Raw genomic sequence first — 288,358 nt, 5'->3', positions numbered from 1 at the left:
TGCTCAGTACATTGTTTTCACTGAGGAAATGTACAAGTCTGCTGTTAATGATAATGCAGAGGATTTTCCCAAGGTTGCTGTTGACTCATGTCCCACGGTAGTTTTTGGGATCAATTTTGTCGCCACTCTTGTGGATTGTTGTGATCAGTCCTTGGTTCCAAATATTTGGGAAGATGCCAGAGCTGAGGATGATGTTAAAGAGTTTAGCCAATTTGTATTTTGTCCTGTAGTTCATTCAATGTAATTGGAGAATCCAATGGGTTCTGGTACTCTTTAATGACTGATTCTAAGATTTGTATTTGATCATGTACATGTTTTTGCTGTTTGTTCTATGTTATAGGGCCAAAAATATTGGAGAGGTGATTTACCCATACATCTCCATTTTGGATAGATAACTCTTCTTGTTGTTGTTGGTTTAGTTTTTTACAGTGTTCCTAAAGGGGGTTATATTATATGGATTCTTCCATTACATTGAGCTGATTTCTTACGTGCTGTTCCTTCTTTTTCTGTAGTGTATTTCTGTAATGTTTTAGTGATTCACCATAGTGAAGGCGTAGGCTCAGGTTTACTGGGTCTCTATGTTTTTGGTTGGACAGGTTTCTCAATTTCTTTCTTAGGTATTTGCATTCTTCATCAAACCATTTGTCATTGTTGTTAATTTTCTTCAGTTTTCTGTTTGACATTTTTAGATTTGATAGGGAAGCTGAGAGGTCAAATATACTGTTTACGTTTTCTACTGCCAAGTTTACACCTTCACTACTACAGTGAAACTTTTTATCCAGGAAGTTATGTAAAAGGGATTGAATTTGTTGTTGCCACACTACTTTCTTTCCATCTATAGCATTTCTTAATATTATTCAGTTCCTTTGGCTTTGATGCCTCATGTTTGAGTATTGCTCTTTTCAAGTAGACTGATTTTTCGGTGATCTGATAGGGGTGTCAGTGTGCTGACTGCGAACGCTCTGAGAGACTCTGAGTTGAGGTCAGTGATAAAGTAGTCTACAGTACTACTGCCAAGAGATGAGCTATAGGTGTACCTACCATAGGAGTCCCCTCAAAGCCTACCATTAACTATATGCATACCTAGGGTGCGACAGAGCTGCAGGAGTTGTGACCCGTGTTTGTTGGTTATGTTGTCATAGTTGTGCCTAGGGGGGCATATGAGGGAGGGAATGCTGTCACCTCCAGGTATGTGTTTGTCCCCCTGTGTGCTGAGGGTGTCAGGTTCTTGTCCGGTTCTGGCATTTTTGTCAACACAGACTAGTACATATCCCTGGGCCTGGAAATTATTGATTTCCCCCTACAGGATGGAGAAGCTGTCTTTGTTAAAGTATGGGGATTCTAGTGGGGGGATATAAGTAGCACACAGGACATTTTTCTCTGTTGAGATAAATTCCTTTTCAATTTCTAGCCAAATGTAAATGTTCCTGTTTTGATTAATTTAATAGAGTGAGTTAGGTCTGCTCTATATCAAATTAGCATACACCCTGAGTCCCTTCCCTGTTTCACACCGGGAAATTTGGTGGATGGGACTACCAGCTCTCTGTAACCTAGAAGGCAACCAGTGGGTCCATCTCCTTTATACCATGTTTCTTGTAGGATGACAATGTCTGTATTTCTAATATCTTTGGTGAAGTCCAGGTTCCTGCTCTTTAGGCCAGAGGCAGATGACCTTGGGCCTTGGATATTCCAGGATGAGATAGTGAAGGCTTTGTGTTCCATAAAGTGTCCAATGTTGTTAGTCATGTGGTTTGTCCTCAGTGTGAGCAGATTCTGCTGAGCATCTGCTACATCTCTCTCTCCCCTTTTCTCCCCTGCCTATCTATCTATCTATCTATCTATCTATCTATCTATCTATCTATCTATCTATCTATCTATCTATCTATCTATCTATCTATCTATCTATCTATCTATCTATCTATCTATCTATCTATCTATCTATCTATCTATCTATCTATCTATCTATCTATCTATCTATCTATCTCTCTATCTCTCTTTCTCACTCTCTCTACCTCTGTCTCTGTTTCTCTCTCTCTCTCTGTTTTTCTCTCTCTCTCCCTCTTTTTCCCATACCTCTTTCTCTCTTTCCACCGTCTCTCTCCCCCCTCTCTTTCCCTGCACTTTCTCTCTCGCTCTGTTTCTCTCACGCGCCTCTTTCTCACTCTCTTTTCCCCCCCTCTCCAGTCTAAGTCCACTAAAAAGGAAAATAAAAGGCTTCATAATGAGTTTCATGTGGAGCTCCAGTGGCATAAACATTTAGTTGTGTGTTGGCTTAGACATATTTACAATCAAATGTTATGTGTACCCATAAAAGTGTTTATTGATAGAAAAGCTCTGGTGACTGCAGCACAGTGATTGACATCACAGTTAAGGAAACAAAAATAAATGCACTTAAAATCGTTGGGATTTTGGATGGTCCTAGATCTGTTTGTGCCAACTGCTATGGTTACTGTCGCTGACAGGAGTTAGCTATACAGTACCAACAGATCTGGGTCCAGGCTACAACTCGTGTTTGTGTAGGACTTCAACCAGGCCTTTATAGTTCATGATGTAATGAACACAAAGTTCACCTAAAAATGTCTGTGATAATATAGATATACAGTGGGGAGAACAAGTATTTGATACACTGCCGATTTTGCAGGTTTTCCTACTTACAAAGCATGTAGAGGTCTGTAATTTTGATCATAGGTACACTTCAACTGTGAGAGACGGAATCTAAAACAAAAATCCAGAAAATCACATTGTATGATTCTTAAGTAATTAATTAGCATTTTATTGCATGACATAAGTATTTGATCACCTACCAACCAGTAAGAATTCCGGCTCTCACAGACCTGTTAGTTTGTCTTTAAGAAGCCCTCCTGTTCTCCACTCATTACCTGTATTAACTGCACCTGTTTGAACTCGTTACCTGTATAAAAGACACCTGTCCACACACTCAATCAAACAGACTCCAACCTCTCCACAATGGCCAAGACCAGAGAGCTGTGTAAGGACATCAGGGATAAAATTGTAGACCTGCACAAGGCTGGGATGGGCTACAGGACAATAGGCAAGCATCTTGGTGAGAAGGCAACAACTGTTGGCGCAATTATTAGAAAATGGAAGAAGTTCAAGATGACGGTCAATCACCCTCGGTCTGGGGCTCCATGCAAGATCTCACCTCGTGGGGCATCAATGATCATGAGGAAGGTGAGGGATCAGCCCAGAACTACAAGGCAGGACCTGGTCAATGACCTGAAGAGAGCTGGGACCACAGTCTCAAAGAAAACCATTAGTAACACACTACGCCGTCATGGATTAAAATCCGTCAGCACACGCAAGGTCCCCCTGGTCAAGCCAGCGCATGTCCAGGCCCATTTGAAGTTTGCCAATGACCATCTGGATGATCCAGAGGAGGAATGGGAGAAGGTCATGTGGTCTGATGAGACAAAAATAGAGCTTTTTGGTCTAAACTGCACTCGGCGTGTTTGGAGGAAGAAGAAGGATGAGTACAACCCCAAGAACACCATCCCAACCAGGAAGCATGGTGGTGGAAACATCATTCTTTGGGGATGCTTTTCTGCAAAGGGGACAGGACGACTGCACCATATTGAGGGGAGGATGGATGGGGCCATGTATCATGACATCTTGGCCAACAACCTCCTTCCCTCAGTAAGAGCATTGAAGATGGGTCGTGGCTGGGTCTTCCAGCATGACAACGACCCGAAACACACAGCCAGGGCAACTAAGGAGTGGCTCCGTAAGAAGCATCTCAAGGTCCTGGAGTGGCCTAGCCAGTCTCCAGACCTGAACCCAATAGAAAATCTTTGGAGGGAGCTGAAAGTCCGTATTGCCCAGCGACAGCCCCGAAACCTGAAGGATCTGGAGATGGTCTGTATGGAGGAGTGGGCCAAAATCCCTGCTGCAGTGTGTGCAAACCTGGTCAAGAACTACAGGAAACGTATGATCTCTGTAATTGCAAACAAAGGTTTCTGTACCAAATATTAAGTTCTGCTTTTCTGATGTATCAAATACTTATGTCATGCAATAAAATGCAAATTAATTACTTAAAAATCATACAATGTGATTTTCTGGATTTTTGTTTTAGATTCTGTCTCTCACAGTTGAAGTGTATCTATGATAAAAATGACAGACCTCTACATGCTTTGTAAGTAGGAAAACCTGCAAAATCGGCAGTGTATCAAATACTTGTTCTCCCCACTGTATATATAGATGTTTATGTCTGATTGTCTTTATAGTGGATTTATACGGTATTTTTCCATTTCAATGGTATTTAAACAACAACAAAAAACATTCTGTTAATTATATACATTTTCAGTGGTAAAGATATAATTTGTAATTTAAATATGTATTTTTGTGATTGACTCAGACACTGAGTGTACAAAACATTAAGGACACCTTCCTATTGAATTACACCCCCCCTTTTTCCCTCAAAACAGCCTCAATTCTTCAGGGTATGTACTCTACAAGGTGTTAAAAGCATTCCACAGGGATACTGGCCTATGTTGACTCCAATGCTTCCCACAGTCGTGTCAAGTTGAGTGGATGTCCTTTGGGTGGTGGACCATTCTTGAAACACACGAAAACTGTTGGACGTGAAAAACCCATTAGCGTTGAAGTTCTGGACACAAACCGGTGGGCCTGGCACCTACTACAATATGCAGTTCAAGGGCACTACAATCTTTTGTCTTCCATTCAACTTCTAAATAGCACACATCCATAATCCATGTCTCAATTGTCTCAAGGCATAAACATCATTCTTTAACCTGTCTCCTCCCCTTCATCTACACTGATTGAAGTGGATTTAACAAGTGACATCAATAAGGGATCATAGCTTTCACCTGGATTCACCTGGTCAGTCCATGTTATGGAAAGAGCAGGTGTCCGTAATGTTTTGTACACTCAGTATGTTTATTGGTTGGGGAAAAAATGAGTTTAGAGACTGTGCGATTGATGAATTCTATTTACCAAGCACAATAAGTTTGCCAGTTGTTTTCTTTTCATGGCTCCAGAAAATGTGTCTGGTCCTATCCAGGGCCGGGGACCATTGGACTTGTCCCAGGGTTGGGGTAAACGGAGAGGGTATTTTCCCTCCACCCTAACAGACTACCCTGCGAGCCCTCTCAGGTATAGCATGAAAGTAAACCTCAGCCCGCCAGACAGAAACCACTGGCCAGCTCTGTAAATGCCCCAGATGTTAGTACCTGAGCAGCAACCGCTGGCCAGCTCTATAAATGCCCCAGATGTTAGTACCTGAGCAGCAACCACTGGCCAGCTCTATAATGCCCCAGATGTTAGTACCTGAGCAGCAACCACTGGCCAGCTCTATAAATGCCCCAGATGTTAGTACCTGAGCAGCAACCACTGGCCAGCTCTATAATGCCCCAGATGTTAGTACCTGAGCAGCAACCACTGGCCAGCTCTATAATGCCCCAGATGTTAGTACCTGAGCAGCAACCGCTGGCCAGCTCTATAAATGTCCCAGATGTTAGTACCTGAGCAGCAACCACTGGCCAGCTCTATAAATGCCCCAGATGTTAGTACCTGAGCAGCAACCACTGGCCAGCTCTATAAATGTCCCAGATGTTAGTACCTGAGCAGCAACCACTGGCCAGCTCTATAAATGCCCCAGATGTTAGTACCTGAGCAGCAACCGCTGGCCAGCTCTATAATGCCCCAGATGTTAGTACCTGAGCAGCAACCACTGGCCAGCTCTATAAATGCCCCAGATGTTAGTACCTGAGCAGCAACCACTGGCCAGCTCTATAAATGCCCCAGATGTTAGTACCTGAGCAGCAACCACTGGCCAGCTCTATAAATGCCCCAGATGTTAGTACCTGAGCAGCAACCACTGGCCAGCTCTATAATGCCCCAGATGTTAGTACCTGAGCAGCAACCACTGGCCAGCTCTATAAATGCCCCAGATGTTAGTACCTGAGCAGCAACCACTGGCCAGCTCTATAAATGCCCCAGATGTTAGTACCTGAGCAGCAACCACTGGCCAGCTCTATAAATGCCCCAGATGTTAGTACCTGAGCAGCAACCACTGGCCAGCTCTATAAATGCCCCAGATGTTAGTACCTGAGCAGCAACCACTGGCCAGCTCTATAATGCCCCAGATGTTAGTACCTGAGCAGCAACCGCTGGCCAGCTCTATAAATGCCCCAGATGTTAGTACCTGAGCAGCAACCACTGGCCAGCTCTATAATGTCCCAGATGTTAGTACCTGAGCAGCAACCACTGGCCAGCTCTATAAATGCCCCAGATGTTAGTACCTGAGCAGCAACCACTGGCCAGCTCTATAAATGCCCCAGATGTTAGTACCTGAGCAGCAACCACTGGCCAGCTCTATAAATGCCCCAGATGTTAGTACCTGAGCAGCAACCGCTGGCCAGCTCTATAATGCCCCAGATGTTAGTACCTGAGCAGCAACCACTGGCCAGCTCTATAAATGTCCCAGATGTTAGTACCTGAGCAGCAACCACTGGCCAGCTCTATAAATGCCCCAGATGTTAGTACCTGAGCGGCAACCACTGGCCAGCTCTATAAATGCCCCAGATGTTAGTACCTGAGCAGCAACCACTGGCCAGCTCTATAAATGCCCCAGATGTTAGTACCTGAGCAGCAACCACTGGCCAGCTCTATAAATGCCCCAGATGTTAGTACCTGAGCAGCAACCACTGGCCAGCTCTATAAATGCCCCAGATGTTAGTACCTGAGCAGCAACCACTGGCCAGCTCTATAAATGCCCCAGATGTTAGTACCTGAGCAGCAACCGCTGGCCAGCTCTATAAATGCCCCAGATGTTAGTACCTGAGCAGCAACCGCTGGCCAGCTCTATAAATGCCCCAGATGTTAGTACCTGAGCAGCAACCGCTGTCCAGCTCTATAAATGCCCCAGATGTTAGTACCTGAGCAGCAACCACTGGCCAGCTCTATAAATGCCCCAGATGTTAGTACCTGAGCAGCAACCGCTGGCCAGCTCTATAAATGCCCCAGATGTTAGTACCTGAGCAGCAACCACTGGCCAGCTCTATAATGCCCCAGATGTTAGTACCTGAGCAGCAACCACTGGCCAGCTCTATAAATGCCCCAGATGTTAGTACCTGAGCAGCTACCGCTGGCCAGCTCTATAAATGCCCCAGATGTTAGTACCTGAGCAGCAACCGCTGGCCAGCTCTATAAATGCCCCAGATGTTAGTACCTGAGCAGCAACCACTGGCCAGCTCTATAATGCCCCAGATGTTAGTACCTGAGCAGCAACCACTGGCCAGCTCTATAATGCCCCAGATGTTAGTACCTGAGCAGCAACCACTGGCCAGCTCTATAATGCCCCAGATGTTAGTACCTGAGCAGCAACCACTGGCCAGCTCTATAAATGCCCCAGATGTTAGTACCTGAGCAGCAACCACTGGCCAGCTCTATAATGCCCCAGATGTTAGTACCTGAGCAGCAACCACTGGCCAGCTCTATAATGCCCCAGATGTTAGTACCTGAGCAGCAACCACTGGCCAGCTCTATAAATGCCCCAGATGTTAGTACCTGAGCAGCAACCGCTGGCCAGCTCTATAAATGCCCCAGATGTTAGTACCTGAGCAGCAACCACTGGCCAGCTCTATAAATGCCCCAGATGTTAGTACCTGAGCAGCAACCACTGGCCAGCTCTATAATGCCCCAGATGTTAGTACCTGAGCAGCAACCACTGGCCAGCTCTATAATGCCCCAGATGTTAGTACCTGAGCAGCAACCACTGGCCAGCTCTATAAATGCCCCAGATGTTAGTACCTGAGCAGCAACCACTGGCCAGCTCTATAAATGCCCCAGATGTTAGTACCTGAGCAGCAACCACTGGCCAGCTCTATAAATGCCCCAGATGTTAGTACCTGAGCAGCAACCACTGGCCAGCTCTATAAATGCCCCAGATGTTAGTACCTGAGCAGCAACCACTGGCCAGCTCTATAAATGCCCCAGATGTTAGTACCTGAGCAGCAACCACTGGCCAGCTCTATAATGCCCCAGATGTTAGTACCTGAGCAGCAACCACTGGCCAGCTCTATAAATGCCCCAGATGTTAGTACCTGAGCAGCAACCACTGGCCAGCTCTATAAATGCCCCAGATGTTAGTACCTGAGCAGCAACCACTGGCCAGCTCTATAAATGCCCCAGATGTTAGTACCTGAGCAGCAACCGCTGGCCAGCTCTATAATGCCCCAGATGTTAGTACCTGAGCAGCAACCGCTGGCCAGCTCTATAAATGCCCCAGATGTTAGTACCTGAGCAGCAACCACTGGCCAGCTCTATAATGCCCCAGATGTTAGTACCTGAGCAGCAACCACTGGCCAGCTCTATAAATGCCCCAGATGTTAGTACCTGAGCAGCAACCACTGGCCAGCTCTATAAATGCCCCAGATGTTAGTAGCTGAGCAGCAACCACTGGCCAGCTCTATAAATGCCCCAGATGTTAGTACCTGAGCAGCAACCGCTGGCCAGCTCTATAATGCCCCAGATGTTAGTACCTGAGCAGCAACCACTGGCCAGCTCTATAAATGCCCCAGATGTTAGTACCTGAGCAGCAACCACTGGCCAGCTCTATAATGCCCCAGATGTTAGTACCTGAGCAGCAACCACTGGCCAGCTCTATAATGCCCCAGATGTTAGTACCTGAGCAGCAACTTGACATTAAACCGAGAAGAACGGGCAGACACACACATGTATTTATTTATTTAACTATGCAAGTCAGTTAAGAACAAATAATTCTTATTTACAATGACGGCCTACACCGGCCAAACCCGGGCCAATTGTGCACCGCCCTGTGGGACTCCCAATCACGGCCGGTTGTGATACAGCCTGGATTCAAACCAGGGTGTCTGTAGTGACCCCTCTAGCACTAAGATGCAGTGCCTTAGACCACTGCGCCACTCGGGAGCCATACAGATGGACAGATGGAGGGATGAATGGACAGACAGACAGGCAGACAGACATACACACTGGCCATATGGCATTTCGGATAGCTGTGATGTGCTGCTGTCCTGTGCTGCTGTGCTGTGCTGCTGTGTTGTGACGTGCTGCTGTTACGTGCTGTGCTATTATGTGTTGCTGTGCTGTGCTGCGCTGCTGTGCTGTGCTGTGCTGTGCTGTTATGTGTTGCTGTGCTGTGCTGCTGTGCTGTTATGTGCTGTGCTGTGCTGCTGTGCTGTGCTGTTATGTGTTGCTGTGCTGTGCTGTGCTGCTGTGCTGTTCTGTTCTGTTATGTGTTGCTGTGCTGCTGTGCTGTGCTGCGCTGTGCTGTGCTGTTATGTGTTGCTGTGCTGTGCTGTGCTGTGCTGTTATGTGTTGCTGTGCTGTGCTGTGCTGTGCTGTTATGTGTTGCTGTGCTGTGCTGTTATGTGCTGCTGTGTTGCTGTGCTGTGCTGTTATGTGTTGCTGTGCTGTGCTGCTGTGCTGTGCTGTTATGTGTTGCTGTGCTGCTGTGCTGCCGTGCTGCTGTGCTGCTGTGCTGCTGTGCTGTGCTGTTATGTTTTGTTGTGCTGTGCTGTGCTGCTGGGCTGTGCTGCTGTGGTGTGCTGCTGTGCTGTGCTGTGCTGTTATGTGTTGTTATGCTGTGCTGTGCTGTGCTGTGCTGTGCTGTGCTGTGCTGTTATGTGTTGTTGTGCTGTGCTGCTGTGGTGTGCTGCTGTGCTGTGCTGCTGTGCAGTGCTGTTATGTGTTGTTGTGCTGTGCTGTGCTGTGCTGTGCTGTGCTGTGCTGTGCTGCTGTGCTGTGCTGTTATGTGTTGTTGTGCTGTGCTGTGCTGTGCTCCTGTGCTGTGCTTGCGCAACATTTGTAGGTCATTTACTTCTTTCCAATAGATTTTAGTTTGGAAAAGGCACAAAATATGACATCGTTATAGGATCCCAAATAATCTGGGTGCATAACAAATTTAAACGATTAAGGATTACATTTATTTCTATCTTCAATTTGCACACAAGGTCCAACCTAAACTTGACTCCTGCTTTTAACCCAACCCCTTTAAAACAGAGATGTGCGGGGGACTGTTGTTGTCAGCTCGGGGATTCAAAATGGCAACCTTTTGGTTACTGGCCCAACGCTCTAAGTAGTGTACCATAAAGTGAAAAGAGTGCCATGGGAAAGCCAAAAGGTTTATGTGCCAGAAGACACAAATAGTGACAAAGACTTTCTGGCTATTTAATTACAGGCTTCTTAATGGCTTCCATGTTGCACTGGAATACCACTGGTGGTGGTGGAGGGATGGAAAGAGTGGGATGGGGGAGGGATGGAGTAAGGGATGGGGGAAGGATGGAGGGAGGGAGGGAGAGAGGGAGGGATAGAGACAGGGAGGGAGGGTTGGGGAGAAGGAGAGAGGGAGAGGGATGAAGGTCGGAGGTAGGATTGAGGTGGGATAGAGACGGAGGGAGGGTGGAAAGGATGAAGGGAGAGAGACATTGATGGAAGGAGAGGGAAGGGGGGGGGGTGGAGCAAGGGAGAGAGGGAAGGAGAGAGGAAAGAGGAGGGAGAAATAGAGAAGGAGGGAAGGTTGGAGAGAGGGGAAGGGAGGAAAGGAGAGTGAGCAAAGGAGGGCAGGATGGAGGGAGAGGAGGGACAGGGAGAGAGGGATAGAACGAGAGGGAAGGAGAGAGAGAAAGAGGGAGGGTGAGTGAGTGAGTGGGTGAGTGAGTGAGTGGGTGAGTGAGTGACATCAGAGTGCTTAACTGTATCCAGATTGTGGCTAATTAAGTAGGGAGCATGCTGTAATGGAAACTGAGTTCAAACTCCTTCACAGGTGTCAAAGAAGACAGAGAAACAATACCTTCTAAATAATGTGGAAAGAGTTTGTATGGGGCACGGGGAGGGGGAATGGGGTGTGCACGGGTAGCGGGCTCCTCTCCTCTCTGGTGGAGTGTGTGTGTGACATTTTTTCTCCATTCGGTCAGGAATTGGACCTGAAAAGATCCATCTCTGTGCTTCACATTTGTGGCTTGTGTTCTTGGGTTTTATAGAACTAAGCGCCACGCACCCATTTTCCCTGCGCCTGCCCGCCTAACCTTGCATAAGTGTAGTATGCCACGCTATACACACTATTGTCTCTGAGTAGAGTGGAGTCTTTATTATCCCGAGGGTCAATTCAGAACAAAGTGTTTTGTTGGTAGCTTAGAAAATAATATATTTTTCTTCAGAGGGAGTTGCTGTGGTTTATCGTAGTGGTATACACATATCTTTCTTTGCAATTATATTCCCGGGACACATAAAATAACGTCCCAGACATGGGTGTGCAGATGGAGACTAATGCCCACATGAGTCAAGAGAGAAATGGGGGGATGAGTCCCAAAGGCACCCTATTCCCTGTAGTGCACTAGTCCTAAGAGGCCGTAGTGCACTACTTTTGACCAGAGTCCTAAGAGGCCGTAATGCACTACTTTTGACCAGAGTCCTAAGAGGCCGTAGTGCACTACTTTTGACCAGAGTCCTAAGAGGCCGTAGTGCACTACTTTTGACCAGAGTCCTAAGAGGCCGTAGTGCACTACTTTTGACCAGAGTCCTAAGAGGCCGTAATGCACTACTTTTGACCAGAGTCCTAAGAGGCCGTAGTGCACGGTACAGGGAATAGGGTGCCATTTGGGATGTAACTGGGGACCTATAATTCTCTGAATGAAGCCTATGAATCTTATTCACTGTTAGTTATTAGGTTTAGTAAATTTACCAGAGATTAATATGAATAAGTCTTTGGAGATGTTGGCAATACAGTTTGTAATGACCTTTTGTAATCCTATAAGGCTTAATGTTAAGACCTACCGCTTTAATACCTGCATGCAATACCATCCCAGCAAGCAAATTGGTTGCAATGACGTCCGGTTGCCGTTTTTGTGACATCATGGTCAGGTTGCATTCTGATTGTATTAGACGTCTAATTGTGTTGTTTTAGGCATCTTTTTAGCAACCAGAAATAAATGTCTTTACTGTAACTGGTTGTCCTGTGGTTATCTGTTGTCACTTCGACCAGAAAAACAGATTTCAACCAAAGATTACATCAATATGACGACCAAAACCAATGTTGCTTGCTTGTCATTGTTATAATCACATCTAGGAATAATGGCGCCGGAGAGAATGGCTGCCGTTTTACAGTCTCCAAACCAATTGTGCTATTGTGTGTGTTTTTTCCCGTTATTTCTAACTTATTTTGTACATAATGTTTCTGCCACCGTCTCTTATGACCGAAAATAACTTCTTGAAATCAGGACAGCGATTACTCACCTCACATTGAAATACGATTTTTTCTTTAACGAGTTGGACGAGAGGGATTTACTCCAGACACCCGACAAGGCCCTCATCCCTGTCATTTGCATGAGAAAGAGACGGAGATATCGAAGACGAAGGTCGGGGTGCCTTGTAAGGATCCGGCGGCGAGTGGGTAATTTGCCTTTACCATCGGTCCTACTAGCCAATGTACAATCATTGGATAATAAAATAGACGAACTACCAAAGGGACATTTAAAAACTGTAATATCTTATGTTTCACCGAGTCGTGGCTGAACGACGACATGAATAACATACAGCTGGCGGGTTATACACTGTATTGGCAGGATAGAATACAGTAGCCTCTGGTAAGACAAGGGGTGGCGGTCTATCTATGTTTGTAAACAAATGCTGGTGCACGATATCTAAGGAAGTCTCAAGGTTTTGCTCGCCTGAGGTAGAGTATCTCATGATAAGCTTGACTCTGTACCGGTACCACCTGTATATAGCCTCGATACTGTTATTTTCACTGTCATTTAACAGTTGTTTTTTTTTCTTTACTTATCTATTGTTTACCTAATACCTATTTCTTACTTAAAAATTGCACTGTTGGTTATGGCTTGTAAGTAAGCATTTCACTGTAAGGAATACCTGTTGTATTCGGCGCACGTGACAAATAAACTTTGATTTGATTTGAAGCTGAAGACCACACTATTTACCAAGAGAGTTTTCATCTATATTCTTCTTAGCTGTCTATTTACCACCACAAACCGACGCTAGCACTAAGACCGGACTAAATGAGCTGTATACAGCCATAAGCAAACAGGAAAATGCTCGTCCGGAGGTGGAGCTCCTAGTGGCCGGGGACTATAATGCAGGGAAACTTAAATCCGTTTTACCTAATTTCTACCAGCATGTTAAATGTGCACCCAGAGGGAAAACAACTCTAGACCACCTTTACTCCACACACAGAGACGCATAGAAAGCTCTCCCTCGACCTCCATTTGGCAAATCTGACCATAATTATATCCTCCTGATTCCTGCTTACAAGCAAAAATTAAAGCAGGAAGCACCAGGGACTCGGTCAATGAAAAATTGCTCAGATGAAGCAGATGCTAAGCTACAGGACTGTTTTGGTAGCACAGACTGGAATATGTTCCGGGATTCTTCTGATGGCATTGAGGAGTACACCACATCAGTCACTGGCCTCATCAATAAGTGCATCGATGACGTCGTCCCCACAGTGACTGTACGTACATACCCCAACCAGAAGCCATGGATTTCCGGCAACATCCGCACTGAGCTAAAGGGTAGAGCTGCCGCTTTCAAGGAGCAGGACTCTAACCCGGAAGCTTATATGCCCTCCGACGAACCATCAAACAGGAAAGCGTCAATACATGACTCAGATCGAGTCGTACCACAATGGCTCCGACGCTCATCGGATGTGGCAGGGCTTGCAAACTATTACAGACTACAAAGGGAAGCACTGCCACGGGCTGCCCAGTGACACGAGCCTACCAGAAGCGCTACATGTATGTCTTTGCTCGCTTCGAGGCAAGTAACACTGAAATATGCACGAGAGCGTCAGCTGTTCCGGACGACTGTGTGATCACGCTCTCCGTAGCCGATGTGAGTAAGACCTTTAAACAGGTCAACATTCACAAGGCCGCAGGGCCAGACGGATTACCAGGACATGTACTCCGAGCATGCGCTGACCAACTGGCAAGTGTCTTCACTGACATTTTCTACTTCTCCCTGTCTGAGTCTGTAATACCAGCATGTTTCAAGCAGACCACCATAGTCCCTGTGCCCAAGAACACTAAGGTAACCTGCCTAAATGACTATCGACCCATAGCACTCACGTCTGTAGCCATGAAGTGCTTTGAAAGGCTGGTCATGGCCCACATCAACACCATTATCCCAGAAACCCTAGACCCACTCCAATTTGCATACCGCCCTAACAGATCCATAGATGACCCATCTCAATCGCACTCCACACTGCCCTTTCCCACCTGGACAAAAGAAACACCTACGTGAGGATGCTGTTCATTGACTACAGCTCAGTAGTCAACACCACAGTGCCCTCAAAGCTCATCAATAAGCTAAGGACCCTGGGACTTAACACTTCCCTCTGCAACTGGATCCTGGACTTCCTGATGGGAAGCCCCCAGGCGGTAAGGGTAGGTAACAACACATCCGCCACGCTGATCCTCAACATGGGGGCACCTCAGGGGTGCGCCCTCAGTCCCCTCATGTACTCCCTGTTCACTCATGACTGCATGTTTAGGTATGACTCCAACACCATCATTAAGTTTGCTGATGACACAACATTGGTAGGCCTGATCACAGACAACGATGAGACAGCCTATAGGGAGGAGGTCAGAAACCTGGCCGTGTGGTGCCAGGACAACAACCTATCCCTCAACGTGATCAAGACAAAGGAGATGATTGTGGACTACAGGAAAAGGAGGACCGAGCACGCCCCCATTGTCATTGACGAGGCTGCAGTGGAGCAGGTTGAGAGCTTCAAGTTCCTTGGTGTCCACATCACCAACAAACTAACATGGTCCAAGCACACCAAGACAGTTGTGAAGAGGGTACGACAAAACCTATTCCTCCTCAGGAGACTGAAAAGATTTGGCATTGGTCCTCAGATCCTCAAACAGTTCTACAGCTGCACTATCGAGAGCATCCTGACTGGTTGCATCACTGCCTTGTATGGCAACTTCTTGGCCTCCGACCGCAAGGCACTACAGAGGGTAGTGTATACGGCCCAATTCATCACTGGGGCAAAGCTTCCTGCCATCCAGGACCTCTATACCAGGCGGTGTCAGAGGAAGGCCCAAAAAATTGTCAAAGACTCCAGCCACCCTAGTCATAGACTGTTTTCTCTGCTACTGCACGGCAAGTGGTACCGGAGCGCCAAGTCTTGGTCCAAAAGACAGCTCAACAGCTTCTACCCCCAAGCCATAAGACTCCTGAACATCTAATCAACTGGATACCCATACTATTTGCATTGCCCCCCCCTATTCTACGCTGTCGCTATTCTCTGTTTATTATCTGTGCATAGTCACTTTATCTCTACCTACATGTACATATTACCTCAATTACCTCGACTAACCGGTGCCCCTGCACATTAACTCTGTACCGGCACCCCCTGTATATAGCCTCGCTATTGCTATTTTACTGCTGCTCTTTAATTATTTGTTACTTTTATTTCTTATTTTTTACTTACCTATACAATTTGATTTGATATGACAACACATTATCCAGTGTTAAATCAACACTGAGAGTGTTACATTTGACACTGCTTAGTGTAAAGCCTTATTTGCATGTATCCAAGAGTGACTTGTCTTTTGAGTGAATTGTAGAGTTACCACCAATGGCTGTATTTGTTAGTGACAGAGACATGGTTGTTGCATTCATCCACTTTCAGTCCTGTGGCCTTCACCAAGTGAAATCCTAATTGAAGACTAAGATATGAGACTACCTAAACCATTTTAACTGGAACAACCATTTCAGTAGTGGGTGCAATAAGTACAAGTAACAGATTGCATTAGTTTAGAAACATTTATGATATTCATATTTGAGTAGCATAAGATTAATTCATCAATAAATGTGCATGCAAAAACACCACAGGAGGTCAGTGGCACCTTGTGGTAATGGCTGGAGCGGAATAGGTGGAATGGTATCAAACACATTAAACACATGGTTTCCATGTGTTTGATGCCATTCCATTTGCTCCGTTCCAGACATTATTATGAGCCGTCCTCACTCAGCAGCCTCCACTGAAAAACAAACAATTCCAACTGATTCAAATAATCAACTAATCATCAAGCTTTGATTATTTGAAACAGCTGTGTAGTGCTAGGCTAAAAACCAAAACGTGCACCCCTTGGGGTCCCGAGGACCAAGTTTGGGAAATGCTGGTGTGGACCATGGTGTTGGACAGACATGTAATTCAATGGAGGCGGCTGAGGGGAGGGTGGCTTATAATAATGGCTGTAATGGAGGGATTGGAATGGCATCAAACACAAAGAAACCATGTGTTTGATGTATTTGATACCATTCCACGTATTCCGCTTTAGCCAATACCACGAGCCAGTCCTCCCCAATAAAGGTGCCACCAACCTCCTGTGGTATAGTTAGACCTATAAGGATGTCTCAGGGGTCTGGTGTTGGGCGAACATGTAGTTAGACCTATAAGGATGTCTCGGGAGTCTGGTGTTGGGCGAACATGTAGTTAGACCTATAAGGACGTCTCAAGGGTCTGGTGTTGGGCGACCATGTAGTTAGACCTATAAGGATGTCTCGGGAGTCTGGTGTTGGACGAACATGTAGCTAGACCTATAAGGAAGTCTCGGGGGTCTGGTGTTGGACGAACATGTAGTTAGACCTATAAGGATGTCTCAGGGGTCTGGTGTTGGGCGAACATGTAGTTAGACCTATAAGGATGTCTCAGGGGTCTGGTGTTGGGCGAACATGTAGTTAGACCTATAAGGATGTCTCGGGGTCTGGTGTTGGGCGAACATGTAGTTAGACCTATAAGGATGTCTCGGGGGTCTGGTGTTGGACGAACATGTAGTTAGACCTATAAGGATGTCTCAGGGGTCTGGTGTTGGGCGAACATGTAGTTAGACCTATAAGGATGTCTCGGGGTCTGGTGTTGGACGAACATGTAGTTAGACCTATAAGGATGTCTCAGGGGTCTGGTGTTGGGCGAACATGTAGTTAGACCTATAAGGATGTCTCGGGGTCTGGTGTTGGGCGAACATGTAGTTAGACCTATAAGGAAGTCTCAGGGGTCTGGTGTTGGGCGAACATGTAGTTAGACCTATAAGGATGTCTCGGGGTCTGGTGTTGGGCGAACATGTAGTTAGACCTATAAGGATGTCTCGGGGTCTGGTGTTGGGCGAACATGTAGTTAGACCTATAAGGAAGTCTCAGGGGTCTGGTGTTGGGCGAACATGTAGTTAGACCTATAAGGATGTCTCGGGGTCTGGTGTTGGGCGAACATGTAGTTAGACCTATAAGGAAGTCTCAGGGGTCTGGTGTTGGGCGAACATGTAGTTAGACCTATAAGGAAGTCTCAGGGGTCTGGTGTTGGGCGAACATGTAGTTAGACCTATAAGGATGTCTCAGGGGTCTGGTGTTGGGCGAACATGTAGTTAGACCTATAAGGATGTCTCAAGGGTCTGGTGTTGGGCGAACATGTAGTTAGACCTATAAGGATGTCTCGGGGGTCTGGTGTTGGGCGAACATGTAGTTAGACCTATAAGGATGTCTCGGGGGTCTGGTGTTGGACGAACATGTAGTTAGACCTATAAGGAAGTCTCAGGGGTCTGGTGTTGGGCGAACATGTAGTTAGACCTATAAGGATGTCTCAAGGGTCTGGTGTTGGACAAACATGTAGTTAGACCTATAAGGATGTCTCAGGGGTCTGGTGTTGGGCGAACATGTAGTTAGACCTATAAGGAAGTCTCAGGGGTCTGGTGTTGGACGAACATGTAGTTAGACCTATAAGGAAGTCTCAGGGGTCTGGTGTTGGGCGAACATGTAGTTAGACCTATAAGGAAGTCTTGGGGGTCTGGTGTTGGATGAACATGTAGTTAGACCTATAAGGAAGTCTCGGGGGTCTGGTGTTGGACGAACATGTAGTTAGACCTATAAGGAAGTCTTGGGGGTCTGGTGTTGGGCGAACATGTAGTTAGACCTATAAGGATGTCTCAGGTGTCTGGTGTTGGGCAGACATGTAGTTAGACCTATAAGGAGCCTTCTGAGACTGACCATGACCACATCACACCACCATCTCCTAAATGGTGAGTTGGTTGGCTATTTAATGATATGCTATACACATCCCAAACTTTAATAAACCTGGTGTTGGCAAAATGTACAATTATGAATAATAACTACTGTTCCCTGAAGGAGGGAATGAGGTATGACATACTATGGGGAGTCAACGACCAATTATATTCACCTGTATATGGATGCTAATGGATGCCGAACTCGCCCTCGTAAGTCCTGCCATCCTGGTTATAACACCAAGGCTCGCATTAATTTCCTCAGTTCAGTACCGCTCTTCAGTGAGCCCAAACCCTCTGATGGAGAGGGGCCAAAATATGTCATACCTCAATCCCTCCTTCAGGGAATAGTAGTTATATTCACAACTGTACGTTCCTTTTCAGTCGGTCACTCGGTGTAACATACTATGGGGACATACGATCACGCCCCAAGTCAGCTAGGAGCCCACGGTAGCCCAAGCACACAGGTTCCACCGACTCCAAAAAGGGGTTACAGAAGCCACCTTTTTCCCTAATACTTACCAGAGAAGCTTGAACTGTCAGAGCCTCATGAGGCCTGAACAGTCAGAAACCCATACAGGGAACCAGAACCTGCTGCAACTTGGCTCTGCACATTGACACACTGCAAGTCCATAGACCGCAAGGTTCCAAGAACAAGCCTGAATGAGCCTGAAATGCCAGGACTTGTACAAGGAATCACAAGTCCAAAACAACCTGTCATGACTTGGTAAAGCACACACGCATGCTGCATAGCATCAACCAGAGTCAATGAACCAAGGCAGCCCAAGGCTCAAACTCACAGGGAACTGTGGTAACCCGGATAAATTCGCAACCTGCACACTGCTTAACACCCACTTCCAGACCCAGCCATAAGAACACTATGAGCCACACTGGGAGCACTCACATCCAAGCGATAAAACCTCACAAAGGTATGTAGGGAAGCCCAACTCGCTGCAGCACAGATATCACCAATCTTCATGCCCTTGAACACTGCCCAAGAAGCCACCACACCCCTAATGGAGTGAGCACGCACAGCGCTAGGCAACCCTTGTCCTTTGCCTGGGAGATAGCCTCCATAATCCGATGAGAAAGACGCTGCTTAGAAAGCACCCTACCCCGAGCTGGATTAGTAACCTGTAAGAAATATGACACAACAGTGCTAGCCTGATTATCAATAATGACGAGACAGCCTACAGGGAGGAGGTTAGAGCCCTGACGGAGTGGTGCCAGGAAAATAACCTCTCCCTCAACGTCAACAAAATAAAGGAGCTGATCGTGGACTAAAGGAGACAGCAGAGAAAGTGTAACAGATGTATAATGTACTCTCCATGCGTTGTGTTTTCACAAAAGAAATAACTTCGGCCAGTAGTCCCAGTTGAGCATCATTTATTTCTGCTGTTGTTAAATGGGAAACAGCACGTTAGTTGTGCAGGGCTTAACAGTGTTGATGGCTGTCGATGGCAAAATCCCTTGCATCACATTTTCATACTGGGCCAACAAAATACAAAAATACAATACAAAATATAACATGTGTAAATACCTGTTGTTAAATGGGAAACAGCACGTTAGTTGTGCAGGGCTTAACAGTGTTGATGGCTGTCGATGGCAAAATCTGTAGCATGAAGACAACTGTGTTAGCCGTGGCTTATGTGACCATGACATCGGTGTATGCTAGCTAACACAATTATTTACAGCAATCATATGCCAAAGCACATCCCAGAAAGCCCCTCAATCCCTAACAGGTACCATATACCCACACATGTATAAAATCAGTAACGTACAGCAAACTTGTACACATTGTAAAATAGAAAATAGAAAACAGTATTCAGAACGTGACCTACCCCTTGCATCACATTTTCATACTGGGAAGACCTGACGTTCGCGATCTCCCCCTATCTGCAAGCGGGGCCAATCACAACACCCCTTATTGTCATCAGAGTTGAACTAACCAATAAGAATGCTTGAACATCAAATACACATTTCTTTAGAGGCAAGTGGAAACATAACCAACCCTGTTACAAAAGCACGCCCCAACCATATCGATGGGGAAAATGGCCCCAACCATATCACAGTTGAGAGGGTGAAAGGTTTCAAGTTCCTTTGCGTGCACATCACTGAGGACCTGAAATGGTCCCTTCACACTGACAGTGTGGTGGAGAAGGAATGAAGAAATTTGTCTTGGCCCTTCAGACCCTCACAAATGTCTACAGTTGCACCATTGAGAGCATTCTGTTGGGCTGTATCACCGCCTGGTACAGCAACTGCATCGCCCACAACCACAGGTCTCTCCAGAGGGTGGTCAGCCCAAAGCATCATCGGAGGCACAATGCCTGCCGTCCAGGACATCTACAGCATCCGGTGTCACAGGAAGGCCAAGAAGATCATCAAGGACCTCAGCCACCTGAGCCACAGCCTGTTCACCCTACTATCATCTAGAAGGCAAAGACAGTATAGGTATAATGTTTACATACTGTTTTATATATATATACTGTATTCTAGTCAATGCTCATCCTATATAACTACTGCTGTACACACCTTTTCTATTCATATACTGTTCATACTGTCTAAACACACCATTCACATACATATATTTCACTGAGTGTACAAAACATTAAGAACACCTTCCTAATATTGAGTTGCACCCTGTTTTGCCCTGAGAACAGCCTCAATTCGTCTGGGTATTGACTCTACAAGGTGTGGGTGCTGGCCCGTGTTGACTCCAATGCTTCCCACAGTTGTGTCAAATTGGCTGGATGTCAGTTAGGTGGTGGACCATTCTTGATACACACAGTGTTGCACAAATGGTGCACCTGGCATCTACTACCATACCTTCGTTTAAAGGCACTTATCTTTTATCTTGCCCATTCACCCTCTGAATGGGCACATACACAATCCATATCTCAATTGTCTCAAGGCTTAAAAATCCTTCTTTAACTTGTCTCCTCCCCTTCCTCTACACTGATTGAAGTGACATCAATAAGTGACTATAGCTTCACCTGGATTCACCTGGTCAGTCTGTCTCATGGAAAGAGCAGGACACCTGACACCACTCAGTGCATATTCCGGACTCTGACATTGCTCGTTCTGATATTGATCATTCCGATATGTCAGTTTTTTGTGATTTTTCTTACTTTTTGATTTATTTTGAGATATTGCTGGGCTGTTGGAGCTAGAAATATAAGCATTTCACTGCACCTGTGATATCATCTGAAAAACTGTGTACATGACCTATAAATTTGATTTGGTTAACACACTGTTAACCAGAACAGTTAACCCACTGTTCCTAGGCCGTCATTGAAAATAAGAATTTGTTCTTAACTGACTTGCCTAGTTAAATAAAGGTAAAATTAAATTTAAAATAAAATAAATTTGACCAGACCACTATGGTCTCAATGGATCAATTTGGTTGACATTGCTTCTAATGTTAGTAGTAAGATTCTGCAATGTGCATCTCACACAATCATTGTCAAAACATAATTGTGATTAGCTAGGTTTCCATCCAATTGGTAACAGATTTTTATGCAAATATTCAAAAATCTGCATTAAAAAATATGTGCATTTTCGTACAGGTGAGGTGTTTCCAGAAAACGGACTTGTTGTGGATAAAAATCAGTGTGTAATGACGTAATGCACACAACATTTACTTTTTCGTTTCAGTTTTCTTGTGTGAATAAAAATCTAAAGTTCAATGTGTTTCCATTGCATTTTCAACTGAACAGATAGTTTTGTCACAAAAACTTGTTGCATGAAATAGCAAATGTGCCTTCTCTGGTCTTGGCATCTGAGCTCTGGCCAACAGCTAGCAGATACAGTGCCTGTAGGCTGTGCAGATAGGCTAATATACATGATGAGATTATTATGGATAAGAGCAAGAATGTTTTTGGGGGTCAAAGGTCAGTCAAGCATCTATCAGCATGTCATCAGAATAAGACCCTCGGTATTTATTGGAAAGGAGCATCAAGCTCCTTTACTTCCATATGATGAAGGTTATTATATCAATATTTGCACATAAATGCGTTTCCACCTCCATTTATCGCATAATTAATTTCACCGACACAAGAAGATCCCACCATGTCAAACGAACAAATGATCTGTTGGCACAAATTATCTGTTGGCACATTGTACCGAAACTTCCTGTTTCCATTACAGCTGCCGTGTTTTTTAAATGTATCATATGATATGACTTTACTTGCACAACAGATGTGGATAGAAACGTGGTTACTGAGAATGATAGTTTCATAGTAACTAATCCTATATTGTTTCTTAAAGATGATCTGAATCGTTTCCATCTACAGACATGTAAAACCCTCTCATGCATTTAATATCTTACTGATGCAGATTATTTTATAACTCGTTCAACCGTTAATTATCCAATTAAATTAATTAATTAAGGTTCCAAGCAGCACCGATTATATTCGTTCTATGTTCTATCATAGCATTTAGAGTCCGAAGTGAAGAGTTTTGTTGGTCTTTCTATAAAATCCCACGCAGGATGAAATGTTACAAAATGTGCTATTTCATCACCCCATTACTCTACGGAATATGTTAATGAAAATGCTGCAATTTCATGTATTTTATAGAATGGTTCCCTGAACAAAACAACTTTTATCCAAACATGGATAGGTCTTTAAACATACCAATTAAATCAATAAAACACATTGGAAGACTTGGGAAACAAACGATACCCACAGTTAAAAAGTTTATTTGGGATTCGTGATGTTTTGACGTTATCTGATTACTCCAAGAACTTGATTTGGAATATACTGTGGGTAGTGTTATGCTACTTTATTTTAACGTTTATATTTTTATGAATATTGAAATTGTTTGTGTCCTCTTGAGCTGCATGTTAGATGATAGAGGGGGGTATGTCACTCAACACCAACAAGTGATGCCTTCAAACCGGTGTGAATCAGACTTGAATATACCTCTCCACATCAATTTAGAGTAACATTTTTTATCAACTTATTATCAATATATTGTTATCTAATTTTAGCCGGTAATTGTGATGGAAATTGAAAGCACAACGTAATAATGCAATGTATATTTGAATATCGGCACAAACGATGAGTTGTGGTAATAATCATTAATATAACGTTTATTCAATAAATTAAATTACATTTAAGGGAATTTAATCAGAAATTAAATGTCGAAATATTAAAAACTTAACCGATTATGTAGATGCAGTTTCTCTTTTACAGGTATCGTTTAGTGTATCTTATCTTAGTTGGGATATGTTATTGCCTTTCATGGAGCTTAACCTACTGTAATACGATTTTAAAAATAGTTATTTTTTATTTTAAACTGAGCTCATGGAATTGTTAAGCAGCCAGACAAAACAATGATATAGCCTACCACACATTCACACTCACACACACACACACACACACACACACACACACACACACACACACACACACACACACACACACACACACACACACACACACACACACACACACACACACACACACACACACACACACACACACAGACACTCAGGAATACACTAATCCAAATGGAGAGTCCAAACAAAGCTGCCAGTTGTTGTTTGGATCAAGAGGGATATAGCACGAAAACAGATCCAGCAGGCTGGATGGTATGGTCTGGCTATGGTTGACCATCACATTTCAAATATTATCAACGTTCCCCTCCTTGACGTATAGTGCGCTACAGTATTGACAGTGCAGTACGTCCCATTACGCACAGATGTGTACATTTTAGAGGGACATGGACATGTCATGGATACTTATTTGATCCAGACGGTATAGTCGCGCTCCTCAATTTGTTCAGAGTTGTCAAACGAATATCTGTGATTTTAATATTTTTATTGGACTGACATAATACAATAGGTTAGATCCTATATTTATTATTTTATTTTGGGTCGGGTCTCTGGACCCCGCCCTGTGTGCTACCGTTTATTTTACGACAAGGGTGAGTGAAGATGTATTTTACTGAGCGCATCCCGACTCTGTCTGGGGAGACAGACTTTGAACTTGAACTCAGATCTTTTTGTCTAGTCATTATATGAACTTAAATAGGCAATATGGTATTTTATGAAATATCGATTGAAAGAAAGTAAATCGAAAGTGCATGGTTTGCGTTTTTGTGTAGATTGCAGCCTGAGAAAGTTGAGTACCTTATCCGTAAGCGTTACCTTCTAATATCTGTTGACATATTGACATACAGGCCACCTGTGGGCTGCCATTCCCGTGTACCATATGTGCATCAGAGAAGCATCAGGGAGGTTGAATGAAGTCAATGGCCATCTGCGTTTTCTAAAACATTGTGTCATGAAAATATGAAAAAATATCCGTCCTTTTCGGTCTTATTTCTCATTTGAGGGGAAATGGTCGTTTTAAATCCCTATAATCCCTATATGAGACATTTTGAAAATAAAACGTATAAGCCAAATACCAATTCCTCAACTCGATCCATATGAGACGCATGGCATTGTCAACCAGACACTTTTCGTTGGATTAAAGTGTGAGTTAAAAGACGAAATTGTTTGGGCTATTTGCTCGACTGAAATAGGTCTATACCTGCTTAATGGGCAACCCCCGTCTTTTTTGGTTGTTGATTATTTCGCATTTAATTTGTTAGGTTATTGAAAACATGTTCCGATAGTATGCAGCACTTATGAAACAATAGGTTATAGAGAGGACATTAGTGAGCCAATTCCAGCTGTGCTCTCGAATCTCAAACTTGATCGATACGAATTTGTGGACCTTTTTGAGATGTCTGAGACGACTTTGAATGCATGAATAGGCTACTTCTTAGAATGGTCGTCCTTGACCTTGACCTGTGACACAGACAGAGGCCATAAAGTGACATTTGAATAAGTGCGAGGATATTTACATATTAAGTCTTGAAAATAGAGAATAGAGGAGACGCATTTAAATAGAAATCTGAATAGGCTGTTTTTTAATGAAGGAAGCAGTCCGTTTTCTCATATCTCATGCTCGAACTGAAATTACTGAATGAACGTCTTGCAACTCTTATTAATATTTCAGTAATTGTGATAAATGTTTTATTTTTAAGTGTGCTTGATCAGTATGCAACTGAAATATAGAGCCTATTGACTTAAACGCACGAATGCATATGCCTATTGCAGGTTATTCACGCAAACGAGATTGAAGAGATCACAAGATGTAACATCTTTCCAAAAGTTGTGACATTGAACATATATAAATGCTATGTTCAACAATGCTTTATGTATTTGAGCATTTTTTTAAAGCTTTTTGTTAATGATTTGACATTCTTTTTTATTTTATCAATCACAATCAGATCCTCGATCAAATTCATTCATGACTGGATGCGTGTAGGCTAAATCTTGTCCTCTCAGACGTGTCCCTCTGGTTTCTTCTGGATGATGTGAGTATTCCTGAGATCCCATGACATTTGAACGCAATTCTGAATGTTTTCTTTGTCAGCCTGTTTCACATGTCTTTAGATGGATGTAGGGCATCTACGTTGGCCACATCTAAGGTATACCTCTCGAGGAGATGAGGTATGCATCGCACCATAATTCCAGGCTGCCTTTTAAAATGTATTGTTTGCGTTAAGTCTTGGGGAACTGCATTGTAGCTAAACTGAAGAAAGATAGAGAAAAAACGAGAGAAAAAACGATAATTAATTGACTGAATGTGGGAGAGCACTCAAACATAAGAATACAGAGTATAGTAAATACATTTTATACTCAGCTGTTATCAATACCGTGTCATCTACCTACTTGGAAGTAGCCTACAGATGTAGGATCTTAATTTGATCACTCTTTTTTTATGAGAATGTTCATGCACAGCAGGAAATGCAAACTTGCAGTGTATTGAAGGTTTAAATAGGCTTGTAAAGTTTGTAATTTCCACTTTAACATTTCAGACTTGATTTGCCCTAACGTAAAAGGTAACAACCCACACAAAAATTACAATTAATTATAATCCACATAATAATTCACATTTCCTGTTGCTGCAGCATTATTTTCCTACTGTAGCAAACCGTCTCAAATTAAGATCCTACATCTGTACTCATGCCGACACATACATGCATTTGGGGATGTCTTGAGGTTTCAAAACGAGGCTGCTTTTATCTTCATTCTAAGTCTTCAAATTCTAAATTCACTTTCAATTATGATTTGTGTCGTAGGCCACATGCATGAGAATATGTCACATTATTGGGGTATTTGTATGCATTTCTGGTGGGTCGAAACAAAAACGACCGATGTGTTTTCATTATTCTTTGTAATACACAATAGTTCTAAACTTCAGCTTGGAACTTCATTTGTATAATTCAATTGTAGCATGTCACATTTAATACACATTTATTCGTGGTTGTTTTTCGGTTAGTATCATCAAACTTTTAAAATTATATTTCACACGGTATTTCTGTGGGGAAGGAACTTTGAATTGCAGCTAAATACGTCCGTGCATTGTATTGGGAATGTACTGTATAGGGCAGGCTAACACTCAATGCACCATGATGTCACCCCTTGTGAATGAAACACCTGTTGAAAATAGGGAAACTACACAGAACAGGTTTCACAGAGCAGGTTTTACATTACATGTTGTCTTGATTGGACGTTGCTTTTGAATTTAAAATGCGTTGCACGGTACAGTTCTTACATCCAAGACAAGCAGAGAGCCCCACGTGGATCTGAAGAAATACTATGTCTGAGTGAGTATAACACGTTCATATTCTGAGGTTGGTATTGTCAATTTAATGCAAGTGTAGTACTTTGCAATTGTAACATACAAAATAAATTGTCATTATATTTTATCAACATTGTTCTCATTAGCGATGGAAAGCGTAAATAGAGGCATCGTTTGTATTAGCTGCCTGTTTGTGGTGTGGCATACATTATTAGTGTACATGTCCCACTGACAGAATAATCCTGACTTTTATTTTACCCCATGCAGTTTGATGCATAAAAGATAGGCCTTCATCAGTAGCCTATAGGGCATCCGTCCTTCCACACCCAATAACCAATGATTAACTCATTAAATTATGGAAGAGGACATTGCTGCACGTGCACAATTTATTCATATTAAATGTTAAACATTTCGGGATGTTAGTGTTGTAGGAACGTTAGTAGCATAGACCTACAGATTCCGTATAGGCTACTGTAAATGTTAACATATTCATGTTTATATGTATTGTATTATAACATAATCTGATATTATATTGTAACTTATTATACTGTGTTAAAATAAATCATGTTTATATGGTATGTAATATATAATTTGTAAACAAGATACAATAATAATATTTCCTTATCAATAGCCTATGATGTTTGTTCACTGAAGTCAAAGGTTATAGAGACCTTAACAAAAAATCAAGCTTATTTATTTGAGAAGAAACTACCAATAGGCCGGCAGTGTGTCAATAACCGTGCTGGTCTTTTGTTGTACTGTCTGGACAGCGGCTGTCTGAGCTCTACCTTGAACTTGGACTTCCGACGAGATGTGTCTGCATCTGCATCTGGAGTTTTTTTTTCTGCGTTCAAGTGATTCAAATAATTGGACACATTGCTTCTCTATACTCTATATACTTATACTCTATACCTATATTCCCTATACTTTTCTTACTAGCGTTGATTCCGCTGATTGCTGCTTTTTTAAAGGGAGGTTCAGCCTCTTGGTTGTGTTACCTTAGTTGAATGCACAGATTGTAAGATGCTCTGCATAAGCTAAATGGAAATGAGCCAAGAGACAATATGCCTACATGTAGGTCCTGTGCAGGCTAAATGAAGACAATCTATCCTACTGTACGCCTGCATGCCATATTTGGATATGAAAATATACTTTAACGTCTTTTTATTAGATGCATGGGAATCCATTTGATGATTAGTATCCACCGCAGCGAGGGAATTCATGTTGTTTGTCAAATTCAAACTGTTCTTATGATGTCTGTATCCCACTGTGATATTACATAGCCTACATTCTGAATTTCATATGTGAAGCTACATTGTTTACGCAAGTTTTTTACAGAACTGACCTCTTGTTGTTTCCCCCAAAACCATATGGCCTAATGAAAGGGAAAACTGCTTGAAATGGTTACATTTGAAACACATTCAGAATCAAAATAGTATGGTCAAATAACAAGTCGCTGTCTGCGGTATTAGTCAGTGTGAATGTACTGGGTTTAAGGAGCACCTTTGTTATTTCATATTCCTTAGATCCAAGAAAGAAGCGCTTTTGCTCTTTGGCACTACTGCAACTCAAAACAGCAACGCAAACACCGAGGCTTTATACAGTGCAATGGCCCTTAGCTATATGCCAAGTATATATAGGCTACATCTACACTCCCCAAACTATGTATTTGGCTAGTGAAGCAGAAACGTTTCATTTGGCTCTAGTCTATAATACAGCATTTTGGATTTGAGATTAAGATCCCTTTGACCTCACATCCAAAATGTTGTATAGAGTGTAGACCCAAATAAAACCTTTTATCTTCACTGTCCAAATAAATACAGTATATCTATATCTATAATTGTTTCGCATAGACCCTGAAAAACGTTGCTTGACTGCTTACCAACTTGGTATAACAAGACAAAATCCCCCTCACAATAAAACAAACATAGTATGCTATTTGTGGTTCAGACCTACTCTGCATCGCGCATGTATATGCAAATGTATTTCAATTGCCTAATCTCGAATAGGAAATCGTAAATGATGGAACATATCCGCAATGCGACATTAACCGATATTGATAGTTCAGTATCTCATCATAAGACGCACGTGAGGAAATCCACCCTCCTCTGTCAGGCAGTCTCCCCTCCCCCTAGGTTTGCTCGTGCATGCCTAGGTGTGGCCCTCGCGCGGATTTGGTTATGAACTGTTTGCGGTTAGCAGGCACACAAGCACTTAAACAGTCACATTTTCTATTCATTTAAGAAGAATTTTGATTTACCTGCACATAAAGAAGCTCAACCAAGGATTGTAGTTGGCTGTCAGATATTGTGATATTTGAATCACTGTTATCTTGAGCTGATACATGCCTTTAGGTGCACTTTATCAGCAATAGGGTAGGAAATACAGGAAACTATCTTCAACGATTTATAAATGCTGCACATGTTGCGTCATTTTACATCGCTGAGTGTAAATGTTTTTTCCCTTGTGGATGACAAAATAAAGTCAAAATTACAAAAAGTCAATGTCTAAAATATATTTAAGAACTGTTTGAATCAAATCCGTCATCAAATGATTTCGTGGACTTGGCTCAAAATAACATTCATATTTAACTGTTATTAGCTTATATTGTCAAGGGAAAAATCAAATAGTCTGCATTATTTTATTCAAAAATGTATATGGTTATTCTGAGAGATCAACTTGTTCAGGCTACTGTAGTCATACATGCTAACGTAACAGAAAAAGCATACTGTATTTACACAGATATTAGTCGTAGGCTTGCCTGAGCGCACCAGACACAGGCCTGTCATACACGAGGCACTACTGAATACAGTCTGAAAGAAGATGGTCGAAACTGCATGTGCACAGGAAGAAACCTGAGCCAACATGACTAACTTTCCAAACCTAGAATCCCAGAATCCTTGAACACTCGAGGTGTGTGTGTGTGTGTGTGTGTGTGTGTGTGTGTGTGTGTGTGTGTGTGTGTGTGTGTGTGTGTGTGTGTGTGTGTGTGTGTGTGTGTGTGTGTGTGTGTGTGTGTGTGTGTGTGTGTGTGTGTGTGTGTGTAAGCACGCGCTATGATATTATATACTATGCTTTGCTATGCATATGTATGTATCTGTATGTATGGAAAAGTGATTAATTTAACAAAAAACAATATTTGGTGTAAAATAAGAAATGTGACTTAATGTCGATTGAAACGTGTTTTAATCTACGTATCCTAGACGCACACACATAGTTCCTACAGAACACTGCTTTGGCATTAGTAATACACACATATAAAATTACTTTTTAATCTGACGTCTCATTCCATACTTTAATTCGATTAATATATATTTCCATGTTCCTCTCAATAAAAAAACTCGAACAAAATATCTAATTTATTTTATTTGTGGGTTGCTTTGAGAAGTTATCTGTGATAATTCCAATTCACTTTTACGCATGGTTTTACGCATGGTTTTACGCATGGGTATTTTGATTGATATGAGTTTTTCATGCCTATAAATATATTTTACAGTTCATTACTTTACAAATATCATGATCGTGCAGGATATGTTTCAAACCATGTTTCCAAATGTGAGCGCATATTTAGGTTAAATTAAGTGCACGAAACTCCATCTCGAGATTGATCTTTGTCGTTTGCTTATTCGATTAAACAACTAAAAAACTTGCCTATTCACTACGCTTTGATGACTTAAACGACTAACATATTTCTGTGGTCATTTTGATAATTATATGTTTGATTTTCAAGCATAGCCTGAAGTTGACAAGGCAGTTAGCTAGTCGTAAATAACTGTAGTAGTTTCGACATAGAGCTTTACCTGCAGTCAATCACTCCATCCATCCATCCATCACTCACTCACTCACTCACTCACTCACTCACTCACTCACTCCATCACTCCATCACTCCATCCATCCATCCATCCATCCATCCCGTATTGCACACCAGAGGCTACTTCAGAGACTTCTACGTGATCCGCCAAGATACTGCGTCATTCTCACTATACCACCAGTGAGATTGCACCACAGTTTTAGACATTGCGATGTTGCCGATTTGGTACAGATGTAGAAGTATTTGAGACAGTTTGTTACAGCAGGAAAATAATCCTGCAACAACAGAAAATGTTAAATATTATGAGGATTACAATTAATTTAAAAAAATTGTAGGGGTTGATACATTTTCGTAAGGGAAAATCAAGTTTGAAATGTCAAACTTCAGAATCCTTTTTAAACCTCAAATACACTACAAGTTTAAATGAAAACGTCCTGCGTTGCATGAAGGTTTTCCTGCAACAAGGTGATCAAATTAAGATCCTACATTATCTGGCTTGTTCTATTCTGTTCTATTCTATTATATTCTGTTCTAATCTATTGCATTGGAAAAACCGACACATTGTTAAAGAATCCGCATAGAAAAGAATTAATAATTCACTGAGCTATAGAGGAAATCCTTATGTAAACAAATGACTGGTACTAAATCGCATGCTTTATGTGGTGAGCAGGCAGGGGAGCACACATGGTAGCCCCACCACAGGTATGTAGGTTCCTACGCGGTCTGTCCACTATCACCATGGGGACCTGCCTAGCGGGTGTGGTGGTGATGCGGGCCCCAACCCAAAGTTTACTTCCCAAATGATTCTTCCAGCCCTGCTGCCCGGCGAGACAGAGCTAGCACGATTTTACGGACGTGTGTGTTAAATCTGGACAGAACTCAATTCCTGACATGTGCATTTAGCAGCTGCTGTTCAACGCTTGTTCACAACACTACGCTAGGCTAAGCTATATCACACTATAGTGAAATTATTCAATTGGTGCTTGAAAAGTACATGCGTAACTGTCGGCAAGTGGTTGATTTTAGTTGATGGTGTACAGCTAGGCAGCGTTTCCCAAATCGCTCCTGGGGACCCCAAGGGGTGCACGTTTTGTTCTTTTCCCTAGCACCACACAGCTGATTCAATTAATCAAAGCCTGATGATTAGTTGACTATTTGAATCAGCTGTGACGTGCAAACATCCAAATGTGCACACATTGGGGTCTCCAGGACCGAGTTTGGGAAACGCTGCCCGGGCCTATGCTTGTGAGGTAAGAATATAACAACGAGGTTGGGGTCAGTCCCATCCGATCTATGTCCGGTCAATTTAGGAAATGAATCAGTTCATGAATTGAACTGTAATTTCCATTGTTTCATTTTGGCATAAGGTTGCTGGAATGGAATTGATGATATTCGACCCCTATCCTGACCTCTACTCCTGCATGCATGTTGCAGCATACTAGACTTCTGGATCAGTTGTTTCTTCTTTTATAAGCGGTGTTGGGGAGTAATGAACTACATGTAGTAGTCACTAGTAATTGAACTACATTTTGCAGTAGTTTGGTGGTAGCTGAACTATATTCAAATGATGGTAGTGTTTCCAGTAGTTCATTACTGAAACTACACACTACTTTCTTTGCAAAAATAAAATATGGGAGTAGTCAAGAATTTCCTTTCTTTTTCGGAAGCTCACCGGCCTGATTCTCACTTGAAACATATTGTTTTGTTCTTGTTTAATAGGCCAAATTACACATTCTGTTAAGATCTCACCCCAAAGTGATCTGTTCTTGCAATTTGTAGTCTATGACATTTCAGACTTAGATATACTAATTTATCACGAAGTAGTTTGCATGTAGCGAACTACTTTTTCAAAGTAACTTTAGCTAATTCAACTATGTGTTTCTTAAGAGTAGCTTTAGTGTAGCTTAAAACTTCTTCCAGTGTGAAGTAGCTTGGTAAAACTATATTTTCAGAGTAGCTTCCCCAACACTGTTTATAGGTTTGCTATGTGGGTAAATAAGGAAATATAACAGGAAATATTATATTGGACATGATTTGGCTCATGGAGATGTAACATTTTAACTCTCATTGAGATGTTTAATCATTAGCATGTATTATAATTATTTAGAGGATGCTCCATCGCTCGCATGAGGGTAGCTTCACTAGAATGTTTTAAATCTCAGTTATCAGAATACTAAGAGATGACAGGAAGATCTACTTCTCCATGATCATATGGCTTCGTTAGAATTAGGTTATGGTATAGAAGGAAATATTTGGACTTTCGAAGCACTGCAACTTGTATTGTGTCATTGTTGGGTGCTAGTTTACTGCAGATAAAGGATATCCTGAACGAATAATGGTCTTATAACCCAAAGTAATGCAATTCTAACTCTATCGTTGAGTAGACCTTTTATTGCGCAGGGAAATGTAATGTAACCCATCTACCCAATATACATGTTGTTGTCTTCACACGTATAAGGACGCATAGGACTATAACTGTATTGTCATAGGCCGGGCCTGCACGCTTTTCAAGAAGCTTACCGCCCGATACAGAACGTTGGAGTTATTTGACATACCTGTATAACACCCAAACTTACAGATCCATTCATTATCTATGGCACTTCCACTCTCAACCAGAGGAACACGATTGAAAAAGGACTCTAAATGAATCATAACCATAGTCATTTTTCATGCTGTAGAAATTATTGGCGTGATATCTTTATCAGGTAAATATGTATCTCTAGGGGAAAATGCTCAATATTTGGTTACAAGTTAAAGGTTTTCTTTTTTTTAAATGCCGGCTTGGCAACTCCCCGTTAACAAGAGAACACTATGTATACTTGGAATCGTGTGGTGGGTAAACCTCGCTAAAAAAATTACATTGCAACATTTGTATAAGCCTATAAACCATCCATCGAAATCCATATAACATGGATAACATTTATTAACACTTCACAGTGGCAACGTTTCATGACAGAAAGCACATGCGTTAGTTGTAGTAGCCTAATGCATTGTTATTGCACGTCTGTCTGTCTCCTCTTCGCCACACAGCCACATACCTATTAGTTGACTTGTCCCTTTAAAAACACCGGAAATTACTCGAGCCATATATTGGAGTGCAGTCCTTCCTTGTCTTTATACTTACTAGCCACTCCGCAGGTATTTCAGAGCCAGGGTCTGTAAACTACAGAAGGAGTTTTCATGCATACTCGACAGCGTGAGTGTGAAGTTCATTCTTGTCTGTCTAGACTCTGATTACGACCTTGTTTGTCTGCGTTTTTTTTTTACCTTGACCTTGGACTTCCGTGCAGCTGCCATTTGGATGAGCCGGCCCTCCATATCTGTAATCTCCGGACAGGAGACAACAGAGTACTAGTTGTCTCTCTGACGACGAATTACAGCCATCTAGTTGTAGCCTGGCTTTCCTTTTCCTGTCTAGATATCCATCTAATGTGCACAACTCGGGCACAATGGTGGTACAACTGTTTCGCTATCAGCTTACAGTCGATTGGACCAGAGATTCAAGTGATCTGAATTATTTTAGGATAGGCCTAAGCATCACAAGTAAAACTGTTTAATTTGTTGAATATTCAGTAGTCCTGTCCTATTGTCAACCTCCAAAACACCGGGACAACCTTTGGCGTCCTAAACACATATTAGAAACATGTGACTTCCATCAGAACATTTACATTGCCTATGATTTTATGATTTTTATGATTTTCCACATGTTAATTTAGACTATTATTACCAGTTATAGACATTAATGCATTAGTCCAAAGGAAAGAAGGACAAATGAATCAGAAACGGAATCTTTATTCCAAACTATGAATATTTGTAATAAATAAATGGTTATGGTTATGCACACAAATAAAGATTCGTACATGTGAACCAAGGCTCCCGTGTGGCGCAGCGCTCTAAGGCACTGCATCTCAGTGGCGTCACTACAGACCATGGTTCGATCCTGGGCTGTATCACATCCGGCCGTGATTGAGAGTTCCATAGGGCGGCGCACAATTGGCCCAGCGTCGTCCGGGTTAGGGTTTGGCAGGGTAGGCCATCATTGTAAATAACAATGTGTTCTTAACTGACTGGCCTAGTTAAATAACATTTTTAAAAACCTGGTCCAACCGCTTATTTTTATTTCAGCTGACAGGGTATTATTAAAAATAGTGGAACTAACAAAACTCACTTGCGAGGTGAATTTTTCTGAAGTCTATCACTCTACCGATTGCAAAAGGCTGGAAAAACGTACGTTTTTCCAGCATAGCTATCAATATTTCTTCGAAGACGAAGGCATACGATAAGAACAAAATATAGACAGATCTAGCTTTAATTTAGTTAAACCTGACCCAAGATTTAGCTTTTACGCGTTACCTTTAGATTACCCAAAAGGTGCCAAATGTGATGCCCAATATTTTCTCTCACAAATATGATTATTATTGTTTTAAAAAGAAAGAATAAGTCATCTTTAGAGCTCAAATAAAGTGCATTTGGAATACGTGATTATATCTCACCAAGTACATTTTGAAATTATGCAATCCTGTAGCATAATTCAAAGCTCTGAATGTGTTTTTTTTTATTAGACCAAGAAGTTGAATTCATGCCAACACAGTTTCGAAATGCTGAAACTGCTTAGCCGTAGTTGACACAGTTTGCTGACAAACATACAGCCTTAATGATTTACCAATGGTCGGTCGTATCATTATTTGTATTGCTAAGAAATTTGCATTTGTGTCTGCATTGCCATACCAATATTAGTCGAAAAAAATATGATATTAAAACAAAATTTAGACATGGTAAATAGTGTGTTAACCACTCCTGTGACTATGCAAGTCTGAATATGCATTTTAATCGTCATGCAGCCAAAACATTTTTCCACTCTGACTCTAAAAGAGATTATTGTATGGAACATTGCATTTGTTAGTGAAATCAGCACACTGTCACGCATTGAAGCGAATTAAATATGATGCAAGATGTTTACTTTAGTATAAATATAAAAATGCCTAGACCTGCATATTCATTTATTATAATAACAATATTTTTCGTCACGCTCAGTAATTAAATGTTTCTTTACATTTAAGTAATTGAGCAGACGCTCTTGTCCAGAGCAATAATGGTTAATTGGCTTGCTCAAGGGCACATTCACATATTTGTCACTTTGTCCGCTCGGGGATTCGAACTAGAAACCTTTCAGTTAACGGTCCAACACTCTAACCGCTAGAGTACCTGCGGCTACTTCAGGTTAATGTTTTCCAGTGTCGGCCAAACTTTGCAGGTTGTTTTAATTTCCCCTTGTTCGTCTAAGGTTTCCAACCTCCCCTTTAAAGATGTTCGCGTATGTGACTTTAGCCAATGATAGGACCCTGTATTCCCCAGAAAGAAGCCATGAAATTTGAGCTGCTAGTTGTTTATAGGGCTTTTCTCCCCCCACTCACAAGCCTCAATCTCTTCGGGCTGGTTAGCATATCACGTGTCAGAACCATAACGAACTGGACACACGGGGTCATGGTTGCGCATGCGCTCGCGTAATATGTAGTTGGAAATGAGGTGTCCGTCTTGGAGTAGTCGACTTTTAAAAAGCATCCGCAACCCCTGATATGACAACTTCACTGGTTCTGCATCCACGCTGGGCGGACACCTTGATGTACGTTTATGAAAAAAGCCCGAATGAAAATAATCCGAATAAAAGCCAAACAATGGAGGGATTGAGCGGGAATTGCCCGGCGACCCATTGCAGGGACCTAATGTCGCACCCTGGGTTGGGGCGACATTCGGGCACTATAGCGACCCATCAGGGCTCTATGTACTCGGATATATCTTCCCCAGACACCGGCCGACAGTGTCCTGCTCCCCAAACCTCCTCCAGTCCATCTCTGAGTTATGGTTATCCGTTTGGAAACCCTTATTACGGTTGTAGGTTATCTCACTCGCACAACGTGAACTTGCAGCAGAAGCCCTGCTCGTACCACCCTGCAGAGAAATATGGCGACCCCACCAGCACCGCTTTGCCCACCGAAGAGCTGTCTAGCAGGGCGAAAGAGTTCGCCTTCTACCCCAGTTTTGCTAGCTCATACCAAGCGGTTCCTGGATATCTAGATATGTCAGTGGTTCCCGGGATCAGCCACCCCGAACCCAGGCACGACGCGTTGATTCCTATGGAGGGCTACCAGCACTGGGCTCTGTCGAATGGCTGGGATGGGCAGGTGTACTGTTCCAAGGAGCAAACACAGTCCACTCATCTTTGGAAATCTTCATTTCCAGGTATGAAATTAAACATGTTTAAAATGTCATACCCCCCCACCCTTGTTATTACCTATCATGAAACGCAATGGTTTCCTCATCATAACGTAGCCTTATAATTTACCATGTGGCACACCAAAGCCATAGCTAAGCCTTTATGTCAATTGTTATGTGTAGAGTTATATATAAACGACAATGTATAACATCCCTTTAATACATTCTTGAGGGACAGCGTAATATTTGTGCAAAATTTCACAGCGTAATGAAAATGACACTCAGGCATGGTAGGCTTTTTCATCCACTGGGTCCTCTAATACAGGGGGAGTGTTGGCGCGGTTGGTTGGTTATGAGGCTGATCGCTTCAATATGCCAAAATCAATGTCACGTCCTTCAATTCAACTCAACACCATGGTTTGTGCTTTAGTTGAAATCACAGCTGAAAAATCTATCGTCAGAGAAAATAGCTTACCCGGTGTGATTTTATGTATCTGGTGATAAACACCATAAACGCGCATTGTAAAAACAAAACAATTAGTTTCAGCGTTGTTATTTGCAAGTCACAACATGAATACAATAGTGCTTAAACCAGGTAGTCAGTCATGCAGCGGCATAACAACATACCTTTGCGCTTGTTTTATAAAAGCAAGCTAGGCTACTGTTTGGATTGTGCCAATAAATCTCTGCCGAATCTTTGTCAACAGCGCCCAATGTTTCGCGAGGGCGCGTTTTGCATGTGAGAATCAATGTTCCATTCGCCCATGACCAAAGCATCTAATATCTGACTCAAATAAGTATTTATAATTCAATGGCTTTTTGAAAGACAAGCTTTCCTTTTGTATTGGCTACATAGCCTAGTCTGATATTTGATAAAGAAAACACGGTCCATAAGCGTCCAGTATGCTGTTTACACGGTGTTTACTGGAGGTCTTAGTTAACCACAATGTTTTATCGTCTTGGTGAAATGTGTATTTGCATTTCGGACACGGAGGAGTTGTTGCCCTAGCTAGCTCTCCCCTCACGCCATTTTGCCTCCTTTTCCAGGAGATTCCTCAAAAACACACACGCGGACAACGAGCGCGCGCATGACGCACAACACACACGCACAAAACAAACACAAACAAACTCTCTCTCACACACACAAAACTAACACACACGTGATAGTGTGTTATAGACAACTCCTAACTCATAGCTATAGGTAGCTCAAGTCGCATCCCAATTCCCAACATAAATCAAACTTCAGCTGTTTGCGCGTTGTATGCAAAACGTTGTGCGCGTCAACGGGTTCTTGATAAATAAGTGCTCATCGGATCATCACAGTACAATACCAAACATCTTCAAAGATCCAGGGCATACCTGCATAATTACACAATGATATGTCCACTGTTGAAAAAGGTTTTGTTGATATATTGACATGTTTATATCAAAACCATACACATTGTGAGTATTATATGAACATCGTTAAGTATTTTGGGGTAACATTGTGTACATCAGCAAGGCTAAACATGTTTTTCTCATACAAATCTGAAAAAATACTATACTTACATCCTCTTTTCGATGTATACAAGGAGGTATAAACGATGTATCGACCCCCAAGGCCCATTTCTGTGTCGTTCATATCTTTATTACGGATCAAGATTCTTATATTTTGAAGAAATATAATATTTCACAAATTTGTCATGCGTACTGAGTGCCTGTAACTCAAAGAAAATCTGTTGTAATACCTCATACACATCGCGTTCCTAGATAAATAAATACAACAATGTGCTTGATATATGCTTGTATTTGAACATCAAGGAGGAAAGCTTATAGATAAAAACGTATACCAATAAAAAAGTAAATACCAATTGTGCGTCCAAAAATATCGTGCGTAATGTTTAAATTTCGCCCATAGATAATTTATTAGGCTGAATCTAATGTCTATGAAGTATTTTGACATAAAAGGCATCTCCTTAAAAAACATATTAATACATGAAATACATTTGAATTAATCAGATTAGTGAATAGTGGTGGGAAATGTGTTTGCGTAATACATATCTCCTTTTCTCTCCAGACGTAGTCCCTTTGCAGCCTGAGGTCAGTAACTACCGTCGTGGACGTAAGAAGCGGGTTCCCTACACCAAGCTCCAACTGAAAGAGCTGGAGAAAGAGTACGCAGGCAGCAAGTTCATCACCAAAGACAAGAGAAGACGCATCTCCGCCGGGACCAACCTCTCAGAGCGCCAAGTCACAATTTGGTTCCAGAACCGACGGGTGAAAGAGAAGAAATTTGTCAGTAAATCCAAGACTAGTAATCATATGCATACTACTTGATAGATTCCCGGCCCATTGTACACTGCAGCTGATATCCATCCCCACCACCTTCCAGTCCATGATTTACCTCTTAGCGACAACCAAGCCAGAAGAACACTTCGGCAGTGTATTTTAATTCAATTCCAATGGTCCACACACTCCACGCTACAAACCCTCTTTTTTAGAGTTAGAGAAAGAAATGCTCTAAAAACTGTGAAAATATTGAGAAATCAGTTCAACTTTGTTTTATATGAATGTACATATATAAATATATAATATTTAAAACGATATTTGTATTTCAAAAAGACACAAGGATTGCGTGTTTTTTTCTCTCAAACCAATCTCGCGAGGAATATTGATATTTCCAAGACTTTTCATCCAACAGACAGCCAGATGAAAACAAGATATTTTCATCATGTCATCAACAGAAAGTTAACTGAAATATGTACATAAACTTGTCAGGGAGAACGATAACTTCAATTAACTCGAAATTCTACACAAAAAAACAATGAGATGTATTTTCTTCAGCCAAGAACTCACAGACTGGGTTTTTGCGGGGGCGACGGATGATACAATGGTTCTTTAAAACTGCTCTCGTTCCGGATTTCAGAAGCTATATATGTTGTCTTCCTGTCTTTTCTGTCTTTCTTGTTAATAGGGTAAAAGCAAGGCTGCTATTGTTATACATGTACAGTGCAATGCCTTCGTTATTTAATGCATATTCTCTCGTATGACAGGGCTGTAAATTGGAATGTCTCAAACTCTTTACGTGTTCCTTTATCAGTGAAGGATAATGTCTGTCATGCAACTTGAATGATTGTAAGCAATTAAAGTCAGTGAATATTACACATAAATGCACATTCGTTTTCTTTTGTTCTCTGTGTATAGTGGGCTATATATAGTACACATATTTTGGCGCTGTTCAGGCGCCTTGGAAGCAGACCGTCTTGTAAGTGTATCTCCTGCAGTAGGCTATGTGCACTGTATTATGGTGTTTTAAACATACTGGGGACATGTTTCATAATGACATGATGATGATTAACATAATTTCAGTATTTTCACTCCGGTCAAACAAGGTTATTTGTTGAAATATCATGAATTAAATGTTGTGGTTCTTTCCTGTCGCCTGTAGTAAGTAATCATATCACTTAGTGGAATTTAGTTTGCAGTGCATTCTGTCTGACATCCTCGTGGCCAGTCCAACAAGCAGGACCGACATTGAACAGCCCTGGTATTGACGAACCGTTTGTATAGAAGAGGATAGAAGTGTATACGTGCTTTGGATAGACATGTATGATATTGACATGTACGCCTAGGAGATCCATAGGACAAAAATGATTCATATTCAACTGTGTATCCTTTGACGCGTTTACTGAGGATAGGTTGTATGGGTAGGCCCACCTAATACAGGCCTGTATAATAAGCCTATATTGCACTGTTGTTTAAGTAGAGAATTAACCTTTCCACAAAGTTTAATGTGGAGGCTTGCAATGTGAGATTACGACGTCTTCTTGAATCGTCTTCTTGGATCATTCTGATTCTTCCAATTACTTCCTTCTAACTCAGCTCAATATAATAGAAATGCCTGCTTACCAGATGTACCAGGACACAGCAACAGTATTCGCTAGCCTCGTGTTCGGTGTTGAGCAGCAAACGAATAAACGATCAGTGATAGGCTATATTTGGTTTTTCATGCGTAATAGGTCTACATTTAGATCAAAGCAATGTAGGCATACAATGTCTTAATGTCTTCTTACCTTCCTAAAGAAACACAATACCCTGAATAAATCAAATATTCCATAACACACACACACACACACAAAAACACGCACACATAATGTTGATATTTCGACAGCTAGGCTATATTCTTTAAATCCAAGTTAATGCTAAAGTAACGTATTTCAGTTTCACTGAATCCATAGACTTACAGCAGCTTAATGCATCCACATATGTTTTCCTTGCTCTAGAAATAACGAAGCATTCCATAACAGAGGAGACCTTCTCCATGATTTACCCGCAGTTACTCGTGACTCGTGATATTGACTTGCTTTTTCAGGTTGACTACAGGCCTCCGAAATACCTTTTCGTATACATGCGTAATATCGTGTGTCATATATATGTCATATGTTAGCTATAATTTCTCAAGGAATGTAAAGTAAGTATTTTGCGCCTAAAACTGGATATAAACTTGCGTTTAAATTCATTTAGCGATTTATGCTTAAAGTTGGTTCACACGCCCGAATTCCAAGCTATAGAATTCCGTCCAAAGTCCATAACCTATTAATTCTGTAAATGTATTGAAGCAGCTATAGTATCATCGTCTCCGCCATTGTTAGGCCTATTTTATAGAACCAATATACTGTAGATATTCTTAGATTTTGTTTATTGTTACCAGGCTTATTTCTGATATTAAAGGACACACCACACACACACAGAGAGATGGGACCACTCACCAAACATCAAGCAAATAACACTGTCTTTTTCTCAGTTTCTTGAAACATTACGCACCATTAACCACGGGACTACTTGTGGCCATATGCTTCATTGGTCAACCTGATAATGCTTATTTGAAACTGTAGTAAGCAAATGCAAAGCGTATAAAAAGCGGTGTTTGACGTCAGGAGCATCTCTTTACCCTTGACCGTGACTATGCAGCCAGTCACTTTGACCTTGACATCAGAGCAGCGCGTGAATACTAAACAGGGGGCTGGGCGAGCGTAGCAGGGAAGGCCCACGGTTTGTTTGCAGGCAAATAAGGTGTTTTTTCCCTGTCTAGACAGCTAGACTTAATGACATGCCATAAATACATAAAAAGGGGAAATGCCCTGATATCCTACTGACCTGACCATCTCTGACTGGTGACCAACTCTGAGTGGGCCTTATCGTTAACATTTGGGTATCTGTGTCATCGTTTGTGTTGATAAACAGAACATACCTTTCTCTCAAAGTGGGTTATTCTCTTCTCTCTCCTCTCTCTCTCTCTCTCTCTCTCTCTCTCTCTCTCTCTCTCTCTCTCTCTCAGCCCCGTGCTACTCAAAACCAACCAATGGTTTCATGCACTCATCATGAAGTGTGCGTGTGTGATATTGACCACAAAGGACAGGTAGAACGTTGACGTCTCCAAACACCGACGCCTATCTGACTGCAGCGAGCAGCCATGACGTGTCCTGGGCTCGAGACACTGCTCACCTCACGCGCAGCTTCTGTCTGACAATAAATGAAATATGCCGAAGTGGGACGTCGCCCACAGTAGACAGATTTAAGGTAATAGCCATTTTTCTTATTTTATTTATGCATATTTGGTCAAATGACAGCACATTTAGACAACTGATATTCCTTTTTGTGCTAGAAAGTTAAACTTTGCTTGGTTCAGCTGCTATAGGCATTGTTATTCATGTGCAATAACAATGCAATCTTTGAACAACTTTGGTAAAGTGACTCTTAGAATGTCAAAATAGACCGACCGGTTTGCATTGTTGTGTTAGGAAATGTAGTTTTATTTGACAAGATAGTTTTTTAACACATGAAGAATGAATTTGTTCTCTCTGGGAAATGTTTTGGCTATGTTCCATAATGTTTTGGGTAAGATAAATTATGAAAATAAATAAGATGTGATAGTGGGATCAGTTTGCAATTGTTAATCTCAAATTCAAAAAATATATAATTAGAACCTCAAGTAGATGTATGTGTTTTACTCTGCATCCATTCTTTGATTACTTGAGATATCGTCATGTACGGACAAGTAAATCATGGTGCTTTATTTAAGGATGTCAATATGCCGCATTTCTATTCAAGTATTAAAAACACGATTTTATTTAAAACAATATTTTGCAATGTAGGCAAACCAATTGACAAAAATCAACCCCAATCCCCACCCGCCCACCCACACCACCCAACACACGAACTATTTGTTGTAAACTTACTTCATACTTCTACAAATCTTGTATTTGCACTAAATACACTGAAAGTGAATGGACAATTTGAATCTTGACAAATCCAGAACAATTATTCAGACGTTTACTTTATATAATCCAGGATTTCATATTAGCCTAGTTAATTTTCATACATCACGCTCAATCTACAATATCTGAGAACGTTTAAGTTGAGAATTATGAAAATTGACTCATATCTATGATGTGACAAGCTTAGATGTTGCATGTTGAGTTAGACAATTTAGTGAAACAATTGCTAATTAAATCAGGCACTGAGGGTGTCGAAATTCTTTAATCATTCACGCAAAGGCTTAAATCGTTTGATTTAAATGTTTATTCACTCAATATTGTCAATCATTTTCGGCATTCTAACTGATAATTTCAGCAAAGAGTGTTTTGTCCAATCAAAAACACAAGACAACTTCACTCCAAATGGAATGGAATAATTTGTCCAGTGAAAATGGCATGTAGTCGAACACTTACTTCCTTTAGATTATAACAAGTAACCAAAAAGTACTTATTTGATACAAGTTTCAAAATGTAAATGAAAGCTTTGGCTATAGAGTGAATAGCTTGTGGTTGCTGCCAGGCCCCGGCACAACCAAATAGATGGCGCTGGCCCCAGCCAGCATGTTGCTGAGCAGTGTTCTGGAGGGCAAAAGCTGAATTGAGAAGGGGGCTGATAACCTCTGGTGGTGGCAAGGTGAAAATACCAGGGTGTAGAAATGACACTTGTATTTATTTTTGCATTCATTCAGTCAGTCACATGGACGGGTTGGTTGTTTAGGGTGGCTTAGATTGTTGACAACATATAAAATATATTTCGTCTCCAATGTTTATTGAAAACTTAAGTACATTTGCACAATGAGCACTTGTTGTCTCTCAAATACATCGTTACAGTTGTTGGTTATTAAGCTAGCGAATTTTAGCCATATTAGCATAGACATTTGTCAAAACACCTCAAAACAAGACGTGGTATCAAGAACAATATAAAACCAGCTGAAACGAGGCAACTACGATTCCCCACATGGTAGTTATTGTAATTGTTGCTAGCTATATGGCTATCCAGAATCACAACAACAAACAGACTTCTGCCCTGTTGAAGCGCACGCGTTGTTTTCGTGACATTGTCAGCTAACCCATCTATACAACGAACGATGCTGCATCTTGCAATTATCATTATTACTATTAGGCTATTACTTTTTAACATCAATAAGCCTATATAGGAGCCTAACACTAAATCCATATTCATATTATAACATAGTATTGTTATTATTGCTGCTGTTATATTTATACCATGTCTTGTTTTGAGGTGTTTTGACTAATGTCCATGCTAATATGGCTCAAATTCGCTAGCTAGTTAACCGACACTATAACAATGTATTTGAGAGACAACAAGTGCTCATTGTGCAAATGTGTTTATGTTTTCAATAAACATTGGAGACGAAATACAGTTTACATGTTGTCAACAATCTAAGCCAACCCTAAACAACCAACTCGTCATGTGACTGACTGCATTTGTTGATCTTATTATTGTTGTTAGTGAAGTTTTACTTTTGTTTTTGTTATCATTATACAGTACGCTATATTCATTTCTTAAATCACAACATAACGATTATGCTCCATAGCGTTTATACATTTCTTATATCCCAACATAACGACGTCCCATAGCGATTTTGATTTTTAGCGACTCTTTCCTCTTAGACACATGAGGAATATTTTCAAGATGATTCATATGAATGGTTTATGTTGTGTTGGTAATGCTATTTGCGTCATTTTTTTGCTGTAGCTACAGGCTCTTCCAACGCCAAATGATGTAGATGGTAGATTCGTTTGTAGCTATTTACTTACGCCTACTGATTGCTGTTCTAACGGATTAGGAATAAGATTGTTATGCATTATAGGGATATGCGTAAAATGCCTGAGTATATGTCAATTGATTGAAAATAGATAGATTGTGATTGATTTGTAACCACTAAATATATGAATCAATTATCTCAGCTGTTTTGAAAGAATTTGATAATTGCTTGGGAGAACCACACACACACGCACGCACACACACACACACACACACACACACACACACACACACACACACACACACACACACACACACACACACACACACACACACACACACACACACACACACACACACATCTATATACGTATATTAAGTGTCACTATGCACTGGCTTACACTGGCCGAATAGTTACAGAACTTTATAATTTATACAATTTTAATTCACAGGCAATTATATGATATTTCGCAATGATCTTCCAAAAACAAATGTTTTGAACAAATGTTTTGACGGTCAAGTTCAAAGGGTGTGTTAAAATATCGAATATTGTAACACGAGCCACTTCGTTATAGGTACGATATTAAATCCTAATTATTAATAATTTAAAGTTTAATATAACCATATTTTATAACAGAAGCCTATTTTAACATTTACCTTAAGCATTTTAAATCAATGTTTATGTCTAGTTCACTATTCTTTTTTCTAAATGGATATTTCGTCCTGTATTAAATTAGACAGAATTAAATAGGCTACACTTAAAATCTTGCAGTTCTCCCCGCGTTGTTCACAATCAGGGAGGTCTTATCCTTGAGGGGAACTTTAAAAAAGATCCAAGGCCATAACCGTGGCAACCTGTCTGCACAAAATCAAAGTGGAGTAAAAAAGTCCTTTGTTTCCGCTATTGCCCTGTCTGGACAGGCCGAGAGATTCCAAGACAGAAATTCCAATCCCGAGCCTCCAGACAGCGCACGAGACAGTGACCTTGAACTGACAACCAGTATTTCCCAACTGTCGTTTTGTAAAAGAATATAGACCTATCAAAAATACTTATTTTCTCAGAATATCTCAGAATATCAGTTGAGTGTTGCTCAATTCCCCGACGCTCTAATAGTATCGTCTGTAACAAATGTGAATCCAGAAATCGTTCAGTGTGAATGTGAACTGGGCTTGTTGGAGAGCTGGTCTGGATCGAAGGCGTGGTGGCATTGGGGGGTCTGGTCTGCTGTCTGCTGCAGCACAACGACGCTGTTGCCTCTATTCTCTTTGAGGTAAAGTGGAACCATTATATATAATGCAGATTCACTTTTAATATATGTATCGATATTTAAAGCTCTACTTTGAAAATGGTCATGGACTTATCATTACATGGTTACAGACATTTTCTCGTCTTGTAATTAAGGTTTTTGCATTGGCAACTTTTCCTAGAATGGATTACTATGTCGTAATTAGGAACATGAGAGGTTGTGAACTTAACCGATACCAAGTAATCTCCCATAGTGCTCAGACATACGGCTGTAGCTCATAACATATAATAACATTTATGTTGTTGTACTGCATTGCAATACTTACTAAGGGTCTGCAATGATTGGAGAAGAAATTCTGAAAGTGCACGAGGCCAGATTAAAACTCAAAGAATTCAAAGCAGCGTCTCCAATTTCAGGTTTATATTTTTCGTTCTATTTAGAGGCTGAGGCGCGCTGGTTCTCTGTGATATCTGTCACTGCTGACGATGGATCAAATAACGTGTGGGTTGCATCAAATAATGTCTGAGTTGAAAATTGTGCAGCGACCAATGTAGCCTATGAAACTAATTAGGCTAGTCTTCTCAGATAAGGCTTTGCACTTCTTGTCTATGCAGCAATATTCAAATTGCAAGTGCAAAATGCCACATACTTAACAGTTACATCTAAAATGTTATATAACTGCCACAATTACGTTGTCAATAGGCCTAAGTTATTTTATTTACCGATATTTTACATTTAATATTTTACATAGTTATGCTGTTATGACGTATAATATGAACATAACGTAATGTCAAATTGTTTTGGACAAAGAGTTATAAATCCACGTTATAGCAGACCATCAGTATTATTATACATCAAATAGGATGGTAAGGAGTTATATTCCTTTACCATACCCTCAACACACAGTTCTATATGTTGTAATATCCTTATGACGTAAAACCGCGCGTGATATTTCATTGATATTATGGTAACGCATGCTTCATGAAAATAATGTGAATGCTTAATATGTTTTAAGATCAATAAAGCGCAATTTTGCGCATGCACTTGAGTAGCACTGACATATTCAGAGCAATATACATTCATTAATACATGTAAGCCTTTATTTAGTAGGCCTTATTTATGCCTATAAGAAGTCAGCCGTAATCGTCACCAGTGCTACAGACATCTGGGAACCTAGGCAATGAGCCTTAACCCATAAGTATACACACGTGCGCATAAGAGACGTTACATAATTACATTTAAAAGGGGTATGCATTTTTGATTACAAATTTGCAGATCTGAGGCGGCAGTTAGCCTAGCGGTTGAGAGTGTTGGCACATTAATCAACAATTTGCTGGTTCCAATTCCAAAGTAGACTGGGTGAAAAATCTATCGATGTGCCCTTGAGCAATGCACTTAAGCCTAATTTCTCCTGTAAATCGCTCTAGATAAGAGCGTCTGCTAAATTACGTGTAATGTAGGTGTAGATCTATACATTTGTTTTTTGTCGGTCTTGCCCGGTGGCTAAACATTACGTAACTTCAGAAGAATTAATATGAGTGTCAGTACTAAGCTATATATTAGAAGGATTTATATCTAAGAATGCACTCTGAGTCTAAGCATTTCCAGATACCTTCAATGCAATTGATGAGAGGATCTGTGGACCAGATGGGAGGAGAAGAAAGAGAAAGAATATGGTACCATACCATCCACTGGCATATTATAAGGCTGTATATGTTGAACAATTTGACAGGCTTAGACCACATTGGAATGTATTCGCTAACTGTTGGCTACGTGCCTGAATGATATGCATAGGAGTCGTAATTTTAAGAAATATGGTAAAGCGATTTCATTTTTTTGCTGAGACTAAGCATTCATTTTTGCTGTTGTACTATAGCCTATAAGAAAGTATTTTTCCTCTAAAATTGCTCTCTAGTGGTGCTTTGCTATTATAACAGCTACGCTGTGATGCATAATAGCGATTCCTACAGAGCATCTTCAGAATGATAATACCACAAATCAACTAATTAATGGTATATGGTTCAGTACGTCTCCACGGATTGAATCAGTTAAGTTCCCTCTGCTAACTTGTAAAGTTTATATAAAAGAATTGTGAGAGGTACAGGCCTATCACCGTCCCCATAGAGTTTGGCTGCGAACGTTTATAGGGGGTATCTGTTAAAGTTGTTCATGGGTGTATGAGAGAATATTATGTGAGATATACACTCTTAAAGTAACCTTATAGAATATCGTCTGATTTTAACAGAGCCGCTAGAGTAGAGAGCAGCAATGAGCATCAGTCTTTTCTTAAAACAAGCTTGTAAAAGACGGACATCACAGCTTTATATGACATTTAATTCAAACATAATTTGCTCGAAAAAAACGATGCACCTTATCCTTCTAGGAAAATAAATAGTTTTCATAAGAAATAGTATTTTAAAACCTTTGCCAGCTAATAAAAATATTAAACGAGACTAGGGACTGTTACATATATTTGTACAGTAGAGGAGAAAAGGGGAGAAGTAGGTTTGGAATCGACTGGGTTCCAGAGAAAAAAACAAGATTATACATATTTAATAAAACATTTATAGTATTTTTTTAAAGCACATAAACCCCGTAATACAGAAGTTAATGTTTTGTTTTGTCTGAGGTGGACCAAGTGGGTGGTACCCTTGTGTAGCATAATTTAGTCCTTAGATCACATGACTTTAGGTTGACCAATCAGGTGCACCCCCAGGTTTAACTACGTTAAATGTCAGATTGCAATAAACTAGAAGCTGTTGGTCGGGCCCGCGGAAATGGGCGAGCATAATCTTCTTAATCCCGGGTTTGTGGGACCTTTGGTAAACATCCACACTGGAGACACTTTTTACTTTCCGAATTTCCGAGCCTCGGGGGGACAACTGGCGGGGCTACCATCTCTCCCCTACCCGAGAAGGGACAATGTTTGCTCCCTCCCGTGGAACCCATCCGAGCCCTGCAATGGATACTCTCAATCCTATTTTAGCAGCCCCGTGTCTATTAACCCTTCTTTCAACCGGTCGTGTGAAATTACTCGGCCGGAGGAGAGTAAATGTTATTATAGCAACGGCAGCGTGAGCAGCAGAGAGAGCTGTTCAGGTGGTGGCGGGAGCAGCCTAAAGCGAGAGGATAAAGCGAGGGACACATCGTCATTCATAACATCTGATCACGGGATGCACTCTGGCATGGGCAGCAATAACATTGGTGCATTTTCTAAGTATAATTATGGGACCGAGCAACTCATTCAAGACCCGCCATCCTGCCAATCTCTGGAATCCGATTCCAGCTCCTCGCTTCTCAACGAGGGCAGCAAAACATCCTCCAGCGACCCTCAGACCCTTCTGTCACCAGGAAACCACACCGCCCACTCGGGCAACATAGCTGCATGCGGAGGTGGGTCCCATCCTCATTCATCCAAACACTGTTGTATGAATTTATATATCCCCGAAATGCTCGTTTATTATCAAATTGATTGTGTAGTTCAGCATAGCCAGAGGTTTGTTGTTGGCTCTAGCGATTTGTTATCATGATGCTCATTGTTTTGTTTTTTGCCTGTAGGCGACTTCACTTGCGTGGCAGACAAACGCCGCTAGGGGTTTCCCTCAAATGTTCCATCATGCTTCAAGCGTTTGTGTAGAACCAGGAGACTTTAAACTGCAGACCATTTTAGTCCACGGTCTGTCTTACTGCCACTGCATGCGTCTCAGAGTCAGAGACAAATAATTATGAATAAGCTTATCGATGTGACTGTATCAGTTTGGTTTATCTGTATCAGTTAGCTTGTTATAACATGTATATTACGCAAATATTAGGCAGAACAAATGAGTGCAGTGATTTGAAGAGGTGAGGCGCTGTGTGGATGACTGCATCAAATAGACAGGGGTTTCGTTTTAATGACTCGTTAACATCATTAATATCTGTCGCTGTGTACTTTAAAGGGGGGGGGGGGAATGTTGGGGTTTTTGCAAGGAAAGACTTAATTATCCTGTTAATGTAGCTTTAACTGCATCAGTAAAACTTCATGTGACACAAACTACTGTAAATTAGTGGTCCCTTTCCCTTTATGTATAAACTCCGAAGAAGGAAACAGAATTTCAGCTGCAGCTTCTGAACAAACATTCCCCATGTCATCGAATAAGATTCAGACTTAGAAAGGTCTAGATAGACTAGACCAAAACAAGTAAAGTGTTACACAACACATGTTTATGTGCGCAGCACAGGAAGTCACATTGAAAGGAGAATAGTCTTGGAGGTGACTGTGAGCTTAATTTGTAGTCCTAACTGGTGTGACTTATCCATATTTTATATGCCCCCTCCAGGTGCCCCGTGGTACCCGATGCACACTCGGACCCGAAAGAAACGCAAGCCCTACTCCAAGCTCCAACTGGCCGAACTGGAGGGCGAGTTCATGCTGAATGAGTTCATCACCAGACAGCGGCGGAGGGAGCTGTCTAACCGCCTCAACCTCAGCGATCAACAGGTTAAAATCTGGTTCCAGAACCGGCGTATGAAGAAGAAGAGACTGATGATGAGGGAGCAAGCTATGGCCTTCTTTTAGATTTCGTAGAGACGTGGCACCATAAGGATAATCGATTGACAGGCAGTGTTTCTCCTGTCTGCAATTGCTATAAATGCATGCATGCACCCACCTAGCCTACTCTCGCTCCATCTCCATCAGAAAGTGCAAAATGTTCAGGAAAATATTTTAGGTGTAGGCCCTAAGGCGACCAAGTGATACTGCTGCGATAACTTAGAATATCTGCAGAGTTATGCAGGATAGAACTACCATAGTGTTGTGGTAAAACACCTATAGCCTACAGACGTTAATCAACTGTGAGATTATATTATTGCGTCCCGGATAGGCCTAAAGGACTGAATTAGTGCATGATGTCCATGACTGATGTAATTTCCTAAACCCTTGAAAATGAATAATTTCTTTTGATAAATGACTTGAAAACTAAATTAACTAAACTAAAAGCAATATAATAAACACGAGGCCAGAGTTTGTGATAAACCTATCAGGCCAATTCTTCACCAATGTACCTGAATCCCATTTACGTGCATTCATTGTCACTGGCAATGTAGATTGGTTAAGACGAACGACATTGGTTAAGACGAACACAATGTCCTTATCTGCTTTCTCTAGTTCCCTGCCATGTGTTTCGGCACGTTCACGGTCACGAGCAAGGAGTCAGACTCCAAGCCGCAAATCAGAGGATCTTAAACCTCCATGCCAACCTCTCTATGGCTGCAGCGCTTTGAAATATTATTTGCCATGAATTCGTTCATGTGCTGACAACTTTCTCAAGATATTTGATATTACCCCCCCCCCCCCCCCCCCCTCCCCAACAGCCTCTGGATAACTTTGGGGGGTTGGATCAGAACAGATGAGGTTGTGGTTTAAACACGGGTTCGTGCTGGCTGCTATCGAAGATCATAGTTCTCGTAGTTGTGCTGACAATTCTTCTTCAATTATTCTTCACCATAGAGTTGTTGGAGATCCTTATTGCAATAACAAGCGGAGGTAGATGTATTCTTCGTAAATGCACATCCCATAGATAAACTCTCAATAAGCTTTTTGTACTTGATATAGGCCCAGGAATAACGGTTATCGCTCGGAAAGGGCACATTTGAAATGGGCATAATTGAAAGTAGAACTTGACTGAAAAATAGGCTCAGTGGAAAGAAATATCGTATTCTAAACATATATGACATACAAAATCTAAACGCTGGTGTGTGAACCTTTAACATCTGGGCAGCACAATGTATTATAGTGTTGACTGTATATGGATTAAAACCCAGCGGTGAAAGATACAGTGAAGCATGTTAGTGATTATGTGAAAAATAAACAAATGGATGATACATAATGATTGCTCGGTACCTTATGACTTTTAAAGTAGAAACAACTGAAAGATTGAAAGACATATCGTCGCATTTTAAAAACCTTTATGATGTATGCATATTATAATTATAATGATTATAATGCATTGGTCGGAGGTGCTGACTATTATTTGTAGGCTACTGTATTTGGTATTCGTTATGTACTATATGGTGTCTCTTTTAACCTTATAACGTGTAGCAAATTGTAAAAGTATGGAAACAATATGATATTTGGGGATATCCTATCTCAATGTAATAGTGTTTTATGTTAATGTGCCTTGTTTTTTTGTACAATATCGCATTCCCTTATTAGCTCTTGTGAGGGTTGCTTCAGACGTTGTATTGTATAAAAGTAAAAATGACATGAATGTATCTATGTATGAATAAGGTTTCTAATAAACAGAATCTTAAAAAAATAAAAAAGGTTATACCACTATCATTTTACTGTGGTTTCAAGTACTTTATTATGTGATAATGGTACAACAAATGAGTCGCATTCTAGCGTTACACACGGTTATTGCGTTGGATTCTTGTTTGGATATACACGACATATATCTCAGATAAGCTATAGCTTTATTTTGTTTCCGTTTTTCATCTAAAACAAACATTTTGAACATCTGTAATAAATGCTACTCGGAGTATGGCAACACATATACTGTAAGTTGAGTAGCTTCCTCATCTAAATATTATAGACACACCTTACAGTTTAAAGGCCAGGTAGTCAATGTCGCTGGAATGCAATAAAACAGAGACTTGAACAGACAATAACAGTAATAGGACTACATTCCAGTTATAATATCCTGAACCTCATAGTTGGCTGGATATTCTGATTATATTTAACCTACATGCTGTTTCAATGAACTTTTACTGTGGTCCGTAGTTGAAGTGATGTGTACAAGAACCCCAGCGCTCTCATTTGGAATGGTAAAACAATATGATGCACTGGTTATGTGGTAATGACAGGTAAACAGAAAATATGGAGTTTGCGTTGCACATATCAGCCAAATAACTCTCAAACATAATTACCATTGAAAATAAAAAAGTATTGGGTATTAAGGGCTTGTCACAATAAAGTGGCGGCTTGTGTTTTTTTCTGAATTGAGATCAGTTGTTGGCTTTTCAGTGAACTATGGATGGCCGGATCCGGCGACCGACTCCTGGCACCAGTCAAGTGGTCTGAATTAGTCCCTGTATATCAAAAAATACTTACGCCTCCATCATACGCTGCTGCCACTTGTGCGTTTTGCCTATAGTTTACTAGCCTACCATACCGTGTTGAATATAGCTTACTAGCCTACCATATGTTGAATATAGCTTACTAGCCTACCATACCGTGTTGAATATAGCTTACTAGCCTACCATACCGTGTTGAATATAGCTTACTAGCCTACCATACCGTGTTGAATATAGCTTACTAGCCTACCATACCGTGTTGAATATAGCTTACTAGCCTACCATACCGTGTTGAATATAGCTTACTAGACTACCATACCGTGTTGAATATAGCTTACTAGTCTTCTATACTGCACTCTTCGGAAAAAAGGCTCTGGATAGAACCAACAAACGTTCAATTGGTTGCTTCATATATGGCACCACTAAGGGGTTCTATATTGACAACTTTCGGTTCTAAATAGAACCTTAAGGGGTGACATATATGAAGAAAACACAAAACACTTTTTGGTCTATCCAGAACCTTTTTTTCTAAGAGTGTGTATTGAACTATATACTCACTAGCCTACTATACATTGTTGAACTATATATTCCTATCCTACTATACAGTGTTGAACTATATATTCCTATCCTACTATACAGTGTTGAACTATATATTCCTATCCTACTATACAGTGTTGAACTATATATTCCTATCCTACTATACAGTGTTGAACTATATATTCCTATCCTACTATACATTGTTGAACTATATATTCCTATCCTACTATACAGTGTTGAACTATATATTCCTATCCTACTATACAGTGTTGAACTATATATTCCTATCCTACTATAACCTGGCTGACTATACTGTGTTGAACTTAGTATATCTCACCAATATCTTCAAAATAGACATGAGTTTATTGAGAATTTAGAAGGCTGCAAATTTGAATCCATCATCACATTGAGAACATTGAGGTGATACTATGCCAGTTACTATTCCGTGCTTTCACCTTCCTTTATTTCTTCTGCAATATTCTTATTGTGATTTTGCCATTTTAACTAACCTGTGTTCACAGTTTCTACAGTCAGGATATTGAGAGGTGCATTGAGTCATCAACGGAGAGATGCATTGCACCATAATGCTTTTACCATGCGCTAGTTCCTAGCAGCAGCCTATGGATTTACTTATAGGTAAAGTCAACAAATGAGAAAAGAGAGAGAATGTGTTTTGGGTACTAGCCTACTATACACAACTAGCAATCATCTGAATAATAAGTATTTAGGGATGCATCCGTCTAATAATATTTAATCGAGAAAAATTGAAGTTCAGCTGTATTCTACCTGAGACATTATGGAGAAGGCAGGGTGGAAAATGTGTGAATTTTACTCACAAGGCAAAACAATATTGTGGTACTGATTTTAGGTTGCACATAATAGTCTAACATGTTAGATTATACCGTACTTAATAGAAGTGAATGCATGCAAATTTGAACTCTGAAAACTGGTATTTGAAGATGAAAACATTCGGGTTACATTGTGTGTGTGTCTTCTTTGGAGTGGTTTTACGCAGAGAATATTCTTGCGGTTTCAATGTCGAATGCCTTTGATGTGTTAAATTAGGGAGTATATTGTACTACGAATATTAGCCTAGTACCTCATACTATTTAAAAAAAAAAATCATAATAATATAAGTATTTTGTATGTTATGCAATATATAGCCTACATATTGTCTGGATATGGCCTATATTTCAAAAACGATTTGCATCTTAGAAAATTAGTTCAAATAAGCAATCAATTACATCAGGTTTTCATTTTCTCCCAGTGTTTTTTCCCACTTAGAAAACACATATACGACTTGGAACAGGTTATAGGCCCAGTAAATTGCGTAATGCTACTTCTAGTGTTAAACGTGCTTTACGCATCGGCCATTGTATCCAGAAATGAAAAAGAGGCACACTTGACTCAAATGTAGCCTAAAAAATATGATGGTAATGTCAGGTAAGAACCAATCTCTGAGACGATGTTCTTCGTTCTTGCGTAGAATGCAGATACGAGGTTATATGTGGTCTGCATGCACACCGATCGCACTTTTGACTTTGAGACTGGCTAAATCTGTTTATGGTGGCTTGACTCCCTTCGCGCCCCGTCACAGAGGTCAGTAAGCGGTACGTGCATGCCCTTCACAGAGAACTTCACAGATAGCCACGTGGCCTAGCAGGCGCCCCAGCACGGCCACACTCTCTCTCTCTCTCTCTCTCTCTCTCTCTCTCTCTCTCTCTCTCTCTCTCTCTCTCTCTCTCTCTCTCTCTCTCTCTCTCTCTCTCTCTCTCTCTCTCTCTCAATTTCAATTACATTTGAGGGCTTTATTGGCATGGGAAACATATGTTTACATTGCCAAAACAAGAGAAATATATCATAAACAATAAAACATTTACTGTAAACACTACTCTTACAAAAATTCGAAAAGAATAAAGACATTTCAAATGTCATATTATGTGCATATACACAAATATTGCTGTTGTGATTGGTATTTCACCCAATAGATATGGGAGTTTATCAAAATTTGATTTGTTTTCGAATTATTTGTGGGTCTGTGTAATCTGAGGGAAATATGTGTATGGTCATTTGGCAGGAAGTTAGGAAGTGCAGCTCAGTTTCCACCTCATTTTGTGGGCAGTGTGCACATAGCCTGTCTTCTCTTGAGAGCCAGGTCTGCCTTCGGCGGCCTTTCTTTCTCTCTCTCTCTCTCTCTCTCTCTCCATCTTTCTTTCTTTCTCTCTCTCTCTCTCATACCGTTTATGGCACCGAGCACGTTAGAGAGAGAGGAAAAGTAGTGTGCAACGATATTCACTTGCGTGTGTGTGTGTGTGTGTGTGTGTGTGTGTGTGTGTGTGTGTGTGTGTGTGTGTGTGTGTGTGTGTGTGTGTGTGTGTGTGTGTGTGTGTGTGTGTGTGTGTGTGTGTGTGTGTGTGTGTGTGTGTGTGTGTGTGTGTGTGTGTGTGTGTGTTGAAGAAAATCAGACAGCAACGTCCAGCATCATCTTTATAATTAGCCTAATAATAATGACATAATAATAATTATAGCCTAATAATACCAATAATAATTATATAATAACAATAGTGGCATTAATATAAATACTTGTAACGAAATAACAATTTAGAGGAGGACCTTTGTACCAGAGTGTCCCCCATTCGTTTTTACAAGCATTTATTGGATGCCTTTAATTCTTATCTAAATCCTTTAGTCCAGACAAACCGAACGCTGTGATGAACTAAACGTGAACTGTGTATTTGCAGTTAATTTCTGAATTTGTTAGCGGATTATTTTTGTCAGCTTCTGTGGCATGGTAAGTATCATGGTTTTGCCAAGGGATACCCTGTTCAATCAAAACCGGATTTTGATCTTCCAAAGCTCCTCAGCTTGTATTTGTTATTTGTTTAACATTATGTCTGCGTGCACAATCTATTTCGGGGCCTATCCAAGGTTGTGGGGAGTGTTTTCTATAGGTTCTCCTCACCCCCACTCCTTTAACTGATACGTGTGGGCGGGAACAGTGCACGAACTGAAGGTCAAGTTAGTACCTTATATGGATCCCTAGTGTACCAACACACTGACTGACTGACTGACTGACTGACTGACTGACCGACCGACCGACCAACACACTGACTGACTGACTGACTGACTGGGTGCAATAGAAATCTGTGAATTGTCTCCCACTGGGAGCACAACAAAAACAAACGTCTCACTAGTTTCCTTTTTTTGTGTTTTGTTTTACTTGCCATTGGTAAAATGCATTGAACACCATGGATAATTTGCTTACTTTGAGATGCGCTGTAAGCCTAATAGATGTGAAACGGGAAAATTGACTCTGATTGATTTCTGACTGGTAAATACAGACGATGCGTTGACTTATATTTGAAACGTTGTGGTATTGAAATAGAACACTATTCTACTTTAGTGAAAATCCTACTTTACGAAATAATCCTAATTTTAGCCATAGGCTACGTTTTACCAGCTACGCTTCTTTAATATGCATGCACTTTAGTCCTTCAAGCTTATAGCCTATATCGAGTAATGCATGTGCGTTATTCAGTGCACAATGTCAGTTGTTTCCTAGAATAAAGCGGGACTTGGATGAGGGTGTATAGACCTGCTAAGCTCACTGATCAACACAGCCGCGGCCGCGTTCATTTCTTCAAGTCAATCATTTGTCATGCCTAATTGTACCGCAACATTAAGGCCTTTTGAAACGTATCTTTGCCATTGTATCTAATATCTTACTGCATGGGAAATGACGTGTTGACTTTTGTTTAGCTTTATTTAACTACGCAAGTCAGTTAAGAACAAAGTCTTATTTACAACGACGGCCCACCGGGGAACAGAGGGTTAAGTGCCTTGTTCAGGGTCAGCTCGGGGATTCGATCCAGCAACCTTTCGGTTACTGGCCCAACGCTCTAACTACTAGTCTACCTGCCGCCCCGACTTCAAAGGTGAACTAAAAAACGCAGACAGGGAAATCCACACAGCAATTAGGTAGGGATCCATCTTTATTGACACACACAATAACAGGGGTATGCTTTGCTAACTCATCGTTTGAAACAATAGTAACAAATATCGCAGCAAATAAAGAAAATAAAGTAGTAGGGCTAAAATGTAATTATAGCAATAACTGAATTTGGGTAAGCAGGCTACATTTGCTACATGAAATAGTTACATTTGGATTCGTTTTAGTATAGATTAGACCTGCAGAAATGAACCTATTTACTTTTTTTGCTCTATTCCATTTCACACTTAAATGTAACTTCATATAGACACGTTTATTTGGTGAACTGTGACGCACCTGTGCAAGATATTTATCTTTACGATTTATGTAATAAGATATTCTTCTTTTCGCAATGGAAGCATACTTGTAGTTGATAATATAACCTACAAAAAAAAGTCTAAATATGTATTTTAGTGTGATTTATATTATTTAGAACTTCTGAAAAGGATTGACTTTAAAAACATTCACATTTTTTAACAGCCGACATATCCAGACTCATATGCAAAACAAATCGTGGTAAGGAAAGTTGTTTTTTATGTAGGTGCAACATATAGGAGGGAGGTTTAATAACTGTGTAAAAAAGTAAAGTTATTCAGGCCTGCAATTATTGATTATTTTTTGTGTGCATTTTTATTAATGTTCATAAGTAGGCCAAACAAACACTAGCTGGTTTTGTTTTTAGGATGCCCACTACACTTTGCCTCCCTGCAATAAAAAGGATTTGACCAGTCAATAATATTTACCATGGCCTATGATAATACATTTCTCAGAGGAGCAGACGTTTGTTTCTACTTCAACATATCACTGGATAAATATGGATGAAGATAACCATAAAATAAATTGCCAATATGTGTGAAATAATTTGACACTTTCACAGAATTGATGACAATATTTCATTGATCATTATTGTAAAAAACTATTGTAAAACACACCAAATTATTGTCCGCAAAATAATTCAAAGCTATTTAAATGTCCAAACACTGGAGTTCCTTTAACTTGAATGTATATCTTGGTGATGAGAGGACTAATCAAAGGCCTATAATGGTTTGTCAATCTTTGTGCTCCTATAGTCCACAAATAGACTCTGGAGAGCCCTTTTACCGTGTTTATATCATCTGATCTTGTAACCTACTGGTTCCCAGTGCAAATACGTTCAAGCTAGGTGCATTCACTGAGACCTCAGTAAAAATAAGGGCCTTTCTTGTTGTGCTTGAAACTCTTCGCAGCTCATAGAACCACGTTTAACAGCCCGACGTACATCCAATTAAATGTATCTAGGCCATGGGGGGACAGTAACATGATTACTCACGCTCCCCACATTTAGCCCTGGTTCAGACCGCTTTAATATGAGGCGCGCCGGGCCGGCCGTGCGCCTCTCAACAGGATAACTGTGCTTTCCTTCCGTTTTGGTGCGTGGTGACGAAACAAGGTCTGTGTCTGGAGCACAGAAGCAAAAATGTGGATGATGAAATTATTTACAGCATTGTCTGATCCCCAAAAGCTAAGGAATAGGAATAGTCCATAATAGGTTTAGGCTATGAACCGGACCACACAATAGACATGCTATCGATCATAGGCTATTAACAGAACAGCCTACGACTTGTGAGTACACATGCAACTTATTCCCCATGTACTTTTCTAGTGTTCATTTTTGTCCAGATAGTTATTTGTGTTCTAAAAAACCTTTCGGTTACCATTGTAATAATGGTGCGAGGTAGAAATACATTGCCTATATTCCTGACATAGTCGTAAAAGCTTGTGCTCACAAACAATGATGTTTAACCAGAGAATGGCAAATATTTACAACACCTTTCAGGAAATTCTCAGGACTCCAAAAAGCCATGTGTGGCTACTAAGTTGAAGCCTCTGCCTGTATTTTCGTACATTTTATGATCATACTCGCTGCCTGTGGTAGACATATTCGTCAGGGACTTTAGTTAGTCAAAAACATTAGTAAAGGAAACCCTTCCCACTGGGCACACACTGGTTGAATCAACGTTGTTTCCACGTCATTTCATTGAAATTATGCTGACTCAACATGAAATAGAAGTTGAATTAACGTCTGTGCCCAGTGGGTTCTTATTTCGAGAAATGGCGCACCAGCCATCCACTTCCAGGGTCCTACCGTGGGTGGAATATTACAGACTAAAATCCATTACTTTAACTTAAATCCAAGAAGAATAAACACATGGTAAACCTTATCCCCCGAATGATGGCCTTGGAGCTTCAGCCCCGTAAGACATTTATCGTTTTAGGTATTCGAAGGAGGATTACGCACGGTGTTCATTTTCCTTACTAGCTTGTGTCCAGATTTGAAAACGGAAGTGTTGTGGGCATGCCATTTATGTAATACCGCAGACAATGTGTTGGCATCTCTGTATGAAATTGTACACGACTGGTATATAGGTATATCCCTGTTTCAGCGATTGGGCCTTTCAGTTAAGGCCTAGCTTGATTAACCTTCTCAAAATCAGTGTGCATATTAATTAGAGCGCATGCAGAAAACGCTGTTAGTGATTTCTGAGCTGGAGAATATCTGACAGTGTTATGGTCTACATGAAGGCTATTACATGAAGGCTACTATGCACTTTGTTTGTTGTTGTCTTGCTATAGACGATAATGAATTCCACAAAGGAACTAAGAATTAATTATTCTGCGTGGAGGCTTCGTTTACAGTAAATGTTGTTATTGGCTTTGGAGAATTAGCGCCATTTAGAACTCTTTATTGAAATGACTCAACAGCACAACGACAGTACATTTTCTGCAACCTGTCAATATGAATGGTTTATTATTATGTTTTCGACTAGTTTACTTTTTGGAATGTATGAAGTTCCCAATGAAACGTATTATATCACTTCTTGAGGCGCGCTTCTCCTAAATAATGCAAAGCGCCTTGAGCAAAAAGCGCTATTATAATCCAATCATGATTTGTGATATTAATTATCCAAGATATAGAATTCCTTGCAAAATATGAATAATAAGCCTTCCTAAAACTGGATGGTAGCTTTAGGCCTATGCATTTGAGAGTCGAGCTATCGCTTCTTTGTGTGCGTTTATGGATTGTCTAAACCTGAATAATTAAATAGGCCTATATAATGCAATATACTTCTGTCAGGGCCTGAATTATATCCATATAGTTTATGGTCATGCGTCATGATATTCCAATGGTTTCCCAATATGGTATGCAAAGTCTTTGAATGTCATTATAGGATCCAAACTTTCACCATGTTCTATTAGGCTACAATATTAGACGCTACAAGCCTGAACGAGAGGGAATTGACTCACGGCGCTCTAGGCTATATATAGCCAGACTAACTAATGGTAGCTAAGTAACATTTGTCCAACATAAGCTATTTTCGAAAATGCTTTCAACTTCTTTTACCCGTCCCTTGTGGTGTGACGTGTTATTGTCCATTTTGTGTTTTCATATAGAATCCTAAACAACGACTGCCTGGTTAGACTACTTCATATGTGCAGGGTAGAACTTATTAGTGTTCACAAATTTTTAACTCCTTACTCTCCCTCTCACTTTATTGTGTTCTATAGAACAAAGGGATTTAGCTTTTTCTTACAGCCATTCGGCGTTTTATGGTTAGGCACGTAGAGGAGTTTAGTGGTCAAATTCAAGTGCTGTGTCTAGGCAGCTGTCTGCTTTCTTTGTACTTGGATGCAGGCATCGTGTACTTCAACCTTTTATCTTCTGAAAGGGGTCTGTAAACAAACATATGTCAATGCCACTGCAACATACCTCTCTCCAACATACCTAGGTCTACTTATTATAGTATTCTTTTTTCTGATGGTTTAAATGGAACAGCAGACGTGATGTGGGTTTTTCTTCCTATAATGTGCTTTAAGGCGACTACCAAAATGTGCCTACATGATTACATACTCTCAAAATCTTAAACGTTTAAACTATTGAAACAATAGGGTTTGGGCTATGCAATTATATAATTTGCATACAGATTACCCTTCAGAAAACATATTTTGGAACAGAGGAAGTTAATGATATTTATCATAATCAATACAATGATCATAGTTTTACTTTGTATTAATGATTGGCGTGATTCAACAACAGTGAAAGTTTCCCACATAAGAGAAATCGCACACGGAGGTATTGTTTGAATAAATGCAATTACAGGATTTAAATACCATACATCCCTCTACTTGATCACATGGCCTAGCCAAGTTTGTGATGGGGATTCCAGACGTCATGTATATTTTGAAGGTAATAACCAATGTATGTCCTGTCTGGGAGCACTATTAAAACGAATCAATAACGAGATTTGTTTTCTCTCCGGAAAACAATGCATATTTAATCGGGCATCTATGTACAGAAGTTACACGATGTAGTCCTAAAGATATACATACAGTAAAGGATTTCTTATTTCTCAACAGCTGTCAGAGTGAAAGTATGCCATGACAAATCGATTCATTTGTTGCCCAGTGAGACTGTAGGGCCTAAGTAGAAATAGGTCCTCAAGCCTAATTCAAAACAAAATAAATGGTCTCCTGTAGACTTTTAGCTTGAATATAGCTAGGTCACCTCTCGAGTAGACTATCATTTTCTAAAACACTGTTCATTTCTGCAATTCAAAGTTAAGATTATTTTATATTTTACACTCTGCGGTTGGTGGATTACAGCTGTTTTGACAGCCGTCGTCGACCAAGGTTAAATTTCACTTGTTGCTCTTCTCTCTTCCACGTTCAGCCTGGAACCTTGGTCTTGAGTTTCTCGGCTATTCTCCTCCAGCTCTAACATGATCCAAGAGAAAGGAAATTAATGAAGAAAATTAGTGATTTTGTCGAACTAAGGTACCCTAAACGGTATGTTGTGTATTGTTTTATTCCCATTTAGTTCACATTTATTTTGAGACACCAAAGATATAGGCTTCCATCAAGGCCATGTCTTGATAAAAATAAAATAAAATACCATCCGGAGAAAAACTAAATAGAAAAATGTCCCTCAAGCACGTGAATGTAGCCAAATGCGTATTCAAAAATGTTTATTTTGAACATTGAGTTTTAATGTTTTTTTTTCCTTATAGGGAAATGTTAGTCTGTTTAGTGGCTGTTAAAAATGTAAATATAGGCTATAAAAGTGGTTTAGATGAAAAATACCCCACGTTTCAAAACTGCAATATCTTAAGCAAGACAACATCTATATCAATCAAAAACAGTCACAATCATTGCCTTGATCAGGAGCAGTTTCAGAGAGGTTAGTCATAGATTCACGATAGATATTTACCTATAATCGCATAAAGCCTGCTAGGCTATGTGTGAAAACACACTTTTCAAAACAGGGGCGCTTCGAGTGTGGTGTTGGAATCTTGGTCTCATTGTAAAGCATGGATTTGTTTTAACTTCGCAGTGATCTCGGTACACTTTGTTGGTAGTGTTTAGTCATACATTACAATGTGTGAGAGTAAATTCTGCTGTCTACCAGTAGGCTATATGCTATTGTACGATATACAACATGTAGTAAACTATGCTATAGTAGTAGTAGTAATAATAATCATAATAGTCATAATAATAGTAAGGTCTTACCTGTAGAATTCAAAATCAAATTTAGTCTGCTATATCACATGCTAAACTATGCTACCCTAGCCCACTCTTATACATAAATAGCCTCATACTCAAGCTTATCTTTATAATTGCCATAACCTAAGCCAACAAACAGGATTATGTTACTGGTTTTCTTAGTGCTCCTGTGGTGTTTAAATGAATCGTTTGAACCTCCTAGATCTTACCTAAGTGAACTACTACACATCCAAGTGTTCCAAATTGATATATGACAATATCTACTTTCGATCACGTGTCTTTGGCGACTTAGACGGATTGCGCGTCATCTTGCCTTCCTAAATTTTCCCCTTCTGCAGTTCGAATCCAAAACATCTATCTATAGTACGGAGTACGGGGGAAAGATGTTTAACTCGGTGAATCTGGGAAACTTCTGCCCCCAGACGCGCAAAGACCGGACATCCGAGTTTGGGGACAGAACGGGCTGCGCCTCAAACATCTACCTCCCGAACTGCACCTACTACGTCCCCGAATTTTCCGCCGTCTCTACGTTTCTTCCACAGGCCTCGTCGCGGCAGATAACCTACCCATATTCCTCAAATCTGCCTCAAGTGCAGCCGGTACGGGAAGTTTCCTATGGATTGGACCCTTCTAGTAAATGGCACCATAGAAGCAATTATGCATCATGCTACTCTGGAGAGGATCTGGTGCACAGGGACTGTCTTCCGTCATCCACCATGACAGAAATGCTTATGAAAACGAACGAGAGTGTGTACAGTCATCACCACCACCACCACCCCAGCTCCAACCATTCCTCCACAGGGTTCTACCCCGGCGTGGGGAAAAACAACGTCCTCCCTCAAGGTTTCGACCGCTTTTTTGAGACCGCATACTGCGGCGCGGACAATCAGTCAGCAGAGAATTGTTTACATAAGAGCGAGGCTAGTAAACTGGAAACAGAGTCCCAGCAGCCAGCGGCTCTACTGGGCGCCCCAGACCAGGACAAGGACCCAGAGGATGAGGAGGAACATACACATTCGGGCTCGTGTACTTCTTCAGCCACGAAGGACGGCAGTGCCAGCAAGAACAGCCACTCGAGTAGGTACCGAAGCTGTAAATGGGGAAAGGTTAAGGGACTAGCCGAGTGTTTTGTCGGTCAGATTTTATGTGGAGTTTTATAAGCATTCAAAGGATTTTATTATAACCTACAAAGCTCTTTCTTACAACGAGAATACTTTTTACGATGGGAAAGTGCTTTGAAAAAAAGCATGTTATACACAGACGCTTCTATCTTAGAGTCCGTGAAATTTTAAGAGCGCGCTATTGTGACAAATGCTAACTTTGATCATGAACTTGCGTTGGGAATTTTAAGGGATTTTCTCCTTGGTCTGTCGTGAGTAAAAACCAATTTGGCAGAACATTGCTTTTGGTATCTTGTTAATTTTCTTTTAGCAGCTTGCATGCAAACTAACCCTACTAAAAGATGCTGGGAGATTATTAGCCTTGTACACTTGGAGGCAAACAAGTATTCTTAATTCAGCTATTGACCATATGACAGGCTCCATAAGTATCCATCTAGGCTATTTATATGTATCTGGAGACAAATTGAATTAGTCGTAGAGACTCGGTTATGTGTTTGTGTCCATATCTGCACCATGCTTGTGTCTGCAATTCAAGCTCTGTACCGCAGTATGAACAGTGCTGGGGAGTAGCGAACTACATGTAGGCTAGTTCAACTAGTAATTTCATTCAAATTTGCTGTAGCTTGGTCGTTGAAATAAATTCAAATCTTGGTACTGTTTTCAGTAGTTTATTACTGTTTTACCATGTAGTGGTGTAGCTAACTGCTGGAACTACACACGACTTTTTTGGCTAAAATAAATTATGGGTAAAGTAGGCAAGAATTTCCTTTCTTTTTCGGCATCAGACCACCTGCCGGATTTTCCCTTGAAACATAGTTTTGGGGTTAAATAAGCTAAATTACACATTATGTTAACATCTAACTCCAGAGTGACCTGTTCTTGTCATTTGTAGTCAGATTAAGGTATGATACTTTTTCACGAAGTAGTTTGCATGATGCGAATTACTTTTTCAAAGTTACTTCAGTTAAGGTAACTATATGTTTCTTAAGGGTAGTTTTAGTGTATCTTAAGTTCTTCCAGTGTGAAGTAATTGATAGCTTGGTAAACTATATTTTCAAAGTAGCTTCCCCAACACTGAGTATGAAAACACATTCTGTATACACAGTCTTTATAGCTACATTCTGTTAGCATCAATGCTACATCTATGTGTATTGCATTTAGTTATGAATTAGGGTATGCGTAAATTGTGGTCAGTTTGAACTGAGAACCCCTTTCCATTCGGTTAGCCCTGAGATATCTATGTCTGAATTTGCAGTGATTTATACAAACACACACACACACACACACATTGGCGTCTGTTTGTGTAGCCTGATGTTGCACAATCAGAGTATAACTGTAGAGATGTTTTATGTCGTTGTACTTTGTCTTTTTCATGAGCTTTTGACCACAACTGTGATGTATTGCCACTTTGAGAGCCATTTTAGCTTTACAAGAGGATTAATATCTAATATAAACATGTGCATTTCAAACAACCATGAAGGAGTGTGCAAATGTATAGTTGAATTCCATGGGAATGCCCCGCAAACTGCAGCCATATACATTTTGTTATTGTATATTTGTAATAAATAAACACATACTTAGTTGATATTCTTTGCACTTTGAGTGCGTGGGATAATTTAACAGTCTTTATGGCTGATTGATTTGATCTATTGCGTGCAGTGTTGGATGTTGGATGTTGACAGAATTGGTACCATTAAATTAATGCTTCTAGAAATACCTGAATAGTGTATTCACAGAAAGAGCCTACGTACTTTATGTTGGTGTTAATACTGTTAGCTAGGCTACTTTAACTTCATGTGAATATCCGTGCGTGAATGACAAACGATTCCTTGAAACTTTCGCTGATCATGTCCTTCCTGTTTGATTACCCCAGGTACTCCTCGCACGAGGAAGAAGAGATGTCCATACTCCAAATTTCAGATTCGAGAATTGGAGCGGGAGTTCTTCTTTAACGTTTACATCAATAAAGAGAAACGGCTGCAGCTTTCCCGGATGCTGAACCTCACTGACCGACAGGTTAAAATCTGGTTTCAGAATCGAAGAATGAAAGAAAAGAAATTAAGCAGAGATCGTTTGCAATATTTTTCTGGAAACCCTCTATTGTGAACATGTGAGGAGTGTTAAAGCATAGGCCTAATGATTATAGTCAAAGGTCAATGACACTCTTTTCTCAGTGAATTCTTATCACCAGTAATAAACAAAGTTCAAGTTACAAAAAGTAGCCCAGATCAGCAGCCATGTTGAGCAACTAAATGTTATGATGGGGTTATTTCTATTTCCAACATATGGGGTTTCTCTATGTATGCGTAATAAGCCGCCATTTTCCTGTAGCCTTCGTGCACAGAATAATTTATATTTCAGATATAGGCCTACAGGTGATATAATAATCATTGATATGCCGTAGTTCATATGAATTTCCATGTATTTACCACGAATTTTAATTCTGTGTATTTACTTGTGCATTTCACAAGTATATTATTTGTTGAATATTAAATGTTACAACACAATTTGGAAGCAATGATAGGCCTGTATTGGATATTTAAAAATGTCCCTTCCCTCTGGTCGTTGTATAGGTATATGTATTGCCTATGTGTAGCCTACCATGAAACTACGATTCTCTTTTCGACTAGACTATTGAACACAAAATAGTATTTACAGGCTTCATTTTTGCCATTGAGAACTGTGACGTGTACAATTTGTAATAATGTTTTCCCTTGTACAGACTATGCAACTATGTGCATTCGTATTGTAAATATGATTTCATTTTTAATTTCTCACCCCCTTTCCGTGCTGCTATTTTCTTTACACCGCCCAAGCAAGCAGTGTACTTTAAAAGCTTTAATGTTAACGCTCCTTTAAATTATTTGCTTTATGCTCGGTGTTTGGCTATGGAAGAGGAGGAGGAAAATGTGGAGCTGTGCCTGTGTATCATTAATATAAAGATACCTATGAAATAAACAGACATATAGACAACAAACAGACTCTGGTGGATTTTGTCATAGATTTTTATTATTGACCATGGCTATCTGCTGGTCATTTTTAAAGGGAATTGATTAAGAGTGGTAGCCAATGGTTGAAAAAGTATTGCCAAAACCTCTGACTGCATTTGAGTCTTAGATTTTATTTTTAACCATTAAGTCTATCTGATGGTAATTTAAAGGATTTGAGTGGGGGTTTCTATCCTGAATGGTTATCTTGTTAGTGGGGTATTTCTCGGGGTATTTATATATATCAACTATTGTCATCTAGGAATAGGCCTTCCCTTTTTACGCAAACATTTTCTGACAAAAAAGTTGAGGGAGTGTGTGGTGGGACTGTTGAGTGGTACATTCATATAGGAGTGCATATTTGAGCTTTTGCAAGCATACACAGGGTTAGACACAAACAACAACATGCAAACTAGGCTACATTTCAGATACGCAGAGAAAGAAAGAGGTACAGGATCCTTCTTTAGTGCCCACTAAATGGAATCGCCACTCTTGCAGTCTAGACACTGCCATAAAGACAAAGGCACTAAATTGACATTTTTGCTCTTAATTGCACCGTCTGTTCGTGGGGAATGGTGCTCACTTCCGCAGTAAATAGTAAACAAGTAAGACTGGCTGTCGGAACAAAAAAACTTGACAACTACACTGTTCAACCTGACCTCGGGCCGGTGTTGTGCACATACGACTGCACATTAGACACACACACACACACACACACACACACACACACACACACACACACACACACACACACACACACACACACACACACACACACACACACACACACACACACACACACACACACACACACACACACACACACACACACACACACACACACACACACACACACACACACACACACACACACACACACACACACACTTTAGCCATATGAGACAGACATTTCTGATAAAAACGGACCCCTAAAATTAAATCTTGGAATTCCAAGTCAATGGTGGTAGGTGTATGTGCATATCTATAAATATCGAGGACATTACTGGTGTGTGACTGATTTGATAGATTTTGTGTGTGTAGGTAGGCCTACGTGCCTGCGCCCGCGTGCTCACAGAGCATATGTCTATGGAAGATTGCACGTGTATGTATTAACTACAATTTATAATTAAAAGTAGTCTTTGAACTTCAATAATGTCAAGGCTTTCACCTCTAACCCGCTGCAATAAAGTGGAATCAAGGAGCCCCTTTTGCCCGGAAATCTGTGCAGGAGGGGTATCGACCAATGGGAGTGAGTGGGAACAGAAAAAGGAATGTGTAGAGAGTCCAACTTTGACCCATGCCATTAAACTACAGCAGGTAACTTTTCCAGCTTTAGCACGCCCAGTAAATACACTTTATTGTCCCTGTAAAATGTATACGTTTTCACGCATGAGAAGTTTTATAACATGTTGGCATGAGCTTTAATACCTATTTTACATTTCCATCGTTTCTTGTGGAAAATAATGTATAGATAATGCATTTGGGTTATGTTCTTCTTTGAGAAGGATGCAGAATTCCATTCAATTTTGTTATCTCTCTCGCTCTCTCTCTCTCTCTTTGTGTGTGTGTGTTTGTTCTATGTAACACACTACCCAGTCACCCTCCAGAATGAAGCTGAGGGCGGAAGAGGGGGATGTTGGTTGTGACAGGGGATGAGGAGGGAGATGCTAGAAGGCAGAGATCAAGGCTAGAAGACTTCACTTGTCACACCCACCAACCTTGGCTCTGGGACGATGACGTCGGTAATTTGTTGGATTACTTTGCCACACGTATTCACCGTCCTCTAACTGCAGAGGCTCGAGGCTCCTCAAACTGCCTATCAACCACAGGGGGCCAGAATTCACCCCGGAATGTGTTGGTCGCACAATGGGAGAGCAATGTTTTGTTTCCTTTCCTTCAATAGGCTTTATAAAGTTATAGGACACTAGAAACATCGTGTTATTCTTTTGATGTATGTTTTTATTCATACGTCATTAAAATGTAGGCCTACATGGAATCTTCGATATTGAATTACATTTTATTTTGTTTTGGTTGTCTTATAATTTTAATGTGGTGATCGTGATTGATCCTGAGAGACAACGAGAGAGAGGATACTATGCAGCCGGCGGTTGGTTCAGTTGAGCTGACCCCGTTGGGCGCTTGGCTATTAGGAAGGAAAATGGCGGGTCTGTCACAGACGAATGCAATGAGACGGCCTGAAGAATGGCATTTCGTAAGAGCAACTACATGGCAGGTGATTCAATAAGGTTGAAAAGGAACTAACCTAACGAATAGCGAAATCTTTAATGACTCTTTTCGAAGTGATAGTAGCTAATGGTTATTTGAATGGATTGTATGTCATTTTAGGCACCGCTCAAATAATTAGAATGTATGTGTTTTTGACTCCATGTATGTGTCATTGTTATGGTTTATGCGTTTTGTGAGTACTGAAGGCCTATTTAATTTCTTTGATGTTTTTAACATTCCTTTATCTTATCCATACATGTTTTCAGTTGGGAAGGATAAATACACTGTCTAAATTACGTGTCGTTGTAATTAAACGTGGATTTCTTGAAATTATGTTTGTGCTCAATCATTTTCTCCACATTTTAGTCAGGTGCTATGTCAGGACTTTTGTGTGTGTCAGATTAAAGGGGAATGTTCAAGAAATAATGTGTTACCATGCTGGGCCTACCTCCACATTACACACGAACCTTTTCTCACACGCGATGCTTGTCAAATGTATGCTGCTATTGATTTACACAGACGTTTTATGTAAAAGTCTGTATAATAATAACCGTTGTCTCCCAAATTAGTACTGCTACCATGTTGTTTCGCTACCATGTTGTGTTGCTACCATGTTGTTGTCCTGTTGTGTTGCTACCATGCTGTGTTGTCATGTGTTGCTGCCTTGCTATGTTGTTGTCTTAGGTATCTCTTTAGGTATATATATGTTAGTATATATATATATATATATATATATATATATATATATATATAATTATTATTTATATTTTGTAATTCTTTTTTTAAATCCCAGCCTCCGTCCCATCAGGAGGTATTTTGCCTTTTGGTAGGCCGTCATTGTAAATAGGAATTTGTTTTTAACTGACTTGCCTAGTTAAATAAAGGTTAAATATTTAAAAAATAAATAAAAAACGTGGTTTATAATAGGAGCGCAGTGGTTTGAAAGCACAAGCCCGCGCTATCAAGTTCCTCAGAGAGTAGCTTGTTATAGGCCTAGATATTGAAAATAATTCTGCAATGAGTTCTTACGTGAAGGGAGATAACGTACTCAACATATATCCTCTTGCATGAACAAATGAACGGGTGCTTACAACCAAAAAATAGATTACATCAAAAATGAAAAAGGGCCATTTGGATACAAATTGCAATTTAATATTTGTTTTGCAATGAATTCTCGCCATAGTGATTTCCAATGTACATACGCCTATACGTACATAGGTGGCTTACCTTCCCCCTATGTGATGAAAGCCCAAAGCTGTAGATATACAGTAGCCTACGTCGAAGAAACTAACCTGTGGTCCCTTGTGTGGTCGTAACCATATTGGAATGTAATATAATATCAATGTGTGCTTTCCGATTACCACCTTTGATTTATAATTGTCTTTAAGAAGCTACATGCCTCAACCATACATTTCCACATTCACAGGGTGTGGACGTCTGCTTGCAAGGAGCTCAACCTCGTTACATCAAATTGGAAAGATATATCATGGCGGTCATGGCGGCCTGCAATGCAAACTAGTTTTGGCGTCTCTCCGTCTCCATATGCGCGACATGGCAAGGGGATGGGCGGCCTATGCGTAATCCTGAATGTGAGTAGCATGTCTGTTTTCTTTACTCGGCATGATGGTAAATATATTAGTAGACTGAATAAAGTTTAAAGACGTAAAACATAAATGTGCCTGTGCTTATTTTATACTAAATACAAATCAACAACTATTTAGTAATATAACGAATGGAGAGGACATACGTACGAGCAAATTAAACATTCCCCTACGTCTGTGTGTGCACGCACGCTTAAGTAGGCCGATACATACGTGCGTAAAGATCCATATGTGCACAAAAGAACATTAAAAAACCACAAAGAAAACATTCACACCTATAGGCATTCCAATCGACACAATTCACCCCCTCAAACACACATTGCAAAAAACAGGGGCAAATAGGCACACATTGCCTACAAAGCTATAGTGATTCACATGTAGTAAAACATTCAGATCATGACGATACGTTTTATTATTGGGCTTATAGCTGAATAAATACATTGTTTATTGACCAATTACTATTTTATGAGAAATGTTATGATAAGTACAGTTCATATTTATATTATGGAATGACCCAGATTCTAGGTGGGGTTTTAACCCAGCTAATCAAACCCCAAATGACCCGTTAAAGGTATCTGCGTCTCCGGGAATAATGCAATTGGGTCTGAATCTTCAATGTAGGCCAATTATAGAATTCATCCTTCTCTTAATTTAGATAATATGACTGGTAAGCGGGCATACACACACAGACACACACAGAGAGATAGCAGGGTAGCTACAAGCTCTCATATTCTCACGTCAGAATTAGACGTTCATCAATGTTCCTCAAACGCCAAATTTCGAAGTAGATAGAGAAAGGTACAACTCACACACACGCATTCTGCATTTTCACTCAAGGTTATGACATCGGTGTTACACATATGAATGTCATGATTTCAGGATGCTGGTTTCAGTTTGCAAACTTAATAGCCTCCTAAAGGTGACATTACAGCAGCATTTAACATTATCTCTCTATCACAAAACAATAAAACCCAATTTGAGAATACTTTTTCATTTTATAGAATATAATTTAATGCCATACCCATAGAGAATGATAGAGGCCTCTAGTGGCCAAAAGGCCATATCAGCATGGGCTCCCCGTTGGAGTCATGTCCAACTGGGTCATCAGGAGGGATAAGAAATAGTCATGAAGAAAATTGACTACTTCAAAATAGAGATAGCCTCGATGGTGCTCATGCTGTCACAGGTGGCACAGATTCAAAGATGAGTCCTCTAGGTCTCTATAGCCATACCCCATGGTCCATGTATTTGAAAACAAGAAAAGTGGTTTTAATGGAAATTGTAAGATCATAAACATAATATCCCTTTTATTCCATACATGTGTTCAATTATACTATGTTGGTGCACTAAACTTACTCTAAAAATTAAACATTGTTTTACATGTAGCTGCTTGTGTGTGGGTAATGTTCAGAACGAAATCAAGACACACAAAAATAGAGTTCAGCCTACAAGCTACATGCCATTGAAGAGCATGCATGGACAAAAACATAATCTTTATTGTAAATTTCAGTGTTAGATATTGTTAACATATTTAACATATTCTGAGACTTCATATTCTGAGATTCTAGCTTTAGAATGGAAGACTGTGAGGCCTAGATTCAATCAGATCAAGCGCTAACCGGTGATAGCAGACACCTGCATAGCGGATGTTTTGGTGGTTTTGGAGGTGTAGCTGCGTTGGAGCTGTCAAAACGGTGAGCAGCTGCTCTTGTGATCATTGTATCGAAGCCACACCCACCTCACTCGCGTTAGAAGTTCAGAATGAGAAAGTGTAAGCGTTATAGAAATAATGACGCTCAAATGGAAAATCATTAAACGAAATAATGAAGGTTTCTATCATCCTAATTGAGTTGTAGATTACATCTCACATTCCAGGGTTCCAACTTGTAAACAAGGCCGCATGGATTTCCCAGGAGCCGCTTGTGGATTTGATAGCTCTAACGCAGTTCCACCTCGGACAACGCCAAAACAACCCCTATACAGATGTTGGCTAAAGCGGATCTGATTGAATGGAGCCCTGGATTCCATTTCTAACAAGATGATGAAATGATGGACAGGTGAGGAAACCAATCAAAACAGTCTGGTATTACTTCTAGCGTTTAGTGGTTGGTAGAGAAATATCTGCATTCTCCACAGCTTATATGTATTAGCCTAATCTTCCTATTTGAAATAGGCCACAGCATTTAGCTAATATTATTTATTTTAGGTGAAAATGGGCTTGGCATCACACCATTCAATATACATAAACATGAATAATGTACATGAATTTCTGTTAGGCTATTAGCTAGACTATTTGTTATTTGCTTCGAAATTAATCAAAGCGTCTCTAATTGTCAATATTTAAACCTTTTTCATCCGGTTTTTGCTATGCAACTGAAATTGCTCTGGTGTTATCTGAATTAGACTTAAGGAACAGAAGAAGTCGTGGGCCTATGGGCCAGACTTAAACAACCTCGAAATTCACGGACACGTTTCCTTCTATGTTCCAATTCAAATGAGACATAGGCCTAGTAACCATTCGTACATTTTTGCATCAGTTTAAAATACAAGACGTGCAAAGTCTGATAATCCCTACTTATCATTGCTCGTGATGAAATTAAATGAAAAAAAGAGGTTGGATTGCCCCTTTCATTATAAAGCGTCATAGCCAACACAAGAGCAATATCAACACTCATCACACAAGGGGCCCTGCATTGTTTGGCAGTAGTTGCTAAACCTGGTAGCCTACTGTTTGTCGATGTCACTGTACTACCTTAGTAATGGGAATATCAATCGTGTTGAGGATATATATTCGAGTATAAAACAACAAAACACTAGACATATTCCTTATGAATAGCCATTTTCATAGGCCTTCGGCTGAAAAAACTATGCGCATCTTTTTGATTCTGGTGTTGACTCACACTGTGAAGGTGATTCAAAATAAGGAAACACAATAATCTATTAACATGCAAACCGTCCAGCATATAGGATGTTTTAACTCGTCCTCTTACATTTTAACTTCAAAACAATATGTGAATAGGAATACAAAAACATGAATTCAAAAATAAAATGTTACTTTCGCCTTGGTTTATCAATATCAGAAAATATGAACTAGAGCCCTTACTGGAAAACAAGATGATCGTTATGCAACGTCTTAAATGCTAGAACGTTATTTTCATGGGCAAACTATAGAATGTACCGCAAACTCTGTGAAAAAGGTTCTGGGTAGAAGCAAAAAGGTTATATTGCTTGCTTCATATATGGCACCCCTAAAGGCTCTATACAAAACCCAGGGCTTCTTCTTCACTGCACCAAAACTGGTTCCACATAGAACCTTTGGGTTCCATATAGGGTTCTTTAATGGAATTAATCGATATAGAACCTTTGGGAACCCAATTTCGGTTATATATTGATCCTTAAAGGGGTGCCATATATGAAGCAAGCATAGAACCGTTTTTGGTTCTATCCAGATTCTTTTTTCTAAGAATGGATATAAACTATAGTATATATTATATATGTAACAACATATATATTCGCAATGGATTTAAGAATGTCTGAGTCGAAGCTTCAATTAGTACTAAATTAAAAAACCTACACATAAATGTCTGCTTAATAGTCTACATGTACACTTGATATTTGTCTAAATAAGTTCTGGTCCTTTGTCTTCAATTAACAATTTACACGTGGCATACATGTACATTCTTCTCCCTCAGTTTGATATCACCCTGCATTAATATGAATTAAATATTACACAGGAATTACAAACGAGTTGGAGTGGAAAAGAAAGGACCAGGAGTGGAAAAGAAAGGGCCAGAACTATAATAATCCTTGATATCATTTTAAACGTAAAGAAAAAGATTTTGCCACCACCCATTCTTTATATCCTCATGATAAATTGTAGATGGATCATAGAGACCATATTTGATTGAATGTTCTTGCTTTTGGTCATAAAAAAACACCTACACATGCTTAGGCATTACTGGGACTACTAGGAGTATACATACAAGGAATAGCACTACCATAAAATGCTCTAGAAAAACAGGGCTGCTAAAATAATTAAAGACAAAGATACACTTTGGAATACTCACATTGGTTAACATTTTAAATAGATTTTAATCGAACAAACGTTCTTATGCAACTGCTGGTGCAACAACGACTAGCTACAGTTATTTGATTGTATAGGTTAGGTTAATGCAAAGTCTACCTCTTATGAAAATCAGTTTGCCTAACAAGTCTAGGCCTACCCGAGAGTGGGGCTGATAATATGTACGTCCATTGGGTTATCTTAATGTATTGACGAATACCAGAACGAAGTGACTTTCCTATAGTGGCATTTACACTTCCAAGAAATAATCAGATTTATCGAATTATTTGCGCGGTCTTGTTTTTATGTTAGCCTATCTTAACGATTACTTATTGAACTATATTTCATTTCGGCTATACCCACGTAACTGATTGCAAAATATTTTCTCCACCCCTTTGTTCCTTCCTCCCGTGGCTTCCCCCCCTAAATCTCTCCGCTAGGTGGCGCCCTTTCACCGTGCAAAAATCTCTTTGCTTAACAACTTGACCGCGCTGACGTCACCTTAGTCTGGAGCGTCAATGCCACTTCCACGCCGCTATTGGTCTGAAAATCACATGACATGGCGCTCCAAGAATCCATAATTATGTTGCTGATATTTTTGGCTCCAAAAAGTTGTCAGTGTCCTACTGTCCTTATTCTCCTCGAGAAAAACCGTTACCACAGGAACACAAAAGACACCAACAACACCAACAATAAAAAATAATGTCATGCCAGGATAACATTGCTGCCGGTCATTTCCTGATGGATTCTTTGATGGGAGGATCATCATCTTCCTATAGAGGCGAGGGCTACTCCAGCAGCAACCCAGGAATGTACATCCACTCGGCTGCATCTGAGTATGGATGCTCAATGATGAGACATTTTGGAGTAGTTGGATCGCCCCTTCCCAAAAAAGACGAGGTTCCTCCGAGTAGCCACCCTCTCGGCTCCTACCAAGATGCGCTTTACCTGTCATCCCAACTGGGCACTTGGACCTCAGTTCCTAAAACTAACAGTGACGAGCAACCTGTTGCCCAGTCCAGTTTACAACCGTGTTCGTTTCCAATCGACAACGTCAAAAAGGAGGCGTTCTGTTGTCTGTATCAGGGTGACAGTAGCAGCAGGGCTAATACGGACAATACAGAGTCGGCTACTTACATTCGGCTTGGGAACAATAGCAGCAGCCAGACGGACCAAACCGCTGTCTCGGAAGTGTCCGAATGTTATGGAGGAGTAAGACGGGTATACCCCGGAGAGAGCAGGGGACAGCGAGAAGCGCAGTTCGGGACAGGCTCTGCGTCTTTGGCCCCGGTGACGACATCTGTTGAATCACCAAGAGAATCAACGGTTAACAAATCTACGCAGGAAAAAGTTAGCGAGGAAACGGGCCTCGAAGAGGAAGAACATCGAAAGCGCAAGAAAGAAGAGAGAGCAAAGACTGACAGTTGTTCTGATAACTCTGACGAATTGAAAGGTAATCCAGAAAGCTCCCCCCCCCCCCCCCCTCTCTCTCTCTCTCTCTCTCTCTCTCTCTCTCTCTCTCTCTCTCTCTCTCTCTCTCTCTCTCTCTCTCTCTCACACACACACACACACACACACACACACACACACACACACACACACACACACACACACACACACACACACACACACACATACACACACACACACACACACACACAGTGCAATGTACTTACAATCCTACAATAAAGCCTCTGCTAGAGAGCATACTAAAATATCTTCTGCATGCATGTCATTCAGTGTTTGCGTTTTTATATTGTTGGTTTGCTACTGTATATCTACGCTATGTATATATCGGAGACATTCTGAACAGGCATTTCACGGTCTGGCCTAGCAGGGGTTACTGTGGCGACGGCACTTATCACCTTTCTATTTAATGTGCGAAGGTGAGTTGGGCAGTTATCATTGAAATAAACAAGCTCACACACTCATAACGCGCGTGCACCGTAAAACAGATAGACCAGACAGACACACACACGCCTCAATGTCCATAATTACTGTTTTTGGTAAGACAGTGTCGGCCTGCGATTTACTTTTTAGACTGAAATAACATTCATAAAGATGGATAGGTAATACTACTTTCCTTACATGAGATCTTTGATTGAGAAAAAAGCTTAAACGGCATTTTAATTATTATGGTGGATAGATAGCGTATACAAGGAAACAAAAATGGTGAATATATATTGTTAACGAATCAATGTATTATTATAATTATAATTATCATGATTATACAACTAAGATTCAACCAAACAACTATAAAATTCCAGTTGAAATTTGACTTTTAGTTAATTTATGCTGTTGCACTGTTTTAAAAATATCCATTGTTTGTTTTCTAAACAGTGTCGGCTACATATTTTCCGGTACCGCTATTTGTAGGCTAAATTCACCACACATAGAGTTATTTTTAACCGCTACAATGTAGCCTTCCATTTGATATTATGAACCATTCATTCAGCCTATATTATTCCCTTTGCGTCGTCTTTTAGGAGCGAAATAAGACCGTTGATGATCCAGAGATGCCCTTCTTATATTCTCCTCTTTTGTTTGAATTCATTTCATCAATCGTTTAAAAAGGTTGGGCATGTTTAAGTCAATCGAAGAGTAGGACTAACCAAACATGCTATCCGTGTACCCTGAAATATGGAATATGCGTAATTAATTATGAAACTATTTCCAATATAATTTCAAACCACATAAAGGCTATATGGTGGCTGGGCTTGTATAGTACCCATATAGCCTCAAACCACATAAAGGCTATATGGTGGCTGGGCTTGTATAGTACCCATATAGCCTCAAACCACATAAAGGCTATATGGTGGCTGGGCTTGTATAGTACCCATATAGCCTCAAACCACATAAAGGCTATATGGTGGCTGGGCTTGTATAGTACCCATATAGCCTCAAACCACATAAAGGCTATATGGTGGCTGGGCTTGTATAGTACCCATATAGCCTCAAACCACATAAAGGCTATATGGTGGCTGGGCTTGTATAGTACCCATATAGCCTCAAACCACATAAAGGCTATATGGTGGCTGGGCTTGTATAGTGTCTGTAGGCCTATAGCACAGGGACATACACTGTAGAGTCCCGTCAAAATAAATAGGCCTACATGATGTTTCAATTAAAACTATTTGTATTTTCGTTCGAAGCGTTCAAAGAAAGTCCAAAAATAGATACTTATTAAACCCGTGTATTTATAGAGCGTGGACATTTGATTCAAGCTCAAGAACTTGAATGTGCATTTGAGATAAAGACTGGCAGAGACCGTCCAGACATTGCGGTGCGGCAGTGCAGACCTGACGCAGACCAATTGGAATGCAGTATTTCTGATATAGTCTGTCTTGAACATGGAAGTAGACCTTCAGTAAGCCTATGCTCACCTTTTCCATGTTTTTATGTCTACAGATGATTTTACATTGGAAAATGCTCCAGGAAACTGGTTAAAAGCCAAAAGTGGACGGAAGAAGAGATGCCCCTACACGAAGCATCAGACACTCGAGCTGGAAAAGGAGTTCTTGTTTAACATGTATCTGTCTCGCGAGCGCCGCCTGGAGATCAGTAAGAGTATCGATCTGACCGATAGACAGGTAAAGATCTGGTTCCAGAACCGAAGGATGAAGCTCAAGAAACTCAATAGTGAAAGTCGGGGTCGCGATCATCTTATGGCGGCCTACAACTTCACCTGAAATTATATGATCTAAAACATTTACACACACACACACACACACACACACACACACACACACACACACACACACACACACACACACACACACACACACACACACACACACACACACACGCACGCACGCACGCACACACACACACACACACACACACACACACACACACACACAAACAGTGTTCCGCCATACAATGACAATATTTCAACGATACCCAAGAGTACACGACTTTATGAAGGAAGGACTTCAGCACTTGAGTTTGCCTTTCTACACATGAACATTAAATAGTGGTGCCGTTGCTCTTGTCATATAAAGAAAAAATATAAGTGAAGGCCTGTAATGAACACCAACACTCAAGCAGCTTAGAACTGCTGGAATGAAAAAATACTTTGTTTTGTTTATTCTTGAGCAATGTCCCCTTACTCCCTAGCTTCATCGTGTTGTCTTTAGTTTTCTGCTGCTATGTGTGATAGGCTATTCGTGCACTGGACTTTTTGCATCCGCATTGTTGCTCGCGTCATATTTGTCCCGTTGATTATTCCTATAGAAAATATAGTTTGTCCTTCCCTTTATTATCAATTTGGCACTATGTTAAGAGATAGAGAGAGAAAGAGAGGGAATGAGAGAGAGGCTGCGGATAAGAGAAATTGGGAAGATCATGGCCTTTTTAATAGAAGAGGGAGACCATTACGTTGATTTAATTATTATCCAGGTGAGCACAGTAAGTCAAGGTCATACAATTCTAACGTCAGGATCGTCTCGTGGTAGAAGCGCCCAGCTAGGGGTGGATTTTATGATCTGCAAATATAATGTGCTAGCTGGCTGCTGCAGTTAAGATGCATCGTTTAAAGGTGTGTGGAGGAGAGGAGGGACAGGCTACTCTACACAGAGGAGAGGGTCTGCTATGCCTACTGGATAGAACGAATGCGCTCGACGGGCTCCCTCTGCTATGGAGGCAGGCTGCAGCCTTCTATTGAGGATACTGCATCTCAGCAAGAAAGGAAACAGATGGATGATTATCAACAACAATAACAACGACAACAAGAACAGCATGGATAAATGAGGACCACCACGACAGAGTGTGTGTGAGGAAATGCAAGGTAGGACACAAATAGATCTTTATTCTGCTGTGATTTGGAGATGAGTAGCCTATGTCTGCCGGTTGCTCTGCCAATGGCGCTTGGTTGACAGCTCTTGTTATTGCTGCTACTGGTCTTGTCTATTATGTCTACATGATTGCGATTTCTGGAGACGTTAGAACTGTTTATGACATATTGTGATGTTCCTCAGAATTATGTCTAACGAGCTTTCCCGTTTATTGGTTGAGCCTTTTCTAGACACCATGTATTAATCTTGTTTTAATATTTTACACAATAAGCCTATTTAGGATAGCATGACAGAGACAAGAATATCATTCGGGTAATAGCTATGTTATTGTAGACAGACAATAAAATCCTTACTTGGCTTTGAATATTTTGCTGTTTGTTTTCTTTCCCTTCTGGTTGGAACACCACGTCTCGCGCAGCTGAAGCGTGGTTTAGGTAGTTTCATGTTGTTGGGATTCGCTTCCTGGCTCCGCAACAAGAAACTGCCTTGATTACGTCAGTTCGTCTTCATCAAGGGCGACACTTTCCTTTAAATTACACCCTCGGCTCTGACTGAAGTCATCGCAAATGGCATTGTAAATGAACTGGAGCTTTAATAACCGGGACGGCCACTTTTTCTCCCCGGCTCTCATGTTTGTGGCGGGCTGTAAAAAGTACTTTAGCTACTCAGATGGAGAATGGGTTGTAAACAACATGGGGTAGACTTTAGACCGCTATTGTTGCCTTACCATTTTGTTACTGGTTTTTGGTTAGGTTTCCCCTGATTTTGGTTTCGGTTGGGTTTTGGTTTCTAGACCATGAAATGATGGGAATGTCCTTTACAGACTTAGCTTGTTCGGCCACCATCTAAAGATCACATGGCTATCAGGCCAGCCAGCCAAATGTTGACAGAATTTAGTTTTCTTTTCTCTAAAATGTGTAAAATGTTATTGATCTTAAAGCTGGAAACAATGTATGTTGCATTCATATGGGCTCTTTAATCTTCTTCTGAATATAAGTTTTCGTTGGTACACATGGTCCAGTATTTTTCTGATTGTGGCACTGTGTGTGTGTTTGGGTTAACTGAGTGGACCTTTGAATATCCCGTAGGTTTTGCTGACCTGTAACGCATTTGCCACCTGTTTAAATCAAGGGGAAATTACTCCATCGTCATAATATATTTACCATGACATTTTTATCTTATTTAACTAGGCAAGTCAGTTAAAGAACAAATTCTTATTTTCAATGACGGCTTAGGAACAGTGGGTTAACTGCCTTGTTCAGGGGCAGAAGGACCGAGTTTTACCTTGTCACCTCGGGGATTCGATCTAGCAACCTTTCGGTTACTAGTCCAACGATCTAACCACTAGGCTACCTGCAGCCATAATTCCTTTGATTGTTTCCGTTTCCTCAACTTTCTCAAATGACAAAACGTATTCTGATTCAAGAAACTAGGTCATAGACTGGATTTAGACTATAATGCGTCCAGAGGAAGAAGTCGTGAATAAAAAAAAATCTAATCATTTATAAAATGTTAATTCAATGGAAAGGAACTGGGTAGATTAGCCTATAGATGAAATACGCTGGGTATATTACATCATATTTCTTTATGTATTATGTCTTGTTCCTATTTCATTTGTGCATTTGTGGGCAAATTGTATTTCGCAGTTGTTATGTTATTATTCTTTATGAATCATTCATGTAACTAACTAGGTTATGTCAAGTTATGAGCATTGGAATGTTGGGCCATATAGGTTGATTTAATTTAATTTAATTTGAAATGTTTGTGGTAATAATTTAACTGATTTCATTCACATGACCCAAATGACAAGACGTGGCCGAGAAACATGTATTATCCATTTTATTTGGAATATCAACTTTGTATTGTATTCATAATACACAACAAAATGATTTCATGTTGAAATTATTTCATGTTTAGCCAATAACTTTTTTACATGGCACAGTCAAAGTCCCCTCTCTGGGAGAGAATGTGTTTATCATTTCTTTCGCGGTTTTGTTTTCTCAACCCCCCATCATCACAGCAGTAAGTGAAACTAGCAGAGACCGTCTGGAATCCAAAGTCATTTTCATTCAGTTTAGTGAATAGGCGTCTCCCCCTGGAATGCATCACTCACAAAGAGTTTACACCACTCCAAATAGCACCCACAGGAAACACACATTGCTTACACCCTGAGACGGTGCGTAATTCGCGCTAGTGCACAATTACGCACAGCCATTACGCACGTATGTAGCAACTTTTTTAAATAAAGGTTCTCGTTACATGGATAATACTTTTGCCTCTTTTGTCCACAAGTTATTCTTTCTCAAATTAATAGCAATTTCAATAGCAAATAGCATGCTGTCAGAAACTGCACAGTGGCATTTGAACAACCCATTTAAAATTCTAAAACAGGTAGAGCACGGAAGAAGAAAATAAGGGAATAGCTAGGCTAATGGAGGTATTTGTTATATAAGTCTTTACAGTCCACTAGGTCTGTATCTCTGTCTGTGAGCGGCTAGGGAAGTACTAGTTGTTAACTATTAATAAAGGCTAACTCATTGTCACAACCATCCGGGTGTCTGGGTATGTGTAGGCCTAATGCTGGCTGATGTAAGGCTTGATCGTGCAAGAGCGGATAGCACTGATTGTTGTGTGATTGCAAAACAAAATGTGTGCATGATTACTGCTATCTGAATAGGCATAACCAGAGGTATCTCGTACCGGATTCAAGCATTTGCGGTGGGCCTATATTCTGAAACGAAATGGTGCATCACAGTGGCAAGTAGCCTAGTGTAACCTTAGTGTGTGTGTGTGTGTGTGTGTGTGTGTGTGTGTGTGTGTGTGTGTGTGTGTGTGTGTGTGTGTGTGTGTGTGTGTGTGTGTGTGTGTGTGTGTGTGTGTGTGTGTGTGTCCATGCGTTATTAATTTTATGTTGAATATTATCAGAGTTATGAGGAGGTAATACACTATACAGGCACTATAGGCAATAATTTTCATAATTTCATAATTAATAAACATTATTTAAAAAAGGCGCCATAATATTTTTTAAAGCCACCGAAAATCCGTTATTTCTATGTCATACGTTTGTGTTATCTTTCAGTCTTCTGTGATGTATATAAAGTGCAATATTGGAATGCAAAACTAAAAATGGAATACTATATCTGACATGGTACAGGTGTCTTCTTTTTTTAAGCCCATAACCATGTGTGTGAGGTGTATACTTGTTTAAGACTGCCAAGAAACACTCTGTGACCCTGCCCACTGCAGTAAAACGTTCAATTAGGCCTAAACCTGTGTAAAATGTTCAAATGCAACATGGATCAATCAAAACCCCTTCCTTAAACTACAAGCAGGCAAGCAGTGCAAGCACATTGATTACATCAGAATTTGTTTAAATATTGTTAATATTGTTTAGCAGTTTGTAAAATATATCATTAATGAACATTACAACAATGCTTGCATTCAACCATTTTTTATTTAATTAATAACAAATTCTTATTTACAATGAGTAACAGTGGGTTAACTGCCTTGTCCAGGGGTAGAATGACAGATGTTTACCTTGTCAGCTCAGGGATTCGATCCAGCTACCTTTCGGGCCCAACGCTCTAACCACTAGGCTACCTGCCGCCCCACCTGCATAACTTTGTGCAGTAAAAATAAGCTATCTACACCACAGTAACCAGCTATATCTCTCTTCAGAATGTGCTAGTTTGTTATCAAATCACATGTTATTGGTCCATACACATATTTACCAGATGTTGTTGCGGGTGTAGGGAAATGCTTGTGTTTCTAGCTCCAACAGTGCAATATATCTAACAATACACAACAATACACACAGATCTAAAAGTAAAATAATGGCATTAAGAAATATATAAATATTAGGATGAGCAATGTCATTAGGGTATGGCGTAAAGGCCCTTAAAGTTCCAATGCAGCCGTTTTTATCTCAATATACAATTATTTCTGGGTAGCAATTTAGTTCCTTAATGTGATTGTTTTCAATTAAAATGGTCAAAAATAAACAAAAATAGCTTCTTAGCCAAGGGCAATTTCTCAAGCGAGAATTTTGCTAGGACTGTCTAGGAGTGGTCTTTAGTGGGGAGAGGAAAACTGAAAATGTCCTCTTATTGGCAGAGAGGTTTGGAACTATCTTTCTTATTGGTCTATTAACTAATTTACGCATGGTGATGTCACCATGGAAGGCCAAAACTCCATCCCACCAAAAAAAGACTGAAATTCCAGATGATCTTTACAAACAGCTCTTACACTAAAAGGCCATGAGCATAATTTTCTAAATTTCACAGTATTATTCCAACCTCATAGTGTGGAAATATATGTAAAATACATGGAAATCACGTCTTTGAGTGCACTGGGCCTTTAAACTTTCATTCCGTCTATCTTTTGTGATCTGACACGGAAAGAAGCACTTGGTTGTTCTAATAGTGGTCTGGGTTTATTATTAATTAACCAATTAAATGAAGTGCCGTGTTATAATGCTTTATAACCCTTTAGTCATGAAGGGCGTCATGAAAAGGAAAACGTCTTAAACTTATGGCAGATCTTGATGCACTTAACGATTATCGTACTATATGAAGTATTTGAGGAACTTATAGACCTACCTTATCCTTAATTTCCCTAAATTTGCTGTTGCCTTAAATTGAATTTATTTCGGTAAAAAACATAGACAACATAATGTACAATGTGGACCCAGAGGATAGCACTTAAAAGTATGAATTATAACACTTGTTTTCCAAGTGGCCTTAACCATATATTTACTGTAGGTGAATGTTTTTGGACGGTATTACGTTTCTGTTATTTATCAGAATAACAATATGTTCCCTGAATAGTTTCCAAATAGACACCTTGGTGATTCAACATAAATGTTTGAGGGTAAGAGTTTAACATGCCAATTCTGAACTGTATAGGCCTATTCATTTGTCAATTCAAATTAGCTTTTGACAATACAACAACATGTCCCTTGTTCAAATATATGTATCATATAGGCTATGACAACAAGTATTTACTTGAGGTTCCTTCACGTAGTAATGCACTGTTTGTAATACGATATTTTCACAATTCATTCAGAATAATCTTAATCGGTTATGCGACATGGATGCAGGGTTCAGATCAAACCTAGAATTTACTAATGGAAAAATGTGGATTCAAATTCTAGTTAGCCAGTATACTATTCTCCTGATTTGTATATTATTTTAGCTCCACACATTTGCCATCATAGTTTCCAACAATGACTTTGATCCATATACGGTTACATAAAACGTTTAAAACTTTCCAAATGATTTAGGAGTAGGTCTATATCTAATCACATTTCAAATTAAGAATGGTTCCATGGATTCTGATGATTTTTTATTTAAACGTATTAGTGCGCAAAGTAGGCCTACTAACAAAGCGGAAAGGGACTTTTTTTTTACTGTTTCCCTTCGTATTTATTGGAAATGATATCACCAACTTAAGGTCGTTATTATGTAGGCTAGCTAGTAGGCCTATGTATCGTAAACAGTAGCCTTATGTTTTGGACATACTTATGTTTTGGTTATTGATTGACTGAAACATGCATGCGCAAAAAATATGGATTTCTAATAAGCGTCTCTTGTAGCATTTCTGAATGAAGAGTTGGGAATCCGACTGCTAACAATATATTGCAGTCTGACCCCTGCACTGAGACGACAGCACCTTTGGACACTATTGTTGTCTACGGTGACAGTCTGCACCTTTTCATCTCCTGCAGGCCTCGCCCTAAATAATTCACCATATTTGGACAATGAATTCCAATGCCATTGCTCTAAACAAATGTCAAACCACAAGTTGACTGTCAGTGTAAATACATTATTTCAAAGCATTTCTTAATATTGAATGTCCAAGATACATGTACAACATTAGTGGAATTTGATAGAATAACATTGTTAGTGATGATAAAGTAGGCTATGGAGAAAATACAAAATATTTGGCTATTTAGTTAGACTCTTTTGATTCAACCAGAACAAATGACAAATAAAAAGGATCATGGTGACGTGCGAAAGAGCGCATTTGGGTCGCACAGCATACGCACAGCATATGGATTGCTCTAGCGTATCATATTATGAAATGTATTTCATACATTGGTCAATAACAGAAAAGGAAATAAGCCTAGTATCCACAAAATATTATGAAAACCAGGATACATACATTGGATATTTTATTTTATTATCAATAATCATTAGGACAATAAATACATTCAAATATAAATAACAAGACAGCAAAGTAATGGCAAAAATAAGGGATTAACCGTGCTCAAATTAATATTTGTCTCCTGATATAATTAGCTAGCATGCTAGCAGATACCCATAGACTCCCAGTCATTGCGCTAACGATAGTTAGCATTGGATTGTGAAACTACCTCTTAACTTCCTTCATACTGGACACAGAGACATAAAAGTGGTATCCACGAGTTCATCTGACTCTGGGGAAGTATATAAAGGGCCTCATTGCCAAAATCCCGAAGTATCCCTTTAAATAAATGAATGTAATTTCTACTAATAAAATTGTAAATTAAATCACTAAACAATAGCCTACCCTTTTCCAAGGCTGTATGAGGAAGATCTGTTTAGTCAAAAAGTGTTGCAAAATGCCGACCAGCTGTAATATAACTGATCTGATCCTAACCACATATAAATATATATATTAGTAGATATTATTGTGAATAGTTCATTAGTTTCATTAGTACCGGCAGCCTTTTATGCGTAAAATGATAGAGCGTGCATTACGCATTGGTTTGGTACAGTATGACAGATAGATGTATTTTAGACTTTTGTTAATGAAAGATTACCTTGGCTTTAATAGATACGCTATATTTAGGATTTCATGGTGTTGATATCAAGGGAAACCCCTAGGGTTAAAATAGGCTTGTGCTCTCATTGGCCCTGAATGTTAACTGTATATGAGAAAATACTCAACGTTAGTGAGCTCAAGGTTTATGCTTTTTAATTTGAGTAAAATACTTTCTATTTGCCTGTCTTGATATTTAGTTGCATCGTATTGATAAGAATATATGGATTACTCGTCACAATATTTAAAACACAAGTTATAACACAACCTAAAATTACATTGCCTAACTTTGCAAGTCAAACAACGCCTTCTTCACCACCATCCATAATACCATACTGTACTACACAAACACCTGCTACAGGTTACAGACTTATTAGGTGTTCATATTTCATGGTTGAATCTGAACCAAACAGCCATTACAGAGAAATACACTTCAAAATCTAAGGATGCTGTACAGCATATACATGTTTTCATGACAGGAAGTTCAAATTATGCAGTAGTTAGTGAGATAATTAAATAATCACATTGTGAGATGTAAGTTTGCATACATTTATTCAGTTTAAAGCAAAAACGAATGACCTCCCTTGATCTTGCAGGTCACCAACGCAATGACTTCACACTAGCAGTTGTCAAATTAAAAAATAAGATACAGTCGAAGGGGCCATCAGTTATAGTCCCCTTGACGAATCTAATAAAAATCTACTCTTCAAAAGTTACATAATAGGCTATGTCTATTTTGTCATTTTGGAGGCAACATTGTGCATTATTGTCTGTTATTCGTTTAGACTGCAAAAGCTCAAATGTAATATTTTGATTATTAAAGTATGTATCTTACCATAGCATGCATACAACGAACTACAACATGTATCACCAATGTCAACCCTTATCTACTAACTACGCACTATCCCTTAGAGTAAAGTCCGTCGTCGTTATCGCAGTTCATCTGAATCAACCTTATATAGTCCTCGTGTCACTATTTTTGTTGTTGTTGTATCTTTATCTTTAAGTCTGCGTGGTTGGAAAAGGACCCGTAAGTAAGTAATTCACTGTTAGTCTACACCTGTTGTTTACGAAGCATGTGACAAATAACATGTGATTTTACATTTTATTTTTAGATAGGCCTATACATGGCTGAGATGAGAAAATACACATTCGGAATACACAAATGCACATTTTGTTTTGTTAAGTATTACTGCACTGTTGGAGAAACATAAGCATTTCGCTGCACCTGCTAAAACAAATTACTGGACAAATACAATTTCATTTGATTAATATGTTTAGCTGCGCTATTATAATATTCGCAGACTTCTTCTCTAGGCATTATAATTAACATTTAACATTAACATTTAAGTCATTTAGCAGACGCTCTTATCCAGAGCGACTTACAAATTGGTGCATTCACCTTATGATATCCAGTGGAACAACCACTTTACAATAGTGCATCTAACTCTTTTAAGGGGGAGGGGGGGTTAGAAGGATTACTTTATCCTATCCTAGGTATTCCTTAAAGAGGTGGGGTTTCAGGTGTCACAGAAATAAGAAATAATATTCGCAGACTTCTTCTCTAGGCATATATGACAACACAAAGGCTTATTCTCGGATCATAGATCAGTGTATGCCATATTAGTCTCACAAAACAAGAAAGTGTATTCCTCTTGTTGCAAGCCTACATCTCTAGCCTGATTCTTCCCTGCAGCACAACATTCCCTTAGTCCCCGTCGTTGCTGTCTGTCCTCACTGTTCCAGTGGTGGTTTTATGTTAAGCTAGGAACTCGACTGTAGTTTTATTAACGACACGTTTATGAACAATCAAATGGTCCTCGTAAACATTTATTGAAGGGCATAAAAACATGCACTGCCACTTGCCGAATATAGCCGCTGTAGTTGGCCATGTTTCAAGCATCGTAGAAGTAACTCTTTCCTCTATCTATCCAAACATCATTTGGGGGGGAAAAATATCCCACTTCTGCTTCTTTGTTGTCTGTGCAAACTTTTTTCTTGTATATACATTTTGGTGCAATGGTAGTAGGATAGAATGTACAATATTATCTATGCAGGCTGCTCATAAAATCAAGTAGACTATATTTTCTCCAAATGAAAAGATAAATACCGTTATACAATGAACAACGCAGAATAATTCAAAGCCTAATGTGTTAGAGAGTGAGTTTAATGATCCATTTTACTACTGAACTATGTCTATACGCGCATAAACCTGGACTACGGAGACATTAGACAGAGATTGATTACATCAGCAAATAGTGCCTACGATTTCATAGTTTGACGACTAGTTTCACATATTCTACTCATTTTTGCTGCTATTTGATCAAAGTCAGAACATAATACTGTTGAATTTACCTCATATGCACCCAGGAAAAAAACATCTGAATATGATTCTATAATCCATGACTAGTGCAACGCTATGCCAGGATAACTCGCGCATTGATCCACAGTGCAATGTTTGTGGGGGTAAATATAATCACGTGTTGCTTCGGCAGCCAATAGCAGCCGGGGAAGCTTTGAGAAATAATTACCTGCCTTGATTGTTCTATGGGTAGATAAAAAAGTACACATACACTCCAAAAAATTATCGGATGCATGTAAAATAGACGGGCAGCATCGACATGTCGGCCACGGTTCCCTTAAGTAATTATTATGTAGATTCCTTGATAAACCACGAAAGCGAGGATGTTCTTGCGGCTCGATTCTCGGCTTCTGGTTCGCACCCTACCGGCCCTCGTCCGACGTCCCTCGTATCGGAGTGTGGTGACTATCCCTCCTGCAGCTTTGCCTCTAAACCATCCGTTTTCACTACATCCTGGACCCCTGTTCACTCCCAGTCCTCAGTGGTTTACCATCCATACAGCCATCAACCTCATCTAGGAACGGACTCAAGGTATGTGCGGTCATGGCTGGAGCCGATCTCGGGGGCAATGTCCTTTCCAGGCTACCCTGCCAACGCCAGACACTATGGGCTGAAGCCCGACGCCTTCCAGGAGCATCGAGCCAGTGACTGCCTCGCCTCCAACGGACGCACCTACACGGATTATATATATTGCACCACCGCTGACATCCGAGAAAAGACCCAACCTAACATCCCTTCTCCCGAGACCGAGCCTTTGGCTTTCGGGAAGCATAAAGAGGAGAAGCCAGAATTAGACCCGAGTAAGTTCGAGCCCCTTGTTCAAAACCGGGAATGGGAGTGGGAATGGGATTCTGTCTGTGTTCATTTAATTTGGTTTAGAGCTAGGCTATGGCGTCTCTCTGCCATAATTTCGTCCCCCTTTCTTTCCTCGACTGAATCTACTCGGCTAGGGGGTCTACCTTGAGGGACTGTAAAGAGACAAACGCTAGTTGGATTGGGCTATAAAACGAAGAGCGGGTTATAAAATAGGACTACTTGAAACACCTATGGACGTTGTAAATTTGAGGGACTCTGCAACATGCCCGCATCTCAGCAAATCTGTTTTGGTGTTTTAGATGCCAATTACTTTTTGCCCAAGAATTGGGACTGTCAATATTAATAATCATTATAAACCATGTTGTATGGCCACTATGATTTATGCTACTATTTTACAATGCTAGTAGACTATGCCGCTATATCCCCCATAGTCTACTAGTAAATAAACTACAATTATATTTTAAAGAGATATTATGTTGCTATGTCAAGTATATCCAGTAAAACTGGACCCTCCCTAGAAAAACACCGAAGATAAACCCTGATAAGGAACTGCAGTAGCATGGCAACACATGAACACGCGGTGTAGCGTAAGTGTATGTTGTCTGTTGTCATCCTACATACTCTTTTTCCATTCCAAACCAAATGTCGATATAACTCCAACAGTTGAGGAATGTTTGCAACATATTCGAGGGACTTTCACTGACATGTAAAGGCTTGAAATACAGGCCGTTTTTATGGGCCTATAAAGCGAATAGGCATTGAGTATTTTACGATGGCATTTCTCAGAAGTCCAAGAAAGGGAAAAGCTGGAAGAGCATCACTAAATTTGACGTTTGTTTCCTACAGCATTATATTTACTAATAGATTTGAGGGACCACCACTACCTCTGAGATCTAGCATAGCTTTTGGAAACCCAAAAGTACAAGGCCTTATCATGCGTCATTGCCTCAAATTTGATATTATTGCTGACTGATAATGTGTTATCTGTTTTTATGTGTTGATTTTCAGATAACCCAGTTGCAAACTGGATTCACGCGCGTTCAACAAGGAAGAAGCGGTGCCCTTATTCAAAATACCAGACTCTCGAACTTGAAAAGGAGTTTTTGTTCAATATGTACCTAACCAGAGACCGTCGATACGAGATGGCAAGTGTCCTCAACCTCACGGAGAGGCAGGTCAAAATCTGGTTCCAGAACCGGCGCATGAAGATGAAGAAAATGAACAAGGAAAAAACTGACCGCAACAAAGAACAATAATAAAGGAATGGTTACAACAACGACAAAGGACAAAAACAAGAATCAGACAACAGTAAAATAACCACTATTGCCATGGATAACAACAAAGATAAACCAAAATACATGACGCCCCCTTCTTAATGTTGGATTTTGTGTTGGATGTTGTTTTTGTTTATGTTTTTTTATTAACCCCACCTTCCATGTTTGATGCTAAATATTTTTTGTTTCTCCACATGTACCTTTCCTTGTCTAGGTTTAAAATAACCTTTAAGGAAAGAAAACATTTGCACTTGTGAAGATACCTGTAGGCCTATATGTTTATTTACACAAGGGACATTTTAATGAAACATATTTTGAACAAATGTATAACTGTCCCGAAGTATAAGGAATGGAACACTGGAATGATTTTAATTTCTACCCTCCATAATTTATGATGTCCGTGCGAATATTCCTTACATGTGTGTTTCTTGTGAATGTTATGCAGGGGTTGTGGCATATTTTGTACAGAAAGAGAACATCTGCACTCTGCAAAATGTTTGTCTGTCTTGTGTATATGTGGTAACGTATCCGTTCGGTGTACCTATTTGTGCGTTTCGTATTATTTTGACTGTATAGACACGTGCCATTCATTATAGAAAGTGTAGATATAGACCTACTCAAATATAAAAATGATCATGAGGCTCTTGTGTTTCCTGTATTTTCAAGCAATGTCTCTTAACAAAACAGACGTAGATATGCATATAGTCTTACTACCCATGCAAACCAATGTAAAACTAAATATTGCGACGTAGAGCACACATTTGAGGCGCTTCAAATAGACGAAGCCAGTATATTAATGATGTCAACACAAATGCACACAAACCAGATTTCTGTTAATCTGGAGAGAAACAGCTTTAATACGTTTAATAGCCCAATTTCCCCGGAAGTGGAATATTGGAAGCAGATGGAACGTTTTCTAATCTTCTGTTAGCATTTCCAGGCTAGGCAGACTCTTGGGGCTACCACGCGCGCCCGTAAATGGGTGATTATTTCGAGTAGGCCAACACCACAATGATGTAACTAAATATGATTTAACGAAACTTTTGTGCACTCCTTTTATATGCTGTTGTGACACAAATTATATTTGAATGCATTACTATATGTTTACAAGTCCACTAGGTATGCACAGGCCACCACAAGTATCCACAAACAACCACATTTAAACCACATTTAGGTCTAATTGTAAACATCAAAGACATATAAATCAACATTTAGTAGTCAAATGTTTTATAGAACCAATTAGATACCGTCATTACTCATAACTTGGAAAAATATATACATTTATTTCGTGAAAAAACAATGGCAGACAAACAACATAAATGTGGTTGTCAACTTCATATGCAAATTTGACAAATAAACCAGTGTGTCATCACAGACCTATCATATCTGTGTCACTTGAAATCCTTTTTAAAGCAGGAATACTAACAGCTGCTGGTTAAGATATTATTATATCTTTAACAATTTGCCACATTTTCTAAATTGAATAAGGCCCTATAACGTTACGTGTTTGTAAAGCTAAGGGAAAAGTTTAGGGCCTGTAAGAATCGTGCGACTGAGATCCTGGATTAAAACCTTCTTTCAGTCAACTTGCTGATAAGAAAAATAAAAAATAAATATTTTTACCTCAACTAAATTACAGTTAGAAACACATTTCGAGCCATTGGACCTATTTGAAAGGTAACGAAATTAAAATGTTCTAACGTGAAAATAAATTCCCATGTCTGGCATTTGTTTACTGGGTCTTGGCCTAAATTGCCTTTTTGTGGTGTCGAACAATACGGACAGGATGCTGTAATTTCAAAGCCCAATCCAGTGCATTTCCGCACAGGACAAAAATGCTGCGTTTACAGCCCTGCTAGAACTCAGTTGCTTGTCTCAAATGCAGACGAACAAAGCAAACCCGACTAACTGGCTAGACGTCTGGCCTAAATTACTTTATGGTTTTAATGGTGGGACGGTGTGTGATGTTGGGCTCGTTCAAAGGGGGCTTGCTGCAGCTAGTTTGTCTGTTGGGCCCACCGCAAACATGCCGCTGCCTTTAAAAAAGGGTTTTATTTAATCTTAATTTAACTAGGCAAGTCAGTTAAGAACAAATTATTATTTACAATGACGGCCTATTGGGGAACAGTGGGTTAACTGCCTTGTTCAGGAGCAGAACGACAGTGTTTTACCTTGTCAGCTCGGGAATTCGATCCAGCAACCTTTTAGTTACTGGCCCAACGCGCCCCTAGGCTACATTTGCCAACCTCTAAGGGCAGCTCCCTCTCTGAGCAGGTCAGAGTAGACCTAGGCTATCTGACCGCAAGACGAAACCAACGTCAAAAGCAGCATATTCGCATTGGACAATGTACATGTATCTATAGTGGTTAGCAGACAACCCATAGGACAGTATCATGAAAAGCAACAAATATCCTGAGTCTACTGAAATAAAAGCAGACGCTAAACGTAGGAAGCCTACTAATATAGTTTATTTGACGGATCGTGAAATATATATTCAACACATTTGTTATGTCGTCAACTGCATTTTTCCCTCCTGTAATATATGTGGGTTTGATAAAACCATGCATGGTGCAGTTGAATGTTGGTGATCGACCTTAACACTAGATGCCGCTGTTGACCGACTCTTTGGGCCTGTACCGCTAGTGCCTCCGTGCTGTGAATTTGCGTGGTGCAAAAACAGGGAGTAGGCTAGACGTATGCCTGTAGGTCTACTGATGAAAGAAATGCTGCTTCGGTCGTTCATCACATTTTTAAGAAAAAATGTTGTGATATAATTGACTGTCTCACTTGTAGAACTGGGTACAGGATACATAGATTATGCCTGTTTAACCTTTCATGCGCTTGTGTTGTGTGTATAGCCTAGTAATTGTAGGCTATTTCTAGGATAGGTCCATTTTGCATTTGTACATTCCTTTACCTAAATGAGCCATTTACATATTTTATGACCTTTACATTAGTAGAACATTAGCCTAATATTTGTTAACACACTAAAGCTGTTTTGTATACATGTTATGGATTCATTATGCATGATTGTAAACTGTTAACAACTGCTAGCAAATCGATTAGGTTGATTCTGTATATGTGCACCAACATTGATGCTCAATTAACATTCGGACTAACATTTGAAAACATCACACTTTTAAAGTTAAGCGCACTTATTTGCCACTGTTTTTACGCCAGTGGTGTGGCCTAGTTTTCCTGTGGAGAGGCGTGGACCGTGCACCATAAACTTGTATTAGCCACCATATATATACTTAATAGAATATGACACATTTCCGTATCAAACCACTTTAAGAAGAAAACATCTTCAAACAAGTAAAATGAACAAATAAAGAAAGTATTTATTTCAATTTATTGACAAATAACACTAAAGGCTTCAATAATCAATTACCCTAATACAAATTTTAACATGAATACTATATCCTAATAATAATATTATAATACGAGAAGAATAATTATTGTAATAATAATGTTATAATTAGCAATTATAGGCCTACATCAGAAGCAGTATTATAATAGTAGCCTAGTATAGTGAGGTTTTTATAGTTATTTTCTGTGTTTTTGTTGTTGAAATATGTCTATAACAGCAGCTCAAATTTCCACGACGGTAAATTGCAACAAAGACCAGCAATCAGCATATTTATAGACTGTACGACAAGTCTATAAATTTTCTGTGTGCCTTTCCTATTTTACGATCATGTGTAAAAATCGTCAGTAACACCACAAAACCCACATGAGCGCATTCAGGGAGAGACGTTGCTGCAACTACACTAGACACAACTGAAATAAATATTGTACCAGCAATATGTACGCAGGAATAACGAGACATCTAATGCAAGCGGCATATTTACTACATCTACTCATAGGTTTAACAGGGTCAGTACAGTGAGTCGGGTATTCACAACAGGTCGTGTTTATATTTGAGCGTTACGGTGTTTCACGGCCTTCTGTAGTTTAAGTGCGCGAGGGACATGGGACATCGCTTAGACCTATATATATCTCAAGTATGAACACGTAGCATGGGCGAATGTTGCGCAACAAGGGTTAGACATTTGTATATTTTTGTGATTTTGTTAAAGATGTCATTATAGCCTTATTATTGTATGCTATTATCAGTAGACTTACGCACGTTGTATATGCTAAGCCTGGTCTACTCGTTTTTGAAAGTTATATAGGACTATATGTTTTGATTCACTGTCATAATAGCAGGCAGTATAGCGGGCCCGCAAGCAGTGCTATTGTGTAGGCCAAGTATTTATGGTAGGCTACGCTAACAGCATCCTATTTAAACCATTAGTTGATATAAGCAATGGCTCAGAAACATGAGGACTTTATGAACAAAGCCTTTTTATTCTATTCTTTAGGCTATATGTGTGTACTTCTATGTATCATGTAAGCACCGTGTAAGATTAATATGACCACAACGATATTTTGATTTGATAATTTTCACATCTTATGCATCAATTTGAACTCCTCTATCTAATAGAATGGTTAGCGCATGTTGCCTCTTAAGGGGTATGTAGCCTACCCGCTGACAGCTTGTGGAAAAATTAAGGGGGGGGGGGGGGGGGTGATTGGTGTTGGGAGGGGGAATTGTGGTGGGGGTGGTTGGGTGGGAAGCAAAAAAAAAAAAGGAACGCTTGTGACTCTGTCCGCGGAGCAAGCCAGCTTGAACCTCAATGCATCCAAAGCACACACCATGAGCCGGATTTGAGGCTGAAAAATAGAAGATACTGGAGATAGTGAGAGAGACTCGATGAGAAGAGTGTTGGAGCGCGAGAGAGCTGCCTTAGACTGTCCAAAGGGGCAGCGTTTCTCCATCTAGTTCCGGTTTGTCAGTCTGCGCTGTGTGCGACTGGGAACCTAAACTAAAGGCTGCCACAATCCAAAAGAGGATATTCTACAACGAAGAAACCTCGTCTGTTGTTTAATGCAAACTAAACAATGAGCTCATATTTTGTTAACCCTCTTTTCTCCAAATACAAAGGCTGTGAATCACTGGAGCCAGCTTACTACGACTGCAGGTTCCCACAAAGCGTTGCCCGTAGCCACGCGCTGGTCTACGGACCCGGGGCAGCTGCATCGGGCTTTCAACAGCCGTCCCATCATGTCCAGGATTTTTTCCACCATGGGACCACGGGGATCTCCAATCCTGCATACCAACAGAACCCCTGCGCACTGGCTTGCCATGGAGACGCAACGAAATTTTATGGATATGAAGCTCTTCCGAGACAACCGCTTTATGGTACCCAGCAAGAGCCAAGCCTCGCGCAATACCCAGACTGTAAATCGTCTAACGGCTCTAACCCCGGTGAAGGACAGGGCCATTTAAATCAGAACTCGTCTCCCACTCTTATGTTTCCTTGGATGAGACCCCACGGTTAGAATTATTTTGTGTTCTTTTTTATATAGCTATAAATGTGTGTAATATGTGTGTGTGTGTGTGTGTGTGTGTGTGTGTGTGTGTGTGTGTGTGTGTGTGTGTGTGTGTGTGTGTGTGTGTGTGTGTGTGTGTGTGTGTGTGTGTGTGTGTGTGTGTGTGTGTGTGTGTGTGTGTGTAACCTACGTGCGTAAAAGCAAAATATGTAATAAGGAATGGAGGCTGTATCTATTTATTTATTACATTTTTGTGCAACAAATATACATTTCACCCAAAGTAAACGGATTAGGCCTATCTATAGCTCTCGCAAGTATACACAACAGTAGCACTGTAATGTGTAAGGTATAACATAAACATATACCCTTCTTACAAACAATCAGGTTCTCATGTAATAATTCCCAAATAATTAAAAACCAATGCTGGCTAACTTGACGAAGGTTTTGGTGATAAAGATTGTGTTTTGCCTGAGAAAATCTAAAATGACAAAAAAACAACAACAGAAATCCAGTTATTTGAAGTACCTGAAGTACAACTAAGTGCATCCTAAATAAAATTGAAACCTACTCACCAGAATGCCCTAAAAATGTTATGACCAATATGACCAAGTTATTACAGTAACAATAAATGACTTTTAAAGGAAATATGAGGTACTTTGTAATGCTTCTAACATTACTATTTTACGTGATAGTCATCCCGTTCACATTTCCTTACCCTAAACCAAGCTAATAGGCTAGTGGATGTTAAATAGTTAGAATGAAACCTTATGGACTAGATCGTTTAGATTGTTTTTAATGTGATACTAGATAGATGTTTTTTAGGCCTAAATATACTTTCCTCCACCTTCTGCAGAAGAACGTGTATCCATTGTGTGTGTGAGGTGTGTGTGTTTTTGTGTGTGTGTGCGCGCGCGTGCGTACACAGTTACCTGTTACATCATTGAAAAAGCAAATGTTAGGTTGTACTTTCTAGCTCATGCACATTTCAATGGAATGTAGCTATAAGCTAAACCGACTCCAAATACAAACCATCATAGCTATTATTGTTTGTTCTTTTATCTTATCGCCCGAAGATGATCTCATTTATTTAAGTCATCGCACTATGGGCCTATACAGTACGTGATTGAGAGTTGTTTTTTCTTTCATCCTGAAATTTTAATGCCACCATCAAATTCATTGTTATTTACTAACCTTATTTACTATTTAATTTAAGCACCAGGGAGGCGAAATGGAAGACAAACCTACAGTCGCTACCAAACTCTGGAACTGGAGAAGGAGTTTCTCTTCAATCCTTATCTTACACGCAAGCGGCGGATCGAGGTGTCCCATGCCCTGAGTCTCACCGAGAGGCAGGTCAAGATATGGTTTCAAAATCGACGAATGAAGTGGAAAAAAGAAAACAACAAAGACAAGTTTCCTGGCCAGAGAGGAGAGGCGGATGCTGATGCCGAGCCTGAGGAGGAGGGCAACGAGGACGGTGACGGGGAACAGGGGGAAGAGAAAGAAGTGGAAGAGAAAAATAAAGTTGATCACAAGGAGTGATTTTATGGTCATTTATGGTTTAATGGCAGAAAAAGAGAAACAAGGGGTCCCATATAGTAGACGGGGAGAGGAGAGAAGAAGGCAGAGAGCGTCAACTTTATGGCCACGGTTTTATTAGTCAACATTTACATTACATTTAAGTCATTTAGCAGACGCTCTTATCCAGAGCGACTTACAAGGGAAAGGGACAAAAGATCTTACAGATATTGCTGGCATAATCATTTATCTATTTCTCCCTCCTCACGATGCTTTAGGGATACAAATTAGTTATTTTGTAGTTTTGGACGTTTCCTTACAATATACATTTGCCAATATTACATCTGGGAAAGATAATGGTAGTACATAGGTGATCTTTGTATGTGTTAACTTTAAACGCATGTTTAATTAACAGAGTAGGGTACTTTTAGAATATGTTTTGTTTGGTTTATCTGACAAAAGCATAACCAAACAAATGCATATAGGAAGACCGCGCAAGGTCCACAAACCTTGACCAATGCCAATCTAACCTTGTAAATACACAACAAATTCACAATAGACATCTTTGCGAATATGTGATTTAAAATCGTAAGCAAAACGTAAATAAAAACAATGTTCAATGTCATGACAGCAGTGTGACTTCTGAGGGAAATAACATTGATTAGCAGCAGGCTCATATGTAAAATACATGTTTTAATTGTTTTTATTATACTTCATTGTCATTTGTGGTGAATGGCCAAGACAAGAATATGTGGTTCTTACTTCATATATAGTTTTGTTAGAATTACCAGGGACATGCAATCGTTTAAAATTCTTAAGACGCTACCTAAAACAGGGAAAATTGCAATAGAGATTTCTAAATGGAGATTTCAAATGACAATGTTTTTATCGTGTTATATTAACGTTATATGATTCAATTATATATAATTTGCCCAATATATACCTATGCTTGTTTAAGACAATTTGTGAGTCTTAGGAAGACACAGTTAGCTCAAAGCCAAGTAAACGATTTGTCGTTCGAGATTGTACCACGGCACTACCTACTAAAACAGAGCTTTGCCTTTTACTTAATTTGTATTCAATAATAATGGCACTGCTATGTTTAGATGAAAACCTATATTTCCCCAACAACTAAAACTGCCTATAGAAAACGCACATGACTGTGTGTGATAATAATACCTGCTACAATTGCAAGGGTTTTAAGAAGTAAGGAGTGTTCTTTTAATGTGCTGGTGATAATAGAGTAGTTTTTTTGCACTGAATATAATCTTTATGTACGTCTTGTTGTATTCTTGATGTTAATATGCTCGTTTGCTGGTGTTTCCCATGTGAACGACGGAATTGTGTGTCCCCGCCATTGTTGTTGACATAAAAAGATGAATAAACAAGATGGCTCACAATCGTTCCTCTTCTTGGCTGTAAGAACTTGTTGACTGAATGACTAAATGACTGAGCGTGCATGGGCTAGACTACTGTTTCTACTGTCTGTCCTCTACACAACACCGAGCAACCCCTCATGTACACTGCAACGGAAAACTCAATGACATGCTATTTGTTTTAAATTATGAACAGTAAAATACTCTGAAAAGTTTTACTGCTGCAAACTGTAAATTATGGTGCATTGTGGGGAAATGTTGTGTTCAGGAAATAATGGCTGTATTTTGAATACTACTGTAATTCCACCCCACATAATACAGTACCGTACCGTATTTTTGGGGCACCAACAACCTTTTGACCATTAGTGGGTGCATGGTATTGTTGTTTCTGGCTCAATAGCATATTTTGAGACATGCATTGTCAGAGGCTATATTTGTTGCACATGTGTGTGAGAATGCTGTACCAACTTAGCTCCTATGTGGTTATCGTGCTCCACCAACTTAAAATGTATAGGGGAAAGATTGGAGCGGCAGCAAGTCTTGAACCTTAACATTTGCCCTGTAGTCGCTGCCGGTTTATAAGCATTTGTTAAGGTCTATAAAAGTGCATGTGATATAAAAACCAAATATACATTTTTATAAACTGGGTTGTTCAAGCCCTGAATGCTGATTGACTGACAGCCGTGGTATATCAGACCATGTACCATAGGCATGACAAAACATGTATTTTTACTGCTCTAATTACACTGGTAACCAGTTTGTAATAGCAATAAGGCACCTTGGGGGTTTGTGGTATATGGCCAATATACCACAAAGCACAAATAGGGCTGTATCCAGGCACTCTGTGTTGAGTCTTGCATAAGAGCAGCCCTTGGCCGTAGTATATTGGCCATATACCACACCACCTCTGGCCCTATTGCTTAAATATGCTGCAATGTTTGTAAACACTTTACCTAGCAGCCAACCTGCTTGCACCAATCCCTCACAATTACAGTAAAATAATGTGAAATACAAACTCCTCCCCTCAATTTCATTCATTCCGATTATGGTAGACTTTACTTTTTTACAGTATAATGCAGTCAATTTTATTGTATTGTAGTGTGTGTCGTTACACAGTACTTGCTTTGATACCATATTTATATTACAGTAAGTGTCATATGAAATGCAGAATTTTACATGCCACCGAGGTGCCTGTAAGCTACTGTCAAAATCACAGTAACCCCATTTACAGTGTAGGCTACAGAGTAGACAAGGGCTGCCCAATCCTCTTCCTGGAGATCTACCATCCTGTGGGTTTTCAATCGAACCCTAATTTAACACACCTTATTCTACTAATTGCTCAACAAGACCTTAACTAGCTGAATCAGATATGCTAAATCAGGTTTGGGCTGAAAACCTACAGGACAGTAGATCTCCAGGAAGAGGGTTGGGCAGCCCTGGACTAGACTATACCCTCAAATGATTCTTGACTCAAATGGTTCTTGACTATACCCCCTAGACAATACCCTCAAAACATTTTAGAGGAATGGCACACTGTTGATTATTATTGTGCCAATACCCATTAAACTACACTATAAAAAGTAACTGTCTAACTCATTAAAGAAATTGAGTAGTGGCGACTCAAACATCTCCAACAGTCAGTAGAACTCAAATCATAAAAGTCGTACTAACTCAGATGTCAATAAGATTTCTTATAACTTAATGTTTTTGAGTACAGTTAACAAATATTAGGTTATTGAGTAAGTATAACTTCATTTATTTATGTTCTGCTAATCTAAAGTGATTGAGATTTTACAAGTTATAATTATTTCATATTTTAAAGTAAATCTAAGGTTTATTAAATAAGTTGTTCTTGCTTGATTCTATTATGTTTTGCATCTTTACTTAAATTAATAAAGTAAGTGTCAGACACATTGATATTTGAGTAAAAAACACTTCTGTGTTGTGCTGATATAGAATTATTACGTTTTTGCAAGTTATGAATATACTAGTGCTACGTGGGTAATAGATGTTTTTTTACTTTATGATACTTTTACACAATGTTGTATGCATGTTTAAAGAAAGAAATGCATATTTCTAAAATACTATTAAGCATATGCTATGCTACAAGTTGTAATTAATCATGATGAATAAATATCAAAACCGTCAGGCAAATTGATGTTGAATAATGAGACAAGCCATTCCCACCATCAACAAGGTGTGTGCCACTCTTAATGATAGAGGCTAATACAGCTTCCTGTAATGATTACCGGCCTCTCTCCAGTTACTGCTAGAGGAATGAGCACTGTGCTCAACAATGCCTGCTATAATGTGGGATAAAATGACAAGTTGTCAAATATATAAAACAATGTTAAACATTAAGACACAACCACTGAAAATGACTAATCCGAATTTAAAAAGAGAACCAAAACACTTCATTACTTTCAGTTCAGTGGAGGCTGCTGAGGGGAGGACAGCTCATAATAACAGCTGAAATGGAGTAAATGGAATGGCATCAAACACATGGAAATCATGTTTCATGTATTTAATACCCTTCCACTGATTCCGTTCCAGCCATTACTATGAGCCCGTTCTCCCCAATTAAGGTGCAACCAACCTCCTTTGTTTGAGTTGGGTTACTCAAATGATTCTTGGCAACAGGTTTCCACAACAACGGAAAATTGTTAGCCGAACGAATTACTTTTTACAGTGTAGCTCTGATGCAATATTGCCACTTAAATTGAAGTTGTACTCGTAGCCTGCATATTTCTCCATAGTCCACTTTGACGACCAGAAGCTTCTCAGTGTCACAGCCCCTTGACTTATTTCACATTTTGTTGTGTTAAATCCGGAATTCAAATGTTTTTTCTCGTCCATTACCGCATAATGGAAGTGAAAACTTGTTTTGAGACATTTTTGCAAATTTATTGAATTTACTGTACCTCTGCCCCTCAGGAACAGTCACTGTCTTCTTGGTAAGCAACTCCAGTGTAGATTTGGATTTGTGTTTTAGGTTATTGTCCTGCTGGTGGAAAGCAGACTGGTGGAAAGCTCCTTTCCATTTCTATTTATCCTGAAAAACTCCCCTGTCCTTAACAATTACAAGCATACCCATAACATGATGCAGCCACCACCATACTTTATAATATGGAAGTGGCACTCAGTCATTTGTTGTATTGGATTTGCACAAACATAACACTTTGTATTCAGGACGAAAAGTGAATTGCTTTGTCACATTTTTTTTGCAGTATTACTTTAGTGGCTTGTTGCAAACCGGATGTGACAAAAAATATATTTAATCAATTTTAAATTCAGGCTGTAACACAACAAAATGTGGAAAAAATAAATGGGTGTGAATACTTTCTGAAGGCACTGTACATAGGCCTACACTTGACCTGTTCTACTCTGTAATGTGAACAGGGAAGTCTGAAACATATTAGTTATTGATATGATGACTATGTAGTTACATCTAGTAACACTTTAATCACCATATACATTGAAATGACCAGTAAGTGTAATAAATAATTTCATACAGAGTTAGAAATCCATCACTCATATTACCAATAGACAAACACTCTGTGGCTCGACATGTTTTGAGAGATAGTTTTCCAGTACCATGTACAATGACAATTGTTCTATCGGTCTATTGGAGACACAGTCAACAATAGACCTAGTATCTCAAAATAATTGCCCTAATGCTATTGATATCAGTTGAAGCTGTGGTATCAATAGCTAAAGAGTAACTACGTCCTGTTCAAAAGCAATCACAGTATTTAAAAAATAAAGGGGTGCGTAGTCTTGGTTACCCCAAAGTAAACTTCTCTTGCCAAAGTTTGTCATTTCCTATTTGACTTCTTGGGGGGATGCCGTTAACAATTCTTATGACCTTTGTGCAAACGGAGGAAGCGAAGTCTCCTCCCTCGCAAACAAAAACTCCAACCCCCCCCCATCCCCTAATATCACCAGTGTTTATCATGGCCAAAGGGGACATTTTAGTTTTCATTCATTTTTACAATATAGCCCATTTTGACTTTGTGGCTGTGGAAACAGTTTATCCTCCTCACACGGGCTTGAAAATCACTGATCCAGTTTAAGCACTGCATTCGCCCAATCCTGATTCGTCCAAATAATCAATGATGAAAACCCTAAACCAGGAACTACTGCAGCTTCAACTGATATCAATAGCATTAGGGCAATTATTTTGAGATACTAGGTCTATTGTTGACTGTGTCTCCAATAGACCGATAGAACAATTCTCATTGTACATGGTACTGGAAAACTATCTCTCAAAACATGTCGAGCCACAGTGTCACGCCCTGGCCTTAGTTATCTTTGTTTTCTTTATTATTTTAGTTAGGTCAGGGTGTGACATGGGGGATGTATGTGTTTTGTATTGTCTAGGGGTTTTGTATGTTTATGGGGCAGTGTCTAGTCTAGGTGTATGTATGTCTATGGTTGCCTAGATTGGTTCTCAATTAGAGACAGCTGTCTATCGTTGTCTCTGATTGGGAACAATATTTAGGCAGCCATATTCATTGGGTAGTTCGTGGGTTATTGTCTATGTCTATGTTGCATGTTTGCACATTGTTTATATAGCTTCACGGTCGTCGGCTTGTTGTTTTGTTTAGTTTGTCAAGTGTTCTTCGTTTCGTGTCATTAAACGTAGAATGTATTCACTTCACGCTGCGCCTTGGTCCTCCTCTCTTCCACCATATGACGATCGTGACACACAGAGTGTTTGTCTATTGGTAATATGAGTGATGGATTTCTAACTGTATGAAATTATTTATTACACTTACTGGTCATTTCAATGTATATGGTGATTAAAGAGTTACTAGATGTAACTACATAGTCACCATATCAATAACTAATATGTTTCAGACTTCCCTGTTCACATTACAGAGTGGAACAGGTCAAGTGTAGGCCTATGTACAGTGCCTTCAGAAAGCATTCACTCACACCATTTATTTTTCCACATTTTGTTGTGTTACAGCCTGAATTTACAATGTATTATATTGAGATTGTGTGTCACTGGCCTACACACAATACCCGATAATGTCTAAGTGGAATTACGTTTTAAGACATTTTTACAAATTAATTAAAAATGAAAAGCTGAAATGTCTTGAGTCAATAAGTATTCAATCCCTTTGTTACGGCAAACCTAAATAAGTTCCGGAGTAAAACTGTGCTTAAAAATTAACATAAGTTGGATGGACTCACTCTGTGTGCAATAATAGTGTTTAACATGATTTTTAAATGGACTCCCTCATCTCTGTACCCCACACATACAATTATCTGTAAGGTCCCTCAGTTGATCAGTGAGTTACAAACATAGATTCAACCACAAAAACCATGGATGTTTTCCAATGCCTTGCAAAGAAGGGCACCTATTGCTAGATGGGTAAAAATATACATACATGTATTTGCCTTTGAGCATGGTGATGTTATTAAATAAATGTTGGATGCTGTATCAATACATCCAGTCACTACAAAGATACATGCAGGCATCCTTCCTGGCTCAGTTGCTGAAGAGGAAGGAAACCTCTCAGTGATTTCACCATGAGGCCAATGGGGACTTTAAAACAATTACAGTTTAATGGCTGTGATAGGAGAAAACTGAGGATGGATCCACAACATTGTACTTACTCCATGATGGGGATCCCGAGTGGCGCAGCTGTCTAAGGCACTGCATCTTAGTGCTAGAGGCATTACTACAGACCCTGGTTCAATTCCAGGCTATGATTGGGAGTCCCATAGGGTGGTGCGCAATTAGCCCAGCATCATCTGGGTTAGGGTTTGGTCGAGGTAGGCTGTCATTGTAAATACGAATTTGTTCTTAACTGGCTTGCCTAGTTAAATAAAGGTTGAAACAACAAACATAAATAACAGAGTGTAAAGAAGGAAGCCTGTACAGAATAAATATATTTGAAAACATGCATCCTGTTTGCAATAAGGCACTAAATTAAAACTGCCAAAAATTTGTGAAAGAAATTAACTTTATGTCCTGAATACAAAGCGTTATGTTTAGGGCAAATCCAACAACACTCATCACTGAGTACCACTCTTCATATTTTCAATCATGGTGGTGGCTGCATCATGTTATGGGTATGCTTGTCATCAGCAAGGACTACAGAGTTTTATTTAGGATAAAAATAAATGTAATAGAGCTAAGCAGAGGAGGAAAACCTGGTTCAATCTGCTTTCCAACAGACACTGGGAGACAAATTCACCTTTCAGCAGGACAATGACCGAAAACACAAGGTCAAATAGACACCGGAGTTGCTTACCAAAATGACATTGAATGTTCTTGAGTGGCTTACTTACAGTTTTGACTTAAATCGGTTTGAAAGTCTATGGCAAGGCTTGAAAATATCTGTCTAGCAATGATCAACAAACAACTTGACAGAGGTTGAAAATGTTAAAAAAAAAAGAATGTGCAAATGTTGCACAATCCAGGTGTGCAAAGCTCTTAGAGACTTACCCAGAAAGACTCACAGCTGTAATCGCTGATAAAAGAGATTTTAACATGTAGTGACTCAAGATATATTAGTGTTTATTTTTCATTATTATTATGGTTTTTGTTTTACAAATGTTAGAATTTTTCTTCCACTTTGAAAGGATTTAGTATTCTGTGTACATCCTTGACAAAAAAAGACAAATCAATTTAATCCCACCTTGTAACACAACAAAATGTGAAGGGGTGTGAATACTTTCTGAATGCATCAAAAAAGGGTTCCACTATCTTTACAACCCTTTTGTGGCTATATAGAACCCTTTTTATGGTTCTTTATAGAACCTTTATGGATAATGCTTTCTCAATCTCAACGTTTCCTTGTAGAACCATGCTGGGTCTGGTTTAATAGCTATATTATATTGTTAAAATTCCATAGGTTCATTATTGTGTTTATTAACAAGTTGAATCAGGTGTGCTAGCTCTGGAACAGCTGGGGGTCCTTGAGGAGAGAACTAGGAACTACTGACTAGTCAACCGTTCTCAATAGACACAAAAGCATACATTAGTCTTTCACAACACACCGTCACTGGCCTCAGTCATATAAAATATGGAACAGCACAACACAACAGATTAGATTAACTGCAATGACACACTCACTCACGGTTACACAAAAATATCTGTTAGTTAACCACGCCCCAAAATATTCGAAGGAGCCATCGCCCCCACATTTTAATTATCACTTAAAGATGAGAAAAAACGTTTTTGAAATGCAAAGAACCATTGAAGGGCTCTAAGTGTTCTTTGGGTTAGTATGGTTCCACATAGAACCATCACCTTTCCTAAAGAACCCTTGAGGAACCCTCATTTTTTGTGTGTAAGGTGACCAATGTATTTGTATACATTCATACATAACTTAAAATAAAAGAAAAACACTTAATGCACTCTGCACATGACAGTATCACTGATTTATTGAGGTTAAATATTGGCCATGGCCTCAAAGCCTTCTTCAGAGCATTCATATACATAAACATTAAATACATTTATACATACATACCTCCACATGCATAAACATTCATTGAAGTTGCAGGAAATGTATCACCTCTCACCACCCTCAAAAGAGGTAAGGTTTACAGACTGCTCCTCACCATACTGTTAATCATAATTATGATGGCTGCAGGCTGATTTCCCAGAGACAGCAGTGACTTACTTTGGATTTATGTGTGAACACGTGTGGAACATTGGAATTTAGATGTTATCAATCATAACTTTTAAATATGGAGTTAAGAGAAACCCCAGTATTGTGCATTTGGACCATTGAGTATGGTTCTATGAATACAGGGACTGAAGGTCCAACGGTGGAGAAGCAATGGTTCAGCCCATAGAATCAGAGAAAATAATAGTCCTTCTATATTGCTTCATCAGAGAAAGACATAAAAAAAAAATTCTGTTCCAATCCTCCCAAAGACAAACACACCACACATTGGGAGGAGCACAGGGTCAGCTGCAGTGTAGCATGCCAGGAGTTAGCTAGGGGTTAAGTGTCTTGCTCAAGGGCACAAAGGCAGCCAATTGTAGCTTGGTTCTGAAACTAGCAGCCCTCCAGTTGTGGGTTAATCTCTCCTATTGCCTGGCCCGGGATTCGAACCTTTGGGATAACCTCATTGTTTATGCATGGGTGAATGGGTCATATAAAACTGCAGTGTTGGAGACAACATCAGAAGGAGTCTGTTTATTCTTGAGAGATTAGAGCTCCCACATCTTGAAGAGAAATGTGTTTATGAACCAATCTGGTAATGTTATATTGTTATTTAGGAAACAAGTGTGTCATACCTTTGCTCTCTACTGTTTGATTAAATGTTCTCAGAGAAAGATACAATCCCCGTAACACAAGGCCTATTCCACAGGGATTCGTTTTGAGCCCGGGGTTGAGGCCCATTGCTATTCTGCACTCCCTATTGTAGGACTTTAATTTTGTGCCACTGTACAGCTTTGGTAATGTATGGAGATGTATAGGAATCCCCCTCATCAGAATGTGTTTGCCGTTTTCTTTTCATAACAGGAGTACTGCTATAAGACGTGTTTACCGTTTTCTTTTCATAACAGGAGTACTGCTATAAGACGTGTTTACCGTTTTCTTTTCATAACAGGAGTACTGCTATAAGACGTGTTTACCGTTTTCTTTTCATAACAGGAGTACTGCTATAACATGTGTTTACCGTTTTCTTTTCATAACAGGAGTACTGCTATAAGACGTGTTTGGGCATCTCAAGCAGCCTGGCTATCTCGAGCCATTTATTTAACCTTTATTTAACTAGGCATGTCAGTTAAGAACAAATTCTTATTTACAATGACGGCCTACATTTTATAACCAGTTACTACATGGAAATCAACCTCAATATACACCATCATAACTAGTCACATACTTAAAATAAATATTGTTTAACTTAATTTATTGCAGCAATATGCATCACCTCAATAACAATTGGATGTAAACATGCAAACAACAGTAGTCCAAAATCCAAATTATATTCAAAAATTATCCCAAAATGTCATTCAAAATGCATCTTAAACATTCAAAACTGATACTTCACGATTTATTTTCTGTGTTGATATGTTTTTGTAAATCGAAAACAAAAGAAGAATGAGGAGGATAATATTTTAAAGGCCTATAGCCTATTTTCTGAAGCCTACAAGATACCTACTTAATAAGTTATTGCACAACTTGTTTTTCTCAAATAGAATAATGCTCTCGAATGAAACGGCTATTCAAAAAAAAATCAGGAACTTACATGAATGCACATTGTAAAATTTCGTTCAAATCTTCTCGGTTGTCATTCCAAAAGTAGCACAAAAAAATATAGGCCTATCAGTGTTTACATTTTTTCGTATTCTACTGCTAAATGACTTGGCATTAGGTAAGGTTATTTATTTTAAAACTATTCTTGCATGCTTGTAGCGTATTGAAAATACAGGAAGCTTCCGCGCAATGAACAATTATCCGTAAGAATTGTCTGACCGTCGGGCTTTTGTGTGTATACTTTTAACAGATTCCCGTTTAGGTTTAGTCTACTTGCCATAAACTTTAATAGTGCTATAAATGGGGTTAGCTATATCCGGAAACACGGTGTTTTTCTTTTAATGGTGTGCAATGTCGACTCATCCTGCGACATGGCACATGGCCTGCACAGACAAGATGCAACTTGCCTCGGTGTATGTATATAATGTATTTATATCTTAATCATAGCTGTGGAATTTACCAAATGATCTATATTTATTTCTTATCTCACAGAGAGACTAATGATATAGCCTTTGTCTATGTTAAGCGGCAAGACTATATATATTTGGAATGCCAAGAGGATGGAAAATATTGTAGGCCTGAAATTTTTTTATCAAATATTGTAGGCGTATAGTATACCTACTGCGAAACAAATCAAACGTGTTTCTCTCCAATATCACGGCCTGCTCTTTTGAATTATCCGAGTAATGTACTCTTCCAACTTTAAATGCCATAAGGCCTGGGCTAGATCTTCACATTACCTCATCTTTATTCGGAACCTTTCTATTTTACAGTATCCTAAAAGAGGTCTGCCGACTGACTTGTTTTGCTCAAATAGGCCTATATCCATAGTTCCGTCTGATTTTCAGATTTACACTTCACAGCAATGTTCTGTCTAATATTTTCAGCGAATAGGCCTAAATGTTTAAATTCACATGTGAAGCTTTGCCAATCTTCTATATGTTCTTGGACGGAAAGGCTAAATCAAGCTTTTGGGTGTGGGAAATATCTAACACTTACCTTATATGAAGTATTCATGAGAATATGAAAAACGAAAGGCTATCATTTTCACACGTTATAGGTCTGTGTCGTTTCTCTAAATTAGGAGAATTGTAGGCCTGTGCATATCGTAGCATATCTTTGAATCGAATGAAGATTGATGAATCGAATGAAGATGGATGAATCGAATTAATTGAACCTGAGCATAAACCTACTATATTGAAGGTGTTGATTTAGGTGCAAATGGCCTCAAACTATATACACTTACCTAATAGGCTGTGTGTGTGTGTGTGTGTGTGTGTGTGTGTGTGTGTGTGTGTGTGTGTGTGTGTGTGTGTGTGTGTGTGTGTGTGTGTGTGTGTGTGTGTGTGTGTGTGTGTGTGTGTGTGTGTGTGTGTGTGTGTGTGTGTGTGTGTGTGTGTGTGTGTTTGTGAAGCTTCCAATAGTTTGTTCATTGCCAATGTTCACATTGGTGGATACATTGAGATATTGATATAAAGTAGCATGTTGGGGAATACTCTCACATCATTGAGCTGGAACAGGTATTTGCATTGCTTCCGTTTTGTTCTTTATTAAACCAGAAATATTAAGAAAATATTTAGGTCTAGAGAACTTTATCCTCAAGAAGGAGAAAAATACTAGGATGTGCAACACATTCCTAGTTGTTTTGGGGATACATTTACAGCTGAGTAATCAACGTTTACGACTGAATCCATTCTGGGATTGGTTGCAGCGAGCCACGTGGCACACCCGCTCCGTGAACATGAACTTTATGCTGTTCTCTATTCCTCGGACCTGACGTTATATCAGCAGCTCTCTCAGCAGGGGCATAGAAATGATGTCGCAAATACATTCTTCTCCTTCAGTGTAGACTAAATAGCAGTTAAGCTTTTGGATATGGAACGCATTTCATTTAGGCTATATTCCCTTCCCGACGTGCTCCTGCCTCGCGGTCAGAAATGGCTTCACGACAGTCACAGCCTTTACCAGCCCCTGTCTACGGTAGCCTATCCTAGAGGAAAAATAACCCAACGGTTGCACAAAGAGAGAAAGAGAAAGCAGTGGACAGTAAATTACGCTGGTTACCAAATTGTTCAATTTAGTTTTTGCTTTTCGATCCGTCGGCAGATTTGGAGACATTTGCCATGCGCGGTGTAGCGACGTAGAGGTCCATTTGCCAGGATCACCGCCATACCCTTCCACTGGACCAGTGATCCTGCGTCACGGTCACTACAAACAACTCGGAGAACGCAGATGCGGGTAAGATAGCGATTCCGTGATCCTTCCTCACTGGCTTGAATCTGGATATGAACCGTATCTGTTAGAAGGGGGCATTTGAGACGTTATGCCATACAGGCTATATGGTATCAGATAAGTGAGGGGAAAGACATTGGATATGAATGCTATTGATGTATATTTTGCGTATTCGTGACCTGACCTGCAGGCTACTGTAACCTCAGTTGTTTCCCTATAGTAGGCAAGACTGCCTCCGCTTGTAAATTGATACTTCAGTAGTGCACTGTTCAGAAAATCAATGACGCACCGTCTAGATGTAATCATATGTTATGCTAGAGTGTGGTTTGTTTTGTCGAAGATAGCTTGCCTTGGGTGTGTAAATATTGCGAGAGGATCCACTGGGGGGACCATGTTGTTTTGTGGTAAGCAGCGCTATGTTCATTTGGGGCTTGAATCTTTCTTTGCCATTCTTCCAGATTATAGAGATGACATTGAACTGTATTTTGGACACACACACACACACACACACACACACACACACACACACACACACACACACACACACACACACACACACACACACACACACACACAACGGTTGTTCACTGCTATTAACAGTGCCCCCTTGTGCCTACCGCTTCCACGGCGGGGGTGAGGGGTAGTGTAGGGGGAGTAGTGGGGTATTTGGTATTTTCTTAGGATCTCAATTAGCTGTTGCGAAAGCAGCATCTACTCTTCCTGGGGTCCAAACAAAACATGAAACATGACATAATACAGAACATTAATAGACAAGAACAGCTCAAGGACAGAACTACATCTGTTAGTCAGTCTACAGGCTGGCTGTAACTTATATACCACAATAGTGTGGATATAACTTAATACAGAGCTGAAATATGTGCATACCAAAATGACTGAACCTGTCACCAGCATGCACGCAGCTTGGAATATCGTATGAAATATTTCAACCGTCCCCATTTTGAATTGATGTCTGTATTGGTGGGTTGTGAGACGGCCTATGAATAGAAAATAAACCTGTTATTTTCTGATACAATAATAAAGCTGTACACAACAACAAGGATTCAATATTTAATTATATTAATTGAAGGAACACCAGCAACAGCAAACATGGTCAAAATCATAATAACAAAAATAACAATAAATCATTATCAAAATAATCGTCATGATCACATTCCCTATCAACAATCATATGCACACACATAGGGCAGAATCCTTGCTTAAGATATCCACACCTAACTAGCCTACAATTTGCGCGTAAACCAAATTGCTAAAGTTTACGCACGAGCTTCGTTAAGCTTCCCGCAGGAGCTTTAACGCACGAGCGTCATCATTTTTGGATCACCAATAGTCTATACTGAGCTCCATAGGATATAAGCCTTTACCTGTGCATAATTGGTTAAATATGGCAAACACTTGTACATTAATTTGCCCTAAATACACATGGCATGCATGTGTAGTGATGGCAAAGCTACGTGATAAGAACGTTTTCAAAAGTTTAGCCTATACTGTGTGTGTGGGGGGGGGGGGGGGGTGTATTACATATTGCGTATTTTCTATTTATTTCTATAGCCTAAAGTAAAGCCATTATTGGGCAAAGAGGAGTATTTGATCACTTCAGATATTTTATTGGGCTAATTGAAACTAGAACATGTCAATAGACATTCTCGCAGGTGCGTTTATTCATACTGGCACCTATCAAATGTCATGTCAGGTCATTGTGCGCGAACCTATTTTCCCCCATGGTTTCCTATTGTGCTTGTCATGGGGGATACATCTTAGCTCTTCGGTGGGTTATCCTTGAGAAACAGAGAGAGAGAAATATCCTTCAAATTAAACATTCATAACACAGAAGCAATATATTACTAACATGCGAACTCGCTTCCCCAATCCCTTGTAACTAACGTTACACTTCAAAACCTTACATCAACGATTGACCCAACTCACTTGTAAAAATGAAAAGAGTGTAGAATTTTCCAGATGTCAGTTTGCAGATATACACTGGCTTTATTAATGCAGAAAATAGGGGTTTATTGTTTGCCTGTATTTGGCTGCTTTTTTAAAGGTTTATCAAAAAACCCACATACATTTTTATATTTAGAAAATATAGCAAACGCCTATGGGGTATTTTTTATTGGGGATTTGAAACTTGTAATAGGGCCACGCGCTGTACAGTCAAAGGTTTTAATGTCTATTACACATTGTTATTGAATCATCAATCAAAATAGAAGATATTTGCTAATTAACATGATTTACGATGTGTTTTAGTCACCTTAAACAGCCTCATCTCTTATTAGCCTTGTGCATAACAGGCATAAAGCCTATACCCCACTGGGCAAAAACTGGTTAAATCAATGTTGTTTCCACGTCATTTCCACCCCCCAAAAAAAATCTGTGATGACGTTGCATCAATGTGGGAAACTAATTGGATTTGCAAAAAGTCATCAAGGTAAGGGTATTTTGTATTTTTTGTCACCCAACTTTGAACCTAAATCCAATGAAATTGTGAATGTTTTGTTGTTGAATTTACGTTAGTTGACAAATCAACCAAATGTAAATCAAAACTAGACGTTGAACTGACTTCTGTGCCCAGTGGGAAGCGAGTAGACATACTCTTTATACCCAATCCCCGCAATATGTTAACATTATCTCATCAAAGCTTGTTCAGAGCTGGCATTGAGTATTAACTCCTCATGTTACAGTAAGAGAAAGCGGATACAAAAGCATTGCTTCAGGCCCACATGATCAACACATATATATGTTCCTTTGTGCTTCAAATTGTTGAACATGGAAAACTGAACACTGTACTACTTACTGTACCTTGTCTATAACTCAACATCATTTTGATCTTTTCTATTTTATTATGTTAGCCTATTTTGTTACAACTTAAGATCAAATGTTGCAAGAGTAGGCTATTACAACCAACAAGCTCTCACAGTCTCACTGCAGAAATATACGTTATTGCACTTATCTCCACATGTCAAATTTCGAAGTTGCGCCAAAGTCAAATTTTGAATTGTTTTTGACACCCTGGGTTGCTCCTCCTGATTACAACTACAAGTGTGTGAGACCATTATTAGGCCGAATTGGACTGTTCTGGCTTGTTTCCTCATTTACTAATAATAATAATAGATCATTAAAATAATAATATCGTTTTGAGTAAATGATTAGTATTATTATCTGCAGCAGTAGTAGGCCTAGTAGGTAATAGTAAGCTACACGCATATAGCCTATAAAGTGCAACAGTGCAGATGTTCGTCTTCAAAGAAATACGGGCCAAACGGGCTCTTTCCTCTCTGCTTCAAAAGCACGTAATTTGTGGGCTGCCATAAACCACTTAGGCATAGGCATACAGCTCATTCTCCCAGCTCACATCACTATACCGCATACCAACAGCTCTTGTGAATTATGCAATGGAACTACCACAAACTCCAGGGTATGAATACAAAAATCATCATAGTGGTTTTATAAACAATTATGTAAAATAGTTCGGGGCAAAACGTATAGAGCCTATAAAGGGTATAAAAAGTGAAATACCGAAGCAGTGAGTGCAGTCATATCATTGAGGTTCACACTCAGTCATCTCATCAGTCACAGTTGACAACACATTGAAGTACGTTATGTTGATACATTGTGAGTATTGCTGATTTCGGTAGCGCGCTCGGCTGTATGGCTCTCATCAATTGCTAGACACCCAGACTTATGTAGCCCAAGCAGTAAGCCTATACAGTCTGCGACCATTTTGGCTTACTTGAGTGTAGGAGGAGAATCCTAATTCTATTCACAGAATGGGGACACTATTTATGTAGGCTAGTGAAATGCAAAATTGTGAGTATAATGAAAGCAACTTTAATAGAACATTTAATGGGAAGGATATAGGTATATAGGTCTAATTTCGGAGTTATGACGCACTTTCAACTGCCTTTAATTTCGTTAAGTAGTTAACACAATAACACATATGCCATACTGTTTACAATTAGAGGTTTTTGAGTTGAAATATTCCTTCTTGGTTTTCCTATTTTTCTCTCCCTGTTTGTCAGTCTGCGGATGTCACATATGGCCACTAATCCAGTGGGAAACATTTATTGCACCACAGACTTCCTCGTCTTTGTTCTGTCCTCGCTTTTATGGCCTGCTTAGGACCCAGAACAGGAGCATAGACCTACATCTGCAAGTTAAAGATTCGTTTTGTTGTAGTCTGTATAGATATCCCCTTGTCAAATACATCTGAATACATTTGTAGTTTCAATATTGTGAATTCTCAATGTATTTTCAATACTATATATTATTACTATTGATTTTTGAGAACAATTTGGAGATATCGGCAATGTTTAGCTAATATCGTTCTCTAATCAACGTTTTGTTATCGAATAGCTTGAAGGTTGTTTGAACAATCAAATGAATCAATCTGAATTGATTTACGTGCAGGTCTGTGTTGAAGCTGTAGATGGAAAAGGCTTTGCAGTAGTCTATTGTTGAATGAACTTTGCCACACACGGAGAACAAAAGGGTTCCATGTGGAATATTGGTATCCAATCTGCAAGATCATAACAGTTGTGTCGAGTTTGTACCTCATTTTATCCGGGTATTCATTCAATGATTAATGACTCTTGTTAATGATTTAATGATTTAATGATTTAATGATTTGTTAATTTCCTCAGTTACGCACGAGCTCATGTCATAGGCCTACATAAAACACAATTATAAGTCTATTTTTGATTTGATTTGATTTATTAGGACCCCCATTAGCCGACGCCAATGGCAACATCTAGTAGTGCTGAGGTCCGACACATAACGAAAAAAACATTACAAACCTAATACTTTACAATTTACATACATATGGTGTAGAGCTAAAGTACTAGGCTATTTCAAAATATCCATCCTTGTTTAAGATATAGCCTACATCATGTCACCGATACTAAAATCATATCAATACCGTTCATGTATGTAATATTTGCGTGAAGGCAACACACATAACATATATTTAAGCAATAACGCATGAGGGGTGTGGTATATGGACAATATACCACGGCCAAGGGCTATACTTATTCAAGACGCAACGCGGAGTGCCTGGATACAGCCCTTGGCTGTGGTATATTGGCCATATACCACGAACTCCCCAGGTGCCTTATTGCTATTATAAACTTATTACCAACATAATTAGAACAGTAAAAAAAAAATGTTTTTGTCATACCCGTGGTATATGGTCAGATATATCATAGCTTTCAGCCAATCAGCATTCAGGGCTCTAACCACCCGGTTTATAATATGCAATTTGGCACTGATATTACAGTATTTGGTGAGAGATTATTGTGGTTAGGTAAATAAATACCTATCTCTAAATTTCTAAGATTGTATCCGTAAAAGTGCTCTGTGGATACATCCTCTGACATAGCCTGATCAATGCTCTACTCACGGTTGATTGTTGGATTATCAGGATAGAAGGTGGAAACAGTTAATAGCGTAGTAACTTTAAATAAAAAATATTCTAGTATTTTTCCTTGAGATTATAATCCAACAATCGTTTCAGAGGCTCGTTTCAGAGGCTCGAGATTTATACATAGAGTTATTTATTGGTGAGCTGGGCAACGTCCGTTGGTTTTATTGCCCATCACAGAAGAGGCCCTAAACGCATTCTTAGCATCCCCGACCTTCCCCCTAACAATCGGAATGACCAGTTCAGAGCCGAGGCCCGATAATTACCTACGTCATGTAATGCATTTCATACACGATGTAAATCATGGAAAGAATGTGAGAAATTCTTGCTTCAGCAAAAACACAAGAACCAACAAAGCACGCGAGTTTTATGAGAGTGCTACCGATACATAAACGTCTAAATGTACAACTCACCCTGAAATTATGTACAGTGCTCAGGTCAAACAATTACATTATACAAATATATTTGTACATTGTACTTGTTAGTGGCATTTACAATATGCAAAATATGTGCTTGCAAACTACCTTCTCTCTCTCTCTCACACACACACACACACACACACACACACACACACACACACACACACACACACACACACACACACACACACACACACACACACACACACACACACACACACACACACACACACAGACACACACACACACACAATATTCCACTATTCCCCATAAGCAGGCTAAACAGATGTAAAGATATCAATTGAGTTGTCCCATTTATAAAATGACATAAACTGTATTCTGGTTTTGGACAGGCAGCAGTTTGATATTGCTGACAGATACACATGTCACTTATATGTTTATATTGTCTTGTTTTCTTGCTCAGTAGCAAGACCCACTACCTTCATGCATGTGTTTCCTGACTGTGTTGTTAGAGCTAAAGCTGCTTACCTAAAAGCTACGGTTTCCATTTAACTCCTTGCTCTCAATTGGTGGAGAAGGGTCAGCTGACATTGTCATATTTTCCCTCTCGGAGCCTCAGCTATAACACTCGGGTTAGTGCGTCTTACTGGAAATTAATAATATTGAAATCTCAAGGAACCGTCCATTTTACAGAAGCAGATAACGTATAAAAGGAAGGTTTTGCAAAGGTGTGTGAGATAGACAGAGTATAAAGAGAGACGGGAAGGGGGAGCTACTGAGAGAGGGAAGTGGAGAAAAAAAAGACAGATAAAGTGGGGAGAGTTAAAGGAGAGGGTTACAGGCAAGGTATGAATTCGTATTTCGCAAACCCGTCGCTCTCCTGCCATTTATCCGGTGGTCAAGATGTTTTGCCAAACGTGTCCCTAAATTCCACAACTTATGACACAGTGAGACATTTTTCCTCGTATGGGGCTGCTGTGAACCAGAATCGGATATATTCAAATCCTTTCTATTCTCCCCAAGACAATGTTGTTTTTGGGCCGAGCCGGGCATCCTATGAGTATGGATCTAATGTGTTTCTTCAAGACAAGGATGGGGGTCTTGCCAGTTGCAGACAAACAAGCAGAGGGCTGAATGCACAAAGCCACAGTGCTCAGGAGTACAGCTTGGATCACGCCAGAGGAGGATCGCAGGAGCAGAAAGCTAACGTCCAGATTTACCCGTGGATGCAGCGAATGAACTCTCACAGCGGTGAGTTTTACTACAACAAATAAATTAAGTAAATGGGTCAGTTTTACGATATGTCTTAGCAACAGAGCAACTTCGTTTTTATGGCCCCATAAAACATCATTGTATCGTCTCGCCCTGGTGAAAGGCCTCCTTTCTGAGAGTGCGTAACTATTCTAAGAGTTGCCCCAAATTGTATGTTTTGTTTAACCTGAATCTTATATATTTAATTTAAACAATTTGCATAAACGATGTATATTTTACAAACAGACGTTGGACATTCAGATTACGTGTCATGGTTTGGAGAACCGCTTGTTTATTTTACTGCATGCCAGATGCGTTACTACCCGGAGCAGAAATAGGCTATTTTGGACATGAATCGCTGCCATCACATTGTCAGTACCTTTGTAATGATGTCTAATCTAGATTATAGTGATTAAATCATCTGATGTCAGAAAAATGTACAGATTGGTTATGTATAGTGTGTGTGCGTGTGTGTGTGTGTGTGTGTGTGTGTGTGTGTGTGTGTGTGTGTGTGTGTGTGTGTGTGTGTGTGTGTGTGTGTGTGTGTGTGTGTGTGTGTGTGTGTGTGTGTGTGTGTTTGTGTGTGTGTGTATATATAATCCAATAATTTGTTTTCTTTTCTTTTCACTGCACAGGAGTTGGATTTGGGTCCGACAGACGCAGAGGACGCCAGATATACTCCCGTTACCAAACACTGGAACTGGAGAAGGAGTTCCATTTCAACCGCTATCTAACCAGACGTAGACGTATCGAAATAGCAAACGCTCTCTGTTTGACAGAACGTCAGATCAAAATTTGGTTCCAGAACCGTCGTATGAAATGGAAGAAAGAGAGCATTCTAACGTCTACGGTGACAGGGAGTGAATCAACAGGGACCTCCGTGGAGGAAGGAGACGGCGTGGAGAAGGAAGAGGGAAAAAAATGAAAAATAAATTAAAGAAAGACATTTAAAACGAAATCATGAAACTCTAACTAAACTACCTAGCCATTCAAGGACCAGAAACTCTAACGCATGATATTATTCTGCTATTTGCCCACCCCCATCTATGTATCGGTTTGGATCACTTCAACCAATTCACATAGGTCATTCATAGGCATGGTTTACAAACACAATATGCATAAGCATTCCAAATGTGAAGGAAATGCGAAGGCACACTTATTTTGTTTTTGTTAATATAGGTATTTGAAGTTTTACTTTCCCATGAATCCCATCGTAATTTTGTGATGTGCAATATGCATCTTGCAAATATCCTGAAAGCTCTCATGGGGTGAACAACACTACCTAAATTGTAGATATGCCTGTATATATTCTATGTACGCTTATGTATACCCTGTGTAGCTCAAATGGACGTTCTCTTAAAGTGGCACTTACCACTGTTTAGCCTAATAACCGTTTTGGGTTACCCAAGACTACCTAATAAAGAGGACAAATAATACACGAGCAATCCATCACGTTGTTTAGGGTTGTGAATTTATGTTTGATCATAATTGTGTATCATTGAATAAAATGTTTTCAAACCATGTCCGTCCCTGTCTTTTGTACAATTCTGAGCAATGGGTCATCACAATACAGATCACTACCTCCACTACAATCCAGATAAGACAGTGATGTTTTTTTGCACAATTTGTGTGTTTAGTCTGGCAAGTATTTAATGTATTATAGGTAGCCTACAAAGTATGAAGTGAATGGTTCTTGCCATGTATGAATATTACTTGACATATTACTGTTTAAGAAAGCATCCGTATTGTTTCTATAGTCATAATAGCCAATCCACATTTCCAAATGAAGAAGCAACGGAAACAAGTTTGGAACACCAAAATAAACTCAAACATAAGCCATAGGCCATATTGTACTATGAAACTGATAGCTAGTCCAACCTTTAGGCTATCGGCCTATAAACAACGGCTTAGAGATTGTTTATGCTGCTCAATAAACGTTGATATGGGCAGTTTGGGCACATGGACCTATTTCTTCCGCACATCCGGGATGACTATCAACCCAATTTAAACCAAATTAAGATAAACCTACATAGCATAATGGCGCCTCAAATAGCACAGCATTTTAATATAATTATTATTATTATGATAGCCGACTATGGAGCATTTGTCGTTTTGTTTTGCTCAATCAGTGTTACTGTTGCTGTTCATAGTGCCTCTATGGGGCAAACCGCCCCCACCCCCACTAGAGGCTGGTACGCTATGTAATGCAGCAGGGCAAGGGAAGTGGGCCTATGGAGGGACATAGATGAGATGACCGCCCTGGCCTGCCCTACACCAGACACCAGATGACGCTATTGTCTTACAGTCGCGCCCTTGTTCTCACCCAGACCACCATGGTCCCCAACAGTCCAAAGCACAAAGTTTACCGGGGACATTCCCCCTATTCATCAATATACCCCCGGGAATATCAAGCCAATGCATGACTGGTCAACATCAGCACGTGATCCTATTCAGATTCCCCATATTTGGGCATTGCACGTCGAATCAAGAAAAAAAACATATATGAATGCCACCACCTATAAATCGTGGTATTAAAAAAAAAGATACCCCTTGAACTTCCAAAGAGCTTCCTAGGAATAGCAAAACCTAATATAAAATAACAATACAACAGCAAAATATTTAGCCCAGGCTACTCTCGGATACAATATGTATTGTTAGTCTATTGCAGTTTTTACTTGATGAATCCCTTGCGCACCATTTTTGTGTGTTTCGTGTAAGATGAGCTCGTACGTAGCAAACAACATTTTCAAGGAGCACACGCACGAGGCATCCTCCTTTAACACCATGAATAGTTTTGGCAGTTATGTCTCTCTCTCTTCCCTCCATCAAGCCAATTATGCCTATAACGGAGGTCTTCATTTCAACGGAACATTCACCTCCTCTGATTCCACTGCGAACTCTCTGAAACTAGAAGAGATGGAAACTAGCCTGCGAGGCAATACGGACACTCAACCTCCACCACGACTACAGTCTTGCTCAGCTGCGAGCTCCCGGAACTCCGTGCAAAACTGCCTTCGTGATGGGATACTGAGCAAAGGAACTGGAAGGCCAATGGAAGTGGTCGAAAACCCTATGACTGAAGAAAACGCAATCAAAGTCGAAACTATGCAACCTGTGAAATGTCAAAACCATTCGAAGAAGCACCAAGACAGTCAACAGCAACCGCAGATTTTTCCCTGGATGACAAAACTACACATGAGCCACGGTAAACTGAAAAAAAAGTCTATAGCCAACTTAAATCCTACTACTTCCCTCACTCACTCACTCTCTCTCGCCTGCTATCCTGCTTTTGTCCATTCACAGTTTTTCGTCTTGAGTTTTATAGGCCAAACGCAGGAAATAATAAAACTGGCGGTCATAAATTTTATGACAAAGGCGTCTATTGCTCGTAAACCTGTTCTGTTACTGTGAAGAGGTGATCTGCCAGGGTTAGATTTATGGCTGCATAATTGGATAAGAGAAACAAAAATATTAGAAAACGATAAACGAGTAGTCCTTTTTACGGTAATGTATTAATGCTTTCCAGCTCCTAACAGGTTATTATACTCTAAGATGAGTATAGGCTATAGCCTAGTTGAACTCGGAGGAAAACTATGTGCCCTGACCTCCGTGTGAACTTTTCACCTTGGAAAGCTCCAGATATAATTGCAAGATGGTATTCATGTCCAAAATCCACTATTGCCCATTAGGTATTAGCCTACTGCTGGAGTTACCACTAAATATTACCACTGCATTTGGTGCTTTATTAAAGACCAAAATTATAGTTCTGCGAGTGTTCTTCCTTATAATATTGATCTGGATTTCCCAGTGCAGCAAATGCTGTTTTTTTGTTTGCCAAGATTTATTTGAAATGAACAAGCGCCAGAATAAATAAGCTGTTGTATTCAATGAAATAGAATTAGAAGAACATTCATTTCACTGTTAGTTTACACCTTTTACACCTGCATGTGACGAATACAATTTCATTTCATTCATCCAGAGCTTTTGTCCCTTGATTTCAATTTCATTATTTCGTTCAAGCAGTTAATTTGAATTGAAATAGTTTCACTTATTTGGGGCTTAGTCACTTGAACGTTTCATCATTTGTAAACGATTTTAATCATTTTAGATGCTGCAACTCAAAATAGAGAGGCAGTATCTTCATCTCACGTCATTCGACATTAACCTTGACCTCAGGTTATTTTTATATGAATTAAGATTTTATAATATTCGATAACTCTTGAGTTTTCTTAAAATTTAGGCTAACGCATATTTTTTCTAATACCACTTCAGAATCATCTGACGGTAAACGCTCTCGAACCAGTTACACCCGCTTCCAGACTCTGGAGTTGGAGAAAGACTTCCATTTCAACCACTACCTCGCCCGTCGCAGGCGCATTGAGCTCGCCAATTCCCTCTGTCTGAACGAGAGGCAAATAAAAATTTGGTTCCAGAATCGACGTATGAAGTGGAAGAAGGATTCGAAACTGAAATTAAAGGACTCAATATAAACATGGAGTTGATGACTGATCTGGAGACGAACTGCTAAGAGAAGTACTCAGAGGGAGACCATTATTCGAAACGTGAAGGCCGTTTTCATAAATCAGCACTTGTGTTACGGACTATTACATTATTAGCATATTACGTGTTTGTAACTTTACATGTGGACTTTTATTCTTTGCTTGATGGGTGTAAAAATGGAAGGAAAATATTGAACAAAAATATAGTCATGTGTTGTCTAAATGTAAAGATTGTGTAAAGACCTTTGGAAGTCTTAGGGAGGAGCTGACTATAAGGCCACTCCCTCTTTCATGTTTCAATGCAAATACATGAACATTCTGCCTATTCTTTTATCCTTGAGATAATAATTAAGAACATGTCAGTGAGTGATACTGAGTGGTAATACAATCATAACGAGAAGACCTAACTGTTCATGTGTCTTATAATGACGAACATTTTTTATTTTATTAAATGTCTTAAAATTCGTATTTGGGCGCTGAGTGACTTTGTTGTATTCGGGTTTACAGCAAACAGACGGTTGACTTTTTGAACTATGGATTATGTCCAACCAAATATGTAAGACTTTCATGATGGTATTTGAGGACAGCACCCATACCTATAGGCCTACCATTCCATGTCTTATATATATGTTCGCAGTTGTCTGATCCAATCGAAACAGTGTACGTATTGAATACTCTGCCACCCCCATAGATGCACAATAATTGCATATGTACAGAAGGCCTATTATACAATTGCCCGAATAAGCTTGTGATTCAAACAAAACGCTTACAGGTGTTGAGAAAACGTTTGCATAAACCTCCCATACCGTATTACCAGAACATTCGTGTCGCACTTTTATATCATTACACATGTACAGGCACTTAGTATTAAGAAATAGATTCGAGGTCCCACACGTCTATTTAAAACATTTACAGTAGGCCTATCAATCCCTGACAGACAAACGCATGCACATACACGTTTAAGCCCCCAGTAAAACTGTATTACTGTGTTTCCACCTCTCCACCACAGATATGAAATGGTTCCTGTTTTAACAGGATAGAGCCAGAGAGCATAGCTAGCTGCTTGTAAATTCCTATGGGCTGAGATGTATAAGCTAACTTTCTCCATAGGCCTAGCCACTCACAGACTTGGCTGTTTCAGTGGCCTTACTCACGGACCAAATGTAAAGCTATGGTTATGAAATATGTTAGAGTATGCTATATGTTTATATTCAGTCTATATCAAAACGTTGTTTTTTTTAAAGCTAACAAAAAACGGTTTATTAATATAGCTTTAAGTAGATATTTGATCATGTGAGTGAATATTGTAAGCTAGTGTAGTAGACAAAACCATAAGTTGAAACACAGCTATGCATTGACCTGTATTTGGCACACTGCTGGCCTAACTATTGACACGTATTATAACAAGATGTCTTAACAAAACAAAAATCTAGTTCCAGGGAAAAGGATTAATCAGATGCCTTTTCCTGTAGGAAATGTTGCCCCATATGAAAAATAGATATATTTTCACTCACCTTGCAGATTTGTAGCCTAGTTTCACTGCTATAGAAATACAACAGAGCATGGGCTGCTTTCTCAATGGCACTCTCGGGCCTAACCGTGCTACATTGTTATATAGGGCTATCGCATTCCCCTTTTAGTGTCTCTTTCTTTTAGTAGTTTAAAGTTTGTAATGTTATTTATGCCAATTGCCTCGAGCAGGGCCTGTGAATGGTGCACAGGGAGCACGTGGTGCCATTAAAGTTGGGGTTTATGGCCTGGAAAAACTGACAAACCTTCGATATATACACATCATATATAATCTTGTCCTGAATCGCAGCTGCTGGCTTCTATTACCTGAGGTAGAAAGGGCTTTGTCTCAGTTAGTGTGGATTACCTTGGCCCGGACTAGTCCGTCTGTAGTGGTGGTGCTGATCTCTCGGTCACAAATGGATCCTTAAATACTCCAGTAAGTTTATAATATTTTTACTAACATGCATGTTGCGTCAACCTATCGCGTTTCTTTTGTATTTGATGTTGTGGTTCGGTTGGCTTGATGTTTTCGATACAACAGGATTTGTTAAATTGTGTTTGTGGTACACATTCCTTATAATTATTATAACCAATCGTAATGTTATATCGGGCTCTGCTTGCTGTTTGTTTGTCCGTAGAGGAGATATGTCTTCCAATAGATTACAAACATGTTTATGTATGGATCATGCATGGTCCCTAACCCCCTAGTAAAATAGAGTTACTTCTGAATGACAGCTCTGTTCTAGCTTTCCTGACTGGGTTCTATTTACTCTCCTCTCATTCATTAGGCATACGATACGTCTTTAAACAGAACACAATTTATTCATTTAGATAATGGTCTGCACATTGTCAAATGCTTCATGTTACTGTTACACAGTTGTCAGAGAACCAAAATAAGAGTTTGTGTATGTGTGTGTGTGTGTGTCAGTGTGTGTGTGTATGTGTGTGTGTGTGTGTTGATGTCCCATCATACAGTACTACCTGAAGCTACTATGTACAGCTATGCTCCCACAAAAATGCAGTCAGGTTTCAGAGCTGGGATGTGTGTATAAATTACAAGTTCATACTTGTGCTTGAATAAACATAGCAACCCACTTTTCAGGATTGTCTTGGTAAGATATTGCTAAATCACACTGTTGACACAGAGACTGATGAGTGTATCATGTTCACTGCTCAATGGTTCGACTATCTTTAACTTTGTAGGCCAGTCCAATTGATACCTGTCATAGTATAGCAGTCCAATGGATAAATGTCATCCATCCCCTGCCATCCCATAATCAACACATAGACGTGATACTGTTTATTTTTGTAGTTGAGGAATGGAATGTTAACATAGAAAATGTTCTGGAAGGTTCTGGAAGCCAACATTTGTTTAAGAGCAGCATGACAAGTTAAATCTCAATTGTTACGTTGTATCTCACCCCACCTAATATAGAACTGGCAGGATTTTCCATACACCGTCAGGACAGAGAAGCTGCGTCTGGTAAGACGAGGTGCGGGGGTGTCTAATGTTAAAGAAGTCTCGAGGTATTGCTCGCCGTGATGGCGCCGACAGAGATGGTCGCCTTGCTTCGCGTTCTTAGGAAGCTATGCAGTATTTTGTTTTTTAATCTATTATTTCTTACACTGTTACCCCAGGAAATCGTAAGTCTTATTACATAGAGCCGGGAGGAACTATTGGATATAAGAGCAATGTCAACTTACCAACATTACGACCAGGAATACGACTTTCCCGAAGCGAATCCTCTGTTTGGACCACCACCCAGGACAATGGATCGGATCCCAGTAGGCGACCCAAAACAACGGTGCCGCAGACGGAGCGGTCTTCTGGTCAGGCTCCGTAGACGGGCACATCGCTCACCACTCCCGAGTATACTACTCGCCAATGTCCACTCTCTGACAACAAGGTAGACGAAATTCGAGCAAGGGTTGCCTTCCAGAGAGGCATCAGAGATTTTAACATTCTCTGTTTCACGGAAACATGGCTCACTCGGGATACGTTATCAGAGCCGGTACAGCCACCCGGTTTCTTCACGCATCACGCCGACAGAAACAAACATCTCTTTGGTAAGAAGAAGGGCGTGGGTATATGCCTTATGATTAACCAGCCGTGGTGTGATCATAACAACATACAGGAACTCAAGTCCTTTTGTTCACCTGACCTAGAATTCCTTACAATCAAATGCCGACCGCGTTATCTACCAAGAGAATTATCTTCGATTATAATCACAGCCGTAATATCATCAAGGACAACAACCAGGCGAGCCACTGCCTGTTCACCCTGTTATCATCCAGAAGGCGAGGTCAGTACAGGTGCATCAAGGCTGGGACCGAGAGACTGAAAAACAGCTTCTATCTCAAGGCGATCAGACTGTTAAACAGCCATCACTAACATTGAGTGGCTGCTGCCAACATACTGACTCAAATCTCTAGCCAATTTAATAATTAAAAATTGGATGTAATAAATGTATCACTAGTCACTTTAAACAATGCCACTTTATATAATGTTTACATACCCAACATTACTTATCTCATATGTATATACTGTACTCTATACCATCTATTGCATCTTGCCTATGCCGTTCGGCCATCGCTCATCCATATATGTATATGTACATATGTACTTATTCATTCCTTTACACTTGTGTGTATACGGTAGTTGTTGTGAAATTGTTAGACTACTTGTTAGATATTACTGCACGGTCAGAACTAGAAGCACTAGCATTTCGCTACACTCATATTAACATCTGCTAACAATGTGTATGTGACCAATAAAATTTGATTTGATTTGATTTTGAGGTTGAGTACCTTATGATAAGCTGTAGACCACACTATCTACCAAGAGAGTTTTCATCTATATTATTCGTAGCCGTCTATTTACCACCACAAACCGTTGCTGGCACTAGACCGTACTCAACCATTTGTATAAGACCATAAGCAAACAAGAAAATGTTAATCCAGAAGCGGTGCTCCTAGTGGCCGGGGACTTTAATGCAGGCAAACTTAAATCCATTTTACCTAATTTCTACCAGCATGTCACATGTGCAACCAGAGGGAAAAAAACTCTAGACCACTTTTACTCCACACACAGAGATGCATACAAATCTCTCCCCCGCCCTCCATTTGGCAAATCTGACAATAATTCTGTCCTCCCGATTCCTGCTTACAAGCAAAAACCAAAGTAGGAAGTACCAGTGACTCGCTCAATACGGAAGTGGTCAGATGACATGGATGCTACGTTACAGGACTGTTTTGCTAGCACAGACTGGAATATGTTCCGGGATTCATCAAATGGCATTGAGGAGTACACCACCTCAGTCATCGGCTTCATCAATAAGTGCGTTGACAACGTCGTCCCCACAGTGACCGTACGTAGATATCCCAACCAGAAGCCATGGATTACAGGCAACAACCACATCGAGCTAAAGGCTGGAGCTGCCGCTTTCAAGGAGTGAGACACTAAACCTACTACACCGGCTCTGATGCTCGTTGGATATGGCAGGGCTTGAAAACTATTACGGACTACAAAGGGAAACCCAGCCGCGAGCTGCCCAGTGACACGAGCCTACCAGACGAGCTAAATGCCTTTTATGTTCGCTTCAAGGCAAGCAACACTGAAGCATGCTTGAGAGTTCCAGCTGTTCTGGACGATTGTGTGATAACACTCTCGGTAGCCAATGTGAGCGAGACCTTTCAACAGGTCAATATTCACAAAGCCGCGGGGACAGACGGATTACCAGGATGTGTACTCAAAGCATACGCGGACCAACTGGCAAGTGTCTTCACACTGTCATTTTCAACCCCTCCCTGACTGAGTCTGTAATACCTACATGTTTCAAGCAGACCACCATTGTCCCTGTGCCCAAGGAAGCGAAGGTAACCTGCCTAAATGATTACCGCCCTGTAACACTCACGTCGATAGCCATGAAGTGCTTTGAAAGGCTGGTCATGGCTCACATCAACAGCATCGTCCCAGATACTCTAGACCCACTCCAATTCGCATACCGCCCCTATAGATCCACAGATGACTCAATCGCACTCCACACTGCCCTTTCCCACCTGGACAAAAGGAACACCTATGTGAGAATGCTGTTCATTGACTACAGCTCAGCATTCAACACCATAGTGCCCACAAAGCTCATCACTAAGCTAAGAACCCTGGAACTTAACACCTCCCTGTGCAACTGGATCCTGGACTTCCTGATGGGCCGCCCCCAGGTGGTAAGGGTAGGCAACAACACATCTGCCACACTGATCCTCAACACAGGGGCCCCTCAGGGGTGTGTACTTAGTCCCCTCCTGTACTCCCTGTTCACCCACGACTGCGTGGCCAAACACGACTCCAACACCATCATTAAGTTTGTTGACGACACAACAGTGGTAGGCCTGATCACCGACAACAATTTTCTTTAAAATAAATAAATAATTAACCTTTATTTAACCAGGTAAGCTAGTTGAGAACAAGTTCTCATTTACAACTGCGACCTGGCCAAGATAAAGCAAAGCAGTGCGACACAAACAACAACACAGAGTTACACGTGGAATAAACAAGCGTACAGTCAATAACACAATAGCAAATTAACACTGGAGTGATATATGAGCAGATGATGATGTGCAAGTAGAAATACTTGTGTGCAAAAGAGCAGAAATGTAAATAAAACAATATGGGGATGAGGTAGGTAGATCTGGTGGGCTATTTACAGATGGGCTATGTACAGCTGCAGCGATCGGTTAGCTGCTCAGATAGCTGATGTTTAAAGTTAGTGAGGGAGATATAAGTCTCCAGCTTCAGAGATTTTTGCAATTCGTTCCAGTCATTGGCAGCAGAGAACTGGAAGGAAAGACGGCCAAAGGGGGTGTTGGCTTTGGGGACGACCAGTGAGATTTACCTGCTGGAGCGCATGCTACGGGTGGGTGTTGTTATCGTGACCAGTGAGCTGAGATAAGGCGGAGCCTTACCGAGCATAAACTTATAGATGACCTGGAGCCAGTGGGTCTGGCGACGAATATGTAGCGAGGGACAGACGACTAGAGCATACAGGTCGCAGTGGTGGGTGGTATAAGGGGCTTTGGTGACAAAACGGATGGCACTGTGATAGACTGCATCCAGTTTGCTGAGGAGAGTATTGGAAGCTATTTTGTAAATGACATCGCCGAAGTCGAGGATCGATGAGACAGCCTGTAGGGAGGTCAGAGACCTGGCAGTGTGGTGCCAGGACATCAACCTCTCCCTCAATATGATCAAGACAAAGGAGCTAACTGTGGTCTCCAGGAAAAGGCGGGCCGAACAAGTCCCCATTAACATCGACCGGGCTGTAGTCGAGTGGCGTTCACATCACCAACAAACTATCATGGTCCAAACACACCAAGACAGCCATGAAGAGGGCATGACAACACCTTTTCCCCCTCAGGAGACTGAAAAGATTTGGCATGGGTCCCCAGATCCTCAAAAAGTTCAACAACTGCACCATCGAGAGCATCCTGACCGGTTGCATCACCACCTGGTATGGTAACTTCTCGGCATCTGACCGGAAGGCACTACAGAGGGTACGGCCCAGTACATCACTGGGTCAACCTTCCTGCCATCCAGGACCTATATACTAGGCAGAGCCCCAAAAAATGTCAAAGACTCCAGTAACCCAAGTCATAGACTGTTTTCTCTGCTACCGCATGGCAAGTGGTACCGGAGCGCCAAGTCTATGACCAAAAGACTCCTTAACAGCTTCTACCCCCAAGCCATAAGACTGCTGAACAATTAATCAAATGGCCACCAGACTATTTACATTGACACCCCACCCCCTTTGTTTTTACACTGCTGCTACTCGCTGTTTATTATCTATGCATAGTCACTTCACCCCTACCTACATGTACAAATTACCTCGACTAACCTGTACCCCCGCACATTGACTCGGTACCGGTAGCCCCTGTATATAGCCTCGTTATTGTTATTTTATTGTACTACTCTTTATAATTTTTTACTTTTGTTTATTTGGTAAATATTTTCTTAACTCTTTCTTGAACTGTGCTGTTGGTTAAGGGCTTATAAGTAAGCATTTCACGGTAAGGTCTACTCATGTTGTATTCGGCGCAGGTGACAAATAAAGTTTGATTTGATTTGTTCTGCCTCTGTTAATTTGGGAAAGTTATGTGGTTGATTTTGTTAAGTTCCTTTGTCAGTAAGATCCTGTGTTGACCTGAGTGTTATGTTCGTGTGACTAGCCCATGAACTCTGGGCCCCTTGTAGTACCTTGTAATTATGGCCCAGAGGTTTTCCTGGTCAGTTCACAGAAGGGCCAGGGAGGAACTCAGCAGCCTGGTGATGTAGTGAGTTGATGGGTTCACGATCCTGAACAGCTAATCAAAGGGCTACCCAGACCCCTCTTTTACACTGCTGCTACTCTTTGTTTATAATCTATGCATAGTCACCTTAACTCTACCTACATGTACATATTACCTCAATTACCTCAATTACCCACCCCCTGTATATAGCCTTGCTTGTTATTTTACTGCTGCTGTTTAATTATTTGTTACTTTTATTTTCTATTTATCTATTTTTTACTTAACACTTTTATTTTTTTCTTAACTTCTTAAAGTATTGATGGTTAAAGGCTTGTAAGTAAGCATTTCACTGTAAGGTCTACTACACTTGTTGTATCGGCACATGTGACAAATACAATTTTATTTGATGTTGAGTATAAACCCCTTACTTCCTGTTAGATGAAGAGAGTGGAAACCAATGATACACAGTCAATAGGGGGTGCTATTAAACATGCTCCCCCTCCAAATAGAGAATAATGATGCTATAGAGCAGGGTATCCCAAACTCAGTCCTGGGTCCCCTCCTGGGTGCATGTTTTGGTTTTTGCCAAAGCACTACACAGTTGATTCAAATAATCAAAGCTTGATGATGAGTTGGTTATTTGAATCAGCTGTGTAGTCCTAGGGCAAAACCCAAAACGTGCACCCAGGGGGGGCCTCAGGACCAAGTTTGGGAAACGCTATTATAGAGGGGATTCGCATACATTATAGTGCATTGGGGTGGCTAAGTTCTCCACTGTTCTTAAGCTCGGTATGTCGTACTCTTTACTTTTTCTATTCTTGTTGACTGTAATCGAGCCATGGTATTGCCATGGTTGGCAAATAATCATCCAATAAGAAAGCCACTGTCTAGTCTAGAATAGATCATGTGAGAGAGTTCCCTGGCAATGAGAACATTGCCTAATTGTTGATAGAGGGACCCACCTCCAGAAGCCCAAACATATTTTTAGATGAACAGAAAACTATATTATGTTTTTTATGCTTATGCATTTGTTTGTAGACTGAATGGTTTATTATATTGTAATATATTCAGATTATATTAATTTCCATTTATGAAAATCATTTCTTTATGAGATGAGATTGCATAAAACACAATAGGGAAGGAAAGGGATACCTAGTCAGTTGTACAACTGAATGCATTCAACTGAAATGTGTCTTCCGCATTTAACCCAACTGAATCAGAGAGGTGTGGGGGGCTGACTTAATCGACATCTATGACATTGGCACCCGGGGAGAAGTTGTTGCTGGGGGTTAACCTTTTAAATGTAATGGCAAAATTTTGTTTCCTGCCTAAATAGACATACCCAAAAGTAACTGCTATTCATGTGTAATTACATGATTCTGACATGCCAAAACTTGGTATATTTGGAAAGAAGACATCTGGGAGATTATAAGGAAATGATCAAAAGATAGATTGGAGTTACGTAGTTCAGAATACACAAGATTAAGCACACACAAAATAACCGTTTTTTTGTTGTTGTTTTTTTAAGTATTCTTTCATTGACAAGCTATGAGTGAATTATTGATGCCCAGAGCTGGAAACACATCAGATGGCTTCCACAACATGTGAACAATATCAGGGAACAAAATGGGGTTGATAGACCTAACAACTAGAAATGGGCAGATGTTTTAGTAAGTGGTGTCAGGTGTGGTCACAGGATATTTACAAGTGTCCCTAAACCTCTCCAAAGTTGCATGTCTGTAAATTAGATCATTTCAGTGCTATTACATATTTGCAATCCCTAAATGCTATTTGTTCAGTATAAAAACATAATTTCTACCATATCAACTTCACCCAAACATTGTGGTGGTGTTATGGGGTATCCAGGGTACATTCAAGTGTCCTTTCAACCTCTCCAAACTGTCAGAATGTGGTAATTGCACACTGGATGTGCCTAAAAGTTATTGTTCACTATAAAAACAGAATTTCTACAACACCAACCTCTCTCAAACATTGTGGTGGTGTCTGGGGACAAACAGGGGATATCCAAGTGTTTTTTAAACCTCTCCAAAGTGCCTGAACGTTTAACCTAGGCATAAATAAATAATTTTTTTAACATTTAAAAAAAATCCAATGTATTGGTCCCACATAGAAATGACCTGTTTACAAAAACAATAGAAAAGCAACAGATGTACAGTACCAGTCAAAAGTTTGGACACACCTACTCATTCAAGGGTTTTTCTTTATTTTTACTATTTTCTACATTGTAGAATAATAGTGAAGACATCACAACTATGAACTAACACATATGGAATGATGTAGTAACCAAAAAAGTGTTAAACAAATCAAAAATAGATTTTAGATTCTTCAAAGTAGCCACCCTTTGCCTTGATGACAGCTTTGCACACTCTTGGCATTCTCTCAACCAACTTCATGAGATAGTCACCTGAAATGCATTTCAATCAACAGGTGTGCCTTGTTAAAAGCTAATTTGTGGAATTTGTTTCCTTCTTAATGCATTTGAGCCAATCAGTTATGTTGTGATAAGGTAAGGACCAAGTCCATATTATGGCTAGAACAGCTTAAATAAGCAAAGAGAAATGACAGTCCATCATTACTTTAAGACACGAAAGTCAGTCAATCTGGAACATTTCAAGAACTTTGAATGAATGAATGAAACTGGCTCTCATGAGGACCGCCATAGGAAAGGAAGACCCAGAGTTACTTATGCTGCAGAGGATAAGTTCATTAGAGTTAACTGCACCTCAGATTGCAGCGCAAATAAATGCTTTACTGAGTTCAAGTAACAGACACACCGGGTGCCGATGACGTGGATGTCGATTAAGGCAGCCCCCTGCACCTCTCTGATTCAGAGGGTTAAATGCGGAAGACACATTTCAGTTGAATGCATTGTTGTACAACTGACTAGGTATACCCTTAATTTTAACATCAACTGTTCAGAGGAGACGGCGTGAATCAGGCCTTCATGGTCAAATTGCTGCAAAGAAATCACTACTAAAAGGACACCAATAAGAAGAAGAGACTTTCTTGGGCCAAGAAACACAAGCAATAGGCATTAGACCAGTTGAAATCTGTCCATTGGTCTGATGAGTCCAAATTTGAGATTTTTGTTTCCAACCGCTGTGTCTTTGTGAGATGCAGAGTAGGTGAACGGATGATCTCCGCATGTGTTGTTCGCACCGTGAAGCATGGAGGAGGTGGTGTGATGGTGTGGGGGTGCTTTGCTGGTGACACTGTCAGTGATTTATTTAGAATTCAAGGCACACTTAACCAGCATGGCAACCACAGCATTCTGCAGCGCTAGCCAGCTCACCTGGTTTGCACTTAGTGGGACTATGATTTGTTTTTCAACAGGACAATGACCCAAAACACACCTCCAGGCTATGTAAGGGCTATTTGACCAAGGAGAGATGGAGTGCTGCATCAGATGACCTGGCCTCCACAATCACCTGACCTCAACCCAATTGAGATGGTTTGGGATGAGTTGGAACGCAGAGTTAAGGAAAAGCAGCCAACAAGTGCTCAGCATATGTGGGAACTCCTTCAAGACTGTTATACTTTTTTTGGTTAGTACATGATTCCATATGTGTTATTTCATAGTTTCGATGTCTTCACTATTATTCTACAATGTAGAAAATAGTAAAAATAAAGAAAACCCCTTGAATGAGTAGGTGTGTCCAAACTTGACTGGTACTGTACATCAAAAATTATAAAATGTATTATCAAACACAAACTTGGTAACACACGAGTACTTCACTAAAAAAGGTGCAAAAATATAAATAAACTTAACTATTTACAAATGGAATTTGTGTTTGTTTTACATCCCAGGTGTAGATGATTAGATTTCACCGTAGCTTGTGCATGTCGTCATAGTCTTTGAAGCAGTCCCTCTTTGCCAGGAAAAAAAGCGAACTGTCATTTCGTACAGAAGATCTGGCATTCCCCCCCCTTTTCCCCCCTGTGTTTTGTGCAATGCTTGCAGTTCTTCATTTAGTCTTTTGGCATGTTTTTTGGATAGCTACGCTCACCTTGAGTGGGGGGGTCTTGTGATGGTTGTGAGGTTGCTTTTGTCCCCCAATTCAGACATTTCCAACACCAGCTGCTCTCGGAAGGCCAACTGGGAGAGAGGGGTTTGACCTTCTGCTTTGGCCATCTGCTTGTAGAAAATGACATAATTTACTGTATCAATGTCCACAAAATGGTTTTTAAAAAGTCTAATACCACTTCCTGGTCTTGTAGAGGACCTGGTAGTAGCCTAGCAGAACATCAGATAGGTCGACACCCCCAATGCTGGCATTGTAGTCCTTCACAGAAACAGGAATTGAGACATTCTTTTTTCACCCTCGTTGAGACATGGTCGTTATTGAATGCCTTATGCTGTGTGAGCATGGTTACTTCCCTAGTGTCCTTCCATTTCACAAAAAGCAGCTTGTTAGTCCTGATCCAACGTATGGTCCCCCTCTCCTCTGTCTTTGTCATGTTGTTTACCTTGGTCTTGGGGAAACCAATTATGTTAGTACGAATGGTGCCACAAGCCCCTATTTTCTTTTTCAAGAGGTCTATGAAAAGTGGACGTAGAACCATCAGACGGGTGATTGACATAGCAGTGGGGGATGAAGACCTTGACCGGCGGGGGCTCTAGCTGGGGAGGGGTGGCTCCCAAAAGTCATCATCCAAATAATCTGCATCCTCCACTCGGTTGTGAATAAAATAAAGGGATATACTGTTGTAAGACACACAGAATTAGAGTTGACTAAATCTACAAAACAACATTACTGTAAAGTAAAAACACCAAGCCTAAACTTTATCTGTGGATGTAGAACCATCAGACGGGTGATTGACATAGCAGTGACTCACATATAAGGTGTGAAACACACACACACAAAGGCAAAGGTGAGAACCACAAATAAACAGTGGCCATGAGAGTTTAGTGGCCTCTCCAAAGTTAAAAGGAACAGCAAACTAATATGAATAACAGACAATAACTGCATTGGACTTACATAACATTGAAATGACTTGTTACATAGGCCAATGTAAACTTAATCCAAAGCACAAAAAGCAGACAACTTATAAAAAAGGAAATACATATAGTAAATTAGCTATATAAAGTCATGAAAATAATGTACTAACAGATCTAAAAGTGGATCCAATCCTTCTAGAAGGTAGTCCTCATCGGCCGAGTCGAAATCCTCGTTATCCAAATCGTTTCCCTTATCCGAGTCTGACCAGTATTTTATTCAAAGCTTCTATGTCGGTATACTTATTCATAGCTGCCTTCTTTTTAGCTTCCTGTTCGATACTCTTCGGTTTACCTTTTTTCCCCCTCTGAGAAAACCATCTTTCATGCTAAAGCGATGAAATCTGTTTACAATGTAGTGTAACCTGCTCGATAATTCTCGTCTCTGACCCAGGTAGTGATAGTTCGCATTACGCATAAAAGGTTCTAGGCCTTGCTTTGTCCCACCCAGGTCACCTGCATATCCATGGAAAGCTTATCCCATTGGTTACAAGACTGTCAAGGTGCCATAGTAGCCAATCCCCTGTGTAATGGATGCAAACAATGTCATATTTTTCATGCGCAAAGATATAGTCACTCTGTGGATATTCAATGTTTCCATTAAATCATACATCATCAGATTGCATTGGCAATCAAATCAAATCAAATGTATTTATATAGCTTATTTATATAGCCCTTCGTACATCAGCTGAAATCTCAAAGTGCTGTACAGAAACCCAGCCTAAAACCCCAAACAGCAAGCAATGCAGGTGTAGAAGCACGGTGGCTAGGAAAAACTCCCTAGAAAGGCCAAAACCTAGGAAGAAACCTAGAGAGGAACCAGGCTATGAGGGGTGGCCAGTCCTCTTCTGGCTGTGCTGGGTGGAGATTATAACAGAACATGGCCAAGATGTTCAAATGTTCATAAATGACCAGCATGGTCAAATAATAATAATCACAGTAGTTGTCGAGGGTGCAGCAAGTCAGCACCTCAGGAGTAAATGTCAGTTGGCTTTTCATAGCCGATCATTAAGAGTATCTCTACCGCTCCTGCGGTCTCTAGAGAGTTGAAAACAGCAGGTCTGGGACAGGTACCACGTCCGGTGAACAGGTCAGGGTTCCATAGCCGCAGGCAGAACAGTTGAAACTGGAGCAGCAGCATGGCCAGGTGGACTGGGGACAGCAAGGAGTCATCATGCCAGGTCGTCCTGAGGCATGGTCCTAGGGCTCAGGTCCTCTGAGAGAGAGAAAGAAAGAAAGAGAGAAAGAGAGAATTAGAGAGAGCATACTTAAATTCACACAGGACACCGGATAAGACAGGAGAAGTACTCCAGATATAACAAACTGACCCTAGCCCCCCGCCACATAAACTACTGCAGCATAAATACTGGAGGCTGAGACAGGAGGGGTCAGGAGACACTGTGGCCCCATCCGATGATACCCCTGGACAGGGCCAAACAGGAAGGATATAACCCCACCCACTTTGCCAAAGCACAGCCCCCACACCACTAGAGTGATATCTTCAATCACCAACTTACCATCCTGAGACAAGGCCGAGTATAGCCCACAAAGATCTCCGCTACGGCACAACCCAAGGGGGGGGGGGGAGGCGCCAACCCAGACAGGAAGATCACGTCAGTGACTCAACCCACTCAAGTGACGCACCCCTCCTAGGGACGGCATGAAAGAGCACCAGTAAGCCAGTGACTCAGCCCCTGTAATAGGGTTAGAGGTAGAGAATCCCAGTGGAGAGAGGGGAACCGGCCAGGCAGAGACAGCAAGGGCGGTTCGTTGCTCCAGAGCCTTTCCGTTCACCTTCACACTCCTGGGCCAGACTACACTCAATAATATGACCCACTGAAGAGATGAGACTTCAGTAAAGACTTAAAAGTTGAGACCGAGTCTGCGTCTCTCACATGGGTAGGCAGACCATTCCATAAAAATGGAGATCTATAGGAGAAAGCCCTGCCTCCAGCTGTTTGCTTAGAAATTCTAGGGACAATTAGGAGGCCTGCGTCTTGTGACCGTAGCGTACGTGTAGGTATGTACGGCAGGACCAACTCGGAAAGATAGGTAGGAGCAAGCCCATGTATCGCTTTGTAGGTTAACAGTAAAACCTTGAAATCAGCCCTTGCCTTAACAGGAAGCCAGTGTAGGGAGGCTAGCACTGGAGTAATATGATCAAATTTTGGGGTTCTAGTCAGGATTCTAGCAGCCGTATTTAGCACTAACTGAAGTTTATTTAGTGCTTTATCCGGGTAGCTGGAAAGTAGAGCATTGCAGTAGTCTAACCTAGAAGTAACAAAAGCATGGATACATTTTTCTGCATCAGTTTTGGACAGAAAATGTCAGATTTTTGCAATGTTACGTAGATGGAAAAAAGCTGTCCTTGAAACAGTCTTGATATGTTCGTCAAAAGAGAGATCAGGGTCCAGAGTAACGCCGAGGTCCTTCACAGTTTTATTTGAGACGACTTTACAACCATCAAGATTAATTGTCAGATTCAACAGAAGATCTCTTTGTTTCTTGGGACCTAGAACAAGCATCTCTGTTTTGTCCGAGTTTAAAAGTAGAAAGTTTTCAGCCATCCACTTCCTTATGTCTGAAACACAGGCTTCTAGCGAGGGCAATTTTGGGGCTTCATCATGTTTCATTGAAATGTACAGCTGTGTGTCATCCGCATAGTAGTGAAAGTTAACATTATGTTTTCGAATGACATCCCCAAGAGGTAAAATATATAGTGAAAACAATAGTGGTCCTAAAACGGAACCTTGAGGAACACCGAAATGTACAGTTGATTTGTCAGAGGACAAACCATTCACAGAGACAAACTGATATCTTTCCGACAGATAAGATCTAAACCTGGCCAGAACTTGTCCGTGTAGACCAATCTCTCCAAAAGAATGTGGTGATCGATGGTATCAAAGGCAGCACTAAGGTCTAGTAGCACGAGGACAGATGCAGAGCCTCGGTCTGACGCCATTAAAAGGTCATTTACCACCTTCACAAGTGCAGTCTCAGTGCTATGATGGGGTCTAAAACCAGACTGAAGCATTTCGTATACATTGTTTGTCTTCAGGAAGGCAGTGAGTTGCTGCGCAACAAAGCTTTTTCAAATTTTTTTGAGAGGAATGGAAGATTCGATATTGGCCGATAGTTTTTTATATTTTCTGGGTCAAGGTTTGGCTTTTTCAAGAGAGGCTTTATTACTGCCACTTTTAGTGAGTTTGGTACACATCCGGTGGATAGAGAGCCGTTTATTATGTTCAACATAGGAGGGCCAAGCACATGAAGCAGGTCTTTAAGTAGTTTAGTTGGAATAGGGTCCAGTATGCAGCTTGAAGGTTTAGAGGCCATGATTATTTTCATCATTGTGTCAAGAGATATAGTACTAAAACACTTCAGTGTCTCTCTTGATCCTAGGTCCTGGCAGAGTTGTGCAGACTCAGGACAGCTGAGCTTTGGAGGAATACGCAGATTTAAAGAGGAGTCTGTAATTTGGTTTCTAATGATCATGATCTTTTCCTCAAAGAAGTTCATGAATTTATTACTGCTGAAGTGAAAGCCATCCTCACTTGGGGAATGCTGCTTTTTAGTTAGCTTTGCGACAGTATCAAAAATACAATTTGGATTGTTCTTATTTTCCTCAATTAAGTTGGAAAAATAGGATGATCGAGCAGCAGTGAGGGCTCTTCGATACTGCACGGTACTGTCTTTCCAAGCTAGTCGGAAGACTTCCAGTTTGGTGTGGCGCCATTTCCGTTCCAATTTTCTGGAAGCTTGCTTCAGAGCTCGGGTATTTTCTGTATACCAGGGAGCTAGTTTCTTATGACAAATTATTTTAGTTTTTAGGGGTGCAACTGCATCTAGGGTATTGCGCAAGGTTAAATTGAGTTCCTCAGTTAGGTGGTTAACTGATTTTTGTCCTCTGACGTCCTTGGGTAGGTAGAAGGAGTCTGGAAGGGCATCAAGGAATCTTTGTGTTGTCTGAGAATTTATAGCACGACTTTTGATGCTCCTTGGTTGGGGTCTGAGCAGATTATTTGTTGCGATTGCAAACGTAATAAAATGGTGGTCCGATAGTCCAGGATTATGAGGAAAAACATTAAGATCTACAACATTTATTCCATGGGACAAAACTAGGTCCAGAGTATGACTGTGGCAGTGAGTAGGTCCAGAGACATGTTGGACAAAACCCACTGAGTCGATGATGGCTTTTGGAGTGGGTCTGTGGACTTTTCCATGTGAATATTAAAATCACCAAAAATTTGAATATTATCTGCTATGACTACAAGGTCCAATAGGAATTCAGGGAACTCAGTGAGGAACGCTGTATATGGCCCAGGAGGCCTGTAAACAGTAGCTATAAAAACTGATTGAGTAGGCTGCATAGATTTCATGATTAGAAGCTCAAAAGACGAAAACTTCATTTTTTTGTTTGTTGTAAATTGAAATTTGCTATCGTAAATGTTAGCAACACCTCCGCCTTTGCGGGATGCACGGGGGATATGGTCACTAGTGTAACCAGGAGGTGAGGCCTCATTTAACCTTTCACGAGCCTCTACCCCGGGTCCGGGATCACCCCCCACCCCCCCCCACACACTGATTAGCATAGCTAGCATAGCTTCACAAGTAGATAGTAGCATCTAAATATCATTAAATCACAAGTCCAAGACACCAGATGAAAGATACAGATCTTGTGAATAAAGCCACCATTTCAGATTTTTAAAATGTTTTACAGGGAAGACACAATATGTAAATCTATTAGCTAAACACGTTAGCAAAATACACCACTTTTCTAACTCCATCAGTTTCTTACTCCTTCAGGTGCTATCACCAATTCGGCTAAACTAAGATATTGATAGCCAATAACCTATAAAAAACCTCTTCAGATGACAGTCTGATAACATATTTATGGTATAGGATAGGTGTTGTTAGAAAAAAGTGCATATTTCAGGTAGAAATCACAGTTTACAATTGCACCGACCATCACAAATCGACTAGAATTACTAGATAGAGCAACGTGTATGACCAATTTACTCATCATAAAACATTTCATAAAAATAGACAAAGCATAGCAATGGAAAGACCCAGTTCTTGTGATTTCAGACCATATTTCAGATTTTCTAAGCGTTTTTCAGCGAAAACACAATAAATCGATAAGTTAGCATACCACATGTGCAAACGTTACCAGAGCATCGATTCCAGCCAAAGAGCGCTATAACGTAATCACCGCCAAAATATATTAATTTTTTCACTAACCTTCTCAGAATTCTTCAGATGACACTCCTGTAACATCATTTTACAACATACATATACAGTTTGTTCGAAAAGGTGCATATTTAGCCATACAAAACCGTGGTTACACAATAAAAATACTAGGAAATCAAGCCTCAATATGTCTGACGTCATCTATCAGAGTGATCTAGTTTAATTGAAAGCTAATCATATACTTGACTAAAAAATACAGGGTTGACAGGAATCGAAAGACAAATTAGTTCTTAATGCAACCGCTGACTTACATTTTTAAAATTATCCTTACTTTTCAATACAGGGTTCGCCAAGTGACGCGATAACAAACAAAATGGCGAAATATGCGTTTAAAATATTTCGACAGAACAACGATTTATCATATTAAATATTGCTTACTTTGAGCTGTTCTTCCATCAGATTCTTGGGCAATGTATCCTTTCTATGTTATAAACGTCTTTTGGTCGATAGATGTCCTCTGTCCTTCGAAATGTCCACCACCAACGACCGACACCCCGAAACGTTTCCAAAGCTAAAAAGGGCACGACAAAGAAATTCCTCAAAATCGCACTAAACGGATATAAATTGCTATAAAACGGTTCAAATTAACTACATTATGATGTTTTTAACAACTATAACGACTGAAAACATGACCGGAGAAATCTAACTAGTTAAACAACGATTTGGAATGAGGCAGGTCCGATGTCCATCTTGCTTGTGGCGCGCGGAGAGAGAGAAAGGTCCTCCCACGTTTTGTGGTTTTATATGGGCTGGGATTGTGCAATAGACTCCATTCAAAACGTGATGACGTACAGACACCCAGAGGAAGACGTAGGCAGTGTCGGTTTCTTCATAGCATTCACTGTCGCCTTAAAAACAGACTCCAGATCAGGGGTAAAAATTTCTGAAATCTGACCCCTGTCATGAAAAGTGCTGTAGATATTGTTCTGTACCACTCAGAGACAAAATTCCAACTTCTATAGAAACTAGAAGGTGTTTTCTATCCAATAATAACAATAATATGCATATTGTACGATCAAGAATTTAGCACGAGGCAGTTTAATTTGGAGACCCAAATATGCTAATGCGGAACAGCACCCCCTATAGTTGCAAGAAGTTAACACAGTAAATTCATCAGGCTTATGCCATGTTTCAGTCAGGCCAATCACATCAAGATTATGATCAGTGATTAGTTCATTGACTATAACTGCCTTTGATGTGAGGGATCTAACATTAAGTAGCCCTATTTTGAGATGTGAGGTATCACGATCTCTTTCAATAATGGCAGGAATGGAGGAGGTCTTTATCCTAGTGAGATTGCTAAGGCGAACACCGCCATGTTTCGTTTTGCCCAACCTAGGTTGAGGCACAGACACAGTCTCAATGGAGATAGCTGAGCTGACTACACTGACTATGCTAGCCTGCTGCCTGGCCTGCACCCTATTTCATTGTGGAGCTAGAGGAATTAGAGCCCTGTCTATGTTGGTAGATAAGATGAGAGCACCCCTCCAGCTAGGATGGAGTCGGTCACTCAGAAGGCCAGGCTTGGTCCTGTTTGTGGGTGAGTCCCAGAAAGAGGGCCAATTATCTACAAATTCTATCTTTTGGGAGGGGCAGAAAACAGTTTTCAACCAGCGATTGAGTTGTGAGACTCTGCTGTTGAGCTCATCACTCCCCCTAACTGGGAGGGGGCCAGAGACAATTACTCGATGCCGACACATCTTTCTAGCTGATTTACACGCTGAAGCTATGTTGCGCTTGGTGACCTCTGACTGTTTCATCCTAACATCGTTGGTGCCGACGTGGATAACAATATCTCTATACTCTCTACACTCGCCAGTTTTAGCTTTAGCCAGCACCATCTTCAGATTAGCCTTAACATCGGTAGCCCTGCCCCCTGGTAAACAGTGTATGATCACTGGATGATTCGTTTTAAGTCTAATACTGCGGGTAATGGAGTCACCAATGACTAGGGTTTTCAATTTGTCAGAGCTAATGGTGGGAAGCTTCGGTGTCTCAGACCCCGTAACGGGAGGAGTAGAGACAAGAGAAGGCTCAGCCTCAGACTCCGACTCGCTGCTTAATGGGGAAAACCGGTTGAAATTTTCAGTCGGCTGAATGAGCGACACCGGTTGAGCATTCCTACAGCATTTCCCTCCAGAAGCCATGAGAAAGTTGTCCGGCTGCGGGGACTGTGCGAGGGGATTTATACTACTATTTGTACTTACTGGTGGCAATAGACTAGATTTGTTCCTACCAACCTAAGGATTAATTTCAGACCTCCACATGTATCTATAGCTCAAACACAGACCAAATGGAAGCTTACCTTGTAAGATGTTTGGTGAAAAAGTTGTGTTAAATAAACATTTTGACTCTCGGGGTTGGTGATCAATAACAGTAGGTCACTGGCAGACAAATAAGACATCCTCATGATCTGTGGAGTCCCGGCTTTCGGTGTGTATCGACGTATTCCGTGTTTATTTCATTTATGCTTCACAACATTAACCGGAATGTAGGTAGCAGCCATCTTGAAATTAGGTAATCGGTTCGGCCTGCCCTTATACATTCGTATGCCCATATATGGCAGGAAATCACACCAAAGATTTTAAGGCACAGATTAATAGCCAAGACACAAAGCTTTCCGCAGACACCCTGCTTTTGCAGATAGGGCTACCGTTCTCATTTTTATGTATTTATTTTTTATTTCACCTTTATTTAACCAGGTAGGCTAGTTGAGAACAAATTCTCATTTGCAACTGCAACCTGACCAAGATAAAGAAAAGCATACATACAACACAGAGTTACACATGGAATAAACAAACATACAATCAATAATACAGTAGAAAAGTCTATATACAGCATGTGCAAATGAGGAAGGATAAGGGAGGTAATGCAATAAATAGACCATAGTGGCGAAGTAATTACAATATAGCAATTAAACACTGGAATGGTAGAATGTGCAGAAGATGAATGTGCAAGTAGAGATACTGGGGTGCAAAGGAGCAAGATTAATAAATAGATAAAGTATGGGGATGAGGTAGATTGGATGCGCTATTTACAGATGAGCTATGTACAGGTGCAGTGATCTGTGAGCTGCTCTGACAGCTGGTGCTTAAAGCTAGTGAGGGAGGTAAGAGTCTCCAGCTTTAGTGATTTTTGCAGTTCGTTCCAGTCATTGGCAGCAGTGAACTGGAAGGAGAGGCGGCCAAAGGAAGAATTGGCTTTGGGGGTGACCAGTGAGATATACCTGCTGGAGCGCGTGCTACGGGTGGGTGCTGCTATGGTGACCAGTGAGCTGAGATAAGGCGTGGCGTTACCTAGCAGAGACTTGTAGATGACCTGGAGCCAGTGGGTTTGGCGACGAGTATGAAGCGAGGGCCAGCCAACGAGAGCGTACAGGTCGCAGTGGTGGGTAGTATATGGGGCTTTGGTGACAAAACGGATGGCACTGTGATAGACTGCATCCAATTTGTTGAGTAGAGTGTTGGAGGCTATTTTGTAAATCACATCGCCGAAGTCGAGGATTGGTAGGATGGTCAGTTTTACGAGGGTATGTTTGGCAGCATGAGTGAAGGATGCTTTGTTTTGCGAAATAGGAAGCCGATTCTAGATTTAATTTTGGATTGAAGATGTTTAATGTGAGTCTGGAAGGAACCAGACACCTAGGTATTTGTAGTTGTCCACATATTCTAAGTCAAAACCGTCCAGAGTAGTGATGCTGGACGGGCGTGCAGGTGCGAGCAGTGATCGGTTGAAGAGCATGCAGTTAGTTTTACTTGCATTTAACCTGTTAGGGCTGCAAGCCCGAGGTCGGTACACTTATGACAACATCCAGCTCAAGTGCAGGGCGCGAAATTCAAAATCTATTTTTTTAAAATATTTAACTTTCACACATTAACAAGTCCAATACAGCATTTGAAAGATAAACATCTTGTGAATCCAGCCAACGTGTCCGATTTTTAAAATGTTTTACAGCGAAAACACCACGTATATTTATGTTAGTTCACCACCAAATACAAAAGAGGACAGACATTTTTCACAGCACAGGTAGCATGCACAAAGCCAACCTAACTAACCAAGATCCAACCAAACAAACCTAGAAACAACTTCCTCAGATGACAGTCCTATAACATGTTACACAATAAATCTATGTTTTGTTCGAAAAATGTGCATATTTGAGCTATAAATCAGTTTTACATTACTGCTACCATCATAGCTACAGTCAGAAATAGCACAGGAGTAGCCAGAGTAAATACAGACGCCAACGTCAACTACCTAATTACTCATCATAAAACATTTCAGAAAAATATATGGTGTATAGCAAATGAAAGACAAAGATCTTGTGAATACAGCCAATATTTCCGATTTTTTAAGTGTTTTACAGCGAAAACACAATATAGCGTTATATTAGCTTACTGCAATAGCTAACACACAACAGCATTGATTCCAAGTAATCGGTAGCGATAGCACAGTTCGACAGATATATGAAATAGCATCCCAAATTGGGTCCTTATCTTTGTTGATCTTCCATCAGAATGTTGTACAATGGGTCCTTTGTCCAGAACCGTCTTTGTTTGGATCCAGAACGAACTATTTCCCTCTTGAATTAGCAAGCACACTGGCCGTGCGGCGCTAACCTCTCCTTCTTGAACAAATTCTTCCAACGCATCACGCCTAAAGTCCCGAATAAATTTCAATAATATAATTAAACTATATTGAAAAAACATACTTTAGGATGATATTGTGACATGTATCAAATAAAATCTAAGCCGGAGATCATATTCACCCATAACGACGGTTTTCCAAAAGGCGATTCCAGGTCCAACTTCGCGCCTTCGAAAAAAATAATAATGGCGGACCTCTCATTCCAAGAGGATGTATTCAATCCCAGAACAAGATAATCAACTAATTTCTGCTCTCACTTCCGCTTGACACCCAGGGGAAGGTGTATGACGTGTTTCTATAGTCCCAAGTGACATGCCCTTTTATAGACAAGCTCTTGAACAAAGACCTCGCTTTTGGAAATCTCACTTCCGGATAGGAAATGGGCTGCAGAAAGAGTTCTGGTTCACTTAGAGAAATAATTCAAACGGTTTTAGAAACTAGAGAGTGTTTTCTATCCAATAGTAATAATAATATGCATATTGTACGAGCAAGAATTGAGTACGAGGCCGTTTGAAATGGGTACCTTTTTCCAAGTTACTCAATACGCCCCCTGCAGCAGTTGGAGGCCACTGTCATGACGTTGCCCTCTTTGGGTACAGCGAGCACTAACCCCCCCCCCCCCCCCCCCCTACCTCTGCACCAGCCCTTTTCTATGCACCATCCCCCTACCTCCCTGTCTCCTACACTCAGGCTGCTGTGGTCAGAGAGGTCGTAAATTCCTGGAAGAGATTATCTCCTCATGGCCACAGTATAGAGAGAGAGTGAGTTTTCATAGAGAGAACAAAGGAATTTCTTCCACCTCACAGAACTTGAGGTCCGAACAATATTTATGTTCTGGAGAATGTATAAAAGATCGGTGAAGAATCCAGCTACGAACTGGTCCGTTTGGTACAATTTTGTGAAACTCATGAGAGACAATACGGCCACATTACCATAACGCTGTTTATACAATAGCCTCAGCTATGAGGCTTACATCTAATTGTTGTATAAGATGAATGAGTGAGGATGATACTGTTTGTGAAATTGTGTAATGTGATTTTGGATTGTTTAATGAAGGAAACTCCAATTCCCTTTGGAGTTTAACTAAATCAGAGGACTGCCCATGAGCACAGTTATGGTCTGGCGTCCTGGGACAGGTCCTTTTCTGCTCTTCCGAATAAAACACCCACCCGGGTTTTCTATCACCAGACCAGCTTACCTCGATAACGAGAGTGCCAAGGTTTGAGAGGAGACCGAGCTTACCTCAATTACGAGATGGCTAAAGGTTGCAGACCAGCTTACCTGGATAATGAGAGGGCCACGGTTTGAGAGGAGACCGAGCTTACCTCAATTACGAGATGGCTAAAGTTGCAGACCAGCTTACCTCGATAGCGAGAGGGCCAAGGTTTGAGAGGAGACCGAGCTTACCTCAATTACGAGATGGCTAAAGGTTGCAGACCAGCTTACCACGAGAGGGCCAAGGTTTGAGTAGAGACCATAAACCTAAGGTTTGAGTAGATGGCTGAATATTTTAACCATACCACGTGGTTAAACTCTTAGACTATCGATACCGACAGAATAAGAACAAGTCTTTGATATGAATTACTAGTCTGCAGCTAGGAATTCGGAATCATTGAACGCGAAGACCGACAACCGCCGAAACATCTATTCTATAACGACATGACTGAATGTCACTCAGAACTATCCATTCTAACCACGACAGAGAGAGAGAGAGGGCGGACAGACTCTCCAACAGAAAATAACTTCTCAACAGAGATCCCGACGACACACTGAGCGTAAATATATATATTGATTGCAATTGTTCCCGAATGAGTGAGCGTTCATGTGCAAAGGATGAGCATTTTAATTGTTATAATTATCACTCTGTCTAACAAGCCGCCATACCGGTTTAGCCCACTAGGGCACATCCCCCTATCATTTCTTTGTAACCATATCTTGTTTGTTATGCATTTCTGTGAGTACTTAGTTAGTAAATAAATGATTTTAAGACAATTGATGTATGGATGACACATAGTGAAGACTGGGTTCGTGCAGATAACCAACAATTTACGACGTTTGGAATGAGACTAACGTGAGGTAAATAGTAATTCATTTATTCGAAGACTAATTGATCAGATATTAAAATATCTGAAAGTTATATTATGAAAATTATAACTTTGTAATCTGAATATTTTCCTTGGTGCCCCGACTGCCTAGTTAATTACAGTTACATGATTAATCAGTTTAATCTGATAAATTGATAAATGAGTCTTCAGTTTTAATGATGCCAAAGACACGACACCACGGAAGGAGAGTTGTATGGCATTGAAGCTCGTCTGGAGGTTAGTTAACACAGTGTCCAAAGAAGGACCAGAGGTATTCAGAATGGTGTCGTCTGCGTAGAGGTGGATCAAAGAATCACCAGCAGCAAGAGCGACATCATTGATGTTCCAGAGAAGAGAGTCGGCCCAAGAATTGAACCCTGTGGCACCCCCATAGAGACTGCCAGAGGTCCGGACAACAGGCCCTCCGATTTGACACACTGAACTCTATCAGAGAAGTGGTTGGTGAACCAGGGGAGGCAATCATTTGAGAAACCAAGGCTGTTGAGTCTGACAATAAGAATGTTGTGATTGACAGAGTCGAAAGCCTTAGCCAGTTCGATGACTACGGCTGCACAGTAATGTCTCTTATCGATGGCGGTTATGATATCGTTTAGGACCTTGAGCGGGGCTGAGGTGCACCCAGGACCAGCTCTGAAACCAGATTGCATAGCGGAGAAGGTACGGTGGGATTCTAAATGGTCGGTAATCTGTTTGTTAACTTGGCTTTCGAAGACCTGAGAAAGGCAGGGTAGAATAGATATAGGTCTGTAGCAGTTTGGGTCTAGAGTGTCTCCCCCTTTGAAGAGGGGTATGACTGCAGCAGCTTTCCAATTTATGGGAATCTCAGACGATACGAAAGAGAGGTTGAACAGGCTAGTAATAAGGGTTGCAACAATTTCGGCAGATCATTTTAGAAAGAGAGGGTCCAGATTGTCTAGCCCGGCTGATTTGTAGGGGTCCAGATTTCGCCGCTCTTTCAGAACATCAGCTATCTGGATTTGGGTGAAGGAGAAGTGGGGGAGGCTTGGGCGAGTTGCTGTGGGGGGTGGAGGGCTGTTGATCGGGGTAGGGGTAGCCAGGTGGAAAGCATGGCCAGCCGTGGAAAAATGCTTATTGAAATTCTCAATTTTTGCGGATTTATCGGTGGTGACAGTGTTTCCTAGCCTCAGTGCAGTGGGAAGCTGGGAGGAGGTGCTCTTATTCTCCATGAACTTCACAGTGTCCCAGAACCTTTTTGAGTTTGTGCTACAGGATGCAAATTTCTGCTTGAAAAAGCTAGCCTTAGCTTTCCTAACTGCCTGTGTATATTTGTTCCTAACTTCCCTGAAAAGTTGCATATCACGGGGGCAGTTCGATGCTAATGCAGAACGCCACAGGATGTTTTTGTGCTGGTCAAGTGCAGTCAGGTCTGGAGAGAACAAAGGGCTATATCTGTTCCTGGTCCTACATTTTTTGAATGGGGATACTTATTTAAGATGGTGAGGAAGGCACTTTTAAAGAATAACCAGGCATCCTCTACTGACGGGATGAGTTCAATATCCTTCCAGGATACCCGGGCCAGGTCGATTAGAAAGGCCTGCTCGCTGAAGTGTTTTAGGGAGCGTTTGACAGTGATGAGGGGTGGTCGTTTGATCGCAGACCCATTACGGATGCAGGCAATGAGGCAGTGATCACTGAGATCTTGGTTGAAAACAGCAGAGGTGTATTTGGAGGGCAAGTTGGTTAGGATGACATTTAACATCCGGCGCCGAAACGAGATGGCCGCCTCGCTTCGCGTTCCTTGGAAAATATGCAGTATTTTGTTTTTTTATGTGTTATTTCTTACATCGGTACCCCAGGTAATCTTAGGTTTCATTACATACAGTCGGGAGGAACTACTGAATATACGATTAACGTCAACTCATCATCGTTCCTACCAGGAATATGACTTTCCCGAAACGGATCCAGTGTTTTGCCTTCCACCCAATACAATGGATCTGATCCCAGCCGGCGACCCTGTGCGACGCCGTAAAAGGGGCAAACGAGGCGGTCTCCTGGCCAGGCTTCGGAGACGGGCACATCGCGCTCCACTCCCTAGCATACTACTCGCCAATGTCCAGTCTCTTGACAATAAGGTTGATGAAATCCGAGCACGGGTAGCATTCCAGAGAGACATCAGGGATTGCAACGTGCTCTGCTTCACGGAAACATGGCTAACTCAAGAGACGCTAACGGAGTCGGTGCAGCCAGCTGGTTTCTTCATGCATCGCGCCGACAGAAACAAACATCTTTCTGGTAAGAAGAGGGGCGGGGGGGTATGCCTTATGATTAACGAGACGTGGTGTGATCATCATAACAACACACAGGAACTCAAGTCATTCTGTTCACCTGATCTAGAACTCCTCACAATCAAATGTCGACCGCATTATCTACCAAGGGAATTCTCTTCAATCATAATCACAGCCGTATATATTCCCCCCCAAGCAGACACATCGATGGCCCTGAACGAACTTTATCTGACTCTTTGTAAACTGGAAACCACACACCCTGAGGCTGCATTCATCGTAGCTGGGGATTTTAACAAGGCTAATCTAAAAACAAAACTCCCTAAATTCTATCAGCATATCGATTGTGCTACCAGGGCTGGAAAAACCCTAGATCATTGTTATACTAATTTCCGCGACGCATATAAGGCCCTCCCCCGCCCCCCTTTCGGAAAAGCTGACCACGACTCCATTTTGTTGATTCCAGCCTACAAACAGAAACTAAAACAACAAGCTCCCGCGCTCAGGTCTGTTCAACGCTGGTCCGACCAATCTGATTCCACGCTTCAAGACTGCTTCGATCACGCGGATTGGAATATGTTCCGCATTGCGTCCAACAACAATATTGACGAATATGCTGATTCGGTGAGCGAGTTCATTAGGAAGTGCATTGACGATGTCGTACCCACAGCAACGATTAAAACATTCCCAAACCAGAAACCGTGGATTGACGGCAGCATTCGCGTGAAACTGAAAGCGCGAACCACTGCTTTTAACCAGGGCAAGGTGACCGGAAGCATGACCGAATACAAACAGTGTAGCTATTCTCTCCGCAAGGCAATCAAACAGGCTAAGTCCCAGTACAGAGACAAAATCGAGTCGCAATTCAACAGCTCAGACACAAGAGGTATGTGGCAGGGTCTACAGTCAATCACGGATTACAAAAAGAAAACCAGCCCCGTCGCGGACCAGGATGTCTTGCTCCCAGACAGGCTAAACAACTTTTTTGCCCGCTTTGAGGACAATACAGTGCCACTGACACGGCCCCCTACCAAAACCTGCGGGCTCTCCTTCACTGCAGCCGAGGTGAGTAAAACATTTAAACGTGTTAACCCTCGCAAGGCTGCAGGCCCAGACGGCATTCCCAGCCGCGTCCTCAGAGCATGCGCAGACCAGCTGGCTGGTGTGTTTACGGACATATTCAATCAATCCTTATCCCAGTCTGCTGTTCCCACATGCTTCAAGAGGGCCACCATTGTTCCTGTTCCCAAGAAAGCTAAGGTAACTGAGCTAAACGACTACCGCCCCGTAGCACTCACTTCCGTCATCATGAAGTGCTTTGAGAGACTAGTCAAGGACCATATCACCTCCACCCTACCGGACACCCTAGACCCACTCCAATTTGCTTACCGACCCAATAGGTCCACAGACGACGCAATCGCAACCACACTGCACACTGCCCTAACCCATCTGGACAAGAGGAATACCCATGTGAGAATGCTGTTCATCGATTACAGCTCAGCATTTAACACCATAGTACCCTCCAAACTCGTCATCAAGCTCGAGACCCTGGGTCTCGACCCCGCCCTGTGCAACTGGGTCCTGGACTTCCTGACGGGCCGCCCCCAGGTGGTGAGGGTAGGTAACAACATCTCCACCCCGCTGATCCTCAACACTGGGGCCCCACAAGGGTGCGTTCTGAGCCCTCTCCTGTACTCCCTGTTCACCCACGACTGCGTGGCCATGCACGCCTCCAACTCAATCATCAAGTTTGCGGATGACACTACAGTGGTAGGCTTGATTACCAACAACGACGAGACGGCCTACAGGGAGGAGGTGAGGGCCCTCGGAGTGTGGTGTCAGGAAAATAACCTCACACTCAACGTCAACAAAACAAAGGAGATGATTGTGGACTTCAGGAAACAGCAGAGGGAGCACCCCCCTATCCACATCGACGGGTCAGTAGTGGAGAAGGTGGAAAGTTTTAAGTTCCTCGGTGTACACATCACGGACAAACTGAATTGGTCCACCCACACAGACAGCGTCGTGAAGAAGGCGCAGCAGCGCCTCTTCAACCTCAGGAGGCTGAAGAAATTCGGCTTGTCACCAAAAGCACTCACAAACTTCTACAGATGCACAATCGAGAGCATCCTGTCGGGCTGTATCACCGCCTGGTACGGCAACTGCTCCGCCCACAACCGTAAGGCTCTCCAGAGGGTAGTGAGGTCTGCAGAACGCATCACCGGGGGCAAACTACCTGCCCTCCAGGACACCTACACCACCCGATGTCACAGGAAGGCCATAAAGATCATCAAGGACAACAACCACCCAAGCCACTGCCTGTTCACCCCGCTATCATCCAGAAGGCGAGGTCAGTACAGGTGCATCAAAGCAGGGACCGAGAGACTGAAAAACAGCTTCTATCTCAAGGCCATCAGACTGTTAAACAGCCACCACTAACATTTAGCGGCCGCTGCCAACATACTGACTCAACTCCAGCCACTTTAAAAATGGGAATTGATGGAAATTATGTAAAAATGTACCACTAGCCACTTTAAACAATGCCACTTAATATAATGTTTACATACCCTACATTACCCATCTCATATGTATATACTGTACTCTATATCATCTACTGCATCTTGCCATCTTTATGTAATACATGTACCACTAGCCACTTTAAACTATGCCACTTTATGTTTACATACCCTACAGTACTCATCTCATATGTATATACCGTACTCTATACCATCTACTGCATCTTGCCTATGCCGTTCTGTACCACCACTCATTCATATATCTTTATGTACATATTCTTTATCCCTTTACACTTGTGTGTGTATAAGGTAGTAGTTGTGGAATTGTTAGGTTAGATTACTTGTTGGTTATTACTGCATTGTCGGAACTAGAAGCACAAGCATTTCGCTACACTCGCATTAACATCTGCTAACCATGTGTATGTGACTAATAAAATTTGATTTGATTTGATTTGATTTATGAGGGTGCCCATGTTTACGGATTTGGGGTTGTACCTGGTGGGTTCATTGATAATTTGTGTGAGATTGAGGGCATCAAGCTTAGATTGTAGGATGGTCGGGGTGTTAAGCATGTCCAAGTTTAGGTCACCTAGCAGCACGAGCTCTGAAGATAGATGGGGGGCAATCAATTCACATATGGTGTCCAGGGCACAGCTGGGGGCAGAGGGTGGTCTATAGCAAGCGGCAACGGTGAGAGACTTGTTTCTGGAAATATGGATTTTTAAAAGTAGAAGCTCAAATTGTTTGGGTACAGACCTGGATAGTAAGACAGAACTCTGCAGGCTATCTCTGCAGTAGATAGCAACACCGCTCCCTTTGCAGTTTTATCTTGTCGGAAAATGTTATAGTTAGGGATGGAAATTTCAGGGTTTTTGGTGGACTTCCTAAGCCAGGATTCAGACACGGCTAGGACATCCGGGTTGGCAGAGTGTGCTAAAGCAGTGAATAAAACAAACTTAGGGAGGAGGCTTCTAATGTTAACATGCATGAACCCAAGGCTTTTTCAGTTACAGAAGTCAACAAATAAGAGCACCTGGGGAGTAGTAGTGGAGCTAGGCACTGCAGGGCCTGGATTAACCTCTACATCACCAGAGGAACAGAGGAGGAGTAGGATGAGGGTACGGCTAAAGGCTATCAGGACTGGTCGTTTAGTGCGTTCAGAGCAGAGAGTAAAAGGAGCAGGTTTCTGGGCGTGAGATAATAGATTCAAGGCATAATGTACAGACAGAGGTATGGTAGGATGTGAGTACATTGGAGGTAGACCTAGGCATTGAGTAATGATGAGAGAGATATTGTCTCTAGAGACGTTAAAACCTGGTGATGTCACCGCATATGTGGGAGGTGGAACTAAATGGTAGGTTAAGGCATATTGAGCAGTGCTAGAGGCTCTACAGTGAAATAAGACAATATTCACTAACCAGGACAGTAATGGACAAGGCATATTGATATTAGGGAGAGGCATGCGTAGCCGGGTGATCAATAGGGATCCAGTGAGTGGTTGGGCTGGCTGAAGACACGGCGATTCAGACAGCTAGCAGGCCGGGACTAGCAAGCTAGCAGACCGGGGCTAGCAAGCTAGCAGAAGGGACTTAGAGGGACGTCTCGATGGAGGAAAGTCTGTTTTAGCCTCCGCGTGTGGTGATGTCAATAGACCAGTCGTGATGGATTAGTAGGGTTCCGAGTAGCAGAGGGGTCCAAGTCCAATGGGCAAAATAGGTATAGTGGCCCAGGAAATTGGCCGATGGATCTATACAGCTAACAGTCCAATATGCTCTAGACAGCTAGTGGGCCGCGGCTAGCAGCTAGCAGGCCGCGGCTAGCAGCTAGCAGGCCGCCGCTAGCAGCTAGCAGGCCGCAAATAGCGGATGGGCATTCAGGGGACGTCGCGATGTAGAGGCCAGTTGAGTACACCCTCGAGCAGATTACGTCGTAGTCCAGTCGTGCAGGATCGGCGGGGTTCCGTGCCCCGTACTGGCAGTAGAAGGGGTCCGGGTATTGTAGCCCAGGAGTGGCTGATGGGCCTCTTTAACTAGCCGGGAGAAAGGGCCTAGCATGTGCTAGCTCCAGACTAATTGGTGCTTGCTCCGGGACCGGATTCGAGGTGAATAGAAATACTTTAGAAAAAAACAGATCCGCACCACATTGGGTGAGGCGGGTTGCAGGAGAGTGTTTTGAAGTTGAGGTGTAGAAAAAAAAGATATATATATATATATGCGAATAAAAAGATATATACACGGGACACGACAAGACGAGGACAAAAGACGTCTGACTGCTACGCCATCTTGGATTGTACCAGACTGAATTGAATTGTAAAAATCTAATAGGGTCCCCAAATTCAAGGACATGAACATTGTTCCTTAATGGGGAAGGTTAAATGTGGTTTGTATTTTCCAAATACATTTGGAATTTCAGAGTTAAGAGTGATGTCGTTAGAAATGGGGATTTGTGTCGTATGACTTGATTTTTGTCAATTGATTTTCGATGACAAATTAACAAGTGTTTAGCTATTTCTAACCTGCTAATTTATTAGATAATTCTCCAATAACGATCATTTTGTGGTTTATGAAATTCGAAAATGTTGCAGGCTATCCTGGCCCTCCATTACCAATACCGTATGTTGTTTTTCATGGCATCATAGGCTATTCTATTTTAGAGCTTTTATTAAAACCATTCCGAATAATTTGGGGTGGGAATAATATATCATTTTACTTATTTTAACTTTATTGGTTATCCCACTGATCATCTAATTTGATACATTTTTTCAATTTTGCAGACAACAATTGATGACCGAGGCGGAATGAAGGGGAGCATGTATGTATGTTGTTTATTATTTTGTACACAAATAGGCTACTTGCCCTGTCCTTTCCCGTGTGCAGAGCCAACAGAGAGGGCAGTGTTCCCTGATAATGGCTATGAAGCTATTTGCTCTCATGCTAAGAAGTTGGTTTCATCGAAGCCTAGGTCTATGCACACAAATTCCATTGTGCAATGAGTTTATTATTAAACATTGCATTTCACACAGTTTGGCCTCACCGGGCCTCACCATGCACACTGTGGTTAATTTATTATAATATTCTGAAACATATCTATTCAAAAATTATATTGGGCTCCCGAGTGGCGCAACGGTCTAAGGCACTGTATCTCAGTGCCTTAGACAATGAACAGTCTCTGGTTCGAATCCAGGCTGAATCACTGTGATTGGAAGTCATAGGGCGGCGCACAATTGGCCCAGCGTCATCCGGGTTTGGACAGGGTAGGCTGTCATTGTAAGTAATAATTTGTTCTTAATTAACTGACTTGTCTGGTTAAATAAAAAAAATTAAAAAACATAATTCAGTGAAAGAACAACAAATATTTTCTCATCCTACCATCAATGTTGTAGCTTACATATGTGTTGCATGTATATCTGCATATCGTGTGTTACAGATATGTGTTGCATGTATATCTGCATATCGTGTGTTACAGATATGTGTTGCATGTTTATCGTGTGTTACAGATATGTGTTGCATGTATATCGTGTGTTACAGATATGTGTTGCATGCATATCGTGTGTTACAGATATGTGTTGCATGTATATCGTGTGTTACAGATATGTGTTGCATGCATATCGTGTGTTACAGATATGTGTTGCATGCATATCGTGTGTTACAGATATGTGTTGCATGCATATCGTGTGTTACAGATATGTGTTGCATGCATATCGTGTGTTACAGATATGTGTTGCATGTATATCGTGTGTTACAGATATGTGTTGCATGCATATCGTGTGTTACAGATATGTGTTGCATGTATATCGTGTGTTACAGATATGTGTTGCATGCATATCTGCATATCGTGTGTTACAGATATGTGTTGCATGCATATCTGCATATCGTGTGTTACAGATATGTGTTGCATGCATATCGTGTGTTACAGATATGTGTTGCATGCATATCGTGTGTTACAGATATGTGTTGCATGCATATCGTGTGTTACAGATATGTGTTGCATGCATATCGTGTGTTACAGATATGTGTTGCATGCATATCGTGTGTTACAGATATGTGTTGCATGCATATCGTGTGTTACAGATATGTGTTGCATGCATATCTGCATATCGTGTGTTACAGATATGTGTTGCATGTATATCTGCATATCGTGTGTTACAGATATGTGTTGCATGTATATCGTGTGTTACAGATATGTGTTGCATGCATATCTGCATATCGTGTGTTACAGATATGTGTTGCATGCATATCTGCATATCGTGTGTTACAGATATGTGTTGCATGCATATCGTGTGTTACAGATATGTGTTGCATGCATATCGTGTGTTACAGATATGTGTTGCATGCATATCGTGTGTTACAGATATGTGTTGCATGCATATCGTGTGTTACAGATATGTGTTGCATGCATATCGTGTGTTACAGATATGTGTTGCATGCATATCGTGTGTTACAGATATGTGTTGCATGCATATCTGCATATCGTGTGTTACAGATATGTGTTGCATGCATATCGTGTGTTACAGATATGTGTTGCATGCATATCTGCATATCGTGTGTTACAGATATGTGTTGCATGCGTATCGTGTGTTACAGATAGCCTATGCGTGTGAAAGAGAACATGCTGAAAGGTTTTCATGTCACAGGAAAGCAAATGTTAACCATTTTTCCCATGAACAAATGGAACATCAAATTAGTTTGCCTAAGGCCCTCGTTTTTCTGTAGTTCTACATTATAACTAGATATTGAACTAGGTGAGAGATCTGAAAGCCATTTGTGGGGAGAAATTATTTATTTATTTTCGCCCATCAATAATCCTTGGCAGTGAACTATTGGAAGTAGTCAAACGCGAGGGTTGAAACGCAGGTCAGGCTGTCTAACGAATATTAAAATGCGTCCACAACACTGGAGCTGGGGTGAGAGGGGAGCTGGGGGCGTGCACAGGGCATGTGAAGGCGTAGGCGGGTGTGTGCAAAAATTATAATAATATGCCGGGATTTGCAGATGCTAACGTAAGATGAGAACGAAAGGGTCCTTTACATTTTGAGGATGTTTTCTTCTTCTCTTGTCTCATGGTTACCAAGGTAGCTGACGTCTAATGTAGGCCTACCTACACCTTTTCGATAATTTTCTATTCCATTGTAGGTATAGCATTTTATCAAGTTAAGTGAACATGTTATTGTTTTGATTACTTAAAAAATAAAACATTCTATTGGATTCTATTTCAAAACTCTATATATTAAATATATTCACGATTTCAGTAGCCTATGTTTGCCCCTCTGGATTATTGAAACAGGTCACACTCACACCATGCAGGATATAACATTTTTCATCGCCGTCTTCTCATTAACTTCTGGAGTGGCAGGAAAAGAGGTTACGGAGCGGTCAGTATGGTAATGGCGAGGCAGGCGAGCACAAGAAATCGTTGGGGACAAAATAAACGTATATTTCATCTGTGCTGTCACGCGGTCGCTCGCTTTGTACCCGTAGTGCACGTGTTTTGCTTGAATATTCATATTTTAGAGAAGTTACCTCAAAGGCAGGGTTTTGATTGAATCTGATAGAGAAAAACATATTAGGCAGGAGACTCTATTCGTGTGTGTGTGTGCTTGTACGTGTACGTGTGTGTGTGTGAGAGAGAGAGAGAGAGAGAGAGAGAGAGAGAGAATAGAGAGAGAGAGAGAGGTTTTCACCTAACCGAATTTTTCCAGTTGGAGCTCTTCTTTTCAGGCTGCAATGGAAAGACTCATTAGTTGTCTATATGTACCCTGTAGAACCGAATTTGTGTTAATAGATAACAATCGCAAGTACGTCTCTACAGGAATACATGGGCTACTGAAATCCCACGTATGTCAAGATAATCGTCTGGTCAACCCTCGCTTCTATCCAGTAGGTTATAGCTGCATGCAGTGTTATCCGGAATAATAGGGCACGAATAGCATACATCTCAGAAGAAGTCTGTGTGCAGCATACACAGTATGTGTTCAACCTCCACATAAGTAGCCTAGGCATTGTCAGGACGTCCATAGGCCTATATTGTGTACAGTAGGCTATCTGGAAGCAAAGGGCTACTACGAGTATTCGGTCCGTACCAGTAAACATTTAAAAAAACAGCGATCGTTTAAAGCGGACTGGTTTACTGCGTTTTACAGCCCTATAAAACGCCTCAAACATCGCTGCCAAAAGTAATAGAAATGGCGGGCGCGGTCTACACATAAACAAACCATAAACATCCGCCCTGTTATGTCATTTTCACCTGCTCAGATAAGACTAAAAGAAGGCCACTACCGCTACATTAGATGATGATTAACAGGTGATTGACCTCGTATTATAACCCTTGTTAATATAATCTTATTATAATCCATCCCTAGTATGTAGTAGGCCCGACATTTATAATATATTTATTTCATATAAATATTTAATATTTCAATATTTAATATGATTATTATTAACTCCATTGACTCACAAGGGTTACATTGATTATGTAGGTCTACTGTCCTGTGGTTTGTGGTGTCGCGCATAATTGAAGGCATGGAATTACAGCCACTGACAAACTTAGCCAGCAGTTAATGACAGTATAATAGTACCTGTAAAGCGTCTGTGGCAACGGATAGTCTACCAGACATAATTGTCACCTTATCTGCAATGATTTACTTTGCTGAACACAACAGTGGATAGAGTTTGTAATGGACTTACTCCCCCATCTAGGTCTAACATCAAATGAATAACCATACACGTACACTTAGACAACCACTAGTGTTGATGGAGATAAACCTACGATTGGACAAAACGTCCCTACGAGTCATTTCAGGGCAAGTAAAGCTGGTTTCATCAACATTGCAGCCTTATAAAGATTTGTATTCAAATGCATACGTCTCTAAACATGAAGAGAGAGACAGAGACCTCAATGCAATATCCAATAATGACAGTGATATAAACATTAGAGATATACCATCATTAAAGAATATTTGCCTTCCCTTGTGTCCATTGCACAAGATAGCAAAGTAGGCCTATTTGAAAAGTAGTAATGCATTTGAAAAGTAGTAATACATTTGAAAAGTAGTAATGCATTTGAAAAGTAGTAATGCATTTGAAAAGTAGTAATGCATTTGAAAAGTATTTGGAATGCTATGTTTGAAAAGTCTCTCAGAATATTTACGAAGTAAAGTATTGACACAGTTTTGAAAGTTCTCAAATGCAAAGCAAAATACTTATTGTGTGGTTACTTCACTGATACGGTGCCCATTTGGTGTCCACCTTCTTCTCATATGAGCCAAGCTCAGTTCTAGTTTTCAAAACAAAACCATAATTCGAAATGCTATGTGAAAGTGAATTTTATGCGTAATTTTTTTTATCTATTTAGGATTTGGCCAACATTTCGTGTTGGATTATTTTATATTTGAGAAGGCAGCATCATAATATTCTTAGAGAGGGTCAGAGGCCAACTTTCTGTGATTTAGGCAGGCCTAACCATTATTGTTTACTGCTATTATTATTGTAGGCTATTTCTACCTCTGAAAAAAATTATGCTAATAATAGAACTATAATGACACTGTGTAATTCACATAAGAAGGGTTTGTGTTGCAATTTTTGCTGCAATATCAATGGCATTGGTAACACAACAAGGGAGAGAGTGAGAGAGAGAAAAATTAAAATTGAATTTAGAGAGAGAGAGAGAGAGAGAGAGAGAGAGAGAGAGAGAGAGAGAGAGAGAGAGAGAGAGAGAGAGAGAGAGAGAGAAAGAGATTATGCACACAATGGCGACCGAAGGTATGTTTCAAAACCTTTGGTTCCTTATCCGGGGACTAGCTCTCACTCTGCCATTGGGCCGTGGGGTCACGTGGTAAAACTAACTTTACAAGGGCTGCTCACAAGTAGGAGGGCTATATGGAGCAGAAAAACGACAAAGCTAGAAAAATAAATTTCCACTGCAGAAATTAATGATCATGAGCTCGTATTTGATGGACTCTACCTACATTGATCCGAAATTTCCTCCATGCGAGGAATATTCACAAAACAGCTACATCCCCGAGCACAGCCCCGAATATTACAGCCGCGCCAGGGACCCTGGCTCTGGTTACCAGCATCACCATCAGGAGTTATACCCTCCACGGGCGAGCTACCAAGAGCGCCAATATAATTGTGCAAGCATCCCTGAACCTGACACGCAAAAGGGACATGGACTACCCCATTCTGCGCACCTGCTTGCAGGGAAAGGGCAGCCATCCTCATGTGAGACCCCACAGTTACCCATGTCCCCCACCACCCCACCGGCTGCATCCTCCGCCTGCAACCAAGCTACACCGGAGCATCCAAACAGCTCAGCCTCCTCCAAGCAGCCCGTGGTATACCCATGGATGAAGAAAATTCACGTCAGCACCGGTAGGCAACTTGTCTGTGTTTGTCTGTTCCCTCTCTCTACACTCCCCTACTCCTTTCTCTTCCTTTCCCTCCCTTTATCAGTGCCTCTGACTCCCATCTCCTTCCCAGACCCTGCTAAGATAGAGGAGAAGCCTTTGAAATGGCACATTTGAGTCGGATTTACGACTCGGCGTCGGTAATTACACCCGCCATAAATTTTATAGCAGAGGTATACTCTGGGCAGCCGTATCACCATGTGGCTTCTGCTGTTATGTATGTGCGGGATGGAGAGAAGAGGGGGAGAGATGAACAGAAAAAAGACTGCGCTTTGGAATCTTGCATTAATAATTTAGTGCATACTTGGATGTGTGTCCCCTCATTATGGAGAAATAGTCAAGTTCTTAACTTCCCATTTCTATGATTTCTAATATCATAACTAGCATATCTAGCCATTCCTTCTGCCCTGCCCATCATATGTCTCAGTTGAGGACACTATTGTTTACCCACTCCTTCCCTCCTTGTCTTTCTCTCTCTCTCTCTCTCTTTACTTCTTCCCCTTTACAGCGAACCCGAATTACAATGGACCGGATTCCAAGCGGTCTAGGACAGCCTACACTCGACAGCAGGTCTTAGAATTGGAGAAGGAGTTCCACTATAACCGCTATTTAACTCGACGGAGGCGCATTGAGATAGCCCATACATTGGTTCTCTCCGAACGACAAATCAAGATTTGGTTTCAGAACCGCAGGATGAAGTGGAAAAAAGACCATAGGCTTCCTAACACCAAAGTGAGATCCTCCACCACGGGCATATCCTCCGGGTCCAACGCAACCTCATCAGCCGGCGTTGTCGCCACTTCCTCGGCCACTGGTAGCATTACTCCCGATGAACTGTCCGGAGTAGAGGATGGCGAGGATATTACAAGGTTATAAGGCGAAAAGAAAACCACTTCAAGAAGGGGGATAGAGAATGACTGATTATTTATAGTATATTATATATTTTGTTTTCGTAGGTATTTGTGCGGTTTCATTTAAGTCCAAAGTTATATAAAATGCATGTTATATAGCATGGATTTATACGAATACTGATGGGTTATTTTTACGTGACACAGGGTTTAAGTTATTTAATGCTGAATCAAGATGATGTTTTTTTATGAGAAAAATGTTTTGAATGAAGGAAAATAATGTACATTTTATCTAAATGTTATTGTGAGCCATTTGTTTGCCCTACCGCCCAAGTTGAAATGCACAATCTATTTATTTCAAGCTCAACACTGGAAGAATATCATTAATAGGCAATCATAGTTATTTTTGGTAAAAATGCTGGAACGTACCGATGGAACATTGATCTTGAACGCATATGTTTAGGATTATAACAAGGTGAATTAGCTCCTTGCTTTCAGAAACAGGATTTTTAATTACAATCTAGTTTGTGGTGTGTTTAGCAGATTATTGTGAAATGCAATACACAGAGTTTAGTGTATTTGTGATAATCATATTGGTCAATAAAACAGTGAGTGTACTAGTTTTACGCCCGTTTGGATCGATTCATTCATGGCCAACAGAGTGCCTATTGTTTTGGTGACTGTGGCTATTGATGTGGTGGCCGTTATATAAAAATGGTATAGTCACAATTTACCAAGTTCTTTATTGATGGTTCAGCCTAACAACGCATTATTTGTTTGGCAATGTTTAGCTTTAAATTGTTTAGCCTATGCCAAATATGATACTGACGATTTGAAATGTTCCTTTAGAATCGTTCTCGAGGTAGGCACGCGTATACAGATCCACCGTTCATATTCCCCCCCAATCCAATAATAATCCATAATTCTACTCCAAATAAAGGGTTATGGCCTGGCTGCATGCATCATATTATCCTACATGTAGCTCATTAGTCTCAAGGACATTCAATTAATTTGGCAAGCCATTCAACCAGGCCCTCAACCATGCCCCCTCAGATTATACTGACTGGCTGGAGCCCTGCTTCCTGCTCATTACTGATCATATAGCTCTGCACATACCTTTTGGAAATCAATTTCGTATTGCCAAAATATGACACATAATCAGTTGTGTTGATGGTATATGGATTCCTATTAATTCATTGTTTTGCCCCAATTGCAGGTTGCTTCTTTTCTTCTAATAAAGTCAATAATTTTAGGTCAGATTCTGAAAGGCCTAAAGCCTTGAAGGACTACATCGTGGACTATAAGTGAGAATATAGCCTACAAAATATTGTATTCCGATTATATCTACCAGCAAGACCTGTTGCCTCTTAAAAATATGCATCCAGATTTTCCAAGATGATCTTGTATAAAACAATAGTTTGGATAATAGTGTTTTATATGCGTGCACGTAGGCCTTCTCAATATGCAACAATTTGTACCTTATATACAAAGGAATGTTAGTTGTACGTTTGAGATGTTCACCAATTGTCATTCGTATAATAGTCTATGTTTGTTGCGGCCTGAGACCTCCCCCGTCAAAGTGAAGAATATGCTTTTAAAAAGTAGCGCTTGAGGCAACGTCATCGTCACCTCTGCTCTTGGTAAGTATAGCCTATACTGCTCAAGCATCGTGGGGGGATTTTCGATAGACCTATGGCAATGTTGTGGACGTGTTGTCACCATGCAACTGTAATAATACATAGGATAGTCATATTGCGCCTTTGATCTTATGTAGGCCCTAGCCACAAAACAGGCCGTCCAATTAACAGTTCTCCAAAACGAATTTCATTGTAGAATAACTTTTTCTTATTCTGCTCAAAATGTTGTGCAAAAACATGCAATGTTTGAAAAGAGCGCAATAGCTTGATAGATTATTTAAACTGTGTGACTTGAATAGAAATGATAAAACGGCTTGCTAGGTGGGGGGCAAAGAGCACAAAGGGAAGAGGTATTCTAAACCATCAATCTTAGCGCCGCAGAGTAAAGAATTATTTGGGTCTGAATATATTAATTTGGCAACAGCCTCTCTCAGAAATAAACCCACATCGCTAACTAGTAATTTTACGAAATAAAACTATCAGGGCTAAAAAGGAAACTTAACACCGTGACGTGGACATGACTTTGGAATGGCAGTTGGAACGCCCGTAAAGCCCTAAAACATGCAGAATTCCAGTAGCATTTATATAGCTGCCTGGACAATTGAGAGAAATGAATGTATAGCTACGCCAGAGTCTCACCATCCCTCCAATCTCTTTCTAGATCCTGTCGCCTCCATGTAGCGAGGCTGAAAATGTACTTTATTGAAGTTTGGGATCAACCGCGAGAAGGCCGAGTTCAGTCGGAGGGCACATTTTCTGTCCCATTAGGTCCGTTTCAGCCGGGATGGTCGACCTTTGCAACCCCCCGTGACCTGACTGGGTCTCTATACTTGTACCTTCTGTGTGTGCCCTCGTAGGTCGTCCCCGGTCCTTGCGTGGCCTCGTCAGGGCTCTGGACTTTCTTTGTGTGTTTTTCTACTTGAGGGGCCGGTAGAAGGGCACCTCTGAATGTGTTGCTCTTTTGTTGCTCTCAGTGGTGACCTGAGAGTGCGGTGAACTGTCGGTCACTTCTCTTCCATTGTAGGACCTAGACCCTTTGTAGGACATCCTACAAATTTGAGGGACTTCCAAGCGGTTACTTCGGAGCTTTATGATCCGTCTGCATGTGAGTGTTACTCATGTCGAATGCATTATTACCTTTTTATATCAGAATTATGTACATAACAAAAATACTTTTGTTGTGCATAGCTTCAATGTAATCTCGCGAGTACATGTTCGAGGATAGTAATTCAATTTCAATATGATTAAATTAAGGATTAGTAGACCTAGACCTATGTATATATGCACTTTCCGGCGTAGTATAGGCTTAAGCCTAACTACATTTACCATTTCAAATGCAATTTTGTTCCTGCACATGCCTTTGATTCTTACAATAACATAACCAGTTCTTAAATAAATAAAAACAAATGTTTTAACATATAGATTTTTTAATCCATATGCTGTTGCTATCATTTGTAGGCATATTGTGTATTTTATTACAAACTTTTGTACCTCATGTAGCAAAAACCTATCTTTGCAGTTGACTGAAGGTCAGTTTACGATCTATCGTCAAAGTGGGCCTACGAATATCTTGACTTAATTCTCTCTCACCATATGTCAGCATCAGAGATGCTCATTAGAGATGCTCATTAGAGATGCTGCCGGGAATCTCCATGCAATATATTACATGGCAGGTGTGTTTCATAGAACTGTATTAGGAAGTATTCCCCTCTTACAGTTTGAACATTTGACTTTCTCTCAGATTCATCTCCTTATAGACATTTAGGCTATGATATGTTACAGTATGTATTTGTGTGGGTAACAGACTACATAGTGACTCGTAATCACTATATTAGTGAGGCGGCAGGTAGCCTAGTGGTTAAAGCGTTGGACTAGTTGGACTAGAAACCGATAGGTTGCACGATTGAATCCCCGAGCTGACAAGTTAAACATCTGTCGTTCTGTCCCTGAACAAGGCAGGTAACCACTGTTCCTAGGCCGTCATTGAAAATAAAAATGTGTTCTTAACTGACTTGCCTAGTTAAATAAAGGTAAACTATATATTATGAACTGTATTTAGAGGATTGACGTTCAAATGGACTTTTTAGAATTATTAAACACAAAATAGTGTTTTTTCCGAATAGAATGAACGATATTTAGATAATGCTTTGAATTGCTCCCAACGAGATATTAAACCTACTGCAGTCTATATGGCACAAATAATGTGTTTAGCATATGGGCCTACAAAATGTTTCTGTAAGCAATTAACACAAAATATCACGCGATATTTTATAGGATGCATACCACATTTTATAGGATTTGATATAATTTGGCTTTCGGTGCACTTTTATGAAACCCTGTAGAACCCGTAGAACCTGTAGACCCCCTGTAGAACCCGTAGACCCCCTGTAGAACACCTGTAGAACCTGTAGAAACCCATTTCCAGTTAACTTACTTTTCAATGGCCTGTAGTATTCGTACAACCCTTTCAAGCTAACATGCAACTATTTGTCTTTATCTGTGTGTCGCATATTGGAGTTCCTACACGTATAGGCCTATTCGTTATAAAAATGATTAGTGTAGCCTAAACTTGGACCTCTGTAGATTGTGTATAGCTCACGAATTTTAGCGAAACCTAGCTACATCTTGCATCCGGAATTTGCCATTAAGGGCAGTGATATACGGTTACACCTTCCTCTGAGGAGCTTCTTCTGAGCATGCAGTCAACGGCATCTAGTTAGCCACCTCGCCACTGACCTCATGGCCCGAAGATGCCTGGAAGTTACAGTATGTGACAACGTTTATTTTCACGATGTCCAATATTATTTGAGTAAACACAATCAGCATAAAACACGTTATTGTTTCACTTCTGACTATAATTTAATTGAGTCATTGTACTTTGTGACACAATGCGAAAAGACACGGTCAATTGAAGGAAAATATTATTGATACTGCACAGAAATGATGGAGAAAGTTTTTTTAACAGACATTCTCTCGGGACATAAAAATGCAAGCTGTCCCATCACACACCAGCTGCAACCTAATGTCTATTCAACTTGATTTGAAAACTTGATAACGAGTTTCAGCTTTCTATCAAATCTACATTTGAATGTAATTACTAAGAAAACTAATTTGAACGTAGAAAATGTAAATAATGAAGTGGGTTTACATTTAAAGGAATTACGCACTAGCTCAAATTAAATGTTTTATTTACTTTGTAACTAGCTCCAGGCTAAGATCCGTCTTTTCAGAAATTGTTTATGTTCGTTTATTATTTATTTGTTTAATTGTCTAACTTCATGTCATTTATTTCAATTGGTGTGATTAATTCCCCCAAAATAAATAAAGAATACGTTGCATTTGTACAAATGTAGCCTATAGTGATATTTATTTCTTAAATATAATGATTTGATAACATTCCTGCAAAAGATAAGCCATTGTGAATCTTGTCTCTTCAAAGTATTTAGAGAATATTGAGAATTTTTCTCTCCATGTGATTCCAGGGAATAGAGGCGAACATTCCACTCTAGAATGTTGATTTATGGCAGGCCTTTGGCAAGGCGTCTCTCTCTCTCTCTCTCTCTCGCTCTCTCTCTCTCTCTCTCTCTCTCTCTCTCTCTCTCTCTCTCTCTCTCTCTCTCTCTCTCTCTCTCTCTCTCTCTCTCTCTCTCTCTCTCTCTCTCTCTCTCTCTCTCTCTCTCGCTCTCTCTCTCTCTCTCTCGCTCTCTCTCTCTCTCGCTCTCTCTCTCTTGGCTGACAGTAAAACGAAAACAAACTAGTATTAAATAGTTAAAAGAAGTAGAAAGCATGTAACGAAGTCACATTCATCCATAAATCCCCTAAATAAATCAACAGTTGTGATGATCATTGTGGTGATAACTCATCTGTGCCTATTTTGAGATTTATGTTAGTAATGGATTATGCTTATAGCAACATTTCCTCTTCTTAGATGAGTGTCTTGTAAGACAAAAGGGCCATATCCAGAGTATTGTGATAGGGGTAAGCTAGTCTGTTTAAATGGCAGCCATGGCAGCTGCATAAAGGCGCTGAGTTGAAACAGGGTTCACGTCACCATGTTCCAGGGATAGGGGGAATAGGGCGGCTCACTCTCACGTTGACCAGAGGAGAGGAGGACGCGTCATAAATCCGTAAATCTACTCTCGCGTCTGTCGGATCTCCACCAGAGGAGCAGATGTGTCTGTCCTGTGTGCTTCTGCGCGCGCGCGCGTGTGTGTGTGTGCGTGCGTGTGTGTGTCGAACTGATTCTTGAATCTATAGTATTAATGAATTAATTACAAGTAAAGTTACCATCCAAAGCGCAATATTATAAATATTATAAGCACTTGAAGCTGATAATAGGTTGCCAAAATGTTATTTCTTTACCATCATGGGATTATTCATAATTTAGGTAATTATAGGCCTACTGCAATTACTTATAAAGCATTGATAAACATTAGTGTAGCATAATATAACATTTACCTACATTTCAGCCCCTGGTAACAGGCAAGTGTCAGAGTATTGAGCTATATACACTCTTAGAAAAAAAGGTGCTATATAGAATCTTAAAGGTTCTTCAGCTATCCCATAGGAGAACCTGTGGAAGAACCCTTTTTGGTTTCCATGTAGAACCCTTTCCATAGATGGTTCTACATGGAACCAAAAAAAGTTATCCCATGGAGACAGCCGAAGAACCCTTTGGGAACTATTTTTCTAGAGTGTAGGACATTACAGTCAGTGGATGGACTGAATAAACTGGTCTTTCTGAATTATAAGGGGAGAGTGATTAGTTACAATAGCAAGAGAGCTACTGGTAACTTCGTGTCCTCACTAGTAAGCCCAACAGAAATGTAATTAATATGATTTGATTAAATAGATTTCTCTGGACAATGTAACAGATTTGGCACGGGTCCTCAGATCCTCAAAAGGTTCTACAGCTGCACCATCGAGAGCATCCTGACTGGTTGCATCACTGCCTGGTATGGCAACTGCTTGGCCCCCGACTGCAAGGCACTAGAGGAAGGCCCTAAAAATTGTCAAAGACTCCAGCCACCCTAGTCATAGTCTGTTCTCTCTGCTATTGCTTGGCAAGCGGTACCGGAGCGCCAAGTCTAGGTCCAAGAGACTTCTAAACAGCTTCTACCCCAAGCCATAAGACTCCTGAACATCTAGTCAAATGGCTACCCAGACTATTTGCATTGACCCCCCTCCCTCTTTACACCACTGCTACTCTCTGTTGTTATCATCTATGCATAGTCACTTTAAATCAAATCAAATCAAATCAAATCAAATTTTATTAGTCACATACACATGGTTAGCAGATGTTAATGCGAGTGTAGCGAAATGCTTGTGCTTCTAGTTCCGACAATGCAGTAATAACCAACAAGTAATCTAACCTAACAATTCCACAACTACTACCTTACACACACACACAAGTGTAAAGGGATAAAGAATATGTACATAAAGATATATGAATGAGTGGTGGTACAGAACGGCATGGCAGATGCAGTAGATGGTATAGAGTACGGTATATACATATGAGATGAGTACTGTAGGGTATGTAAACATAAAGTGGCATAGTTTAAAGTGGCTAGTGGTACATGTATTACATAAAGATGGCAAGATGCAGTAGATGATATAGAGTACAGTATATACATATGAGATGGGTAATGTAGGGTATGTAAACATTATATTAAGTGGCATTGTTTAAAGTGGCTAGTGGTACATTTTTACATAATTTCCATCAATTCCCATTTTTAAAGTGGCTGGAGTTGAGTCAGTATGTTGGCAGCGGCCGCTAAATGTTAGTGGTGGCTGTTTAACAGTCTGATGGCCTTGAGATAGAAGCTGTTTTTCAGTCTCTCGGTCCCTGCTTTGATGCACCTGTACTGACCTCGCCTTCTGGATGATAGCGGGGTGAACAGGCAGTGGCTTGGGTGGTTGTTGTCCTTGATGATCTTTATGGCCTTCCTGTGACATCGGGTGGTGTAGGTGTCCTGGAGGGCAGGAAGTTTGCCCCTGGTGATGCGTTCTGCAGACCTCACTACCCTCTGGAGAGCCTTACGGTTGTGGGCGGAGCAGTTGCCGTACCAGGCGGTGATACAGCCCGACAGGATGCTCTCGATTGTGCATCTGTAGAAGTTTGTGAGTGCTTTATGTGACAAGCCGAATTTCTTCAGCCTCCTGAGGTTGAAGAGGCGCTGCTGCGCCTTCTTCACAACGCTGTCTGTGTGGGTGGACCAATTCAGTTTGTCCGTGATGTGTACACCGAGGAACTTAAAACTTTCCACCTTCTCCACTACTGACCCGTCGATGTGGATAGGGGGGTGCTCCCTCTGCTGTTTCCTGAAGTCCACAATCATCTCCTTTGTTTTGTTGACGTTGAGTGTGAGGTTATTTTCCTGACACCACACTCCGAGGGCCCTCACCTCCTCCCTGTAGGCCGTCTCGTCGTTGTTGGTAATCAAGCCTACCACTGTAGTGTCATCCGCAAACTTGATGATTGAGTTGGAGGCGTGCATGGCCACGCAGTCGTGGGTGAACAGGGAGTACAGGAGAGGGCTCAGAACGCACCCTTGTGGGGCCCCAGTGTTGAGGATCAGCGGGGTGGAGATGTTGTTACCTACCCTCACCACCTGGGGGCGGCCCGTCAGGAAGTCCAGGACCCAGTTGCACAGGGCGGGGTCGAGACCCAGGGTCTCGAGCTTGATGACGAGTTTGGAGGGTACTATGGTGTTAAATGCTGAGCTGTAATCGATGAACAGCATTCTCACATGGGTATTCCTCTTGTCCAGATGGGTTAGGGCAGTGTGCAGTGTGGTTGCGATTGCGTCGTCTGTGGACCTATTGGGTCGGTAAGCAAATTGGAGTGGGTCTAGGGTGTCCGGTAGGGTGGAGGTGATATGGTCCTTGACTAGTCTCTCAAAGCACTTCATGATGACGGAAGTGAGTGCTACGGGGCGGTAGTCGTTTAGCTCAGTTACCTTAGCTTTCTTGGGAACAGGAACAATGGTGGCCCTCTTGAAGCATGTGGGAACAGCAGACTGGGATAAGGATTGATTGAATATGTCCGTAAACACACCAGCCAGCTGGTCTGCGCATGCTCTGAGGACGCGGCTGGGAATGCCGTCTGGGCCTGCAGCCTTGCGAGGGTTAACACGTTTAAATGTTTTACTCACCTCGGCTGCAGTGAAGGAGAGCCCGCAGGTTTTGGTAGGGGGCCGTGTCAGTGGCACTGTATTGTCCTCAAAGCGGGCAAAAAAGTTGTTTAGCCTGTCTGGGAGCAAGACATCCTGGTCCGCGACGGGGCTGGTTTTCTTTTTGTAATCCGTGATTGACTGTAGACCCTGCCACATACCTCTTGTGTCTGAGCTGTTGAATTGCGACTCGATTTTGTCTCTGTACTGGGACTTAGCCTGTTTGATTGCCTTGCGGAGAGAATAGCTACACTGTTTGTATTCGGTCATGCTTCCGGTCACCTTGCCCTGGTTAAAAGCAGTGGTTCGCGCTTTCAGTTTCACGCGAATGCTGCCGTCAATCCACGGTTTCTGGTTTGGGAATGTTTTAATCGTTGCTGTGGGTACGACATCGTCAATGCACTTCCTAATGAACTCGCTCACCGAATCAGCATATTCGTCAATATTGTTGTTGGACGCAATGCGGAACATATTCCAATCCGCGTGATCGAAGCAGTCTTGAAGCGTGGATTCAGATTGGTCGGACCAGCGTTGAACAGACCTGAGCGCGGGAGCTTGTTGTTTGAGTTTCTGTTTGTAGGCTGGAATCAACAAAATGGAGTCGTGGTCAGCTTTTCCGAAAGGGGGGCGGGGGAGGGCCTTATATGCGTCGCGGAAATTAGTATAACAATGATCTAGGGTTTTCCCAGCCCTGGTAGCACAATCGATATGCTGATAGAATTTAGGGAGTTTTGTTTTTAGATTAGCCTTGTTAAAATCCCCAGCTACGATGAATGCAGCCTCAGGGTGTGTGGTTTCCAGTTTACAAAGAGTCAGATAAAGTTCGTTCAGGGCCATCGATGTGTCTGCTTGGGGGGGAATATATACGGCTGTGATTATGATTGAAGAGAATTCCCTTGGTAGATAATGCGGTCGACATTTGATTGTGAGGAGTTCTAGATCAGGTGAACAGAATGACTTGAGTTCCTGTGTGTTGTTATGATGATCACACCACGTCTCGTTAATCATAAGGCATACCCCCCCGCCCCTCTTCTTACCGGAAAGATGTTTGTTTCTGTCGGCGCGATGCATGAAGAAACCAGCTGGCTGCACCGACTCCGTTAGCGTCCCTTGAGTTAGCCATGTTTCCGTGAAGCAGAGCACGTTGCAATCCCTGATGTCTCTCTGGAATGCTACCCGTGCTCGGATTTCATCAACCTTATTGTCAAGAGACTGGACATTGGCGAGTAGTATGCTAGGGAGTGGAGCGCGATGTGCCCGTCTCCGAAGCCTGACCACGAGACCGCCTCGTTTGCCCCTTTTTCGGCGTCGCACAGGGTCGCCGGCTGGGATCAGATCCATTGTATTGGGTGGAAGGCAAAACACTGGATCCGTTTCGGGAAAGTCATATTCCTGGTAGGAACGATGATGAGTTGACGTTAATCGTATATTCAGTAGTTCCTCCCGACTGTATGTAATGAAACCTAAGATTACCTGGGGTACCGATGTAAGAAATAACACATAAAAAAACAAAATACTGCATATTTTCCAAGGAACGCGAAGCGAGGCGGCCATCTCTTTTCGGCGCCGGAAGTTTCTTCCCAGTTTAATAACTGTACCTACATGTACATATTACCTCAACTAACCAGTGCCCCCGCACATTGACTCTGTATCGGTACCCCCCTGTATATAGTCTGGCTTTTGTTATTTTACTGCTGCTCTTTATTTACCTGTTACTTTTATCTCTTATTCTTATCAGTATTTTTTTGAAACTGCACTGTTGGTTAAGGGCTTGTAAGTAAGCATTTCACTGTAAGGTTGTATTCTGTACCTGTTGTATTCGGCGCATGTGACTAATAACATTTTATTTTATTTTGATTGGATCTGATACATTTCCAAGGTGTTGTATCATTCTCAGCAGCCATCAGTTCTTGTCATCTCTCCAAGTCTATGCACTAGGGCTAGGCCCATCGAATCAGTTGGGAGGGGTGGTGGACTACCAGTTGTATTCACTGAGTGTTCTGTAGGCTATCCAGAACTCAATGGTTCCAATTGCATTGTAGCAGATACATGAATCATGAAAATAATCCATAAAAAATGTATTCAGTGTTGATGCCCAGTATATTGCCCCAACACTTGAAAATGTTAGGGAATAACGGGACTGTGATTATGCTCAAATAGTTTATTAGGTACACCACCCCGTTCACGAAAAAGGTCACTCTTACAGACAGTGAGCCACGTGGTCATGGCTTACTATGAAAAGCGTGGTATGATCGTCGGTGCCAGGCGCGCCAGTTCCAGTATCTCAGAAACAGGGTTTTAAAAAGTATATATATGGGGGGGGGGGGTCTTGGATGGTTGAGAGGAAGCTCTCGGGGGAACTGTGGTGGGGATCTTGGATGGTTGAGAGGAAGCTCTCGGGGGAACTGTGGTGGGGATCTTGGATGGTTGAGAGGAAGCTCTCAGGGGAACTGTGGTGGGGATCTTGGATGGTTGGTCGGCTGGCGGTTGAGAGCTTGGGCCGGTGGCCGATAGGTTGCTGGTTTGGGCCCCTGTTTTGATTTGGGTGGGAGATCTGTCAACGGGAGACGGTTAGATTACTCAATATAATGTAAATGTTGAGTGGCTTCACTGCATGTAGTTTGTATGTTTTAATATTCTATATATATATACATATATATATATTTTTTTTTTTTAAAGAAGAATTTGGCTATCAGGATTTGACATAAACAGCATGAGTACATCCCCCATCCTGCCTGGGGTCAGCGGTACAGACTGGTTGCGGTGGTTTAATGATGTGGGGAATGTTTTCCTGACCCATGCTAGGTCCCTTGATACCAACTGAGGAACGTTTCAATGCCCCGAAGAAAGGCTGTTCTGGAGGCAAAGGGGTCCTACCCGGTACTAGATGGGTGTACCTAATAAATTGGCCAGTGAGTGTAAATTTAACAGTATAACAGTACTACAAGAAACAGAGCCCTGCCTAACATAAGGGGTCCCTAATGTAAACTGGATCTCGTTCCTCCATTGGAAAAGCCTATAAGACTGTCCCACTTTAGCTACTCCATGCTGTCCCACTTTAGCTACTCCATGCTGTCCTACTTTAGCTACTCCATGCTGTCCTACTTTAGCTATCTATGGTTGGTAAAAAAAATCTTATCAAATCAAATGTTGGTCACTACACAGATTTGCAGATGTTATCGCAGGTGCAGCGAAAAGCTTATGTTTCTGGCTCCAACAGTGCAGTAATCAGGCATGTCACAAGAAAGAGCCATCGTACCTAAACTTAACCTTTTGAGTTGTTTCTGTTTTAACCCTGTAACCATGCAGAATTACTGGGTCAAAAATTAATGAGTCAAATCCCAAAGTGAAACTTTGAATAACAATACATACATAATCCAAAAAGTAAAAAACTGTAAATTAAGAAATATCAGAATGAGCAATATCAGAACAAGCAATGTCAGAGTCCGGAATGTAAACATTTATATATACAGTATATACAGTATATATATACTATATATATATATATAAATAGTGGGTTTAGACAGTATGGACAGTATAGGAATAGAAAAGGTTTGTACAGCAGTAGTTATATAGGATGAGCCATGACCACAGTACATATATATAAAGTGGGTAAAACACTGTAAACATTGTTAAAGTGACCAGTGTTCAATATCTCTACATACATTCGACAGCAGTCTCTAAGGTGCAGGGCAGAGTACCTGGCAGTGGCCAGCTAGTGATGGCTGTTCAGCAGTCTGATGACCTGGAAATGAAAGCTATTTTTCAGTCTCTCTGTCCCAGCTTTGATGCACCTGTACTATCTCCGTCTGCTAGATGGTAGCAGGGAGAACAGGCTGTGGCTCAAGTGGCTGAGGTCCTTCATGATCTTCTTGGCTTTCCTATGACAACAGGTGCTGTAGATGTCCTGGAGGGCAGGCAGTGTGCCCCCGGTGATGCATTGGGTTGACCACACCACACTCTGAAGAGCCATGCAGTTGCCGTACCAGGCGGTGACAGAATGTTCTCGATGGTGCATCTGTAGAAGCGTGTGAGGGTCTTAAAATGACTGAATTACAAAATGTAAACATAATATTGGCAGCTTTTTTATTTATTTTGATGCACTAGTACATAGTATGCACATTTACATCACAATTTGTCACATTGCATTATTTATGACAGTTTTATAACCTTAACAACAAAACAGAAAAAAAATCTGTCACTGATCTTACCGTGTCCTTTGCGGGTGAGATTCCCGTTTGACTCTTGCTCCACCTCCCTCTATTATGTCACACCAATGAGGTGATGTGATGTTGATCATGTGCTGTCTCTGCAAGGGCTTAGTAACAATAGTTTTGATTTTCACTTCTCAGACCAAGAAATAAACGTGTCAGGATTAAGCGGTTCCAGTTTATATAATGTTCCACTTTTTGCATTTCTGTCTTCTGTAATCTCTTTTATCCCAACACATGATACATTTCTGAAATCCTCAAGATAATAATATAACAACAAAGTGTGAATTGAATTGTAATTGTGGTACAATTGGGAATGTAATAATGGTGTCCCAGTTTATCTAACCTGCTGTCCCAGTTGACCAAATGCGGAAGAAAAATTTGGTTTTGGCTCAGTGTACACAAATGGGTGTGTCATGCCTCATGTGAATATGATACCAACATTTGTCATTTTTGTGTGATTAGGAAACAACTTGAGGATTTCAGAAATAAATCATTTGTTGGGCTAATACTGTATGTTGGATAGAGGATGAAAGAGGTTTCAGAAGATTGAAATGCAGAAAGTGTCCCACAGTTTCAGAATTCACCCTGTATCGTGTTTTACCATGTGTTTGAGAATTTGGACATAACAATTTTGAAGTTATATACAATAGAAACGTATTAAAAGAGCAGAGAATCATTCCCAAAATAAGTGTGCGTAAAATAGAACTTCCGTCCGTGCTACATTTTGGGGCGAAAATGTAGCACTCCTCTGAATGGACTGGATGTTGAATTTATGGTATAGGCCCAAGAGAGAGATATACAAATGAAAGGTAATGTCTATTGGACACAAACCAACATGCTAATTTCCCCAAATTTCATGTTGGCCAAGAAAGACAAAATAGCCAGTTTTAATCTGTTGCTTTAATGGGTTATTTAAGAGTTGCAGCCAATGTAGCTATGGTGCAGGGGTGGAATGGGACCAGAAATTGGCCCTGGCATTTGTAACACACCAGGCCATTTTGTTCCTGGAGGTACCCACTCCGGCCCATTTTTTTCCTTGTGGCCCGATTATTAGTCAGATAATGAGAAAAAAAACAAGCTTGACAAGCCCACTAAGCTAAAAATGGACCAGCCTATGGTTGAATGGCGGGAACCCGGTTACAGAGATTTTCCACCCAAAACCACTCCCCTTTCCTGGGATAAATAACAGCGAGAAAGTGGTAAATGACGTGAAATGGAACTGTTAAATGATATGCAGTGTCTAAATCTGGATTCTCTAAAGTCTCTCTGGTCACTGCATGGTGATTCATCAAAGCTCAGGGTGGTGACTGACAGCCCATCTCAGTATGTAGACCTATCATCTCATCATGGTAACCTTTGTTATTGTTACAGGTAGACCTACATTTGCTGCAGCAGCCTATACTACATAGCCTTACTCCACCTCAGGAATTGCATTTGGCGAAAGGCTCGGCACACGCATACTCAGGCTGACTGGCTATCATTCAGGCAAATTAGAAATAATTGCACTCACGCTATCCGGAAGGCCAAAGTTAGTTACTCTAAGGAGAAGTTCTCTCTCTGTGGGCCTAACCCCAAGAAGTTCTGGAAAACGGTTAAAGACCTGGAGAATAAACCCTACTCCTCACAGTAGCCCATGTCCATTAAAGTTGATGATGTGGTTGTTACTGACAAGAAGCACATGGCTGAGCTCTTTAGTCACCACTTCATTAAGTCAGGATTCCTATTTGACTCAGCCATGCCTCCTTGCCCGTCCAACATTTCCTCATCTCCCACCCCTTCTAATGCGACTATCCCCGATGCTTCTCCCTCTTTTTCCCCTGCCCCACTACAAAGTTTCTCCCTGCAGGCAGTCACTGAGTCCGAGGTGCTAAAGGAGCTCCTTAAACTTGACACCAAAATAACCTCTGTGTCAGATGGTTTAGACCCTTTCTTCTTTAAGGTTGCTGCCCCTATCATCTTATGAAGCCTATCTCCAACCTTTTTAACCTGTCTCTCCTTTCTGGGGAGGTTCCCATTGCTTGGAAGGCAGCCAGAGTTCGTCCTTTATTTAAAGGGGGAGATCAAGCTGATCCTAACTGTTATAGGCCTATTTCTATTTTGCCCTGTTTATCAAAAGTGTTGGAAAAACTTGTCAATAATCAACTGACTGGCTTTCTTGATGTCAATTGTATTCTCTCGGGTATGCAATCTGGTTTCCGCTCAGGTTATGGATGTGTCACTGCAACCTTAAAGGTCCTCAATGATGTCACCATTGTCCTTGATTCTAAGCAATATTGTGCTGCTATTTTTATTGACTTGGCCAAAGCTTTTGATACGGTAGGCCATTCCATTTTTGTGGGCCAGGTAAGGAGTATTGGTGTCTCTGAGGGGTCTTTGGCCTGGTTTGCTAACTACCTCTCTCAAAGAGTGCAGTGTATAAAGTCCGAAAATCTGCTGTCGCAGCCACTGCCTGTCACCAAGGGAGTACCCCAAGGCTCAATCCTAGGCCCACGCTCTTCTCAATTTACATCAACAACATACCTCAGGCAGTAGGAAGCTCTCTCATCCATTTATATGCAGATGATACAGTCTTATACTTAGCTGGCCCCTCCCCGGATTTTGTGTTAAATGCTCTACAACAAAGCTTTCTTAGTGTCCAACAAGCTTTCTCTACCCTTAACCTTGTTCTGAACACCTCCAAAACAAAGGTCATGTGGTTTGGTAAGAAGAATGCCCCTCTTCCCACAGGTGTTATTACTACCTCTGAGGGTTTAGAGCTTGAGGTAGTCACCTCATACAAGTACTTGGGAGTATGGCTAGACGGTGCACTGTCCTTCTCTCAGCACATATCAAAGCTGCAGGCTAAAGTTAAATCTATACTTGGTTTCCTCTATAGTAATCGCTCCTCTTTCACCCCAGCTGCCAAACTAACACTGATTCAGATGACCATCCTACTCATGCGTGGTTGTTCCACTGGATATCATAAGGTGAATGCACCAATTTGTAAGTCGCTCTGGATAAGAGCGTCTGCTAAATGACTTAAATGTAAATGTAATGTAATACTCATGCTAGATTACGGAGACATAATTTATAGATCGACAGGTAAGGGTGCTCTCGAGCGGCTAGATGTTCTTTACCATTCAGGCATCAGATTTGCCACAAATGCTCCTTATAGGACACATCACTGCACTCTATAATCCTCTGTAAACTGGTCATCTCTGTATACCCGTCGCAAGACCCAAGACCCTCATGCTTATTTATAAAACCCTCTTAAGCGTCACTCCCTCCTATCTGAGATACCTACTGCAGCCCTCATCCTCCACATACAACACCCGTTCTGCCAGTCACATTCTGTTAAAGTCCCCAAAGCACAGACATCCCTGGGTCGCTCCTCTTTTCATTTTTGCTGCAGCTAGGACTGGAACGAGCTGCAACAAACACTCAAACTGTACAGCTTCATCTCAATCTCTTCATTCAAGACTCAATCATGGACACTCTTACTGACAGTTGTGGCTGCTTTGTATGATGTATTGTTGTCTCTACCGTCTTTACCTTTGTGCTGTTGACTTTGCCCAATAATGTTTGTACCATGTTTTTGTGCTGCTACCATTTTGTGTTGCTACAATGTTGTTGTCATGTTGTGTTGCTACCATGCTGTGTTGTCATGTTTTGCTGCCTTGTTATGTTGTTGTCTTAGGTCTCTCTTTATGTAGTGTTGTGTCTCATTGTGATGTGTGTTTTGTCCTATATTTATATAGTATTTTTTTTAGTTTTTTTTATCCAAGGCCCCCGTCCCAGCAGGAGGCCTTTTGCCTTTTGGTAGGCCATCATTGTAAATAATAATTTGTTTTTAACTGACTTGCCTAGTTAAATAAAAGTTAAATAAAAAATATATTAAAAAATACTACAGTAATATAAAGACCAAATACACATCTGTTTTACCCATCTCTATCTGGCTTTTGGGGGTCATCTTATTTTTTTTACTGTAAGGATGTTTTTAAATTTTTATTGCAGCTGCAGAGTTTTAAAACACTCCTATATTGTTGCTTTAAATCATTGCACGAGCGAGCACTCTCTTGCAGTTTTTCTCTTTCTCCATCAATTCCATTCAAATTGCATCCAAAAATGATAATCCTGTTCAAGATTGATATATAGGCCTATATATAGATGTCCTAGCCTACCTCTTTCAGGTAATACATTCAATGCAGTATTAGTCTTATATTTAGCTAATGAATGCTGGGCTAAGCATAATAAGTTTCTAACTTATAGCCTCTGTCTCTTGCGCTATACACACACAGCTGTGCTCCGCTGGCCTCCCTGTAAAAAAGGCTCCTTAGCTCTTGGAGTCCCATTCAGGAAAAGCTAGACTAGAAGAGCTTGCTTGACTTTTTTTTTTTTTTTCATTTCTTATACCAATAGACTATTCGAGGATACAGAAGGCAATAGACCTCACGGGTAGTTTGAAACCAGAGTGAACACGCAATGGCGGTAGGCTATAACAGTCATTGAGTCAGACCCATAACCATTCAATCCTCATGAATAGAAGTGAAAGCCTTCTGCATCTCAATCTAGTCCAATATTATTCAAGGATATCATTAGAATGATGAAGATGAGGACAACAAAACGTATTTCATTTAACTGTTGAAAGCGAGGAGGGAATGAAGCAACACTAGAGAGAGAAAGTAGGCTAATAACATTAAGGGAAATATTATGAAAAATTGTAGGCCTCATGTGATGCACTGGAATCACATGAACTCTCCCTGCTATATCATGGTTTGAACGATGTGACTAATTCCAGTCCATATAATACAGTATAATACAATACAGTACAGTAATACAGTTCACACTCAAAAAGATTAGCCTACTGAAGCTTGTTTCATTTATTTACCCAAGAGAGCATAGCTAGGCCTATATCTATGGGCTTTTATGTTTTTATGTCATGTGTAATGTGCAGTAGTCTATATACACTACATGATCAAAAGTATATGGACACCTGTTCATCGAACATCTCATTCCAAAATCATGGTCATTAATATGGAGTTGGTCCCCCCCCTTTGCTGCTATAACAGCCTCCACTCTTCTGGGAAGGCATTCCACTAGATGTTGAAACATTGCTGCTGGGACTTGCTTCCATTCAGCCACAACTGTATTAGTGAGGTTGGGTACTGATGTTGGGCGATTAGTCCTGGCTCGCAGTCTGCGTTCCAATTCATCCCAAAGGTGTTCGATGGGGTTGAGGTCAGGGCTCTGTGCAGGCCAGTCAAGTTTTTCCACACTGATCTCGACAAACCATTTCTGTATGGACTTCGCTTTGTGCACAGGGAGCATTGTCATGCTGAAACAGGAAAGGGCCTTCCCCAAACGGTTGCCACAAAGTTGGAAGCACAGAATCGTCAAGAATGTCATTGTGTTCTGTAGCATTAAGATTTCCCTTCACTGGAACTAAGGGGCCTACCCCGAACCATGAAAAACAGCCCCAAACCATTATTCATCCTCCACCAAACTTTACAGTTGGCACTATGCATTCATCAGTCCAGAGAACCAATGGCGGCGAGTTTTACACCACTCCAGCCGACGCTTGCCATTGCGCATGGTGATCTTAGGCTTATGTGTGGCTGCTCAGCCATGGAAACCCATTTCATGAAACTCCCGACGAACATTTATTGTGCTGTTGTTGCTTCCAGAGGCAGTTTGGAACTCGGTATTGAGTGTTGCAACCGAGGACAGACGATTTTTACGCGCTAATTCTCTTCAGCACTCGGCAGTCCCTTTCTGAGCCGTTGTTGCTCCTAGACGTTTTCACTTCACAATAACAGCACTTACAGTTGACTGGGGCAGCTCTAGCAGGGCAGAATTTGACAAACTGACTTGTTGGAAAGGTAGCATCCTATGACAGTGCCATGTTGAAAGTCACTGAGCTCTTCAGTAAGGCCATTCTACTGCCAACGTTTGTCTATGAAGATTGCATGGTTGTGTGCTCGATTGTATACACCTGTCAGCAGCGGGTGTGGCTGAAATAGCCAAATCCACTAATTTGAAGGGGTGTCCACATACTTTTGTATATCTTTTTATTGAACCTTTATTTAATAGGCAACTCAGTTAAGAACAAATTCTTATTTACAATGACAGCCTACACCGTCCAAACCCGGACGACGCTGGGCCAATTGTGCACCGCCATATGGGACTCCCAATCACAGCCGGGTTTCGAACCAGGGTGTCTGTAGTGACGCCTCTAGTACTGAGATGCAGTGCCCTAGACCGCTGTGTCATGATATATATGATATAGTGTGTCATATAGCCTATGTATTGGATAACGACACAATCATTTGGGCTTTTTTTTTCATTTGCCCGAAATGCCAGATGGCCAGTCCGCCCCTGCTATGGTGTATTGCAGAAGGAAGTCGCTTATGTGCATATAGTTCAAGACAAGAACGCATGTTGGGAGGAAGTAAATTGACAGTGTCTTTTCCTTTTCCTCACTTATGAAGTGTTCTTATGAAGTGCTGAGTGCAGCAGCTAAGTCTCTGGTCCTTTCATTTCACTCTGCATTGTTTACAGCAATATGGGGCACCGGGCCATAAATCTCCCGCCCGAGCCGCCGAGACAGGACTATTTGTATGCACCGTTTTAACCGACAACATCCTCTGCCCATTAACGTCCTTCCCCACGCTCTCAGTCTCCTCTTATCTGCCCGAATCGAGCTTTATCCGCCGAAAACAAATTCGCAGATCCATGGCATGGTAGCTTTTTCTTGAAAAGAGCAGTGTAGAAAACAGTGCGTTTTTGGAACAAAGGGGTTAGGAATGTTATTTTTGCTGCAAGTCCAACATGGTATACATGGAAAAAACTAAAATCTCTTTGAGTGGAAATGCTAGTGTTGTGCGTTTGGTATATATTTTCTGAAAAATCGCCCATGTTTATACAAGTCTCCATATTCTGCCTGTTTTCATATAGGCTATGGGAGAAATATTTTATACAAGTATTTTTTATCGATGTTTTCCTGTTTTTGTCAGCCACCAAACCAAGAGACTGCAGAAGGCAATATGTTATACACCAAACCAAGAGCAGGGTAAGAGAGTGCAGAAGGTAAGGGGGGTTGTAAAAGGGGTTGACACCCAGAGAGACCGGCGCCCGCTTTTGTGGAGAGAGAAAAAAATGATTTATTGCCACGCGAGCGGTTCAACCAGAGTTCACTGAGAATTGTGATGTAGGCGCGCGGAGGAGATAAATTATTGTCTTGCTGAGCTAGTATATCACAGATTCTATATCCAATGGGCTACAGGCGAGTGAGTGTGCTCAACGGTTTGAGGCAAAGAAAACAAACGGAATGTAATTACTTTAGGCCTGATTTCTCCTCTCCAGATAAAAGGACTGCCTGATGCTACATGTATACAAGAGGATGATGATGATGATAAGGATTTAATAATAATAGCGTTATGCTCATAATTATCATACTAATCATAATACCAATAGTGTACATCTAAATTGATCATTTGTGAAGTAAATTAAAAAGTGCATTAAATGCACATGAACCTCAAATAAACCTATCGAGTTCGGTTATTAGTATAATTTACCCATGTTTTAATTTATCCCAGGTTATGGATTGAATCTTCTCGCATTCAATGCACACTCCAACCAAGTCATATTTCATGTAAACTGCACCAATGTCCGACCTGTTATGTGCATAATGAATGCCTCTATCTGACAAGTTATGTGACAGCAATTCACTGAACTCTAAATAACAAAAGTTGTTAAAACAAGATTGATTTTGGAAGAACAATTGGAAAGGGTAAGAACACAACGGGCGTCTTCTTGATAAGAGCCCTCTAATAAACGCTGTATAAACGCCTGTTTCATTGTGCACAGTATGGCATACCAAATCTAAATCAAATGTTATAAGGCTATTTTCATGTAATATGTTAAAGAAATGCATATATATATGACTTTGTATGTTTACACCGTCTTATTATAGACGTTAGTGAGATGGACTTATTTGTCCCAATCTCGTATGATCTGAAAGAAATGTAGGCTAAATTCTCTCTCGTCGAGAATGCATTCTTAGGCTCTGAACATGACGGGAACACTCTTCTACGACCCATAAATCAATTTAGCCGAAATTCAAGTGGAGTAATTTGTTTATCCTGGTTATCACTTCATGCTCTCAATAAACAATTGGTGTTGCCGGTGTTAACAAGTGTTGTGCCGAAATTCTCCCCCCCCTTCGCGTTCTTCATTGCTGCGACTTGCTTGCTAGTTGAAATTTCTGCTCTTCACTCCGTTGTCAGTTTAGCCTACATTACACTGATCTTAGTAGCAGAAGCCATTTTTGTCTGCAGTTTTCGGTTTGGCTATTTGTTTCAAGTGTATGTGGCGGTTATAGCTTGTATAGCGCCCGCCCGCCCGCCCGCACCCACATCCGCGCCCGCCAATGACGTCCGTAACTAAATCCGCTACTGATTTGTATTAGTCTATGAATAAATGTCTTTGCCAATATTCGTTATCTCTCCCGTGTCTTATTCGACTAGTAAGGATAATAATTCAGCCATAGTTGTTCTGAAATGTTTATTGCTTGCCAACATTTTACTCCCTCCTGTATGGTTAATATAACACACATACATTAATTATTAATTTCGGTTGCATATCCTGACGTAAAGTTTGTTCTATAGAAAGTATTTGACTCTGATGTGTGCCACAGAAAGTATTTGACTCTAGACACAAAATTAAGGAAATTAGAGGGGGGGGGGGGGGTTCTGGCAGGGGGGAGATTTTCTGCACAACACCGGAAATTCCATCTCTGCCCCTCATGCTACTCGTGTTGTTCTATTGCATTCTACATTATGTCATGTATTTCCTTTGATCATTTGTGCTTACAATAATGATAAACATGAGATGATCATGTTGATATTAAGATAACTTATTGGAGTGAGTGTGTGAAGTGTGAATGCAGGTTCAGGGAGTGAGGCTGCTCTTGTGGCGGGGCCAGGAGGAGGGTGAACGGAAGAGGGATTAAATCAGAGTGGTGCTGGAGAGGCTGAGTCGTCCCTGTGCTGCTGAGACACCTACAGGATGATTCCCTGAAAACAGCGTTGTCGTATTATATTAGATACATAGGGGTACTGTAGGCTATACTTGTGGTAAAAGGCCTATAGAATTGAATCAGCTTTTCGAAATAAATGCAGTAGCCTAATGACGTCAGTGGCCCACTGTATACGAGGGTCTATGGCACTGCCATGTTCATTTGAGTTTGATATGTACACATATATTTGGTGTATATTAAGCTAATAATATTTTACATTATTACATTATTATAATATATTTTGTAATAGCCTACAAGTTTAAAAAATGTACCCTAACAAATTTCGTTAGTAGCCTACACTGTATTGCCTCAGTGTTAGCTTTGGGTTCATATGGCGACAGTATGTCATTATTCGACTACCTCTTTGTCTGTTCGTCCATATACCACACAGGTTTAATCAATCGAAAACTTCTCTGTAATATGAATGTTGCTTGACAGAGCGAACACATCCATGTTGCAATTGATTAGTGAAAGCAGATAAGCAGACATTTGAGGTAAAACTACTATTATTTACGATATTCTTTTCATTATCTTTGTGTGGCAATGATTTTCAAAACCCTTTGTTTTACCACTTCCATTTAATATATTAAGTCGTTTGCTTATAGGTCAATAATTACGCTAATAACGCGGGTAGTTTACTCATTCAGTGCATTTTCATACAACCAGCATACGTTGTATGCATAATCACGTGTAAATAGAATAAATAAATATACAAAAAGTGAGTTTTAAGCCCATGCACTGTAGTCTATATCTGGAAGATGTAAGAACACAATTCACAATGGTTGATCATCATTTTTAATATAGTAATAGCTATGTTTCAACAAACAGCACACTCATATTAAAATTACACATTCAGTCAAAAATATATATTTTTATATTTTGTGATAGCATTGACATGATCCAAGTAGCCTTACATATCATTCCTTCAAATAGGCTACTCAATCAATAGTTTCCAATAAGGAGCATTGCTATAAGGTACCAGGAAAGTTCAAGAAACGAAGTAACTTTAATTGCGCTGGGTTTTCATTCGAATATCTTCCCACTTGTGGTAGGCCTACTCTGTAAATAACAAATAAATAGATATTTAGGTCCAAATGATCCGTTCAGTGTGTGCCTCTCTGTCTCTGTCTGTCTCTTTCTCTGTCCTGTCTGTCTCTTTCTCTGTCCTGCCTCTGTCTCTGTCTCTGTCTGTCTCTTTCTCTGTCCTGTCTCTGTCTCTGTCCTGTCCTGTCTCTTTCTCTGTCCTGTCTCTGTCTCTGTCCTGTCTCTTTCTCTGTCCTGCCTCTGTCCTGTCTCTTTCTCTGTCTCTGTCTCTGTCTTGTTCTGTCTCTGTCCTGTCTTTGTCCTGTCTCTGTCCTGTCTCTGTCTCTGTCCTGTCTCTGTCCGTCTCTGTCTCTGTTTCTGTTTCTGTCATGTCCTGTCTTGTCTCTGTCCTGTCTCTGCCCTGTCTCTGTCTCTGTCCGTCTCTGTCTCTGTCACTGTCTCTGTCCAGTCTCTGTCCTGTCTCTGTCTCTGTCCTGTCTCTGTCCTGTCTCTGTCCTGTCTCTGTCTCTGTCTCTGTCCTGTCTCTGTCCGTCTCTGTCTCTGTCCTGTCTCTGTCCTGTCTCTGTCCTGTCTCTGTCCTGTGTCTGCCCTGTCTCTGTCTCTGTCCTGTCTCTGTCCTGTCTCTGTCTCTGTCCTGTCTCTGTCTCTGTCCTGTCTTTGTCTCTGTCCTGTCTCTGTCCTGTCTCTGTCTCTGTCTCTGTCCTGTCTCTGTCTTGTTCTGTATCTGTCCTGTCTCTGTCCCTGTCTCTGTCCTGTCTCTGTCCTGTCTTTGTCCTGTCTCTGTCTCTGTCCTGTCTCTGTCCTGTCTTTGTCCTGTCTCTGTCTCTGTCCTGTCTCTGTCTCTGTTCTGTCTCTGTCCATCTCTGTCTCTGTCCTGTCTCTGTCTCTGTCCTGTCTCTGTCTCTGTCTCTGTCTTGTCTCTGTCTCTGTCCTGTCTCTGTCCGTCTCTGTCTCTGTCTCTTTCTCTGTCCTGTCTCTGTCTCTGTCCTGTCTCTGTCCTGTCTCTGTCTCTGTCCTGCGTCTGTCCTGTCTCTGTCTCTGTCCTGTCTCTGTCTCTGACTCTGTCTCTGTCCTGTGTCTGCCCTGTCTCTGTCTCTGTCCTGCCTCTTTCCTGTCTCTGTCTCTGTCTCTGTCATGTCTCTGTCCTGTCTCTGTCGCTTTCCTGTCTCTGTCTCTGTTCTGTCTCTGTCCTGTCTCTGTCCTGTCTCTGTCCTGTCTTTGTCTCTGTCCTGTCTCTGTCCTGTCTCAAGCTCGTCTCTGTCCTGTCTCTGTCTCTGTCCTGTCTCTGTCTCTATCTCTGTCTTGTTCTGTCTCTGTCCTGTCTCTGTCTCTGTCCTGTCTTTGTCCTGTCTCTGTCTCTGTCTCTGTCCTGTCTTTGTCTCTGTCTCGTCTCTGTCCTGTCTCTGTCTCTGTCTCTGTCTTTCTCTGTCCTGTCTCTGTCCTGTCCCGTCTCTGTCTCTGTCTTGTCTCTGTCTCTGTCTCGTCTCTGTTGCTGTCCTGTCTCTGTCTCTGTCTCTGTCCTGTCTCTGTCCGTCTCTGTCTCTGTCCTGTCTCTGTCTCTGTCCTGTCCTGTCTCTGTCCTGTCTCTGTCCTGTGTCTGCCCTGTCTCTGTCCTGTCTCTGTCTCTGTCTCTGTCCTGTCTCTGTCTCTGTCTCTGCCCCTGTCTCTGTCTCTGCCTCTGTCTCTGTCCTGTCTCTGTCTCTGTCCTGTCTCTGCCCTGTCTCTGTCTCTGTCCTGTCTCTGCCCTCTCTGTCTCTGTCCTGTCTCTGCCCTCTCTCTGTCTCTGTCTCTGTCCTGTCTCTGTCCTGTCTCTGTCCTGTCTCTGTCTCTGTCTCTGTCCTGTCTCTGCCCTCTCTGTCTCTGTCCTGTCTCTGCGCTCTCTGTCTCTGTCCTGTCTCTGTCTCTGTCTCTGCCCTCTCTGTCTCTGTCCTTTCTCTGTCTCTGTCCTGTCTCTGCCCTGTCTCTGTCTCTCTAAAACGGCATACTGATCATGTACTGCTATTGTTCTCTTACTATTCATATTTTCTGATTGGTTGTTTTCATCCGTAGGTTAAGAAGAAATAAACACGTATTGCTATGCTGCCTGAAGAATCGGAGCGGGTCCCTCGGTCGCCATTAAGTTCCTTTCAGACTATTGGAGGTGACTATTGGAGGATAGCTGCACGTGACTTCACAGTTTATCCATCTGGTTATATTCAATACAGTCTTACATCTTATTCAAAGTAATTTAAGTTCGGTGTAAAGCTATATATTTATCATGCAAAAGTGCATTCCTTCCCAACTTTCAGGTCATATCCATAGTTTTATTTATCAGAGTAAATTTGAAGTGCACCCTGCTATATCTATGGACCACCACCAATCCCCTATATGTCATCTACACGGCTACTACAACACTGCAACCGAACCTGCTGGATATGGCACTGGACACAGTAGAGGCCACGCACCACAATTCAGAGAGATCCCACTCTTTCGTCCTACTGTCACCTCTTCTGCTTGTGTCAGCTGCACTCTGTACCTGTCTGACCCATTCTGAGGCCCCCTGGCCCGGTGGATAAACGCCATGGTAAGGCAAAGCTCTCTTCAGAGGAAAGAGGTGCATTCCATCCACCCCTTTGCCTCTCACCAAGACATCTCTTCCCCTGGATGACAGAAACTTGTCAAAAATGCAATTTCAGAATGTGGAGGGGGGTTAGGCCCCTGGTTTGATCAACTCCTTATCATTTATGTTAGTTCACAACTGTATTACATTCAATACTTTCCTCTTAGGTCGGTCAGATATCCAGGGGTAAATTGGGACTATAAACCCTGCACACAATACTGACAGGACTGTTGTAGCACATGTGACACTGAAGGTGATTGTTTCCAGTGGTGGTCTCACTCTTTAAGTGATGCGTTGAGTTGACACTGCCATGTGTAGATTTTATTAATGCACGTGTCAGATGTTTCCCCTCCTAGTCTTTGTCTTTAGAAGGGGGGAAGATGTAACACAAGATGTAACTATAACTTGTCATGTCTCAGACACTTGCAGTACAGCATTACTTTTAAATGTTCCTTTTGTCATTTCCCCAGGTGATTCAGTGTGCTGTCATAACGAGGCTGGTGGTCTCCTAAGTAGAGGAAGACATGGAAAAAGACAGAGATGGAGGGAGGCGAGAGCGTTCACCAGCACCCAGCTAGTGTTGCTAGAGAAGGAGTTCTACTTCAGGCCCTACCTGTGTCCACCCCGCAGGCTGGAGATGGCTGCAGGCGTGAGGCTCACCGATCGGCAGATCAAGATCTGATTCCAGAACCGACGCATGAAACACAAGAAGGACCATAAGGAGGACAGTGTCATAGAGACTGAGACGCCAAACCATCCTTCTCTACCACCACACACGTTGTCCTCCCTCAGCCCAAGGTTCTCTATTGGTGTTGGGTACTCAGTTCTTGTCTGGTGAGAGCGCCTAAATCTCCAACCCTCCTCTTCATAGATTATGATCGGACCCCTGCTCTGGTTGGTTTTAACAGTAGAAATGACAGTGAATGGTTTTGTGTTTCCTCCATGGACCTTCCCCATCTCACCACCATACCTGCACCTGTCTCTTACTGTTGTAGACAGCAGTTGTTTGTCCACAGGTCTCTCAGAACCTTCCTCAGGGCACAATGATGCACACCTATCCTCTTATGACATCAGTGCACGCTTCAAACGTCACGGCTGCCCCCTAGAGCCTCCTACTCACCTGTGAGAGTAGGCCACAACGCTAACACCTCGATTGTGAGTCGAAGGGCTCAATTCAATCAAAGCAGGACTGTAGACGTTACCTTTCATTCAACGTTTTGATAGCGGCTTCCTGAACAAGGCATAATTATTACCTGTAGGGTATCCTGAGTATCACTGGGACTAGGTTTCTATTCCATAGCAACCACTACTGCCCCATCTGTTGCTATTCTATTATACCTTGTGGCAGATGTAACGCATGATGTACTGTACATAGCATACCAGTAATCTTTTGGCATAATTGACCTGATATAGCTTATAGCAATAAACTCCTCAAATACCTTCCGCTGGTATTACTGTACTGTTTTGCATGATGAATGCATGTTTTGAACACATTAATTTAGTATTTTCATGTGTCAGATAATTGACTTGTGGTTGTCATCTCTGTAAATCGTAGAGAAAATAATTTTACTTTGCTATAGTTGTTAGATGTTCTGATCGTGACATAATTTACTAGCCATCAATTTAGTATTTTCAAGACCTCCTCCTGTGTCAAATACATGTGGCTGTTGTATCTGTAGATCAGAGGGAGAGGAATTTGACTTTGGCTGTAGGTGTCATGTGTTAGGTCTTGTGTCATGTGTTCTTACCATGTTCATAGCTGTTCATATGTGCAAGTTGTTTATATGTGTAAGTTGTTTAGGCTAAGTGTGAGAACGCTTGCTTCTAGCAAGCATATGTTCATACTGAATGAAGTTCTATTTTTGTTATGTATGTATTTGCATAAACTAAAATACGTTTTTGATACTGTTCTTGATTATTTTAGATGTTTAATAAATGCATTTGTGTAAAATCAATATCAGTGGAATCCTTATCTTCATTCATTTCTTATCAGAATGACTTCATTCTCTAACAGCATTCTATTGAGATTAAAGAGCGTATGCTACTTCTGGAAAACAGGGTTTGTAATGAAATGAACCCATTCTGTAGAATAGATTCAATAACAACTCTGTGATATTATGTTTTCATGTTACACAATCTCTGGAAACAGCTTCTCCCTGGCACCTGCTTCCTAGCTACCGTACATTAATCATGGAGACAAGGTAGCGTTACCAGCCATCCAATCACAGGCTCTCAACTCAACCCTCTCCTTTTCAATTGGCTATTCGAAGCAGTGCAAGCTGGGACTAACAGGCTTAGAGTATTGGTTGCTTGGCCGAGCACCCTATAGGCTACAGCACCCTATGGGCTACAGCACCCTATGAGCTACAGCACCCTATGGGCTACAGCACCATATATGCTACAACACCTGTAGTAGGCTTTCAGGCAAAACAGTTTCTACTTGTAATTACACAGAGAGAGTGTGTGAGAGAGAGCGTGTGAGAGAGAGAGAGAGTGTGTGTGAGAGAGAAAGGGAGGGAGGGAGAGGAGGAGAGAGAGAGAGTGTGAGCGAGAGAGAGAGAGAGAGAGAGAGGGGGAGAGAGAGAGAGACAGAGAGAGAGAGAGAGAGAGAGCATGTGTGTGTGTCACGATCTCTAATGAATTAACGGACCAAGGCGCAACATACGTAGAGTTACGTACGTAGAGAGTTACACTCATTTGTTTAATCAAATGAAACTCACAAAAACAACGAAGAATAAACGAAACGTGAAGCTCAAGTGGTGCTCACAGGCAACTACACAGAAACAAGATCCCACAAAAACCAGTGGAGAAATGGTTGCCTAAATATGACCCCCCCCCCAGTCACACCCCGACCTAACCAAAATAGAGAATAAAAAAGGCTCTCTATGGTCAGGGCGTGACAGTACCCCGGCCCAGACCACAGGTCCAGCCATGGAGCCGGGTAGAACGCCAGGCCCGGACTGGGCCTCGGCGCAGAGGAGGACCCCAGCCATGGAGCTGGGTTGAACGCCGCACCCGGACTAGGCACCGGCGCCGAGGAAGGCTCCGGTCTTGGAGCGGGACTGGACGCCGTGCCTGGGCTGGGCACCGGCGCAGAGGAAAGCTCCGGCCCTGGTGCGGGACTGGACGCCGTGCCTGGACTGGGCGCTGGCGCAGAAGGAGGCTCTGGCCTGGACGCCGTACCTGGACTGGGCGCCGGCGCAGAGGAAGGCTCCGGTCTTGGAGCGGGACTGGACGCCATGCCTGGACTGGGCACCGGCGCAGAGGAAGGCTCCTGCCATGGAGCGGGACTGTACGCCGCGCCTGGACTGGGCACCGGCGCAGAGGAAGGCTACGACCATGGAGCTGGACTGGACACCGTACCCGGACTGGGTACCGGCTCAGAGGGAGGCTTCTGCCATGGAGCGGGACTGGACGCCGTGCCTGGACTGGGCATCGGTGCAGAGAAGGGCTCCTGCCATGGAGCTGGACTGGACGCCGTGCTCGGACTGGGCATCGGCGCAGAGGAAGGCTCCTGCCCTGGAGCTGGAGGTTCTGGACCGTGGACCGTCGCAGGAGGTTCCGGACCGTGGACCGTCACAGGAGGTTCCGGACCGTGGACCGTCGCAGGAGGTTCTGGACCGTGGACCGTCTCAGGAGGTTCCGGACCGTGGACCGTCTCAGGAGGTTCCGGACTGTGGACCGTCTCAGGAGGTTCCGGACTGTGAAACGTGGCCGGAAGCTCTGGACTGTGAACCGTCGCCTGAAGCTCTGGACTGGGGACCGTCGCCTGAAGCTCTGGACTGGGGACCGTCGCCTGAAGCTCTGGACTGGGGACCGTCGCCTGAAGCTCTGGACTGGGGACCGTCGCCTGAAGCTCTGGACAGGGGACCGTCGCCTGAAGCTCTGGACTGGGGACCGTCGCATGAAGCTCTGGACTGGGGACCGTCGCCTGAAGCTCTGGACTGGGGACCGTCGCCTGAAGCTCTGGACTGGGGACCGTCGCCTGAAGCTCTGGACTGGGGACCGTCGCCTGAAGCTCTGGACTTGGGAGGCGCACTGGAGGCCTGATGCGTGGGGCCGGCACAGGTGGCACCGGACTGGTGACACGCACGTCAGGGCCAGTGCGGGGAGCAGGCACAGGACGTACCTGACTGAGAAGACGCACTTGAGGGAGAGTGCGAGGAGCAGGCACAGGACGTACCGGACTGGGGACACACACTTCAGGGAGAGTGCGAGGAGCAGGCACAGGACGTACCTGACTGTGAAGGCGCACTTGAGGGAGAGTGTGGGGAGCATGCACAGGACGTACCTGACTGTGAAGGCGCACTTGAGGGAGAGTGCGGGGAGCTAGCACAGGACGTACTGGGCTGTGGAGGCGCACTGGAGAGCTGGTGCGTAGAACCGGCACAAATTATACCGTAACGGTGACACACACTTCAGGGCGAGTGCGTGGAGGAGACACAGGACGTACCGGACTGGGGAGGCGCACTGGAGGCCAGATGCGTGAAACTGGTGCAGATGACACCGAACTGGTGTCACGCTCCTCAGCACGCACGCTCTGCAGCACTCTCATCGCCACCACCTCTCTCCGGAATCTTTCGTCGAGTTTCTCCTTCGACTCCCTGACGGTCTCTGGCCCATTCCTCGGCTCCGCCGACCACCCCGTGTGCCCCCCCCCCAAAAAAAAATTGGAGCTGTCTTTTGGGATTTCTACCTGGCCGCGAACCCCAGCGTCGTCGCTGTCCTCCCTTCTCTTCTTGCGTCTCCCGCCAAGGAAGGCGATCCTGTCCTGCCAGGATTTCCTCCCAAGTCCAAGATCCCTTCCCATCCATTATCTCCTCCCAAGTCCAGGATACACTCTCGTCCTGGGAACTCTGCTTGGTCCTGTTTTGGTGGGATCTTCTGTCACGATAGTCTAATGAATTAACGGACCAAGGCGTAGAGTTCCACATGTTTAATCAAATAATACTAACAAAAACAACAAAGAAGAAATAAATGAAACGTGAAGCTCAAGCAGTGCTCACAGGCAACTACACAGAAACAAGATCCCACAAAAACCAGTGGGGAAATGGCTGCCTAAATATGATCCCCAATCAGAGACAACGATAAACAGCTGCCTCTGATTGGGAACCATACCAGGCCAACATAGAAATAAAAACACCTAGATAGGACCACCCCCCCTAGTCACACCCCGACCTAACCAAAATAGAGAATAAAAAAAGGCTCTCTATGGTCAGGGCGTGACAGTGTGAGAGAGTGTGTGAGAGAGTGTGGGAGAGAGAGAGAGAGAGAGAGAGAGAGAGAGAGAGAGAGAGAGAGAGAGAGAGAGAGAGAGAGAGAGGGAGAGAGAGAGAGAGAGAGAGAGAGAGAGATACAGTAAATGCCAGCAGTGTTATCAAATCAAATCAGACTTTAATTTGTCACATGAGCCGAATACAACAAGTGCAGACCTTACCGTGAAATGCTTACTTACAAGCCCTTAACCAACAGTGTAGTTCAAGAAGAGTTAAGAAAATATTTACCAAATAAACTGAAGTAAAAAATTATAAAAAGTAACACAATAAAATAGCAATAACGAGGCTATATACAGGGGGTACTGGTAATGTGCGGGGGTACAGGTTAGTCAAGGTAATTTGTACATGTAGGTAGGGGTGACTATGCATAGATAATACACAGCAAGAAGCAGCAGTGTACAAAACAAATGGAGGGGGGGGGGGGGTCATTGTAAATAGTCTGGTGGCCATTTGATTAATTGTTCAGCAGTCTTATGGCTTGGGGGTAGAAGTTGTTAACCTTTCTGCGCACAGATCCCGATTACGGGATCATTTCCCTAAACAACCGCTGAATTGTAGGGCGCCAAATTCAAAGATATTACTAAAAATATTTATAGTCATGCAATCACAAGTGAAATATACCAAAACACAGCTTAGCTTGTTGTTAATCCACCTATCGTGTCAGATTTTGAAAATATGCTTTACAGAGAAAGAAATGCAAGTTTTTGTGAGTGTATCAATCAATGCTACAACAGCTAGCTCCAAATTAGCATGGTCACGAAAGTCAGAAAAGCAATAAAATTTATCGCTTACCTTTGATAATCTTCAGATGTTTGCACTCACGAGACTCCCAGTTACACAATAAATGTTATTTTTGTTCGATAAATATTACTTTTATAACAAAAAAAACGCCATTTGGGTTGCGCGTTATGTTGAGAAAACTACAGCCTCGTTCCGGTGCTGAAAGGCAGAAGAAAAACGTATCAGATACAAAAATATTACAAAAAATATTTATAATCATGCAATCAGAATTGGAATATACCAAAACACAGCTTAGCTTGTTATTAATCCACCTATCGTGTCAGATTTTGAAAATATGCTTTGCAACGAAAGCAATCTAAGCTTTTGTGAGTGTATCAATCAATGCTAGAACAGTTAGCCTTATATTAGCTTGGTTAGCTTGGTCACGAAAGTCAGAAAAGCAATAAAATTAATCACTTACCACGAGACTCCCAGTTACACAACAAATGTTCTTTTTGTTCGATATATATTACTTTTATAACAAAAAAACGCCATTTGGGTTGCGCGTTATGTTGAGAAAACTACAGCCTCGTTCCGTTCGACGAAAATTCCAAAAAGTATCCGTAATGGTCGTAGAAACATGTCAAATGTTTTTTATAATCAATCCTCAGGTTGTTTTTAACAAACATAGTCGATAATATTTCAACCGGACCGTAACCTATTCAATAAGAGAGAAAAGGAAAATGGAGAGCTCCCCTCTCGCGCGCAGGAACTATTCAGAGGACACCTGACTACTTTTTAAAAATCTTGTTCATTTTTCAAAATAAAAGCCTGAAACTATGTCTAAAGCCTGGTCAAAGCCTGAGGAAGCCATTGGAAAATTAATCTGGTTGATACCCCTTTAAATGGAAGAAAGACTGGCCAGGAAACACAGATTAAAAAATATATATATATCACTTCCGGGTTATATTTTCTCAGGTTTTCGCCTGCAGAATCAGTTTTGTTATACTCACAGACAATATTTTGACCGTTTTGGAAACTTTGGAGTGTTTTCTATCCTAATCTGTAAATTATATGCATATTCTATGATCTGGACCTGAGAAATAGTCAGTTTACCTTGGGAACGTTATTTAAAAAAAATAAAAAATCTGACCCCTAGCGTCAAGAAGTTAAGGAGCCTTTTGGTCCTAGACTTGGCGCACCGGTACCGCTTGTTGTGTGGTAGAAGAGAAAACAGTCTATGACTTGGGTGACTGGAGTCTCCAACAATTTTTGGGTCTTTCTTCTGACACGCCTATTATATAGGTCCTGAATGGCAGAAAGCTTGGCCCCAGTGATATAACCTCTGTAGCGCCTTGCGGTCAGATGCTGAGCAGTTGCCACAGCAGGCGGTGATGGAACCGGACAGGATGCTCTCGATGGTGCAGCTGTAGAACTTGATCTGGGGACCCATGCTTTTTCAGTCTCCAGTGTGGGAAAAGGTGTTGTCGAGCCCTCTTCACATCTGTCTTGGTGTGTTTGGACCACGATAGTTCGTTGGTGATGTGGACACCAAGGAACTTGAAACTCTCGACCCGCTCCAATACAGCCGCGTAGATGTTAAGGGGGGCCTGTTCGTCACGCATTTTCCTGTAGTCCACGATCAGCTCCTTTGTCTTGCTCACATTGAGAGAGAGATTGTTGTCCTGTCACCACACTGCCAGGTCTCTGACCTCCTCCCTATAGGCTGTCTCATCGTTGTCGGGTCAGGCCTACCACTGTTATTACCACTGTTATGTTGTCAGCAAACTTAATGATGTTGTTGAAGTCGTGTTTGGCCACGCAGTCGTGGGTGAACAGGGAGTACAGTAAGGTTACTAAGTACACACCCCTGAGGGGCCTCAGTGATGAGGATCAGCGTGGCAGACGTGTTGTTGCCTACACTTACCACCTGGGGGTGGCCCTTCAGGAAGTTCAGGATCCAGTTGCAGAGGGAGGTGTTTAGTCCCAGGGTCCTTAGCTTAGTGATGATCTTCAGAAGGCACTATGGTGTTGAACGCTGAGCTGTAGTCAATGAACAGCATTCTCACATAGGTGTTCCTTTTGTCCAGCTGGGAAAGGGCCGTGTGGAGTGCGATTGAGATTGTGTCATCTGTGGATCGGTTGGGGCGGTATACGAATTGGAGTGGGTCTAGGGTATCCGAGAGGATGCTGTTGATTTGAGTCATAACCAGCCTTTCAAAGCACTTAACCTCTCTTGGGTACGTGAGATGTTAGCGTCCCACCTCTTCAACAGCCAGTGAAACTGCTGGGCGCCAAATTCAAATACAGAAATACTCATCATAAAAATTCAGAAAACAAAACATATTTTACATAGGTTTAAAGATTAACTTCTTGTGAATCCAACCACGGTGTCAGATTTTTAAAATGCTTTACGGCGAAAGCATACCTTACGATTATTTGAGAACATAGCCCAGCCAGAAATAGAGATAAAATGAATCCCTTACCTTTGATGATCTTCATATGGTTGCACTCAGCAGGCATTCATTTACTCAATAAATGTTCCTTTTGTTCGATAAAGTCTCTTTTTATCCAAAAACCTCTGTTTTGTTCGCACGTTTTCTTCAGTAATCCACAGGCTCAAACGCAGTCAAAACAGGCAGACAAAAAATCAAAATTGTATCCGTAAAGTTCATAGAAACATGTCAAACGATGTTTATATTCAATCCTCAGGTTGTTTTTAGCCTAAATAATCGATAATATTTCAACCGGACAATAACGTCATCAATATAAAAGGTAAAGAAGAAAGGCACTCTCTCGGTCGCGCGCATGAAAAAGCTCTGTGACACTTTAGGGTCCACTCATTCAGACTGCTCTTACTTCCTCATTTTTCAGAATACAAGCCTGAAACAATTTCTAAAGACTGTTGACATCTAGTGGAAGGCATAGGAACTGCAATTTAATGGCATTGAATAGAAAACTACAAAACCAACCAAAAAAAAAACTACTTCCCGAATGGATTGTTCTCAGGTTTTCGCCTGCCAATCAGTTCTGTTATACTCACAGACACTATTTTAACAGTTTTGGAAACTTTAGAGTGTTTTCTATCCAAATCGGCCAGTTATATGCATACCATATCTTCTGGGCCCGAGAAACAGGCAGTTTAATTTGGGCATGCTTTTCATCCAAAATTCCGAATGCTGCCCCCTACCCTAGAGAAGTTGATGGCTACTGACGTGAGTGCTACGGGGCGGTAATCATTTAGGCAGGTTACCTTCGCTTCCTTGGGCATAGGGACTATGGTGGTCTGCTTGAAACATGTAGGTATTACAGACTCGGTCAGGGAGAGGTTGAAAATGTCAGTAAAGACACTTGTCAGTTGGTCCGTGCATGCTTTGAGTACACGTCCTGGTAGTCTGTCTGGCCCAGCGGCTTTGTGATAGTTGACCTGTATAAAGGTCTTGCTCACATCGGCTACGGAGAGCATTATCACACAGTCACCCAGAACAGCTGGTGCTCTTGTGCACGTCTGGGTTTCCCTTTGTAGTCCGTAATAGTTTTCAAGCCCTGCCACATCCGACGAGCATCAGTGCTGGTGTAGTAGGATTCAATCTTAATCCTGTATTGATGCTTCGCTTGTTTGATGGTTCGTCTGAGGGCATAGCGGGATTTCTTATAAGCATCCTGATTAGTGTACCACTCCTTTAAAGCGGCAGCTCTAGCCTTTGGCTTGATGCGGATGTTGCCTGTAATCCATGGCTTCTGGTTGGGATATGTACGTACGGTCACTGTGCGGATGACGTCTTCGATGCACTTATTGATGAAGCCGATGATTGAGGTGGTGTACTCCTCAATGCCATTGGATGAATCCCGGAACATATTCCAGTCTGTGCTAGCAAAACAGTCCTGTAGCGTAGCATCCGCATCATCTGACCACTTCTGTATTGAGTGAGTCACTGGTACTTCCTGCTTTAGTTTTTGCTTGTAAGCAGGAATCGGGAGGATGGAATTATGGTCAGATTTGGCAAATGGAGGACGAGGGAGAGCTTTGTATGCTGTATGCATCTCTGTGTGGAGTAAAGCTGGTCTAGAATTTTTTTCCCTCTGGTTGCACATGTGACATGCTGGTAGAAATGAGGTAAAATGGATTGAAGTTTGCCTGCATTAAAGTCCCTGGCCACTAGGAGCGCCGCTTCTGGAAGAGCATTTTATTTTTTTCTTATGGACTTAAATAGATGGCTACAAATAATATAGAGAACTCTCTTGGTAGATAGTGTGGTCTACAGATTATCATAAGGTACTCTACCTCAGATGAGCAATACCTCAAGACTTCTTTAATTTTAGACATCGCGCACCAGCTGTTATTGACAAATAGACACACACCCCCACCCCTCATCTTACCAGACGTAGGTTCTCTGTTCTGCCGATGCATGGAAAATCCCACCAGCTCTATATTATCTGTGTCATCGTTCAGCCACGACTCTGTGAAACATAAGATATTACAGTTTTTAATGTCCCGATGGTAGGATAATCTTGATCACCGGTCATCGATTTTATTTTCCAATGATTGCACGTTGGCCAATAGAACGGATGGCAGTGGGAGTTTACTGCTTGCCTACGAATTCTCAGAAGGCAGCCCGACATCCACCCCCTTATTCTCTGTCTATTCTTCACACAAATTACGGGGATTTGGGTCTGTTCCCATTAAAGAAAAATTAATAAATTCTTACAGTTCGAGGTGAGTAATCACTGTTCTGATGTCCAGGAGTTATTTTCAGTCATAAGAGACCGTAGCAACAACATTATGTACAAAATAAGTTCAAAAATTTGTTACAAACAACGCGAAAAAAAAAAAAATAGCACAGTTGGTTAGAAGTACGTAAAACGTCAGCCATCCAATAGGCGGTGTCAGAGGAAAGCCCATAAAATTGTCAGAGACTCCAGTCACATTTACATTTTTACATTTAAGTCATTTAGCAGATGCTCTTATCCAGAGCGACTTACAAGTTGGACACAAGTTATAGACTGTTTTCTCTGCTACCGCACGGCAAGCGGTACCGGAGCGCCAAGTCTAGGACCAAAAGGCTCCTCAACAGCTTCTACCCCCAAGCCATAAGCCCGCTGAACAATTAATAAAATCGCCACCGGACAATTTACATTGACCCCCCCTCCCTTTTGTACACTGCTGCTACTCGCTAATTATTATCTGTGCATAGTCACTTCACCCCTACCTACATGTACAAATTACCTCAACTAACATGTACCCCGGCACACTGACTCGGTACCCGTGCCCCCTGTATATAGCCTCATTATTGTTATTCTTATTGTGTTACTTTTTATTATTACTTTTTATTTTAGTCTACTTGGTAAATATTTTCTTAACTCTTCTTGAACTGCACTGTTGGTTAGGGGCTTGTAAGTAAGCATTTCACGGTAAAGTCTACACTTGTTGTGTTCGGTTTGATTGTCTTCGGTTTGATCAAGTTTTATTTTATTTTATCCCCTCCGGCGCCAATATTGGTATGACCAAGTGGCCTATGGCCTCATCATTGCAGTCTGTCTTAGATAAAAGGTACAGTATAATGAAATCGATTGACTCTGAACACAAAACAGAAAATGCAAACCCATTTAATTCAGCATATAATATGTTAATAGGATTAAAACTTGTACCTTTACAAGAGAGAGAGCGAGCGAGCGAGAGAAAGTGCGCGCGCGCGAGAGAGAAAGAAACCAATCAGGGAGAGATTGAGTGAGAGAGAATAGAAGGCAGGCAGCAGCGTTGGATTCTTTGCATTGTTGCATGTGCTGTGTGAGTAGAACAGATGTGATTTATTGTAGTAATACAGAGCATTGCTTACATGAGGCCTGGCCCAGTATCTGAGGAGCTCTGCTGTGCTCCATCCTAAACATTAAACTTTTAGACATTTAAAACCAGAGACACACCACACTAAACAATGCCACTACTAACACTGTCAGTGCCACTGCAGAGTATGAAACAGAATCCAGGTTTAAGAATGCATTACATTATACATTCAGGAACTTGAGGTCAGATTCTAGCAGGCTAGCAATTCAAAACAGAACATAGATTGTTTTTTGTCAATTGGTGGTCACATACAATAAGAGACAGTCTCTCTCCCAAACTGCCCATAACACTTTCAAAGTGAGATCGTTCTTGGTGACCATTTTTTTATCATTGTGTTGTTATATTTTCATTAGGTTTATTTTTGGCCAAGCAAGTAACTATTATAACTGTATTATACTCGACTCCACCAATGACTAACGAGACACTAAACTTCTCAGGTGGCCTTTAGCCAATCATGTCTCTCTCTCTTTCTTTCTCTTTCTGGCCCCCTCTCTCTCCATTCCCAGCAGTAATTCCCACTGTTCATGACTCTATCCAGGTGCTTGTTGCTCAAGAGAGAATTTTTAAGTATCAATTTCCTGTGTCATCTTTATAGGTTGTATTTCTTTGTCTGCTCTGTGGTGTGTAACGGAGCGAAGGAGAGCATCACTCAGGTAGATGGATGATAATAACTCACCTGCTCATCCATCTCAGGATTTGACTTCCTGGTTGACCAGGCAACTGTTACTGTCATATTAAAGCAAGATCAATTACATTTTAAATGCACCCCAGTTAAGGACAATCTGTGACAATAAAAAAGGTAAAGCCACTGACAAAAGTGTGTCAGACAGTACAGGACAGGAGTGCTCAGAGTAAACAGAGAGTGTGACCTACTGTACTTGTCCTGTGGTCCTGTGGGGCTCAGTTGGTAAGCGCCTTGCAAAATAGCAAAGCCAAGGTTGTAGGTTCAAGTCCCAGAGGCATCAGGTACTGTAAAAATTGCTTTGGTTAAGAGCATATTCTGACTGGCATTTATATCTGCCACTAGAACAAATTGGACAGTTAAATTAAGTTATAATCACAACAGTCATCATGAATAAATGTCAACATGTTGATCGCCAGTGATCTTTCAGGAAGGACAGTAGATATGATGGAAAGACCAAATGGCTTCATTATACAGCTTCAAAATCAACACATTCTATGGTAAAACATGAAATGAAAAACCCAGCCCTTTGTGTTACAAGAATTTGAAAACTATTATTTTCCACAATAAAGGTATTAAAAACGGCTTTGTCTTCCTGTTCTCATTCTATTTCCCACATTGAATTGTGTGATTGTGGACAGAGAATGTGCTGCTATGATGAACACACCGACACACACACACATTTCCGTTAGTAGGTGCTCCGGAAAGAAACAGACAAGTGTGCACAGCAGCTTGTGGGGAAAGGAGATGATGGAGGCTTTTTTGTCATGATGTTTGGGATACTGCTAGCTGAGAACCTCTCTGGGGTCCGAGGATCTGTGAAGCATCATACATACATATTGTTATGGAGCATCAGGATGTATAGATATTATTGTGGAACACCAGGATGTATAGATATTATTGTGTAGCACCAGGGTGTATGGATACAGGATGTATAGATATTATTGTGTAGCACCAGGATGTATAGATATTATTGTGTAGCACCAGGATGTATAGATATTATTGTGGAGCACCAGGATGTATGGATATTATTGTGTAGCACCAGGATGTATAGATATTATTGTGTAGCACCAGGATGTATAGATATAATTGTGTAGCACCAGGATGTATAGATATTATTGTGTAGCACCAGGATGTATAGATATTATTGTGTAGCACCAGGATGTATAGATATTATTGTGTAGCACCAGGATGTATAGATATTATTGTGTAGCACCAGGATGTATAGATATTATTGTGTAGCACCAGGATGTATAGATATTATTGTGTAGCACCAGGATGTATAGATATTATTGTGTAGCACCAGGATGTATGGATATTATTGTGTAGCACCAGGATGTATAGATATTATTGTGTAGCACCAGGATGTATAGATATTATTGTGTAGCACCAGGATGTATAGATATTATTGTGGAGCACCAGGATGTATGGATATTATTGTGTAGCACCAGGATGTATAGATATTATTGTGTAGCACCAGGATGTATAGATATAATTGTGTAGCACCAGGATGTATAGATATTATTGTGGAACACCAGGATGTATAGATATCATTGTGGAGCACCAGGATGTATGGATATTATTGTGGAGCACCAGGATGTATAGATATTATTGTGGAACACCAGGATGTATAGATATTATTGTGGGACACCAGGATGTATAGATATTATTGTGGGACACCAGGATGTATAGATATTATTGTGGAGCACCAGGATGTATAGATATTATTGTGGAACACCAGGATGTATAGATATTATTGTGGGACACCAGGATGTATAGATATTATTGTGGGACACCAGGATGTATAGATATTATTGTGGGACACCAGGATGTATGGATACAGGATGTATAGATATTATTGTGGAGCACCAGGATGTATGGATACAGGATGTATAGATATTATTGTGGAGCACCAGGATGTATAGATATTATTGTGGAGCACCAGGATGTATAGATATTATTGTGGAGCACCAGGATGTATAGATATTATTGTGGAACACCAGGATGTATAGATATTATTGTGGAACACCAGGATGTATAGATATTATTGTGGAACACCAGGATGTATAGATATTATTGTGGAGCACCAGGATGTATAGATATTATTGTGGAGCACCAGGATGTATAGATATTATTGTGGAACACCAGGATGTATAGATATTATTGTGGAACACCAGGATGTATAGATATTATTGTGGAACACCAGGATGTATAGATATTATTGTGGAACACCAGGATGTATAGATATTATTGTGGGACACCAGGATGTATAGATATTATTGTGGGACACCAGGATGTATAGATATTATTGTGGGACACCAGGATGTATAGATATTATTGTGGGACACCAGGATGTATAGATATTATTGTGGGACACCAGGATGTATGGATGCAGGATGTATAGATATTATTGTGGAGCACCAGGATGTATAGGTATTATTGTGTAGCACCAGGATGTATAGATATTATTGTGTAGCACCAGGATGTATAGATATAATTGTGTAGCACCAGGATGTATAGATATTATTGTGGAACACCAGGATGTATAGATATCATTGTGGAGCACCAGGATGTATGGATATTATTGTGGAGCACCAGGATGTATAGATATTATTGTGGAACACCAGGATGTATAGATATTATTGTGGGACACCAGGATGTATAGATATTATTGTGGGACACCAGGATGTATAGATATTATTGTGGAGCACCAGGATGTATAGATATTATTGTGGAACACCAGGATGTATAGATATTATTGTGGGACACCAGGATGTATAGATATTATTGTGGGACACCAGGATGTATAGATATTATTGTGGGACACCAGGATGTATGGATACAGGATGTATAGATATTATTGTGGAGCACCAGGATGTATGGATACAGGATGTATAGATATTATTGTGGAGCACCAGGATGTATAGATATTATTGTGGAGCACCAGGATGTATAGATATTATTGTGGAGCACCAGGATGTATAGATATTATTGTGGAACACCAGGATGTATAGATATTATTGTGGAACACCAGGATGTATAGATATTATTGTGGAACACCAGGATGTATAGATATTATTGTGGAGCACCAGGATGTATAGATATTATTGTGGAGCACCAGGATGTATAGATATTATTGTGGAACACCAGGATGTATAGATATTATTGTGGAACACCAGGATGTATAGATATTATTGTGGAACACCAGGATGTATAGATATTATTGTGGAACACCAGGATGTATAGATATTATTGTGGGACACCAGGATGTATAGATATTATTGTGGGACACCAGGATGTATAGATATTATTGTGGGACACCAGGATGTATAGATATTATTGTGGGACACCAGGATGTATAGATATTATTGTGGGACACCAGGATGTATGGATGCAGGATGTATAGATATTATTGTGGAGCACCAGGATGTATAGGTATTATTGTGGAACACCAGGATGTATAGATATTATTGTGGGACACCAGGATGTATAGATATTATTGTGGAGCACCAGGATGTATAGATATTATTGTGGAACACCAGGATGTATAGATATTATAGTGGAACACCAGGATGTAAAGATATTATTGTGGAGCACCAGGATGTATAGATATTATTGTGGAGCACCAGGATGTATAGATATTATTGTGGAACACCAGGATGTATAGATATTATTGTGGAACACCAGGATGTATAGATATTATTGTGGAACACCAGGATGTATAGATATTATTGTGGGACACCAGGATGTATAGATATTATTGTGGGACACCAGGATGTATAGATATTATTGTGGGACACCAGGATGTATAGATATTATTGTGGGACACCAGGATGTATAGATATTATTGTGGGACACCAGGATGCATAGATATTATTGTGGGACACCAGGATGTATGGATGCAGGATGTATAGATATTATTGTGGAGCACCAGGATGTATAGGTATTATTGTGGAACACCAGGATGTATAGATATTATTGTGGGACACCAGGATGTATAGATATTATTGTGGAGCACCAGGATGTATATATATTATTGTGGGACACCAGGATGTATGGATACAGGATGTATAGATATTATTGTGGAATACCAGGATGTATGGATACAGGATGTATAGATATTATTGTGGAACACCAGGATGTATAGATATCATTGAGGGACACCAGGATGTATGGATACAGGATGTATAGATATCATTGTGGGACACCAGGATGTATAGATATTATTGAGGGACACCAGGATGTATGGATACAGGATGTATAGATATCATTGTGGGACACCAGGATGTATAGATATTATTGAGGGACACCAGGATGTATGGATACAGGATGTATAGATATTATTGTGGAACACCAGGATATATAGATATTATTGTGGGACACCAGGATGTATGGATACAGGATGTATAGATATTTTTGTGGAACACCAGGATGTATAGATATTATTGTGGAACACCAGGATGTATGGATACAGGATGTATAGATATTATTGTGGGACACCAGGATGTATAGATATTATTGTGGAGCACCAGGATGTATGGATATTATTGTGTAGCACCAGGATGTATAGATATTATTGTGTAGCACCAGGATGTATAGATATAATTGTGTAGCACCAGGATGTATAGATATTATTGTGTAGCACCAGGATGTATAGATATTATTGTGTAGCACCAGGATGTATGGATATTATTGTGTAGCACCAGGATGTATAGATATTATTGTGTAGCACCAGGATGTATAGATATTATTGTGTATTACCAGGATGTATAGATATTATTGTGTAGCACCAGGATGTATGGATATTATTATGTAGCACCAGGATGTATAGATATTATTGTGTAGCACCAGGATGTATAGATATTATTGTGTAGCACCAGGATGTATAGATATTATTGTGGAGCACCAGGATGTATGGATATTATTGTGTAGCACCAGGATGTATAGATATTATTGTGTAGCACCAGGATGTATAGATATAATTGTGTAGCACCAGGATGTATAGATATTATTGTGGAACACCAGGATGTATAGATATCATTGTGGAGCACCAGGATGTATGGATATTATTGTGGAGCACCAGGATGTATAGATATTATTGTAGAACACCAGGATGTATAGATATTATTGTGTAGCACCAGGATGTATAGATATAATTGTGTAGCACCAGGATGTATAGATATTATTGTGTAGCACCAGGATGTATAGATATTATTGTGTAGCACCAGGATGTATAGATATTATTGTGTAGCACCAGGATGTATAGATATTATTGTGTAGCACCAGGATGTATGGATATTATTGTGTAGCACCAGGATGTATAGATATTATTGTGTAGCACCAGGATGTATAGATATTATTGTGTAGCACCAGGATGTATAGATATTATTGTGTAGCACCAGGATGTATGGATATTATTGTGTAGCACCAGGATGTATAGATATTATTGTGTAGCACCAGGATGTATAGATATTATTGTGTAGCACCAGGATGTATAGATATTATTGTGGAGCACCAGGATGTATGGATATTATTGTGTAGCACCAGGATGTATAGATATTATTGTGTAGCACCAGGATGTATAGATATTATTGTGTATTACCAGGATGTATAGATATTATTGTGTAGCACCAGGATGTATGGATATTATTGTGTAGCACCAGGATGTATAGATATTATTGTGTAGCACCAGGATGTATAGATATTATTGTGTAGCACCAGGATGTATGGATATTATTGTGTAGCACCAGGATGTATAGATATTATTGTGTAGCACCAGGATGTATAGATATTATTGTGTATTACCAGGATGTATAGATATTATTGTGTAGCACCAGGATGTATGGATATTATTGTGTAGCACCAGGATGTATAGATATTATTGTGTAGCACCAGGATGTATAGATATTATTGTGTAGCACCAGGATGTATAGATATTATTGTGGAGCACCAGGATGTATGGATATTATTGTGTAGCACCAGGATGTATGGATATTATTGTGTAGCACCAGGATGTATAGATATTATTGTGTAGCACCAGGATGTATAGATATAATTGTGTAGCACCAGGATGTATAGATATTATTGTGGAACACCAGGATGTATAGATATCATTGTGGAGCACCAGGATGTATGGATATTATTGTGGAGCACCAGGATGTATAGATATTATTGTAGAACACCAGGATGTATAGATATTATTGTGTAGCACCAGGATGTATAGATATAATTGTGTAGCACCAGGATGTATAGATATTATTGTGTAGCACCAGGATGTATAGATATTATTGTGTAGCACCAGGATGTATAGATATTATTGTGTAGCACCAGGATGTATAGATATTATTGTGTAGCACCAGGATGTATGGATATTATTGTGTAGCACCAGGATGTATAGATATTATTGTGTAGCACCAGGATGTATAGATATTATTGTGTAGCACCAGGATGTATAGATATTATTGTGTAGCACCAGGATGTATGGATATTATTGTGTAGCACCAGGATGTATAGATATTATTGTGTAGCACCAGGATGTATAGATATTATTGTGTAGCACCAGGATGTATAGATATTATTGTGGAGCACCAGGATGTATGGATATTATTGTGTAGCACCAGGATGTATAGATATTATTGTGTAGCACCAGGATGTATAGATATTATTGTGTATTACCAGGATGTATAGATATTATTGTGTAGCACCAGGATGTATGGATATTATTGTGTAGCACCAGGATGTATAGATATTATTGTGTAGCACCAGGATGTATAGATATTATTGTGTAGCACCAGGATGTATGGATATTATTGTGTAGCACCAGGATGTATAGATATTATTGTGTAGCACCAGGATGTATAGATATTATTGTGTATTACCAGGATGTATAGATATTATTGTGTAGCACCAGGATGTATGGATATTATTGTGTAGCACCAGGATGTATAGATATTATTGTGTAGCACCAGGATGTATAGATATTATTGTGTAGCACCAGGATGTATAGATATTATTGTGGAGCACCAGGATGTATGGATATTATTGTGTAGCACCAGGATGTATAGATATTATTGTGTAGCACCAGGATGTATAGATATAATTGTGTAGCACCAGGATGTATAGATATTATTGTGTAGCACCAGGATGTATAGATATTATTGTGTAGCACCAGGATGTATAGATATTATTGTGTAGCACCAGGATGTATAGATATTATTGTGTAGCACCAGGATGTATAGATATTATTGTGTAGCACCAGGATGTATAGATATTATTGTGTAGCACCAGGATGTATAGATATTATTGTGTAGCACCAGGATGTATGGATATTATTGTGTAGCACCAGGATGTATAGATATTATTGTGTAGCACCAGGATGTATAGATATTATTGTGTAGCACCAGGATGTATAGATATTATTGTGGAGCACCAGGATGTATGGATATTATTGTGTAGCACCAGGATGTATAGATATTATTGTGTAGCACCAGGATGTATAGATATAATTGTGTAGCACCAGGATGTATAGATATTATTGTGGAACACCAGGATGTATAGATATCATTGTGGAGCACCAGGATGTATGGATATTATTGTGGAGCACCAGGATGTATAGATATTATTGTGGAACACCAGGATGTATAGATATTATTGTGGGACACCAGGATGTATAGATATTATTGTGGGACACCAGGATGTATAGATATTATTGTGGAGCACCAGGATGTATAGATATTATTGTGGAACACCAGGATGTATAGATATTATTGTGGGACACCAGGATGTATAGATATTATTGTGGGACACCAGGATGTATAGATATTATTGTGGGACACCAGGATGTATGGATACAGGATGTATAGATATTATTGTGGAGCACCAGGATGTATGGATACAGGATGTATAGATATTATTGTGGAGCACCAGGATGTATAGATATTATTGTGGAGCACCAGGATGTATAGATATTATTGTGGAGCACCAGGATGTATAGATATTATTGTGGAACACCAGGATGTATAGATATTATTGTGGAACACCAGGATGTATAGATATTATTGTGGAACACCAGGATGTATAGATATTATTGTGGAGCACCAGGATGTATAGATATTATTGTGGAGCACCAGGATGTATAGATATTATTGTGGAACACCAGGATGTATAGATATTATTGTGGAACACCAGGATGTATAGATATTATTGTGGAACACCAGGATGTATAGATATTATTGTGGAACACCAGGATGTATAGATATTATTGTGGGACACCAGGATGTATAGATATTATTGTGGGACACCAGGATGTATAGATATTATTGTGGGACACCAGGATGTATAGATATTATTGTGGGACACCAGGATGTATAGATATTATTGTGGGACACCAGGATGTATGGATGCAGGATGTATAGATATTATTGTGGAGCACCAGGATGTATAGGTATTATTGTGGAACACCAGGATGTATAGATATTATTGTGGGACACCAGGATGTATAGATATTATTGTGGAGCACCAGGATGTATAGATATTATTGTGGAACACCAGGATGTATAGATATTATAGTGGAACACCAGGATGTAAAGATATTATTGTGGAGCACCAGGATGTATAGATATTATTGTGGAGCACCAGGATGTATAGATATTATTGTGGAACACCAGGATGTATAGATATTATTGTGGAACACCAGGATGTATAGATATTATTGTGGAACACCAGGATGTATAGATATTATTGTGGGACACCAGGATGTATAGATATTATTGTGGGACACCAGGATGTATAGATATTATTGTGGGACACCAGGATGTATAGATATTATTGTGGGACACCAGGATGTATAGATATTATTGTGGGACACCAGGATGCATAGATATTATTGTGGGACACCAGGATGTATGGATGCAGGATGTATAGATATTATTGTGGAGCACCAGGATGTATAGGTATTATTGTGGAACACCAGGATGTATAGATATTATTGTGGGACACCAGGATGTATAGATATTATTGTGGAGCACCAGGATGTATATATATTATTGTGGGACACCAGGATGTATGGATACAGGATGTATAGATATTATTGTGGAATACCAGGATGTATGGATACAGGATGTATAGATATTATTGTGGAACACCAGGATGTATAGATATCATTGAGGGACACCAGGATGTATGGATACAGGATGTATAGATATCATTGTGGGACACCAGGATGTATAGATATTATTGAGGGACACCAGGATGTATGGATACAGGATGTATAGATATCATTGTGGGACACCAGGATGTATAGATATTATTGAGGGACACCAGGATGTATGGATACAGGATGTATAGATATTATTGTGGAACACCAGGATATATAGATATTATTGTGGGACACCAGGATGTATGGATACAGGATGTATAGATATTTTTGTGGAACACCAGGATGTATAGATATTATTGTGGAACACCAGGATGTATGGATACAGGATGTATAGATATTATTGTGGGACACCAGGATGTATAGATATTATTGTGGAGCACCAGGATGTATGGATATTATTGTGTAGCACCAGGATGTATAGATATTATTGTGTAGCACCAGGATGTATAGATATAATTGTGTAGCACCAGGATGTATAGATATTATTGTGTAGCACCAGGATGTATAGATATTATTGTGTAGCACCAGGATGTATGGATATTATTGTGTAGCACCAGGATGTATAGATATTATTGTGTAGCACCAGGATGTATAGATATTATTGTGTATTACCAGGATGTATAGATATTATTGTGTAGCACCAGGATGTATGGATATTATTGTGTAGCACCAGGATGTATAGATATTATTGTGTAGCACCAGGATGTATAGATATTATTGTGTAGCACCAGGATGTATAGATATTATTGTGGAGCACCAGGATGTATGGATATTATTGTGTAGCACCAGGATGTATAGATATTATTGTGTAGCACCAGGATGTATAGATATAATTGTGTAGCACCAGGATGTATAGATATTATTGTGGAACACCAGGATGTATAGATATCATTGTGGAGCACCAGGATGTATGGATATTATTGTGGAGCACCAGGATGTATAGATATTATTGTAGAACACCAGGATGTATAGATATTATTGTGTAGCACCAGGATGTATAGATATAATTGTGTAGCACCAGGATGTATAGATATTATTGTGTAGCACCAGGATGTATAGATATTATTGTGTAGCACCAGGATGTATAGATATTATTGTGTAGCACCAGGATGTATAGATATTATTGTGTAGCACCAGGATGTATGGATATTATTGTGTAGCACCAGGATGTATAGATATTATTGTGTAGCACCAGGATGTATAGATATTATTGTGTAGCACCAGGATGTATAGATATTATTGTGTAGCACCAGGATGTATGGATATTATTGTGTAGCACCAGGATGTATAGATATTATTGTGTAGCACCAGGATGTATAGATATTATTGTGTAGCACCAGGATGTATAGATATTATTGTGGAGCACCAGGATGTATGGATATTATTGTGTAGCACCAGGATGTATAGATATTATTGTGTAGCACCAGGATGTATAGATATTATTGTGTAGCACCAGGATGTATAGATATTATTGTGTAGCACCAGGATGTATGGATATTATTGTGTAGCACCAGGATGTATAGATATTATTGTGTAGCACCAGGATGTATAGATATTATTGTGGAGCACCAGGATGTATGGATATTATTGTGTAGCACCAGGATGTATGGATATTATTGTGTAGCACCAGGATGTATAGATATTATTGTGTAGCACCAGGATGTATAGATATTATTGTGTAGCACCAGGATGTATGGATATTATTGTGTAGCACCAGGATGTATAGATATTATTGTGTAGCACCAGGATGTATAGATATTATTGTGTATTACCAGGATGTATAGATATTATTGTGTAGCACCAGGATGTATGGATATTATTGTGTAGCACCAGGATGTATAGATATTATTGTGTAGCACCAGGATGTATAGATATTATTGTGTAGCACCAGGATGTATAGATATTATTGTGGAGCACCAGGATGTATGGATATTATTGTGTAGCACCAGGATGTATAGATATTATTGTGTAGCACCAGGATGTATAGATATAATTGTGTAGCACCAGGATGTATAGATATTATTGTGGAACACCAGGATGTATAGATATCATTGTGGAGCACCAGGATGTATGGATATTATTGTGGAGCACCAGGATGTATAGATATTATTGTAGAACACCAGGATGTATAGATATTATTGTGTAGCACCAGGATGTATAGATATAATTGTGTAGCACCAGGATGTATAGATATTATTGTGTAGCACCAGGATGTATAGATATTATTGTGTAGCACCAGGATGTATAGATATTATTGTGTAGCACCAGGATGTATAGATATTATTGTGTAGCACCAGGATGTATGGATATTATTGTGTAGCACCAGGATGTATAGATATTATTGTGTAGCACCAGGATGTATAGATATTATTGTGTAGCACCAGGATGTATAGATATTATTGTGTAGCACCAGGATGTATGGATATTATTGTGTAGCACCAGGATGTATAGATATTATTGTGTAGCACCAGGATGTATAGATATTATTGTGTAGCACCAGGATGTATAGATATTATTGTGGAGCACCAGGATGTATAGATATTATTGTGTAGCACCAGGATGTATAGATATTATTGTGGAGCACCAGGATGTATGGATATTATTGTGTAGCACCAGGATGTATGGATATTATTGTGTAGCACCAGGATGTATAGATATTATTGTGTAGCACCAGGATGTATAGATATTATTGTGTAGCACCAGGATGTATGGATATTATTGTGTAGCACCAGGATGTATAGATATTATTGTGTAGCACCAGGATGTATAGATATTATTGTGTATTACCAGGATGTATAGATATTATTGTGTAGCACCAGGATGTATGGATATTATTGTGTAGCACCAGGATGTATAGATATTATTGTGTAGCACCAGGATGTATAGATATTATTGTGTAGCACCAGGATGTATAGATATTATTGTGGAGCACCAGGATGTATGGATATTATTGTGTAGCACCAGGATGTATAGATATTATTGTGTAGCACCAGGATGTATAGATATAATTGTGTAGCACCAGGATGTATAGATATTATTGTGGAACACCAGGATGTATAGATATCATTGTGGAGCACCAGGATGTATGGATATTATTGTGGAGCACCAGGATGTATAGATATTATTGTGGAACACCAGGATGTATAGATATTATTGTGTAGCACCAGGATGTATAGATATAATTGTGTAGCACCAGGATGTATAGATATTATTGTGTAGCACCAGGATGTATAGATATTATTGTGTAGCACCAGGATGTATAGATATTATTGTGTAGCACCAGGATGTATAGATATTATTGTGTAGCACCAGGATGTATGGATATTATTGTGTAGCACCAGGATGTATAGATATTATTGTGTAGCACCAGGATGTATAGATATTATTGTGTAGCACCAGGATGTATAGATATTATTGTGTAGCACCAGGATGTATGGATATTATTGTGTAGCACCAGGATGTATAGATATTATTGTGTAGCACCAGGATGTATAGATATTATTGTGTAGCACCAGGATGTATAGATATTATTGTGGAGCACCAGGATGTATGGATATTATTGTGTAGCACCAGGATGTATAGATATTATTGTGTAGCACCAGGATGTATAGATATAATTGTGTAGCACCAGAATGTATAGATATTATTGTGGAACACCAGGATGTATAGATATCATTGTGGAGCACCAGGATGTATGGATATTATTGTGGAGCACCAGGATGTATAGATATTATTGTGGAACACCAGGATGTATAGATATTATTGTGGGACACCAGGATGTATAGATATTATTGTGGGACACCAGGATGTATAGATATTATTGTGGAGCACCAGGATGTATAGATATTATTGTGGAACACCAGGATGTATAGATATTATTGTGGGACACCAGGATGTATAGATATTATTGTGGGACACCAGGATGTATAGATATTATTGTGGGACACCAGGATGTATGGATACAGGATGTATAGATATTATTGTGGAGCACCAGGATGTATGGATACAGGATGTATAGATATTATTGTGGAGCACCAGGATGTATAGATATTATTGTGGAGCACCAGGATGTATAGATATTATTGTGGAGCACCAGGATGTATAGATATTATTGTGGAACACCAGGATGTATAGATATTATTGTGGAACACCAGGATGTATAGATATTATTGTGGAACACCAGGATGTATAGATATTATTGTGGAGCACCAGGATGTATAGATATTATTGTGGAACACCAGGATGTATAGATATTATTGTGGAACACCAGGATGTATAGATATTATTGTGGAACACCAGGATGTATAGATATTATTGTGGAACACCAGGATGTATAGATATTATTGTGGGACACCAGGATGTATAGATATTATTGTGGGACACCAGGATGTATAGATATTATTGTGGGACACCAGGATGTATAGATATTATTGTGGGACACCAGGATGTATAGATATTATTGTGGGACACCAGGATGTATGGATGCAGGATGTATAGATATTATTGTGGAGCACCAGGATGTATAGGTATTATTGTGGAACACCAGGATGTATAGATATTATTGTGGGACACCAGGATGTATAGATATTATTGTGGAGCACCAGGATGTATAGATATTATTGTGGAACACCAGGATGTATAGATATTATAGTGGAACACCAGGATGTAAAGATATTATTGTGGAGCACCAGGATGTATAGATATTATTGTGGAGCACCAGGATGTATAGATATTATTGTGGAACACCAGGATGTATAGATATTATTGTGGAACACCAGGATGTATAGATATTATTGTGGAACACCAGGATGTATAGATATTATTGTGTAGCACCAGGATGTATAGATATTATTGTGTAGCACCAGGATGTATGGATATTATTGTGTAGCACCAGGATGTATAGATATTATTGTGTAGCACCAGGATGTATAGATATTATTGTGTAGCACCAGGATGTATAGATATTATTGTGTAGCACCAGGATGTATGGATATTATTGTGTAGCACCAGGATGTATAGATATTATTGTGTAGCACCAGGATGTATAGATATTATTGTGTAGCACCAGGATGTATAGATATTATTGTGGAGCACCAGGATGTATGGATATTATTGTGTAGCACCAGGATGTATAGATATTATTGTGTAGCACCAGGATGTATAGATATTATTGTGTATTACCAGGATGTATAGATATTATTGTGTAGCACCAGGATGTATGGATATTATTGTGTAGCACCAGGATGTATAGATATTATTGTGTAGCACCAGGATGTATAGATATTATTGTGTAGCACCAGGATGTATGGATATTATTGTGTAGCACCAGGATGTATAGATATTATTGTGTAGCACCAGGATGTATAGATATTATTGTGTATTACCAGGATGTATAGATATTATTGTGTAGCACCAGGATGTATGGATATTATTGTGTAGCACCAGGATGTATAGATATTATTGTGTAGCACCAGGATGTATAGATATTATTGTGTAGCACCAGGATGTATAGATATTATTGTGTAGCACCAGGATGTATGGATATTATTGTGGAACACCAGGATGTATAGATATCATTGTGGAGCACCAGGATGTATGGATATTATTGTGGAGCACCAGGATGTATAGATATTATTGTGGAACACCAGGATGTATAGATATTATTGTGTAGCACCAGGATGTATAGATATAATTGTGTAGCACCAGGATGTATAGATATTATTGTGTAGCACCAGGATGTATAGATATTATTGTGTAGCACCAGGATGTATAGATATTATTGTGTAGCACCAGGATGTATAGATATTATTGTGTAGCACCAGGATGTATGGATATTATTGTGTAGCACCAGGATGTATAGATATTATTGTGTAGCACCAGGATGTATAGATATTATTGTGTAGCACCAGGATGTATAGATATTATTGTGTAGCACCAGGATGTATGGATATTATTGTGTAGCACCAGGATGTATAGATATTATTGTGTAGCACCAGGATGTATAGATATTATTGTGTAGCACCAGGATGTATAGATATTATTGTGGAGCACCAGGATGTATGGATATTATTGTGTAGCACCAGGATGTATAGATATTATTGTGTAGCACCAGGATGTATAGATATAATTGTGTAGCACCAGAATGTATAGATATTATTGTGGAACACCAGGATGTATAGATATCATTGTGGAGCACCAGGATGTATGGATATTATTGTGGAGCACCAGGATGTATAGATATTATTGTGGAACACCAGGATGTATAGATATTATTGTGGGACACCAGGATGTATAGATATTATTGTGGGACACCAGGATGTATAGATATTATTGTGGAGCACCAGGATGTATAGATATTATTGTGGAACACCAGGATGTATAGATATTATTGTGGGACACCAGGATGTATAGATATTATTGTGGGACACCAGGATGTATAGATATTATTGTGGGACACCAGGATGTATGGATACAGGATGTATAGATATTATTGTGGAGCACCAGGATGTATGGATACAGGATGTATAGATATTATTGTGGAGCACCAGGATGTATAGATATTATTGTGGAGCACCAGGATGTATAGATATTATTGTGGAGCACCAGGATGTATAGATATTATTGTGGAACACCAGGATGTATAGATATTATTGTGGAACACCAGGATGTATAGATATTATTGTGGAACACCAGGATGTATAGATATTATTGTGGAGCACCAGGATGTATAGATATTATTGTGGAGCACCAGGATGTATAGATATTATTGTGGAACACCAGGATGTATAGATATTATTGTGGAACACCAGGATGTATAGATATTATTGTGGAACACCAGGATGTATAGATATTATTGTGGAACACCAGGATGTATAGATATTATTGTGGGACACCAGGATGTATAGATATTATTGTGGGACACCAGGATGTATAGATATTATTGTGGGACACCAGGATGTATGGATGCAGGATGTATAGATATTATTGTGGAGCACCAGGATGTATAGGTATTATTGTGGAACACCAGGATGTATAGATATTATTGTGGGACACCAGGATGTATAGATATTATTGTGGAGCACCAGGATGTATAGATATTATTGTGGAACACCAGGATGTATAGATATTATAGTGGAACACCAGGATGTAAAGATATTATTGTGGAGCACCAGGATGTATAGATATTATTGTGGAGCACCAGGATGTATAGATATTATTGTGGAACACCAGGATGTATAGATATTATTGTGGAACACCAGGATGTATAGATATTATTGTGGAACACCAGGATGTATAGATATTATTGTGTAGCACCAGGATGTATAGATATTATTGTGTAGCACCAGGATGTATGGATATTATTGTGTAGCACCAGGATGTATAGATATTATTGTGTAGCACCAGGATGTATAGATATTATTGTGTAGCACCAGGATGTATAGATATTATTGTGTAGCACCAGGATGTATGGATATTATTGTGTAGCACCAGGATGTATAGATATTATTGTGTAGCACCAGGATGTATAGATATTATTGTGTAGCACCAGGATGTATAGATATTATTGTGGAGCACCAGGATGTATGGATATTATTGTGTAGCACCAGGATGTATAGATATTATTGTGTAGCACCAGGATGTATAGATATTATTGTGTATTACCAGGATGTATAGATATTATTGTGTAGCACCAGGATGTATGGATATTATTGTGTAGCACCAGGATGTATAGATATTATTGTGTAGCACCAGGATGTATAGATATTATTGTGTAGCACCAGGATGTATGGATATTATTGTGTAGCACCAGGATGTATAGATATTATTGTGTAGCACCAGGATGTATAGATATTATTGTGTATTACCAGGATGTATAGATATTATTGTGTAGCACCAGGATGTATGGATATTATTGTGTAGCACCAGGATGTATAGATATTATTGTGTAGCACCAGGATGTATAGATATTATTGTGTAGCACCAGGATGTATAGATATTATTGTGTAGCACCAGGATGTATGGATATTATTGTGGAACACCAGGATGTATAGATATCATTGTGGAGCACCAGGATGTATGGATATTATTGTGGAGCACCAGGATGTATAGATATTATTGTGGAACACCAGGATGTATAGATATTATTGTGTAGCACCAGGATGTATAGATATAATTGTGTAGCACCAGGATGTATAGATATTATTGTGTAGCACCAGGATGTATAGATATTATTGTGTAGCACCAGGATGTATAGATATTATTGTGTAGCACCAGGATGTATAGATATTATTGTGTAGCACCAGGATGTATGGATATTATTGTGTAGCACCAGGATGTATAGATATTATTGTGTAGCACCAGGATGTATAGATATTATTGTGTAGCACCAGGATGTATAGATATTATTGTGTAGCACCAGGATGTATGGATATTATTGTGTAGCACCAGGATGTATAGATATTATTGTGTAGCACCAGGATGTATAGATATTATTGTGTAGCACCAGGATGTATAGATATTATTGTGGAGCACCAGGATGTATGGATATTATTGTGTAGCACCAGGATGTATAGATATTATTGTGTAGCACCAGGATGTATAGATATAATTGTGTAGCACCAGAATGTATAGATATTATTGTGGAACACCAGGATGTATAGATATCATTGTGGAGCACCAGGATGTATAGATATTATTGTGGAGCACCAGGATGTATAGATATTATTGTGGGACACCAGGATGTATAGATATTATTGTGGGACACCAGGATGTATAGATATTATTGTGGGACACCAGGATGTATGGATACAGGATGTATAGATATTATTGTGGAGCACCAGGATGTATGGATACAGGATGTATAGATATTATTGTGGAGCACCAGGATGTATAGATATTATTGTGGAGCACCAGGATGTATAGATATTATTGTGGAGCACCAGTATGTATAGATATTATTGTGGAACACCAGGATGTATAGATATTATTGTGGAACACCAGGATGTATAGATATTATAGTGGAACACCAGGATGTAAAGATATTATTGTGGAGCACCAGGATGTATAGATATTATTGTGGAGCACCAGGATGTATAGATATTATTGTGGAACACCAGGATGTATAGATATTATTGTGGAACACCAGGATGTATAGATATTATTGTGGAACACCAGGATGTATAGATATTATTGTGTAGCACCAGGATGTATAGATATTATTGTGTAGCACCAGGATGTATGGATATTATTGTGTAGCACCAGGATGTATAGATATTATTGTGTAGCACCAGGATGTATAGATATTATTGTGTAGCACCAGGATGTATAGATATTATTGTGTAGCACCAGGATGTATGGATATTATTGTGTAGCACCAGGATGTATAGATATTATTGTGTAGCACCAGGATGTATAGATATTATTGTGTAGCACCAGGATGTATAGATATTATTGTGGAGCACCAGGATGTATGGATATTATTGTGTAGCACCAGGATGTATAGATATTATTGTGTAGCACCAGGATGTATAGATATTATTGTGTATTACCAGGATGTATAGATATTATTGTGTAGCACCAGGATGTATGGATATTATTGTGTAGCACCAGGATGTATAGATATTATTGTGTAGCACCAGGATGTATAGATATTATTGTGTAGCACCAGGATGTATGGATATTATTGTGTAGCACCAGGATGTATAGATATTATTGTGTAGCACCAGGATGTATAGATATTATTGTGTATTACCAGGATGTATAGATATTATTGTGTAGCACCAGGATGTATGGATATTATTGTGTAGCACCAGGATGTATAGATATTATTGTGTAGCACCAGGATGTATAGATATTATTGTGTAGCACCAGGATGTATAGATATTATTGTGTAGCACCAGGATGTATGGATATTATTGTGGAACACCAGGATGTATAGATATCATTGTGGAGCACCAGGATGTATGGATATTATTGTGGAGCACCAGGATGTATAGATATTATTGTGGAACACCAGGATGTATAGATATTATTGTGTAGCACCAGGATGTATAGATATAATTGTGTAGCACCAGGATGTATAGATATTATTGTGTAGCACCAGGATGTATAGATATTATTGTGTAGCACCAGGATGTATAGATATTATTGTGTAGCACCAGGATGTATAGATATTATTGTGTAGCACCAGGATGTATGGATATTATTGTGTAGCACCAGGATGTATAGATATTATTGTGTAGCACCAGGATGTATAGATATTATTGTGTAGCACCAGGATGTATAGATATTATTGTGTAGCACCAGGATGTATGGATATTATTGTGTAGCACCAGGATGTATAGATATTATTGTGTAGCACCAGGATGTATAGATATTATTGTGTAGCACCAGGATGTATAGATATTATTGTGGAGCACCAGGATGTATGGATATTATTGTGTAGCACCAGGATGTATAGATATTATTGTGTAGCACCAGGATGTATAGATATAATTGTGTAGCACCAGAATGTATAGATATTATTGTGGAACACCAGGATGTATAGATATCATTGTGGAGCACCAGGATGTATAGATATTATTGTGGAGCACCAGGATGTATAGATATTATTGTGGGACACCAGGATGTATAGATATTATTGTGGGACACCAGGATGTATAGATATTATTGTGGGACACCAGGATGTATGGATACAGGATGTATAGATATTATTGTGGAGCACCAGGATGTATGGATACAGGATGTATAGATATTATTGTGGAGCACCAGGATGTATAGATATTATTGTGGAGCACCAGGATGTATAGATATTATTGTGGAGCACCAGTATGTATAGATATTATTGTGGAACACCAGGATGTATAGATATTATTGTGGAACACCAGGATGTATAGATATTATTGTGGAACACCAGGATGTATAGATATTATTGTGGAGCACCAGGATGTATAGATATTATTGTGGAGCACCAGGATGTATAGATATTATTGTGGAACACCAGGATGTATAGATATTATTGTGGAACACCAGGATGTATAGATATTATTGTGGAACACCAGGATGTATAGATATTATTGTGGAACACCAGGATGTATAGATATTATTGTGGGACACCAGGATGTATAGATATTATTGTGGGACACCAGGATGTATAGATATTATTGTGGGACACCAGGATGTATAGATATTATTGTGGGACACCAGGATGTATAGATATTATTGTGGGACACCAGGATGTATGGATGCAGGATGTATAGATATTATTGTGGAGCACCAGGATGTATAGGTATTATTGTGGAACACCAGGATGTATAGATATTATTGTGGGACACCAGGATGTATAGATATTATTGTGGAGCACCAGGATGTATAGATATTATTGTGGAACACCAGGATGTATAGATATTATAGTGGAACACCAGGATGTAAAGATATTATTGTGGAGCACCAGGATGTATAGATATTATTGTGGAGCACCAGGATGTATAGATATTATTGTGGAACACCAGGATGTATAGATATTATTGTGGGACACCAGGATGTATGGATGCAGGATGTATAGATATTATTGTGGAGCACCAGGATGTATAGGTATTATTGTGGAACACCAGGATGTATAGATATTATTGTGGGACACCAGGATGTATAGATATTATTGTGGAGCACCAGGATGTATATATATTATTGTGGGACACCAGGATGTATGGATACAGGATGTATAGATATTATTGTGGAATACCAGGATGTATGGATACAGGATGTATAGATATTATTGTGGAACACCAGGATGTATAGATATCATTGAGGGACACCAGGATGTATGGATACAGGATGTATAGATATCATTGTGGGACACCAGGATGTATAGATATTATTGAGGGACACCAGGATGTATGGATACAGGATGTATAGATATCATTGTGGGACACCAGGATGTATAGATATTATTGAGGGACACCAGGATATATAGATATTATTGTGGGACACCAGGATGTATGGATACAGGATGTATAGATATTTTTGTGGAACACCAGGATGTATAGATATTATTGTGGAACACCAGGATGTATGGATACAGGATGTATAGATATTATTGTGGGACACCAGGATGTATAGATATTATTGTGGAGCACCAGGATGTATGGATATTATTGTGTAGCACCAGGATGTATAGATATTATTGTGGAGCACCAGGATGTATAGATATCATTGTGGAACACCAGGATGTATAGATATTATTGTGTAGCACCAGGATGTATAGATATTATTGTGTAGCACCATGATGTATAGATATTATTGTGAAACACCAGGATGTATAGATATTATTGTGAAACACCAGGATGTATAGATATCATTGTGTAGCACCAGGATGTATAGATATTATTGTGGAACACCAGGATGTATAGATATTATTGTGGAGCACCAGGATGTATAGATATTATAGTGGAACACCAGGATGTATAGATATTATTGTGAAACACCAGGATGTATAGATATTATTGTGAAACACCAGGATGTATAGATATTATTGTGTAGCACCAGGATGTATAGATATTATTGTGGAACACCAGGATGTATAGATATTATTGTGTAGCACCAGGATGTATAGATATTATTGTGGAACACCAGGATGTATAGATATTATTGTGGAGCACCAGGATGTATAGATATTATTGTGGAGCACCAGGATGTATAGATATTATAATGGAACACCAGGATGTATAGATATTATTGTGGAACACCAGGATGTATGGATACAGGATGTATAGATATTATTGTGGAACACCAGGATGTATGGATACAGGATGTATAGATATTATTGTGGAACACCAGGATGTATAGATATCATTGTGGAGCACCAGGATGTATAGATATTATTGTGGAACACCAGGATGTATAGACATTATTGTGAAACACCAGGATGTATAGATATTATTGTGGAGCACCAGGATGTATAGATATTATTGTGGAGCACCAGGATGTATAGATATTATTGTGTAGCACCAGGATGTATAGATATTATTGTGGAACACCAGGATGTATAGATATTGTAAAACACCAGGATGTATAGATATTATTGTGGAGCACCAGGATGTATAGATATTATTGTGTAGCACCAGGATGTATAGATATTATTGTGGAACACCAGGATGTATAGATATTATTGTGGAGCACCAGGATGTATAGATATTATTGTGGAGCACCAGGATGTATAGATATTATTGTGGAGCACCAGGATGTATAGATATTATTGTGGAACACCAGGATGTAAAGATATTATTGTGGAGCACCAGGATGCATAGATATTATTGTGGAACACCAGGATGTATAGATATTATTGTGGAGCACCAGGATGTATAGATATTATTGTGGAACACCAGGATGTAAAGATATTATTGTGGAGCACCAGGATGCATACATACAGTTGAAGTCAGAAGTTTACATACACCTTAGTCAAATACATTTAAACTCAGCTTAGTGATCCCCACTAAAAAGATCGCTGCAGGCCTCAACACGTATATCACATAGCTGCTTACACTGCTCGGGTGGGCCCCACTGAGATCCTCACCAGTGTACAGATCGCCCAGCTTTAACTGCTCAGCCCCACACTGCATTAAAGGCCGGCTGTGACCTCTCTGGTTGGCGGTGACAGTTATCTGTCATCGCACGGTTAATTCCCAGAGCTCCCAGGGTCGAGAGATGACACATAAAGAGTCTTTGACAGTGTTCCTGGGTTAGACCAGGGCCTCATCCTCATCGTGTCAATGTCAGCACCATCACCACTGCAGCATCATTACCGACCACTGTCAGCAAGGTGTGTGTGTGTGTGTACGTGTTTGTGTGTGTGTCAGCAGGGTGAGGGGTCAATACAAACCTATAGGAGATGATCCCATCCGGGCATCACCACCACCATGATCCCTGGGCCTCAGCAGTTCAGCTCCTCTATTGACGACAGATCACAGACATCACTGACATCAGAGGATGGAGGAGAAAACTAATTAGCAGTATGAGTCAATCAATAATCCCTGGGGGGGGGGGGGGGGGGACATGTATTTCCATAAAAGGAAAGGAGAGATGCTCCTACCCGTTTTTTTCTTTATATCCCTGCAAACCCCTTTCCTCCTCCCTCTGATGAAAGCCGTTAGTGAAATACCATTTCTAATATCTCCACACAGGTCTGCGATCAACTGAAAACAAATTTATATTCAGGCGGTAAACAGAACGAGTTTTATTTATTGAGTGTAGGGGAGAGAAACAAGCTAGCGCGTGAACCCTGGGTAACCTCGCGAGCTGACAACAAGATGGATAAGTGTAGCATGCAAATGCGCGGAGGGAAGGAATATATCGCACTCAGTCATTCAGCTCATCGCTGCCTGTAGAATTCCATTACCTCCCCCAGCTGCGACCGGCTTTCTGGGCTGTAGTCTATAGAACCTTGTATGCCGTTATAGGCCTAAATAGTTGATTATTTAGAATTGCTTTGTAATTACTGTTGTGGATAAATATTATGTGATCAGGTTAGTAATATGGTCTTTGATAGAAAATAATGTTATATGTGATAATAATAATTTCAACAAAAATGCAGATGACAAATACAATGAATAACAAGAAAACAAGAACAGCATAGTAACAATGATATATGCTTTATAATAATCATAATAATACGATAATTAGTAGGCCTACAATAATACAAATAAATAAACCATTACTTTATTGCAATGTTGGTGTACCGGTATATGTTATATTACACACACTCAAGACTATCCACAAATAAATTTGAAGGAGAAAAAAACAAAAGTTTTGTGGCATCCCCACCTACTTCGGTCTCACCCAGTCAATATCTGGAGCCCAACAGACATGATTACTTTATCATTAATAACGTTGTAATTATCTTTATTTCTAAACATCCTTCAATTAATGCTAAATACAATTGCGTCATTTGTTCAGGAGCTCATACTAATGTGTTTTCTCATGTTATGTGAATGTGGTGGTATAGTTTTTTCTATGTAATCTGAACAGATACAAATTTAATGTAAAGGGCAATTAAACAGGTTTAGCTCTGCTTATAGTACAATGAAATGAGGATACGCGTCCAGGAATATACACGTAACTATGGGAATTATACCGGCTGAACAAAATGGAATATAAAGTTTGTAGTTGTATTCCTTTATTTATTGAATTAGCACTTTTACAATTTCCATGCCACGTCTCGAAAAATGAAAATAAACTTTACTGTCGAGAAAAAGGCTTGCTGTATTTGTGGAATAGTAAAGATCTAGTCCTATTTATCTGAAATAACAGCATTGAGTGTGCAATATTGACATAGTTAGATCATTTATAGTTACTAACTTTATATTAGTTTAACATCCCATTTCATTAAGTAAACTGTGTAGGGGCTACATAGCTAATTGTCGATAATTGGGAACCCAAACCGGAACGTGCATGTCCACCTGTCACCACCGATGTTCCTAGTTACTACTATTTACAGTTTCGATGCCAGTGGGTCGCCTAGCGGTTAAGAGCATTGGGTCAGTAACCGAAAGGTCGCTGGTTCGACTCCCCGAGCCGACTAGGTGAAAAATCTGTCGATGTGCCCTCGAACTAGGCACTTAACCCTAATTGCTCCTGCAAGTCGCTCAAGATAAAAGCGTCTGCTAAATGACTAACATGTAAATGTCAGTGAAGAGCTCAACAGACGCGGTCACGACCTTTGAACCCATTAAGTGTGTCTTTCACATGACCTTTAGCCCTGCACTGATCACGGCCTCTGCTGCTGAAGAAACCATAATCGCAGGATAATTGTGTACGAGACTAATGTCAATAACTAGTCTGGATTCCCTTAGTCTATTATATTTTGAGGGTTTTTGTATAACCCATCGTCTATATTCTTATTGGCAAACATTTAAATCCAGGACCTGCTAACAAATATTTCTATTTCATTACTTGGACCTTAAAACCAGTTATAAAAAAGATCTAGCCCTAATCGTTTATAACTGATAACAACAAAGCTGGCATGATAGTCACAAAGTTGGTAGATCACCGCAGGCCTGCAGCACTGTGTGGTACAGAAAAACATACCACAGCTGACGTCATCTTACCGGTGCCTGTTTTAAAAACGAGCAGTGATACTATGATGAAAGCCAGACTTCAGAAGCGTCGGTCCATCGTCTTAGCAAACTTGACTTACTTGCTTCTCCATATCCCAGTCCTATATGATGACCAAGTACCTCTTCTATGTCCATCTAATGTGTAAATTCTACTCATTTAAACAGCCCTGTTTGAGAAAAGAAAGTTACCATGAATGATGGGGACTAAACAGCTATTGTCTGCTGTACTGGAGTCCATTAATTTGACCACCTGAAATTAGTCTACAACTTGATTGGCTTGGTTAGTCAGTGTGTTGTCCCCGGTGGATGACATAGATGTCCATCTATTGGCCAAGACCAAGAGGGCACGTCATCTCCATCAATCAGAGATCGAATTTCTCCAGGGCATGTCCCTCTGACTGTCTATGGTCGCTATCTCGGTCATCCATGCGTTGTTGGGTGTTAGCTAGAGGCCACCCGTCCATGAGTCCTATAACCGTTTGACCGATCCAACGATTATGCGTAGGTGATAATGAATTTGTATCAAGAGTTAACGTGCGATGGGGAGAGTAGCGCTCTGTTCACAGAGGGACACCGACCAGGGGAGGTCAGGATAGGTGACTTGGACCAGATCATTTCTCCAGAACTTGGAGCTGGCAATGAGGGTAACTCTTTATCAGAGGGTGACCCGGGATATTCATTACAACACAGTTACCCGTCTTTCTACGGTGCCAATTCTGCAACCGACTGTACGGTAACTCAGCTCCCAGTCTACTCAGGCTCGAGCAGCTTTCCTCTGACACAGAGTCAGGGCTTTTCAACCACGCCACCGGCCTGCCTTCACTACTCTCGTCTCCCCTCCTACCTCCGGGTGCAGGAACACGACTTCCCCGGACTTGGATACTCCTCTTCCACACACATCACCGGGACTGAGGCTCTGGCGCACGCAGAATTCGGGTCTATAAATGCGCACATTAAAATCTACACTCATGATGGGTCTAATGTTCACTTTGCTGTTGTGAACAGTAGCTCTCACTCCGAGCCCAATTGTAAGGTAGCTGAACTAAGTCACAGGAGCAAAGCTTTTGATTGGATGAACGTGAAGAAGAGAAGTCAAGCTCGGACGGGTAAGTTTTGGAGTTTACATTTCCATTTGGAAAGACAATAAGCATCTTATTGACAAACTACTTTTTAAACATTGTATTTATTGTTGATACGAAAACCAATAGCACCTATAACTTTTAGTAAACTGCCATTCATTCATCAACATAGCCTACTATTGGAAAGTATACATTTTAATGTGCCATATTCACAATTCAGTATGAAGGACAGTGCTGTGCTGTGAGAAACGCAGACTAGGCTACTGTGCTACGGGCAACAAAGTGTGACGTGTTCGAGCGTGGATGAAGTTTCGTAAAGTCGCTCAACATCATCAACAACATTTTTTTTAATAAGAAAATGATACATTTGGATGCATGTAGCCTATTTTTCAGCAAGTGATGGCTCAAAATGTACAAATACATGCATACTTGTGAATTTACCTTTAACAAAACTTCCAGTAAAAATATTAATATGATAACTGTAATACTTACAATTCCTGAATCAGCCTACTACAATAACCATATGTGACAATTGAACTATGTATTCTACCCGGATTGGGATAATCGGAATGGACTGGGATACGGGCAGGGGAGGCTGGGCGAGGTGTACATGGTTATTATACAGTATAGGCCAACTTTCCTCTCTCTACCTATTGGGCACAGAAAAAGGATGGAGATATTTCCCACACTAGAACACAATAGAAGGGAATAAAATAAAATAATAGAATAGAATAGAATGAAATATAAAAGCTATCCATGTGCTTTGCTTTCACATCACTGTGCTCTGACAATGCAATATTGCCTGAGCATACAGTGTGCAATGCAGCTAATGTTAAGTTTAGCCAAACTCACTCCCTATAACGTTAGTAACATTAGAGCTCTCTGCTTATTGATTATCTGTCTGTACAGTAATGAGAGCCTTGTGTATTGATCTCAGTGCCCAGCACCTTTACATGTGTCCGTTTAAACATAATCATTGTCACATATCATCAGTCCACCAACATCTCATGAGCCTTTAGTGTGACATTCAGCATAAACGTTCTGATTTCACAGAAATTAGATCATACAACTCATGTAGAATACGTGGTATATTTCAAAAAATACCTTGAGCATCTTGACTTTGCCCATTAAAAGTAATTTCTCATCCTGACAAAGAGACGTCGTCTCACAAGACCTCACAGCACAATATCTAAATCTGAGTATCCAGTGTGAGGTGAAAAGGGAAAACTGTGAGCTCACAGCCTTCGGTAGCAATTTCATCTCAAACAGATTTGAATAAAGAGATGCTTTATTGGGGTGATATGGACCGAATAGAGATCCTTCTGTCTGGTTCTATGTGCAATCTGGGCCTGTATTCACAAAGCGCCTCAGAATAGGAGTTCTGATCTAGGATCAGTTTGCCTTTTTGACCACAATTAATACAAATGATATGGACAGGGCGAACGCTTCATGAATAAGGGCTCCAGAGTTTGAAGATGACATGGATGTCTTCTTTGTTGTCTGTCTCAGAGACATAGAATACAGTAGAACAATTAATGCTATCGACGTTTATCAGTTGGTACCAGGCTGACAGTTCATATAGTCACCACATATGTCTTCATTTATATTGATTGTTTATGTTGCTTGCCAGGACTGGTATCAATGTCCTCTAGCCAGCGTTCTAAGCTATCATACAAACAGCTGCAAAGATATTGATATAGTATCTGTAAGGATGATTTCCAGGGTTGGAGTAGATCTCTTTAGCGCTACATTGTTAGCAGTAGTATGATTAGTGACAACAGCAGCAACGTTTCAGGGGGGTATATTAGTCTTGGCACGAAGCAAAGCATCCCTATGTTCTCTCTTGCATAAAGGCCTACCACCCCTCTGCCTCTTGATCTGCTGGTACAATGTATATACTCCCAGTGTGTCATTCTTCGATTATGCTCTGACAGCACCTGAATTACTGTGGGCAGGATGTCCAGATGGCTGAGGCAATGTGTATCGATCTCTCTCTCTCTCTCCTTATCTTCTTCTCTTCTCTCTCTCTCTCTCTCCTTATCTTCTTCTCTTCTCTCTCTCTCTCCTTATCTTCTTCTCTTCTCTCTCTCTCCTTATCTTCTTCTCTTCTCTCTCTCCTTATCTTCTTCTCTTCTCTCTCTCTCTCTCTCTCTCTCTCTCTCTCTCTCTCTCTCTCTCTCTCCTTATCTTCTTCTCTTCTCTCTCTCTCCTTATCTTCTTCTCTTCTCTCTCTCCTTGGCTGGGAAGGCCTCGACTCTGCGGCTTGCCCTGGCTTTGCTGGCTGGCTATTTCTAAAGCGTGCAAGTCATTCCTCAAATATTTTCATTTTACGCCTTCTGGCCAGCGCCAATTTCTATTATCTTAGACGTCATTAATCAGAATGTGATTATCTATTCATGAGAGCCAAAGCGCTTATTTACTTACTGTACTGTTTTGTCTGTTTGGGTTTTTTCATATTCACTATTGGCTACTGCACTCTCATTTCAGGTTAGGTTTGGTAGCCTCTGTATATGTAACCTGTCTCTGACATGTCTAAAACATGGATGTCAACATTTTTCATATGAGCTTTCTGTTCTCTCTGATATAGGCCCTGTTAGATAGCCTATACCTGTACTGTGATGTACGTTATTACATCCAACACCTGTCCTCGTGGTACAGATACAACAGTATCAGGAACTTCACAGCTGAATGTTTGGCACAAGATCATGTGAATGTGGCGCTATAACCAAGTTTCCCCCGCGCAATCATCTACTCCAGTTTATAGATGTTAATACACTTAACCAATTAACTGAATTAACCTATTTAATATATGTTTTATAAGTAATTGTGATTGATATAAACCGGTAGTGATTGATATAAACCGGTAGTCATACATTTTGTACTGTCTATATTTTATGGCTGGGTTACTTCATTGAATTCAACCGATATATTTATACTATACCTGTGTTTTAACTGTCTTTTCAGCCAAGATGCACATGGCCTGTGGATTAAGTATAGTCGCTCCGGGCGTCAGTATGGACAGAGGAGGTGGAGGTAACCACAGCATTCCCACCGATGGGCATCATATTACCGCTAACGGGGTACTGAGGACCAATTTCACCACCAAACAGCTCACGGAGCTCGAGAAGGAGTTCCACTTCAACAAGTACCTGACGCGAGCCAGACGCGTGGAGATCGCGAGCGCCCTGCAACTGAGCGAAACGCAGGTGAAGATTTGGTTCCAGAACCGGCGAATGAAACAGAAGAAATTAATGCGCGAGGGCCTTCTCCCGGTGGCCCCTCCCGTGTCCTCAAGCTGCTCAGAAAGCTCACGCTCCAACAGCCTGGACACTTATTCCTCTCCTGGACAACTGGAACCGACCTCATGCTCTCCCAAACACCTGCCGCCCCTTAACACTCAACTAGAGGAACTGTCTCATGCATTACAAAACAGGGTGTGTAATAGTGGCAGACAGTATCATCAACATGCAGGTTCTTTGATTCTCCATTAGGAGGAATTTCTTCCTAATTGGTTAATCAGGGTCATGTTGTTTTTCACAAAAAAACACGGAAAGCAGGGTAAGTTTTGTGAACTCCAGAATGTGTTATTGTAAGTGTTTGAGTCAGTGATTCCTCATTTTAGAGGCGCATATAGGCCTACCTGAGACTTTTAATTGGAGTAGCCTATTCAAGAGGACATTTGAGTTGCGCTCGCTTGTCAGGTGAAATAATATAATGATTATTGCACTTTATGAGTTTATACCAAATAACATAACTTTATTCAGACAACCAATATTATTATAGTAATTGTGTATTTAGTAGGCCTACTTAACTTATTGATTTAGTTATTTATTGTCTCTTGCATGTCATTAAAGCATCACTACATTAACGTTGTGGCCAGCTCTTTCTTCGGAACAGCCTACTTAAAATGTTCTTGACTAAAAAGTCTACATTTCCGTCAGGGTTTATCTTGTTTTAAAAGAATATCCAATTCATTTTAAATTTTCCAGTGAGTTTCAAGGACCGCATAAGGCTGAAAGCTATTTCCAAAATAATTTCTGTCAATAGTCGATCTAAAGTAAATGTATTTTGTTTATACACATTTTGAATAACTTAAAAGTTATTTGAATTGTATTATGTTATATTTACCTATTTCATGTTCTTGAATATGAATAATTCTTGCATTTATTTTTCTTTCTCTATTCAACATTGTTGGTTCCTCTCTCTCTCTCTCGTTTCACTTTCACCCGTTGTATTTCTATATCTCTTAATGGTTTTAATTATCCCGCCAGCACTGAAGGATTCATGTGGTAATTGACTGATAGATCTCTTGACTGGCAGGTTTAATGCATTGATCAAAGTTAATCATACCATTTGAATCAAATATTTGAACGCATTTCAACGGAACTGCAAGTGCAAATGATTGTAGAATCCTTTTTCCTAAACGAGTGAGCTATAGCCTTATCATAAACATATTTCAGAAAATAAGAATCCACTTCTGAATACTTTTTACTGTTTGAACAGTCATGGCTCGACGATAAACCGCTCTCTAAACTGTCATGTTCTCTTATAAATTAACACATTAATTGCCTGGGCACGCACGACACCTCTGAAATGCATTCGGTAGAGTTTCGTTTAATGCCTCATAAAAACGTTATTAATGGTGTAACAGGTTATCCGGGGTGTTAATATATAGGACTTATAGCTAAATGTCACCTTTAAAACCACACAAGGGATAAACCATTTTTCTGTTGAAATATCGAATACGCTCCTAATTTAATTTAGTAGATTAGTTTTTGTGTGTTATTTATCACCAGTAAATGTGGTGCAGGGCTGAAAATTACAAAACAATTGGAAACACGGAATTGCTTCATTTACTTGGTGTAAACTATTGGCCTACTTACCAATGCCTTCATTTAAATGAAATGCAAGTGTAGACAATTGTACTTGTATTTTGGGATTTTCAATACATAGTTTTACATGAATGAATATGCCACTATTGTAGAGTTATTATGGACACATGCACATACGTTTGTGCAAGTCATGCTAATGTATGCAGTTACTCCAGAGTTCAACTCTGACCCGGTGACCTTCAACATGCCTACAGACGACAGTGACCTGGTCAGTGAGTCAAGGAGAGAAAGATGATCCTTCATCTGGGTGACCTCAGAGGCTCACAAGCTTTTTGGCTTTTTCAACAAGGAAAAAACTTTTGTTCAGGACAATATTTCATCCAGCATTGAAACGGCCCGAGAAGAATAGTATTCTATAGCCTGATACTAGAGCACTATTCATTTTACTATAATTATGGATCTGTTACGATCATGCTTATTATTTGATAACATTCAATTTTGTAGTCCTCCATTGCATTTAATTTCTTATTAAATTGTTATGCAACAATTTCATATGGAAATGATGTATTCAGTAGGCTCCTCCATTGCATGTCAACAGTTAATCGACAAAAACGTATTGCCTCCTTTGTCAAATAATTCTGCCAAAAGTGCTCCCTACAGCCATTTTTTTAGTTAATTAGTTTTCACCTACAAGAACTTGAAAAAACAATGAAATATACAGACTTAATTCATAAAGCTGAAGTCTAATGCCTTTAATGCCTCATGACCTCAGAAAGATGAGCTTGGATGAATCAATGGGAGGATAACTGTGCAACCTCAGGCAGTGCACTGTACCAAATGTATTTTTATATTTTACACAGTAATTTAAAGTAATTTAAATACACACCATTAGTTTTGCTTCCTGCAATAATACACGATGACCATATTAGGAATGCTATAAGGAATTCGTTTTTTTCAAACAAAGTTACAAAATGTACTCACTATTACAGTATAATGTTGATGATGATGATGATGTTTCTAATGTGCATGATAAAGATGATGATGATGATGATTTTGATGCACTGTTATTTGACTCAATTAGTGGATTTTAACCTTGTTTAATAAGCCCCCATATCTCCTGGACACAGAGGCACTGCACAGCTAGCAATAACTGGTTTTAAGCATCTGTACATATATCCTTGAGCTCCTGAAAACACCTTTCTAGTCGTCCTCTGACAGTTTCAGCATTGGGCTGCCTGCCTGTCAATTGATGAGAGCACCTTTGCAATTTTGTGTAGACTGACATTTAGTTTGAAACCATTCAACCATTGTTGTCTGATGGATCATTACTCCTCTTTCCTCTCTTTTCCCAAGATGCACAGCTCCCTCATCCCAGTGACAGCTCTGTCATGCACTGACACTAGTGTTAATAACGGTTCAGAACTATTCAAAACGTGCATTGATGAGGTTGAACCCAGTCAAAACTTTTTATATTGCATAGTGAGTTCAAAACTTTTTATATTGCAAGCATTCAGAGACATATCTAAAGTTATACCATAAATCCTTGAGTTTTTCCGGGACCACATGGCTATAACAGGAGCCATGCAATTATTCTGGTTATATCGATATGGACACCTGTTCTCATGCTTACGAGCCCAATAGCATTAGACACCGTAACGCATAATGATTCAAAGGCATGTTGCATTACTTTTGCATTTACATGTGTAAGTGATTTCTTACTTGCTTTATTGTAATTAATTAATTCAGTAAACCTAGTATTAACGTAATGCATAATGTACATGCAATAAGTGTACTCTGAAATTAAATCAATATAAACATTTCATTGCTACTAATGAATTTAAATAAATACTGTGTTCCCGGGGTCTCTCTCTCTCTCTCTCTCTGCTATCCTATGTGTGCTTGACAATTGATTATTCAAAGCAGCGATAAACATACAACACCAATAATCATATGCACACACATGAACACACACACCCACACCACAGTTCTTGCTTCTCCTTTCCTCTTCTCCTCCTCCTCCAGGGACCAGGTGTTTGGGGACAGCTTACAGTCTCAGCGTATTTCTGTGTATAAAGAAAACAGCAGCACTCAGCACTTCTGGCTGCCGGACCAGGGAAATGTCCTCTTAGACAGGTCTGCGATCAAGTCAGCTCAAGGTAGAGGTAGAGCGAGGAAGAGAGAGGTAGAGCGAGGAAGAGAGAGGTAGAGCGAGGAAGAGAGAGGGAGAGCGAGGAAGAGAGAGGTAGAGCGAGGAAGAGAGAGGGAGAGCTAGGAAGAGAGAGGTAGAGCGAGGAAGAGAGAGGGAGAGCTAGGAAGAGAGAGTAAGAGCGAGGGGGAAAGTGAGGTAGAGATGGAGAGAGAGAAAGAGAGCAAGGTAGAACAAGGGAAAAAGAGAGACATAGAGAGAGGAAGAGAAAGGGTGGGAGAGAGAGAGAGGAGGGAGAGAGAGAGAGAAAGGAGGGGTGTACACAGAGGTGAAACTGTGTCACGGTTGCATGTTTATTGCATAGGAATTCTCCTGTTATTTCCCCATACAGACAGACATTGAATAGAGACAGGTTTGTCTCTGAGCCTTAGACTAAGCAGTTGGCTGCAGGCTCAGAAAGGATTTCTCCTCTCTTCAGGAAAACACACATCAGTAAAATGAATGGATGTCACTGCAGATTGTGTGTGTGGAGCTACTGACCTCTATCCTACAGCTCTGTTTACATTGGCGCTTTGTATTGCCCTTTTAAAAATTGCACACAGGCATAAAGTGAGTTGGGGAAAACAAAACAATAAGCCTCTACAGGAGTTGCTGACGCTGCATTAAAGATATCAGACATACTTTAGTCTATCTGTTGTAATGAAGGAGCACTAAAGTTATTTTTTGAATTCATTTTAATAGAAGATTGATTTTTGGATTGATGGTTTTGTAGGATGCATAAAAATATTTCAAACAAAATAATCAATATTTGATTCAGATTTTTTCACTTCAAATGAGGCAATAACATTTACTTCCGGTACCAGTATTTAGAGTGTATACACACACACACACACACACACACACACACACACACACACACACACACACACACACACACACACACACACACACACACACACACACACACACACACACACACACACACACACACACACACACACACACACACACACACACACACACACACACACACACACAAAACAAAACATCATAAATGAGCCATGCAATGCCTATTTGTCTGAACTAAAGTCGACCCCCTTTCTCTGCTGCCCCGGGGGAGGTTACCATAATGACAGGCTCTCAGACATATGGAGAAGAGCGAGGGTAGCACAGGGGAGAAGGGAGGTGGTGCGGCGGGCAGAGGAGAAAGGAGAGAGGAGGGGAGCAGGGAGGTGGGGCGGTGGACCAAGAAGAGAGGAGGGGAGCAGGGAGGTGGGGCGGCAGGCAGAGGAGAGAGGACAGGAGAGAGGAGGGGAGCAGGGAGGTGGGGCGGTGGACCAAGAAGAGAGGAGGGGAGCAGGGAGGTGGGGCGGCAGGCAGAGGAGAGAGGACAGGAGAGAGGAGGGGAGCAGGGAGGTGGGGCGGTGGACCAAGAAGAGAGGAGGGGAGCAGGGAGGTGGGGCGGCGGGCAGAGGAGAGAGGAGGGGAGAGAGGAGGGGAGCAGGGAGGTGGGGCGGCGGACAGAGGAGAGAGGAGGGGAGAGAGGAGGGGAGCAGGGAGGTGGGGCGGCGGGCAGAGGAGAGAGGAGGGGAGAGAGGAGGGGAGCAGGGAGCAGGGAGGTGGGGCGGCGGGCAGAGGAGAGAGGAGGGGAGAGAGGAGGGGAGCAGGGAGGCGGACAGAGGAGAGAGGAGGGGAGAGAGGAGGGGAGCAGGGAGGTGGGGCGGCAGGCAGAGGAGAGAGGAGGGGAGCAGGGAGCAGGGAGGTGGGGCGGCGGGCAGAGGAGAGAGGACAGGAGAGAGGAGGGGAGCAGGGAGCAGAGAGGTGGGGCGGCAGGCAGAGGAGAGAGGACAGGAGAGAGGAGGGGAGGAGAAGAGAAGAGAAGGGGCAGGTGCGGTTCGAGGACACTTTCTTTCAGATATGTCTTTGTGCCTCATCTGTGAATCATCCGTGCGTGCTGAATAGGAGCCCAGTTCATGAACCTTTCTCAATCAGGTCTGTGCCAGGCGTCAGCCACTGTTTTAGTTTCTTTTTCACAGAGTAGAGAAAAGAAAAATGATTTCCGTACAATCACGCCCCTGAACCTACGTTTTCCTGAGGAGACATAACAATACTACAATTATATGGACAAAATGTTTACACATGCAGTATTGTTTGAAACATTATACTCATTTCATAGTCCTTGGCTGCTTTTTAAACTAACATGTCTAAATGTTGAGATATTTTGTCATATACTCTAGGATAAGGATCAAATCCTGCCCTCTCTCTCTCTCAATTCAAAGGGTCTTTATTGGCAGTAAACAAAAGTGAGAAGAAACATATTTAACAATATCAACAAAAAACGATTAGAAATGAATAGTAAACATTGCACTAAAAAATATAAAGACATTTCACGTGTTATATTATCAACTATGTACAGAGTTTTAGCAGTGTACAAATAGTTGTAGTATGAATAGTGGGGGAAGATAAATAAACAGAGAAATATAGTGGTATTTAAATGTTGTTTGCGTTCCACTGGTTGCCTTTTTTCACAGGGATGCTGGCCCATGTTGACTCCAATGTTTCCCACAGTTTCAATTTGTCTGGATGTCCTTTTGGTGGTAGACCACTCTTGAAACACACAGGAAACTGATGAGCATGAAAAACCCAGCAGCGTTGCCTGACACCTACTACCATACCCTGTTCAAAGGCACTTCAATCTTTTGTCTTGCCCATTCACCCTCAATGTACACTCAAACCTCAATGTACACTCAACCCTCAATGTACACTCAACCCTCAGTGTACACTCAACCCTCAATGTACACTCAAGCCTCAGTGTACACTTAACCCTCAATGTACACTCAACCCTCAATGTCCACTCAACCCTCAATGTACACTCAAGCCTCAGTGTACACTCAATTTTCAGTGTACGTGTCTAAAAGGTGGTCATTTGGTTAGGAAGTGCAGCTCAGTTTCCACCTCATTTTGTGGGCAGTGTGCACATAGCCTGTCTTCTCTTGAGAGCCTGGTCTGCCTACGGCGGCCTCTCTCAATAGCAAGGCTATGCTCACTGAGTCGGTACATAGTTAAGGATTTTCTTAATATTGGGTCAGTCACAGTGGTCAGGTATTCTGCCACTGCGTACTCTCTGTTTAGAGCCAGATAGCAATCACATTTGCTCAGTATTATATTTTATATATTTATTCAGTGTGTCAAATAGTTAACTTTTTCTTTCTCATGATTGGGTCTAATTGTGTTGCTGTCCAAGGGCTCTGTGGGGTCTGTTTGTGTTTGTGAAATGGCTGAGATGACTCTTCTCTAAGTTAATCTCTGTAAGTGGGGGCTTTGTGATGGAATGTGTGAGCATCGCCGCCTTTTAGGTGGTTGTCGAATTTAACAGCTCTTTTCTGATGTTGACCTCTAGCGGCTCTAGTCCTAATCAGGCTCTGCTAGCATTGTTTTGGGGGTTTGCATTGCACACAAAGTATATTTTTACAGAAATCTGTATGTGGAGCCTCAATCGGATGTTTGTCCCATTTTGTGAATTATTGGTTGGTGAGTGGACCCAGACTTCACAACCATAGAGGGAGATGGGCTCTATAACTGATTGCAGATTTTTTTGCCAGATTCTCTCTCTATGAGTGACTGACCCTCAGGGCTGGGGAGGTCAAGTGATACAAGGTCATTGGCAGGTCATCTCCTCTGACTGGCTGACTTCTAAAAGCACTTCTGGTAGCAACCAATCATGTCCCTCTCGCTCTGACTCCCCCTCTACACACACACACGCACGCACGCACACACGCAAGCACGCTCACATACAGAAACACACACCCACACATACATGCGCACACTCCACCCCCCCCCCCCTTACCAATCTCCCCCACAGCTCCACACTCCGCTCGTGTCACGTGACGATGGTGAGGCGGGTGTCAGTGATTGGATGATGGATGATGCTTTTAGTACCTGTTTAGAATGAAGCTGTCCACATAGCACTGTAATTACCCACTCCCAGGCGGCAGCTGCCCAACATCATTTCTGTTTTTTGACCTGATCTAGTGCACAGTAAGATGGCTTCCTTCAGGTAGTGGGTGTGTGTTCAGTTACAGTTAGTAAAGATATAGTGTGTGTGTCTACAGCATGTTTGGATGAAGATAGGGGTGTGTACAGCATGTTTGGATGAAGATAGGGGTGTGTCTACAGCATGTTTGGATGAAGATAGGGGTGTGTCTACAGCATGTGTGGATGAAGATAAGGGTGTGTACAGCATGTTTGGATGAAGATGGGGTGTGTCTACAGCATGTGTGGATGAAGATAGGGGTGTGTGTCTACAGTATGTGTGGATGAAGATAGGGGTGTGTACAGCATGTTTGGATGAAGATGGGGTGTGTCTACAGCATGTGTGGATGAAGATAGGGGTGTGTGTCTACAGTATGTGTGGATGAAGATAGGGGTGTGTACAGCATGTTTGGATGAAGATAGGGGTGTGTCTACAGTATGTGTGGATGAAGATAGGGGTGTGTCTACAGTATGTGTGGATGAAAATAGGGGTGTGTCTACAGTATGTGTGGATGAAGATAGGGGTGTGTCTACAGTATGTGTGGATGAAAATAGGGGTGTCTACAGTATGTGTGGATGAAGATAGGGGTGTGTCTACAGTATGTGTGGATGAAAATAGGGGTGTGTCTACAGTATGTGTGGATGAAGATAGGGGTGTGTCTACAGTATGTGTGGATGAAAATAGGGGTGTCTACAGTATGTGTGGATGAAAATAGGGGTGTGTCTACAGTATGTGTGGATGGAGATAGAGGTGTGTACAGTATGTGTGGATGAAGATAGGTGTGTCTACAGTATGTGTGGATGAAAATAGGGGTGTGTCTACAGTATGTGTGGATGAAGATAGGGGTGTGTCTACAGTATGTGTGGATGAAAATAGGGGTGTCTACAGTATGTGTGGATGAAAATAGGGGTGTGTCTACAGTATGTGTGGATGAAGATAAGGGTGTGTACAGTATGTGTGGATGAAGATAGGTGTGTCTACAGTATGTGTGGATGAAAATAGGGGTGTGTCTACAGTATGTGTGGATGAAGATAGGGGTGTGTCTACAGTATGTGTGGATGAAAATAGGGGTGTCTACAGTATGTGTGGATGAAAATAGGGGTGTGTCTAAGGTATGTGTGGATGGAGATAGAGGTGTGTACAGTATGTGTGGATGGAGATAGAGGTGTGTACAGTATGTGTGGATGAAAATAGGGGTGTGTACATTATGTGTGGATGGAGATAGGGGTGTGTCTACAGTATGTGTGGATGAAGATAGGGGTGTCTACATTATGTGTGGATGGAGATAGGGGTGTGTCTACAGTATGTGTGGATGAAGATAGGGGTGTGTACAGTATGTGTGGATGGAGATAGGGGTGTGTCTACAGTATGTGTGGATGGAGATAGGGGTGTATACAGTATGTGTGGATGGAGATAGGGGTGTGTCTACATTATGTGTGGATGGAGATAGGGGTGTGTCTACAGTATGTGTGGATGAAAATAGGGGTGTGTCTACAGTATGTGTGGATGGAGATAGGGGTGTGTCTACAGTATGTGTGGATGAAGATAGGGGTGTGTACAGTATGTGTGGATGGAGATAGGGGTGTGTCTACAGTATGTGTGGATGGAGATAGGGGTGTATACAGTATGTGTGGATGGAGATAGGGGTGTGTCTACATTATGTGTGGATGGAGATAGGGGTGTGTCTACAGTATGTGTGGATGAAGATAGGGGTGTCTACATTATGTGTGGATGGAGATAGGGGTGTGTCTACAGTATGTGTGGATGAAGATAGGGGTGTGTCTACAGTATGTGTGGATGGAGATAGGGGTGTGTCTACAGTATGTGTGGATGGAGATAGGGGTGTATACAGTATGTGTGGATGAAGATAGGGGTGTCTACATTATGTGTGGATGGAGATAGGGGTGTGTCTACAGTATGTGTGGATGGAGATAGGGGTGTGTCTACATATGTGTGGATGGAGATAGGGGTGTGTCTACAGTATGTGTGGATGGAGATAGCGGTGTGAATACAGTATGTGTGGATGGAGATAGGGGTGTGTCTACAGTATGTGTGGATGGAGATAGGGGTGTGTACAGTATGTGTGGATGAAGATAGGTGTGTCTGCAGTATGTGTGGATGAAGATAGGTGTGTCTGCAGTATGTGTGGATGGAGATAGGGGTGTGTCTACAGTATGTGTGGATGGAGATAGCGGTGTGTATACAGTATGTGTGGATGGAGATAGGGGTGTGTCTACAGTATGTGTGGATGAAGATAGGGGTGTCTACATTATGTGTGGATGAAGATAGGGGTGTCTACAGTATGTGTGGATGAAGATAGGTGTGTCTACAGTATGTGTGGATGAAGATAGGGGTGTCTACAGTATGTGTGGATGAAGATAGGGGTGTCTACATTATGTGTGGATGAAGATAGGGGTGTCTACAGTATGTGTGGATGAAGATAGGGGTGTGTCTGCAGTATGTGTGGATGAAGATAGGGGTGTGTCTACAGTATGTGTGGATGAAGATAGGGGTGTGTCTACAGTATGTGTGGATGAAGATAGGGGTGTGTCTGCCGTATGTGTGGATGAAGATAGGGGTGTCTACAGTATGTGTGGATGAAGATAGGGGTGTGTCTACAGTATGTGTGGATGAAGATAGGGGTGTGTCTGCCGTATGTGTGGATGACGATAGGGGTGTGTCTACAGTATGTGTGGATGAAGATAGGGGTGTGTCTACAGTATGTGTGGATGAAGATAGGGGTGTGTCTGCCGTATGTGTGGATGAAGATAGGGGTGTGTCTACAGTATGTGTGGATGAAGATAGGGGTGTGTCTACAGTATGTGTGGATGAAGATAGGGGTGTGTCTACAGTATGTGTGGATGAAGATAGGTGTGTCTACAGTATGTGTGGATGAAGATAGGGGTGTCTGCAGTATGTGTGGATGAAGATAGGGGTGTGTCTGCAGTATGTGTGGATGAAGATAGGGGTGTGTCTACAGTATGTGTGGATGAAGATAGGTGTGTCTACAGTATGTGTGGATGAAGATAGGGGTGTCTGCAGTATGTGTGAAGATAGGGGTGTCTACAGTATGTGTGGATGAAGATAGGGGTGTGTCTACAGTATGTGTGGATGAAGATAGGTGTGTCTACAGTATGTGTGGATGAAGATAGGGGTGTCTGCAGTATGTGTGGATGAAGATAGGGGTGTGTCTACAGTATGTGTGGATGAAGATAGGGGTGTGTCTACAGTATGTGTGGATGAAGATAGGGGTGTGTCTGCCGTATGTGTGGATGAAGATAGGGGTGTCTACAGTATGTGTGGATGAAGATAGGTGTGTCTACAGTATGTGTGGATGAAGTTAGGGGTGTGTCTACAGTATGTGTGGATGAAGATAGGTGTGTCTACAGTATGTGTGGATGAAGATAGGGGTGTCTGCAGTATGTGTGGATGAAGATAGGGGTGTGTCTGCAGTATGTGTGGATAAAGATAGGGGTGTGTCTACAGTATGTGTGGATGAAGATAGGGGTGTGCACAGTATGTGTGGATGAAGATAGGGGTGTCTGCAGTATGTGTGGATGAAGATGCAAATTTCCGTTATCTTTCTCAAAATGTGTAGGTTTTCCAGAAATCCTGGCTGAAGGATTTCAGATGTTCTGCCTTTTCCCACCTGATTCTAGGAATCTTCCATCCTGGATTTCTGGAAAAACCTTGGTAATTTGGGAAGTTACCAGTATTTTGCAACCCTAGTGTGTGTACAGTATGTGGGAAGCTGTGTTTGTATTCTGGATTTGGGTGAAGCTGTATTTGTGTTCTGGACTTGGGTGAAGCTGTGTTTGTGTTCTGGATTTGGGTGAAGCTGTGTTTGTGTTCTGGATTTGGGTGAAGTTGTGTATTTATTCTGGATTTGGGTGAAGCTGTGTGTGGGTGCAAATGGGTGTGTGTACAGTATGAAGATGTGTGTCTGTTGTGGATTACACTAAGGTCAAAAGGTCAATAGAATTCAGTAAGCCTATGCTGTATAGCCTGAGGCAAGTATGAACATTTCACTATGTACTGCATACATACAGTCGTGCCAAGGGGACCGGTGCCATAACATGACAATGAAACATACATAAGCAGCTCCTCGTTTGACCTATGGAAGGATCATAAATTGCCCATCCATAAATCCTAAATGAAGTAGCGTTTCAGCTCCGTTTTGGCCTGGACTTCCAGCGCCAGCCCCAGCTGGCTTGCCTGTCTCTCAGCTGCTCTCAGAGATGGGCAGTATTTCTGTTACATGTATTTGAAATAAGTATTTTAATTACTTCTGAGTTTTTTGTATTAAATTGGGCTGAACTACACCCCAATGTATTTTGTAAGAAGATGCTTTTGAAAGCTTTAATTTTGTATTTTTAAATTACAAAATACTTTTCTATACAATTTCTGTATAGCGGTTCACAATTTTGTGGCCCCCTTTCACCCTGCATTGGTATCAAATGTCTGGTGGCACTATGGAGTGATAAGAGAGTCTGCTAAATGAACTAAATATAAATGTATATGTAACAATGAACAATTGCAAAGCATTCTATGTATTACTCTAATGAACTCCGCGCCGAAACAAGGCCACTGACAATACCTCATGTGCTTTGCAGTTGTTCATTAAAACGTTAGGAAAATCTGCTCTTTCCATGACAGACTGACCAGGTGACCAACATATCACAGTCATAGCAAGTAAGAAGTTTCTGTAAGAGTTACTGAGAATGTTGTTGCTGTTCGGCTGGCTACTTGCAACAACAAAAAAAAGTATTTTAAAATACAAAATACATGTATTTTAATTAACTACAATACTTTATAAAAAAGATCTTATATTTTATTTTGATACATGGTTTTTAGGTTATTTGTAGTTGTATTTTGTAATTGTAATTTATGCCCATCCCTGCTCTCTCTCTACCCAGACACAGTGCCGAGCTGCGGGTATCAGTGTTGTGTATGAGCACCTTTCATCCAGAGCGCGGTTCTCACATAACTCAGTCTCCAAGCCTTTATCACCGCCTCATAAATAACCAGGCCATCGGCTGATAATGTCCACTTAATGCTTATTCAATAAACTCCAGAGTAAGAGGAGGTCTTTTCTCTCCCCACTCTATCCTCTGTACAGAAATATAAACAGTGCTGCTGTTAGATGAATGTGATGGGCAGGGCCTGGTTTCGTCTGGACAATGACTAGGAGTGTATGGGCCCTGGTGATACTGTGTGCTTGTGTGTTTGTTTGTGTGTGCGTGTGCGTGTGCGTGTGCGTGTGCGTGTGTGTGCAGCTACTGTATAATACTACTGATGGCTGGGCTGCAGGTGTTTATGGGAGATAGCAGGGGAAGGTAATGAGGGGATGAGAGAGAGGAGTGAAAAGGGGATGACTGGATAACCTTGACTGATCACCTGAGAGAGAGACAGGCAGCACACACTAATGTTATAATGAGTTAACCCGTTGGTGCCTCACTGCCAGGGCCTCCTCCTCTCCTGTCCCTGATTATGTAGCCCATTCTCCTCTGACCCATTTGGAAAACCGATAGAGCATGATCAACATTTGGGGACATCTCAAATAGACTTGTCTTGCTCTTATATCTACTCAATCAATAGACGGATCTGTCAAAGATACTTTAGAATGCATTGGTGAAATCAACGAGTTAGTGGATCATATCTGAGACATCTCCCGAGTGTACCAGTATGGTCTGTGAACAATGTTACAGGGTTACAGTAAACAAAGACAGAAGTACTCACAAAGGTCATCAGGGGGGAAAAAACAGTCTTCCGATGGAAGCTATTGTCATGGAGGAGTTGGGATCATCGTAAGCTTATCATTCTCAACCCTGCAGAGACAGACAGGCCAGGTTTCCCAAAAGCATCGTAACACTGAGATCATCTTCATTCTACTGAAACCAAATGGACGAAAGATGATCTTAGTGCTATGATGCTTTTGGGAAACCCAGCCCTGATTGACAGACGGGCCAGACAGACAAGCCAGAGAGACAGGCCAGACAGATAGGCCAGATTGACAGACAGGCCAGACAGACAGGCAGGCCAGATTGACAGAGAGACCAGAGCCGCCAGATAGATAGAAAGACAGACAGGCCAGACAAACACAGACAGACAGACCAGACAGCGATGGTTCTGGACTGAATGAGAGGATTTATTGTGATCCATGAGACATCAATCTGGGTGCAGCTGGGCTTGGAGCAGCAGCTGGGTACAATGGGGACACTGGGAAGGAGTGAGTGTGTGGGAGGGGGTGGTTATATGATGTAGTGTGGACATTCAGTCTGCCAGGTGAAGGGGGGGGGGGTTGCAATATGATGAGGCACAAGAGGTCATACTGTTCCGACCCATAACTAGCCTACGGATATTGTTGCACTTGCTTTGTCTAGGGTTCCTAGGCCTAGTTACATGGTCTGTAACCTGAATGAATGTGTTCATTTATGTGAGAAATCAGTGTAAATACGCCTAGCTGTTGAATGTACATGTGCCCAGAGAGACAGCAACCTTACCTTGGTCGAGGGCCAGCTCTGTCTCTCTTGAACTCTTGGTCGGCCAGTCCAAGCGTATAATTATTTGTTCGGATGGTGACGAAACATAAATATGTACAAAAAAGAAAACTACCAAAAGCCTGCCCCCCCCAAAAATATGTCCTAACACTAACCTTCCCCCCATATCATAACAATACTGATGGACAGGCAATATAATATAATTAAAGTGGAACTGACAGCATTTGAACTACTTTGTAGATATGAAACACACACAAAATCATAATATTAGTAAAAAATATAAAATTCCCAGTTTATGCTACAAAACCAACTTTAGAAGAGGTTTTAAGAATTGGTTCTATTTGACTCAACATTCCATGATGTACACTAAGGTATTGTTGGCAGAATAGATGGATGCAGTTCAATGCATGATTAATATAATTCACCAATACATTTCTTGGAAGTCCAAAAAATATTGCTATCAGGTTGTACATCACAGCTGGCCTGATACATTGTTTGCTGCCTTCATTCGAATGGACGGTTTCAGTTTCAACGGGTCAATATTTTGGACAAAAAACAGACAGATGTAGGCTGGGAATGTCAATACAATCAAACTAGCCAGGGCAATGATCACAATTCAGTCATAACGTGGCTAATAGGATAGCGTATCTATTTATGTAGCATGCTAAAAACACGGAGCCTAATGATAGCTAGATCGCTAGCTGTTAGGCGAACGTCATTTGGAGGAGTGGGTGAGTGACTGACTTTTTCCCCTCATATCATTTTCCGGTGGCTATACACAGCTAGAGATGCAGGTGTCATTTGGTTAGCTAGCAAGAACTTGAACAATTGTTATCGAGTTAGTATATCTCGTGCGTTTGCAAATTCACTCTGACTATCCACTCCGATTTAAGAGCGCTCTTGCCTGAGTGTGCCAGACCGCAGAATAACTGATTAATTTACAAACGCAACACCCACTGAATATGACCAACCGATGTCAGTGAATGTAGGCAAATAACGTAATAGTTAGTCACGAACGCGCTAGATAACATGTAAACAGCCTACCCAGCTCTTCTAGGGTGAGCAAAATGGTCAGAGTAAGGTGTTCTCTCATTTGTGTCTGGAAGTACACTACCTGTCAACATTTTTAGAACACCTACTCATTCAAGGGTTTTTCTTTATTTTGACTGTTTTCTACATTGTAGAATAATAGTGAAGACATCAAAACTATGAAATAACACATATGGAATCATGTAGTAACCAAAAAAGTGTTAAACAAATCAAAATAGATTTTATATTTGAGGTTCTTCAAATAGCACCCTTTGCCTTGATGACAGCTTTGCACACTCTTGGCATTCTCTCAACCAGATTCACCTGGAATGCTTTTCCAACAGTTTTGAAGGTGTTCCCACATATGCTGAGCACTTGTTGGCTGCTTTTCCTTCACTCTGCGGTCCAACTCATCCCAAACCATCTCAATTTGGTTGAGGTCGGGGGATTGTGGAAGCCAGGTCATCTGATGCAGCACTCCATCACTCTCCTTCTTGGTAAAATAGCCCTTACACAGCCTGGAGGTGTGTTGGGTCATTGTCCTGTTGAAAAAAAATGATAGTCCCACTAAGTGCAAACCAGATGGGATTGCATATCGCTGCAGAATGCTGTGGTAGCCATGCTGGTTAAGTGTGCCTTGAATTCTAAATAAATCACAGAGAGTGTCACCAGTAAAGCACCCCCACACCATAACACCTCCTCTGTCATGATTCACAGTGGGAAATACACATGCAGAGATCATCCGTTCACCCACACCACGTCTCACAAAGACACGGCGGTTGGAATCAAAAATCTCCCATTTGGACTCCAGACCAAAGGACAAACTTCCCCCGGTCTAATGTCCATTGCTCGTGTTTCTTGGCCCAAGCAAGTCTCTTCTTATTATTGGTGTCCTTCAGTACTGATATGTTGCAGCAATTCGACCATGAAGGCCTGATTCACACAGTCTCCTCTGAACAGTTGATGTTGAGATGTTACTTGAACTCTGTGAAGCATTTATTTGGGCTGCAATTTCTGAGGCTGGTAAGTCTAATAAACGTATCCTCTGCAGCAGAGGTAACTCTGGGTCTTCCATTCCTGTGGCGGTGCTCATGAAAGCCAGTTTCATAGCGCTTGATGGTTTTTGCGACTGCACTTGAAGAAACTTTCAAAGTTCTTGAAATGTTCCGTATTGACTGACCTTCATGTCTTAAAGTAACAATGGATTGTCGTTTGTCTTTGCTTATTTGAGCTGTTCTTGCCATAATATGGACGTGGTCTTTTACCAAATAGGGATATCTTTTGTATACCACCCCTACCTTGTCACAACACAACTGATTGGCTCAAACGCATTAAGAAGGAAAGAAATTCCACAAATTAACTTTTAAGAAGGCACACCTGTTAATTGAAGTGCATTCCAGGTGACTACCTCATGAAGCTGGTTGAGAGAATGCCAAGAGTGTGCAAAGCTGTCATCAAGCAAAGGGTGGCTATTGCCTAGTTAAATAAAGGTTAAATAAAATAATAATAACAATAATAAAAAATCTCAAATATAAAATATATTTTGATTTGTTTAACAATTGTTTTGGTTACTACATGATTCCATTTGTGCTATTTCATAGTTTTGAGGTTTTCACTATTTTTCTGCAATGTAGAAAATACTAAAAATAAAGAAAAACCTTTGAATGAGTAGGTGTTCTAAAACTTTTTACCGGTGGTGTAGCTAGCTGGCAAGCCAGTCAACTTTAGCCAGTTAGCTTTGGGTGCTTGGTTGGGACAGGCATGCATTGTTGGCAGGGAAGCTGCAGAAGGATGAGAAGGCTACAATTCCCCATCATTTATCAGGGAAATTTTGATGGCCAACTAACTGAAACCGTTTGAGAGGGTTTATCTGTTTTCCTGCTTAGGATTTGATCTCTTCTTTCCCTGGCTAACTTTAGTTGTTGATCTTTTCATGGTTGTTTGATCAATAGGACTGTAAAGTTCCCAAATGTTAGAGGACCCCGGTGGTGTTTACATATTTGCAGACATCCATTCAGGTGTATTTTGTGGCTTTTGGTGAATGCGTTCTAATGATCTAAAGTTTTGCTGTTGCAATGATGAATGTGAATGATGACAGGCCTGTGTGGCAAATAAAGGCCTACTGTAGCTCTGAAGTGCTATGGAGCACTGGTTGGCATAGACCCTGGTCCTGGACAGGACCAGTGTTTTTTGGGGGTTTTATTTACTACAGTTAATTATCCAAATGCACTTTCCCTATCGAATTTTCACAAATGCTTAGTATAAGTAATGCCCAAACATTCTAAAAATGTATGAAAATATTTAAGTGTCATATTCTTCCTGAAAAGATTTAAAAAATATTTAATCTTGCTAAATTGCTGTCAGTTCCACTTTAAGGCATTGAGACTACTGAATGGGATTCTTGTCTCTTGATCAGATAGCCATTTAATTGCCTGTAAATGAGCAAAATATCAAACGTTCAGAAAAACTTGTGCCGTTTACAAGGACTCTTTTAAGGAGTACAATGTCAAAGTACAAAGTGTCAATGCACTGACTGCATTACAAGGACGGCCCAGGTGAAAGACAGAGTGAAGTAGAGGGCGTAAGGAGGGGGCAGTTTTGGGAAAAGGAGGGTATAAACTGGTAGGCATTTGTTGAGGTGTTCCAAACTCAGACACACACACACACCCACAGACAGACAGACAGACAGACAGACACACACACACACACAGACACAATGCGGCAAATGAATCTCCTTGGGTAATGAAGACAGAAGCATTCTGAAATTAGGGGGGACATTAACTGGGCTATCAATAAATAAAGCACTAATCAGGAAAAAAGAACAGGAGGAGAGGACAGGGGGAGAATATCAATGGCAGGCCTGTTCAGTCACATCTGCATTCAGACAGCGATTCAAATGTAGCGTCCCAAATGGCACACTATCCCCTATATAGTGCACTACTTTTAACCAGTGCCTGTAAGGTTTTAGTCAAAAGTCGTGTACTTTATAGGGAATAGGGTGCCATTTGGAACACACACATAGCTCTGCTGGCGAGGGGCTGGTCCTCATGGAGGCTTCACCAATCATGTTGCCTCGTTGGTTTCATCACCACCTTCCTCCCTCCGCCCCCCGCCCCAGCAGTGAGTGTGCCCACTCTTTGACTGTGCAGTGAACCCATTGTCTTCCCCTCCCAGCACAGCTCAGACCTTCTCTACTCCACCTCTCCTTCTCCTTCTCTTCTCCCCCAGCCTATCTGCTGTGCCCTGAGTGTGCCGCTGTGCTTTGTGACTTCACCATGATTGATTGTGGTGGGGGTTCTCTCCTCGCTTGATAAGAGAGAGAGAGACAGAAATAGAGAGAGACAGAAAGAGAGAGATGCAGAAAAAGAGACCGACCCAGAGAGAGACGGAGACAGAGGGAGACAGAGAGAGTGAGAGAGAGACAGAAAGAGAGAGACAGAGAAAATGGAGGGATAAATAAAATTAGGAAATAGAGGAGAGATTGGGTAAAGCATTGGGGAAAACAGAGAGAGAGATAGCCTGAGAGGTGGAAGAAGAATGGAGGTGTGTGTATGTGTGTCTGTAAGGTTTAATGCATGACCAGCAGGGGGGACATTACATTCCTGGCATGGTGCGACCTGGCTTGCCGATGGGGCCCATACCACTGACCGCTCCTTGTCTCTCCCTCTCTGCTCCCTCCTCCTCTTTTCGTCCTCCTCTCTTCCCAGGAGGATAATAAAGACAGATGACATCGATGCCTTGCCATCCGGCTTCCCATTCTCCTCTCCACACTGCACTGCGCATGCAGGCACACACACGTACAGCCAGCCATTTGCAGTCATCATTCATCCCAGTTCTCCCCCTCCCCGCTCTAACTCTGCTTTAATAACCATAGCGACCATCCATCAGCGTATTGACGTGTGTGACAGGTGCTGCGGATCACACCAACTCCCCGCCCTGTACTCACACACCGCCAGGGTCACCGGCAGGTCAACACAGTCAATAATCACACACACGCACACCACTGGCTGTCACCTTGGAGGTGTGTACATGCTCTGCATATTTACATACAGCACTAAACACGTCGTGATGGTCATTGACTGAGCCGATTAGGAGGCACAACCATGCTGCATGCACATGCTGCACTTATAATACTGTACAGCGTACACATACTGTCGGTGCTTGTTAGGTGTGTGGATAATGCAAATGTAAACATGGGATCACTTTAAGTTATTACTTTATCACGATTAACTACAAATTCATGTTTCGAGCTAAACTATACTGTTACGGTTCTCTCTGTGATTTCCACCTCTTCAGACGCAAAACATGTTCCGTTGTCCTCCACAGAACAGTTTGTTAGCTCCCGCTATGCCACGTTTCTTCTTCATTTCAATTTGACAGTGACATTTATGTTAATTTGCTCTGTGCAGGAGCAAGGCATCTGGAGAGGCTGCTTTACCATTTTCTCCCATTTTTTCATTCTGACAATAATATGAATGCTGATTTGCACACCACAGTGACCAAGCCCTTGATGAACACGTGGATCTAAGGGAGACACACGGAAAGACACCTCTATGATTATACATAGCAATGACGCTAATAGGGCAAGACCTCTCAGAGAGCCTACGATCATTGAATACAATACAGTAAAATACAATACAATAAAATACAATACCATAAAATACAATAGAATACAGTAAAACACAATATCATAAAGTATAATATAATACAATAAAATGCATTACAATGAAATACAATACAAATTCTTGTCATGTGGAAATCACCAATCATGACAAGAGATTACACAGCACTACCTTAACAAACAACAGACTACAGCACAATACTACTGAGCAGGTAACAGTCAAACAACCAGCTGATTCTCTTATGGACTACACCAGGAGGAGCCGATTCTGCAAGTACAGATTATGTTTGGACCTGGCGAAATGTGGAAGCTAACCGTGTTGGGGATACAGTGGTGTTGGGGGATACAGTGGTGTTGGGGGATACAGTGGTGTTGGGGGATACAGTGGTGTTGGGGGATACAGTGGTGTTGGGGGATACAGTGGTGTTGGGGATACAGTGGTGTTGGGGATACAGTGGTGTTGGGGGATACAGTGGTGTTGGGGGATACAGTGGTGTTGGGGGATACAGTGGTGTTGGGGGATACAGTGGTGTTGGGGATACAGTGGTGTTGGGGGATACAGTGGTGTTGGGGATACAGTGGTGTTGGGGGATACAGTGGTGTTGGGGATACAGTGGTGTTGGGGGATACAGTGGTGTTGGGGATACAGTGGTGTTGGGGATACAGTGGTGTTGGGGGATACAGTGGTGTTGGGGGATACAGTGGTGTTGGGGATACAGTGGTGTTGGGGGATACAGTGGTGTTGGGGGATACAGTGGTGTTGGGGGATACAGTGGTGTTGGGGAGTGCAGTGGTGTAGCTAACCCTTCCCTTATCCATTACTAAACTTAACCCTACTCACTAACCTGCTATGTAAATTCACCTATCCTTTGTCATTTTTGTTCCTGAGTGGCACAGCGGTCTAAGGCACTGCATCTCAGTGCTAGAGGTGTCACTACAGACCCTGGTTCGATTCCAGGCTGTATCACAACTGGCCGTGATTGGGAGGGTAGGCAGGGGTGTGGGTGCTGGGGGTAGGCAGGGGTGTGGGTGCTGGGGGTAGGCAGGGGTGTGGGTGCTGGGGGTAGGCAGGGGTGTGGGTTCTGGGGGTAAGGCAGGGGTGTGGGTGCTGGGGGTAGGTGTGGGTGCTGGGGGTAGGCAGGGGTGTGGGTGCTGGGGGTAGGCAGGGGTGTGGGTGCTGGGGGTAGGCAGGGGTGTGGGTGCTGGGGGTAGGCAGGGGTGTGGGTGCTGGGGGTAAGGCAGCGGTGTGGGTGCTGGGGGTAAGGCAGCGGTGTGGGTGCTGGGGGTAGGCAGGGGTGTGGGTGCTGGGGGTAGGCAGGGGTGTGGGTGCTGGGGGTAGGCAGGGGTGTGGGTGCTGGGGGTAGGCAGGGGTGTGGGTGCTGGGGGTAAGGCAGCGGTGTGGGTGCTGGGGGTAGGCAGGGGTGTGGGTGCTGGGGGTAAGGCAGCGGTGTGGGTGCTGGGGGTAAGGCAGCGGTGTGGGTGCTGGGGGTAGGCAGGGGTGTGGGTGCTGGGGGTAGGCAGGGGTGTGGGTGCTGGGGGTAAGGCAGCGGTGTGGGTGCTGGGGGTAGGCAGGGGTGTGGGTGCTGGGGGTAGGCAGGGGTGTGGGTGCTGGGGGTAGGCAGGGGTGTGGGTGCTGGGGTTAGGCAGGGGTGTGGGTGCTGGGGGTAAGGCAGGGGTGTGGATACTGGGGGTAGGCAGGGGTGTGGGTGTTGGCTGCTGGGTGCTCTAATCCACAGCACAGGTCCCATCGGCAAGGATCATTGAGCTAATTAATAACGTGGCACAGAGAGGGATGACAGTCATTAGGGAGCCGCTCCATGTGTGTGTGTGTGTGTGTGTGTCTGTTTGTGAGTGAGTGAGAGAGAGAGAGGGAGGGGTGCAAAGCACTGCAGATACACACACATAGAGACACAGCAAGATACACACACTCACACAGTCAGATGCATTTCAGCACACAACACCTCTGATGTATACTCTACTAAGAACCAACAGAGAACACAGACACAAACACACACTTGCACTCATGTGGACAGGACAGTATGGTTCTGATCAAAAGGTCAGATAGAGCTGAAATAAATGCATCCCCCTCTCTCCTTCATTTACTGAGCTGAGACATTGTCTGGTTGGACCAATAATAGCAACATTGTTAACATAGACTATAGAACCAGAACATGAGTCCATAGGGGTTTTATTTTATAGATCCCATGACTCCCTGGAAAACTACTGTCACTGAGTGGACCATCCTGGTTAAATAAATGAAAGGAAATTAAATGAATGATGGGTCTATAAAACAGAGATCTTTCCAGCTCTGTGGTGGAGTGTACACACAGGTCAGGTCTTTTATACCCAGTAACACAGCCATATGTTACCATGCAGCTACATATCGCCAATATTTACTGTACACTACTCTGAGAGCTGGAAGGGTAAGACTGAGTATTTAGGCTGCATTTACACAGGCAGCCCAATTCTGATCTATTTTTCCACCAATTGGTCTTTTGTCCAATCAGATCTTTTAACATCAGATCCTTTTCAGAGCTGATCTGATTGCTCAAAAGACCAAATAGTGAAAAAAAGATCAGAATTGGGCTGCCTGTGTAAACGCAGCCCATGTTGTTGGAGCATGTATGATAGCTCAGGCTGCTCCACTAATGAAAGGAAACTACAGGGGTAATTAGCAGAGAAAACAAGACACTCAACAACCTTTTTGTTTTTAGGCCCCAGTAGTCCACACAGCCTCCCTCTGACAGCACAGGGACTAACACACATGCGCATGCTTGCTTGCACACACACACACGCACACGCACACGCACACATGCATAGACAGACACAGACGTGTGCACACACACAAACGCACACACACACACTCATGCACACACTGACGGGCTGTGGCTGAAGGTAATTGGGGAAGCTGGGAGCCTGAGACTAAATCAATGGCAACGACATACACACACAGGATGACTACTAACCGTGATGTGTCGATGGGCGTGCGGTGCGTTGTTTTGGCGCCCTGGGGACTCAAACACGACAAGATAATGTAACGGGTTTGACCTGCCGTAGTCAGGGCAACAGGGAACTGTGTTGGACTAGTGCAGCTCAACAACCTACACACACACACACACACACACACACACACACACACACACACACACACACACACACACACACACACACACACACACACACAAGACTGAATACAGCCACATCAAACATCTTGGTCATATATCGCACACAGGGCTTATGCATGTTCTACCAATCAGATTGGTCTTTGTAGCCCACCACATTTTGCCATGTCAACGTCTTTAAATCTGCTCTGTCTATTTCCTTCTCCTCTCCCTCTCTGTCCAGAGTGAGCCAAGTCAATAAAAGGCATTAGTGTCTGTACCTGCCTGTGGCTCGGTCCTGTAGACAGATACAGTAACCTACACAGAGGAGAGTCTGATGTCTGGTCTGATATCTCTCGCTCAGTGGAGCCACAGGGCAGTAGAGAGTAGAGGCTTTACGAATGCAGGAGCCTGGCTGTGTCTTCCTCTTCACGGTCTTCTGCTAGCATTGTAATCCTCATCCTGACTGGCCTCCACACAGGATGAAGCACAGCACAGGGCCAGTGGAGGGGATGAGGAACGGAGGAGACTCAACCCAGTCTCATGGTGTCTTACTGCAAAGTGATGATCAGGATTTAATGTTGTCTTCTTGAGCCACACCTTTCCCCTTAAAAGCCACATCTTCCACCCTGTGTCCCCCCCAGCAGTCAGACAAAACCTACCCCGCATTACAGTCCTGGTGCTCATCAACTGGCAGCCCATTACAGTCCTGGTGCTCATCCACTGGCAGCCCATTACAGTCCTGGTGCTCATCAACTGGCAGCGCATTACAGTCCTGGTGCTCATCGACTGGCAGCCCATTACAGTCCTGGTGCTCATCGACTGGCAGCCCATTACAGTCCTGGTGCTCATCGACTGGCAGCCCATTACAGTCCTGGTGCTCATCGACTGGCAGCCCATTACAGTCCTGGTGCTCATCGACTGGCAGCCCATGACAGTCCTGGTGCTCATCGACTGGCATGGCACTCAGGCCAGATACACCATCATGGAGGACTGAGTCCAGAGCCCCTTCATTGACACATTTGTTTTGCTGATCTGACTACCTTCCTTTGAGCCCAATGCTGAGGAGTGTGTAGAGCTGTAGGATCTTCATTCGGTCACCCTGTTGCAGGACAACCTTCCTGCAATGCAGGACATTTAAAACTTGTAGTGTATTTTAGGTTTAAAAAGGCCTCTGAAGTTTGTAATTTCCACTTTGAAATGTCAGATTTTCCCTTACGTAAAACATATCAACCCATACAAAAATGTCCATGAATTAAAATCCACATAATAAATCACATTTCCTGTTATTTTCCTGCTGTAACAAACGGGCTAAAATGAAGATCCTACACCTGTTCGTGTGTGTAAGTGCCTACCTGCCACATGGTTTGTCTGAGAGCATGTCCATGTTTCCAATTCCTTTAGGGCTCACTGAAACCAGACAAAACTCGCAGTCAGTCCTAGCAGCATCTATAAAACTAGTAGCAACTCCAGCATGTATTCTAACTTTAAAGCATAGGATAACCTCTCCCCAGAGATATTGTGTAAATCATGCCTTGTTGCTCATGGATGCATGTTGAGCTCCCGCTGCCATGATTAAAAACATGTACATGACTAGTGGTGTAGGAACCTAACTTCTAACAATGTAAACATTTACATACAGCAAGACATATGCATTCAGTGCAATGAGCTTCTGGGTGTTACTATGGTCTTATACATTCTCAAATATATCCACATGTCCTTAGCCCAGAACCATGAACTACACATTTCCTAGCCTGGTCCCAGATCTGTTTATGCTGTTTTTGCCAACTCCTACTCCCATTGTCACTCCCAACACAATGACCATAGGAGTTGGCGATACAGCACGAACTAATATGGAACCAGGCCACACATACCCCACAGGAAAGATGAAGACAAATAGGCTACATTCATCCCAGTCTTACTGTCTCAACCATATGGATAGGACGAGCTGCCACGGTCATCACACGTTTATAGAGTAGCACACCCATAGCAAAGTCATTTGGTTTATCAGTTCGATAAAACAGTGGGATAAGATAGTGTACCTTAACAGTATCAGGTTGATCTGAACTTCATCTCCCAAAAGATCGAGCAACACCATGACTCATTCTCCTGGGCAGCAACGCAAAGTGTCTTAGTGTCTATCTCTCTCAGGTATGTTTATGAAATCATCAATATCTGCCTTTAGAGACCTCTATCTTGGACCTCCTAATTTACCACAGTTAGTTTCAGTTTCTCACCATCTATTTTGAAAACAAGTAGGTTACAGAAAGTGTGAACAAATGACAGACTTGATTCCCTTGTCTACAACATCAGCTTCATCCATTTCACCCTATTTTAGTTGACATTGAGACACTAGAAGTGATTTGCCCTTCCTTTCCCTTCTCATATCTCTTCTGCATTTGAACAACTTGTGCTATGGTCTCTCTCCCGCTGTGTTTTATGTACACAGCTCCACCTATTGGCAGACCAGTACAACTGCATGGGAAATGAAAACCAAGCTCAGTCATGTACACTCATTTGGACGCAGTCCGCTTAGGATGTGTCCAAAAATATTCAGCAAACCATGCCAAGTTAAAATAAAAGCAAAAAAACATAAAACAATATATGCTTTTGGCTATGCTGAGTAGAATACATGCTTTTGGCTATGCTGAGTAGAATACACTCTTTTGGCTATGCTGAGTAGAATACACGCTTTTGGCTATGCTGAGTAGAATACATGCTTTTGGCTATGCTGAGTAGAATACATGCTTTTGGCTATGCTGAGTAGAATACATGCTTTTGGCTATGCTGAGTAGAATACATGCTTTTGGCTATGCTGAGTAGAATACATGCTTTTGGCTATGCTGAGTAGAGTACATGCTTTTGGCTATGCTGAGTAGAATACATGCTTTTGGCTATGCTGAGTAGAATACATGCTTTTGGCTATGCTGAGTAGAATACATGCTTTTGGCTATGCTGAGTAGAATACACTCGTTTGGCTATGCTGAGTAGAATACATGCTTTTGGCTATGCTGAGTAGAATACACTCGTTTGGCTATGCTGAGTAGAATACACTCGTTTGGCTATGCTGAGTAGAATACACTCGTTTGGCTATGCTGAGTAGAATACACTCGTTTGGCTATGCTGAGTAGAATACACTCGTTTGGCTATGCTGAGTAGAATACACTCGTTTGGCTATGCTGAGTAGAATACACTCGTTTGGCTATGCTGAGTAGAATACACTCGTTTGGCTATGCTGAGTAGAATACACTCGTTTGGCTATGCTGAGTAGAATACACTCGTTTGGCTATGCTGAGTAGAATACACTCGTTTGGCTATGCTGAGTAGAATACACTCGTTTGGCTATGCTGAGTAGAATACACTCGTTTGGCTATGCTGAGTAGAATACACTCGTTTGGCTATGCTGAGTAGAATACACTCGTTTGGCTATGCTGAGTAGAATACATAGTTGGAATACCTCATCATATAGTTGGTTACATGAAATAATTAGATGTGAAATAGTTCTTGATGATTTAGTTCTTGATGGCAATGAGAGTGTATGTGTGAGGATGTGTGTGTGCGTGCGCGCGCGCGTCCACAGAGAAACTACCAAAGCTTAGATAACTGACAGAACTTTTATACAGAGAGGAGGAAAGGGAGATAAGAGCCTCTTGAAGCACTTGAGATAAACATTGCTCTTCTCTAAGCATGGCTCTAAGGATAAATACTTGTTACTCCACAATCAAAGGGGCTCCCAACCTCACACAGACTGGGATCAAATGCTAAAGTGTGTGTTAAATGTGTATTATATCAACTGTGTTATACGAAAACTTGAATTACTGTACATCAATGAATCAAGATTCAAGAGACATCATCAAAGAGGGAGATTCAAGTAGTTAAACGTCAAAGCCTGGTTTAGAGTAACACCAATAACATGTATCATATTGTGGGGAAGAAAGGACAGAGAGAAAGAGAGAGATATGTGGAGAGAGAAAGAGAGGGAGAGAGAAAGAGAGAGATATGTGGAGAAAGAAAGAGAGAGAGAGGGAGAGAGAAAGAGAGAGATATGTGGAGAAAGAAAGAGAGAGACGAAGGGAGGGAGAGAGAGGTGAAGAGAGAGAGAGGAGACAAAGAGAGAGAAGTGGAGAGAGTGAGGAGACCGAGAGAGAGCGAGAAAGAAAGAAAGAAAGAGATGAAGGGAGAGAGGGAGAGAGAAAGAAAGAGTGGGGTGCCAGAGAGGGGTGCCAGAGAGGGAGGGTGAGAAAAAGCGAGAGCTTTTCTGAAATGGGTCTCTCCAGGTGTTCTGGTTGTGAACCGACATGCTTGGCTCTGACTGCCTCGAGGGCTCAGGCTCAAACCAGGTGGAGTAATCACTACTAAAGACCTGCTGGATGCTGCTGCTGCTCCTCCCTATTCATTAAAAGTCACATGCCCTCCCTCTCCTCATTCTCTTTCCCTCCCTCTCTTTCTTTCTCTCTATCTCTCCTTCTCTACCTCTCTACCTCTCTTTCTATCGCTCCTCTTTATTTGACCTCAGGAGACTTGTCCGTGCCTCTCCATCATCCTCCAAGGTAATAATTTAACATCAATCATTTTGTGATGTATGAAACATATTTTTGGAATATGTGGTGCCAACACTTGTCCAAATAGTGGATGTAAGCAGCCATCTTAAAGTTTACGGTTGAGTTTAAAATGTTTTTATATCCTCTGAGGGTGTAGTAGTTTCCCCATCACATAATTAACAAGCTTGTACTTCTAATTGGTGCTGCAATTAGCAGAGAACGCCACGCCAATCAAGCTCTACCTCTGACTGTATTTACGGCATCTCAAACCCCAAAAGCCTATTCAACCACAACATCCCCATATGCTCTAAATGGGATATGACATTTTGAAAAGGTGTGAAGGGGTTTGGTGCTATTACTGAAATGGTAATTATGTGGTTATTTTAATAGTGGAGAGAGGTCTAAAATGACCAACCTATTTTGAATGGTGTGCTGTTCTTTACCTGTGAATCAATGTGCCTAACACTTCACTGTCCATATGTATCAGTACAAGGTTAGACAGCAGAGGTGGTGGTGGTGGGGGAGGGTGAAGAGGTGAGGGAGGAAGGGTGAAGGAGTAGGGGAGTTGGAGGCAGACTACAGGACAGTTCCATCTCCTACTATAGGTTCGACATGATGCAGGCAGCCCTCCAATGTCTCCTCTTCTCTCATCTCCTCTCTCTGCTCTCCACTCCTCTCCACTGAATCCTCTCCTCTCTCCTCTGCTCTACTCACCTCTCTCCTCTCCACTGTCTCATCTCCTCTCCACTCTCCTCTACTCTCCTCTCCACTGACTCCTCTCCTCTGCTCTACTCTCCTCTCTACTGTCTCCTCTCTACTGTCTCCTCTCCACTGTCCTCTCCTCTGCTTTGATCTGCCATCTAGTCGCCAGTTGCCATGGCAGCAGCAGCAGCAGCTGTATCCAAGGCCATGGAAGGAGGAAGCTGGGCTGGCACCCTTCCTCACTCCCCCCCCCCCCCATCCGGCTCCTGACCCACTGGTGAACCTGGCTGGGGTTCAAAGGTCATGTGGCTCGGAGCGATGGAGAGACACTGAGGGATGACAAGGGAGATAATGAGAAAGAGTCACACCACAGAGACGGGGAAATTATTTTGTTGGGGATGAGGATGGGATGAGTCCAAATGTGATTATTATCAAAGAGAGGATATTTTTCTTTATTTTTTTAGTAGGAAATGGCAGATTTTTTTGCAGCAACCCTTGTAAAATGGAGGAGCCATGAAAATAAGTTTAAAACTGAATCTTGTTTGAGTATTTTTTACCCTGCGTCAAAAAGTGTGTGTTGTGTGTTTGTTTTCGATGTGGCCAGGTTGGGTTTGTAAGATGGGGGGGCACCTTGAGCATTGAAAGATGGATTTTAAATCACTTCCATGACTTTATTAACAGATTGTGTGTGAGTTTGTGTGGGGGATTGCCTGTGTCTGCATGTGTTTGCCTCTGGTCAGTTTCCCCTGAAAAAGAATTCTGATCTCCACTCAGGCGTCTTTCTATGCCTGCTACATTAGGTTCATCTGGTCAAAGAGGTCAAGTAAGTTGACCCTTTGCCCCTCTACCTCAGAGAGGTCAGACAGTTTATGTTAGGGTACAGAATGACCTGCATTTCCCCTCACCTTCTATATCTATCTACATGTAGGGCATCTTTAGCATTACACGGGTACACTCATTTACCAGTTCTATTCAGGTGGAGCACTATTTCACTAATCAAATTGTTTTGTTTGGAAATCTCAACATATTTGAAGTCATCCGAGAGAGCAGTGGTTCAATGTGTAAAGAAAGGCATATGATGTTAGTCAAGGATGAACAGAAATAATAACCTGTAACCTTAAATTATTCTGCAAATGAGCACATTCCCTACCATTATGTAAGATTATTTTAGGAGCATTTCTATTTTTTATACTGCACTATCCTGTTTTATATGGCATTTATACACGTCGCTAATATGTGGGGAATCTGTGTTTTAGGCAATAACTGTGTTTACCTAATCCTGTACCTTATAACAAATGATCTCTTCTCCTATTGGCCAATGCTTTAATTGTGTGGGGGAAAGCTTTATTGAAACAGGAAGTGATGGTCAGTCTGGTGTGGTTGCTGATGGTGTTCAATGTGGTCTGACCATTAAAGCTACTAAACAGTCTCCATATACAGTCCTTGCTCCTACAGAAAGTCATCCATCCATCTGTACTCGGACACTCAATTTACAAGAGACAAAGCACAGTGGTCTCTCAATAACACACGGATGCTAACAGCACCCCCTAGTGGTTTCCATCTCTAACAACACTTTGAACCCTGCAGAGCTCTGCAAATGTCAGCAACCAACGTCCAATACAATAAATCCTCACTCTTATCACTGTTTATTTCAAGCTGCTCTTGTATGTATGTATATATATATATATATATATATCAGACAATTTCCTCTTAATGTTATTAAATGAATCAATAGCATTTCAAACAAACTTTATCGTTTCATAGTGTGTGTGTGTGTGTGTGTGTGTGCGTGTGCGTGTGTGTGTGTGTGCATCTATTGAGGAATCCTGGAGTAAGTCAGTGCTGCTGTCAACTATCAGTCCGCTACACAGAATCTAGCCCAGGGCAGTCGCATCACTGCAGCGGAGTGTGTGTGTGAATGTGTGTGACTGTGGAGTTTGTGTGGAGTGTATTTGTTTTAGCGCCTTACATACACTCAGGGCACGATGCAACACACCCAGCCCTCTCGCCGCAGCGGCAACATTCTTTTTCATTTGCGTGTCTTCCAGATGTCTTGTCCTCTTTGTCACCCCTTCGTTCCCCACTCCGCTCCCCCCTCTTGTCCTCCACACACACACACACACACACACACACTCCTCATCCACCCTGCCAGGAGAATTGCCACAGCCCCTAACCATATCAGGAGCACTGCTAGATTGAATATGCAGGAGCTGGACATTCATCAATGGAGAGGAAAGGGAGAGAATGAGGGAAGAGAGAAAAAGAGAGAGTAAGATAAAAAGAAATAATGAAATAAAGTAGGAGGATAGTCCAGTGCTGATTGGCCATGACGTCACGGTCATAATAAGCAGCCTAGTGACCAGGTCATGACCTGTGGATCCACTTTACACACCACTGTTATTATTCTCCTGTAATGTGATTAGTGTACATCTGCTACACTTCACTTCCAGCTGAAGTGAACCACTGCTCAGGCCTGTCTGCCTACCTGTCTGCCTACCTGTCTGCCTACAGACCTGTCTGCCTACCTGTCTGCCTTCCCACCATTCTGTCTTCAACACGGTGAAACCAAAACGCCTTAGTATATCTTTCATAATAAATAATAAAGTATTTTTCTGTTCAACTTCCACTGTCCTGCAAGAGTGGCTGAATCTATATCTCACCTATCCAGTTTGTCTTTAACTCATACACCGTGTTTGTATGGACTGCAAGGTCTCAACAGCATACCCTTCGGTCTTTGGTCTGTTTCTGTCTGCAAGGTGTGTTAACTAGTGTCCATCCATGTGCTGCAGCATCACTACTGTAATGGCTATCTCACTATAGCCGATAGCTGAGGATACGGAAATTAGAGCTGTGAGAGGTTCTGTCTCTGAAATGCTGAAATTAGATGGAGCCATGAGAGGTACTGAAATGCATAATTATTTTCGCATCTGAACTTCAATCGAACTGGGATCTGTAACACATTGAGCATGTTTAAGCACCGGTTGTAATGTAAAATGTGGGCGGCAGGTAGCCTAGCGGTTAAGAGCATTGGGCCAGTCACCGAAAGCCAACTAGGTGAAAGATATTTTGATGTGCCGTTGAGCAAGGCACTTAACCCTAATAGCTCCAGGATCACTGTCAATAATAACTGATTCCTGGCCGTGACCCCTCTCTCCAAGGATGTCTCAGGGGGAGGGGGATATGCCAAAAACAAATGTCCAATTCACACCTGAATAAAACACACTTGTACATGTGTGAAATAGGACAAACGTAAGCACACACCTAATTCTTATTATAAATGGGGTCCACATATCGGAAACCTCAGGGGGGAGGTAGCTAGCTAGGAAACATATTGTGCTCCGTAGCAACTAGATGAAGGATGGGCTTGGAGGCTATGCATGTGTGCTTAGCGAGGTGAATTTTGCATCATACAGTACAGAGTAATTCATATATAAATACACCTATTGGGTGAACTGGAATCCTGACCAGTAGGAACAGCCTTGTAATAGAAAGCCCATATTATGTGTCATACGTCCAGTGTTCTATGGCATGTTGAATGTGTGCAGGGTTCAATCCCAGGTTGTCCTACCACTCTGTCCATCTTCTTATCTGTTCATGTGCTTCTCTATCTCTCCTCTCCCCCACTTTCTTCTCCCTTTCTATCTCTTCTCCCCCTCATCCCCTTTATATCAGTCTATTTCTTCTCCCCCTCCTATCTGTCTGACTCTTCTCCCCCTCCTCCCCTTGCTATCTCTTCTCCCCCGCCTCCACTTGCTATCTGTCCACCTGTCCACCTGTGCATCTGTACCTGACGACCCTTGCATGCAAGGCATCTCTCTCTTTCCCATCCCTATATCGTTCTCCTCTACTCCTCTCTCCCCACTTTCTCTCATACTCCCTCTCTCCCTTTCATCCTCTCTCTCCTTCCCTCTCTCTCACCATTTCCCCTCTCACACTCTCCCCTCTTCCCCCTCTCTCTCCGCTGTATCTCTCTCTCTCCTCTGTATCTCTCTCTCTCTCCTCTGTGTCTCTCTCTCTCTCCTCTGTGTCTCTCTCTCTTCTCTGTATCCCTCTCTCTCCTCTGTATCCCTCTCTCTCCTCTGTATCCCTCTCTCTCCTCTGTATCCCTCTCTCTCCTCTGTATCCCTCTCTCTCCTCTGTATCTCTCTCTGTATCCCCCTCTCTCCTCTGTATTTCTCTCTCTCCTCTGTATTTCTCTCTCTCCTCTGTATCCCTCTCTCTCCTCTGTATCCCTCTCTCTCCTCTGTATTTCTCTCTCTCCTCTGTATCCCTCTCTCTCATCTGTATTTCTCTCTCTCCTCTGTATCCCTCTCTCTCCTCTGTATCTCTCTCTCTCTGTATCCCTCTCTCTCCTCTGTATCTCTCTCTCTGTATTCCCCTCTCTCTCTCTTCTGTATCCCTCTCTCTCTCTTCTGTATCCCTCTCTCTCTCTTCTGTATCCCTCTCTCTCTCTTCTGTATCTCTCTCTCTCTCTTCTGTATCTCTCTCTCTCTCTTCTGTATCTCTCTCTCTTCTGTATCTCCCTCTCTCTCTCTTCTGTATCTCTCTCTCTCTCTTCTGTATCTCTCTCTCTCTCTTCTGTATCTCTCTCTCTCCTCTGTATCTCTCTCTCTCTCCTCTGTATCTCTCTGCTGTGCTGTGTGAATAATAGCCTTCCCCTCCTGGTGAACTCAGCTGATAATCCTGGGGAAGCAGTAAGAGCTCATTGATCAGCCCCGCTGACAGGCCCACAAGCCCCAGCACAGAAACAACATGCAAACAACACATACTGCTGCAGGCTCTGCATGGATTGAAAATGTGTGTGTATGTGAAAATGGGGGAGGGGGGGTTGTGTGTGTGTGTTTGTCTGTCTGTGTGTGTGTGTGTGGGGGAGGGGGGGGGGGTGTATGTATGTGTGTGTGTGTGTGTGTGGGGAGGTTGTATGTATGGGTCTACCGATGTGACTATGTCGGTCTTTTTTGTCCATTAAAATAACATCAAATTGGTCAGAAATACAGTGTAGACATTGTTAATGTTGTAAATTACTATTGTAGCTTGGAAACGGATGATTTTTTATGGAATATCTACATAGGCGTACAGAGGCCCATTATCAGCAACCATCACTCCTGTGTTCCAATGGCATATTGTGTTAGCTAATCAATCAATCAATCAAATGTATTTATAAAGCCCTTTTTACATCAGCCGACGTCACAAAGCGCTATACAGAAACCCAGCCTAAAACCCCAAACAGCAAGCAATGCAGGTGTAGAATCACGGTGGCTATGAAAAACTCCCTAGAAAGGCAGGAACCTAGGAAGAAACCTAGAGAGGAACCAGGTTCTGAGGGGTGGCCAGTCCTCTTCTGGCTGTGCTGGGTGGAGATTATAACAGTACATGGCCAAGATGTTCAAACGTTCATAGATGACCAGCAGGGTCAAATAATAATAATCACAGTGGTTGTAGAGGGTGCAACAGGTCAGCACCTCAGGAGTAAATGTCAGTTGGCTTTTCATAGCCGATCATTCAGAGTTAGAGACAGCAGGTGCGGTAGAGAGAGAGAGAGTCGAAAACATCAGGTCCGGGACAAGGTAGATCGTCCGATGAACAGGTCAGGGTTCCATAGCCGCAGGTAGAACAGTTGAAACTGGAGCAGCAGCACGACCAGGTGAACGGGGGACAGCAAGGAGTCATCATGCCAGGTAGTCCTGAGGCATGGTCCTAGGGCTCAGGTCCTCCGAGGGAGAGAAAGATAGAGCGAAAGAGATAGAGAGGGAGAGAATTAGCGGGAGCATTCTTAAAACGCTGTGTACTACTCCCTTCACAGAACAGCGCAAACTGGCTCTAACCAGAATAGAAAGAGGAGCGGGAGGCCCCGCTGCACAACCGAGGAAGAGAACAAGTACATTAGAGTGTCTAATTTGAGAAACAGATGCCTCACAAGTCCTCAACTGGCAGCTTAATTAAATAGTACCTGTAAAACACCAGTTTCAACGTCAACAGTGAAGAGGCGACTCGCAAAGAAAAAGCCATATCTCAGACTGGCCAATAAAAAGAAAATATTAAGATGGGCAAAAGAACACAGACACTGGACAGAGGAACTCTGCCTAGAAGGCCAGCATCCCGGAGTCGCCTCCTCAATGTTGACATTGAGACTGGTGTTTTGCGGGTACTATTTCATGAAGCTACCAGTTGAGGACTTGTGAGGCATCTGTTTCTCAAATTAGACACTCTAATGTACTTGTCATCTTGCTCAGTTGTGCACCGGGGCCTCCCACTCCTCTTTCTATTCTGGTTAGAGACAGTTTGCGCTGTTCTGTGAAGGGAGTAGTACACAGCGTTTTAAGAAAAAAGCTAAAGATGGCAAACACTTATGTTTCTCAATGTAGGACATTTTCAGCTGGCTCAAATTGGCTGTTTTGTAGTCAGTCAGTCACAACATTGTAAGGGGTCGCGTGTAAATCAAATCACATTTTATTTGTCACATTCGCAGAATACAGCGGCTTGCTTAGGTCTTCCCAACAATGCAGAGGTTAAAAATTATAATAAAAATATAAATAAAATATTAACACGAGGAATAAAATACACAAGAATGGAGCTATACAGGGAGTACTTAGAAAGGATTTGCCAGTAGATTGTCGACTTGATTCATGATGATGACTGCTAGCTAAGATTTTGAAAGTATGAAGTTGACATGATCAGTCCAATCAAAGCTACTGTACATATAATGTGATTTCACATCATTTTATCTGTGGCCAATGACCTTCAGCCTTCTTGGATGGGCACTTCTAATGTAACTCTATTGCAGCACCCAAGGGGCTAGAATTTTTTAAGTCTACCCTTAGACTTGGTTGTGACGTAGTGTCCCCATGAGTGACAGAACACTGAGCCAATCACGGCGCAACACTCCGGATGTTCTTCTGGCTTGCCCCACCACAGAAAGCACTGAGCTAAGCTGAATAACCTGCATTTTGGAGCTGCCTTACTCAAGAAAACAAAAAAGAGTTGATGTTTGTATGCGGCTTTATTAACTCAATGATATATAATTTTTTTTACATTGTTTGCAAACTGATATGTGACACGTATTAATGACAAAATAACATGCAAAACAGGCAAGCCCCAATGTTTTTGCAAAAACTGTGGGGCCCAAAACAGGTGGAGCTGCCCTGAACGACGGGTCACCACTGCTCATTGATCTATGCAATCCCATTTGTCTCGTCCCTATATGCACACAACAATATGCAGCCGTCATGACAGATCAGCGTAAGAAGGCATACAGAGCAGGCATCTATAGGGCTATTATTCTCTCTCTTTAAACATGACAGATGGAACTAGGCTACTATTATTTATTTATTTATTTATTTATTTATTTATATTATTACCCATCATTAGCCTACAGCGTAGGCCTACTGCTATTCGCTGTTTGGTGGTGGGGAGGCGCTGGGCCTGACCATAAAAAAACGTAGTTTCTACTGAAGATAAATGTATCTACTTCCTGTCAGTCAGTGAACTGCACAGCATTTTCACTGAGGAGTTTCACCATTCATATTTTCTAATCCATTATTTTGGTGCTGGTCTGTTTGTGACATGTTGTTTTGTTGATGGGGTTCTCTCTGCTGCTTTGTTCCTAATGTACTGTACCAGGCTGAGTTCATTAGGTCTACGCTGCCTAGAGCAAAAACATTCATGTCCTGTCTTCATTTTCTCTCATTTAATTTTGCCTGTGATACAAGGCTCCCGAGTGGCGAAGCGGTCTAAGGTACTGCATCTCAGTGGAAGAGGCGTCACTGCAGTCCCTGGTTCGAATCCGGGCTGCATAACATCCGGCCGTGATTGGGATTCCCATAGGGCGGTGTACATTTGCCTGGGGTAGGCCCAGCCTAAATAAGAATTTGTTCTTACCTGACTTGCCTAGGTAAATAACCCTTTTTTTTTTTAAAGACAGCATTGTCAACGTGCATAAAATAAAGCCAAGTGTTTTCTCTCCTCATGGTGAGTGAGCCCTGAGGCGACACCTTGTGGGGAAAACAGGGAACTACCACAACACTAACTTACAAGCATTTCCAGTGGAAGTTCCAATAAAGACTGAAACGTATTGAAACAAACCCTGCCAGAGACAGTCTCCACCATGAAAGAAAAACCACCCAGAACAGAGTTCGATGAAGATGCATTGCTAAGGCCATCTGCTCCACTGAAGGAGTATAAAGGAAAATTGAAAAAGTTATCATATTATGACAAGTTATTACATTATGACAAGTTATTACGTTATGACAAGTTATGACATTATGACAAGTTATTACGTTATGACAAGTTATTACGTTATGACAAGTTATTACATTATGACAAGTTATTACGTTATGACAAGTTATTACAAGTTATTACATTAACCGTTGTTACTGTAGTCAAGTCAAGAACCAATAGATTCAGTGTAACCGAGACAGGATGGCATGACCATAAACTGACTAACCCTAAAAGACACCTGCAACATGTATTTTTGGTATCTAGGTGGTATGAGAAGGCGTGTCTAAGTGATGATTCTTCAAATTCTTTTGAGAGTGACTTAATTGGAGGGTGTGTGTTTGTGTACGCCGCCGTGAATGCGTTCTGTGTGTGTGTGTCCCATGTGCCAACTTGCTTGTGTGTGATCCTGGTGTCTGTCTGTGTGTTTTGTGAGAGTGAAATGAAACGCAGTGTGGACATTGACAGATCACAGGGGATTGTACAATTGCAGGTTGCTGCGTCCTGCTGTCACTTGGCTCATCTGTCACTGAGGTAGGACTAGCTGGGAAGCAGGAGGCTTCTCCTCCTCCTGCTCATTGTGTGTGTCTGTGTGTGTCTGTGTGTCTGTGTGTGTGGTCTTGCTCCTGTGGCCCTTTGGAATTCTTATCTTTCTCAGTCACGTCCTCAATGGAATAATACTGTATCAAGACTTTGATGGAAGAAACTGTGCAGATGTGCCAGGTAAAGTATACGGGGAGTTTCCATATCCATTGTATTGGCTTGGCCAATGTGTTGTATTGACTGGGGTTTTTTCAGGAGCTGAACTTGGCAACAACATGAGACTGTGACAGACAGCCTGCTGGATCATCTTCAGACTACTGCTGTACTACGAAGTTTATCCACCTGCATCTCCATATATCAATACAGACACTCCCTAGAAACACCACCTCTACCTCCATATATCAATACAGACACTCCCTAGAAACACCACCTCTACCTCCATATATCAATACAGACACTCCCTAGAAACATCACCTGCACCTCAATATATCAATACAGACACTCCCTAGAAACACCACCTCTACCTCCATATATCAATACAGACACTCCCTAGAAACACCACCTGCATCTCCATATATCAATACAGACACTCCCTAGAAACACCACCTGCATCTCCATATATCAATACAGACACTCCCTAGAAACACCACCTCTAACTCCATATATCAATACAGACACTCCCTAGAAACACCACCTGCATCTCCATATATCAATACAGACACTCCCTAGAAACACCACCTCTACCTCCATATATCAATACAGACACTCCCTAGAAACACCACCTCTACCTCCATATATCAATACAGACACTCCCTAGAAACATCACCTGCACCTCAATATATCAATACAGACACTCCCTAGAAACACCACCTCTACCTCCATATATCAATACAGACACTCCCTAGAAACACCACCTGCATCTCCATATATCAATACAGACACTCCCTAGAAACACCACCTGCATCTCCATATATCAATACAGACACTCCCTAGAAACACCACCTCTACCTCCATATATCAATACAGACACTCCCTAGAAACACCACCTGCATCTCCATATATCAATACAGACACTCCCTAGAAACACCACCTCTACCTCCATATATCAATACAGACACTCCCTAGAAACATCACCTGCACCTCAATATATCAATACAGACACTCCCTACAAAAAACCACCTCTACCTCCATATATCAATACAGACACTCCCTAGAAACACCACCTGCATCTCCATATATCAATACAGACACTCCCTAGAAACACCACCTGCATCTCCATACATCAATACAGACACTCCCTAGAAACACCACCTGCACCTCCATCTATCAATACAGACACTCCCTAGAAACACCACCTGCATCTCCATACATCAATACAGACACTCCCTAGAAACACCACCTGCATCTCCATATATCAATACAGACACTCCCTAGAAACACCACCTCTACCTCCATATATCAATACAGACACTCCCTAGAAACACCACCCGCATCTCCATATATCAATACAGACACTCCCTAGAAACACCACCTCTACCTCCATATATCAATACAGACACTCCCTAGAAACACCACCTGCATCTCCATCTATCAATACAGACACTCCCTAGAAACACCACCTGCATCTCCATACATCAATACAGACACTCCCTAGAAACACCACCTCTACCTCCATATATCAATACAGACACTCCCTAGAAACACCACCTCTACCTCCATATATCAATACAGACACTCCCTAAAAACACCACCTCTACCTCCATATATCAATACAGACACTCCCTAAAAACACCACCTCTACCTCCATATATCAATACAGACACTCCCTAGAAACACCACCTGCATCTCCATCTATCAATACAGACACTCCCTAGAAACACCACCTGCACCTCCATCTATCAATACAGACACTCCCTAGAAACACCACCTGCATCTCCATCTATCAATACAGACACTCCCTAGAAACACCACCTGCACCTCCATCTATCAATACAGACACTCCCTAGAAACACCACCTGCACCTCCATATATCAATACAGACACTCCCTAGAAACACCACCTGCACCTCCATATATCAATACAGACACTCCCTAGAAACACCACCTGCATCTCCATACATCAATACAGACACTCCCTAGAAACACCACCTGCATCTCCATATATCAATACAGACACTCCCTAGAAACACCACCTCTACCTCCATATATCAATACAGACACTCCCTAGAAACACCACCTGCATCTCCATATATCAATACAGACACTCCCTAGAAACACCACCTGCACCTCAATATATCAATACAGACACTCCCGAGAAACACCACCTGCACCTCCATCTATCAGTACAGACACTCCCTAGAAACACCACCTGCACCTCAATATATCAATACAGACACTCCCTAGAAACACCACCTGCATCTCCATATATCAATACAGACACTCCCTAGAAACACCACCTGCACCTCAATATATCAGTACAGACACTCCCTAGAAACACCACCTGCACCTCAATATATCAATACAGACACTCCCTAGAAACACCACCTGCATCTCCATACATCAATACAGACACTCCCTAGAAACACCACCTGCATCTCCATATATCAATACAGACACTCCCTAGAAACACCACCTGCATCTCCATATATCAATACAGACACTCCCTAGAAACACCACCGGCATCTCCATATATCAATACAGACACTCCCTAGAAACACCACCTGCATCTCCATATATCTATACAGACACTCCCTAGAAACACCACCTGCATCTCCATATATCAATACAGACACTCCCTAGAAACACCACCTGCATCTCCATATATCTATACAGACACTCCCAAGAAACACCACCTCTACCTCCATCTATCAATACAGACACTCCCTAGAAACACCACCTGCACCTCCATCTATCAATACAGACACTCCCTAGAAACACCATCTGCATCTCCATCTATCGATACAGACACTCCCTAGAAACACCACCTGCATCTCCATCTATCGATACAGACACTCCCAAGAAACACCACCTCTACCTCCATCTATCAATACAGACACTCCCTAGAAACACCACCTGCACCTCCATATATCAATACAGACACTCCCTAGAAACACCACCTGCATCTCCATATATCAATACAGACACTCCCTAGAAACACCACCTGCATCTCCATCTATCGATACAGACACTCCCTAGAAACACCACCTGCATCTCCATCTATCGATACAGACACTCCCTAGAAACACCACCTGCATCTCCATCTATCGATACAGACACTCCCTAGAAACACCACCTGCATCTCCATATATCAATACAGACACTCCCTAGAAACACCACCTGCATCTCCATATATCAATACAGACACTCCCTAGAAACACCACCTGCACCGCCATATATCAATACAGACACTCCCTAGAAACACCACCTGCACCTCCATCTATCAATACAGACACTCCCTAGAAACACCACCTGCATCTCCATATATCAATACAGACACTCCCTAGAAACACCACCTGCATCTCCATATATCAATACAGACACTCCCTAGAAACACCACCTGCACCTCCATATATCAATACAGACACTCCCTAGAAACACCACCTGCACCTCCATCTATCAATACAGACACTCCCTAGAAACACCACCTGCACCTCCATATATCAATACAGACACTCCCTAGAAACACCACCTGCACCTCCATCTATCGATACAGACACTCCCTAGAAACACCACCTGCATCTCCATCTATCGATACAGACACTCCCTAGAAACACCACCTGCACCTCCATCTATCAATACAGACACTCCCTAGAAACACCACCTGCATCTCCATCTATCAATACAGACACTCCCTAGAAACACCACCTGCACCTCCATATATCAATACAGACACTCCCTAGAAACACCACCTCTACCTCCATATATCAATACAGACACTCCCTAGAAACACCACCTGCACCTCCATATATCAATACAGACACTCCCTAGAAACACCACCTCTACCTCCATATATCAATACAGACACTCCCTAGAAACACCACAAACTAATTAGTGAAATAATTAGCAATGTAATAAAAAATTAAATCTCTCTCTCTCTCCCTCTCTCTATTTTATTCACGCCCTGGCTTGTCGCCTTCTACAGTTAGCGCCAAGAATTGTTGATCAGATGTGGATACAAAACAGGAAAAGCCAATTAAACCAGACGCAGTAATTCATCTGTCACACAGTCTGACAGGAACACAGCACTGTTAAATATAAGACACAACATCATCAATCAAAACATGTCACTATAGCTAGCCAGTCACTTGTTATGAGTAATTACAAGTGTCAAAGAAAAGCATTTGAGCATCTGGAAAGAATAAGATAACTTCATATGAATTTTTTATCACTTTGACTAATTTAAAGCGCAGAAATATATATGACAAAACTTTATAATAATTTGCCTTATGTCACACAAGATTCAACTAAATCATTGCATGTTTGAAGAAAGAGCTCCATTTATTCTTATTAAACATTTTTATAAAAACTCAACAACTCTACAAAAAGACTCTGCAACTCCGTATTCCCTATAGACTAGCAGCAGCCCCACCCTGAGCACAGCGCTCCATTGCTGATGTTTTATGACGGGCAATTCAGCCTCGGCTGTTATCTGAGCCAACTCAGGAATCGACACTAGAATCAAGTGCAATAAACAAGATTGTCTGGACAGCCATTCACAAAGGGAAGAGTGGGAGGGGGTGAGTTCCCCTATGGACCTTCACACAGAAACTCTCTCTCTCTCTCACACACACACACACACGCTACAAACACATCAAAGAGAGAGACAGACAAAACACAATCTACCCACATAGGCAAACATGAGCAGAGAGCGAGAGAGAACTTTGCTCCCAAGCTCCAGGCTAGACAGGGCAGCTTTCCTCCTGTTTGTTTTCACAGCAGTCTCTAAACAAGGTTCAGGTCTGCTCTTTCTGGGATCTCCGTGTGTGTGTGTGTGTGTGTGTGTGTGTGTGTGTGTGTGTGTGTGTGTGTGTGTGTGTGTGTGTGTGTGTGTGTGTGTGTGTGTGTGTGTGTGTGTATATGCTCATACGTGCATGTGTGCTTGCTGAGCATTTGGCCTTCTCCTCTGCCCTGGCTGCTTTGTTGAGTCTGCTGAGCTCTGAGCTGGGCCCCAGGATATCTCCAGAGACAGGGGGTTGTAATTTACACCCTTCTCCCCTGAGAGAGCCTGGGAGAGAGGACAGGGAGGGAGGGGGACGAAGGATAGAGAGGCGCAGAGGATAAGAGGGAGGGAGACAGCGAGAAAAAGGAGGACAGAGAGGGGAGATGGAGGGTCCAAGAGTACAGAGAAAATAACAGGAGGATGAGACACAGAGAGGGGAGATATAAGGAGGGATGAACGAGAGATATGGCCAAGATTTATATAGAACAGAATAGGTGATATTGGTGGGATGTGGAATCCAACATGGCTGCTGTATGCTTGCATCGTTCAAAATATTACAAAAGTTACACACTCTCTCTTTCCCTTTCTGACCTTTCTCCCATCTCTCTCTTTCTATCTCTGCCCCCCCCCCCCCCCCTCTCTCTCCACAAAGACATTCCATAAATGTGCCAGTGGTAGCTGCTGGGACAGAGACACCTCAGACCCCAGACAGACAGCCCAGCGTTCTGCTGTGTTTGGGGGCAGATGTACCACCATTACCTGCCTCCAGCCCAACAGACCAGGACCAAGGGCCCCCTCTCACTCTCGTTCTCTCGCTCTGTCCTTTCTTTTCTTCTCCCATCACATCTCATCTATCTCTCCCTCACTAAGGGCCCGCCACTCACCCACTTAAGGGAACAAAACGATGCACCAGAGTCCCACTCATTGTTAAGCAGAGACAGGACAGCGACAGGACCGAGACAGGAACAGAAACAGTCAGGGGGAGAAAGGAAAGACAAAGGGATGGAAAGAATAGGAGACACCCCTCACACTAACCTGTTTGCAACAGTTTCCTTTTCGGAGAGAGGTCCAATTCATTAAGCCATCACAGGTCTGACAGCCTACCAGCTGATACCTAAAGACCTGTCCTGTAGTGTCCTACATGCAGTGCACATCTCTGTATGACTTCATTACTACAAAAGACTCTGGATAGAAAAACAGTGGGTTCAAAAATTTTCAACTCCTTTAAATACTTCTAGCATTTTCTTCAGCCTGCCTGAAGTGTTAGATGGGTGGGTTTGCACTTTTTCACTATTATATTTGTTCCATTGCGCGAGGCAAGCTCAATGAAGCCAAGATAAGGTATTTGAAATTATTTCAAATAGTATTTGAACCCAGGCCTGGTACAGTGCTGCAAATGTATTTTATGTTGACTTTCTGATGAGGTAAGTGTCTATAGCTTTTAGTGAAACCTGTTTCTGATTGACTAAGTGACTAAACGAGAGTAAACTAAAGTATGCTGCTTCTAGATCTGTATTGGTGGTCTCACACTGTTAGCCTACACACACACACACACACACAACATAGACACACACACACATAACAGACGCATGCACACGTAAACACACATTCAGTCCTCCTCTCTCAGAATTCCTCTGTGTACTTCTGATTGACTGCAGAGTAAATGCTTTAAGCTGCACGTCTCACTCCAACACCTAAACATCTGACAGGCTGCCCATAAATAAAGGTTAGCCAGAGCCTGCTGCATGGGTAATTTACACCAGCGCTATCTCTTAAACGAACATGTTACAGATCTCCACTCCATATTTTATCACCCGGGAGAGAGCACTTGGAGGAGGGAAGATGAACAATTGCAAAGTTGGAGACATAAGGGAGTGGGGTGAGGGGTTGGAGGGGGACTTCAAAGTTCCACGGCCCAGAGAGCAGGTGGGGGTGTGGGGGTGTTGGCTCCTCCCAGGGAGCGGGCAGGGTGGTTCTCTTCAGGAAGCTGGGAGCCAGTGCTATGGTCCAGGCCTGGGCTCGTCCCTAGCCTTTGGCCACAGCCATGTACAGACAAACACTCCTGGCCACAGAAGCAGGTAGCAGCACAACACGTGGCAGGAGAAGATCTAGGGAGGAGCACGGCCTGAAGCTGCTCTCTTCTCCCTCCATCAGAAATCGCCTTTCTTTGTCTCTTTCTTTCACTGGGTGAAAACGTATCCTAACCCCTTACACTCGTGGAAACTGGCCTTTATGGACAGGGCCAAATATAAATGTTTCTAACGGAAACACTATAAAAAGCGTATGCATGACATGGTAGCAATTGAAAGGGATCCGTTTGTAGATTATGGGGAAATCGTCAGATCAAAGTTGAGGACACAACAGTTCACCTACAAGACTGAATCCAAACATTACACTGTTGATTTTATGTGCATTTACTGTACTTTCACGGCATTTGTCAATGAGGAAATCTGAACAGACTCTGGATACATTCAGTACATAATAAGAATATTCATTTAAATGTGAGTAGGCGCAAGATTAAAAAAAACAATTACAATTGTTTGAGTGAGAGTTCTAACTGGCGTCTCCAAGCAGCCACACACCTCTCCAAACTGTGCACAGTTCCTAAGTCATTTCAATGTACTTTTATGACTCAAGGAAAGAGCCTTAAAATACAATCTGCTCCAAGCTTTGCCAATGAGGAACTGAAGCAAGCACACTTGTTTTTTTTGTTTGGAACACAGCCCTGCATCCCCAACATCACATAATTACTGTTGCTGTTTACGCAATCCAAAAGCATTCCATTATAAATCGCATTCTGGGTCAGGTGTGCATCATATGACACTTTATTATATTACCAACATAGATAAGTAAGTTATAAAACATCATTTGACAGTGTTAGACTTTCAAAAGGCAAACATATTTAAATATTACTACTCATAGAATGGAGTCATGGGTGTATTCAAATGCGTTTCCCGCGGCTAATTTGCTTGTCTTTTTTTTTTAACTAGGCAGGTCAGTTAAGAACAAATTCTTATTTTCAATGACGGCCTAGGAACAGTGGGTTAGATTTTTGCAGAACGATAGGTTTTTGCCTTGTCAGCTCGGTGATCTTGCAACCTTTCGGTTACTAGTCCAAAGCTCTAACCACTAGGCTACCTGCCGCCCCATCACAGCATGACAAATATAGGGTCATTCTGTTCATGACAACCCAAGGTATAACGCATGTAATCATTGTAACTGTGGATGAAACATAGCTATCATAAACGTTGACCTTGTAAATGACATGAGTTTTCAAATATGGAAATGTTTAATGCACCTTTGGTATTACGGATGTGTGGTTTGCTTGTATGACGTCAAAGCAGTATACATTATAATCCTCAATGCCTCATCTTTCAGAACACATCGACTTGCTTTACAATATTTCCCTCACTCAGACAACAACAAATGTGAAAAAGTAGCCTAATTCGCGAGAGGGATGAGGGCATCTTCTTGTCTCCACGGTGCTCAAGTTTATAACCGATGTCAGTCAAAACCTACCTTGCGCTGTGAAGCAGAGAACCTGGAGTTCTGACATGTAAAGTATTACAGCCATTGCGTTCCAATTATGAGTTTATCAATGACAAAATCGGCTATTTTCAACCCGTATAGGGGATGACAGGGGCTGTGAGTGGAAAGGGCGACTAGTGATGGACCAACCTCCAAGAATATTGAGTCTAAAATCCTAAAAAGAGCACCGGTACCTATTTCATGTCGCTTCAAGCACTGCCTCCACAGAGAGCAGGAGGTTTAAATAGCCTACACGTTTGTCTTCTCTGCCTCAAATCAGCTAACATTCTAATCAAAATAGAAAACAAATTCCAAATTCAAATGATTTGGCTTTGACTACTTGTATCATTTACATAGCTTGTGGCTTCATAAGAAAATCATTTACATATCCTTGGCTTTATGTTTACAACTGTAAATATAGTATCACATGAAGGAGATTTAATATCCCAGTCTAATAATGGATTTGACAGCATCTCGCTCCCTCTGGTGGCCATTTCTGGAACATTCTACCTGAATGAAAAGAGTTTCAGATGTGATCATGTTTCCCTATAACTAACTGTTTCCATGCAGCTACAGAATATCTCATTTGATCGATAACATATTTCTGATTTAGAGTCTTGTGGTAAATTCTGGTAACGGTTTGTTAATAATGTGATTTAGTTGCTCGCTAACGAGCATATTCAGTAACCTACAGTAACTACAATTGCACTGCCTGGAAAATGCATTTTGAAGACGCACTATAAATCAAACACATAATCAACATTATGTCTGACAATTCCTTTATTGGAGATTACTTTTAAATGCTAAGAGTGCAGTACTGTAGAAAGCTGATATGTTAGAACTGAAGGGGAGAACATAGTCTGGCAGAAGGTGTTACAGTTCCTTTGTACATGTTACAACATATACCTGAGTAGGCTACAACATCTGGAGTAGGAGTGTGTGTGCGTGCGTGCGTGTGTGCTTGAGCGCGTGTGTGTGTGCGTGCGTGTGCGTGTGTGTGCGCGTGTGTGCGCGCGCGTGTGTGTGTGTGCGTGTGTGCGCGTGCGTGTGTGCGCGTGTGTGTGTGTGTGTGTGTGTGTGTGTGTGTGTGTGTGTGTGTGTGTGTGTGTGTGTGTGTGTGTGTGTGTGTGTGTGTGTGTGTTGTAATGGGCTGGTGCAGCTGATCAAGGTGCTGTGAGTGAAGGAGATGAATGGCTTCGCTTGTAGCATGACACTCAAACGAGAACACCAGTGCGTTGTGTTCTGGTGCTCACAGTAATCAATCATGACTGAGGAATGTCGAGGAATGTACAGTAGCCCAAACACTGGTGCTCCGACACAGTCCACTGAGGGCTGATGCCCTCTGGTGGTGATATCATGATATGACAATGACCAGAGACATCATTCAGCAGCATTGCAGGCAGAGCTAATTCTTTGTATTCTTTGGACAGTTGAAAGGTGAACCATCAGCATTGAGTGAAAACCCACTTCAGCCTGAACCAAAACAACTTGAATAAATGATAAATGTGTATGTGCGTCCGTGGACACATGATTACGTACGTACGTTACATGTATGTCCTCAAATATGGAAGGCAGGCGGAAAAAGGCGAGATCAGGTGGGACCATTCTAGCCAATGAGAGGTCAGATACGCGTAAGAACAACAGGCCATAGTGATAGATTTCTTTGTATCTCTGCCATTATAGCATCTGTGACCAAATGGGCAGCACCATTGAGGCCATCTCCATTTTAAAGTAGTACATTTTCTTGTTCCTCATTGGCTGATTTGCTCCCAATACATAGGAACCCTCACCCAAACTGCAGCAGCCATGCTGTTGCTCCAGTTTCAGCCGTGCTGCCTGCGGCTATGGAACCCTGACCTGTTCACCGGACGTGCTACCTGTCCCAGACCTGCTGTTTTCAACTCTCTAGAGACAGCAGGAGCAGTAGAGATACTCTGAATGATCGGCTATGAAAAGCCAACTGACATTTACTCCTGAGGTGCTGACCTGTTGCACCCTCGACAACCACTGTGATTATTATTATTTGACCCTGCTGGTCATTTATGAACATTTGAACATCTTGGCCATGTTCTGTTATAATCTCCACCCGGCACGGCCAGAAGAGGACTGGCCACCCCTCATAGTCTGGTTTCTTCCTAGGTTCGGGCCTTTCTAGGGAGTTTTTCCTAGCCACTGTGCTTCTACACCTGCATTGCTTGCTGTTTGGGGTTTTAGGCTGGGTTTCTGTACAGCACTTTGTGACATCACCTGATGTAAGAAGGGCTTTATAAATAAATTTGATTTGATTTGAACCAGTTGAATACTTTAAAATGGTGGAAGCCCTCAATGGCAAGGTCCATGCTAAAACGGGATACATCCATGAGTCCTCTATCTCTATGAAAACAGGCACATTGCCGATATAAAGTCGTGCCGAAATGCCACGGGTCCACTTATATCAGTGCATTCATAACAACCTAACCATTTCGAAACTTCTATCCGATAAAATAAGCCTCATGTAGCAAATTAGCAATTACATTTTTAGTTGACAAAATTAGACACTCATTGACCTACATACAAAAATGTCACACTTGGTGGACTTATTTTCGTGGACAGATTTTGGGTAGAGTAAAACCTCTCGCTTCACCTCTTCCTCTCTGGTTCATTCACACATGCATGTTTCCAGTTCACCTATGGCTTCATTGCACCCGTGCTGTGCTCCACCCACAGGACAGTAAAAGCACATAAAGCCTGGTAAATTGTAGGAGGGTAATTATGGCTCCTGTTGGATGATGGAAACACAAGAAACATCAGAGGGTAATAAAACAGCCCTAAATGCCAACAGTACATTCATCCATCAGCAGAGAGGGCCGGAGGAGAGGGTAGAGGGTAGTGCAGAGAGGGCCGGAGGAGAGGGTAGAGGGTAGTGCAGAGAGGGCCGGAGGAGAGGGTAGAGGGTAGTGCAGAGAGGGCCGGAGGAGAGGGTAGAGGGTAGTGCAGAGAGGGCCGGAGGAGAGGGTAGAGGGTAGTGCAGAGAGGGCCGGAGGAGAGGGTAGAGGGTAGTGCAGAGAGGGCCGGAGGAGAGGGTAGAGGGTAGTGCAGAGAGGGCCGGAGGAGAGGGTAGAGGGTAGTGCAGAGAGGGCCGGAGGAGAGGGTAGAGGGTAGTGCAGAGAGGGCCGGAGGAGAGGGTAGAGGGTAGAGGGTAGTGCAGAGAGGGCCGGAGGAGAGGGTAGAGGGTAGTGCAGAGAGGGCCGGAGGAGAGGGTAGAGGGTAGTGCAGAGAGGGCCGGAGGAGAGGGTAGAGGGTAGTGCAGAGAGGGCCGGAGGAGAGGGTAGAGGGTAGTGCAGAGAGGGCCGGAGGAGAGGGTAGAGGGTAGTGCAGAGAGGGCCGGAGGAGAGGGTAGAGGGTAGTGCAGAGAGGGCCGGAGGAGAGGGTAGAGGGTAGAGGGTAGTGCAGAGAGGGCCGGAGGAGAGGGTAGAGGGTAGTGCAGAGAGGGCCGGAGGAGAGGGTAGAGGGTAGTGCAGAGAGGGCCGGAGGAGAGGGTAGAGGGTAGTGCAGAGAGGGCCGGAGGAGAGGGTAGAGGGTAGTGCAGAGAGGGCCGGAGGAGAGGGTAGAGGGTAGTGCAGAGAGGGCCGGAGGAGAGGGTAGAGGGTAGTGCAGAGAGGGCCGGAGGAGAGGGTAGAGGGTAGAGGGTAGTGCAGAGAGGGCCGGAGGAGAGGGTAGAGGGTAGTGCAGAGAGGGCCGGAGGAGAGGGTAGAGGGTAGTGCAGAGAGGGCCGGAGGAGAGGGTAGAGGGTAGTGCAGAGAGGGCCGGAGGAGAGGGTAGAGGGTAGTGCAGAGAGGGCCGGAGGAGATGGTAGTGCAGAGAGGGCCGGAGGAGAGGGTAGAGGGTAGTGCAGAGAGGGCCGGAGGAGAGGGTAGAGGGTAGTGCAGAGAGGGCCGGAGGAGATGGTAGTGCAGAGAGGGCCGGAGGAGAGGGTAGTGCAGAGAGGGCCGGAGGAGAGGGTAGAGGGTAGTGCAGAGAGGGCCGGAGGAGAGGGTAGAGGGTAGTGCAGAGAGGGCCGGAGGAGAGGGTAGAGGGTAGTGCAGAGAGGGCCGGAGGAGAGGGTAGAGGGTAGTACAGAGAGGGCCGGAGGTACTCTGTTGAGTTGTGCTATATAGAGAGACATTATTTCTACTAGTTTACACATATCCTGTAGTCTACACCTGTAGCCTACACCTATCCTATAGACTACACCTCTAGCCTACACCTCTAGCCTTCACCTATCCAATAGACTACACCTATCCTATAGACTACACCTATCCTATAGTCTACACCTATCCTATAGACTACACCTCTAGCCTACACTTTACATCTAGAATGAGGCTGAGCTCCAGGATCCGGTCTCCTGTCTCCCTCCTCCAGCCTCCCTCTAGCCAGCCTCCAGCCTTTCTCCTTCTGTCTCCCTCCTCCCTCCCTCCCTCCTTCAGCCTTCCGTCAACCAGCCTCCTTCCCTCTTCCCGCCTCCCTCCTAATCCAGCCTGCCAGCTGTCTCCCTCTAGCTCCTTTCCTCCAGCATTCCTCCCTCCTCCTCTCTCCCCCTTTTCTACTTTCTCGCTCTCCCCCCAATCTCTCTCTCTCTTTGTCTTTCTCTCTCTTTCCTAGCCAATAGGAAACAGATGAGCTATTTATTCCACGATAGCCCTCCATTGCCCGTCCTGTCGTCACGGCAACACATCTGACATACATTTTAACGTAGTTTGGAGTGAAGTCTCCTTTTTAGAGCTGATCGTTTTGAAGTAACAACACATTCTTGGAGAGGAAGTCTTCAAGTAAAAAATGACATGTTTATTTATTACAATCGGGATTAGGATTACGTTCTTGAAAGTAGATATACTGTTCAGTAGCAAACTTTATTCACTCAATATGGATTGAAGAGCTCTTGGACGTGAACATGGTGTAAATGTCCCACCTTTTCACCTGGATCAATACTTAAAAGCCGAAGACATCCATGATGTCACTGACCAGATTAAAGACGAAACCCTAGGCTAGCACCATCTTGGATGAACGATAGTCACGATCATTATGAGAGGATGATAACACGTTGGAAGGGGTAATAGGCTTAAATGCTTATGACAAGTCTTACATAATGCATCGTACATGCAAGCTTTAAGTTTCACAGATAAATTAAATGTTTCTTATTCTACTCTAATTTAAACAGATCTCTTCCAAAATTGCATGCAATACGCCGTCAGTCTTTTTACAACAACACAGTAAAACAAACCAGGTGGGGACATGCCATAGTGGAGAGGTCAGAAACTGAAACATGATGCTGTCTCTCCTCTCTTGGCTCTTATCATGTCTTGTAGTTGGTCAAATGCTACGTGGTAAAACAGAATATCAACCTCACAGTATCACTTATGTAACATACAGTGGGGAGAACAAGTATTTGATACACTGCCGATTTTGCAGGTTTTCCTACTTACAAAGCATGTAGAGGTCTGTAATTTTTATCATAGGTACACTTCAACTATGAGAGACGGAATCTAAAACAAAAATCCAGAAAATCACATTGTATGATTTTTAAGTAATTAATTTGCATTTTATTGCATGACATAAGTATTTGATACATCAGAAAAGCAGAACTTAATATTTGGTACAGAAACCTTTGTTTGCAATTACAGAGATCATACGTTTCCTGTAGTTCTTGACTAGGTTTGCACACACTGCAGCAGGGATTTTGGGCCACTCCTCCCTACAGATCTTCTCCAGATCCTTCAGGTTTCGGGGCTGTCGCTGGGCAATACGGACTTTCGGCTCCCTCCAAAGATTTTCTATTGGGTTCAGGTCTGGAGACTGGCTAGGCCACTCCAGGACCTTGAGATGCTTCTTACGGAGCCACTCCTTAGTTGCCATGGCTGTGTGCTTCGTGTCGTTGTCATGCTGGAAGACCCAGCCACGACCCATCTTCAATGCTCTTACTGAGGGAAGGAGGTTGTTGGCCAAGATCTCGCGATACATGGCCCCATCCATCCTCCCCTCAATACGGTGCAGTCGTCCTGTCCCCTTTGCAGAAAAGCATCCCCAAAGAATGATGTTTCCACCTCCATGCTTCACGGTTGGGATGGTGTTCTTGGGGTTGTACTCATACTTCTTCTTCCTCCAAACACGGCGAGTAGAGTTAGACCAAAAAGCTCTATTTTTGTCTCATCAGACCACATGGCCTTCTCCCATTCCTCCTCTGGATCATCCAGATGGTCATTGGCAAACTTCAGACGGGCCTGGACATGCACTGGCTTAAGCAGGGGGACCTTGCGTGCGCTGCAGGATTTTAATCCATGACGGCGTAGTGTGTTACTAATGGTTTTCTTTGAGACTGTGGTCCCAGCTCTCTTCAGGTCATTGACCAGGTCCTGCCGTGTAGTTCTGGGCTGATCCCTCACCTTCCTCATGATCATTGATGCCCCACGAGGTGAAATCTTGCATGGAGCCCCAGACCGAGGGTGATTGACCGTCATCTTGAACTTCTTCCATTTTCTAATAATTGCGCCAACAGTTGTTTCCTTCTCACCAAGCTGCTTGCCTATTGTCCTGTAGCCCATCCCAGCCTTGTGCAGGTCTACAATTTTATCCCTGATGTCCTTACACAGCTCTCTGGTCTTGGCCATTGTGGAGAGGTTGGAATCTGTTTGATTGAGTGTGTGGACAGGTGTCTTTTATACAGGTAACGAGTTCAAACAGGTGCAGTTAATACAGGTAATGAGTGGAGAACAGGAGGGCTTCTTAAAGAAAAACTAACAGGTCTGTGAGAGCCGGAATTCTTACTGGTTGGTAGGTGATCAAATACTTATGTCATGCAATAAAATGCAAATTAATTATTTAAAAATCATACAATGTGATTTTCTGGATTTTTGTTTTAGATTCCGTCTCTCACAGTTGAAGTGTACCTATGATAAAAATTACAGACCTCTACATGCTTTGTAAGTAGGAAAACCTGCAAAATCGGCAGTGTATCAAATACTTGTTCTCCCCACTGTATATGTCAGGCTATATCAGCTCACAGACTTGAAACCAGGTTCACAGTACTAGATACAGAGGGTAGTGAGACAGAGAGAGAGCCAGACAGACAGACAGACAGACAGACAGACAGACAGACAGACAGACAGACAGACAGACAGACAGACAGACAGACAGACAGACAGACAGACAGACAGACAGACAGACAGACAGACAGACAGACAGACAGACAGACAGACAGACAGACAGACAGACAGACAGACAGACAAAGAAGAGAGAGAGCGATAGAGAGAGAGAAAGAGAGAGAGTGGGTGGTGAGAGACACAGAGAAAGAGAGAGTGGGTGGTGAGAGATAGCGAGAGACACAGAGAAAGAGAGAGAGTGTGTGGTGAGAGATAGCGAGAGACACAGAGAAAGAGAGAGAGTGTGTGGTGAGAGATAGCGAGAGACACAGAGAAAGAGAGAGAGTGGGTGGTGAGAGATAGCGAGAGACACAGAGAAAGAGAGAGAGTTTGTGGTGAGAGATAGCGAGAGACACAGAGAAAGAGAGAGAGTGGATGGTGAGAGATAGCAAGAGAGAGACAGAGAGAGAGTGGATGGTGAGAGATAGCGAGAGAGAGACAGACAGAGAGAGAGTGGGTGGTGAGAGATAGTGAGAGACAGACAGAGAGTGGGTGGTGAGAGATAGCGAGAGAGAGAGAGACAGACAGAGAGAGAGTGGGTGGTGAATGATAGCGAGAGAGAGACAGACAGAGAGAGAGTGGGTGGTGAGAGATAGCGAGAGAGAGACAGACAGAGAGAGAGAGAGTGGGTGGTGAGAGATAGCGAGAGAGAGACAGACAGAGAAAGAGTTTTTCTTTTTTATTATATTATCTAATTGTTTGATGTATTGTATTGCTTTGGAAACATCTGATAGGGTGTATTGGCATGGCAGGAACTATTTGAATTAGAGAGAGACAGGAGGTAAAGTTAGAGTGAGGAAAGAGGATAAGAAGGGACTGAAGTGGGAGGTATCTGGTGGTGGAGAGACCCTCTGTTCGGTCTGCTCCCCAAATTATCTCACGTTTCCTGGATTTCTGCCACGGTACTCCGGGAAGAATGGGTTTATTTCTGGCAGAAGAGAGGAGATGGAGTCCATGGTCAGACATGAAATGTTTGAATGAGGGTCATGTCACTTGTGACCCCTCTTCTCAATCACTAGAAATTATCTGACACACTGTCTATGAGCAATGATATGAAGACACGCTGTCTATGATCGATGACACGCTGTCTATGATCGATGATCTGATGACACACTGTCTATGATCAGTGATATGATAATACGCTGTCTATGATCGATGAGCTGATGACACGCTGTCTGTGATCGATTATCTGATGACATGCTGTCTATGATCGATGACACGCTGTCTATGATCGATGATCTGATGACACACTGTCTATGATCAGTGATATGATAATACGCTGTCTATGATCGATGAGCTGATGACATGCTGTCTATGAACAATGATCTGATGACACACTGTCTATGATCAATGATCTAATGACATGCTGTCTGTTTATGATCAATGATCTGATGACACGCTGTCTGTTTATGATCAATGATCTGATGACACGCTGTCTATGATCAAATACTGTACATTCTCAAAGTAATCAAATATACTTCCTACTTCTGATCTATGTAAAGGCTTGGGACTGTTGTGAATGCATGCACTAATCTGGTGAATGCAGATATCCAGAGCAAGAAGGATTGGTAATCTACACCACACTAATCCTATGACCATCAGAAATCCACTGTGCTTTTTAAACCTGTTTCCTCTTGTGGAAAGAAATCTATTGAGTCAAAGGCACTGAAAGTACCACACTTGAACTTTTTGCTGGATCCAAATCCTTGCGGATCAATTAATATGGGCTCCACATTTCCTGATGAAATAAATATCTCAGTTGGAAGTCCAGAGGTTTTCACGGGCTCTCAGAACCCTAAACCCTCCTAGAAAAAGCATGGCCATTTCAGTTATCTCCTGACCATTTCCAATTGAAATGTATGATGTGGAGACAGAGCCAACCTGGTTCAAAGCCTGTATGATGTGCAGCCTGAGCCAACCTGGTTCAAAGCCTGTATGATGTGCAGCCTGAGCCAACCTGGTTCAAAGCCTGTATGATGTGCAGCCTGAGCCAACCTGGTTCAAAGCCTGTATGATGTGGAGACAGAGCCAACCTGGTTCAAAGCCTGTATGATGTGCAGCCTGAGCCAACCTGGTTCAAAGCCTGTATGATGTGGAGACAGAGCCAACCTGGTTCAAAGATTGTATGATGTGGCGCCTGAGCCAACCTGGTTCAAAGCCTGTATGATGTAGAGACAGAGCCAACCTGGTTCAAAGCCTGTATGATGTGGAGACAGAGCCAACCTGGTTCAAAGCCTGTATGATGTAGAGACAGAGCCAACCTGGTTCAAAGCCTGTATGATGTGGAGACAGAGCCAACCTGGTTAAAAGCATGTTTGAAAAAATGTTCAAATACTTTGAGCGTTTGATTGATCCTGCCTTAGGTTCCAGGTGGGCGGGGTGTGCATTCCATTGGTTCCATTGCACCAGGTAAGCTCAATCAAGCATAGCTAAAGTATTTGAAAGAAATCAAATCCTATTTGAACCGAGGTCCGGTGCATAGTTTAACATGTGGCCATTTCATTTTTTCTCTCCACTGCCAAATGTGGCTTCTCACTTCTACAGTCACAGCTGAGTCATCATCTAAAATCTCAACAGTATAATACCACACATTCATTGAGAGCGTAACATTAGATACTTTATGGTACAATATTATACTCGGGTAAACAGATATAGCGATACGTTCTCTCGGGCTTGCTCTAGAATGCCTTGGTCAGTGATCGGTGGTGGACATGCAGCACCTGGCCAGGGCTTTGGGCAGGGCTGACAACCAGATATCTAGAGGCAGAACGTGTCTGGGCTGAATGTGAACGGATTATCGCTCACCACACATGTCCTCTCTAGGAAACTCAAGCCGACTTTTCAACGTAAAAGGGTGCCAATAAGTCTCTGTGGTAAAATGCAGGGACACATGCTATCTGAAACGACCCAATAGTCATGCAGCCATGATTCCTCTGGGTCAAGGGAGGGCAGGGAAGGAGGGGCTGATGGAGGACAGGATAGGGCCAGGGAGCAAGTGACTACCTTTGGCTGACCTTCCCCTTTTCTTTTCAGCCTCAGAATATCTATTCTAACTACACTGGCAGGTCTGTCTGTCTGTCTGTCTGTCTGTCTGTCTGTCTGTCTGTCTGTCTGTCTGTCTGTCTGTCTGTCTGTCTGTCCGTCCGTCCGTCCGTCCGTCCGTCCGTCCGTCCGTCCGTCCGTCCGTCCGTCCGTCCGTCCGTCCGTCCGAGTGAGTACTCACCAGTGAGGATATCATGTGAAGCAGGTGTCTGTTCAGTTTCCAACCTAGATCTACTGGTGACTGACTGCATGTCATCACACCCGCTGTATCTCTATCTTCACTCTGGCAGACGCTCTGTTCCAATATCCACACTAGCATACTACGTAGAATGAAGCCATGCATTGTGCATCTATTCTAACGTGCTATGCTAGGGTAGATTTCGGACAATTCAACCTCGTAAAGGATCACGTTTAAATGGCTGATATACAGTACCAGTCAAAAGTTTGGACACACCTACTCATTCCAGGGTTTTTCTTTATTTTTACTATTTTCTACATTGTTGAATAATAGTGAAGACATCAAAACTATGAAATAACACATATTGAAGACTCGCAAATATAAAAAATGTTTTGTTTAATACTTTTTTGGTTACTACATGATTCCATATGTGTTATTTCATAGTTTTGATGTCTTCACTATTATTCTACAATGTAGAAAATCGTAAAAATATCCCTTGAATGAGTAGGTGTTCAAACTTTAACTGGTACTGTACATTATAGCCTATGTCTGTGGTGCTTCAAAGTCAGTCCCTGCTGAGAGTGCATTTTCTACCACAAGAGAAGTTCCTTCTCTTCTTTAATCAGAATCTGAATCACATTGTGCAGTCGCCGGGTAACTTAGGTTATCTAATGGGAATTTACACATGGCAAAGAGAGCGCCATCCCAAACTAACTTCTAATACAGCTTTAACTGTTGTTATAATGTTCAGATGGTCCACAGTCCCAATCTCCACGTGTAATTTACCGACAGGGACAACCACTGATAATCTTTGTAGTAGTCATATGAATAGATTTATTTGAACATAGTGCATATAGACTTGAATGGTACTTCCCGTTGTAGTAATTCTCTATCTATGGTGGTAGTCCCACTCTAAAATCAATCAGAATTAATGTGTTTTAAAGCTCTCCACTTAACTGCTGTGCTGTAAATAAGGAGGACCTGGATCGTATTCATTAGGGTACAACAGAATACAAAAAAGCTAAATGTCTTATTGGACAACTTCATGTAATGTTAGTCCCTCCCGGTTTTAGTCTATTGTCTTCTGTTTCAGAGCCTGATGAACACGACCCATGGTTCAGTCATTGTACTGTGGCCGAGAAGAGTGCACTAGAAAACAAATTGGTCAATCCATAGTATGTTAGTCTAAAGAGTCGCACTGTTTAATATTGTATATCCCATACTTTGTCTTCTAACATTGCATAATGTTTTAACAATGTACTGCTATTTTTTTATATAACAATGTAATACCAATTGTTGTAACAATTAGCTAACTTCAATTATTTGTGCCTCTTATTAGCTACTCACGAAATTACAAATGTATCATCTTTAAAACATGCAGGAATAGACACTGGTTGTATTGGAATCAAAGGATTCTGTTCTGAAATGATTACAACATTGTGTGTGTAGGACTGTTGGTTCATCATGCATTGGCCTTAGTAATGCTATCAGTATTGCTATCAGTATTTTCTCTCTCTCCCTTTATTTTCTGCAAATTAATTAATGATGTAATTACAGGACAAGCCGGAGTTACGAAGGAACACAAATCATCGTCCTTACCAGTCGGCAGAGAAACGAGAGGGATAATTCAAAGTGAGAAGTGGATCAACATTTAGAAAACCAAGGTTACACTGACTATGACGTGGAAACATCATGCATTATACCCACACGGAGACAAGGAGTCTTTGATTCTTTGCTGGTGAATGGAGGAGAACTATTATTTTTCCACCACATGTGGGTCTCTCAACAACATACTGTAACATAACAAAACTTGAGTGTAGCCTATGACGACATGTTTAGGAATCTGGTGTTGCTATTATTTCCATTAATTGAATTTCCTTCCTCTCCTCATCTCTCCCCTCTCCTGCTCCTCTCCTCCTTTTTCCCTCTCCTCTATTCTCTGCTGGATTCCCCCTTTCAGGCGTGGCCTAAACGTCACCCCCACCCCATCCCCAGGCGCCACCATCCTCCAGCATGTAACTCTAGCTAGCCTGTTTAAGCATTAGCATTTACATTTTATTGGAAGCATTGAGATTTAGAGCGAGGGATCTATCAGCTCTGAGCAGACAGAATGAGTTAACAATGCATTACCTGCCTTTTATGGCAGCTATAACTCTGCCCTGGTCAGTAGAAGATATTAATGGAGGGAGGAACGGAAGGATGGAGGAGGGAAGTGAAGGTTGGTCACATTCCCGCCAAGGGAGAGGCTGGGGGGACTATGGGCCCTGGTGAAAAGTAATGCACGTAATAGGGAACAGGGTGCCATTTGGGACGCAGCCTTAGATATGGAGATGCTGGGTCTCTCTGTTGCCTTCTTTACTGCACATTAAACATGATAGTGAGTCAAATTATAGAATCACTTTGCAATCACCTTCATACGGATCAGTGATCTACGCGCCGCTGTGCTGTGAGACGCTAATGCCAGAGCTGGGTTAAAATAATATTTAAAATATTTCACACTTTTTGAACGCTTGCTCTAAGCTGCCTGCCAGATTCGCCAGGTGTGCCTTTTTGGACTATTCTGTTGGTCCATTAAGCCAGGAAAGATCAATCAAGCACAGTCTGCACAGATAAGGTATTTAAAAAAAAGTCTAATAGTAATTGAACCCAGGTCTGGTTCTGCTCTGTGAGAGGCTGAGGCAGAAGCCATCACTGCAGTCGAGGTATGGCCATAATATCTGTGTAACAATAACATAGAACAACAGCTGGAGGACAGCTGTGCAGAGCTGATCAGAACACCAGTGAGACCACCAGATATGGCATTGGTCTCAGAGTTACTCAGACACACAGCCCCTATTGAAATAGAGTATCTTAACTTCTGAACATTTAACAGCAAAATAAAATATATTCTGTGTAAATTCAGTGGCAGCGTGTGTATGTGCATAATAGGTCTGTGTTATTGAACAGACCATGCAACACTGATCAAGCCCACCTCAGCCATCCTTCCCTTCCCCCGACTCTAGCAACCCCAGCTGCACAGTAGCCCCCTCGACAATCATTTGTGATGATGTGCAGCAAGACAACTAACCTGTCACAGGCAATGTCCTCAAACTCATTTACACTGAAAGTTACTGATACTCTTACCGCACCGGCTGTGTATGTGGAGGCTGGCGCGAGCGCACAAACCCATTATAGTACCTCCATTTGTTAGGTCTGCTCACACTCCATGACATCACTGCAACAATTATCACCTGAAATCCATGTATTGTAGTTTTACAGTACACAACTCAAGACGCACAATACTGAGCTGAAATATTGATTTAGCTAGACAGCAAATTCTCGTCTGTAGTCCCTCGCTTATTTGACTCAACTGGTTCCGTAAGCCTGATCATATTTTCCCAGATGTCTGTGTTTATACACCACACACAAACACACCATGGTCCT

General features: G+C 41.5%; 8 protein-coding genes, 2 long non-coding RNA genes and 1 pseudogene across 19 annotated transcripts; 9 read left to right on the top strand and 2 right to left on the bottom strand.

Moving 5' to 3' along the window:
- Positions 1-25,270: 25,270 nt before the first annotated feature.
- Positions 25,271-33,950, bottom strand: LOC139556843 (uncharacterized). Its single transcript, XR_011671303.1, has 2 exons — positions 33,527-33,950; positions 25,271-25,624 (listed from the first exon to the last, which is right to left on the bottom strand). It is a non-coding gene; the product is annotated as an uncharacterized lncRNA (long non-coding RNA).
- A 1,989-nt stretch (positions 33,951-35,939) lies between these two features.
- Positions 35,940-39,854, top strand: LOC139557719 (homeobox protein Hox-C13a). The gene is made up of 2 exons (XM_071372841.1): positions 35,940-36,728; positions 38,758-39,854. The coding sequence occupies exons 1-2, from the start codon at positions 36,065-36,067 to the stop codon at positions 39,015-39,017; spliced, it is 924 nt and encodes a 307-aa protein (XP_071228942.1). The 5' UTR covers positions 35,940-36,064; the 3' UTR covers positions 39,018-39,854.
- Positions 39,855-48,664: 8,810 nt separating this feature from the next.
- Positions 48,665-52,292, top strand: LOC139557718 (homeobox protein Hox-C12a-like). Its single transcript, XM_071372840.1, has 2 exons — positions 48,665-49,366; positions 50,293-52,292. The coding sequence occupies exons 1-2, from the start codon at positions 48,751-48,753 to the stop codon at positions 50,529-50,531; spliced, it is 855 nt and encodes a 284-aa protein (XP_071228941.1). The 5' UTR covers positions 48,665-48,750; the 3' UTR covers positions 50,532-52,292.
- An 11,073-nt stretch (positions 52,293-63,365) lies between these two features.
- Positions 63,366-67,187, top strand: LOC139557717 (homeobox protein Hox-C11a). The gene is made up of 2 exons (XM_071372839.1): positions 63,366-64,166; positions 66,084-67,187. Exons 1-2 carry the CDS (start codon positions 63,473-63,475, stop codon positions 66,314-66,316), a joined length of 927 nt encoding a protein of 308 aa, XP_071228940.1. The 5' UTR covers positions 63,366-63,472; the 3' UTR covers positions 66,317-67,187.
- Positions 67,188-75,440: 8,253 nt separating this feature from the next.
- Positions 75,441-188,923, top strand: LOC139557713 (homeobox protein Hox-C4a). 9 transcript variants are annotated; one of them, XM_071372830.1, is made up of 5 exons: positions 75,441-76,540; positions 78,496-79,873; positions 154,769-154,806; positions 186,419-186,509; positions 187,439-188,923. In XM_071372830.1, the coding sequence occupies exons 1-2, from the start codon at positions 75,790-75,792 to the stop codon at positions 78,774-78,776; spliced, it is 1,032 nt and encodes a 343-aa protein (XP_071228931.1). In that variant the 5' UTR covers positions 75,441-75,789; the 3' UTR covers positions 78,777-79,873; positions 154,769-154,806; positions 186,419-186,509; positions 187,439-188,923. The 9 variants fall into 9 exon arrangements, 7 of the variants coding, with proteins under 7 accessions (XP_071228931.1, XP_071228930.1, XP_071228932.1 ...); XM_071372829.1 differs by having other exon boundaries at positions 154,769-154,810; XM_071372834.1 differs by lacking the exons at positions 75,441-76,540; positions 78,496-79,873 and adding exons at positions 120,446-121,135; positions 122,203-124,377.
- LOC139557716 (homeobox protein Hox-C9-like) lies at positions 89,230-91,774 on the top strand. Its single transcript, XM_071372838.1, has 2 exons — positions 89,230-89,843; positions 90,868-91,774. The coding sequence occupies exons 1-2, from the start codon at positions 89,303-89,305 to the stop codon at positions 91,113-91,115; spliced, it is 789 nt and encodes a 262-aa protein (XP_071228939.1). The 5' UTR covers positions 89,230-89,302; the 3' UTR covers positions 91,116-91,774.
- On the top strand, positions 95,763-99,427 carry LOC139557712 (homeobox protein Hox-C8a-like). Of its 2 annotated transcripts, none has more exons than XM_071372828.1 (2): positions 95,763-96,513; positions 97,729-99,427. In XM_071372828.1, exons 1-2 carry the CDS (start codon positions 96,078-96,080, stop codon positions 98,049-98,051), a joined length of 759 nt encoding a protein of 252 aa, XP_071228929.1. In that variant the 5' UTR covers positions 95,763-96,077; the 3' UTR covers positions 98,052-99,427. The 2 variants fall into 2 exon arrangements, with proteins under 2 accessions (XP_071228929.1, XP_071228928.1); XM_071372827.1 differs by having other exon boundaries at positions 97,723-99,427.
- Positions 115,515-119,451, top strand: LOC139557715 (homeobox protein Hox-C6a-like). The gene is made up of 2 exons (XM_071372837.1): positions 115,515-117,930; positions 118,566-119,451. The coding sequence occupies exons 1-2, from the start codon at positions 117,528-117,530 to the stop codon at positions 118,853-118,855; spliced, it is 693 nt and encodes a 230-aa protein (XP_071228938.1). The 5' UTR covers positions 115,515-117,527; the 3' UTR covers positions 118,856-119,451.
- Positions 188,924-225,074: 36,151 nt separating the features above from the next.
- Positions 225,075-229,324, top strand: LOC139557711 (homeobox protein Hox-C1a-like; annotated as a pseudogene).
- A 20,542-nt stretch (positions 229,325-249,866) lies between these two features.
- On the bottom strand, positions 249,867-250,742 carry LOC139556877 (uncharacterized). Its single transcript, XM_071370973.1, has one exon. The coding sequence runs from the start codon at positions 250,740-250,742 to the stop codon at positions 249,867-249,869; it is 876 nt and encodes a 291-aa protein (XP_071227074.1).
- A 5,828-nt stretch (positions 250,743-256,570) lies between these two features.
- Positions 256,571-257,874, top strand: LOC139556842 (uncharacterized). Its single transcript, XR_011671302.1, has 2 exons — positions 256,571-256,645; positions 257,501-257,874. It is a non-coding gene; the product is annotated as an uncharacterized lncRNA (long non-coding RNA).
- The last annotated feature ends 30,484 nt before the right edge of the window (positions 257,875-288,358 follow it).

The sequence above is a fragment of the Salvelinus alpinus genome, chromosome 28 (assembly GCF_045679555.1).
Source record: "Salvelinus alpinus chromosome 28, SLU_Salpinus.1, whole genome shotgun sequence".
NCBI classification, from domain to species: Eukaryota; Metazoa; Chordata; class Actinopteri; order Salmoniformes; family Salmonidae; genus Salvelinus; species Salvelinus alpinus.
This window is presented reverse-complemented; position numbering and strand designations above follow the sequence as displayed.

Bases quoted from the DNA above. Each gene is read 5' to 3' on its own strand.
- LOC139557719 (XM_071372841.1), top strand. From the start codon at position 36,065: ATGACAACTTCACTGGTTCTGCATCCACGCTGGGCGGACACCTTGATG. The intron at 36,729-38,757 runs GTATGAAATTAA...TTTTCTCTCCAG, and splicing joins TTGGAAATCTTCATTTCCAG to ACGTAGTCCCTTTGCAGCCT.
- LOC139557718 (XM_071372840.1), top strand. From the start codon at position 48,751: ATGGGCGAGCATAATCTTCTTAATCCCGGGTTTGTGGGACCTTTGGTA. The intron at 49,367-50,292 runs GTGGGTCCCATC...TGCCCCCTCCAG, and splicing joins CAACATAGCTGCATGCGGAG to GTGCCCCGTGGTACCCGATG.
- LOC139557717 (XM_071372839.1), top strand. From the start codon at position 63,473: ATGTTTAACTCGGTGAATCTGGGAAACTTCTGCCCCCAGACGCGCAAA. The intron at 64,167-66,083 runs GTAGGTACCGAA...TGATTACCCCAG, and splicing joins CAGCAAGAACAGCCACTCGA to GTACTCCTCGCACGAGGAAG.
- LOC139557713 (XM_071372831.1), top strand. From the start codon at position 75,790: ATGTCATGCCAGGATAACATTGCTGCCGGTCATTTCCTGATGGATTCT. The intron at 76,541-78,495 runs GTAATCCAGAAA...TTATGTCTACAG, and splicing joins TAACTCTGACGAATTGAAAG to ATGATTTTACATTGGAAAAT.
- LOC139557716 (XM_071372838.1), top strand. From the start codon at position 89,303: ATGTCGGCCACGGTTCCCTTAAGTAATTATTATGTAGATTCCTTGATA. The intron at 89,844-90,867 runs GTAAGTTCGAGC...GTTGATTTTCAG, and splicing joins GAAGCCAGAATTAGACCCGA to ATAACCCAGTTGCAAACTGG.
- LOC139557712 (XM_071372827.1), top strand. From the start codon at position 96,078: ATGAGCTCATATTTTGTTAACCCTCTTTTCTCCAAATACAAAGGCTGT. The intron at 96,514-97,722 runs GTTAGAATTATT...ATTTAATTTAAG, and splicing joins TCCTTGGATGAGACCCCACG to CACCAGGGAGGCGAAATGGA.
- LOC139557715 (XM_071372837.1), top strand. From the start codon at position 117,528: ATGAATTCGTATTTCGCAAACCCGTCGCTCTCCTGCCATTTATCCGGT. The intron at 117,931-118,565 runs GTGAGTTTTACT...TTCACTGCACAG, and splicing joins GCGAATGAACTCTCACAGCG to GAGTTGGATTTGGGTCCGAC.
- LOC139556877 (XM_071370973.1), bottom strand. From the start codon at position 250,742: ATGGGACCTGTGCTGTGGATTAGAGCACCCAGCAGCCAACACCCACAC.